The sequence below is a fragment of the Apodemus sylvaticus genome, chromosome 12, assembly GCF_947179515.1.
Source record: "Apodemus sylvaticus chromosome 12, mApoSyl1.1, whole genome shotgun sequence".
Classification (NCBI taxonomy): Eukaryota; Metazoa; Chordata; class Mammalia; order Rodentia; family Muridae; genus Apodemus; species Apodemus sylvaticus.
Genome location: NC_067483.1, coordinates 62,782,427 through 63,041,157, shown reverse-complemented (window position 1 = coordinate 63,041,157; position 258,731 = coordinate 62,782,427). Strand labels below are relative to the sequence as shown.

The window sequence follows — 258,731 nt, the reverse complement described above, 5'->3', positions numbered from 1 at the left end:
GCAGCTGCCACCTTCCTCCAGGACCGACAGGCTTGTTTGTCCAGCCAGCCTGGGCTGGCCGCTCAGCCAGGAGGAGTCAGCCGGATTAGAGTGTGCCCCTAATCCAGCCTGCCTGGCTTTACGGGGCTCAGGGCAGCTGATAATGAACCTCATTAGCGGGAGCAGAAGCCTCCATCCAATCTGGGCTTTTCTCTGACATCTTCACCCTGCTCAGATGGCCTCAGCACTGAGTGCAGCTGGTGGACCACCACAGTCACCCCCACGCTGGGGCAGCGGGGTGGGGGAGAGTGCAGCTGGCAGGGCATTTGACCCCCTTAGCAGCCCAGCTCCTGGGGTGTCTGAGGCCACCCCAATCCTCTGAGCCTTCCCTGCTGGACCCACCAGCACACAATCAAGCAGGGTTTCTGAAAGAGATCTCCAGGGCCTTTGTTCAAGGAAGTGCCCTACCAATCCAAGACCACAGAGGTTCCTTACCACCTGAGCCCCACAGCGCAAACTGCTCAGAACATGTCAAGTAAAGATTCCTGTCAGCCAACCTATAGCACCAGTAACCATACTTGCCCAAGTCAAACCTTGGCATCTAAGATTGGGCTCTCCTAGAAATGCCATTGTGGGCTGGCACCATGGTGCTCAGCCTGTTTGACACCTGAGATATGAGTTTCCTTCTGCACAGTGAGCCCCTCGGCCCTGACTCGGGCCTTCTGATTGACAGGCAGGGTGGGCTCCTGCCCCACGGCTGTTTACCTGGGCTTCCCCAGGGCTTGTGTCCATGGCTTGGATAAGCCAACCTGCCCACCAGCTGGTCCTGCTCCTGCAGCCATCAGGGACTGGGGCTTCCTGTGTCTTACCAGCCTTTCTAACTGTTTCTCTGGCAGAAGAGGGTTCTAAGGGGAGGCCTGCAAAGCAAATAGTCCCTTTGCTGGGTTGGACAGACGTGTGGGGTTCCCTTCTATATGTCTGGCGAGTCATGTTCTAGGGGTTAAGGGTCTCCTTAAAGTGACAGTCCAATAATGAAAAAAAAAATGTTACTACAAAACAGAACAAAAACCTTATGTTATTATTACCACCATTATGTCAGGATTTCCTGTGCTGGGTTAGACTAGAGTCAGGGTGCAGAACAAGACAGATGGGGTCCGTGATGTTAGCTTACAGGTGCCTCTACTAGGCTCCGCCCAGGGGCTGAGTATCAGCTTACATCATCACCTGCCCCTGCTGCCCCAGCTGCTCCTGCACCCTCCCCCTCCCCCTTCCTCTTTCTCTCCCCCTCCCCCTCTCTCTTTCTCCTTCCCTCCCCCCCTCTCTTTCTGTTCTTCCCTGCCCTCATGGCTCTCCATCTGCCTGTCTAAATGTCCACTCACCTGCCTCTACCCTCACTCCCCTCACTCCCCCCAGTAAGCTCCCTTTATATCAGATCTATTGCATGGTGTAATTACACCTTGGCATAGGCCCACCAGGTACATCCTTGCGCCATTATATTTCATAGCACCTGATGTTACTGACTGGGGGGTGGGTGGGATCTAGAGATCAGCATGCTCTGAAGGAGAGACACCAGCGGGGACCCCCTCAGCAGGCTCTTGTGTGCCCCGCTAGATGACCATATGTGAGCTGAGGTGCATGTCATGACGGCACGGTGTGGGGACACCCTCCAGGAGAGAGCGCTCTCCTAGTGTTCTTGCTGTTCTTCACAGTCTGGCCACAGCACCCCGCTGCAGGGTGTCCTGGCTGGAGAACACAACGCCACCGTCGGTCCAGTTGTATCTCCACCACGGCTCTGCCACAATAGCCCTCCAGCTACCTGCCTGCACCTCCTCAGGTGTGGCTCTCCTGGCATCCTGACCCTGGTTCATCCCTCACACAGCCAAACACACCTCTGACCAAAGGCTGGGCAGAAGCAACAGGGAGGATTTCCACTCGACTTGAGGAATGAGTTAAATTCTGAGAAAAACTGTTTAATCCACGTGCTCCTCCACACACACCCTGGTGCTTGTTTTTGTGCCCCCATGTCAGGGCAGGGTCCAGCAAACCTGGCCTAACCTCCTCTGATGTCCTGAGGAGCAATTACTGAAGATGGGGAGCACTGTCTTTATCCCTCCCTGTCTGGTTTCTGTCTGGCCCCAGCCATGTCTCCTTAACAGAGAGTCCAAGCCCTTGATGAAGTCTTCTGTCAGATCTTTGGCTTCTCTCTGGAAGAACACGTTCTGGAAAGCCGGCCAGCTGATAACTTCAGGGAGAGTAACAGGGAACTAACTGCAGATGGCCGAGGGCCCAGTCTTTGGTCACTTTCCCTGGGCCCTGTCTAGGTTTCTTTGCCTCCTAGGCTACACAAGGTGTGTCACAGACAGGAGAGTTTGGAAACCACAAGGCACAAGAAGACCATGCAGCTTAGGAGGGAGCCGAGGGAGACTCAAACATCTACAAAGCTTATAGATGGAGAGACTCCCCTGCCAGGGGTGGTGGTATCCGGGCGCTTCATTGTTCACCTCTGCAGAGGGCACGGCTTTTCCCTAGGGCTGCCAGGCACTTGGCTGGGTGGAAAAGACCCTGGACAACAGCTAGCTCATCTGGAAGGGCCAGCCTGCCACCTCTCCCATCTCCTTCTAGAAACTGCATCCTTTGTTGCATCTAAGTGGCCTCCTTGTTCATCATGGGACTGGCAAGGGTAATAAAGGGGCGTTGTTTAAAGCAGTGTCACACTACTTGGCTGTCGGCAAACAGCAGGTTTCCTAAAGCTTCATTCACTAGATCAATTGTACTCTAACTGCCCCCAGCAGAAGTGACAGGTCTGTAGCCCTGGAACTCAGAAGGCAGCTCTACAGGGTAACAGCAGGATAGCTCACCAGAGAACCAGAGGGGACGGGTGGACCCAGTCTTGGGAGTATTGGAGCTACTATAGGATCTGTCCTGGCACACCCAGTCACCAGAGCATCAAGAAGAGCCATGGGGGGCTGGGGGGGGGGGTGGAGCGAGAACCAAGGAGAGCTGAGACCAGAATTCATCCAGCCTTCCTCAGACTGGTGTCCTAAAACCCAAAGCATGTGAACCTCTTTAGCCTAAAGTCTAAGGTCTGGAAATGACTCCAGGGCTTGAAATTCTCCCAGTCTCTTCTCCCTTTCTGTCTTTCTAAATCTTTTTCACTCTCTTTTTTTTCTTTTCAATTTTTTGGTTTGGTTTGGTTTGGTTTGATTTGGTTTGTTGAGACTGGGTTTCTCTATGTAGCCCTGACTGTCCTGGGATTCACTCTGTAGTCCAGGCTGGACTTGAACTCAGAGATCCACTTGCCTCTGTCTCCCAAGTGCTTGGATTAAACGTGTGTGTACAACCACCGCTTGGATCTAAAATATTTTTTTCTTAATTAATTAATTGTTTACACTCCATATTTTATTCTCCCCCACCCCTGTCCACCCTCCAACTATTCCACATCCCATACCTCCTCCCCACCCACCCTGTCTCCATGTGGATCTCCTTGCCCCCCACCCCACCTGACCCTCTTAAACTCCCTGGGGCCTCCAGTCTCTTGAAGGTTAGGTACATCTTCTCTGAATGAACACAGACCCCGCAGTCCTCTACTGTATGTGTGTTGGGGGCCTCATATCAGCTGGTGTATGCTGCCTACTTGGTGGTCCAGTGTTTGAGCAATCTCGGAGGTCCAGTTTAATTCATATGTAATAAAAACCCAGAATAGTGAAAACAATTCTTAACAATAACAATTTCAAGGGGAATCACCATCCCTGACCTCAAGCTTTACTACAGAGCAATAGTGATACAAACTACTAGTGATACAAATTAAGTTGGTACAGGGACAGACACATTGGTCAATGGAATAGGATTGAAGACCCAGAAATAAAATCACACACTTAAAAGACACTTGACCTTTGACAAAGAAGCCAAAATTGTACAATGGAAAAAAGAAAGCATCTTCAATAAATTGTGCTGGTCTAACTGATTATCTGTATGTAGAAAAATGAAAATAGGCCAGTATTTGTCACCTTGCACAAAGCTCAAGTCTAAGTGGATCAAGGACCTCAACATAAAACCAGATACACTGAATCTATTAGAAGAGAAAGTAGGGAAGAGCCTTGAACTAACTCATTGGCACAGGGGGAAATTTCCTAAACAGAACTCCAATAGTTCCTGCTCTAAGATCAATAATTGATAAATGGGACCTCATGAAACTGGAAAGCTTCTGTAAGGCAAAGGACATAGTCAATAAGACAAATCGGCAACCTACAGATTGGGAGAAAAATCTTCACTAACCCCACATCCGATAGAGGGCTAATATCCAAAATATATAGGGAACTCAAGAAACTAATCACCAAAAAACCAAACAACCCAATCAAAAAATGGGTTATAGAACTAAACCAAAATCTTTTCTTAATTAAAGTTTAGTAATTCATTTCTTTGGTTACAAAACCAAGACATGAGTGATGATGGTGGTGGTGGTGGTGGGGGTGGTGGTGGTGGTAGTGGTGATAATGGTAGTGGTGATGGTGATGGAGGCAGCACTGCCACCACCACCGCTGCTGCCGCCTCCTCCTCCTCTGTCTTTGGTGAGCAGAAAGTATGATTTTTAAGAAATATTTCAACATCAGATCTGTAAATCTTTACCAAAAAAAAGAAAAAAAAAAAGGATCCTTGGCTGACCTAAGAGCTATTTATATTCATAACACTGGAACAGAGTTCTTTTTTAAAAAAAAAAAACTCACTTTTAAACAAAGGAGCAATTAACGAACATGAGAAAATTCACTCATAAAGATATTTGTCAGACATTTATTTACTCAAAGAATCCTACGTGACAAAACAGAAGGCTCAGGCTGGGCACTGGCTCAGTAGCTACAATGCTTGCCAGGCAAACCTGATGATCTTAGTTCTATGCCTGCAATACAGTTTTAAAAAATGCAGTGCCTGTTGTCCCAGTAATATTCCTACAATAAGACAGCAAATTGAGACGAGAATATTCCAGAAGCGTGTGGGCCCGCTAGCCAGGAGTCCCTTGTATAGTCAAGAAGAACAAGAGAGGCTGGCTCCACCCCAACAAGATGGAAGGTACAAACCAATTCACAGAAGATGTCCCCTGGCCTCCATCTGCATGCTGTGGCAGGGGCATGTGTGTGCACGTGTGGTGCGTGTACAGAAATTAACTAAAAGTCTCATGACTGATAGGAATGCACACAAATTCGAGATGAATACTGGCAGTAATATTGTGCTACTTTCCTAATTTAAATTTACGTGTGTCAAGTGTTAGCAAATAAATAGTAATGATTTTAACTTGCTTTAGCCCGTTCATCTCTCCATACTGCCAGGATGGCACATCCTTCACTCTGAATAGGCAACTAAGTTCATAGTTGGACAATCCTGACTCAGAAGGATCCACATTTCAGAAAGAAGCCACGAAGAAGCTACTGCAGATGAGGAGCCCCATGTATTCCAAAAGTGAAATCCTCTGAGGCAAATGCAGACAGAAGTGCCAGCTGTGAGACCTCATGAAGACAATGTCACCAACTGGTACCACAGACCAAGAAGACAAGAATTCTAGTAGAAACTGTGCCTTACAGGTGAATTCACTAAAGTAACAGAGAGCAAACTGTCTACAACTAGAGGAGAATGCATCCTTCCAGAATCCTTCTAAATTCTGGCTAACTGATTCAACCCAAAGTGGCTCAAACTCCTCTCCAAGCTGACTTATTCAAATTGGATTCTCTTGGCTTCTGACTGAATTGCTCTGCTTGGGAAAAAAAAAAACAAAAAACAAACAAACAAACAAACCCTCTGAATTCCATTCTACTCTCTCGCTGCACTGTTCTTGAGTAGCTTCTCTTCCTACTGGAAGGCAGAAGCAGCAGCACCAAAGGTACAATGTTCCCTAGAAGACTCTACTTGACTACTATGTTCTTTGCTCTGTAAAGATTTTATACCATTTTGTACATAAATTCCAGGTCCTTGAATACTAATTTTCCAGTTATGACCTAGGATATAGTGTGCACCTATGAACTCTCAGAAATATCATTGTACATCTAAGTATGAGATTCCTGGAGGCTCTATGTTGCATCCCAAGTTCTCCTGGGCTGTGTATCTACAAGAACCATCCCCCCACCCAAATGGTGTAGAAGGGCTGGTAGTGGCCATGAGGCAGGCTGTGCACTGTGCATTTCACGTCTACCGGCATCCCACCACACAAGTTGAGTCCCAGCTGTAGACCACACAGCCATAGCCATACATCCTGTGCTGCAGGAGTGGAAGAGCAGATGTGCCTTGCTTTCCCTGGAGTGAAACCCGAGTCAAACACTACAGATGGCACAGAGACGTATGTAGACAGCCAGCTTAGCAGCCGCTCAAGAACCATTGCCCCAAAAACCAAGGAGATTGAGCAGGTTTACTGACAAGACTGTTGCATTTGGGATGGTGGTGAAAATGCTGACGGAAAAAGATCCCTCACTAGGAAAGTCTATCCAGTTTGCACTGAGGCAGAATCTACACGAAATCGGTGAGCGCTGTGTGGAGGAACTCAAGCATTTCGTTACTGATTATGATAATCCTACTCAAGACTTTGGAGACCCTTTTTAGAAGAAGTAGTACCCAGGTCAAAAAAGTCTTTTGGATTTTTTTTTCTCCTTGGATTGTGTAAATCCTTACTATTTTGTGATGAAGAGAAATACTTTATGCTAGCCGAGGACATTTCTAGTATTAAATAAACATCTACAATACCTTTTAAAGTATCTTAATTAGAATGTTTCCCCATGTGTAGAATATGCTACTCTTCATATACTTCCTCCCTCCAAAAATAATATTCAGTTATTTTAATGTTCAAAAAAAGCAGTTCTGGAGAGCAGCTTTCTGTATTTAACTCATGTTCCATAGTCTTCCATGATGTTGTAGGATCATCTTGCATACTGTGTAAAGGTTGTCTTTGTATTCAGATGTTGATTTCTTTCTTTCTTTCTTTTTTTTTTTTTTTTTTTTTTTAAATAGTAGGTTCTGTCCTAGGATCTATGACCTCTTTACCCACAAATTCTTTTTTTTTATTCGATATAATTTATTTACATTTCAAATGATTTCCCCTTTTCTAGCCCCCCCACTCCCCGAAAGTCCTGTAAGCCCCCTTCTCTTCCCCTGTCCTCCCTCCCACCCCTTCCCACTTCCCCGTTCTGGTTTTGCCGAATACTGTTTCACTGAGTCTTTCCAGAACCAGGGTCTTTCTTTCTTTCTTTCTTTCTTTCTTTCTTTCTTTCTTTCTTTCTTTCTTTCTTTCTTTCTTTTCTTTCTTTTTTTCTTTCTTTCTTTCTTTCTTTTTTCTTTTTTTTTTCTTTTTTTTTTTTTTTGATTTGGTTTTTTCGAGACAGGGTTTCTCTGTGTAGCCCTGGCTGTCCTGGAACTCACTCTGTAGACCAGACTGGCCTTGAACTCAGAGATCCGCCTGCCTCTGCCTCCCAGAGTGCTGGGATTACAGGTGTGCGCCACCACCACCCGGCTCAGATGTTGATTTCTTAACCCAGATTGCAGAGTACTGTTGACTTGGGTATTGTTCTTCTAATTGATCTGCACCTTCCTCAGAGATTGTAATCATTCTTCCCCATACCCTCTGATAGGTTTAATGAAGCACTGGTGGCCTATAGGTCCGGAGAGGAAAGGCAGGACTTCAGGGCAGAGATCGGAAATATGGGAAGAATTTATGCAGGGAATTTGCCACCCAGACACAAAGGAAGTCTGACTTTCAGGGACTGAATGAGAGATAATGGGCCACAAGACAAACGTGGACCAAAATAAATGGGTTGATTAAGTTCTAGGAGTTAGTTGGGAAGAAGCCTAAGCTATAAGGCCTGGGAATTCATAAATGATAAAACATCTCTGTGTCCTTGTTGGGAGCTGGTAATTTGTAGTTAAGATCATTTATTCCAGGTTGCATACAGTGGTGGCACTGTTAGCATTTTGAGTTGGTGATATCAAAATATGTTGTCTTAAGGAATGAGAACGTTGCTATTGTATGATATTTGCTTTGAGAATAATTCTTATTCAATATGGAAAAAATGCACTTGAAAATCTGTAAGGATCTGTTAGAACAATATTTTCCTCTGAAGTCACTGAACTTAGCTCATCTCTTCTACGAAGTGCCCTTGAGATTCCCAACTGTTCTCTCTAGACAATAGTGTAGACAAGCAAGAGGGGTACTCTGAGATGCAGGGTGAATTTTAAGTTGAGATGTCTCACTAACCCTTCTTGTGGGTATAATAAAAATATTAGAATATACAGAGCACTTAAGTTTTGTTTTAGGCTTACATTGTATCAAAAAAGAGACCTGACAAGGCACTCATGCTTGGGATTAAGTTACAGGTTACAATGTTACTCTAACAAAAGAGAAAAAAAAAGTAGTGCAGAGAGAGAGTGGAGTAGAATTCAGATGAGTCCAGTGCAGTTCAGAGGTAGTTTTTCCAAACAGCAATTCAGTCAGAAGCCAAGAGAAGCCAATTTGAACCAGTCAGCTTGGAGAGGAGTTTGAACCAGAACAACTGAGTTGAACCAGCCAGCCGGAGTCCAGAAAGAGCTAGAAAGAGTGAGTTTATACAGCAGTAAGTCTTGGGGGTTGAAACATTCTAGGCCTAGGTTAGCAGATGGAGGTTGGAAACTGAAACCTTCAAGGTCCAGGCTTGCAGAGGATTAGACTGGAGGCTAGCAGCATTCAGGCCTAGTCCTAGGGATAAGTTAGAAATGCTATGGGCTCAGCCCAAGTTATGTATTTGTAAAGCTTGGGTACAGCTCTCATATCATCCCTTCCTCTGAGGAATTTAACTTTTACACTGGTCAGGTGGACCTAGAGGCTAACCTGGAGAAGTAGGAGCTGAACCTGACCCAAGTATATCATCAGGTACAACCCAGGGAGTCTCTGAGGAGAAGGCTGAACTGGCTGATGTCTTCTGTCTTGCCTAAGCTCAGTACCTCATGCAGCTACCAGCAACTGCTGGACATGTTGCTGTCCAATAGCAATCTCTGTCAAGACTTCTGTATGATGTGCTCCAACTCCTTTTTATGTAGGGGAATGTGGTAGTTTGAATATGCGTAGCCCATGGGAAGTGGCCCTATTAGGAGGTGTGGACTTGTTGGAGTAGGTATGACCTTGTTGGGGGAAGGCTTTGATGTCCTATGCTCAAGATCCACCCAGTATGGAAGAAAGTCTCCTGTCTGCCTTCAGATCAAGATGTAGAACTTTCAGCTCTTCCTGTACCATGTCTGCCTGGATGCTGCCATGCTTCCCACCATGATGATAATGACTGAACCTTTGAAACTGTAAGCCAATCCCAATTAAATGTTTGCTTTTGTAAGTTACCTTTATCATGGTGTCTCTTCACAGCAATAAAATCCTAACAAAGACAGGTGACAAGATAGCTGAGGTTGCTGATTCCCTATCATACCAACACCTGCCACTGCGGCCATCTTTCTCATACACCTAGTCACTGAACTTAAGGCTGTGTTAGGGACACGCTTTGCCCCCTCTCCTCCACTCTGAGACACGTTTAAAGATCCCTACTAGCTTCTTTTTTAATGCATCATATATTGTTAACCATAGCATCCACTGTTTCCAAAAGCATAAAAACTATGCAGTTGGTATCCCTGTGTTTTGGGTAGGGTATAGTACAGTCTGGTATAGTATGTCTGTTTGAGGTATGTACTATTTGTTAGTTGTACATATGTATATTTCTTAGTGATTCCATTGTTGTGAAGAGACACCATGACCACAGCAACTCTTACCAAAATCAAAAAACATGTAATTGAGGCTGGCTTACAGTTTAGAGATTTAGTCCATTACTGTCAGAATAGGACACATGGTAGTGGTATGCAGGCAGACTGTACTGGAGAAGGAGCTGAGAGTTCTACATCTGGATCAGCAGACATCAGGAAGAAGAGGGAGCCACTAGGCCTGACTTGATCGTCTCAGACCTCAAAGCCTCAAAGTCACCTAGTGACAGGGACAAACTTTCTCCAACAAAGCCACACCTACTCTAACAAGGCCACTCCTCCTAATAGTGACACTCCCTATGTGTCTATGGGAGCCATTTTCATTCAAACCACCACAGTACATTTGCACAGGTGAGTTCATGCACATGGGGGACCAGCAGTCCACCTCTCATGCTCTCCACCTTTATTTTTTGAGGCAGAGCCTCTCAGAAGAATTGAAGCTCATGGGTCTGCCAGGCTAGCTGACCAGTGAGTTTCAGGGATCCTCCTGTTTCCACCCTCAACCCTCTTCAGTGGGAGGTAAGGATATAGAGAAATATTCCAGCTTTTTATGTGGTTCCAGAGCTCAGGTCTTCGTGCTTGCCAGCCAGATACCTTACCAACTGAGCCTCTTCCCCGGCCCTTGTTTCACTGATTCAAGCTCTCCCCGGGTAGCCCAGGCTGTCCTGAAATTCACCCTGTACCCAAGCATCCTCTTGGGATGGCCTCAGCCTTCCAAATTCTGGGATTGCAGGTTTGGGGGGTCTACGCAAGGCTAATGATACTTTTAAAAAATACATCAAATCAAACTTAATATTTAACAAGTGGAAAAGCACATTCTCTAAATACAACAGAAGACTATACCCTCCTATAATATGGAGGCCAAGAAGTGAGCTAGGTCCACATGTATTCGTGGTTTTGATAAGCATACAAGCTGTTGTTTATATCTGTCTGTTAATAGTGGTCTAGAAAAAGTCTGGAGGAATACACACCTGCTGAAGTTTGAACTGTGGTCCCTAAGTGAAGTCAAATGCAAGCAGACTTAAAGCAGGGCTCAGCCTGGAGGGGAGAACACAGTGTTGTTGCTGTTCTGCCGGCTGAGGTTCTGCCAGTGACTGACTCCGACTTCAGATGCAAAAACAACAGCCTGAACAGGGTCAAGGGTGGACAATCACCACCGCTTGAAGGATGTGACAAGATGGGGGTACTGTCTGGCCATCCTCAAAAATTCAAGTCAGTCCCTGGGTCATCTCAGTCACTGCAGTGACAAACTGAACCTTTGGGAAACATATACTGTAATCCATAGTGTAACAGAGCTGGTAAAACATTTTAACAGTCTTAATGCATCTAACCTTTGATCCGGTGATTATAGTTCTAGAATACAACCTTAGGAATGAATCAGGGGACTTACTGAGACTTACTACATGATGCCTATTTATAATATCAAAGTAAGATTAAAATAAATTCCCAAATGGGAAATCTGATCTGCTCCAATGGAACAACACAACACTAAAAACTGTTTGACTATTTTAATCTGAAATTATTTTTATGCTATATTATTGGTTGAAAGGTTCAAATTTAGCTAGCAATAGTGGTTCACTCCTTTCATTTCAGTGCTTGAGAGGCAGAGGCAGGCAGATCTCTGTGAGTTCCAGGCTAGCCTGGTCTACAGAGTGAGTTCCAGGACAGCCAGGGCTACACAAAGAAACCCTGTCTCATATATCTCCATATACTGTTCCTAGTAGTTAAAGGTCAGTGTAGGATTGTGTTTATTTTCTTTATTCCTTTCCTATATGCTCATTTTTTATTTTAAAATCATTACATATACATTTTAAAACACTTTCTTTTTGAGGTATAGGCTACTTAGGTTTTTTTTTTTTTTTTGTCCATCTGGCACAAGCTAGAGTTATCTAAGAGGACAGACCTCAATTTAAAAAAATGCCTCCTTAAGATCCGGCTGTAGGCAGGCCTGTAAGGCATTTTCTTAATTAGTGCCTGACAGAGGAGGGCTCAGCCTGTTGTGGCTGGGGCCATGCCTGGGCTGTTTGTTCTGGGCTCTATAACAAAGCAAGCTGAGCAAGCCAGGGGAGGCAAGCCAGTGCGCAGCATCCTCCACAGCCTCTGTATCGGTTCCTGCCTCAGTTTCCTGCCTCAGGTTCCTGCCCTGCCTGAGTTCCTGTCCAGACTCCCTTCAGTAATGATGGGCAGTAATGTGGACGTGTTTGCAAAATAAGCAGTTTTCTCCCCAGGGTGTTTCTGGTTGTGGGGTTTTATCATAGCAGTAATAACCCAAGCTGGGGGAGCAGGGAGAGAGAGAGAGAATGAGAGAATGAGAGTTATTGTGATATAGCCTCCTGCTTCAAACTACTGAAACCTGGAATTGCAAACATCCGCCACACACCTGGAATACAGGATTTTTTAATGGACCAAGAACATGACCTGGGCTGGGGTGTGTGTTGTCAATTGGCAGAACGCTTGCTGACCATGTGTGAAGCTTTATGTAAACTGAACAGTGACACAATTCCAGCACTCAGGAGGTAGAGACAGAGGAGTCAGAAGATCAAAATCAATACATGTTCTAGGCCAACCTAGGATGCATGAGACCTTGCTTTAAAAAAAATAAATAAAGTAGAATGTGTAAACAGGCTATTGGGACATTCACTAAACGCCATCAATAGTCCTGTGATATGCAAGTGGCCACCTTGGATCCAATTAAGCCTCTGGCTCTGCTGTGCTCCTCAGGGCCTCAGCACCACCAGCGATCTCCTGAAAGGTGAACGGGTCAGCCAGCGCCTTTCCCCTTGGCTCCTTTCCCAAGCACCACGAATCACAGTGAGATGGATACTCACAGGCTGACCACTCAATACTTTTATCTTAGTTTATATGGGATTTTTCTTTTATGTTCCAAAGATTTTTTTTTTCTCCAAGCAGGCATTGTAGCATTAAATTGTAATCCCAGCATCTCAGATTGGCACTGAGGCAGGAAGATCTCTGGGCTGGTTGTCCTGGGTTCTATAAGAGAGCAGACGGAGCAAGCCAGGAGAAGCAAGCCAGTTAGTAACATCCCTCCATGGCCTCTGCATCAGCTCCTGCTTCCTGACCTGCTTGAGTTCCAGTCCTGACTTCCTTTGGTGATGAACAGCAACGTGGAAGTGTAAGCTCAATAAACCCTTTCCTCCCCAACTTGCTTCTTGGTCATGATGTTTGTGCAGGAATAGAAACCCTGACTAAGACAGACCATAAGGGCCAAAGGTGGAGGAGAGCTGAAACAGCGTCCTCTGGACATGACAGGACACGAACTCCCAGCAGCTGGAGTTGTCCGCACACGACTATACACGATCAAGGACTGAGAAGGGGTTCACGAGCCTCCCACCCCGACTGAGGAATATGGGCACTTGATGGCTTCTGGGGAGGGAGAATCAATATTCTCTAAGGGTGTTTTTATTTTTAAAAAATGATGATGAGGTGGGGGAGGGAATGAATATGATCCAGATTCATCATATGACATTCTCAAAAAAATTAATAAAAATACGTTTTGAAACCAACAGGATACACAGGTCATAAGGCCATGACTCATGACTTCTTGGGTCTCTCTCTCTTTTTTTAAGAATTACTTATTTATTTTGTATATGACAGACTGTAGTTGTCTTCAGACACACCAGAAGAGGGCATCCAATCCCATTACAGATGGTTGTGAGCCACCATGTGATTGCTGGGATTTGAACTCAGGACCTCTGAAAGAACAGCCAGTGCTCTTAACCGCTGGGCCATCTCTCCAGCCCCAACTTCTTGGCTCTTAATGAAGAATTTGTGTCTATAGGAATGTGAGGGAAAAACACAATCTGAGAGAAAATATTTGCAATGTTTATCCCTAGTACTGCTGTCCATCCAGACAAACCCCAGGCTCGTGGGTAGGCCTGGCTTGAGTTTGTCCTGTCTGGGAAGGACAAGAACTGAAAGGACACTACTGGGGCCATCAGTCAGGTCCACTAGTCAGCCAAGCCCCATCCCCAACCAGGAGTGACGGGATCCCGCACACACTCTGAGACCAGTTTCAATTCTGGCCAGTAGCATCCCAGAAAGGCATGTGGTAAAATGGACAAATTGCCCTGGCAAATTCTAATTCTCAACCTGGGGAGAAATTCCCCGAGGGTCTGTTCCAGAGCTGAAGTGTGAAACTGGCCTTCATGGTGGATTACTGGCCTTGAAAGAAACTGTCAGCGTCCAAGTGGGAGAGGGACACGGTGTGGCTAATTCTGTTTCTCTCTGGAAGAGTTCCTTTTCTTGTCCAGCTTGTTGCCCAAGCAACATCTCTTGTCTCCACAGTCCCTGGGGGTGGGGGAGAATCACAATCAATGTTCTGGGTGTGTTAGGGTTTGGAAGGGGCGTGCAATTTCAAAGAACTTGTGGGTATATTTTGAAAATTACTACAAGAGGCAACAATCACAGATGCTTCACTCAAATAATGAAAAGATACCTACAAATAATTCCTGAAACTCTGACCCTCCATAGCATCCTGAGGGGGTAGGCTACTCCTGAGGGAAATAAAGGTGGAACAGTAACACCCACAGCTAATATGTATGGGTGCTCTGTCCTGAAGAAGGCCATCTTGTAGGGTCCCACAAAACTCACCTGGGAGGTGGGCCAGTCACCTCCTCCCCAGGATGGGTGAAGGTTGGTGGGGTGTGACGTGTGGTGTGACCTTATAAGAAAATCAGAGAATTTACCAATAAGCTAATGTGACTGGCTAATTCCGGTTAGGAGGCAAAGACAGAGCACATGGGCCTGAATGGACCTGAAAAGCAATCGGAAGTGTGTGCTGGATCCCAGAGAAATGGCTGCTGGAGAGTTTCAGCACAGTCTCTGACATTCCCTAGGAAGGCACTCTGCATCCTCAGGATTGGGCCTGAGGTCCAGGCTCTCCTTGGACTGTACCTACTGAACAACCTTGGCGTGTTGCCCATGTTGGCTCTGATGCTTGCCTGTTTCTTCATCTGCCCCCTTGGCCATCTCCACAAGCCAGCCTGGTCTCCAGTGGGATGGTAGAACGTGTGAGTCGCCATATCAGACTCCATCGCTCCCTCACCACTCCCTCATTCCACCCTACCACACCCCCAGGATCAAGTGTCATAGCTTGTTGTCATAATATCCTTCTGACTGAATTACTTGCAAAGTGTCTTCCATCACAAAATAAAATGGGGGCAATTTATATTTCCATCAAATGACTAATTACTACTGCCTAAAGAACTGGAAGGCACTCAACTGGTATTGAGAATTCGAACATTAAGTCCAAGAACACTGCCAGAGGCTGCAAGTCCATTCAGTCCCCTGTCCCAGCCCCTTGCAAGGAGCCATGTGACTAGTTCCAGCCAATGAGACAGGAAGGGGAAAGGACAGAGGTCCCCTCTGTAATAAAGAGCCAAACTCTGGGGAGGGGGTTCTCTTCCTCCGGCCTAGGTACCAGTGTGATCAAGGAAACCACATGTTCTAGAAGACATTTGAAAACACTGTTAATTCCTCCTGCCTGTTCTGCCACCAGGGTTCCTTCTAATGTAGTGTAGTTGTGGCCTATCTCAGCTGCCAACTGCTTGCCAACCAACCACTGTCAGTGCAATGGCTTCAAACTGTGCTTATTTTCTTTGCATGTGATTCTGCAGTCCAGGCTGGCTTCCACTGGACACCAATTCTGCAGCTCTTGCCAGAATTATTAATGTGGCTGTGTTCAGCTTGTGGGCAGGCCAAAGACTGGGCTTAGTTGAAATAGTGTGTATTCTCTCTCTCTCTCTCTCTCTCTCTCTCTCTCTGTAATGTATATATATGTGTGTGTTATATATACACATACACATATATACACTAAATACATGGTGTTGCATATGTTCTGTCTCTTTTTAAAAGCACTTTTGATATTTGCATGTACTTATTGTATACATGCATGCACAGAACTCTTTCCTTCCAACTTGTGGATCCCAGGAATCAAATGTGGGTCATCAGCCTTGGAGAAAAGCACCTTTACCTACTGAGCCATCTCACTGGTCCATATGTATCCTTATGAATTAAGAGAAGTTGAAGGAGAGAAGGAAGGAAGGAAAGAAAGAAGGAAGAGGGGAGGGAGAAAGGGAAGGGAAGGGAAGAAAGGCAGGAAGGAAGCCCAAACTGAGAAGGTGTGTCTGTATGGAGGTGTAGATATTGGAGACACAGGTCACTGGCACTGCCTGTGTAACATTGCTGTGTGACCTCTTCTAAGCAGTATAAACCTTCAGGGGCTCCTCCATGTGAAGTTGAATATCCCAGGATATTGAATACACAACACATAATCTTCAGGATGTGGTCATGTCAATGGCGAACAAATGTCATATTTGTACCTTAAGAAAAATGTTAAAATTATAAATTCCACCAGAAACCAGCTCCCTGCTCTGGAAAAGGAAAGAGTTAATAGTGACTTTTAAAGATGACTCAGTGGTTAAGAGCATTGTCTTCTTTTCCAAAGGTCCTGAGTTCAATTCCCAGCAACCCCGTGGTGGCTCACAACCATCTAACACGATAACTAATAATGGGATCTGGTGCCCTCTTCTGGCCTGCAGGTGTACATGCAGATAGAGTACCCATATATAAAATAAATACATGACTCTTCTAAAAACCTTAAAGACCAAGTAATCTCAGACGCTAATGTCATTTTGAAAGCATTAGCACATATAGCATATAACCAGAGGAGAATCAAACTGCAGAGTGAATTTTTTCAAAGAAATCTTTGTGCAGAGCAGTGTTCTGGACCAGAAATGCCTACAGATGACCCTGACGGCGTCTAAAACAGAGAACTTCTGACACCCTCGGTGTCTGCACTTAGGCCAAAGGACCACCACCTCTTCCTAGGCCATGGTGTGGACAGAAATCTGCAGATGCTGGATTCATGGGCACGAAGACTCTAAGTCACTTCAAGTAGATAGAATCCTGGAAGAAGAACAGGTTCGTGAGACATTATTCCTGAGTCTGGTTTCAGGAAATGGCCAGGAGTTCAAAGGCAGGAAAGCAAGAAGGAAGGAAGGTAGGAAGGAAGGAAGGAAGGAGAAAGGAAGGAAAAAGAATGGAAGGGAAGAAGAAAGGAAGAGAAGGAAAGGGAAGGGCAGAAAGAAAACAGGAAGGCAGGAAAGCAAGAAGGAAAGAAGGAAGGGCAGAAAGGAAGGAAGAAGGAAGCAAGAAAAAAGGAAGGAAGGAGGCAGAGAGGAAGGGAAGAAGGAAGGGCAAAAAGAAGGAAGGAGGGAGGCAGACAAGGAGGAAGGAAGGAGGCAGGGAGGGAGGGCAGGAAGGAAGGAGGGAGGAAAGAAGGAAAGAAGAAGGAAGGAAAGAAGGAAGGAGGCAGGGAGAAAGGAAAGAAGGAGGGAGGGAGGGAGGGAGGGAGGGAAGGAGGGAAGGAGGGAGGAAGCAGGAGAAAGCCTGTAGGCTGCATCCTAACTTGGGGGCCTCGCTGAGCGCTGAGCGCTTCTAGCCAGGACCCCTCCCCCTTACTTCTACCAAGATCTACAGCAGAAAGCCCGGGCCTCAGTTTTTCTGCATTATTTTCTAAGGCTTCTTGCCTTTGTAGCTCCTGTCACAGGCGACCATGTGGCAAATGCGATGAAGTCCATAGAGCGTTGCAGGGAGAACAGGAAGTATATAAAAAGCCAGAGAGCATTACAGACGAGAGGTTAAGAGGGACCCTGACAGCGGCACAACCGTGACTCTCTAGCCAGCTGACGGCCACAATAACTAATCCCATAACTTAAGCAGGACTGACAGACTGCCATCAGCTACTCCCAGAGCAATGCCACTTCCTCTGCCCCACAGACCCAGGAGGATATGCTTGGATTGCTCCTTACTCTTGAGCTGCAGTGAAGGGGTATTTATCTATTTATTTACCTCCTTCGTTCACATAACAAATACTAACAAAGACGTTATAATACGCTGGGCTGCCTGCTTGGAGCTGAAAGAGAACCGTGAGCATGACTATTTCTTTGCAGTTGGAGAACTGTAAAGAGAAGGCCCCAGAGCTGGACAGTACAGTGGCTGTCTGTAGAGTATCTAAGGACTGGCAAAGCTTCACAATTCCACACTGACTCCTGAGAGGCGGAGACTAAGGCAGCGGCTGCCTGGTTGAACATTTTAGAAAATGAAGCTAAGAGGACCCCACAGTCCTCAAGACCTTCTCAAAGTCACTCAGAGTAGCCCCCGAGAGCGGGTGATTAAGATAAGATAGAAGTACCCAAGGCCCTTCAAGGGAATGTTCTTGCCTGCTGTTTGAACCCCAGGAAGAGAGCTGGCCTCTTTCTAACGGGGAGGGGGTGATGAAGAGAGACTTCCTGGGCCATAGGCGACTCTGCAGCTCCGTGGTGTGTCTGGGGCTAGAGAGTCCACATCCTGGAGGAGTGGAGCAGCCTCCTCTCACTGAGTACCAGGTTTCCCCACGCCTTTGGCCAGCTCCGGGGACTCACAGGACCTCCGGATGGGAAACCTACATCCTAACAGCTGAGCCAAGGTCTGTGATGGGGAACGGGACAGCATCCACTCCACTCCAGGAGCTCAGAGACAAGAGCAACGCAGACCTGGGATTCTGTCTTTGGACTAAAGCTTGGAAACCAACAACCTGCAAACTGGGGACACCCTTGTCCAACATGACATACACGCCCTCTCCCTCCCTCAGAGCCGTCCCTGTCTGACAACCCATCCCCACACGGAACACTAGTCCATAGTGTTTTGGTTAAGTGTAACGATCTTGGCAAATAAATTCCTGTTTTAATCTTTGGTTTGCAGGTTAAGCTCACTTGGAGCTAAAATTTTATGCCTTTGGGATACATGGATGGCCTTGGGAGAGCCCCACCCCAACCAGATGTAGCTAGTCAGAAACAAGCTTTTATTTTTTTTAAAAAGATTTTGTTGTTATTATTTTTAATTATGTATAATATGAGCATGTGAGTGCTGGTACCCTCAAAGGCCAGAGGCATAAATCCCCCTGGAGCTGGAGTTACAAGGGGTCGTGAGCTGCCTGTTGTGTGTACTGGTACTGGAACTCCCGTCCTCTAAAAGAACAAGATGTGCTCTAAAAGCCCAAGCCTTTTCTCCAGCCCAAGACAATGCTTTATGTATCCTTATATATTCTTAGAACTCATTATATGTTGTATGGGCTTGTTTCTTCATGTTCTAGAGCTGTGAGCTGAGCTCCTCAGAACACACTGAAGATGCAGCGTGAAGTTTTGCTAAAGCAGACGAAATGTTTTTTTTTTTTTTTAGAGATCTATTTATTTTTATTTATACAAGAACACTGTAGCTGTCTTCAGACACACTGGAAAAGTGCATTGGAGATCATTACAGATGGTTGTGAGCCACCATGTGGTTGCTGGGAACTCAGGACCTCTGGAAGAGCAGTCAGTGCTCTTAACCGCTGAGCCATCTCTCCAGTCCAGGGAAATGTCTATAGCCAGAAACTCAAAGACACCAAGCAAGATTCTCTCACTTGTCAGTATAGAGAGGAGGAGCTCTCTCTTCATGAGACAGAGTCCAACCTCAGGGCCCGAGGGGCCAGAGGTGCACAAGTGACTTCAGCCCTGGACTCTTCTACCAAATCACAGACAGACAGAGCCTGAGACTATCGCCAACACTCAATAGTTACTAACCCCGAGTTTGTGGGACCCTTGTATGGAAAAGAAATTTTACAACGGTTCACAAGGTGTACGGCGTTATTGTAAAGGTTTTTTTTTTTTTTTTTTTTTTTTTTTTTGGTTTTTCGAGACAGGGTTTCTCTGTGTAGTCCTGGCTGTCCTGGAACTCACTCTGTAGACCAGGCTGGCCTCGAATTCAGAAATCCACCTGCCTCTGCCTCCCAAGTGCTGGGATTACAGGTGTGCGCCACCACGCCCGGCTGTAAAGCTAATTTTACAGATCCATTCATTTTGCCTTCCCCTGTTATAGTCCATGAATTAATTTACCACTGTATATGATATTCTCCATTCACTAACTTTGTGGTCCTCCTGACTGGCTCATCCTTCCTGACTTGGATCCTGCCTCTTACCCACCTCATTTTTATCTCTGCCGCTACCAATGGCTTTTCTCCATCTTTCCATCTCTAGAGTCTCCCTAGCAACCTCTGACCTCCCTGGTCCCTGTTAAAAACCTACCTGCACACACACACACACACACACAGACCCTCCAATGTGCCTGTCATTGTGTGTACGCCATGACCCTGACCAGGGAGTGTTCTAGAACAGTGCTCACTCACTTACATCCTACAAAAAGGTCCTGTGGCAGGCACTGCGCGTGCTGAGGGAAGATGCTCACAGAGCAAGCTGGGGCACGGGGAGAAGGATGGCTGGGCCCCCAGAGGCCTACCACCTGGCTTCTCTGGCAGAGGGACAGAGCTGGCCCAGCTCTGGGTAGAGGTGCTGGGGCTAGCTAATCACCTAAATGGACACAGGCTGTTGAGAGACAGGCTCTATTCCCTAATAGAATTTGCCCTCAAGTGCAATTTAATTTTCTCTGAGGCGGTCTCCAACCCCTTTGCTACCCTCCCCCTAAGCAGACCAGGCTTTCCCAGCTTATGAGGGGGAGCAGAGAGCCTTCTACCAGAGAAAGAGGAGAAGGCCTCCTCTGTGCTCTGTCCTGATACCTGGAGCACCCCCACCGTCCCTCCCTGGATGGGGGCCCCACTCCCATCTCCTGACTCTGGCTTCCCTCCACAGCAGAGAGAACAGCTGCTCCCATCAGGGCCCCCAGTCCATGCCATGGAGACAGATCCTTCCCCTGACCTCTGGTAAGTTCATCTGGGTCCAGAATTCCCTTTGTCCTGCTTAGCGAGAAAGGGTCCACAATGGGCAGGAAGGGGTGTGGACGATGTGGAGATGGGAGGGTGTGGCTCACTTCTCCTCAGTAGAGGGGACCGAGATCCTCTCAGCGATCTGTGGTTTGGGATGCCACCCAGCTGCCTAGAGCCCTGGGGATCTCCTGCTCCCCAGTGCTGCTCTTGGGACTGGCTGACCCTAAGGCAAAACCTCCAACCCCTGACTCCACTGCAGCACCTCAAAGTCTAACTCTGGGTCTCTAGGAATCTTGGAAGCTGTGAAAACATCAGCTTGGGGGTACATGGGGGTCATCTTCTGAAGTACCTTCCTTCCATTGAGACCCCCTTTGTAGCCCCACCTCCTGAGTGTCAAGAATATAGGGAGGTTCCCACTGGCCTGAACCCCCTAATCAAGACAAGGATGGGGCCCAGGACCACAAGAGAAACCTAGGGGATTCCTGGAGCTAGCTTGGGGGAAGGGCTCAGGGAGGCAGGGGTGCTATGCCCTCCTCTCAGGCAATCCCTAGAGGGTCGTCTCTAGCCTGTGCTCTTTATCTGGTAGCTCTGGTGTGAGAGCCCTGGAATTCCTACCTCTCTGCTGTCAAAGCCTTGAAAAGAGCAGGGGGTGGGACTGGGGATGACAGGATGGATGGGCCTGGGTCAGGTCAACAGCAAAGGGGACAGTCACTCCTCAGGCCGGCCGCCTGCTCAGGCCTCAATCAGCAATGTGTGCAGCTGAGGTCTCTCCTCTGTGAGGGTCTGTGTGGGGCCCACTGCTCCTCCTCCTCAGTTCCATTTGTAAGCATCTCCCCCTTCGGCTGTCCCAGTGAATGGTTAATCAGTTCCTTACCGAATGCCGGAAGCTGGGCTAAATGCTAAGAGGGGAGGGACTGCTTTGGCCTCCTATGTGTTTGTGTGCCTGAGTGTGTACAGTCCTGTGCAGGTCAGAAAGCCCTGGAAGGGCCATGACACCTTATATTCCCCATCAGCCAGGCTAAAAGAAGAAACAAATGAAACAGATGTTAGTAAGAGATGTTATTTAACACAATGTAACACGTATCATTGTGATAAGTGAATTTAAAAAAATCTTAACAAACTGTTTCTTGTTCTTTTCTATGCTGTAAGCCCTCAGAATCTGATGCCTAACTTATGTTTATAGCACATCTCTAGTCCCATCATGCGCTCCGTGGCCACATGTGGTCAGTCGCCACTGTACAGCGCTGTAGAATCCTCAAGGGGGATGCGTTCAGTGAGGCTCAGGGGCCAGCAGCACCAGCAGCACCCAGAAAGCCATTAGAAAGACAGACATCCAACCTACCAATCCAGAATCTACAGTATTTAACCCAACCCCCCACGTGATTACAAGCATAGAGATATCTAAAGGGCCAGGGGTGTAAGACTCTAGAATGTTCTCATTCAGGACCTCGTATGATTCCCCACAACAACTAGAAGACTTACCTGAGTACCAGCATTCCTGTTTAAACACAGGAAAACAGGCCTAGAGAGTGTAGCTCCCCGTAGCCATAAAGCACACATATGAATGAAGCAGGGCTAAGGTCCTCTCCCCACCACACCCCTCAGACTCTTAGCCATTCCTCTTCGGCTGCCCGAAGTTGTCATTAGTCCCATCTCCTGTTTCCACCCGGGCTGGCTGATTTTTCAAGGTCAGTGAACAAGAGCAAGCTCATCATAGGAAGCCAGTGTCACGCAAAGGACTGGCCACACCGTGACACCTGCGTGTTCCCTGTCCTCAGACACCGGAGACAGTTGGCAAAGTCCGTGGGGTGCTTAGGACTCATTGGTCTGCCTCCCTTTGTTGATACTATGGGTTTGGAATAATGGCAATCCCATTGCACAAACAGGTAAGTAAAGGCTCACAGAGGCTAAGCCTCCAGCGGTGAGCTGAGTTGGCACTGACCCTGAAGTGCCTCGGGTTCTAGTGGCAGGAATCCGGTTTCTTTCTCCTGTGTCTCCTCCCATAGGCCTCCTGGGCTTTTTCCTGTTATCTCTGCATACATCAAAGGCTCCTACACTTTTTTGGTTGTAAGTCAGTTCCTGAGAGGAAACTGCTGAGTTAAGCTACTCCAGGAAAAAAAAAAAATCTTTCTCCAAGATGATGAAGGGCTTGTTTTATAGATTAGCTCTGACACCTGCAGCTATCTCAAATGCAGCCAGTCTGGGCCTTCTCCCCTCTTGGCTCCCCATGGGCAGTGTCCTCTCGATGATCTGAGGAAAGGAATCAGACCCTTAGAAACTCTGGGACTGAGCCTCAGGTCTCAGAAGAGACAGCTTGGCCCTCTAGAGTTTCAGTCTCCTTTAGAAAGAACCTACTACTGCCTTACTCCACGAGGAACAAGGCAAGAAAAGAGTTGTGGGGGCTTTTTAGCAAATTGGTTCCTTGAGTGGATCTTTTGAGTTCAGGAGTCTCTGAGTTCAAGAGTTCGAAGAGGCAGATGGGAAGGGGTGGAAGGCTCAGCAGAAGGTCTCTGGAGCCCCAAATTGTTCTTTAAATAAACATGGGGACAGAGTAACTCAGAAATGCACATCAGAGAAAGCGTAGTTGCAAGGCATTATGGGTAGATCAGGCCCGAAAGAGAAGATGCGAACCTGGCACCAGCTGTATCTTTTCATTCCCTTTGTACAGAGGGAAGGCAAGGTGGCCTTTTCCATGGTGGAGAGGGAGAGTTCCCAAGACAGTGAAAATGTTACCCCCAGAGAAATCTGGGCACACTGACCACAGGATGAATGAAAAGAACAAATCTCTACCTCCAAGGGGAAAAGACAAAGAAGGTCCCTGACACAGGCTCAACTCTAAGATCTCCCAAAGTCAGATCTTCAGTCAAGAACATACAGGGCGGGGCTGGGGCTAGAGTTCAGTTGGCAGAGTCCTTGCCTAGCGTGCACAGATCCCCAACGTTGAATAAACTGTGTGTAGTGACACACATCTTAATCTCTGCACTTGGGAGGTGGAGGCAGCAGGATCAGGAGTTCAAGGTCACCCTCAGCTACACAGAAAGTTCTAAGATAGCCCAGTGTATATGAGAACCTGTTTTTAAAAAAAAAAAATTAAAAATCCAGGAGAATTTCTAGTATCCAGTTGTGATGCTAACTGGCATTTCTAGAAGTATTCCCTCAGAGCTCTGGGTCACCATGCAAGGAGAGTTCTGTTATTCCCAATTGGTCATTGAAAAGCCAAAAAACAAAAAACAAAAAACAAAACAAAAAAAAAGCCAGGAACTTTCCAGCAGCTGCCCCAAGGAGAATAGTTAAATTGAGATCTGAATGTTGATGACCACAGCTGTTACTGAATCCCGTTCTGATTTCATCTGAGGCAAAGAAGGCAGGTAGATGCCTCCAGGAAGCTCCGCTGGCTTTATCTCACAGGCATACTGTGAAAGTACGCTATGGTTTGAGCACCCCAAGTCATTGCTTTCCAGGGCCCAACATCACTGGCAGACAGCAGTTGCCCAGCGAATGCTCGAGTGAATGGTCTAGGCACTGGAGATTTCTGAGTGATATGAAGATCATTAACTCTGAGAGTAGAACAAGGCCAATCCCTGGATTCACTTCCCAGATCATACCTTGGCTTGATCCATGGGGTAAGATGGCGGCACAGATGGTTCTTAGAGGCCTTGGCCTTGCTGAGTCATGTATACTGCATGAATCCTGCGCACCCCCAAAGGAGCCTGGCAATGCTGCCTAGGCTAGGGCCTGCCTACCTGGACGTATGGACTGGCTCGCCACCTGGGCAACCTCAAGGATGTCCCCCGATTTCTCTGTGTTCCACTTCACTTGTCTGTAGGTCAAGGATGCTAAGAGATCTTGGAAGATCTGTGAGGACCAAGTAACCAACAAACACAGAGGGGCACTCTGAGGACATGGCCAATAAGTGCCACTTCCCTGGCTCCTCAAAGAATCTTAGTGTCCTTGCCCCTTTTCTGTTTCTCTGTCACTTACCGAGGAAGACTGAAATGCTCAAGTACAGGACTGTGTCTTTTCCCTGTCCCTTAAGTTGCTTTGTCAAGGACATGAGGCAGGTTTGTGGAGTGGCGATGGCCTTCTGCTCAGCATCCTGGCTGAGAGATTCCCTCTGAGGTTCTGGGAAGAGAAGGAGACAGATGACAAAGTGGTGGGTCCACAAAAGGGGCCAGTGACAAATGACTGGAAGGACTGGGTGGACAGATGCAGAGGAGCAAAGGCCCCTGTCCTTTTATTGGAGAACTCCTCACAACTCCCTGAACAAGACAGCCGCTCCCCAGGGGCTGGGTGGAGGGTTGGTCTCCCTGGTTCTCCCTGCCGGGATGAGTAATATGGACCAGGGCAGAGGGTCTATATCAATCTAGTCCAACAGAAAAATGAATGAAAATTGAATTCCCCAAGGAGAATCGGGGAGCTGTTATCCAGACAGAGATAAATCAGAGGATGCCACAAAGCCCGGGGAGAGCCGGTTTGCAACAGCAGCAGAATAATTAAGGAAACAGTTTCAAAATGCAAATGATGGAAGTGCTGGGGAGGAATGGGGCTGGGGAGGGGATGATTAGAGATGGGGTGACAGGGAGCAAGAGCAGTGAGATATTTTCTCTCTCAGTGGAAAAGGGGCCGGGATTCCTAGCTGTGGAGGGCAAGCTTGCCCACTCCACAAAACTCCTGAAGTTTAAGGGTTAGAAGACACACGTCTGCAAGAGCTAAAGGAGCACCACACGGGGAGTCAAAAGGCTGGATTTAATTTCCAGTTGGCTCTACAGCTTATTAGCTCTGTGACCTCAGGCAAACCACTTAACCTCTCTGATTCCTGATAATCATACCCAAGCCCAAGCGTAACGTTGAAGATCAAATGAGATAAACTACATGGAGGACCTTTGTAAAATGTAAGTGGTAGACAAATCGCAAGCTATCATCATTCTCCTAAATTGCATTTCGCCCCCTCTAGGAATTGGATCCACTGACATGTCAGGTTTGGTTCCCAGAAGTGTCTAGAAAGTACTAGATTCTGTGGCCTGGCTATTGACCAACTTCTCTGACAGACCCAAGGAAAGCCACACCACCACAGCCTGTCTGCAGTTGCCTACCTTCTGGAAGGTTCTTGCCCAGAGATAGGATCTTAGGGTAACTAGCCCTAAGGAGTGTTATTCCTGAGAGACCAACCACCTTCCAACCTGGGTGCTTGGTGAGGAAAGGCAACCGAATCAAGTAGAGGTCTAAATTCTGAGTCCTACCCAGGGCTTTCTGGGCCATTGACCATCCTGGGACTCTGTAGGAGTGGGCCATTCTCTCCTTCTGGGCAGGACTCTGCGAGGCTGCTCAGTCCCACTTAGACAAAGAGTCTGCTCATTCTCTGAGTACCACTTCATGCTTGTGGTGAGTGGGCAGGTGAAGTGCTTACCTTGGGGCTTGGTACAGTTATAAACTCTCAATAAACACCGGTTGCTCTTGTCATTGCCGTTGGCACCAGGCCCTGACTGCTTGGTTTAAGGAACACTTTTAACTCATGTTTCCCTGCTGGAAAACACAAAAGCAGAGGCCTCCAAAGGGAAGCAGATGTAATAACCCTGAGAATAAGACGCGGCTCACCCAGGAACAAATGCCTGGAAAGAATATTATTGATGGTTGGAGCACATTATGGGTAGGTTTGGGGCCATGACGTTGAGAGGCTGGTTCAAGAACTAAAGTCAAGGGACAGATGTGACACTGGCATTCCTTATATCAGCACCAGGACAACCTTATCCAATCCTAGCTAAACTATCCCCAATTTGGTGACTGGTCAGTACCCTACAAAGGACAAGCAGGCAACACCCAGCCAGTTTATACCAGAGGGGACAAGAGTTGCAGAGGATGATATGACAATATTATTTCATTTATGTATCTATTTGTTTGTTTGTTTTTCAAGACAGGGCTCCTTTATGTAGCTTTGGCTATCCTGGAATTCACTCTAGACCAGGCTGACCTTGAACCCAGAGGTCCACTTGCCTATGCCTCCTGAGTGCTGGGATTAAAGGCGTGAGCTATCACTGCCTGGCTTAAAGTCTAATTTTAGATTATAAAGTAATCACTCAGAAGGTTGAAAGCAGGAGCATTTTCACAGGTTTGAGGCTAGCCTGAGATACATAGTGTGGACTAGGCCAGTTTGGCCCACAAAGTGAGACACAGTCAGGGTAGGGTAGGGTGAGAGTGGATTGAAGAATGGTTATATACCTACAAGCTCAGCACTTGGAAGGTGGAGAGGCAGGAGGATCAGGAATTCAAGGCCATTTTTGGCTACATAGAAAGAGCAGTGTAACCCAGGTTACAGGACATCCCTGATGTATGAGTAATTACTATATTTACTGAACATTTCACTACATGGGTTATTGTTTACTAACATTACTGAAAAAATATAGCTATATAACAGAAAATCTTGAATGTAAAAAAATTGCTTTTTTACATTTCTCTAATATGCTTTGAAAATAGATTTTTGAATAGAATTTTGATATATTTTCTTCTGTTTTCCCCTTCTGTTGTCCCCCTCTGTTTTAAAAAAGCAATTTTATCAGTTTTTCCTACTTTGTAAAATAATGTGAGAATATAATAATGGCAAAATAATTTACCTTTAAGAAGGCAAAAAGAATAAACTAAACTATCTGCTATATAGATAACCACTTTTAGCATATTTTTAGTATATTTTTCTAGTTATGATTTTCTAAAATTCTCAAATTTATAGTTTTATAATTTCTTTCCCAACTTTCTACTATATAATTTTCTACATTATCAGATATTCTATTATTTCTAGTGACTTCCTAGCATTCAGTTTGCTCCATTCTGTTGAGTAGCTCTCTCCCTGAGTCTGCCTCTTTCTGCATCTTACATTCTCCTTCCTGTCCCTTCTTTTTTTTCTTCCCCTTCCCCATACTCTCAACTTCTATGCTATTTTCTTTTTAAAAGTACTTGTAACTTCATGTTCATAGCATTTTTTTTTTTTTTTTGGCTTTTTCAAGACAGGGTTTCTCTGTGTAGCCCTGGCTGTCCTGGAACTCACTCTGTAGACCAGGCTGACCTCGAACTCAGAAATCCACCTGCCTCTGCCTCCCAGAGTGCTGGGATTACAGGTGTGTGCCACCATTGCCCGGCTGTTCATAACATTCTTAATCATGGTCTTTGAATACATTTCTGTATAAATGGCATTTTAAGCTATAAAATATCTTACCCTAGGTTAGGGATAGAACTCCATGGTAGAGCCCATGCCTGCTTGCCCAGCAGATGCAATGCTTTGAGTTCTTTCGCCAATAGTGTAAAACAGACAAACTATTGTCAAAATGCCCTTAGAAGACATTTATATTCTCACTATGATTTTTCCTGTTTTCTTCACACCCAAATGAACAATGGGTATTATCACTGCTTTTCTAATTAACAAACATTTTTTTTATTGGTTGTCACAGCATTACTATGTTGCTAGATCTTATACTCAGAGTCACTGATTACTTGAGATAATACCTAGCAAATCTAATATGCTTCTCCAACCATTTTCTTTTGTTGGGTATTTAGGTAAAATTTCCCCTCTAGATTATAGTGATGGAATAAACATCTTCATGCATGAATCTTTAAAAAAAATATTCTAGGTTACTTTTGTGTGTTTAACATTCAAAATGGAATAACATGAACTAAAATATAGGAAAATGTTATGGTTTGGATAAATATCCTTAAATATCTTCCCAAATGGATATTAAGAGTTTAGAAAGATACCAGCAATCTCTATGAGAGAACAATTTATAAACACCCTTACCAACAGAAACCCTATTTCCTCCCAGGTGGTCAACTGACAAACAAACCGATATAAACAAAACCGTAGGGGCTATATTGTTTTTTTTTTTTTTTTCTTTTTCTGTGTGTTTGGTTGCCAATGAAGTTAGGTTTTCCATGTATTCTCTCAATTTGTGTAGACAGCTCACAGTAAACAGCAAGACAGGACCCTCATTAGTGGCAGGACCCATAGAAGTCGCTGTGACCTCATTGGACACAGATCCTAAGTAGCACACACAGCCACGCCCTCCTCTTACTATCTGTGCTCTTCCTGCACCAACAGTTTAAAAAAAAAAAAACACTAGCAGAAAAACAAAAACAAAACCCCCTTTCCGCTGACACAGGATCCCATTGGGCTGGAAAGACCCATCTGAAGTCAGCAAGTAAATTAGAAATGGTAGTGTCGAGGTAGCTGAGCCCAGGGCTGACCTGGTAGGTTTCTCGCGCCTGCAATCAGTGTCTGAAAAAGTGCTAGAAACTTCGTCCCAACGTTGATCTTTGCTTTATTGCCTCCAGGAATGAGCATGGAGAGAATGAGTTTTCAAGGCACGCGTTTGTGTGTGTGTGTGTGTGTGTGTGTGTGTGTGTGAAACACAACAGGAACGCACGCCCTTTGCTGGCCAGCCCGGGGGGGGGGGGGGGGGCCGTGTGCACGCCTCTGCTTAGCGCACACGCGGCCGGTGATCCTTCAAAGTGCCCGCGGTGGCAGCCGGTTCCGCCGAGCGGTCTCTGAGAGCCAGAGAGGGCGGATCTGGGTGGACGCCCGCCGGCTGGAGACCCACCTGGGAGGCCCCGCAGCTGGGAGGCGTGGGACTAGGACTGGACCCGGGGTGGTGAGAGTGCCGACTGTGGCGGAAGGCCGCGGCGAGTGTGGGCGCGCACGGAGACCCGCGCCCCGCCACCTCTGTGCGCAGCCCAGGCCGCCTTCCTCCACCCGGCCCCGCGGCGGCCGGCTGCGTGACTCGCGCGTTCCCGGCCGAGTACGAGCTGTCCCTGGCCCAGCGTCAGCCAGACGCGGGGGAGAGAGAGAGTAGGGTCTGGTTAGTACCGGCCGGAAAGGAATTGGCCAGGAAAAAAAAAGTGGAGGATGGATGGAATCATCCAGTTACAGAACACGCTCTGTGGGTTGGAGAAGCTCTGAACTCGGAGAGCCAACCCAGGGTCCGCGGGGTCCTGGCCCACCCCGCCCCCTCCTTGATCCTAGAGGACCGATGCTGGGGACGAGCCGGGAATCCCCAAAGCCGACAACACCTGCTTGGCGCGGTCCCCGCGCTCCAGGACCACCTGCTGCCGCGGCCCCGCCCGCCGCAGTATTTATACCGGGGCGCGAGCCCGCACGGCGGGGGTGGGGGGTGGGGGTGGAGGGGCTGCAGGCCCCGCCCCCGACACGCGGCCCCGCCCTCTAGCACCTCCGACCGGATTCGGGGCTACCGAACTCCCCTCCTTCGCTCCCCAACTCTGGCCAGCCGGGGGTCTGCAGCGGGCTGCTGGGTTGGCAGTACTGGCTGGAGGGCGGGCTTCCCTGCGGAAAGCGACGTCACGGCCGCTCCTGCAGTGTGAATGAATCAAAATGCCTGGGTGACCGCGGCCTCCCGGGCAGCCGGCACGCGAAGGGTGGAGGGGGAGGGGGGAGAAGAAGGCGGGGAAGGGAGGAGGGGGGGAAAAAAGCCAGAGCCGCAGCAACAGCGTCTCCTCAACCCGGGATGTGCACCAGCCCGGGAGAGCGAGATCAAAGGGATTTAAAACAGGCTGAGGGCTGGCGGGGGGAGGGGGCCGGCCAGCTTGTGGAGTCCTCCCGGAGAGCCGGAGGGCTCGGCTTCCTCTGTGACTTCAGCGGCCTGGTTGGTTTTATTATTATCGTTTTCAAATTTCCGAATCCAGCTAGAGGGAGAGAGCCAGAGATCTCGGTAGACTGCGACTTGCTGCCTCTGGCTCCGAGATGATGCAGAGCGCGGCTGTCCCCGCGGAGGGGGCTGTCAAGGGGCTCCCGGAGATGCTCGGTGTGCCGATGCAACGTAAGACACCCTCCTTTCTCGCTGATTTAATTTGATAACTAGACAGCTAACAGCCTCAGCGGGTGCGGGGAGGCCGGACGCGCCGTTCGTGGCGCTGGCCGGAAGGGGTCGGGGTGCAGAGGCGGTCACAGAGCTGGGGTACAGCAGTCAGTGTTTGAAGGGCTTGGCTCTTGGCAGTTTGGGGTCGAATACGAAAGCTTCCGGGATACTGATCGTGGAGGGCCCAAGGGCATAGAAAGTAGCATCTTTGGGCCGTGGCTTTTATGGGAACCCTGGGGAGGATGATGTTTGGGTACAACAGAGGTTTCCGGCTCCAGGCCAGGCCCGAGGGCAAAAGTGGTCCCCCAAATGATTACCTTTCGCGGCAGTGGCCACAGTTCGCAGAACGACTGGTGCAACTTTACCCCAGCTGGCGGGAAGTTAGAGAGCGCGTCCCGGGTCGCAGGGCTGTGCAGAAGCCCCCTGCCACACTCCTGGTTTCGGCAGCAGTTCGAGCACTTGGTTGAGTCCCCATTTGCTGCTGTCCCGGGCACCCGCCGCCTGTGTCGCTGCCGACAGACTACTCCGGGTGAGCGAATGCACTCGCTACATTCCAGCTAGCCGAGGAATGCAGCGGCAAGAAGCTCTGGAACGAAGTTGTGGACTCAGCGTGCAGCCTTTGCTTAGGCGAGGGTAGGCAATCTTAGTGGCGCGGGCTTGGAAGAGGAAGAGAGACTCAGACGCGTGGGCACTTTGCTAGCTCTCAATTTCTTCCAGAGTCTGCAGTTAGTTAAGGCAGGTCTATCACCCCAGGTTTCTGATTTGTACGGGTGCGCACACGTGGCAGAGATTTTCCAGGAGGGAATCTGTCTGTGTTTCTGTCTTCTGAACAGAGAGACAGAGAAGGATTCTGTGCAGAGACCTGAACGGGTCCTCAAGCTTAGCGCGCGCTTGCGGGCTCCTGCGTCCACAAACAGCTGCATTGGGCTAGGTGCCCCTGGGCACCTTAGAGAGATGAAGGGTTCCCTCGATGGGCTTGCCAAGAGACTGTACTTCCGCTTACGACTGCTTTAGTGATGCGGTAGGAGTTTATTGTAAGTAGGAGCAGGCTCACCCAGGGATGGACACTACCTACGATCCAGGGCGCAGCAGCGCGCCCTCCTGCGCCCTGCCTCTCCATCGCAGGGGTTCTGTGTCAGCAAATCTCAGGGCATGCTGTCCAGCCAGTGTCTTGAGCTTCATTGTAAAGTTTTTGAGACGTGGAAGAGATAGCTTCGTTCGAGCCTGCTTTAGATTGTTCCTCGGCTGTAGCCTACAGGTTTTGTGTCACCTGTTGGCGAACAGTTTAACTACTTGTAGCTATGCTGCACGCATGAGGGTGGTCTGTGAATGGATAAAGGATGTGGCGTGTGACTCCCGTCCTCCTCCTTAATGTACCTGTAGTCTAATGACTTCCTCCACAGATGTCCTGTCCAGATTCTGGACTCTCCTCTGACGGTACTTTGTGTGTGTGTGTGTGTGTGTGTGTGTGTGTACAAAATTCACATGTCTTGGTTTTTGTTTCTTGCTCAGGGATGTTGAATGTCAGGAACTTGCTTTGCTAAAAAGACACGGAAATCATTTCAGCTTCATACACTCCTCCAAAGGCTGAGTCTAGACCCATACTGTAGAAAATTTAAGGAGGCAAAGAAGAAAATAACTCTGGTGGAGAGGGAGAAAAGGAGCGAGGGAGATTGGTTGGGAGGGAAAGAGAGCCCGCTTACTCCAGTGATTCCCAAGGGCAAAGCCAACAGAGAAGGGGCACCAGCCTTTCCTTTCTTTCTTGGGTTCTGTGGAAAAGGAGGTAGGTTGGAGGAGGCACTAGTCTAGACCGAAGGGTACAATCCCAGAAGAGTTCACAATTCTTTCTCCTTCCCCTCACAAGCATATCTATCTACCAGCTTTACCCTGAGACTGGAGGACAGGTTTGGAATGGTTCCTTCTCTCAATTTACACTAATCTCTTTCCTCATGGTAGGGAGGGCTTAATGATCTAAGAACCATGCTGGAAGAGTGTGGGGTACATCCTTGGGCATGGAGGAGAAACAGGGGTAACCCCAGGGCTATGGATTCTCTCAGCCCCTAGAAGAGATAGACAGAGAGACTCTTTCAAGGGAGATGGACCCTCCATCGGGCCAAGCAACTTTAGGCTGATCCGCTTCCTTACAGAAGCTGTCTGTATTTTATCTCTCGGCACCACCATAAAGAGTACTTGACAGTAGTATATGGGTCCCTAACCTAGGTACTCCAGATGCCATAGACTGTAGGGACATTTTAGGATTTTAAATCCAGGGGGTTTGGGGGAAGGAGGGGAGAAATGGAACTACCACTCTGCCTGTTTGGGGACTGGTTAAAAACACATTCCTCAGGAAAATGACTCCACTGGTGTGACTTCTCTCCCTCCAGTATCTGCCCACAACACTATAGCTCCTACGTGCTGCTGCTCAGCCACAGGTCAGTCCCCGAGGTTGACCCCTCTTTGGGCAGTGGCAACTTTTGCGCTTCACCCCTCAGAGGTCCCTGCCTGGTCTCACAGTTCAAATGTCCTCAATCACCTCTAAGGTCCAGATGTTGGCTTCGAAAAGATTCAGGGAGAGAAGGCTGGCAGTGATACCCAAAGCAACCTGGAGTAGAAAAAAGGGTCCCCTGCTTAGGTTCCCGTAGGTCCCATGCTCTCCTTTGCAAGGCCGGTGTTTTCTAAGGAAATTCAAACCACTGCTCCTTGAGGTGGGTGGCCCTTGTGTTCCTTCGTTGACACCGGCAAGGTTACTTCTAGGTTCATTTTGAGAGAGCTCGATATAGGTGTCTTTCTGGGGTCTGTATGGATGGTTTAGGGGCTGCAAGTGAGTGAATCCTCTCAGTACCTGCCCCTCAGTCCTCACCGCAGTGCATCTGGATACCGCCGGCCTGGCCCCTCTCCCGCACTAAAAGACTTTTAGAAAAGTCAAATGCACAGGAAGGCGGGGAGTTTTGTTTGCCCTTTGACCTGGGTTTGAACCCATCTTCACGTGTGTCTTCCTCGGCATCAAGGGGAGAGCGGTGAAAACTGGCGATCCAGGGGATTGCTGGCGGGCAAGTGGGGGGTAAATCGCTGCGGGGGAAGGAAACCGGTCCGGAGTAGTAAAGTCGTGAGCGGCGTTTCTGTCCTCACAGCAGGGTTTACAATCCTGACCACCGCCTTGGGGTGGGGAACTTCTTTTCCAGGTCAGGACTTCTCTCGGAAGCTGTGAGCGTTCTTCCCTCCGTTTCTGCCTTGTCTCCCGGCGGGAGAAAGACCCCACAAAAACTGAATGTAGACATGGGAGAAAGTCAAAGATTCCGACACCGAATTTCAGTCTGGCACAGTGCGCTACAGTGCGCTACAGGACTCCCGTTCTCTCTCTCTCTCTCTCTCTCTCTCTCTCTCTCTCTCTCTCTCTCTCTCGCTCTCTCTCGCTCTCTCTCTCTCTTTCACACACACACACACACACACACACACACACACACACACACACAAACATCTTAAAATGAGCCTATTTTCTTTTTCCTGTTCAAGATGGTTATTCCCTCTAGCGCTTCAAGCCTGGGGTGTTGAGTTTTGCCTTCCCTAACTGCTGGACGCTGCCCAGTCCTCTGCTAGACTTATAAATGGAAGACAACGTGAAGAGACCCCCGTGACAGCAACTCTAAGTTAAGACAACGGGTGGTCTAGAACGGGAAGGGAAGAGCTGGCTCTGGCAGTCCCTTTTTGGATGGCAGTGAGGGCGGAGGGAAATTTGGGGAGCCACGCGGCCCCTTGTGCCCCGGCTGTAGATTTAACGATTAACCCTCATCATGGACGCGGTGGTAGAGAGGGTGAAGTGGGCGAAGGGCAAAGGGCTGCGCGCAGCAGTTCCTCAATGTCCCGGGAAGTTGCAGAGTCGGCAGCGAGGCAGGGAATCCGGCTCTAATTTGGTGCTGGCTGCTTGGCTGCAGTGGTGTTGGGCGGGAGTGGTGTGTTTGGGTCTGGGAGCGTGACCCGTACGACCTCTCTCTGCCCCGCGGGCACCCTGGGCTTGGGTGGCCCTGGCGACGGTGCCGGATTCCTTTTCCGGCTCTTGCAGGCTGCGAGTGCTCCTGCAGGTGTGTCCTGGCTTTGGGGTGGGGGGGGGGACAGTCGCCCCTGTAGGCAGGTGCCACCGCGACTTTGTGCTCACTGTGTCCGGGAGAGTGAGATTGCGTGCTTGAGTGGGACAAGGGCGGGAGTGCTTGCGGCCACTGCCCCTGGTGCTTGCGCGCTCGGTCCCCCTCTCTACCCTCGGCTCCGCTCGCGCTTTCTGTTCTGGGTTCCTTCTCGTCGCCCGAGGTCTGATCCGAATGCGGTGGCTGTGAGCGTCGGCAGGAGACAGGACTAAGCGTCTCCGCTAGGGGAGGAGCGGCCGGTGCTCGAGTGCTGCGACCTCCCGGGCAGCCCGCGCCCAATTCGCGCCCAACTGCGGTAAAGACCGAAGCGAAGAGTGGCGCCAGCCCGGAGCTCCCGCAGGACACCGCGGTCCTAGGGAAATGCTGCTCGCCTTCTGGAAGCCACTGCTTCCTCCCCCAGCAAGGAGGCGGCCAGCAGTAGGTCGCACGGCCCGCTCCTTTCGCGGGGTTCGAATCTCGGCTCCCTCAGAGAGGACTCGGAGAGGGCTGGAACCGCGCAGTCTTAAAACAAACAAACAAACAAACAAACAAACAAATCAAGGTCTCTTGGTGGACAGAGGGTGATGCTTGGCCGGTGGCCGACCAGATGATAACCCCTTGCCGGCGAAGGTGAGCCCGCGCCGGTCATGAGTGACGCACGCGGTTCCAGAAGGCGGCACCCGCCTTACCACCAGGCATAGGCTTCATCCCACGCCACTCCAAGATCCGCTTTTCCTAGGACCGGACTTTAACAGAAAAAAAAAAAAATAAGGTTACGTTTATACAACAAGGGCAACGTGTTTTAAACGAGATCCGAAGGCTCAACTAATGACAAAGAATTATTAAGAAAGAAGGCGTAAGAGAAAACCTCAGGAAGCTTGGGAGGGCAGGCGGCCTCCCTGACGACCTCCACCCTGACAAAGGAGGTTGAGGCAAGAATGTGGGCTGAATACGGTGGGGATTAGGGAGCCGGGAGTCCTCCAGACTTTGTTGACCCCCCCCCCCCCGTGTGACTGTAAATTCCAGAATGATTTTAAGCCCGAGTCTTTCTGCAGGTGAAGCGGGTACCCCACAAAGCAAACTCTTCCCATTGCGTAGACAAAAACATGGGCGACAGTGTTTGCACAGTGACCTAATGACCCCTCTGACCAGGTGTAGACAGCCTCAAGTCCTAAATATTTGCATTGTCCCAATTTCCCATTTGCTTCGGGTTTTAGTACGCTTTCGCTCCACAGTACAGTCAATTAGCGATTACTTACCACCCGCATTAGCAGGCGAGCTGGACAGCGGGAGAGCGCCCAGTACTGCGGCGGAGGAGGCCAGGAACAAGGGCGGCCACTTGCAGTCCAGCAGAAGTGGACAATTAATTAACTGGGATTAGGGTTACTTTCTGTTGCCTTAAAAATGTCCTTTGAGATTCCGGCTTGGGGGTCCGACATGGTGACTATTTGGTGGGTTTCTTAGGCTGGGAAATGCGGGTGCCTTAGGTGGGGGAGGGTGGGGAGGATTGGATGAAGGGACCTTGTATCATTTCTTACAATTAGGGAAATTTATCAAGAATAGAGCTGAGAAGCTTCGAGTGCACGAAGCTGATGGGGAGGAAGGGGCGTGAGATGGCACTCATTTTGGAAAACCCAAGGTTAGAGAGTCTTCGAAGGTGCAGTTTGCTGTGGTGGAGGCACAAGGCGCATCTGCTTGTATTGGAGATGGCTTGATGGGGGCCCTATTTACCTCTGCAGTGGTTTTCTGCCTTTGCTTCCTTCCTGGAATTAGTATTAGCAATACCCATAATACAGATGTGTGCAGACAGGGCCCACCTTGGTTCCGTGGCTTGAAAGTCCTTTTTCCTCTTGGTTACCCCCCTCCCCATCTCTCTTCTTCCACACCTCTTATTGTCACAGAAATCTTTGCAGGAATGTGGGATCGCTGAAATCCACAGCACAGGGGGTTTCTTAGAGGTGGTGTGCCAGCAACCTTTCAGGATGGTGGGACCAGTCCTTGCCCCTAGAGCAGGATCAATGGGATTGACTACCCAGGGTACCATGTGTAGGTAAGACGCTGTCCTGGAGCTGGCTCCTGCGGTCCTACCTCCTACCGTCTTTTGAGGCAGGGAGAGAAATCAGCTGCAAATAGATATGGGTGGTGAGCATCAAGGTTTTTGTTTTGTTTTGTTTTTGTTTTTATTTTGACCTTGAGTTTTATAGGGGGGGGGGTCCTTCATCAAAATAAAGCATCTGTCAACCATTTTGAAGCAGTTGGTGGTGGTAGGTGGCCAGGTTGGCTTAATTGGCAAAACTGAAATTGATTCTCCCCTGCAAAATGTACTTGGTTAACTGTGTCAGGGACAGACTGGATGGCCTTCCTGCGAGGTGAGTTCTTTTTTCTGCTACTATTTTCCTAGACCTTTAAAAAATAAATAAATAAAAAAACAGACTCCCTATTATCTTCTCTCTGTCAAGCTGGGTCTAGCCACAGATGTTTTACTGCAGTACCTCACCCCCAGATGCCCTTAAATTATAATTTGCTTTAATTATAATGTTGGGGGTTAAGGGATTGGTTCTGGAGGATAGACAAATAGAGCAAAACTTCACAGCCAAATTAATTGGAAGTTTCTTCTTATGAGGGAGAGACTGCCAAACGTACGGGATATTGCTACAGAATGTGACATCGGAAAAATACTGTGTGCAGATTTAGGAATGATTAGATGAAAAGGGCACAGAGATAGGGATGTGTCTACAGCATCTCCCAGACAGCCTCAGATCAGCTTAGTGTATTTTTCTGTTTTATTTACAGTTGCCAGAATATTTTATGTACCAGTGAAGGATACTAATTCCATGATAATCTGTCTTCTGGTAGATTATCTTTTCTCTGCAAATACATGTGACATGCGTGTGCTATTTTGCTGCTGGATTCATATTAAAATAGTATCAAAATTACAGCTTTAAAATGGTAACATCAAACTGATCTCCAGAGCCATTCTTAATCAATCTACTCTTTCATTAAAGAGATAGGTTGTTTTTGTTTGTTTGTTTGTTTGTTTGTTTGTTTTTGTTTTTGGTGGTGGTGGTGGTAGGTTTGGGGTTTTTGTTTGTTTGTTTTTTGTTTTTTTGTTTTTTGTTTTTTGTTTTTGGAACTGTCTAAGCAGAAACAGAACAAAGGAAGTTTTTGAAAAGACTGCCAAGTGAACAAGTAAGATCTTCTGAGGAAAGAGAACTAGAAAGAAATGGAAGGGGATGGGAGGGAAGGACTGGCATTTCTGACACCCGCATTCCCTGGCTCCTAGTCATTAAGACATTCTTTGAAACAAACCAGGAGAAAGTTAAGAAATTTGATAATAAGACACTTGCAGATTAACATATTTTAAGCTTGTAAATAGATATAATCATGTAGAGAATATGATTACTTTAAATATGATGCCAATTTTTAAATTGGGATTTCTACCCCCTCCCAACATTTTTGTAGCTTGGCCTTTGTCTCTGTGTAACCCACCTCAAAATATCATGATGTTCAGTGCATCTTTTCTCTTTGTTTCTAAATAATTAATATCATAACTCTGTGCTCTGGTCATGCTGATTTTAGATGATTTTTACTAGGTTATGAAATCATCACTTATGATTTTATGATGTTTTGGAAAGTTATACAAGTATCTCTTAAAAACACAATAGAATAAATAAAAATGTTAAGAAGTAACTATAAATTGCCCAATAAAAATGAACTAAATGTCTTCAGTAACGGAGTCAGGAGGAAGGTGGGGACTGCCCCCACAGACATCTAGTGATGATTTGTCTCGTGTGGCTGAATCAGGACTTAGGCTTTCTAGTTGTAAATTGCAGGATAAACAAGCCCTCAGTTCTATAGGTCACAGACGTTGGGCAACTTCAGAAAGAGCAAGTGATCAAAAAATAAGATTCTATTGCCAGCAGCAATGGTGACAACTTTAAATTGGAAAGTTTATTTTTGAAGCAATTGTCCAGGCACAAGACTATAATTTAAATTTCAATATAGCTTTATGTCTGATCTGCTGCTTTTGTTTCTGAAACATTTAAATGTTTCAGAACTCAGGGGGGCTGTTAGATGAGGGTGCTGTCATTTGGTGAGTAAGTCCCTTAGCTCATGGGAACACTTTAGAACTGGACATTCCCAGTCTGAACCAATGAGCTTCCCAAGCCCAGAATTTAAAAAAAAAAAAAAAAAAAAAAAAAAGGCTCCCTGCTTTGTTCTTCAAGAAGATCTCTGACCATTGTTTTCTTCTTCCATAGAAGACAGGAATGGAAATGTTTGAGAAAAGTGTGTGTGATATTTTAGTTGTGTAAGAATTTCCTTCATGCCCATTTTAAAAGTTGGTAAAGAAACTTAAATTTAAAACCAACCAACTTAAATTTACATCAACCAACTACTTATTTAGTTAAGTTACCTATAAGAGAACAGAGGAGAAAAGCCTCAGAGTTGGTGTGTTGGTGATATGGGTGGAAGCCATGACCTTCAGTCAGCCCTAGAAACAAAGAAGGTCCTAGCCCCAACTCAGCCCTCAAGTGTGTGCCTAAGCTCACAACCTTCTACTGGCCTTCTTCAAATGGTGTCTGGAAAGGAATGACTGAACATGCAGCTTTGAAAGTATTTGATAGTGTTCAGAGGTCACCACAAGATACATGGGGACAGAATCACAGCTCTCATTTTGCAGGTCGGGTGACTGGATTCACTCCTAGAGGACGCAAGAACATGGCTGAGCTGAGTGGGAGAAGTATTGTGGGGTCTACAAACAGGAAGTCACGGTAGCATCTTCCATATAGCCCTTTCTTAAAAGAAGCTAGAGAAACCCCATTCTGAGAACCAGACTGCTGGGCTCTACTATGAAAAACTGAACTGTATCCATCCAAGAGGCAGTTAAAAAGCAATGCCCCATAAAGACTGCAAGTTCAGATTTTGCAAAATGTTAATCTTGAATCAGAGCATGGCCAAATGGACATTACTCCTATCAGTATAAACTAACTTGCTTTAAAAACATCAGAGCCATGCATCAGCATTGTGATTCCACTGGAAAGATTTGAAAACGTGATTCATTTACCCAGGAAGGTGCACTTTCTTAAATACATTTTAGAAGGCATTGCTGGGTGTGTGGTAGTCTCCTTAGTGATTTTTTTTCCTTCTTCTACCCTGTTGACCTTCTGTGACCAAAGAGATAGAAAGCACCATTTTTCAAAGAATTAAAATCGATCATGTAAACACATACTCTTTGAAATGTTTGCTGGTTCCTCTGGTTCCTTAAGAGCACTTTCTTGGAAGTGAAACACACACACACACACACACACACACACACAGAGAGGGGGGGGGAGGGGGAATGAAAATGGATAGTGCTCATTAGCTATCTCTAGAGGGTATGGGTGACTTGAGATGCCACAGATCACACCAGGTTCATTTGCCAGCTTCCTGAAACTGTTGATGGAGGAATCAGGGACTTGAAAGAGCAACCCACTTTCTATTGGGCCAGCATGAAAACTATGCCTCTCCTGGCTCTCCAGCAAATACTTCAGGAGCTTTGGGGGTGGCCATGTGAGTCTTGTAGGCTCCTCATGAAGAAATGGATTATGGTCCCAGGGAAAACTCTATAATCTTTTGGACATTTCAACATCCCTAAGAACAATGCTCGAAGCTTTGAGCTCATTAGAACCTGCTCCATTCTCCCCTGTACATACAAATGATCTCAGCCTAAGGAGGAATCTGCTAGATTTCTCTTTTCCAAAGAGATGAAAGTCTTTGCATTTAAAGGAGTGTGTATCTGGATGTGTCAGAAGTCAGAGAGTGGAGGAATTTTGAGTGTATCAGTGAAGCAAGATATATTGGGGAAATGGTGAGATGAGAAGTAGGGTTTTGTTGTTGGTTGGTTGGTTGGTTTGGTTTTTTCTTTTCTCTGACAGTACCTGAGGTTGAACTTAGAGACTTGCTCTTGCCAGACAAGTGCTCTGCTACTGAGCTATAGCTTCAGTCCTGACCCAATCTCGATGCACCTCAAGTACATAAACTTGTTGGTGACTGACTGTGAGACCAGGCAGAAGGGAGCTGATGACCTGGCAATGGTATTCTCGAGCTGGCTGTTCTATACTCAGCTCATGTGATCACAACCTGGCAATTACAGACAGATGCACTCACACACATTTTAGGCCTAAGAAAACTGAGGTTCAAAGAAGTTTAGTAATTTGCTCACATCTGGGATCTGCATGTGGATCTGGCTCTAGTCTCTAAGGAACAGGACATGCCTAAGGATCTGAAGGTCCAAACTCTCTGTCTGTCTGTCTGTCTGTCTGTCTGTCTCTCTCTCTCTCTCTCTCTCTGTGTGTGTCTCTCTCTCTGTCTCTCTTTCTATCTCTCTCTGTCTCTCTTTCTCTGTCTGTCTCTGTCTGTCTGTCTGTCTGCCTGTCTCTCTCTCTCTTTGTGTGTGTGTTTGTGTGATATGTCCCTCTCCCTTTGTCCTTCCCTCCCTCCCCCACTCTTCTCCTCTCTCCCTCCCCCCCTCCAAAGAAGAGGAAAGAAGAGAACTGTTTCTACTCCCCTCCTGATGGGTGTCTGCACTCCCTGGCCATCCCAGGCTGGACAGCTCCCTCAGTCAATAGTGGTTTTCTTTCTGACTGCAGGCTTGGCTCTTGGCCAAAATGGCAACGCCTTGGCCCATGGCTATGTGTATGTTTGTGTTCAAAACAGGTGGCCTGTTTGCACCTGTGCATGTGTGCACATCTGGATCATATGTGTGTCTCTTTAAGTGTTTGTGAATGTGTGTGTGGGTGTGTATGCATACTAAGTGCGTGAATCCTTTGGCTAGTGGCTCATCTATCTTCTAGTCACTGCAAAACAGCAGTTTCAAGACAATCTCTATCTGCCTTCATTTACCCTCTATAAAATGACAGAATTGAGCCAAATAAGGCTTGTGTATATGTGTGTGTCTCAGAGTGTATCTTTGTTTATCTGTGACTGTTTATATGCACACATCTGCCAATATTGAGCTCCTGTATGTGGCTGTATGCAAGGAGGTCTGGATGGGTGGTTAGCATGCCTGTGTGTATATGCAGCTGGGCCTAACTTCACACCTGAACACACTGCTCTGGTGTGTAGGGTTCAGAATCACAGTCTTCTTCCTTGGCAACCCCTGGGTTTCCAAGCTTGAGTTTCCTGTCTGCAGACCTTTAGCAGAGATCACCACATTTAATATGCAGCTAGGATTAAAGTTTCCACTTCAAATGAAATTACTCCTCTTAACAGGAATTTAATTTACAGATTACAGCCTGTCTTTAGTGACTCCAGAGATCTTTCTAAATTCCAGTTTCCAAAGGAGGACTTTGTGGTGTTACTAAGCACTGCCAGAAGTTGAGCTTACTGGAGAGCTGGAAAGTCTCATGCCTCTAAAATGGTGTGGCTGCAGTTTTATTCTTGGTGGTAAAATCACGTGACTTCTGTTCTGGTTAGACTTTCCCAATCATAAACATAAAATAGTAATAACAATATTAAGTCATTATATCAAAAAAGATATTGTAACTGTTTGGAAAATGTCCAGCAAAAAAAAATTCTTCTTCTTCTTCTTCTTCTTCTTCTTCTTCTTCTTCTTCTTCTTCTTCTTCTTCTTCTTCTTCTTCTTCGTTTTACTAATCAAATGGGGTTGTGCATCTTAGAATGTGGGGTGTGAGTTCATAGGTCAGCACCTTCTGAGGGGAAGGGATGGGTCTGAAGTTGACAGGTGCCATCAACAAGCCAGCTGAAGTGCTCTTGTGTGTGTGTGTGTGTGGTGTCTTCCTTCTCCCAGACCTCCCCTGAGCTTTAGGCATCCATCCTAATACAAATCCTAAATTTGTGTCTCGGAAATTCGAATTTGCTCAACAAATGTTTGGTTATACAAGAGTCTGCCTCCATTTTGTATCTAGAAACATAAGGTGGTGGTGGTCAGCCTTGGCGCTGGCCTGGGTTAGCCTGTCTTCTGGGCACGCTGCTGACCCTCCCGGCATTTCCTCATCTGTTAGAGAGGATGACACAACCCTTCCTTCTTCATTGTGTGACTCTGAATTTAAAATATGCCTGCCACAACAGGCCCTCCTTTCAGGTTTTATTATTCTTCCTGGGCTTTGTAATTGTTTCTAACTTTTACTTTAAAGATCACCCCCTTTCTGTGTCTCTGTCATCTCTCTCAGTTGATAGTGGAATGTATTTGGAAGGTTTTGTTTGTTTGTTTGTTTTAACATAAAACGTGTCCTTAATCTATACCTTACATTTGTGTCAAACCCAAGGGTCTAGTTTGGTCCCCAGTCAGCCCCTGGCCACAGCTAGCTGGGTGTCCCAGCCTGGCCAGCGGTGATGTCTCCTAGCTGCAGACTGGATCTCCTATTAGCCCTCAGTGCGGTGTGCTCTGCGCTCCCGCCCCGGCGCTGCTCCCTGCATACATTAGCCCTAATGTATTCTCTCTCGAATACCCATCATATTAAGTCTCTCGCTAGGTACCTTGCTCGAAATAAATTTTATGGCCATACATCCTCGCCCTCATCACATGCATTTTTGTAGCTTGGAGGAGAAATACAGTTGTATCAAAGCAGTCGCACCGAGTAGACTAAACAATTGGGTAGGATTAGGCTGTGGTCCAGAAGCCAAGGGGGAGGCGGCTGCATAGCCCAACAACTCTGCTCAGAATCCAGGGCCAGGCTCTCTTGGTCCCTCAAAGAAGTCCCCGGTGAGCCATCGGGACCGAGGCTAACCAACTGTGTTCTGCTGGGGGCGGAGGAGGCGGGGTGGGGCGCGGGGAGGTGGGGCGCGGGGAGGTGGGGCGCGGAGAGGTGGTGCTCAGCGGTGGCAGGTGGTTGGCGCAGCCGACAATAGACAATCGGCAGTCAAGTGGCCAAGGTGCTGTACTGTGACCCGCCCCGCCCCTCAGTATCCTTGTTGAGCTTTCTTTCTCTCTGCATCTTTTGTCCTTGATTCACTTCTTTGAGCTGGAAGGCTTCTGAGTTGTCTGCCTTTCCCCGACACATGTGTGGGAGCAGGCATCCGCGCTAACCTCCAAACGAACCCCTCCCCTTCGGGAGCGCTGGAGGAGCGATGGGTGTCCCTCGCTGGAGACTGGGTTTGACCCGGCTGTTCACCGCTGTGCAGTGCTTACACGCAGTCTCTCCTGGCCAACACTCTTTCCAAGCCTTTCCCCAACAGCACCGCTGCTCTGCGCCCCCACCCCACCCCCACCCCGGTGGCCCAAGATAGAGACCACAGGAGCGGCTGAATAAACATTGCCCCCAAGCTTTTCTGGTTTGCCCCACGATCCCCACTGGAGGGCAATGAGGTGTTTGGGAGAAATGGCTATCAAAGTCCAGAGAGGTGAAGCCCACAGACAGACTGGCAGGACTTTCCACTTCCAAGAGCAGCTAACCCATCTTGTAATCACAGAGAACCCTGAGGGAGGAAGGCTGTGCATCCTGCCCTGCCCCGACTTTTCCCCACTGTTGGTTCCTTCACCTCAGGGAATGCTGAGAGGAAGTGTTGGCCACATCACCCCAGTTTTCCAAGTGAGGATCTGAGGCAGAGTGGTCATCTGTCCAAGGGGACAATGCAGAGCCAGGATTCAAACGCAGACAGTCTGGTTCTAGAAACTCACACTTTACCCTGCGTCCTTCCAGCCTCTTGTTAAGTTGCTATCATGCACCATCGGAAGTCCTGTTACCAGTTTTTAAAAAATGCCTTCCTCATAGAGGAAAACTTATTTTGTTTGAGACAGGGTCTTGTCTAATCTGCTTTTAAACTCTTAATCCTGCTTGGCTTCCCAAGTGCTGGGATAGCAGGTGTGTGCCACATTCCTGGTTTGAGGAGAAAAATATCTGTGCAGTAGAAAGAAGGGGGAAAAAAAATCCTAGAATACAAGCTGTGGTAATTAACAAGTGTCCAGCCTGCCTGTCTCTACCTCTGTGTAGGAGTCAGGGAGCAAGTCACTGACCAGCAGATCTGGTTTTCCAGTGAATGCTGGTGGTCCTTAAGCAGGGGACAGGGGAGGTTGTATCGTAATGGCTCCGAGGTGGCCACTTGGGGGTTACTGGGCTATTGATGATGTTTAGCACATGTCCCAAGCTCAGACAAATGTCTTGAGAGCTAAGAAAGCTTTCTCTGAACATGGATGTTTTCGAGATATTTTTCTGTTAGCATACATTAATTGTACATAATATTGAGTTTCACTATGAGTTTTTCATACGTGTATATGATGTGTTTTGATCATGTTTGTTTGCCTCATATTCTCTCTAATTTCTTGTCCCCACATCTCCCACCCCTTCACAGATAATCTTTTCTATTCCATTCTATTCTTTTTCTTTTTTTCCTTCTGACAGGATCGCTTGAACCCATACTGGGATCACATTTTCTGTGTAATTCAGACTGTCCTTGAACTCCCGATCCTTCTACTTCCAAACAGCTAAAATTACAGGTCTAACTAGTGCACTTCTACTTTAGACTTACTTTTTTTTTTTTTTTTTTTTTTTTGGATTTGGTTTTTTTCAAGACAGGGTTTCTCTGTATAGCCCTGGCTGTCCTGGAACTCACTCTGAAGACCAGGCTGGCCTCGAACTCAGAAATCCATCTGCCTCTGCCTCCCAGAGTGCTGGGATTACAGGTGTGTGCCACCACTGCCCAGCTTAGACTTACTTTTTATTAATTAATCTTATGTGTGAGTGTCTTGACAGGGTGTATGCCTGTGCACCATGTGCCTGGTTGTTCCCTGAAGATGTCAGAAGAAGGTATTAGATCTTCTGAATTGGAGTTAAGGATGCTTGTAAGTCACCGCAGGCTGGAGACATAACTCCAGCCCTCTGCGAGCCTTTAACTTCTGAGCTCCAACTTTTTTTTAAAAAATATTCTGCTCAGATCTAATTTCATTATTTATGAATGAATAAAAACTCCATGTATAAATATTCCCCTCCCTGCCTTGTGACAGAGTCTCACTGTGCTGCTGCCTCTTGGGTGGTTGGGATTAAAGGGACACACAGCCACACTCAGTTCCATTTCTCTTTTAAATTTATTTTCTATGTATGTGCATGTGTCTTTGTGCCTTTGCTACATGTGGGCAGGTGCCCACAGAGGCCAGAAGAGGGCATCACATCTATGTGGTGGTTTGAGAGCCTCCTGATGGGTAGGGACTGGGAATCAGACTTAGGTCCTCTGGAAGATGAGGAAGTGCTCACACCTGCTCAGCCACCTCTCCAGAACCATTTCCTATTTTCTTTACCCACTCACCTGTTGATGGACACCTAGGCCAATCCCACAATGCCACTGTTGTGAAGAGTGCCAGGAGAACCGTGAGCAGGCAGGTGTGCCTCTATTGTATGTTGTCCGCCCTTCCTTAGGATATATATTCAGAATGAAGCAACCAGGCATACGCCGGGTCTATTTTTAGTTTTTTCAGGCACAGCCGTGGGATTTCCACAGTGGCTGCATTCATTTATGTTCCCTTCAATAGTAACTAAGGTTCTTCTCTATGCGCTTCCTCTGCCTTTTCTGTTTTGTTGTTTGTTTCTTCACTGTAGACATTCTCTTGAGGGTGAGGCGAAATCTCAGTGGCCGTGTACATTTTGATATGTTGGTCTTTTTCTTCCGTGTTTTCCCCCTGCTAGCATTTTAAAATTACTATCTCACTCTTGGGCATGACATGCGTGGCGAACATGCGAGATTCACGAGCCATTCAGATCTGTCACTTTCATCAGCGTTGTGGAGTGCGGAGGAAACACAGAACCCTTCCAAGTGAATGTTGGTAGTGAGAGTCGAAGCAGTTGTTGTAGAGTAGAAAACCTTGTGAAGCTGGACTCTTGTGCCAGGCACCTGCTAATTGCTGAGAGAGAAACACTGTCCTGCCCCCTGAGGACCCCTCTCTCCAGGGGGAGTAATTATGTGCAAACAATTAGCGAAAATTAATTATAACAGAGAAGTAAAAGTCATGGTTGTAGAAGCTGGTCCGTGTAGTGCATATGCGGGGGTGGGGGGGGAGAAGGGGGATGCTCGGGGGGAGGGGAGACGCTGGGGGGGCAATGCTTGGACCTTTATGTGTTTACTGTTACTGTTACATCTCTCTCTCTCTTTCTCTCTCTCTCTCTCTCTCTCTCTCTCTCTCTCTCTCTCTGTGTGTGTTTAGGAGTATAGGAAAAAATATCTAGAGACTCTAGCACAATTTGTCCATCCAGCCATGGAAACCTGGTTATTTTACAGATTTTTGAAATAGTGGTCCAAGAGCAGCAGGAAACCACTGGGGGAAAGGATGGGGCAGTGGTTAGAGCTCAGCTGCAGGCGACAGACCCCACTTTCATTATTGTAGTGGGCAGTGGGCCATTGCTAGGTGCTGACTTTCGGCTTGGAGGAGCCACCTTAATGTTGAGCGTGCAGGGACAAGCCTTTCCCTCTAGACCGTCATTGCCTTGGCCATGATTGGTCGGGGTACTTCGACCACAGCTCTTCTTTGCCTCTGCTGAGACCCACACCAGGATGACACAAGGCTGTTCCGCAGCTGTTGTGCGTTTACCACAGTTCTGAATTAAAGTTCTTTTCTGTGCCTCTGGTTGGTGGACTTCAGTCAAAGCACCAACTGGGGACTGGGGACGTGGTTCAGCTGAAGAGTACTTGCCTAGTGTGTGTGAGGCCCTGGTACTATCCCTGCCACTTCTGAACCCACGCTGGAAGAGAATCTGGGACACCAATGTATAACTTTCCCCTGTGAAGCACAGGAGAAACCATCACCAGGCTCACAGTGCCCAAGTCACAGCATCTCTTGCAGCTCATGAATATACTGAGTTTCCCTTGAGCACCCTCAGGCCCTGACCGTGACTTAACCCCACTCCTGATAGCATTTGCTTCTCAGGCCAGATGGCCTCCGTCCATGCCTAGATGATTCACTTTGGGCTGATGTTTTAATACAACTTCTACCCAGGAGTGAAGGTGTGGCGGCCTGGGGGTAGGGTCCTATGAGGCACCCATTTCAGGGCCTGGGCTGGCTGAAGGCTCATACTGTCTCCCTCTCTCTTCTCTCCACAGAGATTCCCCAGTGTGCTGGCTGCAACCAGCACATTCTGGATAAGTTCATCCTGAAGGTGCTGGACAGACACTGGCACAGCTCCTGCCTCAAGTGCGCAGACTGCCAGATGCAGCTGGCTGACAGGTGCTTCTCCAGGGCCGGGAGCGTCTACTGCAAAGAAGATTTCTTCAAGTGAGTCACAGCCTACTGCTCCTCACAGCTGCCTCTGCCTTCTCTCAGGCAGTAGGGAGGATAGGCCCCTCCGTTGCAGTCCCCCTGAACCCCATTGGAACCTGGGGACTAGCATCTGACCTCACCGGGGCTCTTCAGAGTGGAGATGTGACAAAGGGCATGGGTGGGGCTTCACCAACTTTCTGTCTCAGTGAGTTGGGGCTCAGCGTTTGCCCTATCAGGAGACTCTCAGAGCATATGCTCTTAGCTTGCGCCTCACACCTGAAGGAGCATTCAAGGCTGTCTCCTTGGCTGCTTTTGGGCCTCAGAGGTGAGGGAAGGTTGCCAGGGTTGGTAGGTTTCATCATTTGGAATGGAAACATGATAGTTAGGAGCCCAGCCCTGCCTGGGCTTGAAATGACTTATTGGCTGCGTTCGTTTAGTAAGTTACTTAACTTTGATGTGTCTCAGTTTGCTTATCTGTACAATGGGGCTGCAAATAGAGCTCTCACTTCACATTGGCTTTAAATAGGGTAACCTATGTAAAGTTCTTGGGGGGAAATGTCCTTGACATTGATTTAAAGGCTGTCCTGGACTTTCCATCCCGGGAGTTGAGTTCATCAGGAAAATCCTGTGGGCTTTGGGCAAGTGAGAGTCTCCCAGAGTTTATTTTCTGTGTCATTTAGTTCCTTCTTAGGACCTGTTACCTGAGCCTGATGCTTTAGTAAACGTGAAGTGTTTAACCAAAGGAGAAGCCAGCCCAGGGTGTGTGGGTGACACATTAGTGTCCCTCAGCCTGGTGCTCCTGAGAGTGAAGCAGGGCGGCCAGGGAGGCTCACTCAGGCCTGAAGCATTCACGACCAGTGGCTCCCTGGGGGAGGGGCAGTCACAGCCTGATCATGTGTTCTGGAGACAAGGAGGAGGAATGCTGGGAAATCCTGAGGCTTTTCAAATCCCTTCCGTGGACCAGAAGAGACTGATCCTGTCTCTTCTTTTCTTTTCCTTCGGGGTGGGGCGGTCACTGCTTCTCTCTCTTCACATCTTCCTCTGGTTTTCTCCACCTCTGACTCTCCCTGCTTCTGCTCCTGCCACCACACCATTCCCCAGCAGGTGCCAATGTTTGTCTCTGTCTTGCTGCCTCAGTGGTGGCCTGGCCAGGCAGTGTGGCACCCTTGTAGGGTGGATTCTGCTGGTGTGTGTTTCATTCTGTGTGTGTGTGTGTGTGTGTATAGTCAGAAGAAGTTGGGGAAGGGGTGGCTTCTTTTGTGATGAGGACAGCACCCTACAGTTTGTCCTTGCATTTTACAAAAGCTTCCGAGAGCTCCAGAAGTAAGGCAAAGTCCAAATTGCCTTCTCACACACCCAGAGACAGAGGCACAGAACAGATACTGAGATGCCCTGGATCAGACATCAGAGTCCGCAGGGATTCTGGCTGGTCTAGCCTGGCAGCTCCTGTGCTGTGGTAGAGGCAGAGGCTGTTAGGCCCATGGACCAGGTCCTCCCCCTCAGAAGCACCTCCTGAGCCCCTCCGCATAGCCTCAGGATCCTGTCTAGTTTTGACCGTGTTCAGCTGGTTATGGCTTGGGAAAGGGAGTGGGAAAAAGGATGGCAAAGAAAGAGGGTCGCCCTAGGCCCGGGACGGGCCTGAGAGGGAGCACTATAGCTCCTCTTCACTCAGGAGAATACCCCATGGCTCTCTGATTTGTCCGGTTCCTGGCCTTGTAGCAACAATTCCTGACTGGTCCTCACTTGCTTCCTGAAGTTCACAAGCCTCCCCAGACCAACTGCCTTTCCACACAGCACAGGTCACAGGTCACAGGTCACTCTTTCCCCGGGGTCCCTTACCCACAGAACGGCCAGGCAGCATTCTTGGAGGCTTCTGACCTGGCCTTCCAGTTCCACTCTCTGCTTCCTTCCTGCTTCAGCACAAGTCTCAGGCTGCTTTCTCCTCCAGGGGAGAGGATTACCCACCATTCCACGGGAGCCTAGAGAACGGCAGATAGTAGGAGCCTGTGGAGGAATCAACCTCTCTGACGTGCCCCCTCTCACGACTCAGGCAATCTTATCTTCATTGTTGGTTGAGGATCCGTGTTATTTCTCCACATAATCCTCAGCCCTTGCCCAGACTGTTGCGTCTGAGAAACAGACAGTAAACGCCAGTCAGCAGAGCAGTTGTGTCCTGTCCCAGTATACGCCGCAGTGGGTTTGCAAGGGCTTCGGTGAACAGTTTCTTCTGTGGTTTTTGTGTGCTGTCTTGGGAAACACAGTTATAATTATGTCCTTTGTTCTGCCTGTCTGCTCAGCAGAGCCGCATCCGGGCCTCTGTGGAGGGAGCTGGCCACAGGTTCAGTGCTGAAGCAGGCCATTAGCTCTGTGAGGGGTGCTGCGGGAGGGAACTTAGAGCCAAGGCCGTTAGCCAGAGGGCAGGATTGGCACCTCCCAAGTGTCCAGTGTCCAGGGTTTGATTTACGAGCCTCATCCAACCCTCTGGGACTGAGGCTTCTTGGGCACGAACTGATGCTGAAGGCCCCATCTTAAGTAAGAATAGGGAGAGGAGGAAGCAGGGTCCCCTGGGAACCCTGTCCCCCCCCCCCCCCCCAACATAAAAAAGTGACAGGTACATGAACTTTCCAGTCAGGCCACAGCTCTCTGATGTGGGATCTGGAAGACACTGGTCAGAGCCACGAAGAATCCTTTCTCTGTGCTCGGGGTCTTTTCTGGCAGCGGCTGCATAGTCCTGCTCTGGGACAGGGACAGGACTCAACTGCTCTGCTGACTGGCACTGGCACTGCAGTCCTAGGGTCCTGGAATAATCTGTTTGCCCACAACGAGGGCAATAATTTCATTGTTTTGCACAGCCGCAGAGTCGTTCTTCATGTGTGTTCTATGTGCAGTGTGCAAGCCAAGAATAGGATGTGGAGAGTGAATGCCTTCGGAGCGTGTGTTATCTCAGCAGCAAAGAGCAGGAACCGAGAGAGCCCCCCATCAGGGCTAGGAAGTCCCTTCCACAAGGGAGCTATGGCAATACTGGCCACAGGCAGCAGGGGGCGATGTTGTTATATACCCGAAGGAAGAATTACTGCGGGGCTATCAGAGATCGCATTCTGTGGTGCTCTTTTCTGGCGGCTCTTTTTTAACTTCTGACCTGCTCCGTAATGTGGGTTGATTTTTCTTTTGTTGCTGTTTCTTGCTTTCTGGGTCTTTAGCTCTTCTCCAAAGGAGATTAAAATCCTCAAATCCAAGGGAAAAGTCACCCAACAAATACATAGACATGGGGCTGTGATTTACCGAATCCAGCCAGTACTAGGAGAGTCTCCCTCCGTGCAGAAGGCATCCTAAAGCCTGTTGCACTACATTTGTTAGACAAGTCTTTTCCAGACCATGTGTTCAATGTGTCTCCTTGGAATAGGGCCAGGGTCTGAGGAGAGTAGCAGCTTGGGAACAGGTCTTCTGAGTGCACTTTTCCTCACCATCAAGGTGGCAGGGCACCCTGTGAGTTCCCTGACTGAAGCACAGTACACCCAGGGTGGGCCCCTGACCTAGCAACTGTGCTCCTTAGTATCTCTAGGCTCAGTTCTTCCTTTAGGAAAAGTAAGAATTCTGATGTCACTCGCTGTAGAAGCCTCATGGTGCATAGGGCCATTTTGCAAAATGGAGTTGTAGAAGCGGCTTGGTAGCCTCTGTCCTATCCTTTACTAGCTGCCTGTCAGCAAAAAAGCAAGTGCCCAGTGTTTCTTGCCTCTCAGGAGTGTACACTGACCTCTAGAGTGGGTAACCATGCCCACGTGGCATTAAGGGTTTTATGACTGACTCTGGGTGTCTGGTCCTTATATGGAGGATATGTCTGTTAGAACTTCCTCTTTCAAGGCTGGGCTGTCCCCACCTCTCCTATTTGCCCTCCTTCCACACTGAGACCTTCTAATAGAGATGACTTGTAACCATCTAGAGTGGCTCACATCCAGGGAGGGCAGTGTGGCTAGAGTGGAGGGTGTTAGCCGTGTCACAGAAAAATGGGCCCCATTGATTGATGTGGTTTGGGAGAGAAACCAGGATGCTTCTGATGTGAAGGCAAGCAAGGCTGTGGAGAGGAGGACGGAGATGTTCATTCAGCATTTGGGTAAAGGGAAGACTTCAGGGCCATTCCAGGAGGTAGGGAGTTTCGGTTGATCTGGATGACCAGGGATCTATTCTCATACCTGCCTGTCAGGGCTTGTGGGAGACAGGCTCGGGCTTTCTAGGGTACTGTGGTCCTGGAAGGTAGTACTTTGGGGGTACCCCCTCTGATCCCAAGGTTTTCACCCTGCTAGGTAGCCAAGGGTCTCTGGAAGGGTGAAGGACACAGCTCCAGGGAGCTATGTGGGTGAGCATTCTCTTCGCCTTGCCAGCCCCTCCCCCAGCCAGTCAATCTGCAGGTGGCTGTCAGCCAAGGGCAGGTAAGCAGCAGCGTCCTTGGGGCTGTGTGATTTATCCCTGCAGTCACAGACGCTGTGTTGCAGCATGCTGGCTGTTCGGCTGCCACAGGGTGGTTTTCCTGGGTGTGCACAAGTCTTTGCTGGTGTCCTCCACCTTGTCTCTCAGGGACCAGAACCTCTCTATTGCTTATCGGATTTGAAGGCAGGAGCCCATAGAATATGGCCTTGTCTTTAAGAAACAAGGTTGCCTCTCCTTGGGTGGACTTCATAAGAGGGGTGGGGGTGGGGCTCCAATCCACGATCAGCGTGAACCTGAGACATCAGACTCCACTGAGTCACTCACTTGGCCATGTCTAAGGTGAAAATAAGAATGTTAGCTCATTTGAGTTACTATTAGGCTTGAGTAAGATGAAGCTAGTGCTAGCTGGTTACCATTACGAGCTATTCTCCTCAGGGCAGGGTGCTGTGTCCAGGCAGAGGTAGGAAAGCAAGAGAGAAGGGTCATCCTGGGTCAGAGGCTAAGGCAGTAAGGCTGTAAACAGCCTGGGGCCAGATCGTGTTCTGGACAGAGGTCTTGCAGCCTCAGGATATCGGAAGGACGGATTTTGATGTGGAATTAAAGTGGGAGCCTGTTCCTCTACGTTAGTACCATTCTGGGACTGGTCAGTGACTGTGAATGCAGTCTGGGGCCAGACTTTTGCTCAGGTCACCTTGCATTTCTGATAAATAAACACCTGCTGGGAGACAGAAAGCCACACAGACACATTTAGGCACACATAGAGACACACACACAGACACACACAGTACTGAGGAACTCGCAGGCAGGAGGGTCTCTTTGACATGCGGCTTTCCATAATTTCTGAATAGTTTATAGTCTAATTCCCTTGCTAAACAAATTACACCTTTTAAGGTAACGATCGGATGGTCCCGATAGTGCCTCTGTGCATGGATATTTGTAAGACTTGAACACACTGGAGGGACCAAGCCACAGTCATTTGTGACAGCCAGTAATCAAGACAGAAGCAATTACTTAGCCCAGCAGGTCTCCCAGGGGACCGGCAGCCATATATCAGGTGGTGATGAGCCCAGGATTATCTGACCACCCAGAGCCCTTGAGTTCAGCTGTGCCCCGTGTCCATCCTCTGGAGCCCAATCCCCCGACATCTGTGGAAATCACATCTCAGGATCTCCTGCCATGGGGGACTCTTTGGAACCAAACAGTTGCAAATCAGCTTGGGGGGGGCAGATGGCACTGGGCTGCAGAAATGAGGTCCCCAAGCACAGTGGATCTGGGTGACATGGGAGTGGCAGCTGTGGGCTGCATTAAGGCCCGCTGCAGTATAGGCAAGCCTTTTGATTCTCTCCTTCACTTTCATCCCTGTCCATTTGGGTGACAAGTCACAGCGATTCACCGCAAAGCCTCTTGTCACTCCTGCCACCCTGACCTACAGTCTCCTGGTAGACACTTCTGCATTTCCAATGCTATCACACGGTCCCCATTTGTCCCTTCCTGCCAGGCCCCTCTCTGATAGACTAACTCCTACCACCTCCTGATCCCACAATCCGGTGTCCATTCATCCTCTGCTGAGTCTCTAGCCAGGGTCACTCCTCGGGTGTCAGAGTCAGTGTCTAATTCGTGACTCTGTTCCTGGAGAACTTTCTTTTTTTTGTTTTTTTTTTTCAGTTTTTTTGAGACAGGGTTTCTCCTGGAGAACTTTCTACGTCCCTAGAATCCCACTTTGAGAGGGAGAAATAGAAGAGGGTTGGATCCTGTGGTCAGTATTAGCAATGAGTAGAGCAAACAAAACAAAACAAAAAACCCTGAGGGGTAGCACTGTCTCCAAGTCCCCTTTCCACTGTGTTTGGGACTCAGAGCTCATTAAGCAATCTTTAGCTGCAGGGGGGAAGCTCAGAGTGTAAGACTCCCTGTGTGCAGATGCATGGGGCACAAGCATGCATGCCCGTGCACCCTCCCCCCCAGGCCCAGAATCAAATATCCAAGGTGAATCTTCTTCCCAGGCTGAGCGAGCCCCTCCGCAGAAGCTGACTGACCCAGAGTAAAGAGACCCTCTTAGACCTGAAGGGTCACCGTGGACCAAACAGACCACTGCTCCAAGTGTGCTGCTATCTACGAAACTGGAATAACACTTTCGTTAACAGAGACAACTACCTGTGAGGCTGTTTGTTGAAGGTTTTAATGAGGTTATCCAGGTGATCTGCTTGGTGCATTACAAAACTTGTCTGGCCGTGACAACACCGGTGTGACCTTGGCCAGAGATTCAGCAGTGGATGAAGGGGAGCCAGACTGTGGGACCAGGACTGCTGAGCTTGGAAGTTTCGTGAGGCGATGGGAGTGAGGTGGCCAGGGAAGGGCTTGGCAGGAAGGGACATATGGGCTGGCGGAGGTGCGAGGGGGAAGGAACAGCCTGCTGAAGGCCTGGGAGTCCAGGTCTCTGTGCCCCATCACTTCTTAGGAGAGGGAACACGTGGCCTGTGTGTTTGTTAGTTTTCTCGTTGCTGTGGTAGAAGACCTGAGAAGAGCAACCTGAGGAAGGAGAAGGGTCTGTTTTGGCGCCCTGTCTCAGAGCCCCTCACAGCAGCACAAGCTGTGGAAGGAGCAGAGACGAGATGGCTTACACTGCCCGCGCTCAGGAAGCCAGGAGGAGTCGGTACTGGTACTCAGCTCACTTTCCCTATTTTATTCGGTCTGGAATGCCAGCTGATAGAAGGGTGTGGCCCGCATCCAGGGTAGGGACTCTCTGCTCAGTTAGACCTTCCTAAAAACATCCTCATATCCTCATAGGGATGCCCAGAGTCTGCTTACTTGATGATTCTAAATCTGGTCAAACTGACAATGGAGGTTAACTCTTTTTTATTTTTTATTTTTTTATTTTTGTTTTGTTTTGGATTTGTTTTTTTCAAGACAGGGTTTCTCTGTAGAGCCCTGGCTGTCCTGGAGCTCACTCTGTAGACCAGGCTGGCCTCGAACTCAGAAATCTGCCTGCATCTGCCTCTGCTTCCCAGAGTGCTGGGATTACAGGCGTGTGCCACCGGCTGAGCTGTGTGGTCTCGGGCAAGTCACTGCCTCTTTGGGCTCCAGTTTCCTTCTATGTGAGCTGAGGAGGTTGGATTAGATTACTACTTCTTCTCAAGTGACATTTGTCTCAGAATAATATTTCAGACTCTTCAAAGTAATTTGCAATATTACATTAATAGCTCAAATAATTGTCAGGCATGGCAGCACATGCTTTTAATCCCAGCATTTGGGAGGCAGAGATTGGTAGATGTCTGTGAGTTCAAGGTCAGCCTGGTCTACAGATTGAGCTCCAGGTCAGCCAGGGCTACATAGTGAGACCCTGTCTCAGAAAAAAACAAATAATGGTAATGACAGCAAAATCAACAATAACCCAAATACAAAGAGGATCATGGGCCAAGGGGATGGGTCCATGGGCCAAGGGGATGGTCCATGGGCGAAGGGGATGATTTGCAAGCATGAGAACCCATGAAAGCCAGATTTAGCAGCACATACCATAATCCCAGCACACCCAATATAAGGTAGGAAGCTGGCCCTCTCTGGCCAGCCATCCTGGCATATGCAGCCATAAAACAGAGTCTCTGCCTCACAGACATTGGAAGGCAAGGACTAGCACTTGAGACAGCTCTCTTACCTCCACACATAAGCTACAGCCTCTGCATCACCCTCCAAACACGCATACACACATATACATACACCACATACACTGAACACAAACATTAAAAACTGAGATCACAACGGGGGCAATCCTGGCACCATGGACATGTGAATGTGCAAATTGCGTGCTGTTAGCAGGGGCTAGCTCTGTCCCCATCCCAAAGGCTCTCGTGTACTCTGGATATGATCCCTCTTATGTGAGGATCGAGCTGGGCAGAGCTAGGCAGCGCTTTATGTGCCCATGACATGGCTGTGGCCTTACAGTGGGCGGTGATATATGTTGGAAATATTGGTGCATACAGTAACAGTAAATATCAGCAACTCACCTGTCAAGTGCGGTGATAGATAAAAGAAATACATGTAGGAAGGTGTCAGCCGAGAAAAAAATATACAGCCAGCGGTAAATCACCGCCGCGCAATTAAAGCATAACATCAAGTTAGGCAGTATTTTGTTTCCTCGGGAAGGTGGACGGTGCATCATGGGGTGGCAGCTCCCGCACACAGGAGGCTGAACTGGCCTGGTGCCCCGCTGCCTGCCTCCCGGTGGCCAAGCACGAGGGAGGAGCCCAGTCCCATCCCTATGACTCTCAGCTTGGAGGTGGTGGCACCTTACCCATCTCTCTTCTGTCACAGGCTCCTGTGTGGATGCTCTAGGCACGGCACTCATGTGTTCCTGGAACCCAGGCTCTGCTCCAGGAAGGGAACGCATTTCTAGGGACAGGATGTTGGGGTCAGGGAGCAGATGAGAGTTGACCCCTGGACTTAGCCACGTGAGGCTGTGTTTGACCTCTCAAGTGCAGGCTTGCGTGTCTAGGTGGCACACTGAGTAGCTGGATTCAAGAGAAGCCTGGCCTGGGGACACTGCAGTCATCGATTTTAGACTTCCTCTGAGGTGTTTGCTCACGGAAGTAGAGAGCTGTATAGAAATGGGTGGTAGATTGTAGGACTAAGTATCAGAATAGTGTCATTTGTCCTGGGTGCTGAAGGGAAGTGTCAAAGAAACAGAGGGGGTGATGCCCAAGGCAGAGGGACAGATGTTTGGGGCACCTGTGTCTGAGGAAAGGGTTGGCTGTGAACAGAAGTAGCTCAGGCCAGCTGTAGGAAGACAGGAAAGCTTCCTGCTACCACGGTGGGTGGGAGAATGGGTACACATATGGTAGATCTCTTTCTAGGACTCTCTTTGGTAAATCAGGAACTGGGTCTATGTTGATTTCCTGGGTCCTCTTGGGGTGTGTATTATTATTTATAGAAAGCCTAATCTGTGAGGTGGTATGCTTTTCCTCAACTCTGTGCTCCTTCAAGACACCTCTGCTTTTGGGGAGAAGGGTGAAGGTAGAGAGAAGCCAGGAAAGCCATGGGGTGTGAGGGAAGGACCCTCACAGATGGATGTGGAATCTTTGCTGGGCAGAGATAAAACTGGGGCCACAGGGCTGGAGTGTGAGGGGCAGAGGCAGGGTTGGTCACATGACAGCTCTTAAAACCATGGAAGGGTGGGATATCTGTAGGATAGGACTTTTGTGTTCCAGAAGTTCCGTGTCTGCAGGGCCTACCCACTGTTGTCTTTCCATAGCATCCAGACACTATGACTATGTCCTTGCACTGGCGAAGGCCCCAGTCCAGGCACAGCAAGATCAGGATGGTTTTCAGAGACAGGAGCCCAGACCAGCTGGGACAAGGACAGAAGGACTGGCCCTTCCTGGGGTCAGAGGTATCGCTGAGAGATGGTTCTGATGTCCTTGGCACTTCCTTACCCCTTGAGCTGTGTGGTGAGGGCTGCTATAACAGTCCCTGCCTTGTGGGACGGGGGACCCTGTGGCTCAGGTGCTTCTGGGGACATGAGAGAGACGTGACGTCCTATGTTCAAGCTTGATTTTACTCAGGGGTACTGTGCCAGCTCTCTGTTGCTGAGATGACTCCCTGAGAGAAGCAACTGGAGAGAGGAAAGTCAGGCTTTGGCTCCCCATGGCGGAGTTTCCATCTCACTGTGGTGGGGACGGCACGGAGGAGCAGCCAGCCTTGGCTTGTGGAGTGACTAGAGAAGAGAGTTGGAGCCATCCCCGGCGTGTCAGCCTCTCTCCTATTATTGCACCCAGAACCCCCACCTATGGCATCGTGCCATCTACACTAAGGCAGGTCTTCCCCCATTGAGTTGGTTCCCTCTGGAAAACACCCTCACGCACCCAGGCAGGGTGGTCTGTGCTACCCTCCCAGGTGTCTCAATCAACCAAGCTGGCCAGCATCTTAAGCGGTCCCAGGCACCGGATCTGGGTTTGCTGCGTTGGTGCTGGCTGTGAGCCACCTGTGCTGCTGAGGAGGCGTGGCGTTCAGATCCTTGCTCTCTCATTTGCTGCCGGCAGCTGGAGCAGCGCGGCGTCTCTCTCTGCCCCAGTTCCTCACCCGTTACAAGGTGGCACAGTACCCAGTTTTCAGCTGGGACAGACACTCTGGGGACATCTGTGGGATGACTGGTGACAATGGCAGTAGCCGTCCTTGTTTTAGTAAACTCCCGAAAAGCTTTCGACAGGAGCTGTTGTTTTGCTCCTGGGACCCGTTCCCCATTCTTTCCTGGCTACTCAGGTACATCATTCATTCATTCATTCATTCATTCATTCATTCATTCTGCAGATATTGTTGCTTCCCTACTGTATGCTAGGTGAGGATAGGAAGAGGGGCTGATGGGAGGCGAGACATCAGTAAGTCCTTCCTCACATCCATTTCTGTCTTTGTAGCACTGTTTAACCCTAGTGTCTCAGGAATGCTAGGCGTTTCCTTCCCCAAGTCACAGACCCCAGCCCAGACCCTTCCATGCAGCTCTGTGCTTGGATAAGCTCGAGCTGCTGTCCCACGAGCTTTAGCCCGGCACAGTTGGCACAGATGGCCTTCTGAGAGTGAGTGAGTCCACGGTGCAAGATTTGTGGAGCAGGCAGTGCCTACACACACTAAACACGTTGTCATCGCACCAAGGTGGGCGCTGCCTTGGAAATCCCCCAGAAGCCATGATCTGTCACTACTGTCCACCTCTTCCGTCAAATCCAGTCAGACTATTGTTGGGACGGTTGGCTCTCTGTACAGCAGCCACGCTCAGAATTTTAGTTTATTTGGGGCCAGTAATGTTTATTTCTGTGTGTGTATGTGTCTGTGAATGTGTCTTGGTGGGTGCTGGGAATTGAACCCAGGTCTCCTGTGAGAAAAATCTGTGCTCTTAACCACTGAGCTATTTCTCCAGCCTAGGCCCAGGATTTTCTAACATGGCAGTGTGTTGCATGATTGCTGGTCACATGACAAATGTGTCACCTGCCGCGCCTTCTTCATCTGTGACTATTCCTGGTCTGATGTTGGACACTAGAGTCTATTGTCTTTGCCACCTACAACCTGTCTCACCCCCTTTATTCTGGGACTACTGGCTGTGGCTGGAGGGCTCCTTGGGGGCTGGGACACACACCAGGGGAGTACCAGGTCCAAGGCAGTGCCCAAAGTACCCCTGGCAAGGATCCTGTTGGCCACGCTTCAGGAGAAAAAGGTACCAAGGGGCAGCTCCCACTTCCCAGTGGTATAAATCCCAGAATCAGAAAAATTGCTTCAATGGCTGAAAAACGCCGGGCCAGTCCATTTGTTTTTCATTTTCCTTGAGCACTTGCACCCTCGAGCATGAATCACTGTCGGGATGAGATTAAATTTATCCCCGGTTATCTTTCACATCTCGATTACTCTGGTGTCAGTCGGCTTCTGGCTACTGAAAGCCCAGCGGCCTCCTAGAGGCCAGCAGAATGGCTTTCTTATGAGAGGCTGCTGCAGGGCCCTGCTGTGCTCTGGTGTCTCCCCTCAGCCCTCTCCTCCTCGGTAGGATTGGCTTTAGAGAGGTCTTCTCCCGAGGGAGGCTTCTGCACCCCACCCCACCCCCACCCCCGGTATCTTCAGCAGCAGGTGTGGATGGGCACCCCATTTCTTCTGGCGCTTCTTGAAAGGGTGTGGCAAGCACGCCAGAGGCGTTGTTTGTTGGTGAGGGTGGATGGCAAAAGTGTGGAACTGTTGAGAACATTTTCTGTGACACAGATACAGGCTTCCGTTCTGTCTGCCTCCTGTCCCGTTGCTCCACACAGGACACATGGCCACTGGCACGCGTAGGGCAGAGCTGTCCTGCCTTGTGAGTTTAAGCCAGGAGCAGCTGCAGCCTTGATGCCTGGGGAGGAAGCCTGGACACCATTCACGTTCAGGGCACTTGAGGCTGAGCAGACCTGGCCTGTGCTCTCCGCGTGCGTGTTCAGCCCTCTGGGAATGAACCGCCTCTGATAGGGTTTTTTAATTAGAAACTGATCTTCTGGGTTCTGCATGTCTGATGAAGTCCAGGCTCCTCTGAGGCAGGATTCTGATCAATTTGGGGGGCTCATAGGGCCCCAGATACCTCATCTGTGAGGCTAGCTCCTTCTAGAGGCACATCTCAGCCCCTTATACCCAGCCCTTTTCGAAACGCTTCAGGAAATTGCTGGCTGTTGGGGAATTACTCTTGATATGGAAACCCCCCCACTCCTCTCCAGGACACCATGTTGGGGGGGGTGCTGTGGAAGCCACAGCTGTCCATGCCTGTTGCAGGCCCACGCAGCCCCCTCAGCAGGTATCACTGCTGCATAAGAGACCCATCATTCTGCATTAATCTGGGATTCATCATGATAGCCATGACCATAATTAATTTATTTGGTATTAATGTGGATGAAATATGTACTGTCCTTTCAGGGGAAATCAGGCTGCCTATAAGCATTAGTTAAAAGGACCATTAAAATCAAACCTTCCCCAGATCCATTAGGCAAAGTCTCTCATCCTGAAGAAGATAAAGTTCTGCTGTGTGAAGTGTCATGAATAATTAGGTTGATTGCTGTTTTAAACTCTGCCCCAGCTTCCCGGCCCCTCCTGCCTCCCTCCCTCTGCCCCCTCTTTCCTTCCAGACTGGGGAAGAATTACCTGTGGGCAATTCTTTGCCGCACCCCCTTGGCAGCCTTGACTCTAGCATTCCCCGCTGGCTTCTGTAGGCACTGCTAGGGCTCTGTGTGTGTCCGTGTCTGGGATGCGGAAATGGACTTCTGCTTCCCATGCGTCTTCCCTTGCTAGCCTGGCAAAGGGTGGCAGTGGGCGGCGTCCTCTTACCTTCCTGCCAGTCTGGAAAGCATTAGAACAGAGAGCTGTGGGAAGCAGGCTTTTCCCAACTGAGATCCGCAGATTCCTCACTGGAGCAGATTGTAAGGGTTTGACAGTGTGGCTTCCTGGGCCAACGTAGGACCGTGACATCCCAGAGCTGCGTGGAGAGGGCTGCACTTTTCTGTGTGCTCAATACGTGTGTGTGTGTGTGTGTGTGTGTGTGTGTATTTGTTGGAAGGTGGTGAGTGTTCAGAAGGAATGGGTGAAGACTTCAGGAGAGGCCCACCCTGCTGAAAGTGTGTGGACACACACATGTGCTGTCCCTCAGCCAGCTACACAGGGCTCTTCTTATGGGAAACCTTGCAGAAGGCTATGTTTGCTGGACTGGGTGTCCCACAGCATACAGGATTCCCTCCCAGGCTGGTCTTTTAGGAGAAGAAACACCACAAAAAGCCGGAAGTGAAGGATGACTTCCTGCTCTGGAGGGCACTTAGAACCCCCCCCCACCCACTGCCTCCATGCATTGAGGGTGTCCCCCCACCCCCCAGGACCCTGGGATGTTAGGCTTGGGAAGGGAACTGATGACTCTGGCTCTGACTGCCCCCAACCCCCTAGTTTGCCTGGGACAGCACCTGGGACACAAAGCAAATAAGCTATTCCGAGGCTCAGAGTACCATTAACTTTAGGGTTCCCTGAACATGGGGTGGGGCTGGAGAGGGTTGATGAGACCCCGATCCCAACCGCCCTGGTTTTATTTCTCTTCCTGCTGCCCTGACAGGCGCTTTGGCACAAAATGCACAGCCTGCCAGCAGGGCATCCCCCCGACCCAGGTGGTCCGCAAGGCTCAGGACTTTGTCTACCACCTGCACTGCTTTGCCTGCGTCATCTGCAACCGGCAGCTGGCCACGGGGGACGAGTTCTACCTTATGGAGGACGGCCGGCTAGTGTGCAAGGAAGACTACGAGACAGCCAAGCAAAACGGTAAGTAGAGGCTTCTTCTCTAGAGCCTTGCAGACTGTGGGCTAGGCACTGAGGTGCCTGCCCCTCTCGGTCCCTCCTGTTCAGCCCTCTATGATGCTCAGCCTAGTCCACGAACTGTAACCAGAGCTCCACTCAGCTCTGAGCAATCCCCAAACCCTCAGACCTTGCTGGCTTTGGGAAGCATTAATAAAGCCATAGTTACTGAGAGTTGCTAAGATCCTTATGAAGTCGTGAACTCAGTGGTCTTCTTGCCTGGAGCACAGCTGGTGGGCCAAGGGTGGCTGGGAGATTGATGGGTGTGGGGAATATATTTGGAGTTCATACCTCCCTCAGCATCTCATTCCTCACAGGATGCAGCCAGCAAGAACTACAGGACTTGCAGGGCTGGCTTGTTTTCAGTTGTCTCCCCCTTCTCCTCAGACTGTGGGTTCAGCTCAGGGGAACTGATTCTTGAGTGCCTGAAGCCCTGCAGCTTGAGCAAGTGTGTCAGGCAGACAAACAGTCAGTCGTTCAGTCAGTCAGTCGTTCAGTCAGTCAGTCAGTCAGTCAGTCAGTCAAGTCACTAGGAGGAGCCATGTTCAGGGAAACTCAACAGTATGATGGCCTCTACCTCACCTCAAGGCCACAGCACACGCATAGCTCGGTATAGCTTGAGGTCACCCCTCAATGTTTCCCTGACACCCCTGTGAACCCAGCCCCAGCTGGGCAGCCTGAGAAGCTGCTGTGCTTGTCCTCACCATAGCCTCAGAGAGCAGAGGCCTTCGATGTCTGGACAGGGCTCAGACTCGTGCTTTCCCTGCACTCTCCCCAGGAAGGTCAGTCCTGACTCTCACTCTCCTGAAGCACCCCTGACTCTTGGCTTCTCAGTAACAGCTCTGCCAGTAGGGCGAGGGTGTCAGGTCCTGCATCTTAATCCAGGATTGGACCAAACCCAATCTACACTTCTTAAGCCATAACTCCCAGAATGTCAGGGTCCTTCACCCTTGACTAGCATTTCATCAACTCAGGTATTTCTGTGGAAGGCAGCTCTGTGGATGGTCTGGGCTTGATGGAAGCAAACCACCCACCCACCCACCCAACCAACCACCCACCCACCCACCCAACCAACCAACCACCCACCCACCCAACCAACCAATCACCCAACCACCCACCCACCCACCCACTCAACCAACCAACCACCCACCCACCCACCCACCCACCCACCCACCCACCCACCCACCCAACCAACCAAAGAAACAAACAGTTTCATTATTTCTTTCTAACTCTCTCCTGGGCTCAGTTACGCAGGTTATCTGGGTCTGATTAATACATGGAAAAGCTAGATTTTTGTGGTGGGGAAGTAGGCTGAGGCAGTTCTTCAGGGCCCTGTGGTGAGTCACCAGGGCCAACCTTGGGTTTGGCTTGTTGCAGTATGGGACAGGAGCCTCCTCTGTCTTAGGAATTCCTAGCTCTGGCCTCTCCTTGTGGAACAGTGACATTAGTCTTCCTCCCCCAGGGCCAGCCAGAGACCTCTATAGATCCCTCCCAAACCTCTGCTTTGATGCACTCATTCACTCTGGTTCAGTGGTTCTGAACGTTTCCAATGCTGTGACCCTCTAATACAGTTCCTCATGTTGTGGTGACCCCCAACCAAACATTATTTTTGTTGCTGTGTTGGAACTGTAATTTTCCTACTGTAAAATGATTCATACTCTACAGATCCATGTTTCCCAGTTGTCTTAGGTGACCCCCAAAGGGGGTCAAACCCACAGGTTTCCCTAGTTCCTTAAAGCTCCGTGCTGTTGCTTTGGAATCCAGCAGGATGTCACATAGGGTGTCAACCCAGAGAGAGAGAGAGTAAGGCACTTTAGAACTTTGATGACCTCTATCAGACCTTCACGAAAGCAACGCCTCTCCTGGGTCTAGCCTTGCTCACATTGTCAAAGACCTCATGTCGATCTTGTTGTGTTCTCAGCCCACAACTTCTTGGTTCTGTGGCTGATTCCAGAGAGGAGGGAGGCTGTCAGTAGTGTCACGGGGGAGGCAACAATGACATCATAGACATTGTCATCTTATGGAAGGAGTTGGTATCACTGCAGCCTTCTGTAGGACCCTGCCAGTATGGCGAGGGTGTCATGGCCTGCATCTCAGTCCAGAGTTTGACCAAACTCAATCTAGGCTTTTTAAGTCACAGCTCCAAGAACATCAGGATCCTTAGCCCTTGATTAGCATTCCTGAGGGAAGAGGACCAATGGCCTCAGGAGGCCAGAGCTAGGAGTCCCCAAGAGAGGAGGCTCCTGTCCCATCCTGCCACAAGCCAAAGCCAAGGTTGGCCCTGCTGGCTCACCACAGGGCCCTGAAGAACTGCCTCAGCCTGCTCCCCACACAAACATCCACCGGTCTTGGCACCCAAGGCTGAGTGGGCAGCTTACAGGCTTGGAGCATCTCTGGCAAGTTGTATAACTGGCGAAGTCTCAGCCTTGCCACACTGGGGTGTCTCCTGGGGCTGACTATGAAGTTGCTTATAAAAGAGGATATGAAATAAGAGCAAGGGGCCTAGCGGAGAGAGATGTAGACAGGTCGCGAGGTACACTAAAGGATTCAAAGCAACCAAAGGTCCTTGCTCTTGTTTCCCAGGTGTCCCTTGCGTCCAGCTGTCAGGCAGGATAGGTCCCATGTGGGGACCCGGACATGGTCGGGGATGTTTGGCTGTTTTTAGTTGTCATTCCTTCCTGTTTTTCTAAACCTTCTTCTAGGCTCATAATTCCCTCCCTGGAGCCGGACAAAGGGTCTCACATCCGTGATTCGCGTCATAGTGGGAACGGCTCCGTCCATTCATCTCATCTCCTTCCATATTTACATTTTCAATATAATAACCATGCATTTTATGCCAGGGACACGTTTTAGGAGACGCTGCATAATTCAAAATGAACGTATGTTAAGGCTAATTTTCCACCGGAATTAATGCTATAAGTGTGTGTCATGGGGGTGTATTCTGCAGCCACACTGATCCATAACCAAACTCTATTTCGCCTTAATGCTACTTTTTATTTTCTCAGCATTATCTCCAGTACCTTGCTGAATGCTCTCTCCTAAATTAACAGCCCGGGGTGTCGTGGTCTTGCTTGGCCTTCCTCATCGTGTTTTTATCACATTTAACTTCCGCACCAAAGTTATTGATTTTTGGGTACATTTTTCAGCACGAGCCCTGCCACCACCACTTAATGAATACTTGGATGACATTGTTATAGGATATAAAAAAGATTTTAAATTATAATAACAGCGAATGTTAAAATAACAGCATAATAGTTCCCATAATCACATGAAGAAAGTCCTGTGGACGTGGGCAGGGCTGCTGTACCAACCAGCCACCACCGTGGTGAAGGGCACGGACATGGGCTCTGAGGAAATGCTTTCTAATTCACTTGGCTAACCTGTTCTGAAACTAAGTGACTCTCATGAATTCAGTCCCCTCCCCTGTCACAAGTATACTCACATACCCTGCCACATACACATACACTGCCATACACACACATATACATATACCCTGCCATGCACACACACACACACACACACACACACACACACACACACTGCTACACACATAATACATCCGGCCATGCACACACACACACACACACACACACACACACACACACACCATGCCATGCACACACATCTTGGCACATACACATACCTTGACACATATACCTTGACACACACACGTACACACAAACACCCCGACACACACAAACACCTGGACACACACACACCACACCCTGACACACACAGTTTCTTTTGAGGAACGTACTCTTGTGTTGACCAGGCTGGCCTCAAACTCTTGGCCTCTAGAGTAGCTGGAACTATAGGCGTACACTTTTTTTTCTGTTTCATGATTTGGAAGTTTTTATGTGAAGGCCATCTGCATATTTTGAAAGCATGTCACTGCGTTTATATAACAGACTTGCATCCTCAAACAGCGTTTTGCTGTGAACTCTATAAGTCTGGTGGGAGGGGCTGGGTGGTATGCTGAGTCCCAGAATCTCCGGGAACCAGGGACTGAATGCACGTGAGTCTCGTGGCAAACCTGTACATAGTAGGCACTTAATAAATGTTTGCCATTATTATTCCTAAACAAGAGCTTTTTTAAATGCAAAGGAAGAGGGAGCAAGGTAGGAAGATAAGGCAAGAACACATGAGAGGGCCCAGAGAAGTGGGGGGCCATTCTATTTTTAGTTTTCCTTCAGGCATGCCAGGCAAAGGTGAGTCTAAGGGCTGGAAGACAAACTGCACCTCACTGAGCAGAGTGTTCCCCACTACAGTGTCCCTGCGTGGGGTGTACTCCCCCACACACTGCCTATTCTTCCCCCTGAAGCTCTGTGGAGGAAGTGGGGCAGGGGACGCCTGGCTGCTTCCGCTCAGCTGACTCCATTAAGGTGGTTTTCACTACAGATGACTCGGAGGCTGGGGCTAAGCGACCGCGGACCACCATCACTGCAAAGCAGCTGGAGACCCTGAAGAATGCGTACAAGAACTCTCCAAAGCCTGCCCGCCATGTGAGGGAGCAACTCTCCTCCGAGACAGGCCTGGACATGAGAGTGGTACAGGTGAGAGGCCTGCACTGCTCTACCCGAGCAGTGTCACCCAGGCCTGTGAGTGACACCTGGTGAGCCGGGGGCACCAGGTGTGTAGGGAGCTGGGTTCTGGGGTGCCAGGGGCAGGCGAGGAGACCGCGGGCACCCGGCTCTCTGTTCTGGGACACTGCCAAAGCTTCGGCCCATTTTCAAGCCCCTGCCTTGAGGGTCCAGGCCCTTTGGGTACCTCCTGAGTGTGATTCTTTGGGGCTTGGGGTCTTTAGGTAACCTCTGGATGTTTCCCCTTCGCTTTGTGGCAGGTTTGGTTTCAGAACAGAAGGGCCAAGGAGAAAAGGCTGAAGAAGGACGCTGGGCGGCATCGCTGGGGGCAGTTCTACAAGAGCGTCAAGAGGAGCCGGGGAAGCAGCAAGCAGGAGAAGGAGAGCTCTGCAGAGGACTGTGGGGTTAGTGACAGTGAGCTGAGCTTCCGAGGTGAGCAGGGCTGGAGGGGTGAGGCCGAGGCCCTGGGGGAGACCCTGGGGGACACTAATCCTCGCCAGCAGGAGGGGTCTTTCTGATGATAACCTCTTGGGCACAGAATTTTCCTAGGCTTTCAGTAAAGGGTGGGAGGTGGCCCTTCCAGAAGGTGTGAGTAGAAGAGAGTAAGAGAACCGACAGACTGTGGCTGAGACCAGAGGCTGGGGTTCCCCGGGACCCAGGCTGGCCCCGCCCTGGCCCAGAGGCCCCTCCCATTTTCCTGCTGCCAGAGGTGCCCTGGGCAGCCCACACAGTTGTGAGCAGATGGCCGCGTCTCAGTCTTTGCCCCTGCCCTCCTGCACCTCTCCCCTTTGCAGGGACACTCAGCTCCTCCCACGGTCCCCTAGAGTAAGCCGGTCCTCCAATCCTGGTTGCAGGAGGACACGCGCAACAGGCCTTTTCCTGGGAAAATCAATAATGTGAGTGCATGATGGGGAACTGGCTGCGTGTCTGAAACCCCTCCCCCCACCACTCGCTCCATCTGTCCTCTGCACACCAGCTTTGCAGCATGCGCTACATCTGAATCTGTGCATCAGCAAAACTGCAAATTATCGCATGAGTGGATCCTCAGGTTGTTTACAAATAAGCACGAGTGTTCTTGGTCACTGAGCCCTCAAATCCAGAAGATGTACTTATTAATTAATTAGTTAATTAGTTAATTTAGGGTAGGGAAGCCAGAGTTCTGTACTCGAAGATCAGAAACCCGAGTTTTAGTGTAGCTCTGGCAAAGCCGTCCGTTTCTCCTGAGCCTCTGTCTTTACCTGGGGAATACCATCCTTCCCTGTCTCACAGAGTTGTCACGGGCATCTGTGGACACAACCAGCTGTGGATATGCTTGGGGAAAGATAAGCACACCTCTGTACCTGAAGATAAATGGACGGCACGGTTGTTCACACAGTAGCCTAGCACGGGGCCGACAGGTACCAGGCAAAGGGCCAGCTCGGCCATTTTACAGTGGAGGCGTCTAATCTCCGCCTTCCTGATCCCTGTGAATGACACACGCTCCCTCTTTTTTAATGTTTGTGGATGGGATGTGGGGATCAGAGAGACAGGGTGTTGAAGTCTAGTCACAGTGAGTGCGTAAGGCCAGGTAGACATCGGAAAGGAGACTGGAGGAAGTTGCTCACCATAGCACAAAGATGAAATCTCTGACCCCAGCCAGGGGTCCGGCTGAGCCCAAACTCTTAGAACACAGTGCTAAGGACCCAAGGAGGGCCAAGGAGATTTGTGCCATTCCCAGGCCTTTTGGCAAGATTGGGAAAACAGGTTAATCCCGTCTGAGCTGCTCAGATCCATACCGCGAGCACAGAGGAGCACTAACTCTCCCGGGAGCACAGAGGAGCACTAACTCTCCCGGGAGCACAGAGGAGCACTAACTCTCCCCGGAGCACAGAGGAGCACTAACTCTCGTGGTCCATTTCTCTTGGGTGCCAGCAGGCCTCTGGGTCTAACATGTTTTCTCTGGGTAATACACAATCTTGTAATTCTTAAGACTAAACCTGCCTGCCTCTATTGGAGAGAGAAATTCTTTCAGCAAATTCCATTAGATCCCCTTAATGAAATTCTACAAGAAACCAGAAGGTCCATTTACCTCAATCCAGTCATTCTTTATCCTCAGTAAGTAAGTTATTGGATGTAGAAAGGAACTTAGTTCTTTGATGCTGAACTCCGTTTTCAGGAGGATGAAGATTTTACATACAGGCCTGAGAGTGGCTCCCAGTCACCTGTATCACATAGGTGTAAACCAGATCCGCATAGTTTCCATTTGTGATAGAATGTGGTCCACCAAACCCTGGTGGGCGTTCACATGCCTCAGGGTAGCCAGGGCCTCTCAGAGCTCCTCTAGACCAACAAGCTCACTAGCCACTTTCCAGTCCCTAGGGCCTGGGGACTTAGGGACAGGCATTCCTTGTTTTCGCTTTGGCCTGGGTTGGTCTCTAGATGGCAGGCTGACACGTTGGTGTCTGACCTGTGCTTGGCAGGGAGGCCGCTGCTGCCCTTGGCCATCCCTTCCTGGTCGTCCGTCTGTCCGTCCGTCGTATTGCTGGTTGTGAAGAGCAGGAACCACAGAGTCCTGGGCACTGACAATCAATCTCCGTTCTTTTGTCCACAGAAGATCAAATACTCTCAGAACTTGGCCACACCAATAGGATTTATGGCAACGTGGGGGACGTTACAGGCGGACAGTTAATGAATGGGAGCTTCACCATGGATGGGACAGGACAATCCTATCAGGACCTGAGGGATGGGAGCCCCTATGGGATCCCCCAGTCTCCATCCTCCATATCGTCCTTGCCATCCCATGCTCCCTTGCTGAGTGGGCTGGATTACACGGTGGACAGTAATCTGGGCATCATTGCGCATGCAGGGCAGGGAGTGAGTCAGACACTGAGAGCCATGGCTGGGGGACCCAGCTCTGACCTCTCGACAGGAAGCAGTGTAGGCTACCCAGATTTTCCAACTAGCCCAGCCTCTTGGCTCGATGAAATGGACCATCCTCCTTTTTAGACTTTCCTCGCCACCTTTCTTGTCCTGCTGGCATGAGAGAATGTCTTCAAGGGTCAAAAGTATGCCAATGTGAATTTCCATTATTTTCAATGGAAGTCCTCCGCCGGTTCCTAGGAGGCCCAGACCACACTAGGATACTGCTTTCTTGGGAAGAGACAGGAGAGCAGCCTCATCTCTACCACAGCACAGGGGTGGACAGCCTAGAACTCTAAGGATGCTGGCTTGTTGGCTCCCTCCCCTCCCACCCTGCTTAGAGGCTTTGGCTGCTCAGTGCTTGGACAGCACAAGGTGACCGTGACAGGCCACCTTGGCCTTTGGGAACTCTGCTCCAGCTGGTGCATCTCACATTTGGTCTCCCAAATCACCCCTCTCACCAGAACCAGGATTCCTGATGGGAAGGCACCATGGCACCCCCGAGAATAATAAATGGTTTCTGGACCACCTTGATTACACACTAATTTTCAAAATAAAGTCAGTTATTAAAGGCTAGTAAAAACACTGGTGGCCACAGTTTGATGTTAAAAAAAAAAAATGACACCATCCCATTCTGTTTGCTGCTGTGAAAATAGGGACTCTTTCCCTACCTGCCAGTGCAACCCAGAGTCGGTCTGGGTTTAAAAAAAAAAATCTTGTCTGTATTGTTGAACCCCTGATGGCAAGAAATGGCGTCCGCTTCAAGTGACTCTGAGAGGAGAGCCTGAGTGACTCTGAATCTTCCCACGGGGTCTGATGAGTCCTCTTGGTGCAGAGTGCCTTTTAATCTGCTTACATCCTTTGCTCCCTGAGACAGGCTGAGGGCTACAAAATAATCAAAGCTAACCCGTGCAGAGGCCAAAATGACAATCAGTGAAGACATTTGTAGATACATTTGGATTTCCAACAGGCAGGTTGGTCAGCCACACTAGAAGAAGTTAGTCTTCCCTGACAATGGAGCAGCCATGGAGAGTTGGTTTTGATGAATTTCCCTTAAGATGAGTATCCTAAGGCTAGTCTCCCTTAAAACAATAGCTTCCTCTGCTGTACCAGCTGGTTCTAGTTCTGTTGCTTCCAGGGACCAGCCTTACATTTTTTGTTTCCTGGCTTACCTTGGTTTGGTTTGGAAGAACAAACCAAGTTCTCTGGTTGGACTCCTGCCACGCCACAGCCTCCAGCCCCACACCTAGGAAGCCCTGGCTCTCTGGCCAGCCCCAGTGCAGGGACCCTCTGCCTGCAAGGTTGGCAGTTGCTGCTTTACTGAACCTGCAGTAAGAGGCCAGCCTGGCTCTCAGTCTGTCACTGAGGCTGCACCTCTGGTAGACACAGCTGTGAGTGGTGGCAACTGTCACCGGTGTGGCCCACTTCTGGTCATCAGGAAATGCTCCGATTTCAAAATGGGATTTTAGCCAGCTGGAATTCATTCCCACCTCACCTCTCCCCCCCAGGGAACTGGGTGATTTCTTCTGGCCTCACATTCTTTTAAACAAGACCTGAGAGGAAGGAAAAGGCACGGCCTTTCTTTTACATGAAGTGATGAGACCAAAGGCCCAAGGCTCCCCCCTCAGCCCCCCCTTTTTCCCCTGTCAGCCAGTCAGCCATATTTTGAGGATTCAGGTATGTGGTAGGGGGATGAAGGGAAGAAACTCTTTTCTTCTTTGGCTGCTGTCTTTTTTTTTTTTTGCAAGCCTCTTTCAAAGTTCAGTTCAATTAAACGTATTCTTTGGAGAAAGCGTTTTCTGCTCAGTTCTGTGGTAGTGTTTCGGCAGGCTCTAGCCAGCCTTGCTTTTCTTTGGAGAGTGCAAACATGGACGTCTTGAGATCTCTTGTGTGTGGGTGATGATATTCACCAATCAGTGCTATTGGAACCCCCTAAAATGTGAATGCTGTGGGGACAATGGAGAGACAGATGCAAGATAACAGGCCATGTGAAGAAAAAGGCAGCCATCGATGCGATGGTCCCCCCTTTTTAAGCACCCCATTCTCTGCAGACTGCTGATACCCCATGGGAGCAGAGCCAGGCTGGGCAGTCTAGGTGAAGGGCTGCCTGAGCTAGCCCCTGAGCTAGCCCCTGCCTCAGCTTGACGGCTGCTTAGTGTCTCATGGGCTTGTGTCTTTGAACATTGCGTGTAGCACCGCTGGAGACTGGTTGCAGTTCGGTTTTGTAAATGAGTGAATCATACGCTCAACTCAGTAACGGGAGAAAGGGAGTCTGTTCTCACTCATACTCATGTGAGTGTCTTGAGGGAGTTGGTGGACATCGCTGTGATGTGGGTAGAAGCTTCTTGGGGATCTTTTGGGGCCATTGGGCTGGAAGGGCTCTTAGGACAGCACTGGGTAGGAGGCTGTGAGGGCTTTCTTCAAGTTCTGCTCAGGGCCAGCTCTCCAGGACGCACACTGTGGTACCCATTTAGAAGCACAGCCACAACAGGGCTCAGATTTTAAGTGGATCGCCCTGCAAGTTCTGTTCAAACAGAACAGACTGGGCTGGCGTCCTAGTGGGCACTGCACGCCCAGGCTGTTCTTTGACTTGCCTGTGGGTCAAGATGGAGAATTGGATGCTTCCTTATGAGGGTCTACACCAGGATACCAGGTGCCCTCTGATAGCCTTTCCCTCCTGGTCTTGGAGCAAAGATGATTTCCAAACACAAAATGTGACCTCATGGAGTCCTTACAGCATTCGGGCCCAGCTGTGGCTCTAAGACTTAACTGATACCTCTGTTAGGGTATGTCCAGCAGACTTCGGAATCCTGGAACAAATTTTAGAATTAAGTTAAAAAAAAATTTCCAGAGGCATTTGGCATAGGCAAAAATGGAAGCAGAGTGAGTCTGGAGAAGTCTTTATTTGTGAGAAAGTGATCAAACTTAGAGGAAAGTTCAAAGCCAGGGTTGCTGGCCAGCTGGGCTGACACTCTTGGTGAAGTCTATGAATACAGGCCCAGTCTCAAGCCCCCTTTGCTAGTTACAATGTGAGGTGAACACCAGCGACCATACTGAGAAATTTGTTCCCACTAATTAATACAGTCAAGCCACAGGGAAAGAACAAAATTAAGACCCAGGAAATGCACACGGCAGTGGTCTGAAAGGTGTCATCTACCCTTATAAAACAAAAATCTAGTAAGATAATTGAGGGCTGTTAGCTCATCCTTACTAAGTTCAATTTGCAAGAACTCGTAGAATTTGCAAAAAAAAAAAAAAAAAAAAAAAAAAAAAAATCCCTGTAGAACAAAAGAGCCAGTCCCACAGGTGCTGCTCCCTGGCTGAGTGAGGGCCTGTTGGCAGGAAGGGATCGAGGCTTCTGAGCTGCTGGTTGGCCGCAGTCCACCATGCTGCATCCCCGCACAGCCCCTCCCACACACCCTTGTGCAACTGGTACACCTAGTACACCTAGCTCCAACCACGGCAAAGATGACCAACCATACCTCCTCGGCTGGCGGGCTCTGGAGTCTCATTTTTAAACGGTGCACTTTAAAAATTGGAAACGGTGAGATGAGATGAAGAAAAATTCAATTAAGCGGAAATGAGTTTTGTTTTATTGCCTGCTGCTGAAGGGCTCTGGGCATGCTGAAAGCTAAATAAAAGCACACCACTGGCTCTCTCTTTCTTGGATTGGTCAAGCGCCCCTCCCCTCCCCTCCCTCTTTTTTTTTTTTTTGCAGTCTTTGCTCCAACTGCTCTAGCAGTGACTGGAGCCAAAAAGAGAGAGCCCAGCAAAGCCACCCCACCCCCACTCTGCTTGTTAGGACCACACTAAAAGCACAGATTCATGCTGCTAGGTCTGGTGAGGAGACAGCCGCAGGTTCGGGAGGGGTGCCAGGCGCCCCTTCGTTCCTTTGCTTAGTGAGGCAGAACGCAGGTGGGCAGAGCCAGGCCACCCCCACTCCCGCCTCCAGGCAGGGATCACGCGGGGCGGGACGTTCCTGTGTGAGGCCCGTGTTCCGCCCGCCCGAGGAGCGAGCGGGTTCAGGGCCGCAAGGACCCCGGATGCTGCTGTGAGCTCGCACTTAGACCTCGAAGTCCCAGATCTCCTAGGCATTGGATTGTCGCCCCATCCTTCATGGTGTAAATTTTGTACAGTTAAAAAGAAAGGAAGTTGCGTTTCCTGGGAAAAAGAGAAGAAAAAAAGAAAAGCACCCACCCCTCCTTATTTATTGCCATGTGACTTTGGAGAGTTGTTTGTATATGCCTCCTGTGTGCTGGCATGAGATGTGTATGGTAAAACTGTAAAATAAAGATGGAAATTCTTTAGAAGCTGACGTGTCTTGTTTTTTATTTGGTCCGCTGGGGAGGTTCTCTCTTGACATAGGCAGCTTACCAAACTGAGCTGACGTTACCACAACAAAACCAAAGCGACAATTCTGAATTAAAAAAATCACTTACAGGATCTAGATATCTCCTGAAATGCCAGGCTGCCCATCCCCCATGCCCGCCCCCCATCACCGCCCTCCATCACCACCACCCACCGGCCCCCCATCACCGCCCGCCCCCCATGCCCGCCCCAGCCTGTGGCCAGCTCAGCTGTGCAGTGGATGCTGGGAATCCAAACTCAGGCCCTCAAGCTTTCTTGCACAGTAGGTGTTCAGAGGCATTGAGCCGTAACCCCGGTCCCCTTTGGGTTTTCAAATATCAATTTCCTGGGCCACAATCCTCTGCCCCTTAGTTTTGGAAACAGGATGAAAACAAACAAAAACATCTATCGACCACATAATTACATAAGGAGTGACTGTCCTATATTTTTGTAGTCTTTCACATTTATGATTTCTTCATTATAAAGCACATTGTCTATATTTGGGTGAGAGAAAGCGAGACAGCAGAAACTTTCCTTGGAATCATCAGGGCTCTTAGACAAGTATTTTCTAGGGAAATTTCCATATAGTTTTTTTTTTTCTCTGCAGGGGACATATTAGTGTGAAGTTTAGTCAAAATGAAGAGAGCAATAGACCTTTTCTCATTAAATAAAATCATCAACAAGAACAACAAAAACCCAAGGGATTGGGGAGATGGCTCAGCAGTTAAGAATGCTTGCTGTTGAGCTGGGGTGGGGAGTGGCGCACGCCTGTAATCCCAGCACTCTGGGAGGCAGAGACAGGCAGATTCAAGGCCAGCCTGGTCTACAGAGTGAGTTCCAGGACAGACAGGGCTACACAGAGAAACCCTGTCTCGGGGGGGGGGGGGGGGGGGGGGGGGAAATGCTGTTCTTGCAGAATTTGGTTCCTGGCACCCATGTTGGGTGGCTTACAACCAGCTATAACTCCAGCTCCCGGGACCCAGAACCCTCTTTGAACTCTGGAGGTACCAGCACTTATGTGCACATATCCACACACAGACACATAACTCTAATCTTTTAAAACAAAACCAAAAAGCTCCCCCCCTCCCCACGTCCCCGGACACTGAAGTCATGGTAGTTCTTTAGAGTTGGGATCTCGTTGAAGATGACGAGAGCCTTACCTTTCCGGTTGCCGCAGTTTTGCTGGTGGAAGAGACGATGCCTCCATCTGCACCAGTCAAGACAGTGGCTGCGAGACACACATGGCTGTTTAAGGTGACGATTCATATGAAGTAAAACCGAACGTTTTCACTCTTGCTGCGTTTCAGGTGCCCCAGTAGCTACGTTGGCTGGGGGCTACTACATGAGGGCGAGGCAGATATAAAACTTCTCCCGCTGCAGAAATGGTCCATGGGCCAGCACTAGTGAAGTCTGGCTAGGAAGAGTGGCCAGGGGATCTTGTCACCTGTGTAGCTGCTAGCCACCTGGACTAGCATCCTTTGTGCTCGCTTAGCTTCTCTCCTCTTCCATTCTCTTGAAAGAAAAAAAAAAGCTCTGCATTGAATTGACTTGCTTCAGGTCTAGATCAGGAGGCTGGACTCTGGGCCTGAGGTCTCCATGGCTGTCACAGGGATGTGGTGACTGGATCAAAATCTTAGACACACCTTGTGCCCCAGTGTCTGCTATCGAGGAGATTTAGGTCCTTTGCCAAACTCATCACCTTTGGTTGGTAGTTTTTTAGGCCAAGGGTGGCTAAAGGTCTTGCTGGCTTATGTGCCAAAGAAAGGTAGAAAAGCTGAAGGCATCAACGGGAAATCGTTTTTTTTTGTTTTGTTTTGTTTTTGTTTTTTTCTTTCCTCTTAGCTAGGCCAGTTCCTTGAATGGCTTTTAGGGAAAATCACAGTGTTCTATGGAAAGTTCTGGGGCCCCCAGCTGACGTCTCACCTATGTATTGATGAAACACTAACACTGGGTCATGCAGTCAGCCCACCTTGGGTAGTCTCATTTGGTGTGGCCTGCTGAGTCTGGCTTTCCTCAGTACAGTGTATGCTGACAACTCGTGGGGCACAACTCATCTCCACCCTGTGCTGTGGAGTCTGTAGCGCCCACCACAGTGCTAAGCTTTTGGAATTATTGAAGGAAAGAGGATCCCGTTGTCCTTCCCACCCATGGCTTTCCAAGATGGCAGCTGCTTAAATAACAAAGGGAACGGGTGAGGGTGGGGCAGGAGAGAGACAGCTGGGAATTGAACTCAGGACCTCTTGAAGAGCAGTCAGTGCTCTTTAACTGCTGAGCCATCTCTCCAGCCCTATTATTAGCTTTTTAAGACAGGGTTTTTCTGAGTAGCCCTGGCTGTCCTGGAACTCGCTCTGTAGATCAGTCAGGCCTCGCACTCACAGAGATCCACCTGCCTCTGCCTCCTGAGTGTGTGTACCACCACCGCCCAGCCTTATGCGTTATGTTTTTTAAAGTTTTGAAATGTATTTATTTGTTGTGCGCGTGTGCTCGCACATATGCCACAGTGCACATGTAGGGGTCAGAGGTCGGAGGCAGCTTGTACAGGCTGGTTCTCTCCTTCCACTATCTGGGTGCCAAGCATTAAACTCAGGTTGGCAGCCTTGGTCAAGGGCATTAATTAACTGACTGAGCCATCTTGCTATCACCATCACTGTTATTATTATTGCTGTCACCATCACTATTGTTAGTAGTGCTGCTGCTGCTATTATGATGCTTTATCTTCTTGCTGGTCAAACCTGGACCAGCATCTCCTGTGGGTGGGAGGGGCTGGGGGGATCTGTGAAAGGGGGTGGAAGCCTGATCTATAAAAGAGAAAATACAGACTGAAAAGAGTGGTCTCGGCATATCCTTCCAGTTGGAAATAAGCAGTTTTTTCTTTTCCTTTTTCTTTTTCGGAGCCATTAAAATGGTAAATAGGTTTCTAACAGATGGTTCTCCCACAGCAATGAAGAGCACAGGCAAGGACTCTGGGGTTAAATCTCATATTTCAGTCACCTGGGACTAGTTTATTATTGCAGAAAAACACACAGCCATGGACTTGACAGCTCCCTCTTCTCTCAAGTGGAGTCCTTAGGTCTGACTGCTCTCGGGCCACTGCCAGCCAAGCGGTGGCTGCCCGAGGACCTGTGGACGGACAGGGACCTCGGACATTAAGGTTCGACACCTGTCTACTGCAAGGCTTCAAGCTCACCCAGGCTGGAGGCCTATGATAACCAAGAGACTCTATTACTGGTGGGCTGGGACTTTTATACTCAATATGTGTGTGCCGGCTTTTCCCTTTTTTAAAAAATCATTTTAACATTTAATGCTCCTCAATTAAAGTGATTTCCTGGAGTGGATGCCAGGCTTCGTTTAGAATGCGCATTAACCACTTTCTGCATCGGTAGTTAAAGGCACTGAGGGATTTAAACAGCAATCCACAAGTCTGTTCAGTCAAGGTTTGGCGGAATAAAGCAGATTACAAACAATAATATATGTCTTTCTCTTCTTTTTCTGGAAGGGCTCCAAACTCACAAACAGGGCTAAAGTGCTATAAACATATCCAGGACTAAGCTTTCGCTCCACAAATGTACTCCGTGAAAGCTACCGCACCAGAGTGGCACTTTTTATCCTGCGAGCGTCTGTGTGCGTGTACTTTGAAAGAGCTTTTTATTACACAAAGTGTCCATCAACCGAATCTACCTTCTAAATATTAAAATAGAAACCAGGATTGCCACACAAGTGAGAGATGGCGGCTGCTGTCGAGGGTGGGTGGGTGGGACAGCCCACTGAAAGTGACTGACTTGATGGTCCCACTGTCGGGCATCCTGGAGGGCAGCTTTTCCTGGTTTCATGTTTTTGTTGCTCAGTTGGTTGGTTTAATTGAGACAGGATCTTGCTACCTTGAACACTTGTGCTGCATTTGTACCCCAGGTGCAGAAACTACAGGTGCACACCACCACAGTTTCCGGATGCTTTTTACCTTCGACTGCTAACGCAGGCATTGAGTCAAGAAAATCAGCCAGGATGATTCATTCCATCCTGCATACAAAACAGTAGGCAGCCTGCTTTGAACATCCTGCTCTGGTTTTTAGGGCCAAGAAGCTAGGCCTTGCTGGAGGAAGGAATATGGCCCTCAAGTGACTCAGCACATGTACCCTAAAACTTCAAGTAACTAACCTGATTCTGGCTGTGAGAATGACACAGCATAGAAAAGCTTGAAGACTCACGCCATGCTGATTTGCATTTTGTGAGGGAGGGGCGCATACCGAGGGCACCTCAGGGCTCTGATTACAGATTTCACTACACAGCTCTTCCTGTTCTACCCTTCAGTGGAATGCCAATCAAAGCTTGTCTGAAAAACTGATCATACTTGGCGTATGACACATATTAACTGATAAGAATGAATGATGCTTCCCTCGAGCCTGATACTCTCTAAGCTCTGCACCAAAAACTCTCGGAAAAGCTGTGGTTGGCTAAGGCAAAGGTTGCTCAGGGCAAAGCCCAATGGTGACTCCATTCTCTTAAAGTCACAGTAAGGAACTCCTGTTTTCCCAAGAGAGAGCCAGATGGACGGCCACAAAAGCCACTAAGATGCCCGATGATGCAACTTTTGAAGGTGGCTATTTTGTTTATCCTGAAAATATGACTCAGGGAGAACTTTTGGATTTGGTATCAAAGGGCTTAGAAAATCCCCTAAGAAATAAGATTCACATACAATGTATTTATTATATATCATGAAGCTTATGTTAAAATGGACTAGAGAAAATGGCAATGATTTTCATCTTTACAATTATTCTTAGGTTAAATGATGTTCCCAAGAATAAACGTTGCATAAAGACAGCAGTGTCTAATAACATGTGGTTGACATCACTGATGGCGGATATGTTGGTGTACACATTACTTTTTTTTTTTTTTCCGAGACCAGGTTTCTCTGTGTAGTTCCAGCTGTCCTGGAACTCACTCTGTAGACCAGGCTGACCTCAAACTCAGAAATCTGCCTGCCTCTGCCTCCCAAGTGCTGGGATTAAAGGTGTGCACCATCACCGCCCAGCTGGTATACACATTACTTAAAGAGACAGCTGATTTCGTTGTTGCTTTGTTGCTGTGGAGAATACTGACAATGTTGTTGTCGGGAAGTGGTGCAGCAAGAGTGTGGGCTGGGACTTCAGATCTCACAGGTGGGGGAAGCACAGACCTTGGGCAGGCTCTGTCCCTCCAGGCAGTTCCTACTGTCCTATGTCTGCCAAGGATGCCCCAAGTTCAGAATGTTCCACAGACTTCCAAAGCAGCAACACTGCCAGCAGCGACCAGATATTAAACACTTGAGTCTATGGGGGAACATTTCAGATTCAAACCACAGCCGGAGCCACGCCCACCATTGTGTAAGGCATCCAATCTGGAAATGTTAATGTGAAAAATTTGCCTCTTAGACTACATCTAGTATTTTAATTACTTAGAAAACATTTGGCCAAAGTTACCTTAGGATCTGGGATTTGAGATTTATTGATAAATATTTAAACTTAATATTTTTTCATTATGAGATGGAATCAGGTAGGTTCACTTTTATTTAGTGTTAAGAAGCATTTATAACATGATTTTTTTAGGGGCCCAAAGTTTGATAATATCCTTTGCATTTCAATTTAAAAAAATAAACAGTTGAAAGTCTTCACATTAAATTGATGACTATATATTTTCTTGGACATGAAACCCTTCTACAACAGCTAGCTCTGCCACAGTCACATATATTGTTCATTAATCTCAGAGATGATGTACTGTACACAGAATAATAACCTATAGCCAAGTAGTTAAACCTGGCAGGAAGCTATGAAATACTTATTTAATAGGAGGGGTCATGGGATTGTGGGAACCTTTTAACTGGAAATGGCTGAAACATTAAACCAGACAGAGCAGACGGAATGCCGAGGACGCTGCTCTGTGGTTCTCCCACCTGACAAGCAAAGGGGACAGCGGCGTGTGACCAAGGCTGACTCCTTGCTCTTCAAGATCAGAGAGATTATTAACCATTTGGTCAGTTTCTGATGGTAATTCATGGTTTTAGCCTTGTCCATGTAGGCAGAACATGAGTTCTTAGCATTCATACTGACAGAAAGCATGAGTGAACCGGGCTAGACTGTCAGCAGGTTTGAGAAATAGCTGGCAAACATCATGCCCCGCTTTGGGGCGAACAAGAGCAACCAGGATTCAGTAGACTTGTCCATAACTGGGTCTCCGTCACCAACTCTGCTGTCTTAGGGTTTCTATTTCTGCACAAACATCATGACCAAGAAGCAAGTTGGGGAGGAAAAGGGTTTATTCAGCTTATACCTCCACACTGCTGTTCAACACCAAAGGAAGTCAGAACTGGAACTCAAGCAGGTCAGGAAGAAGGAGCTGATGCAGAGGCCATGGAGGGATGTTTCTTACTGGCTTGCTTCCCCTGCCTTGCTCAGCTTGCTCTCTTATAGAACCCAAGAATACCAGCCCAGACGTGGTACCACCCACAAGCCCCCCCCCCCCCCCCCGATCACTAATTGAGAAAATGTCCCACAGCTGGATCTCATGGAGACACTTCCCCACCTGAAGCTCCTCTCTTGGTGATAACTCCAGCCTGTGTCAAGTTGACACACAAAACCAGCCAGTACATCTTGGATCCTGGGTGAATTAACCTGCCTGTGTCTGTTCCTTGTCCTGGTATTGCCATAACCACACTAACTCCGCTCTACAAGACTACGGTGCAGGGACTACAGGTTAAAGAGGAGCCTATGAAATCATCCTGGAAAGCCAAGAAGTTAAGCAGACATGCTAAAATCTCAGTAGACACCCACAGTTCAATCTGTGAGCTCATTACTGTACTGTAACAGATCTGAGGCCAAATACTTCAGAGACCAACTTCTTAGCCACTGTATCTTCAAAGACTACTTCCTAGTGTGGTAGCCGGTATGGATGTGGATATTAGTATGTATTATGGCTGGATTCTTGGCCAATGATTTAAAAACAAAACAAAATCAAACAAGCAAACAAAATCACCATTGACTTGGGACTGGACATTTAGCCTAGTAACAAGCATTAGCAAGTGCAAGGTCCTGGCTTTTGAGCCCTAGCACCCACACCACGATTACCACCACCCACCTCCAACCCAGTTCTTTTAAAGAGGCACGGCATGCATATCAGCTGGTAGAGGCATTTAAAAACCATGAAAACTGGGCAGCCGACCAAGGGTTTTCCTCCTGTGACGGGAACCAGAAACTAATGGCGTCCACGGCTGGGCTTAGGAGAGCACAAAACCCTCAGAATTCTGTTCCAACTATAGCACCATCTGTCTCAAGGCAGCTTTTCAAAGTGACTTGAGACTACCTCACATTTGAGAGCTACAAACCAGAAGTCAGGCTCAGGCAAGGTCTTGGGTGTGGGCTGGGTGCAGCGTGCTTGCCTAGCTCACACAAGGCTCTGCCTTCGGGTTCTAGTGTTTACTTACACACACACACACACACACACACACACACACACACACACACACACACACACTCAGCCTGGGTTCTGAAGCTGAGGTGAATCAGACACTATGCCTTCTCTGTGATATGTGTTGACACGATTTTCTTTTTACTCCTCATTTTTCATCAGTGTGCACTGAAACGATTGTGACTGCATTGAGACTAATGCAGAGGCAATCAGGGCCTCTTAGATCAGCTGGCAGGGGGCAAAGTAAATGACAACCATGAATAACTACTGAATGCAGAAAGTCGCAGTGCAGTTCTGATCACAGCATATTTAGTAAAGAAAACAAAAAACAACCCGGGAAGTGAGGCTAAGTGTGCTCACGCACCGGCACACACCCACGAAGGTAGCATTCAGGTCAACAAAAGAAACGTAGGAAGGTAGTGTGGATGCAGTCTAGACACCGAGGTGGGGATGTAGCAGCTGTGTCTAGTCACGACCACTTTACGAGTCCCCCTGCCAATGTCCTGTAGCCATTTTTAAGATGCTTGCATGCATTACAAATATTGGCAACCTGAAAGCAAGAATGAGAGAAAGTGAATTCTAACTAGTAAGCAAAGCCAAAAAAAGGCTAGACATCTCCAAGTGTTTGCTGAGGTATAAACAGAAATGAGTCTCCTGGGAGAAGGCTTTCTATGGTAGTTCCTAATCATCAGTTACCGCACACATGACTAACACGAAGCTAAGGTATCTACTGGTTTTATGTAGTTTGCTGGACTGTAGCTGGTTGCTTCTTTGTTGATGAACTGCAGTCTTCAGTAATGAACTCAGGATCCGACTGGTATGTGACGTGCAAGCGTAGTAATTCAATAATTTAAAGGGAATGAAATTAACCAGGACCCAGTGCTCTCTGACATTTACCGATGAAGTCTTCTGTAGAAGACCCAGGAAGACGATCTACAGATTACTATGCGATAGTACAGTTTTAGGAAACTCAGAGATTGGGAACAAAAGAATAGGGGTTTAAATGATAGGGGTTAAAAGTCTATACAGTTTTAAATGTAGCAGAACAAGCAATAAAGATGTGTCTAAGAAATACTGAGCTCAGTCTGCAAAAGGAAGAAATATGGAAAAAGAAGATCCCAGATAGTTTCTTGCTCAAATAGTCTAACATGTTTAAATGAATAAGTAACTTGATTTGCTAATGCTCTAAAGATGAATGAGGTAATTGAGTTAAAACTCGCACAGAGTTTGGGTCACTTTTACTGTAACCAACGTATAGTATTTTAAAAATACGTTGATGAATGTGGACCACAAAGACTTAGGTTAGAGGCAGGATCGATGCAGGGAGGGCTGTAGTAAAGGAACAAAGGGCAGAATCACACCCACAGTTCAGTATGCTCCAGTGCATGTATTTCCACAGCTCCTAAGACATAATTTAAAACTGGTTAGTTTTGGTGGTTTGGTTTTGCATCTCAAATTGTATTAAGGTAAGCCTCAAAAATCACAAAACTAGCAGTATTAATATGCCGTATGCTGTGTGTGTGTGTGGTTTGCTCAGGATAGGATAGGCTAGCTCAAGCTCAGGATAGGCTAGCTCAAGCTAACAAAAACTGTAAGCTCTGGGCTCCACTATGCAAGGAACTTCCTGCTCTAACAGTCACACCTGTTAGAGAACTATCTCTTAATGGCTGTGTTTGCACTGGGACTAATTTCTTCTTTCATTTGTCTTTATTTTTCTTATATAGTAAGAACATCAAGGGGTTCCCTAGGTGACGTTCTCGAGATTTAAAATGGACAGCACAGGAAATCAGGTCCAGAACATTTGCTTACTTTTAAAATAAAAAGCATGGCACACCTGCCTTCTTACTACGCTTCTTCTGCAGACCAGATGCTCTTCTGGTTCCTGGGAGTAACTCCAACAGTAGCACATCAGGGGAAAGCCAGGAGCAGGTAGCAGGCGGGGTCTGAGTTGGTTATTGGTTATTTTAGATTACTGCCACAGAGGACATTAAAGCTAATTAAGAGTCCGGGGGGAACTTGCTTCCTGCTTTGTGTATACAGAATCCTGATCTAATCCATGTCTGGAGAACCTGAGTGTCAATCCTCCAGTGAGGCTGCTGAGTACAACCTGAGATGCTAAAGGCTTTGAACCTTTCAGTACCCACTGTTGATCTGACTCCCACAGTCCTAGCTGACAAACAGATGGCCTCTCCTTCTCTTGCTTTCTTAACACCGTCTTCCTCCTTACATTTTCAAGCCTGTCATTTTACTTATCTATTCAGATTAGCAGTGACTGCTACATGATCTTTTGCTTTCTACCATGCTGGGATTTCACAGAATTTCCCTAATTGTCACTGTAGTGCTGATGGGCACACTCTGTTTGCTTCTGTATTGAGAGGGGGGAGGGGAGGGGAGCCGTGTTTAATATTGTGAAATATGATCTGTCTGCTCCTCTCCCCACCTTCCACAGCAGTGATAAATTTCAAAGCATGCTCGACAGAATTGGATTATATTATGCACAGTACACATGTTCATCACCAAACCCCGTACTCCCCCAGAATGTATGCATGGAGAATGAATTGCTGAGACGTCGAAATCCCAGTTCCTCGAACTGATTTTATTAGCCAATGCATACCAAAGATGGGTGGTAAAAGAAGTATTATTTTTGCAGTTTCTTTTGTCCTGGAAGTCCTATTCTGCCAAACTGTGCTTCTCTGGGCTTTGGATCATGCCTTGCTAGCTCGGTGCCGCTGCAGCACCAGAGAGACCGCTTTGCAGCCCGTCACCTCTTCTGGCAAACAGCCGTCTTGGTCTCGGAGAGTAGGGTCAGCGCCAGACTGGAGCAGCAGCTCCACAATGTCCAAAAACTCGCAGGCAGCAGCTGCAAGAGAAATTGACAAACACACAAACGGGTTTACAGTAGGTCAGAAAGGTCGCTCCTTCAGCAGGGACAGCGAGGGTGAGCAGTAAGGAGGCCTACACACTGCCTACCCTTATGGCTGCCCGATGCTCGGGCCTTGCAGTCAGAACAAGTCTTACGAAACCACATCTTTTTCCTTGAGTAGAAACACACAGTTCTTTTGTATAATTGTGAGACTTTTGACCTTATTTGCAAGGAGAGAATAATAGCAAAGAATAAAAAATGCAATGGCTTTATGTTGATCTATATTTTCAAATAATAATAGTTGGGTAACCCATGTCAAAAGGCTAAATGTACTGCATCAAATAAAAGCATTTGTTTTGTTTTTGAATACACACACCACACACACACACACACACACACACACACACACACAATTGAGTTTAGGTAGGAAAAATGGTCTAGTAATTACACCGTCACTGTGTGAAAAATCTTGTGTGTAGGTTTGTATGTTCAGATGTATGTGCAGATGTGCTCTCCTATGTGTGTGTATGGAGGTCAAAGTTCAGCGGCAAGCATCCACCTCCACTGCTCTCCACAAGGGTCTTCCTGAACTTGGAGCTGTCTAGCCAGCAAGCTCCTGGCATCCTGTCTGCATCCTCAGAACTGGGTTAGAAACATGCAGCCCTGCTGTGTGTGTGTGTGTGTGTGTGTGTGTGTGTGTGTGAGAGAGAGAGAGAGAGAGAGAGAGAGAGAGAGAGGATCCAGCAAGGCTTTGCCCATGGAGCCATCTCCCAGCCCCGAAGATCCTAAGAGGAGAGAAAAGGCATCACTGGGGTCACTGAGTCTAAGGCACGGGAGGGGAGACCCCTAAACATCAGGCCCGGTGATGAAGATGGTATTGTTACTGCTCCAGGACAAACAGATCAAAGGTTAGCATAGAGCGCTGTCTACTCTTCAGCACATATACAGAAATCAGATTTATGACAAAGCCACGATTACAAGCAAGGAGGAAACGAAGCTCTAACACTTAGAAGGCTCTGAGATGGCTGAGTGGAAGGCGAAAGCAGGCATTTTAACCAAATGAGTCATAACAGCAATAAAGCTCACTCGAGGGTGAGCGGGGAGGGGGAGGCCTGGCGCAGGAACGCGCCCTGAGATCCGGAGCATGCACTCTGGGGCGGACACTTTGGACAAGAACTTGTCGTTACAGGTTGTCCCTAAACACCCACCCCTCCAAAGGAGGATCTGCTTCTAGTGAGTCTGTAGAGATGTTTCTGCATGTGTCCCCAGCCAATATTTGAAGAATGTACCTAACAGCACTGTTCCTAAAGGCATCCAGTGCAGGTGTCTCAAATGCTCGAGCAGTAACATGTAGGAACAGACACTGTGCATCTGGAAGTGAAAACTAAGCATCCCCAACTTCATACAGCACTGGGTTCATCTCAAAGACATACAGCTGAGGAATTACCACCTAAACATACAAATATGTAGTAAAACTATAAAAGAAAGCATTTATATAAAATCTGCAATAAAGCCGGGCAGGGTGGCACACAGCTGAAATCCAGCACCTGGGAGGTGTGGGCAGGACAGTCAAAATTCAAGGCCAACCCGGTCTGCATTGTGCATTCTAGGCCAGCTGGAACTACACAGTGAGACCCTGCTTCAACAAAACTAAACAAAAACTGCAACAGTGCAATATTGGCAATCACCATGGTTACGGGGACACTAAGGAGGGACATGACTGGAGAGGCACACAGGAGGGCTCACCAGATGGTTCTGGTGATGTTCCTGGCTCTTCAGCTAGGAAGGAGAGACGTTTTCTACAGCTGTAATTCCCCTTACTCAGACTCACGGCACATCATATGGCAGCAACAAGCCGCCTGAGAAAAGGCACAAAGGCTGTGGAGGTGGAGCCCAGGCTGTTTTACTGAGCAAATGCTGCACCAGTCCTGCCAAGGATACAGATGAGATTGCTGCTCTGAGAACTTAGAGCACGTCAGCAGCCAACTAGTGTAAAGGAACGAGAAGTGCTGTGCAGGACACACTGCTCAGGCATAGGGGAAGGAGCAAACAGGAAAGCACTAGGCCTTTCAACGCTGCACATGGCTGCAGCTGCTGCCGTGCTAGGCTGAGGAAGCTCCCACTACTCCTACTTGGGTGTTTGCTTTTGAATCAAGGTCTCACAGTGCAGCCCTGGCTGTCCTAGACTTACCATGGAGACCAGGATGGTCTTGAACTCAGATTCATCTGCCCCTGTGGCCTGAGTGTGGATTAATGGTGACCACCTCCAGGCTCTCTCAACTTGGTTATTTTAGCGACAACAGAAGGGTGAATTTTGTTAACAGCCCTTTCCACCTTCAGCAGGCGTCTTCATGCTTTGTGCTGACTGCTATGGTATAATGCAATGATTTCAAACTATCAAACCAGTTTGGATGCCTAGGTAATACTTTATTTGTATCTGGGTATATTCTACTTGCTATTAACCTTGAAAAGTCCTCTATTTTCTGAAACAGTTTGTATACTTTTCCAGATGCAGAACCAGAGAAGGAGGCTTATCTGTTCTTACCTCCTGCCTCTTCCTACCCAAGAGACTACTGCTGCTTAGTCCCCAGGTTGACACTTATCGTGGGAGGAGATGGTAGATCCTTGTCCTTCTGAGCTGATTACAGTCCTCAGTCAGCTTTCAGGGGTGAGGATTTCTGCATTTCCCCAAATCTTCAAGACAGCCTGCTATGTGCAGGTGTGTGTGTGTGTGTGTGTGTGTGTGTATGTACTGTCCTGCCCTACTGTATTAGTAATTAAGGAGCCTGGCTATCCTCACTCCCGGGGCAGGGGCTTCTTTATTGAGCTCAGAGCTTTCAGGTTTTATGCTGTGAAGGAGACAAGAGCTGTTGAACAAAAGCCAGGTCATGGTGGGCTATAAACCGGAGTAGCTCTGGTGTCTTTTATTCTTTTGGTTGTGAGCCTAGTCTTCTCTTCACAGCTGGACCATCTCAGCAGCCCTCTGCTATCTTCTTACAGTCTCCATCCTGATATCCTTTGTCACTAAATTCTTGTCCATAACAAGAGAGAACCTGGTTCTAAGTGAGCCAAAGTGGAGACTTTCTGAACTCACACACGCCTGTGTGGGAGCCCTCTCTCTGCCTTCCGTGCTGTGGGGTCTCTTGTATGCGAGAGAAGCACTTGATGGATGAACAGATGAAGAATAGGAGAAAAGGGAGAGAAGCCACAATTGTCTGTTCCAGTCCTAGAGCAGCTGTTGAGTGGCGAGATAACCGACTCGGTATATCCTGAGACTATATCAAGATGGGGGAAGGCAGAGGCAGGGCTGTCTTTGCCAAGGCCCAACATCAAATAAAGCGTTTAAAATTAGAACCTCTCTGTCAGAATCTCCCCTCGCCATTCTGTTTTGTGATGCTGGGACCTTGTGTATTCTACGCATGTTCTCTACCACAGAGCCATATGCCCAGGCCACCAACCGACACTGATCACTTAGAACTGCACCCTCAAATAACTTCTGTCAACACTGGTACTCTAAATTTCTGGAGTTTAATCATGAGTAACTGTCTGTCTTCCTTGGCTGAAATGCAGAGTCTCATAAGATAGAAGAAAGGTAAAGACACAACTGCGGAGACACATGCTGTGAAGAGCTGGACACGGGACTCTGCGTGCCTCCTCAGCGATGGCACTCAGAGCCTGCACCACGAGTCAAGCTCCCGTGAGGAGCACTGGCTTTGCCTTTAAACTGGGACCTTTTTCGGAGTTGGAAACTCCGTATATAAATCTGCAAGTCAAGGGAGCCGGCACGATCAAACCCTGAGCCCCTAAGCTAACACCGAATACAGCAGGGGAACGGGGCTGAGGACGCAGGATGTCCAGGCAAAGGGGAGTCTACCATGGAGCAGGCTTTCCAGCAGGAGTGAGCTACAACCTCAGGATTCAGACTCAGGAGCACAGGGAGTGGGCTTTGAAGAATCTAATCCCATGGCTAGCTGACTGCAGCCACTCACCTAAGGGAACAGTACTTGTACTGTGTAACAGTCCCCTAGCATGAAGGATATGAGTGAAATTTTAGGTCCAGTCTAACTAAAAAGTGAGATTTAACTCACAGTATTTCAGCACGGGTATGGTGTATAAACCTATATAAAAGGGGTTTTATTAACAAGCACCTGGGGTTTATGAAAAAGACAAACCCACAGAAGCAGAAGCAAGCCGGGAGTAATAGCAGAGAGAAAAAGAGATTGATTTCAGCGATGGGATCTTGCCTATAAAGCCACACAAGTTAATTTTATGCTGACATGAAGGGGCGTGTTGGGGGCAGGTTGGGGGCAGGTTGGGGGCAGGTTGGTACCTGGAGGAGACTGGGCCATGCAGATGCTCAACAAATTGCTGTTGAAGAAACGGACCTGGACCTCCAATCACAAGGGGAGCTATCCCAGTGCATGCTTTTGTTTGGTTTTGGTTTTTGGTTATCCTCTCTATCCAGAATGGTGCTTTACTCAAAATTCATTCTACCCCCCTTTGCATCTTTAGAGACCCACAGGTCACAAGCCACAACGTGTTATCTGCTCATGCTCTCAAAACAAAGGCAAAGACGACAAGAGAAAGAAGGCAAGAACAGCAAGGGGTACCAGTGATAACATACGCCAAATTAGTAAGGGGCCACATCGGTGCCCACTGTGCTGGGAAATACAAAAACAGTCGGAAGCCCATGCTGGAAAAGCCTGAGCCAGTCTACAGGGAGCAGCGCAGTTGCTGCATTTATGGTACCCTGGGAACCTCTATTTGTCAAGGGCCTTACAGGCAGCCCTGACAGTGGCCCAGGTGAAGATGAATTCCCATTCAGAGCAGTGAGCCTTCTGACTCCATTAATCCTCGGGGTTTTGATGATGAATTTCTTTCTTTTTTTTTTTTATTTTATTTATTTTCATTCTAATTCCTCCTCCCACTGCCCTGTAACAGTACGGAGGGAACAGAACAGATGGTGCTTTTCGTGGAAGCCTGGGGGCTCATGAGGATACAAAGCCAGCCCACTCTGCAATCACATGACCACACGTGCAAGGAACAGCCTTGATTTCCCTTGGGAGACACAGATGCAATGATATTAGTATTCCCAGTGGAGGAAGAGGAGGGGAAAGCTAACAGGCCATTTATAAGGAAGACCACACTTACCGCAACGTACTCCAGCAAGGACCACGGTTAAACACAAAATAACAAGGGGACTAGTACCTGAAGACTCAAAACACTTAGGTAAAATGGGGGGAAGAAGGGATTTAATGTTTCCACACAAAGACCATTTAGGACAAACTAGTAAAGACATCCAGTAGTACAATAATGGCCTCTAGTTAACCTGCGATTGGCTCTGACCCAGTTTTAATCGGAAGAAGCCAGGATTTACAACCTGCTTAAGGATGGAGTTTGACAACTGCTATAATCAGAAGAGCTGTCAACACAAGGACAGCTGTCAAACTCAACCATAATTCATAAAAAGTAATAGCTAAACCCCTAAAGAGTTCCCCAACACTGTCTGCACGCACTGTGCCTAACCACGCTCACAGCTGTGTGAAAATTCCAAGAAGAGGTTAAGGCCCTAAAACCAAATCAAATCAACAGCCACTGAGCACCCACCAAATAAAAAGGATTAAATATCATTAGGTGACTAAATGCTCAACAGACTCCAATAAATGATCATTATTATTATCACAAATAAGATGATTCTCAGTATTCTGAAAGTATCTATTACAAGTCCAGTAAACTAGTAAAGAAATAAAACTAAAGGTGAATTACTCTAAAAGTGATTATGAATTAATCGGAAAATGTTTTCATGAAACATTCCTGAGTTGTCAGAACATTTTAGTTAGTTTTATATGTCTTTAATGTCAGATGTCTGACTGGTGATATTATTTTAGTGTTTAATTATTTTGATTGTAACATATATGGTTATTTGCTTGGTTCTTTCCACAGTAATTAATATAACCGGAGAGACAGAAATACAGGGTGTTTCAGTAGATACATTTTGGACACAATCTGAATTAAAGATCATTTTCATTAATGTCTAATGTCCCAGTGAACAGAAAGAGTATAAAAGCACACAGGATATCAGCATCGATATGTGCCTACTCATGGTATAGTTGTGGGTATTGGCTCTGCCTCACTGACCAAGGAGACCAGTGCATGCCTAGAGTCCGAGCACTTGGGCTGGCCAGGGGTATGATGAGTTTGAAGCCAGCCTGGGCTCACAGCAAGTTCCAGGCTAATCCTGGCTATAGACTAGGGCCTTGTTTCGAAAAATAAGACAACACACACTCCCTCCCTCCCTTCTTTCTCTTTCTCTTCCATAAAACAATGTGAGTCCTCTCTAGCACTGTAGCTGTGCATGGCAGCAGTGAACAGAAGTTGATGTGGAACCATCATCCCAGATGTACAGTGACTCTGCTCTCAACAGCTGGATTGTTGAAAAGTTCATAGCACCTTCCCAGCTGCCAGATTTTCATCCGACAGTGGGGAAACAAACAGAAGCTTGGCTATTTGTTGGGAAGACTAAAGAACAGACAGGGCAACACTGCTACCCGATCTCTCCATCAGTCAGGCTCCGTGTGTGTGTCTCTCTCTCTGCATAGGCTTTACTAGGCTACAAAATACATACATGAGAGTATCAACGATATATATGTTTTCTTAAGATGAATCTCATGTAACATGTACATACATTATCACATTAGTATAAGAATCCCAGAAGCATCCCTCCTAGTTTTACCAAGTCACTTCTGTTAAATTAATCATCCCCTGTCTCCTGATGCTGGAGTCTCCCCATTTTAACGTTCCTGTAACAGAACGTTCCATGCATTCTCCGGTCCAGCGTCTTCAACTCCAAGCTGTGTTCATGTGGCTGTAGCCCATTCTCAATACCAAACAGCATCCTGCTGAGAAAACACTTCAGGTTGCCACAACAATGCTAATTCCCAGATCTGAAGAATCCAGTGCTTTACCAACTTGAGAAATTATCTGTGAATATTCTTTTTGCTGCTGTTTGCTTGTTTGAAACAGGGTCTGTCTATGGAGCCCTGGCTGTCCTGGAACTCACTATTTAGATGAAGCTGTCCTCGAATTCAGAGACAAGCCTGCCTCTGCCTCCTGAGTGCTGGGATTAAAGGCACAGCCACTGCGTCCTACCAGTAAATATTCTTATATACTGATTCTCCTTTCTGGGACACCTATTAGAAATTTCTCATTTCCCCTTTAAAAAAGTAGCTGGACAGTCATGGCACACACATTTAATCCCAGCACTTGGGAGGCAGAATAGGTAGATCTTGGAGTTTGAGGCCACCCTGACCTACAGAATGAGTTCCAGGGCAGCCAAAGCTATAAGACAAGAGAAACCTTGTCTTGAAAACAAAAACAAAAACAAAAAACCAAAAATAATGATGGTAGAGAAGCTGGAGGGTGGCTCAGTAGTAAGAGCACTGGATGCTGTTCCTGAGGTCCCAGACTCAACTCCCACGTGGTAGCTCATAACCTTCTGTAACTCCAGTTCCAGTGAAACCAACACCCTATTATGTCCTCTGTGGGCACCAAGCAATGGCAAAATACCCAGGCACATAAGATAAAAATAAGTCAGGGATGGGGAGGACAGCGAGAGTGAAAATGAATGAATGAATGAGTGAATGAATGAATAGTGGTAGAGATCAAAGCATGGGCAAGTGCTTAATCACTGAGCCACATTTCTGGATTTTTACTAGGCTCTAATACAGTGGTTCCGGCCATAAAATTATTTTTGTTGCTATTTCACAGCTGTGATATTGCTACTGTTATCAACCATAATATAAATATCTGAAATGTGGCCTCATGGGGGTGGTGGCCCAGCACCGGTTGAGAGCCTCAGCTCTACCATATTTCTATCTCCCTTCCACCTATTTTTGGTGACTTCTCACAAACAGCTTTCAACACACCATTTTCTTTCCTTTTTTCCCCACCACTACATGTGTGCTAACTATATATTTTAACCTAACCATTGTATGATTTCTTTTTTTTGTTTGTTTGTTTTTTTTTAAATTTTTTTTGGATTTGGTTTTTTGGAGACAGGGTTTCTCTGTATAGCCCTGGCTGTTCTGAAGATCACTCTGTAGACCAGGATGGCCTCGAACTCAGAAATCCACCTGCCTCTGCCTCCCAAGTGCTGGGATTACAGGAGTGCGCCACCACCGCCCGGCTCATTGTAAGATTTCTATATTTGTTAATTTTTTTTTTTTTTTTTTTTTTTTGTTTAAACTTGACTTGGCGCCGGCCATGATAGTGCATGCCTTTAAACCTAGCCCTCGGCTGGTAAAGGCATGTGATCTGAGTTCCAGGCCAGCCTGGCCTACAGGGTGAGTTCCAACAGGGCTACATAGAGGACCCAGCACCCTGCACTGGCTCTCTTCTTCACCTGCCCATCTTTGTGCCGTTGAGTTCCTCTTCACAGCTTTGCTCTGGTAATCCTGATCCAATAGTTTCACTAAGTCCTTTAAGATACAAACCTGGGCTGGTGAGGTGGCTCAGCAGCACAAGGCCCTTGCCACTGACTTGGCAATGGGGTCAATTCCTGAGATTCACATGGTGGAGGACAGGAACAACTTGCAAGTTGTCCCACATGTGTGCTGTGGCATGTGCATATCCTTCTCCCACATGTGTGCTGTGTCGTGTGCACATCCTTCTCCCAACAAATAACTGTGAAAGACACCGAACCCTGTGTCTACTGCATCTGAGGTCATGCGTGTGATGATTGTCGCCTGTAACATTAGCTTGTGAGCTTATTCTCCCCTGGGGAACTTCAGAGTGCTGCTGCAGTAAGAGTGTCCCTTGGAGAAGCCAGCACTCAGGTGTAGGGAGATGGCTTCCTCAGTGCAGTGCATGCTGACCGACCAGGGGGCCTGCGTTCAGAGCCTTGGCATCCATGCAGGAAAGCTGGCTGTGGTGGTGCATGCCTGGAACCCCGGAACTGGGACGGCGGAGACAAGAGACCTCAGCTGGCTCAGCAGACCCAGGTTCAGGGGTAGAGAGGGAATGGGGAGTGTCCATATGTCTGTCCGTGAGTGAGGCAGGAGAGGACAAACCAGACCAGCACACTCATCTTAGTTCCTGGGTCTGGTCATTTCCCAAACAATCAAGAATATAAACTTGAACTTTAAATTTGTGTGAAATGGGGTTTCCCCCAACTAGACACTGGTCTGATGTAGATAATCTGTTTTCTTCTCATACTGTTAGACTATATCAAAACTTTTTAAACAGAACAAGACATGTTTATCTTTTAAGGATATTTTATGAAAAAAGTCACTGAAATGTTTGTAAAACTTTTAAAGATATATACATATATTTTTAATTTTTCATAATTGAACTCTGTATTTTCAAAAATGAAATCAAGAAATACTGAAAACAGCAAGATTTGTTTTCTTTTAATATCCAATTCCTATATGTGAGTGAAATAGACTCTAAACTTTCAGTAAAAATTCATTCCTAAATTAAAGATGAATGGACTAATAAATAAATCTGTAAAATAATTTCCAAATCCTGTGAATAAAAAGCAGTTTTAATAATTACTGTATCTGCATAAAATATTCTGCTGTCCTGATGTACATTCCTTTGTACCCTGCAGAGGACCTGGACACATGGAGCAAAATCTGTTCCTGTCAAAGACCAGTCACCTGACGTCAAGTTCATAACTTTAACTTCCTACTGGAAATATTTATAAATCCAGCCTTTCACAGGTCAGTACAACAATAGGAAAAAAGCACTTTCCACAGGAGAGTAATTGGTGGGTCTGCAGTTTTCTCCCTCGGTTGTGTGAGACCCGTAACTGACAGGCTGTAACCCTCTGCAGTGATGGTGTCCTCCAGACCTCTCACATGTTTATCTTTCTAGTGGCGATTTCTTTATATTGCCTATAATGAGATAGATGGCCTTGAATCTGAGAGCTTCCTCAGCCTGAAGAGAAGCTCAAGCACAGGCATGTGTTAACTAGCCTGGCTCTTGGTATGTGTGCGCATGCATGGTTGGGTGTGTGCATATGTGTACTTGATTGTGCGTGCATGTGTAGGGGTGTGTGTGTACATGTGTACATAGTTATTCCCCCTACAGCTTGGGCATTTGCATACTTGGCTCCCAGCTGGCTGTTTGAGGAGGATTAGGAGGTATGTCCTTGCGAGAGAAAGCATGACACTGGGGTGGGCTCTGAGGTTTCAAAGACTTGTGCCATTCTGAGTTAGCCTTCTCTCTCTGTGCCTGCGGCTGCTGGTCTGAGATGTAAACTCTTAGCGGATGCTCTGCTACTTAGGCAGTCTGCTGTCTGCTGCCTCTGTCCTGATGAACTCTCATCTCCTGGAACTGGAAACCTAAAAGAAACTCTTTCTTCTATAAGTTGCCTCGGTTAGGGTGTTTTTTTTTCTCTCTCTCTCTTTTTTTTAAATTTACATTGCAAATGATTTCCTCTTTTCTGGGTCCCCACTCCCCGTAAGTCCCATAAGCCCTCTTCCGTCCCCCTATTCTTCCATCCACCCCTTCGGTTAGGGTGTTTTAATCAGAGAAATAGAAAAGTAACAATACAGTGTGCATGTGGGTGCACATGACTGTGATTATGTGTGCACTCAGGTGCACATGGGTGAATATGCATGTATGTGCTTGCACACGTGGAGGCCAGAGGACAACACGGTTGCTTTATTTGATCATTTTCCACGAGAGTCACACCTGCTGCTATACCTCTCACTTCACGTCTCTCCTTCATTGCTGCTTTGGTTTTGTATCAGGCAGACAACATTCTACAGGGTTAATGCAGGATTGTACTTTCTTTAGTGACTTTTTTCTTTCCATTTTTTATCACTCTACCATCTTGATGCAAACTTACCAGAACCACCTTCATATTTAAACTAGCTAAGTCCCAGCAATATAAGGAAGCATTATTTCTACAGTTTTCTTTTACTGACCTTCTGTTGGTAGTGAATATGTTACGAGATTGTTATATCGTAACGCTACAACCCTAATACTATATTTCTATTTATCCAAGGATTCTGTCACAGAGCCTGCTAACATTTACTGCATACACAGCAGGTATCAGACATTGTCCTGAGCACTTTACAGTCTGAGGCCATGGTCCTATTTCATCAAGTGTAAACTAAAACAAGTGATTTAAACAGTCTGTGTGCAGAATCAGCAGGAGACCTAGAATGTCAAGCACAAGTCTGGCTTAAACCCATGAGGTCTGAACCACTTTTCTAAAGTTCTTAAATTGAGAGTTGATTTTTCTCACAAGCTTTTTATACATCTGAATTACTGAATTGGTTATTTCACCTAACTTGGAAATGTAGAGAATCATAATAAACTTTAAAACCTTATACCATCCTTCAATTTCTGGGATGACTCAACATGATTATGATTTATCTTTGTGCCTAAAGTACAATGATGGTTTCATTTGCTAATATTTTCCTTAGGATTTTGGTATTTATGTTCAAAAGTGAATTGGACTCACAAGTTTCCTTTTCTCCTGCTAGTTTTACTATCTAGGTAATCATAACTCATAAATTTGTAGACATTTCAATTTTCATTATCAGTCTGATTTACATGGATTGCAAACAGCTAGTACCACAGTCTAGACTCCCAGGTGATCCAGCGATGTTCACAGCATCTCGACAGATGCTCAGGACCAGACAAAGGTGCTGAGGGCCTGAGGCCCCGATACTAACCCTAGTCCAGCAGTGCCAAGACAGGCAAAGCAGCCTGTGTGTTCGTTTCCCAGATGGCCGCAGGTGGGTGAACCTTAGCTTGAGTTAAACACTAATGGCTGTATTTTTCAGTAATATTCATATACAATAGGGTCTCTGAATTATATTTACTAGTATTTTATAATTTATGAAACACTTTAATATCTTTTTATTTAGCTGAATTTAATAGTTCTCTACGAGCCATGCTATTATTTCTACTTTACAAATCATTTTTACTATATTTTACACATTGCTGAAGTAAAGATTATCAGTAGAGAAAACAAAAATTAAGAATCAAACTTGTTTTTTTTTTTTTTTTTTAAATTCAGTTATAGTAGTCTCCCTTTATCTGAGAGAAAAAATTCAAGAAAGTGAAGACAGGACCAAGCGACACACACACACACACACACACACACGCTGTGTATATATGTGTATATGTACACACATATATGTATATATGTATATGTGTATATATGCATATATATATGCATATATATATGGTTACATTGTTTTTTATTTCTCTACAAACTCATAGAAATATATGGCTTATTAAGAGATCACCAGCAATAAGAAATGAGATAAAGGAATACACTATCTCTAAAAACATCGTAGTGTACTATGCTTACAATCTGTGGTGCTATAAGAGGACCCGATGTCCATCAGGTGAGTGGGGCAATGGATGGAGGTACCAGCCTAGTCGTCAGGTTGCTACCACAGGGTCTCTTCAACACATGCACTGTGATCACTGCTCTGGTAACTGAGGCAGTACCAAGGCACTACTGCAGGAGTAGTGTGGTACAGACCCAGCCTCCACAGGCCAAGGAAAAAGATGAGTCGCCCCGACTGAAGAAGTGAGGACGGCGAGTCTCCCATGCTACTTGGAACAGCAGGTAATTTAATATCTATTATTGTCTATTTGTAGAAATTTCACCTTTTTATACTTTTAGAGTGTAATTGACCGTGGGCAACTAAAACTACAAATGGTAAAACTGCAGGTTAGGGGTTCAAAAAGTTACTTTTTTTTAATGTGTGGTGTATGCGTATGTGAGGAGCGCCAGCCCCTGCATGTATACATGGAAACGGGAGGTCGACGGCGTGTGCCTTCCTCTATCCAAGTCCACCTTATCTATTCAGACAAGGTGAGCTTTCTGCTTTTGCCGGGGCTCAGATACATGTCACTGTGTCTGGTTTTTATGTGGGTTCTGGGGATCCGAACGCAGATCCTTACTTATACTTGCATACATTTTACCGACTGAGCCATTTCTATAACCTCAAGAAAGTTTTTTTTTTTTTTTTTTTTTTTTAAATAATAGGGGAGAAATTAGATTCTACAATAACAAGGATTATCATCCTGGTTGTTCCTGACAGTACCAAGAATGAAGTGAGCTTTTAGCAGTGGGTGGAGAAGCCTCCACTGCTGATGAGGATTACTGCATTTCTCCTAGTTCTACAGTAATATAGGCTTAGACAGATGAAATGTTAGGATAGGACCAGCAATGCAGAAACGTCTTACCATAATGAAGAGCTGTCTGACCTTCATTGTCCTATAAAAGAACACAAATGAGAACTTTAGAAAAGATGAGCAAGTATGTGCAAGTACACAAACTACTGTAAACATACAAGGTACTAAGTTCTATAGATTTGTCAGATACAGGGAAAGCCCTTGTTTCTCTGCACCTCACCATCACCTGAGATCAGGCTGCTACCTTGGAGAACTGTAAACAGTGCACAGCAGCGCTATTGCAGAGGAAGAGTACAAACAGATCTATGGAGAACCAGTCAGGTATGGCAGCGTGGTCACTGCTTTAGAGAAAGAAGAGCTAGCACCTAGCATTGGGCACTAATAGATGCTCTTTTCTTTTCTTTTCATGTATGTGAGTACACTGTTGCTGTCTTTCAACACATCAGAAGAGGCCATCAGATCCCATTACAGTTGGTTGTGAGTCACCATGTGGTTGCTGGGACTTGAACTCAGGACCTCTGGAAGAGCAGTCAGTGCTCTTTACTGCAGAGCCATCTCTCCAAACCTAGATGCTCTTTTCTAAATCTCTACCCAAATCTAAGGAATCTGCAACTTTTAGTATGGTTAATATCTTTTAAAAAGATTTGCAAATTCCAGGCTAAAGACATTAGGCTTTCTAACTAGATCAAACATCATAAACATAGTTCTACAAAGTATGCAAAGTTCTACAAAGTATGCAAAGTTCCAGAAGTTAAGAACAAGACCTCCTATAGATCACACAGAAAAGTGAGGCATTCCAGTTTTTTTTTTCTTTAAACCCATGCTATTCTAAACACATATGTAAATCAGTGGAGCAGACTGCTACTTCTAAGTAGTGTTCCTCTTAGACTGAGAGCAGTCTGCAGAAAGAATACATGCAGCAAACTATCAGAGGTACAAGTAAGGGCAGAGTTTAGTAGCTACCTCCAATGCAGAGCCTGTGCCTATGACAACTGTTCTACCACAGAAAGAATGATGGCTCAACTAGCATCAAACTCCTCTTAAATACCCTATACCTGTTTTCCTACTTAATGTGGGGCTGGGGATTAACTCCAAGACTTTTGGCTATGGGCATCTCTATTTAAGCTTCTAAATAAAATGCAAGAAGCTGCCATGGAGAAATTATTTACTAATTTGGACAGGAAGTAAGAAAGAAAACAAGTCATTCCTTAAGGGTTTTCTTAGCACCTAGAGGCCCGCAAGAATGGCAGCTGGTGGAGGAGCGGGGGGGGGGGGGGGGGGGCCGGCAAGTGTTGGGAAATATAGTTTATGTCCTCCCAGGGACCACGAGCGTGCTTCCCAAAGGATTGAGAGGTGAGGCGTGTGGGGGTGAGTCAACACTAGGGAGGGGTGGATAGGGTACATGAGGCTAGGGGGCTACAGTGGCTAAGTTTGGGATGCACACCAACAATAATAAAGATAATAAGCTCTTAAAATATAAGACACAGCAACCAAAAATAAGGAGCACAGAAGGTCACTGGTATGGTCTGAGTGAGAACTGTCCTCGGCTCTTTCTGCTGCTTGGGAGGGCTTAGGTGGTGCAGTGTTGGTGAAGGAGTCATCACTGAGGGGAGGTTTGAGATAACTTCACAGTGTTATTATGCTCTCTGCTTCCCATTCATTAAGTAAAGATCTGAGTCTCAGTACCCTGTCCAGCTGCTCCAGGCTTGCCCTGTGCCAGTCCTTGATGGGGCCTCTTATCCATCTGGAGCCACAGGAGTGAGTATGTTCTTTCCTTTGTGAGCTGCCTTGGTCAGGTGTTTATCCCAGCAACAGAACAGTAACTGATGTGGTCATGTCACTGTGCCCCCAAGATGAGGGGCAAGAGTGAGGAGGGGTGCTGAGGTCTATGAACAGGGTCAGAGTGGTGCCAGTGTGAGCCAGAGTCTCAGCCGGAGGGTTTTACCTGGTCTCGGCATCGCTAAGGGCAACTGGGAAGAGCAGAGTTAGTCAGAACGCTTAAGACTCAAATCTACCTTGCTAGTTTTCAATGTTCGCACGGCCTGATGGGTTTATACTCACTTTCACAGTCTCAGTGCAAATGACCAACAGAACAAGGAATCCTGAACTGCAATCTTGAGTGGACTGTATTCGGACTCTACTTTTTACCCCCATCATTAAATTTTTTACAAAGTATAATTCTCAGTTAGACAGGGCAGCATACAATTGCAATTCCAGTACTTGGGAGGCTGATGTAGGACTTCTTCTTCTTCTTCTTCTTTTTTTAAAAGATTTATTTATTTTATATATGTGAGTACACTGTTGCTGTCTTCAAACACACCAGAAGAGGGCATCAGATCCCATTGCAGATGGTTGTGAGCCACTATGTGGTTGCTGGGAATTGAACTCAGGACCTTTGGAAGAACAGTCAGTGCTCTTAACCGCTGAGCTGTCTCTCTAGCCCTGAGGCAGGGCTGCTTTAAGCTCAGGTTCAGTCTGGGATACACAGTAAATGCCAAATGAATCAGGGATACAGGATAAAATTCTGTCTCAAAAAAATAAATAAATAAAAGGGTGGGTGGGTGGGGTACGATGGGTTTGGTGGGGCAAGCCTTTAATCATAGCACTCAGGAGGCAGAGGCAGGCATGTCTCTGTGAGTTTGAGGCCAACATTTATTTTCTTTTTCTTTCTTTCTTTCTTTCTTTCTTTCTTTCTTTCTTTCTTTCTTTCTTTCTTTTTCTTTCTTTTTCTTTCTTTCCTTCTTTTTTTTTTTTTTTTCCAAGACAGTGTTTCTCTGTATAGCCCTCGCTGTCCTGGAACTCACTCTGTAGACCAGGCTGGCCTCGAACTCAGAGATCCACCTGCCTCTGCCTCCCAAGTGCTGGGATTAAAGGCGTGCTCCACCACTGCCTAGCCAGGCCAACACTTTCTATATACTGAGTTCCAAACCATCCAAGGATACATAGTGAAACCCTGTCAAAAACAAACAATGAAACAAACAACATCAAAAAAAGGGGGGTGCTGAGATCTATGAACAGGGTCAGAGTGGTGGAGAGGAGAGGACACATTATCTTGCTATTTGGGCAAACTTTCATGTTTAATTACTGTGTTTATACATAATCAAAAGTTCAGTTCAGACCCTCCATTGGAAGAGAGAATTAATTTCTTCTAATCTATAATGAATATAAATATAAATGGGTAGACACACAGACACAGACACACACACAGTCTTAGGGTTTCTATTGCTGTGTTGGAACATCATAAGGCAAGCTGGGGAGGAAAGGGTTTATTTGCTGGCTTACACTTTCAGATCTTAGTTAATCACTGGAGGAAGTCAGGACAGGAACTTCGAGCAGGGCTGGAACCTGGAGGCAGGAGCTGATGCAGAGGCCATGGAGGGTGCTGCTTACTGGCTTGCTGCACATGGCTTGCTTAGCCTGCTTTCTTGTAGAACCCAGGACACCAGCACAGGAATGGCTCCACCCACAATGGGATGGGCCCTCCCTCATGAATCACTAATTGAGAAAATGCCTTAAAGCTGATTCTCATGGAGGCATTTTCTCAAATGAGGCTCCTTCCTCTCTGATGACTCTAGCTTGTGTCAAATTTACATACAAAAACATGTACACACACACACACACACACACACACACACACTGAAAGAAAACAAACCAGAGTAACTCAGTAGAATGGTTTGGGTATGACTTTGGACATTTTAGAAGGCTGGTCATTGGAAAAGATGCCAAAATAGCATGTAACCAGCTTAGTAAACAGCACTTGCCACCTTGTTCTGGAAGCAAGCATGTTACCCAAGCCATGCCTGAGAGTTTTCTCTCAGGATTCTTCAAAATGGAGGGAGGGGATGGAAGCTTAGTAAAGAAGGGCCTTTTCTTTTTACAAGTTTAAACCTTAGTGACACCAGAGAGACTCTAAAGGAGACGGACGGTTCTGCTTCTGTGAGGTCTCTAAGGTGCTTACATTCCCAGGGGAAGAGAGAGGGAACCACTGGGAGTTAGTGTTTAGTGGGCAGGATTTCATTTTGGGAGGAAAAGTTCTAAGACAGATATGGTAAGGGTTGCCGACAATGTAAGCATACTTCATGCCAATGAACTGGGCAGTTAACAGTGGTTAAAATGATACATTTTAATTAGCTGTAGTGGCACATACCTGAAATCCAGCACTTGAGCGGTGGAGGCGAGAGGAGCAGGAGCTCCAGGTCATCTCTGGCTACATAGCAAATTAAAGGGCAGCCTAGGCTATAAAGGGCCCGATCTCAAAACAAAACATATAATAAATTTCATTGTATGATTTTCCTACAAATAAATTTCCTATAAAATTTAAAGAGCAAGTGGCAAGGCTCCCTTTGGAGAAAACTGCAGTAGGAGAGAAGGGCATAGCCTCCCCCACTGTGCCTGAGGCAGCCTGCGCCTGGTCCTTCTAAGGACTCTACCCCACTCCACAGGCTTCTCAGGTTACCCAGCAATAACAGAGGGACTGAATTTTCCCATGACAAGATAATGGGAACAAAAAGAAGATTCTTTTCTCCTGTTCAGTGTTTCACACTTAACAACAGTGTTGAGACTATATAAAAACAGAGGCACTCAAGAAAACTGGCTGTGAAGAATTAGATGTAGGGATAACATTTTTGAGTTACTAATTGTAATTTAAATTATGTCTAAGTCTGGCATGCACTGCCTGCCTCTTAGATCTGTGACTGTAACAGAAAATGATTAAATCAGTCTGACAATTTAGAAAATTGAAAGTGTATTTTATGATCATGCTTCTAAGAACTTTTTTTAATATACATTGTCCACTGAAAGTTCTGGGCATGTTCTGTTTTTCTTGGAAAGAAAATGCACGTATGTTGATAGCTCATTCTAACTGGCATCTCCAGGAATCCATCAGGTCATGCCAGCAGGTTTTTCAAATAAAAGCACCTAACATACCTCACCCTCTCTCTGAGGCAGGGTCTCTTTACATACACCTGGCTGTCCTAGAACTCACTATGTAGAGCAGGGTGACCTGGAACTCACAGAAATTTGGCTGTCTCTGCCTGCCTCCCCTGTGCTGGGCAGTCCATGACTGGCAGCTCTCTTATATAGTTCTTTCCAAAGTATTTTACTTCTCTTTGTGCTGGGGAGGCCATTTAACTTTTTCTTAATGAATGAGTTAGAATCATAAGCTGACTATGTTCCCTCAATATCTAAACCAGGCAAATGTTGGAGTAGATGAGTGGACAAAAGCATAATTTATTGCACACACTATTCTATAATGACGCCTTTGGGAAGTAGAGGTAGGTAAGGCGATTTGGCCTTTTAATAAAAAGTTGCAAGTTATTATTATTTTTTGTTTTGTTTTTGAGTCTGAGTTTGTTCTTTCCTTAAATGGCAGCTTCTTTTTATCCAGAAGATTTTAAATTACTCTGTATTACTGTCAGTGGATCCAAATCTTTTACATAGTCAACTTGTCATCCATTGGAGGCTGAAAAGCAGACACATGTGTTCTTCCTTGTGTCTGTTGCTGGTAGCCTCACAAGATGGGCTATCAGGGACTCTGTGTTCTATTTTCATGTTGGTTATATCTTGTTTTTAGACTCTATTCTTATAATGAGTAGTTTCTGATTCTTAAACAAGCCTGCTGGAAGCATTTGTTTGACTGCATTCTGGAGTGATGAATAAAAGGGGACTGTGCTGGCCGAGCAGAACGGTGACTCAAGTCCTGTACCCTTAGCGCCTCCGCCAGCTCCCAGCAGAATGGGCTGGAAGTGTCCCCACAGTGCAGTTTGCAAATCTTTTTCTAGAGACCTGAGGATGCTGGCTAACAAGTCTTTTGGATATATTAGATGTAAATTTTACTGGCTCTATTTCTTTGGTCTTATCCTCCATAGATATGTCAACAGGCTAGCTTGTCAATAATTAAAGCAACTTTTCCTGACTATACCATTTATGAGTTTTCTTAATAAAACTCACACATAAAAATAAAAATATAAAAATAAAAATAAAAAAAATTGAATAAAAAAAACAAGAGCAACTAGAAATACTTAGGAAAGCTGACAAAACGGAGCAAAACCCAAAAGACTTGATCTGAGTCCTCACGGGAGAAGCAGTGACAACCCCTGATGCTTCGGTGCAGCGACAGAGCTTGATGGGTAGAGAGCTGGGCATTTTTAGCTCTACTTGGTGTCACTGCAGCTTCTGCAGACAAGCAGTATGTTTCCTGTGGACTGCAGCGGTAAAACAGCTGCACTAGATAATATGCACATTAGTAAGCAGTCATCAGAAACAGGACAGACAAATGACTGAAAGCAAACCCACAGTGTGGATGAGTAGAAACTAAAGAATGGGTAGCGATGTGCCACATGCACAAGGCACAAGTCATTCAGACTCACAGACTCCTAAAGGCACAGCATGAAACTAAACAAGAGTTCCTACAGACACCATTCAGAATTTGCCACAAGAACAGAGCCAGACTCAAAGGAATTCACAAGACCAGTTCCCCCGCCCCAGCCCCAGCCACCTGGGAGCTGCAGAAAACAGGACTTAGACATGAGAGGAGAGATCCTTACTAGGAGGACTGATGTATCGTGGTTTAGATGCCCGGCTGCTTCATAGGCAGACATCTTCTAACAGTAGCTTTCAGGATTACACACAGGATGTGCCTGTCAGGGGAATGGAGAATGGCTCACCAGTAAACAGCACTTGCTACTCTTGCAGAGGACCTGGGTGTGGTTCCCATCACTCACTTGGCAGCTCAAAGCCATCTGTCACTCTAGTTCTAAGGGATTTGACACCCTCTTCTGGCCTCCTCAGCCACCAGGCACACATGGTGTACATATATACACTCAGGCAAACACTCATACAAACAAAATATATAAATCCTAAAAATAAAAAAATTGTAGAAGTAACTTAGGACAGTCCAAAATTCAATGTCTCTACGAAACATTTATCATTTCTCTGCAACTTCTCCAAGTCTAGATAACTGACTTATTAGGGGCTTCATTTATCATAAATAAGATTATTGAGGATATTATTGTTAACCCTACTCTCAGAAGGTTATTTAGTATACAACTGTTACCTTACTCTCAGAAGGTTATTTAGTGTATAATTGTTACCCTTACTCTCAGAAGGTTACAGGGAACTCAGACATTTTAAGTGAAAGATCAGATTTGATCCAGCAGTAAAAAGGACTCAATTCCACAACATAGCACTAACTTAGTCAGAATTTTCCTCCAGAATAGTAGTTCTCCAAGCTTCCTAATGCTGTGACCCTTTAATACAATTCTTTACCTTGTGGTAAACCCACCCATAAACTATTTTCATTGTTATTTCATAACTATAATGTTGCTACTGTTAGGAATTGTACATATCTGCTATGCAGGATATCTAATATGTAACCCTTGTCAAAGGACTGTTTGACCTCAAAGGGGTTGTGACCCACAGGGTGAGAGCCACTGCTCTTGAAGCTTAGCTTGAAACAATTAAAGACTAGCAGAGGACTTTGTCAACTCTACCTGTTCTACTTTAACTACAAGAATCTCTTCCATGGTACATGTTCTTTGTTTCTTTGATAGAGGATATAATATACATGAGTGTCTTATATATATTATGTACATGTACAATATATGAGAAATTCATATATATGAGTTTCAGTCAGTGATAAAGGAGAATGAAATTATGTTATCTGCAGAAAAATATCTGGAACTGGAGATCACCATGGTGATCCATAAGCAAACTAGGCCAGACCCAGAAAGACAAGTATGTTTTAGCTCAGAGGAATATGTATTTCAAGCTAAACTTGATCAAACTTAATTTTTATTATATTTATTTATTTTTGAGCATGGGCGAATGTGTGCACTGTGGTGTAATTGTAGAGTTCATAGGACAACTTGCAGAAGTCTGTACTTTACTAATACCATGTGGGTCATGGAGACCAAACTTAGGTCATTTGGCTTGGTGGCAAGGAACTATATCTGATAAGCTGATAAGTTCATTAGCCCAGAATCTAGATCACGCGTGCGCGCGCGCACACACACACACACACACACACACACACACGCTCATACATGACATGACATGAAAGTAGAAGGGAATGTTTAGTGGGAAATTGGTGACTAACAAGAGGGCAGGTGGAACAAGAAAGGATAATAAGGGTGAATATGAGCAGAGCACACCATGGCACACACCTGTGCAGATGTCATAACATACATAAAGTACAAGACCATGAGGTAGAGGCTTGGTTGCCACCTAGAGCAATAACAGGCAGTGGAAACTTTTGGAGGTGGGCCAGGTGAGGAAGTTTACCTTTGAGTGGATTTTGGGCCCTTGGCCCCTTCCTTTCTAAGAAACCTTGTTGCTTCTGGGCTGCCATTTCCTCAAGCCAGGGCCAGAAGGTTTTAGTGCAGAATTCTACCAGACCTTCAAAGAAGAGCTAATACCAACACTCTTCAAACTATTCCATAAAATAGAAACAGAAGGAACACTACTCAATTTGTTCTATGAAGCCACAGTTACTGTGATACTTAAGCCACACAAAGACCCAACAACAAAAAGAGAACTTCAGACCAATTTCGCTTATAAATATTGATGCAAAAATACTCAATAAGATTCTCACAAACTGAATCAAAGAACACATCAAAACCATCATTTACCATGCTCAAGTAGGCTTTATCCCAGGGATGCAAGGTTGGTTCAATACATAAAAATCCATTAACGTAATTCACTATAGAAACAAACTCAAAGAAAAGAAAAAATCACACGACCATCTCATTAGATGCTGAAAAAGTATTTGACAAAATCCAATACCCCTTCATGTTAAACGTCTTGGAAATATTAGTAATTCAAGGCCTTCACCTAAACAAGATAAAAGCAAACCACAGCAAACAAACAACAAACATCAAGTTAAATGGAGAGAAACTTGAAGCAATCCCACTAAAATCAGGGACCAGACAAGGCTGTCCATTCTCCCCCAATCTATTCAATATAGTACTTGAAATCCTAGCCAGAGCAATAGAAGATCAAGACATCAAGGGGATATAAACTGGCAAAGAAGAAGTCAAAATATCACTATTTGCAGATGATATGATAGTATACATAAGTGACCCCAAAAATTCTACCAGAGAACTCTTAAACCTGATAAACAACTTCAGCAAAGTGGCTGGATATAAAATTAACTCAAATCAGTAGCTTTCTCTACTTAAAGGATAAACAGGCTGAGAAAGAAATTAGAGAAACGACACCCTTCACAATAGCCACAAACAATATAAAATGCCTTGGGGTAACTCTAACTAAACAAGTGAAAGATCTGTATGGCAAGAACTTCACGTCTCTCAAGAAAGAAATTGAAGAAGACATCAGAAAATGGAGAGAGATCTCCCATGCTCATGGTTTGGTAGGATTAACATGGTAAAAATGGCCATCCTACCAAAAGCAACCTACAAATTCAATGCAATCCCCATCAAAATTTCAACACAATTCTTCAAAGACATGGAAAGAGCAATTCTCAAATTCATCTGGGAACAAAACAAAACAAAACATAAAACTGGATAGTGAAAACAATAAAAGAATTTCTGGGGGAATCATGATCCCTGAGCTCATGCTATACTACAGAGCAATAGTGATAAAAACTGCATGGTATTGGTATAGAGACAGACAAGTTGATTAGTGGAACAGAATTGAAGACCCAGAAATAAAGCCATACACTTATGGACACTTGATCTTTGACCAAGAAGTCAAAAATATACAATGGAAAAAAGAAAGCATCTTCAATAAATGGCGCTGGTCTAACTGGCAGTTGGTATGTAGAAAAATGAAAATAGATCCCTATGAGTCACTTTACACAAAGCTCAAGTCCAAGTGACTCAAGAACCTCAACATAAAACCAGATACACTGAATCTTATCACTTTTATTTATGCTTGTGTGTGTGTGTGTGTGTGTGTGTGTGAATGTGTGTCACATGTGTGTGCATGCCACATTGTGTGGGTGCCTGTGGAAGCTGGATAAGTGCGTTGGACCATGTACCTTGAGTCTTAGGAGGTTGTGAGCTGGCCATTGTGGGAGCTGAGAACTGAACCCACATCCTTCAGAAAGGCAGCTGCGCCATCTCTCCAGCCCCACCAGAAACAACTGCACATATGTATATAAAAAGCTGTGATTTAATTAAGTTATGAAATCACATACAGGATGATCCCAATTGGGAATTAAAATGTGCATGTCTCTGTAAGAAAAAGAATATGTGAGAAGTTACCTTGGGGGGGGGGCTAACAAAATGTATGATTATAATTTTTCTTCATAGTTGTTATTTAGAAAAACTTAAAATTATTCATATCAATTTTAAAATAGTTACTATAAAATCACTTGTAATTTCTATGAATTTAAATACAATGCTTATGTGCACAAATACCATCCAGTTAACTAGCTGCTTCTAATATGAAACCAACTAAAATGTTATTTGTAAGTCACTGACGGCTCCCAAGCATGAGCACACTCGCTTGATCCCCCTCCCACTCCAGTCCTTGTCTGCTGAACTCTGCAGGTCACCACGCCTAATTTGAGGCTTTTGAGTTCAGATGTTGCAGGTTGAAGTGACCTGGTGCTTAATAGGAAATATTGAGATTTTTTTCCCTTTAACTTAAGGTACATGCCCACCTAGAAATCAATTAGAGCAAGGACATGCACCTAAGAACCATGACTCCACTCACAGAATTGATTGGCAAAGGGGGAATAGGAGGACAGAAATCCAAGTGGGCCGTCTTGTAATTCTATTTCTGCCTTCCAATAGTATTAGAGAAAGGAAGCAGTCTTAACAAAAGAATTTTCTTAAACTCTGAATTGCTTGTACATCTAAGCTCCTTATATGTAAGGGAGATAGGTATTTGGGTGAAATGGGAAAGACAGTTATTTTAAGCTATTCTTTACCTAACTGTAGCCTTTAGGGACTCAAATGTACATTGTTCTTTAATCCATTTTTTTTTATATCAAGCAAATAATAAGCACTCAAAACATAATCCTTCTGTGAACTTATTTGGAATGATTATGGCCCACTAATACAAAGCCTGTTTAGTTTTTAAAATCACTATTAACAATTATTTTAAAACTGGAGAGATGGCTCAGCGGTTAAGAGCACTGACTCCTCTTCCAGAGGTCCTGAGTTCAATTCCCAGCAACCACATGGTGGCTCACAACCATCTGTAATAGGATCTGATGTCATCTTCTGGTGTCTGAAGACAGCAACAGTGTACTCACATACATTAAATAAATAAACAAACCAACAAATAAATAAATAAATATTAAAAAACAATGATTTTTAATCACTCATGCCATAATGAACTATTATAATTATGAGGCTCAAATAAAACATTATTTATACCTACGTGTTAAAATGATTTTAGATTAAAGCACAACCTCAGAAGAGAAAATAGCAACTCAAACATTGGTCTTTACAGATATTCTGCTTTGAATATATTAGGAAGAATAAATGGAATTGAATGTCAAGAATGAGTAAGTGACAGCTCTTACTCATTCGGTTTACAACTTATATCAGCTAGTTTTTCTAGATTTAAATTGATTAAATTTTTTGGTTGTTTCATTTCAAATGACCACACCAGAAGAAAGCTGTTTGTCATGGTTATTTATGATTTTCCTTTCTGTTTTAGCTTAAGGGAAATGTTCAAATTTAATAAATATGGAGTTATTATAAAGATCAGCCAAATCTATTCCAATACATTAGAATTGGTCACGTGTTTGAAATCTTTGTAACAGATGATACATTAGGGTAAAATAAAACTACTCAGTTGAATTAAAAGTAAACAAAATAACAGAGTAATGTCAAAATGAATCAAAAACCACCAGTGCCTAAACTGGAAACTAAAAGCCCATGTATCCTACTCTACACACATGCTCCAGTCCATGTTCACACAGGTAAGAGGCACACCGAGCAGAAAGGAACGATGAAGTAATGTCCGGACTTTGAATACTCACACTCCCAAATAAAGAGAAATGCAGCCGCTATACGCACAATTCTTATTTACCATTACTTTTAAAATGCTGCAGAATCATGGAAGCTCCTTTTTATCTGGCTGCCCTCTCTTCTAGAACAATGCACCCATAGAACACTACACCTATAGCATGCTTATAGAGCATTACACCTATATTATGCTTAAAGAACACTACACCATAGTACATTTATAGAACACTATACTCATAGTACACATATAGACACCATGCTCATAGTGCATTTATAGAACACTATACCTATAGTACACCTATAGAACATTATACCTATAGTATGCTTATAGAACACTACACCTATAGTACACTTAAAGAAGACTATACGCATAGTATATTCATAGAACATTACACCTATAGTACATTACACCTGCAACTCTCTTTTTAGAAAATAAAAGAATCTTGAGCTTTTTCCATTCTACACTAAAACTCTCCCCAATCTTTTTCCTGGCTTTTTTTTTTTTTTAATCTCTGAAAGCAAGGACTATGGCATCCGTTAATTTGATAGACCAAAATTTCCTTCATACCTTCTGTAAGCCAAACCTCTTCATATAATAATAAAGTTAAATAAGATTAAAGGAAAATAAACTATTTGAAGGAAAACCAGTTTGACTGACTTTCTTTGGGCTTTGGCGCTAAGTCCCTGGCCACAGGATCTGGGTGCAGGGAACGCAGCAGATAAGGACTGTTACACATGCTATAAATAATGAACTTCTCACTTAATGGAAGACTTCAGCTGAGCTGAGAAAGCAACCAGAAGTCCTACTTTGCCTTTATAGCACACACTAGAATGGAACCCAGGTCCTGTGGAAGAACAGCTAGTGCTGAACTATTTCTCCCCCATAGGCTTATATCTCAGTTAGGGAAAGGACTCTAGAGAGAGACTTGTGGGACTCAGTTGCTATGACGGTGAAAACAGGAAATGGTTGGGGCCGGGGAAGAAGACATTGGGGGATACAAGAATGTTTGGGAAAAATTATAGGGAATAACGTTTTTTTACACTTACTTAAAATTACCCATACTATATACATAGATATGTATAAAAGTGAGTGTGAATATACATACATGTATTTTAAGCTACACTACTTGGGGTGATTGAGCTCATTCCCCAAACCACAGACTAACAAACAAACAAAAAAAATCCAATACCAGGCATAGGAAAGCTTCTTCAGAGTTGCTTGTCAGGGAAGTCCAAGATACCCCCACTAATATAGACAACTGCTATTACCTTGGGTTGCTTTCCAGAGGCTGAAGGTAAGTCCCTATTGTTGACAACACCATACAGGTTAGACCTAATAGGACTTGCAGAAATTCATTGGCTTTGACCTAGAAGCCTCTTCCCTGAGGACTAGCCTCATAATATCAGGAGTGATGCAAGCTGCCAAAGGAGAAAAGCAATCGATAGTCTTACCCAACTATAAATGCTTATAAACCACAGCAATGATGAGAACAGCAAGATATTCTGGGGGTACAACAGCGGCACCTACCGCAGTGGAGACCACCAGCCACCCAAGTGGACTTACCCACCCAGGAGGAAGGAATCCATGCCTCATACTGTAAACTACCCAACTACCCATGGCTGCTGAGAGCACAGCTTAAAGGAGACCTGCTATTTCAACTGTCTGAAGCCAGTGTAACCGCTAACTGTTCTCTAGACACTTCTCACAGTCACAGCTGAGGGCAGCAGACAGAGCCTGGTACAAAAGCCACACTGGGTCAAAATACAGAGCCACTGATGACTGGCGTGTGTGTACTTCCAGTTTAACACATTTACAACATGACCTGCACCTAAGGCTCGGGAGGGTGGAGGACGGGTCATAAAACAGAAGGAGCCAGAGGACCAGACCATCTGCTGCAAGACAGCATCTTCTTTAAAAGAACAAAACAAAAACAACCAAGACACAAAAAGAGAAGGAAAGAAAAGAAAAAGGGCTCAGTGGCAAGCCAGACCAGACTGGACAGTAAAATAACTGAGCGACAAAAGAGAAAATACTGTAAAGCAGGAATGCAGACTGCACGGAAGTGGATATGCACTGCTCCTGCTCTGTGAGGGAGAGAGGGGTGCCGCCAGCCACCTTTAGAATGACGACAGACAGCAAAAATGACCAGCTGCCTCGACGCTCCAAACGCCTCTGTCTGGGATGCTTTCTTAGACGGCTGACCAGTATGCACAGGAGAAAGAACACCAGGACGTTTGTAGGTCAGCCTCTGGATGCTCTCTTTCACAGGCACTCACACCTCTATACTGGATGTGTACAAAGACAGGCTCTACGTTCACTGCAAAGGTGCAGAGCCTACACTGTAGGCAACCGGCAACTATCTGCTGAACGCACAAATGCACACAAGAAAAAGTGACGAGAGTGACGCCAGGGCTCACTAGTCTTTTAATATTTTTTTGGGCACATTAGAAATAAAACCTTGATGTAATAATGCTGGCAGAGGCTAGTCTTTTCCAGAAAGCAAGTCACTATCTGGGAATAAAGGAACTGGCTGTGAGCTCCAGGCTCAGTCCCTGCTCTAAACCCCGGGGAAAAGATGAGCTCTAGATTCAGACTGGGTTGAGAGCCATCTTGAGGACCAGGACAGCAGAGAAAGAGAAATTAAGAGTTAAGGAGATGGGGTGGTAGCAAACACCTGTGCAACAGGGAGGTGGGGCAGAAGCAAGTCAAAATTGAGGCCTGGGCCACATAGTGAATTACAGCAGGGGCAGCAGGATCTATAAGTGACACTCACATTCTCTCCCCAACCTGAGAGACACACACACACACACACTCACTCACTCACACACCAAACTACACACACACACACACACTCATACTCATACACACACTCATACTCACACACACACCAAACTACACACACACACACACACACACTCACTCATACTCACACACACCAAACTATACACACACACACACACTCACTCACTCACACACCAAACTACACACATACACACACACACACACACACACACACACGCTCATACTCACACACACCAAACTACACACACACACACTCACTCACTCATACTCACACACACACCAAACTACACACACACACACACACACACACACACTCACTCATACTCACACACACACACCAAACTACACACACTCACACACACACACACACACATACACTCACTCACTCATACTCACACACACACACCAAACTACACACACACACTCTCTCTCTCTCACACACACACACACACACACACACTCACTCACTCATACTCACACACACACCAAACTACACACACACACACCCACACACACACACACACACCAAACTACACACACACACACACACACACACACACACACACCAAACTAAGTTAAAAAACAATTATTGAGTTAACTACTCGGGGTACAACCTAGGGTGCTAAGGATCCTGATTCTGATCTCCAGTACCACAAACTAATGAATGATGAGGTCTTAAGTTAAAATGTGGTAATGGTCTAGAGAATTATTGGGGTTTGAGGTTTAGACAGGAAGCAGGATCAGACACCTTAGTGTGCACATGAGTTAGATGAAACAAGGATGAGTGTGGGTAGAGTTGAGGTGCCTTGCAACTCAGGCCTGAGACTGCGGAGCGAGGGCCTGCACTGACTGGAGCATGGCGCACGGGGAACATGGAGCCTGCACTCAACAGCAAGAGCCAGTGCAATTAATTTTTATTCACAAATACTGCATATTTCTTGACAGTCATTTTACAGCCTGCTAGACAGTTCTAAATTTATTTGATTGCTTTTTCTAAGAACTTAAGACATATTAAATAATATATGAACAAGTAAAGTTCAAATTGGCTTCTTCTGCTCCTAGACTTTGAAACTTTTCAGTTAGATGTCATTCGTGATAAAAAAAATATGCCTAACCAACCAAGGCTGTTATTTGTATCACTTACAGATGATTTCTTTTTTCCTGAAAAATTTATCCTACATTAAGACACTGCAAAAACAATATCCTATTTTTTTTTTTTTAAGGAAGATTTTCTTTTAGTTTGACAATCCATGACCCCATTGTTTGTGGCCATACCTGATGAGGCAGAGAACCTGGTGAGAGTCACATGGCAAGGCAATGAGGCCTGCTCACAGTGACCATGAGACAGAGGGACAGCGGGACCGGGAGACGAGGCATAGCCCTCAAGGACAAGCCTCCAGGGACCAATCTTCCCCAGGGAGATTCCACCTTTGCTGTTTAAAAAATGTATTTTCGGTCTTTTAAAGTAAATGTTTCTTAAAGTTATGTTTCTTCAGCTTTAGTTAAACTAAAGAACAAAACCTATTTTTTAATTAAATTATTACTCCTTCAATGTACTTCTCTGAATCTAACCACAAAACTGATTTTTATTTCTGAAGTTCTTAACCTGTTAGGATGCACTGTTAAATCTGTGTTCTCCTTGTCCCCTCAATAATGCATAATTCTGGCCTAATCAACCAGCCTCTGTAACAGCAGTGGAACCTACTTTTAAGGACACGTAATTTTAATATTTTCTCTCAGCACTCTTTAACCAGCCTGTTAAGAGACTATTCAAATACCTGTGTGAAAGCAATCCACATTTCTACCCAAATGCAGATGCTTCAGCAATTCTCGCTGAACACAACGACATCCTCACTTGTCTCCCTGCCCTTCTCCAGAGCAATCGGAATGCTTACAGCAAATTAGCATGCTAACCAATCCTACATCAGATAGAGGGCTAATATCCAATATATATAAAGAACTCAAGAAGTTAGACTCCAGAAAACCAAACAACCCTATTAAAAAATGGGGTACAGAGTTAAACAAAGAATTCTCACCTGAAGAACTTCGGATGGCAGAGTAACACCTTAAAAAATGCTCAACTTCATTAGTCATTGGGGAAATGCAAATCAAAACAACCCTGAGATTTCACCTTACACCAGTCAGAATGGCTAAGATTAAAAATTCAGGAGACAGCAGGTGTTGGAGAGGATGTGGAGAAAGAGGAACACTCCTTCACTGCTGGTGGGGTTGCAAATTGGTACAACCACTCTGGAAATCAGTCTGGTAGTTACTCCGAAAACTGGGCACCTCACTTCCAGAAGATCCTGCTATACCACTCCTGGGCATATACCCAGAGGATTCCCCACCATGTAATAAGGATACATGCTCCACTATGTTCATAGCAGCCCTATTTATAATTGCCAGATGCTGGAAAGAACCTAGGTATCCCTCAACAGAAGAGTGGATGCAAAAAAATGTGGTATATCTACACAATGGAGTACTATTCAGCCATTAGAAACAATGAATTCATGAAATTCTTAGGCAAATGGATGGAGCAAGAGAACATCATACTAAGTGAGGTAACCCAGACTCAAAAGGTGAATCATGGTATGCACTCACTAATAAGTGGATATTAACCTAGGAAACTGGAACACCCAAAACATAATCCACACATCAAATGAGGTACAAGAAGAACGGAGGAGTGGTCCCTTGTTCTGAAAAGACTCAGTGAAGCAGTATAGAGCAAAATCAGAACAGGGAAGTGGGAAGGGGTGGGAGGGAAGGGGACTGAGGGGACTTTCGGGGAGTGGGGGTCCAGAAAAGGGGAAATCATTTGAAATGTAAATAAATATATCAATAAATTTAAAAAAAAAGAAAAAAAAAGTCACATTTTATCCTCATGTTAAACACACACATACACCCACAGAAGGAAGAGAATGTGGAGACACTACACACTAAAGGAAGCTCAAGAAAACTGGCTATGAGGAATTAGATGTGGTAATCAAAAAAAAAAGTTTGAATTTTTATATAATTTTAAGTGGTATTTCTAAGCTTAGAATGCGTACCTCTCAGATCTGTGTCTATATAACAGTAGATAATTAATCTGTCAATTTAGAAATATAATTTTTTCCAAGAACCTTTCTTAATATAAGCCTAAAAAGATGGCTTGGGCCTGGAATGATAGAGCTACAACCCACGAAACAGTCCAGGCCACAGAAGTCATGGGAAGACATGGGATCTTTCTTCACAAACGGAGCATGCCTATGCATCTCATAACGAATGTTGGACTTCTGGCCTACAGAAATGAGAGACAAAACGTTTCTGTTCTAAACACACATGCACAAGCACACAACAAAAAAGGGAGAGGGAAAGGGAGAGGAATGAGAGGGAGAGGGAGAGGGAGAGAGATAGGAATGAGAGGGAGAGGGAGAGAGGGAGGGGGGGAATGGGAATGAGAGGGAGTGGGGGAGAGAGGGAGAGAGAGGGATGAGAGGGAGAGGGAGAAATCTTGATCTGAGCACATACACCTCTCCCACTCTGCACAGCTGCTTCTGCTACCTACCCCTAGCCTCCTGTCAGCATCGGGCAAGCATCACCTAGCCTCACGGTTCCTGTTGGGCCAAGGCTCACACTGAAGCGTGGCTCTCGCTACCATGGTCCTATGGATTTCCCTCAGTTCTCTCATCACCTCTGCACTTCCAGTGTCTCTCTCGTTATGGCCCTCGACTACAGACTAGCCTGCTACTGTTTGCCAGCTGTTTAATGAGCTCCTTACTATCTCCATTAGACAGGAAATGACCTGAGGACAGAGACTACACTCATACTTCCTTTGTGTCTCCTAGTATCTTGGCACATCAAGGTCATAGAGTAGTTAATAAGAATATTTATGTCCAGCCTAACAACAGTTGCCCAGTTGTTACAGTTATGTTGGCACTGTTGACTTCTGTGGCCGACTGACTATATACTAAATTTCTAGCAATTACTTTTTTTAAAATTAAGATGTTTATTTATTTTATATATGTGAGTACACTGTCACTGTCTTCAGACACACCAGAAGAGGGCATCAGAACCCATTGCAGATGGTTGTGAGCCACCGTGTGGTTGCTGGGAATTGAACTCAGGACCTCTCGAAGAGCAGTCAGTGCTCTTAACCACTGAGCCATCTCTCCAGCCTGCAATTACTCTTTTAATAATGATAAAGAAATTTCCACGAACTGGAATATTGCTGAGTTGTAGTTATCTACTCCCATAGAAAATGGAAAAGAATATAAAGTTTTCTCCTCAGTATAGACATTGTGATGTCATTCTATAACTTACATTACTTTGCTAGCCCCCTTTAATCTGGGTGGTTTTAATTTTTTCTTTTTATTTATTATTTATATGTGTATTGTTGTTTTGCTTGCATGAATGCCTGTGCACCAAACATGTGCCTGGTGCCCACTGAGGCAGAAGAAGGCATCAGATCACCTGAGATTGGAATTACAAGTAATTGTGAGTTGCCATATGGGTGCTGGGAATTGAACTCAGGTTTTCTGGAAGGGCAACAAGAGGTCTTTAAGTGTTAAGCTATCTCTACAGCCCCCAATGTAACCATTCTTAACATCACTGCACTGTTGGCTTAAAATTTTCACCCTAGTCAAAATGACTAAGATCAACAAAACAACCGACAAACAACGCCGGTGAGCTTACAGGGAAAGGGGAGCCCTCATTCTCTGTCTGTAAGGAATGCAAACTGGTTAGCCATCTGGAAACCAGTATGGAAAATCTCTAAAAAACTAAAAATAAATCTACTGTGAGCCCACAAGACCTGCCATCTCTCCTATAGATCTTTTCTCAGCAATGCTCACTAATTCTCTACCCACAACAGCTAGGAAATGCTAACAACCTAACTGTCCTATGACTGACAAGCAGATAAAACACACTATCGAATGTTAGGGGACTGTAAAGAAAAATGAAAATGTGAAATTTGTAGGTAATGGATGGAAGTAGAAACTATTATATTCAGAGAGGTAACCCATGTGCAGAAAGAAAAAAATGCCCATGTTCTTGCTCATCTAAGGGGTCCTAGCTCTAAACCTGCAGATGTGATTTATATGTGTGGAGGAACTGCAGAAACCAGCAACGTCTAAGGGAGTCATGCAGGAAGGAGGAGCGGGGAGTGGCAAGGGCTAGAAATAGGATTCCTAGGATATATGTGACATCAACGGGGGAAGGCAACAAGCAGAAGGAGGGTGACATGGAAGACGCAGAGGGAGAGGGACAAATAACACCAAAGATGCTTGGAAAAGCCTTAAGGAGTCACATTATTTTATATTTATGTAAAATTATATATACAGCACACACACACACACACACACACACACACTTTAAATAAAGTTACGCTTCTTCTTGGGCTGACAATAGCCTCCCTTAAGAACAACAGTCTAACAAAAAACCAGTATAAGATGTGAGAAAAGTTCCTTAAAGTAGTTGGTCAGGGTAATAATCCAAGACACTTTCAAAACAGTAGAGGCTATTGCTGTTCCCCTGGTTGCTTCAGAGTTGGAGATAAGTCTGCATCACTGAAGACAGCCCATACTCCTGACTCAGGACTTGGAAGATTCAAGCTAGATTTGACCTGAAAGCAGTCCAGCTTTGCGAGGACCAGGTGACATACTGGCTACCAGAAGGGAGGGTTCCACCCAGCTGTGCTATGAACCACAGCAGCACGGTGAGATACTCTGAAAGGTGCACACACCTCAGGGGTAGCCAAGCTATCTCCTTGGACTTAAGGCCAAGCTGAGGTCACTGGCGTTAGAGGAGAACCTACTACCACCCCTTTAAGTACTTTTAGTTCTTACTAAATCAGTGTAATTGCTAACTGCATCCTAGACTCCTCCTTATCCCTACAGTCATCAATACAGAAAATGACGTCTGGCCAAAATGCAGAGATCAAGTGAGGATGAACATGCAGCCACAGTGGACGCATCTGCAACATCACTCCTGCCCCAGAAGCTCAGGGAACATACCGAGGAGGGAAGGGGCACAAGAAGACTGCTGTGAGGCTGCTTCTAGAAATGAAAGGGAAACTACACCGCAGTACCTCAACAATACAGGTGCCTAAACAAGACCCCACAGTGACAACATCAATAGGCATGCTAACACGGAAGGAGGAAATCTCATGGGGCCCCACTCCTAAACGAAGAACTACAGTCAACTTAGTGACTGCTGAGAAAGGGAGAAGCCGTTTCTCCCAGGAATAAGCCTCTGATTATCCAATCAAGTCATCAGCCCTGGAATCATATATAGACAAGCAACATTAAGTGAAGCCAGCAGATTGTAGTTATATAATTGTAAAATTGTAACAATAATAAAAAAAATAAGAGGCCATGAATGAGAAGGCATAGGAGAGGCCATGGGAGGGGTTGGAGAGAAGAAAGGGAAGGGGGAAGTAATTCTATTCTAATTAAAATAAAATATAATTAAAATGCTCTATTTCATTCCCCACATATCTGACGACAGAAATGATCTAATTATGGACATAATATAAACCTTAAAAGATCCCGTTTTAAAGCTGTACTGTCTATTCCTTCCCTTTGTTTTACTTCCCCTTTATTGTTATGGGAAGAGTCACTGTTTCCGAATGTAAGAACTTTCTTCCCATTTGGCTTGGCCCTGAGCTGTCTGTACTAATGCAGTTGGGTCAGGGGCCTGTGGCCTTCACTGGCTACATAAGATATGCCAATGTACTTGAAAATAAGCGGTATGCCACCTTTAGTAATGACTTTGGGCTTAATGTTTCACTTATTGTGAAATTATCCTATAATCCTACTAGAGTTACAGAAGGCAAGATCAATACTGCCTCTCTCTCCCATTTCACTGAACACTGAGGTGAATTAAGCTCCAGTGAGGTAAATGAAGCTAAGCTTCATTGCATTAGGGCCAGATAATGAGCACGTCTCTAAAAAACGGTAAACATTCTGAATGCTAGAGAAACCCTAAATAAGCAGATCTTTCCCCCAACGAGACGAACAAAACACATTTAAAGAGGAAGTACTGGGAGGCTGACCTCTGGCCTCATTTTATGTGATAGATTTGCTCCTGAAGACAGAGCACATGCCAAGACACAGTCTAAACGCTCTAGAAAATGCCAGCATTTCTGAAATTTAGAAAAATCCTTCTTGGAGGCTGGAGAGATGGCTCAGCGGTTAAGAGCACTGACTGCTCTTCCGAAGGTTCAAATCCCAGCAACCACATGGTGGCTCACAACCATCTGTAATGAGATCTGACACCCTTTTCTGGTATGTCTGAAGACAGCTACAGTGTTCTTAGATATAGCAATAAATAAATTTTATAGTGTAAGTTGTTTCTCAACTTTTAAAGATTTATGCTCCCTTTAGATAAACATAAAAATTTCATGTTCTTTTAATATTGAAATGAAAAACTTCACATACACAAATCTACTGAACCATCTTCAGATTCAATAACTATAAAGATTTTGATATCTATTTCATTTATTTCTTTTTTTCCCCTTAAGTACCATAAGCCAAGATCCAGATTTTGTGTTCTTCTTTCCTGAAACACCTCAAAATGACTCTTTAAAATAAAAACAAAAGCAAACAAAAACAAAAAGAGGAAGAAGAAGAAGAGAAATGAACGCAGGTGTCGGCGCCTGCGCTGCCACATTACTAAGTATCTATCGAGCGTAGGCCTGGGGGATTAACACAAAACACAGACAGGGCCATTCTGCAAGGAGAATGCCAAAGCTTTACTGAGAGACCAGCAATATATATATATATACACACTAGAGGCCAGGGAAGGGAACAGGAAAAAACAATTATAGTCATAGGTCAGGCACCTGGGAAGTCTGTACCACACCGGCGGGAAGGCAGGAATCAAGCTAAGCCTCGGGATGTTTTGCTCTCAAGAAACCTGTGCAAACAGCTCAGCTGGGGGTGTTGAGCTAAGCTCGCAGGTTCCCAACATGAAAAGCCTATCTGGATCTTCATCCACACTCTTCAAAACCAACAACACAATCAAGAAATAGAGTTGTGATTTTCCTTGTATAAAACAAACACTACTAAGGTGTTACAGAAATAGTTATCAGTAGAATTCTCTGGGTACAGAATTATCAACCTATAAAGATGCTATTTCTATCATAAAATGTACTTTTATAATTTTTCTTTAGATTGGGCTACACCTATTGTAAAGAGAAAGGCAGGGATTTGAGGGAGTGAGGGTGGTTGTGTGCAGAAGAGCAAGAGTGGGTATTTCAGGTAAGGAAATAAAGCAGTGAGACAGACACGCACAGAGGCGGATGCACAACGGGCGGGGGCTCCGCGGTTTCCAACACTCTCAGGCTGGTTGCCTCAGCCCCAGGCCTTTAGTGTTTCTAGAGACAGTCTGATATCTTTATTTTCACAAGTTCTTAAGAAGATGAAGATGCTTTAACTGGCCGGAAACTGCTGGCCTTGGAGACCTGCGCACTGCCCTGCTTCTCGGCATGCCGGGGCTCCTGTTTTGGAGATGATTGGCATGGCTTTTCTTCATTTAACTTTAGATTTAACTATCATCTTAGAAAATGTCTCACTGTATCTCTTAGCGCCCACTGAGACTGTCTGTTAGGCTTTGATCAGTGGGAACCCCTGTGCTAAGAGCATGGACTTTGCGACCTTCACTGTGGTTAACTCCAGGCTCAGAAGCCTCAGTACACAAAGGACAGAATGAATGGATAAATCTGGAAGATTTAGAACGCTTCTGGAATATGCTAATGTAATCCAGTTGGAAAACAATGGAAATACTGTTTAAGCTTATCATCATGGAGACCGGGAAGGTATATAACTTCTTTGTGTGGAATTTTTCTTTGCTAGTTTGGATAATTTACCCCATGGTTAGCTCATTTCACCTTACTGGTTAATAGGAAAACTTTGGGACAGTATTTTATAGACTATAACTCCAACTCTCAACCTCTGTCTAATCAGTTCAATAATAATTTCCAAATGTACTTAATGGACTATTACACCAGTAATTAGAAATCAAATTTTGCTAGGCTGCAAAAGATGTCAAAATTATGTATGCTCAGACTAAGATATTTTACAATTAAAATTTTATTTAATTAGCATTCCTCAGAGAAAGATATTTTTAAATTAAAATTTTATTTAATTAGCGGTCCCATAATCTATATTAAAATTTATTTGTAACCTGCTGACTTACAAACATACATCCAGGGTAGGAAAAACACACAACAGCTGGTAGTAGCCTACAAAATTCAATGACATAAAAGAGTAAATGATAATTAATAATAATAACATCTTGGCAAAGAAAATGATTTAGGGTAGTGGAGTAGGAAAATATATGAATAAAATGGAAAACCCTACATCAGTGCTTTGCGGGTATTTGAAATGTCCCTTCCTTTCACCCACATCTTTGTGAGTTAAGGTTAATGGATTTCTATAGCACCCCTGTGCCATTACTGCCAAATGCTTTCCTAGGGACGAGGCAGATACCTGGTTATTTAAGGAGCAGGATAAATGGGCCGAGACAGCTTTCCCTATCCCCAAGTCACCAGGGAACGCTTGAGAATTCCACCTGACATGAGGACAGCACTGAGCTCTTAAACAATCTGCAGTTTGATCCGATTGTTCCCAGTGGGGGAGGTAGGCCACAGCTCACTCAAGAGTCATTGATTGGATTAACAGCCTAATTCCCAACAGATGAATAGAATACTGATGTCTTGTCAGACCAGATCACAGAAGGAAAACACAATCTGCTCCTACAGCTCAGAGATTTAACCCTCCATGTACCTTCAAGCTACAATCTCTTATTTTTTTTTTTTGAGTCCTATAATTTATTCAGAACCATTTGCCTACAAATATTATCAACTGTGATTTTTATTACCATTCAGAAGTGTTCCTCTCTTTTAGGGAAATTTTTTTTTCAAAATGTTTACAAACAAGGAAGAATGTTTACCTCAATCTTTACTGTGCACATTAGTCCTTCTAAATCCTTGCCTGGGCTTCCTAAAGAAATGTTAAATAATCTGCTTTGCTTGGGACCCAATAAAAGTAGGGCTCAAGCAAAGCCTGGGGGGTGGTGTACCCCAGAGGAGAGCACTGTGAGTCACATTTTCTGGCAGAAGTAACTGGTTTTATCAAAGGGACTGCATGACTGTGTTAAGGGAGCAGCTTTTCAGTAAATGTTAGCTGCAGTTTATCCCTCCACTCTCCCTCTTTCCCCATCCTCATGTAATTAGATAATCTTTGTGTATGCTTTACAACTAAGAACAAATAAAGGTCTTATTTCTAATATAGTTAAAAAAAATACATGCCACCCAAGCCAGCTATGTATTTGAATTGTATACCAACAACCCACACAGCATCTTCTACCCCGTGACCTAGATAGCTTTAACAATGCCCTGTTTCATATACTTGTTGTGCATACTATATGCTGAGCCAACAACAAAAACCCACACAAATTTTCATTATTTCTAAGTAAAGGCAAGGCTAGTCCTGCTAATGCTGATCAATCAGCACTAGGCAATTTAGACTTGCTGTCTTATTCAAGCCACTCAGCAAGCAGGCGCTCATGGTCTCCTCATCTTCACAGACGACTGAAGCCCCATCTTACATGGCTTAGGTGGCAAAGTGAACTTCAACCATGTCTCTGGCTCTAAAGCTTATGCCTTCAGACACTACAGGGTCTTAATGTTTTGTTCTGTTTTTCCTTCTGTTCATTTTCATGTTTACATGAAGATTCTTCAGCATCCTGAGCTATTAAGATTCAGTTTTCTCTTAGAGTCTATCACTGATCTTTTGGAAAAACATCTCTATGCATGGATGTCTTACCCCGTCTTTTTTTTTTTGTGTCTCTGTATGTGATAAGAATGTGTGTATACATCTTCCTGTAGGTGTGTGCACATGCATGCACATTCCATGTGGAGGGCAGAGGTCAATGTTGGGTATCTTTCTCAATTGTTCTCTGCCCAATGTTCTCAGCAGGACTTCTCACTGAAGCTGGAGCTCATAGGTTTGGCGAGCTTGGCTGGTCAGGGGTCAATGTGCTTCTGCCTCCCTAGTACCAGGGTTACAGACACACCTCAGTACTTTATTCAAGGGCTGGGGACCTAACTCAGGATCTCACGATCATATGGCAAGAACTTTACCAATAGAGCCATCTTTAGTCTTATGACTCCTTTTTCTTAAGGACATTTCTTCAAGGATCCCACATTAGCCCTCCACAGCAGGCTCACTCTTTCACTCAGGACTTTAAACATGCCCTTCCTAATGTGACATTGGCTGGATTCTTCTGTGCTGTCTCTGCTCCTTCTTTTTCACAGTAATGGATTCTGCAGGACCCAGGTTCTAATCTCCTTACCCACTAACTCCAACAAGAACATCCCCCATACTTCTGTTTTTTTCCCTTCTGTAAGGTTTTTCCTAATTATGAAATTTTCTACTTATAGATTTTAAGTGTATTCTAGTCTTCAAATCAAGACAAAATTTTCTATTGCTTTCCTTGGGTTTGATTAGAATTTGGCATAAAACTAAAATTAAGGGAGCATATAGAAGAAGCACAGATCAGCTCAAATATAAGAATCTGTTGTATGAACAACATAGGTTTGTTTATACCAGGTATTAGATTATAGTTTAATTTCTATGGTCATACTCTATAACAGCCATTATGCTAAAAGACACTTTCCAACACAACAATTACAGAGAATAAAAGATTATAGTGTTTGGAAATAGACAATGGAAAAAGCTCAATTAACGTCAATTTCAAAACCAATCACAAAATATGGATGGCATAAAAGAGCTTTAACTGGGGGAGCAGTGGGTAGAGGTATTTGTGATCTGACATCAACTCTTGGGATTCCCATGGTAAAATAAGAAAACTGGCTCCAGCCAGTTGTCCTCTAAGCTCTACATGTAGCATGTGTACACCCTCACACATACACATAATAAACAATAAATAAATAAACCTAATAAAAACTGTAAAATCTTTATACTACCCATCATTCCCAATCACTTCTTGATTCAGACATGCTAGTCTGAAAAAGCAAAAAACTTATGCTTGTATGTTATTTTATGGACTACTTTCATATATAACAATTTATTTTCAACTAGCATTCTCAAGTAGGGCAGTTATTTATGGATCCAATTTATGAATAAGGAAACTCAAATTCATCAAGGAGAAACAAATTATCTAAAACAATACAGTCACAGTATAGGATTATAACTTAAATTTGGGCTGTTGACCTATAGTTGTGTAAACACCCAAGTGGCAGGTTATGAGATATGTGTGTCTGACTCCTGCTAACAGAGCAGAAGAGACAGCCATCACTGACACGGAGTATGAAACATTATTTACTGCTAGTTTTGCTAACCAAGAGCCCTTTGCTCACCTGCCCCAAGTATACCGCTGCAATTAAGAATGGAGAGAAAGGAGAGGGCAGGCAGGAGTGACGGAAGGGTGACTGCGGCTGGTGAGGCGGCTCGGTCAGCAAGGTGGGCACACCTGCTCACATCTGGACTCACACAGGGGGAGGGGAGAGACCAACTCCACAAGGCTGTCCTCTGACCTCTGCCAATGTGCCGTACATACAGCACAGGACCTACTCCCACCTCACAATAATAAAAAAAATATTTAAAAATATACAATACTATACTTATCTAAAACAAGTGTTGGGAGATACAACTATCCCAGATGTTCTGGATGAATACAGGTCTTCCTAGAGCTGCCCTGGAAGCTGGAACAGCTTCAGCTCTCCAATCCCCCTTTTCTCTGTATGTGAAGGGGCAACGGGAGCAGAGCGCACCCTCCATGCTACAGACCTGGCAGCACGTCCATGAGCCCTGGCGCTCCAGTGCCAGCTCAGTGTGCTGCAAGCTCCTTCCCAGTCTTCTGCTCTTTCATACTGTGCAAGCCCTTACACAGGGGGAAAGTTTTAGACCCCCAATAAAACCTTTGTTCTTGGTTTTGATGTAAGATTACCTGGCAATGCTGGAAAGTACAATACGCATGCCTGTTGATCACTGTTAAAAGGGTGGGGGGAGGGGATACAACAGAGGTGGCTTAGTGGTTAAGAATGTCTGCTGCCTTCCACAGGACTAGGGTTCAGTTCCCAGAACCCATGTTGGGTAGCTCACAATCGATTACCTGTAACAATTTCAGGCGATGTGACGCCCTCTCCCGACTCTGAGAGTACCCATACATGAGTAGCACATACAGACACATATACACAAATAAAAATATATCTTAAAAAAACTCCGAAAGGCATATTGTTTTTTAATAACTAGAGGGTTTCCAAATTCTGAGTCTGTAACTTCATATTTCTATCATGTAACACAAAACAGCATTTTAACGTTATGTTATTATTTTTCAGTAAGTTTTTAAACTTTTATGCATCATATTTTTTCACCTCCAATTACTTCTCCCAACTTGTCCCAGAGCTACAATCCTACCTCCCTACCTGACTTAACTTTATGTTCTTTTACTTTTTTTTAAATAACCTACTGAATCCAGTTTGTACTGCCCATACCCTCAGTCATGGGGCCATTCCCTGGAATGGTCAATAGCTCCTTAATTAGCAGTTGGGGCCTGTGAGCCTCTGCCTGCTCCGTGCTTGTCATGGTCAGAGGGCACTTCTCATCCTCCTGACCTGACTCTTACAAGCTTTTTGCCTTCTCTTTCAGGACAGTCCCTGAGTCCTGAGATGGTTACCCTTTATTTAAAAAAGTCATATTGTCAATACTGAACAGAAAACCAATACAAAAAAAGCAAAATAAAAACAAGTTTAATGGTAAAGAAAAGCAAACCAATGATGTATCCCTTTATGGTAGCAGAAATATACTTCCTGACTGTGGAAACCAGGTTAAAGGAAGTCTTGGACAGTTGTGCTCTGAAACTAGCAGACTGCAGGTTTTATAAATACATACAGAAATAATTAAAATATAAGGGGTTTAGAGCGATTAATCTCCTTTGAATAATCTCTGCTACAAAGCCTGTAAAGACACTGCTGGCTCCGGGCCACGGTGGACCAGCTGTCGGATATCAGAGAGGAGAGAGATTAACTGCCACCACTCCACCGACCTGAGTCTCCCTGGACTCTATCTCTGTAGCTGAGGGAAAGTTCAGCTTAACAATACCTGTTAGGGTACGAAGGTTGTCATTTAACTTGGTTTGCCTTTCCTTAGCCAAGGATAAAAAGGAGCAGATGAGAAAAGTTGGGACTGAGAGGAAATCAGGAGATACAGGGACACGAGAAGGCTCCGGAGCCTGCTGTCTTCACCTGGCTGTATTTGCTTAGCCTCGGGCAACTTCGAAGTCAGCTTGAATTGTTTTCAAACTGGGTTTGAAATGATGCAGTAGTACTGTTACCCCCCAAAGCAGCACACAGGATTACTCTTTAAAAGCAGCTTTGTTTTGCTTCAAAGCTAGTCACAAACTCAACAAATATTTTTAGAAAGTGACAATGCCAATGGTACTTATAATGTCTGGTTGTTTCTTCCAGAGAGAGAGGACTCTGGTCCTCCACCTTAATCTACAGTTTTGCCATGATTTTAGTCTGAGGATAATGTGAAATCAATGTACATAAGACTCCACTTAAAAAATAGCGTTATGCAAATATATATTCTTTTGTGCAAAGGGTATGATTTCTGTACTAAGGGCCGAGGGCAGGAGTGTGGCGTGGAGCACTGCGCCTCTCTCCTGAACAGTTAAGCAGCGAAGGCATTCTTCTAGCAGACGCTGGGAATGCCTGCCCGGGGACCCACAGCTTTTAGAACTTCAAAGTTCTGAAGCCTCTTTCAGTCTGTGTTCTCCTGCTATGACTTTTGGATAAGTCAGCAAATCTCTATCACATATCATCTTGTCAAATACGGTTACATTGTGTCTTCCATGTCTTACACGAGCATATTAGAGATAGATGAACAAAACATGTCTGATCTCTAAGCTCTGATGTCCAAGTAGACCATTACAGTGGTTCTAAGTAAGCACAGCTGATAAAACTAGAGAATGTAATATTCTATCTTCATGCTAGAAGATAGAGTTTGCACCTTAACACTGGGTACTAAGGATCTGATTCAACTAAACTTTGCTGAGGGGCAAAACAGAGCCAAATGTACAATAAATGCCGGTGCTTGAGGTGTTTGATGTGCACCTGCGCCCTTTCTCACACACTAAGGGATGCTCACATGTTAAAGACTTTCAGAGTAATTAACTTGATTGAGAATTTGAACCTCAAATTTAGAGGCTACTACTCTTTATGCATGGTCCCAAGTCCTGCTGCTATCCAAGTATGGGTCCTTGCCCCAAGCCACACTAAATGACTCAGAGGGATGTATTTGTATATTTCTACATGTAATAATAATAATCAGATAACAAGGCTATCAAGTTGAGGAATGGTGAGAGAGGAGTTGGAGGAAGGAAAGGGAAGGAGGAAGTGATGTAATTATATTTTAATTACAAAACAACAACCCATACTTAGTAGGACTGAATTTTTGGGATTTCAACCCAGAAATTTATATTTTTAGTAAACACACATCATAGCTTAACCTTTTCAAAGACTGAAATTTTCAGGTCTTGCTTCATCCCAACTGAGTCAAAACTCCTCCGCGTCTGTGGCTGGTTCTGTGAGAACCACTGTCCTTGGCTCTGTAAATCAGCACCATGTTTTGAACAACGAAAGTAAATATCAACCCAAGTGAAGTCATTAAAGTGATCAAAGTGTTTTCTAAAATGTTATTTTATATGATTCGTTGTATTCTTTAATTTAACCATACTTGACATGATTTCTTTTCATCTTCAAGTGAGAGGCTGCAGATCGGAGACCACTACAGTCTGTGCACTGCTTTTATAGTTCTATAACACAAACTGACATTTATTGGAGTTTCACATAAGACTCTTCCATCAACGGATGTGTTGGGAGAGCAATAACCAAGTGTGCTGCACTGAGCAAATACCTACACATCAGGACACTTTTCAAAGCCATCAGGCAAAGGGGGTCAGCTGAAATATTTTTTTTAACTGCACAGCTAATGCTTTAAGAGTGTCTTGATGGAATCAAGGAAATTGGATTGTCCCCCCATTTGCTGGGCTAAAACAAGCCTTTTTTTATTTATCCCATTAGAGGGACACAAGAGAACCCTTTTAAATGTCACTAAAAATTTCCCTGCATTGCAAAACCCAGTCAAAAGGGTTTTAATTTTCTCTGAGACTCTAAAGTAACGCAGTATGTCAAGGTTTAATAAATTGTAGGTGGAGATAGTTTTCATTAGAAGAAACTTTTTCCTCTTTAAAACAGGTGTTTAGGCACATGTAGGATTCTCTATACAGGGCACACCCTCAAATGAGAGCACAGCTTCAGCTCAAACAACAAATAAAACAGCAGAATCTATAAAGCACCTCAAATTTTATGGTTACTTTTAACAAAAAAAATGTTTTAAGATATACTGAAAACAACAGTTGGTGATTTTTGTCAGTGACACTCTGGAATAAAGCCAACCTCAAAAGAGAACAGTGGTTAGTTACTGTTCAGCCACTTCCAGCCAACAAACACCAAACAGCAACCAGACCTATGTGTGCCCTGCTGGACACATGGGGGGTAGACACCCAGGTTTTCAGCCTTCACACTCCCACACTCCCACAGGACCACCAGTTAATAAGCGTGGCTTGTGTCACATGGACTGCATTCACTCACAGAAAGAGGGTGACAAGGGGATCGATTTTACCATCTGCAGACATCTATTTATTTTGGTTTATTTGTCAAATAGAGTCACTAAACATTCCAGGATATTTGCTGGGCCCCTCCACCATTTTCAATAAAACGAATTTCAATAAAATTAAAAATATTTCCAGCAGCCCACAACTCAGCCCAGGGAAGAGCAGGCGATCCACACCCCCTCTCACACCCAAAGACAGCTTAACTCCCAGGAGCTCCAATAACCAGGCTCACAGGCTCACAGGTGGGACAGGCTCCAGTCAGAGACAGCAAGGCCAGTTAACACCAGACCTGGTGACAGACAAGCAGAAGAGCATAAGCAACAGAAAGCAAGGCTGTCATCCATAGGTGGTGTGGAGGTTAAGGCTGTCATCCGTATGTAGTGTGGAGGTTCTTTTTTTCTTCTGCTAGCAATTATAATTTAGAAGCTCCAGATAAGACTTTGAATTGTTGGGCTTTAAAGTTGAGACACTTGAAGTCTCCCAAATGTGTCAACATCAGTAAAAAAGCATCATCTTTAAAAAGAAGGTAATAAGCAATCACAGGGAAACAAATTGAACCTGGAAATAAAGGAGCATGTTAAAAAGAATTCTACAAGCCTTTACTCTGAGCTTTCTAGAGGCAGAGGCCATCAGATCTGAGGAGGCTAGCCTAGTCTACACAAGTTCCAGGCTACCTACGGTTAGCACTTCCAAATACATACACTTACTAAAACTGTTTCCAAATCTTGACTTGCACGTTTCTTCCATCTTGTGTCCACAGCTTTCTTTGCTTTAGGAGGACAGCAGTAAAGACTGGACAAGACTGGTCAGAGGCAGTTGCTGAGACCAGAGGACAGTTACAGAGGTGTCCAAGTACAGTTTACCTTTATTTCTTAGCATTGCTAAAGCTTTTGTAATTAAAAAGTATTTTAAACATCTGCTGTGAGGGAAACTCATTTGCACAAACCTAATCTTGATGAGGTACGTGGAATGACATCTGTCAATCTATGTGAGTTGCTGGTATAAATAAATGATGATCCTGTATTTTCTTATGCCATTAGTCAAAATGAAAGTCGTGTTAAAGTTTCAGAAAGACAAGTTACTTTATGTTTGAATTCTTTATTTTGTTTCACATAATGTCAGAGTTGACTCAGAAATGGGATGGGATAAAAAGGCTATCGGCAAGGTAAAGACAAAGAGTGCTGTGTGGTTCTGGGGGGGGGGGTGAGAGGATCAGAGTGCTGGGGCTAATCAAATCACCAAGGAGCTGCAGCCTCTCAGAGCTAACCCTGCCAATCACAGCCAGCAGGCGCAAGGGCAGGGGCACGCTGTGCACATTAAACCTTGCATGTCCTTGAACCCACGCTATAATCCCTCCCACAGCAGCCTGGGAAGGGTCTGTAATGCTCACCCTTAGAAGGAACCTTGAATTCCATTAGAAAGCTCCACTGGAAGGAGAAGCCCTTGAGTGGCATCTTGAACCACACAGACAGCTCATACCCTTTCCTGAATTAGAAGTGAGCTCATGGGATTAAGTCTGCAAGTCCCAGAAAATTAAAACGTATGACCACACTGACAAATGCCATTACACCAGTAAGAAAACAAGATGTGTCTAGATCTGCATTTTTTTAACCTTTTAAAGTTTTTTGTCTTGTCTTGTTTTTGTTTTTGTTTTAAGATGGCAAGTAATTGAAATAAAGCTAGAATAAAGGCTGGCTACAAAGTCTACAGAAACCCTCTATAGCTGATAGCTGGTTGGGCTGAAATCAGACTAACATGATACATCTGTGTAATGCTTTGCTGTAAAGACATTCACTCAGATAGCTAAGGACATTTCTTCGTAAGCAAACCTGAAACAAGACCAAGTGTAAAAGCAGACGCCTGCCCTTGCTCTCCACCCATTGCTCCACAGCTCTATTCTGTTCTGTGCTACTGTGAAGTTGCCTTCTATAATACAGTTTGAGTGCTTTAAAAAAGGACACTGATTCAGTGTGCAAGTGGAATGGTAGGATTAGTTTAGATGACTTAGGAAGGAAATGACTACTATCCTCTTAACTACAACAATGGTTGTCACAAGAGAGAGATAGGTTTGACTTGTCTTCTTTGAAGCGAAGGATTTTGTGACTGTATGTGTGTGTGTGTGTGTGTGTGTGTGAGATAGACTTAGATCCAGCATACAGAAAAAAATCTGTAACAAGTAGAGTTTCTAAAATGGCACAGGCTACTTCGTAAGTTAAAGAGAACTGTTCCAGGGCTAGCTTGGCTAAGCACCTTCGGGTGTTGAGCACTGAAATGTTTGCACGTGTCAGCGTTGAACCAGATAGATGATCAGCACATTTCTCTCTACCTTTAGGATTTCCTGTTGTGATTTATTCAAGCAGCAAAACAGAAACTGAAAACCAAGTATCTGAAAAGCAAGGCTGCTCTTTTTAAACAGGTTACTAACCCCTCCAATGCCACCAAGCAGAAAACATTAGCAGGATCATCTGGGTCAGAGGGAAGTGGCTCGGTGGGGCCTGGAGCACTCAGCCTGTCAGCAGCGGGCAGCGGCCACGAGCCACGAGCTGACTGACACCATCTGAGCACGTGGCGGGGGCCATAATTTCAGTCTTTTAAAGAGAAGCAAAACCTGTACTTTTGTGAAATTAACTGGCAGTTAAAACCAAAACACTGTGGATAACAGATATGACAAACAAAAAGACATCTATGTGATCTCGAAAAACTCATATGCAAACTAGTAATTTTTAAAGATCCTACTCTGAACTCTTCAAAATTATCCATATTGTTTTCTGACATACAAACAGTACAAAGCTCTATGCTTTATATTAAAAACAGTTTGATAACTGCACATACCTAACAGTATTTGCTGTAGCTTTTATAGATGATCTTCCTGTTCTATATGGTGGTCAGTACCATTACCTTTTGTTTGATCAGCACTACACTGTAATCTTATTATTCATGAGTTGTTTGCTATGATCATCAGACTTTCTGGTGATTGTCCTGCACAATCCACCTCTATTCCAGAGTTCTTAAAAACTCAGAAAATTATAGAATTAATAAAAGTCATAGGCTAAAATTAGCCATAAACACTGCAAGATGACATGATTTATGTGAAGGTATGAAATCTCTAGGTCAAGAGGGCTGATCACTTGAGGAATAAAAAACCCAGTTCTTTTGTTTTCACGCTTGCAAGAGAGTAAGATGTCAACAACTGCAGGATTTTAGCAATGGTGAGAGAGGCTTCCCCTACATGAATGTAGCTAGGGACTGTTAAGAAGGTGCAATTTACTATGTAAGGTCAGAACACTTTGATGGTGTCCTATAATTCAGTTGGATGTAAAAATAGCATGACATGGGTGTTCTCTGAACTTAAAGTAATTTGAACTTGATTCACAGAGGACTGTGAGCCAGATACAAACTTAGCAGAAGTGACACCTCAACATAAAAATGACTTACAAAAGAAGGAACTGGATGTGTATGATGTTCTCACATAAGGATTTCATTGTGGGTGTGAGGGCGACCTGAAAGAGCACCACGACTCTGCTTTTATAATCTTAAAGAGCCCCTATAGGAAACTTTTACAAAACTAAACCTTTTTGGAAGTTTAATCTGAATACAGGTAAAACTCTGGGTTCAGAAGGAAAGTTTGAGGTCATGGTAAAGATTTACAGAGCATTCTGAAACCGCCAGGGTGGTGGGTATATCTCCCCCAATATTTGTTGGGTCTTCAATAGAAGTACAGATGGAGGCCCACATCACAAAGGGCTTCCTCTACATGAGAACAGCCATGACAACTCCCAGTCCACGCTTCATCCGTTCCTGTAGATCTCACTGATTTGTCCCTTGGCCACATATCAGGCCTAGGGGCACATAAACCAGCAGCAAGATCTGCTCCTGCTATAAAGATCTTGAGCTGTGCAGTTTGGATTGGTCTCTACATAAGCCCATTGAAATTCTGTTAGAAGATGCTATTGGAAGAATATTTTCGATGAATAATTCTATTAATATTTCTATTTTTATTGTTTGATACCTTAACTCTTCTGCTCTAGTAACAAATTAAGACCTTTTACCAGTTTGAGGAAATTCTTTCTTCAAGTCATTTATAGTGCTAAAAATATTAAAACAAGAAATAAGTTTCTAAAAAATGTTTGAAAAAAGACAAGTATCAGCCTCATGAAATATATCAGTCCATTGTTAAAGAAAATAAATTATTTAAAAGTAGGCACTGCAATACGTATGAATGAATAGCTGGGCATGGTGGTTGCAGACCTTCGGTCTCAGCATTGAGGAGGGAGAGACAGGTGACTCTCTAGGAGTTCCAGGCCAGCCAAGGATACACAGTGAGACCCCGTTTCAAAAAACAAAACAAACAAAATAACCAAACCAAAAAACCCCCACATCTGGCTCTGAGAAGTTGATTTAGTGGGTAAAATGCTTGCCATGGAAATATGTGGGCTTGAGTAGATACCCAGAACCATGTAAAGCCAGACAGAGTAGCATGGATTTGAAATGCCAGTGTCTGAAAATTCCTACATCAAGATGGGAGGCAGGGAGAGAGGAATTCCTAGAAGCTCACTGGCCAGTTAGCCTCATTTACTTAGCCGAGAGCATGAGACCCTGTCTTAAAGAGGAAGGAGAACACTGACATTCAGGTTGTCCTGTGACCCCCCCCCCCCCACACACACCTTGGCACATGTCTTTACTCATCCACAGAAATATGTTGTTACAGGTCTCCACACATAGGTATGTGTGCACATACCATGCACATATTGTGTCCTCATACATGGATACTTAAAAAAAATTACTTCCCTTTCCCTCAATTTCTAAAACACATCATTCATTACTTCTTTGATGTACTATTATTTCTACTCTAAAAGTTTATTCTTTGCTTATATTGAACATACTAAGTGGTATGTCCACTAATATACTAGGTACTGAGAATAGGAAAAATATCAGTTCTCAATCTCAACAATCAGCCCAGAATCTAATAACAGACAAAATCACAAGACAGTGACAAATTTTGCCTCCACAGATTTTAACAAAGATTTTCAGAACAGCAACAAGGTCTTAGAGTGAATGGATTTAAAGCAGAACTGTGCAGAGGCTTCGTGTGCACAACATGATACTGCCTAAAGTTGGGTTTATAAAGTTACATGTCTATAAGTTTTCCAGGAAGCTCATGACCCTCTTAACACCGCTAAGACTTTTTCTATGCTTTCTCAAATTTAAGAGATTGGACTTGGCCTATATTTAGCTTTTACAAACCCACTAAAAACTGTGCTGTTGTTCTCCTAATTTGACATAAGAGGAGTTATTTTTTCATTATTATTTTGGTGTGTGTAAACTTATAAGACACATGTAGGTCTCAATGTAAATAAAGGGTAGTATCTGTCTTAATAGAAAATATTCTGGGAAATGACCTGGAACTGCGCTGTCCTGTTTTTTTGTTCTGCTTGAAGGCATCTTCCTCATGAAGCCCTTCTGTACTCTAACTGATAAACTCACTGAAACTGCGGCTCACCGAACGTCAGAAAACACATTAGAATCCCGACTGCCAAGCTCTCCAGACTCTATAAGGCCAACGACTGCTGACCTCAAGGATTTACTTTCCCATAGATTGTTGAATCTAAGTGGCAACAATATTATTTGATGAGTGGGACATCAAAATGTTGTAATAATTAAATAATTATTACATTTGGGTGTACATATGGGTAAAAAACATTAAGCTCTGGATAAGTTGCGAGCTGGAAATTATAAACTGAATGAGACAGCAGTCTCTTCTCATAACATTTATAACATCAGTCTAGATTTCACTGTACATGAGAAGCTGTTACTTTAAAAAGCTTTTTTTAAAGTTTTATTTACTTTTATTGTATACACATGGATGTTTTGCCTGCATGTATGTCTGTGCATCATGTATGTGCAGTGCTTGTAGACACTAGAAGAGTGTCAGAACTCCTGGATCTGGAGTTACAGCTAGTTGTGAGCCACCATAGGGATGCTGGGAATTGATCCCAGGTCCACTGGAAGAGCAGTCAGTATTCTAAACTGCGGGGCCATCTCTCCAGCCTCTGAGCTGTTACCTTTTATTATGAAAAAAAAAAGTAGAGACTCATTATTCAGATTCAATAGTTTTCCATGTTTATCTTTTTGGTTTGTCTAATAAGGAAATTATACATTAATTACCTTGTTTCTAAATATATCAGTATAGACCTAAAAACAAAAATATATTCCTATATAACCACAATGCCATTATCACATCAAAAAGAGTTAATACCAACTCCTTCATATAAGCTAACATTGTCCTTTTTACTTTTACAATTATATATAAACAAAGACAACATAGTTTATTATGTTTCTGCTTGAAAACAATTTTATACATTGTTTCGAATAGGGACTAGAGGTATGGTTTGGTTAAGAGTGCTTGCTCCTAGAACCCATGTATGAAGGCTCATAACTGCCTGCAGCACCAGCTCCTGGAGTCTTGCCTCTGTGGGCACCTGCATACATACAGCACACAGGCACAAACCTTTGAAAACATTAACTTTGACTATTTGGAAAGTCAGAGGAGTGGGAAATGAGGATGGGTAACGGGATATTTGGCATATAATAGGAAACTGTCATAATGAAATTCATTACTTTATATAGTGAATACACACTGAAAAAGATTAACCAACATTGTATATCCTGTGGTCTTACCAGCAATGTGGCAGAAATACGCTGCCACTCAAAGAATGTATCTTTAGAAAATGTTCACTTGATAATAACAAGCCATATGGAAGTTCAAGCAAACTGCTTCCCTACACTTCACAGAGTTCTTGAGAGAATTACTTCTAAGTGTCACGGGTATGGACTCAACATCTGCAAGAACCATGGCATGCCCAAGACTTTGCCCTCAACAGAACCAAGACCTCTGGCCAGTGTCAGATAATCTGTCACTATAAGTGACTTGTATCCAAGCCAGATATTTATTGCTATTGATCTGCCTGGTCCTAGCAAAAGACTTTTGTTCTCCCAGACCGGGACTTTGACCTCAATTAAGTTATGAATTTCAATCCGATAGACTGCTCCACTTACCCTACTGCTCTCTGACTGGATTAATTAGAATTAGCTAGGCCGAGAGTCACCCTGTGCTCCTCATGGATCATGTTATTTTAATAATAAATAAAGGAATAGCAGCAGTGTACAAGAAGTATTCTGAAAGATTGCTCGTCTAGGAATAACCTGCCAATATCAGTTTCTGTGACTCTGATTTCCTCATTTACTTTTTATTTCCTTTTGTTCACTGTAAACTTGCTTTTCTTCCTGATTCTAAACTGGCTCTTTGGGCGGAGAGACAGAAGAATTTGTCATGTTAGCATTCTGTGCTACTTTAGGGTTTCAGTAGACAGCAACTCACCAAAGAATGATTTGCATAAACAAATAAGAAAGAATTCATAAGTGCATCAAGAAAAAAGCAACACACGCGTGCACGCGCGCGCACACACACACACTCCATCATCTCAGAAAAACACCAGTCATTAGCTAAATGCAGTTTTCCTATCTACTAGTAAGTACACAAAATGTAGGCAGATCTACTACCAAGACAGCAATGTATAAGCTTACAAACAATAGAAATGTACAAATCTATTTACTTTTAATTCTTAAGCCAGTGGGACAGGCCAGTGGGAATTCTACATCATGCTGATTACAACAACAGTTAGAACAGCATTGTACTGTTCTAACTTTATGACTTAATCCCTCTATGTGAAAACTTATTTGAATATGTAAAGAATATTATGTAAAAATTTTAATATTCTGGTACAGTTTTTTTGGTATTTGGTACTTTGACCAATTTTTATAAAGTATAAAGAGAATCTTAAAAACATATGCACAATTAGTTGATAATTCTGATATAGTAAAAACTCATTTACTTCTTTAATTCTCGAAATACTGATTTTTGATTGGCTTTAAAAACATACAGAAAAGAATCAGGTTAAGTGAAATAGTGACTTTTTTTTCAAATTAGACATGTATTTTATGTGTATGCTTGCATGTATAGTCATCATGTGCATGCGTGGTGCCACGGAGGACAGAAGAGAGCTTGGAGCTCTTCAAACTGGAGTTGCAGACAGTGGTGAGTATTCTGTGGGGTCTGGGAACTCACCCGGGTGCGCAAGATCAGCAAGTATGCTTAACTGTTGAGCTACTTCTCTAGGCTCTGATTCACTCAATTTTTTTTCTTTCAGAATCAACAGGTAACTAATCTCTGGGCACAGCAACCAGCATCCTAATATGTAAGCTATACTAAAGTTAACTCCTCAGGTGGCGACTCCTGGCTGACCGGCCATCTAACCCAGGGCCTCTTGTTAGCTCCATATTGCCCTCCAACCTCTCCCCAACCAAAAGCCTTTTTAAAAAAAATCCAGGTTTTACTGTGTAGCCCTGGCTGGTCTGAAACTCACAAGGTAGGTCAGACTGGCTTGGAACTCACAGAGATCTACCTGCTTCTGCCTCCTGAGTGCTGGGAATAAAATCACTGCAAAATTAAAACATTAAACTCTGCACTCACCTTGAAAAGGATTGCAAACATATCTGGAAGGTACATCTTCAATATAAAACCGCAAATGATGCTATACTCAATCAATGCCTTATGGAACATTTAAAAATGGAACTGTCCCCATCAAGTATTGTGTGGAGTAGAAATTGGCACACACAAAATGATGCCTGTGAAAGAGCTCCACTTTTAGAAGTGGATTTAAAGGCCACCTGCACATCCTTTTCCTCCCACGTCATGGGACACACCTATCTGGGGTCTGCAGAGTACATGAAACACTCATTTAAGAGAAGAGTTTTACATATTCTCATTGAAGGGTGATATGTTCAAATACTAGTAAACATTTCTCTCTCAAAACATCCTGGCAATCTAGGAAGAAAGCAAAGTTCACATGAGGACTGACTGCACGAGAAATATTAAGAGAAGTCATTAAGAAACAATTTGCGCTGGGCGGTGGTGGCGCACGCCTGTAATCCCAGCACTCTGGGAGGCAGAGGCAGGTAGATTTCTGAGTTCGAGGCCAGCCTGGTCTACAGAGTGAGTTCCAGGACAGCCAGGGCTACACAGAGAAACCCTGTCTCGAAAAAAAAACAAATCCAAAAAACAAAAAAAGAAAGAAAGAAAGAAAGAAAGAAAGAAAGAAAGAAAGAAAGAAAGAAAGAAAGAAAGAAAGAAAGAAAGAAAAACGAAGAAATAATTTGCAGGGGAAGCTGCCTCCACAGTGCTCCGCCTCCAGGAAAAGTCAAAAGACAACACACACAGGGTTTTGGCACTGAGCATCTGTCTCCGCACCTGGCTTTCATTAACTTGCAATGTTCTTAATGGTATAATACCCAATCATACAGGTGCTTGGACACACTGGTCCCGACTTTCCCATGACTACTTAATGAGGGGAATGCAGGAGGGAGACAGGAAAACTAACACAGTGGCCTGGCACCTTTACCTACACGTGAGCATTTTAAATAGTGACAGTGACCTAATGGCTCGATGTAAGGAATATCAAATATGAGTCCTTTCTATCAACCACTATAAAACATGTTTAGGACAAGGAATTCAAATCTTTTGACACTCTCCTAAGATGTCTATGCAAATGTTTAATCCCCACAAGCCAGTAAAACCTTTGTTTCCACAAAGGTCCTCAGCCGTGCCCAGGGCCTCACTTTCACCCCTTTCCTCTCCCCTCATTTCCTGTGCACCAGCTCTTCTCAGACTACCCCGCCCGCCCATGTGTTCTCCCTGCCCAGCACCCCTCTGGATCAAGAGAGCAGCTAGTCTTGCCCAGGCACGTCACTGGCAAAGTACTCTGTTTCTTTGAGACCCCGAACTTATTTCTAATACTTAAAATAAAAACATGGAATAAAATCAACATGAAAGTATAAATAACAGGATAGAAAGTTCCCTGTTTGCAAAGCATAAACAGCAATAAAAATACAACAAATTTAAGAAATCGGAAAAACTTGTATAAGGCAAATTCTAAAGACTCCTAAATATGTAAAAATAGATTATCAAATTGGAAGATGAAATCTTTCTTGGATAGAGTTCAGTGCAATTCCAGTATACATAATACAAGCTATTTTATAGAATAAAATGGTGATACCTAAGTTCATATTTTAAAAAGGCAAGAACATCCAAGAAAACACTTAAAAGAGAAACTAAGAAAGAAATAACTTTCCCAGATAGTCTGCTATAAAGACTTTTAATTAAAATAGTGTACATAAATATGAGACCAGGAGCGCTCCAAAGTGTCCAGAACTAGACACAAATGCACACGAGATGCACATGGGAATACAGTAAATTAGTGTGTCAGCTTCTAGGTCCCATGTTAACCAACAGTGCTGGTTAGATTAGGTAGACATTTGGGGAAAGATATGAAAGTAAATCTGTCTCTCACGCTATACATCCAAAGATCTAAATGTAGACCATGAAACCATACAAGCACTAAAGGAGAACATGGATTCCCTCTAAATTTTCTGTAAGAAAAGGGTTGTTTGTCTACTGCCTTGTTTTGGAGATGCTCTCATTATGAAGACCTGACTGCCCTGGGATTTACTATGTAGACAAGACTGGCCCCGAACTCACAGAAATCTGCTTCCTTGTGTCTCCTGAGTCCTGGGATTAAATTGTGTGCTATCATACTCAACAAGAAGCAGCTACTGAAAACTATGACTTAAGATCCAGGGCAATAAAAATTCTGTTAAGTTGACTACCTTGCAATTAAAAATTTTTTTCACTTATACAGCAAAAGTACCATAAATAAAAACAAGGGGAAAATGTCTGCTTCATATACCAAAAGGTTAATATTCCTAATATAGAGAGACTACGTCAAAATGGAAACATCAAAAGAATAAACTTGATAGGAATGTGTGAACAATTTACTGAAAAATGGACATAAACTGTATCTCAAACATATAAATGGATGACAAGATGAAGACTTCACTTACAGAAATATGTAAACTCAAATACCACTGAGGCCAGTTCTCTGTCAAGGGTAAAATTTTAAAATATAAAAGTACAATCTGTTTGGCAATAATTTTAAAATACAATAGCATGATGCATTTACAGGGATGTGGGGGAACAGGCATGTTCATGTACTGCTGAGGAAGTGCAAACTAGGAAACTCCTCTAGAAGGATATCTGACAACGTGTACCAAAGATACAAATGCACGTACATTTTGACCCACTAATTCCACTTCCAGAACTCTACTCTGAAGGCATAATTCCAACAATAGGGAAATACATATGCATTAGGTTGATAACTGCCAAATATTGGAAACAACATACATGTATACACAGGAGACAGGGCTTTGAATAAAGTATGTTACATGCACAAAGAATAAGACTGAATAACTATATGAATAAAAGATAAATCAATCAGAGAAATGAGATGGAATAACTTGTAGAATGTTATGTGAACTGCAGGAGAGTATTTTTAAAAATTTTAAAAATTGTGTGTGTGTGTGTGTGTGTGTGTGTGTATGTGTGTGTAAAATATACCTTACATATAAGAAAGAAGATGGTGATGATGAGTTAAAGTGTTTGTTACCAAGCCCAATGACCTGAGTTTGATTCCCAGGACCCATAAGTGGAAGGAGGAAAGAAATTCTTAAGAGTTGTCCTCTAACCTCAACACGTGGTGCTGTGGCATTTGTGCATCCAAATACACACAATACAATTTCTTTAAATACATAATTTGTGGACTAGAGAAATGACTCAGGAGTTAAGAGGACACTGCTCTTGTAGAGGACCAAAGTTTGGTTCCAGTCGCCACAACGGGTAGCCTATAGTGACTATAATAACTGCAGCTCAGAGTGAGCTGACACCTGTGGCCTCTGTGGACACCTGCATATGTGTACACACACACACACACACACACACACACACACACACTTTAAAATAAATCTGAAATGTTAATAAAGTAAGAAGGAACATATGAAAACACATTGTCTAAGGTTGTTTCTATTGGGGTGTGATAAAGACCATGACTAGAAGCAAGTTAGCAAGTCTGCAGTCCATCACTGAAGGAAGTCAGAGCAGAGACCCAAGCAAAAACACAGGCAGGAACCACAATGGAACACTGCTTACGGGCTTGTTCTTTATGGCACTTCCTGCTTGCTTTCTCTATGTAACCTAGGACAACTTGCCTAGGGTGTAGCACTGCCCACAGTGGGCTCTGTCTTTCCATATCAATCTTAGTCAAGGAAATGGCCTGCAGCTGATGTGGTGGCACACACATTTAATTCTAGCTCTCAGGAGGCAAAGGCAGGATATATCTGTGAGCCAACCTGGTTTACATAGTAAGTTCAGGACAGACAAGACTGTATAGACATACCCTGTCTCAAACAAAAACAAACAACAAACCAAACCAAACCAACAACCCCCCTAAAATTAAACAACATAACTGACCCTGTGTTAACCTGACATTCAAAACATCACTATTAAGTCATAATCTTTCCTTTCTTGTTTATCCCCAATATATCATGCCAGTATCACAATATAAAACAGAGCATAACATAATCCCACAGTATTTAAAAATTTCAACACTTCGAAAGTTCAATTTCTTTAAAATCTTCAACATCTCAAATGAAAAATTAATTGATAAGGCGAGGGGCAGGGACCCTGGAAAGGTGGCTCAGTAGTTACGAGACTGGCTGGTCTTTTACAGGACTCAAGTTCATTTCCCAGAACAAGAAGGAAGCTCACAACCACCTGCAACTTAAGTTCCAGGTTATCTGATGCCCTCTTCTGGACTCTGCAGCCACTAGGCATACATGTGGTACAGACGTACATACAGACTAAACACATACATAAAAGATAATTAATAAATTAATAAAATATCTAATATCTTTTAAAAAATTCTTCAGCTATGGGTTCCTGTAAAACAAAACGTAGGTTACATACTTCTTATTCTAAGAAGGAATAATCAGGGCATAGTAACAATCAAATCAAACCAACCAACCAACCAACCAACCAACCAACCAACCAACCAAAAAGACCCAAACAATTCTAGCAGTATAAATAACTTGGTATCCAGCATTTGGGACTCATGAACTTCTGGGCTACAAACAGCTAGTATAATCATACTGTTCTGGCCCTGCCACCACAACACACAGCTTGTCTTTTAAGTTCAGGCTGACCTCACGCCACACCTCCCACTGTCCTTGATGGTCATCCCCCAGTCCTGGAAACTCCAATATGCTTGGTTCTCCACAGCAGCTAAGGCTGCACCTTCACCAAAGGCTTCCTGGCCACTCTGCAGGACCTTTGACCCAGCCACATGGCGCCCAGCCTTAGCTCTTCTCCATGACCTCTTTATGCCTTCACAGTCTGCACCAGGTGGGAAACCTGTAACACGCACCCAGCTTGACATGTATGGCTTTGCCTTCCTCTGTGTGCTGCCTGCCCTGGAGAAATACTTCCCAGAAGATTTGGCCTCAACAATTCTGGTCTCTTAATAATCACTGCTGCTTTGTCAGCCTCAGCTAATTGGCATCTACTGTATTGTCCCAGTAACAAAAAGGATGCACTTCAGTGTGCTGGTCTCCTGTTAATCACAGCTGACCAGAAAACACAGATTTTTAACTACAATTATCATGACTCTGATAGTCTTTGCCTCCCTCTGAAAGTTCACATTCCAGGCTTCCTTCATTTCCTCTCAACACTTTTATCTTCTAAGGTCCCACAAAATAGTTTATCAAGCTTTGAGCACTCAGTGGCTTCTGCAACCCCAAGTCCCAAACATTCCCATAGGCTCCCCCAAACAAAATGCTCATGTCTGTTACAGCAATATCCACTCTCACCATCAACTTCTGTCCTAATTGTCTTTCTAATGCTATGATAAACACCAGGACCAAAAACAGCCCGAGGAGAAAAGTACCTTTAAAAAAAACATAATTAGCATACAATGTACATCTTTATATAAAAACCTATGCAGGCCCGTTCTCTCACATGCACACATAAATGCAGAATAATTGTTATTCTCCTTATGATGAACATTTGCTCAACTAATATCAAATTTACTTCTACTTTTGTTTCTCAACATATACAATAATGTGTTTGTTTCAATACTCAATTATCGCTGTTTTCTAAAAACGATTTTGAGATTTATTTTAAAAATTATTTAAATTATGTGTCTGTCTGTGTGTGGGTATGGACATGAAGTGCAGGGGCCTGCAGGGGCTGGAGCTGCAGGTGGCTGTGGATCACCCAATGTGAGCACTGGAGAGGAACTTGTGTTCTCTAGGAGCAGCCAGCGGTGGCACCTGCTGAGTCCTCACTCCAGGGCCTCTGAAACGATTTTAAGTAACAAAGCCAACACAACAGTGGATGTACTCCATTGACCTGACATACCAACAACCAAAGATCATCTCCACTCAGACAGTTTGTCACACCTTATTACTAAGCTAACAGAGACTAAGATGCTTCTCAATTTCAAGATGTTAAAATGTAAAGGAAAAAACTTCACCTTAGAGTTGATTAAATGTGGTAGTTTAACTTACTACAACAAGAATGTTACAGCCAAATACTGCTGCTACTATATAGTTCCAAGACTCAAATTCAACTCTGATAATCTACACATCTCTAGATGCATATTAGCCATGTCTCTGAAAACTGTTTTTATAAATATGTAAAAGAATTCAAGAATCTGAAAGCAGTAAGCCATTTGCAGATATTTAGTAAGCGTACAGCCTACACACCTATGGCATATTTACTGTAGCATTTCATGCCCAAGAAAAACCTGCATTTGTAGGAGAGGGAAAGGCAGCCAGCCTCGTTTCTTTGGGAGTGAGTTTCTTTATGGGATGGTCCCCGAAAGAAAACTTAACATATCACTAAATTAGAAAACGGGCACTTGATGTTTATGTATTGGAATACTGAAAAGGGGATGCTAAATCTAAACTAAAACTTACTTCTTAAGGAAAAACGGATGAAAAACCAAAAGAACTGGGGCACTGTCCTGACTCTATGTCCTAACCTTTCCTCCTGGCTGTAATGAGATCATGAAACCATGCCTATTCTAGGCTAAGTAATTCACAGTCCCTACATCCCAATCTACAACTGTATGTTTATAGATAAAGTGATTTACAGGTACTTCCAAATTAAATTATTTGTACTCTGAAAGCCTTAAGGAAAATGGTTTCTTTGGGAAGATGTAGCACATTTATCTTGCAGCTTTTCATATATTCTAATTACACCATGTATTCTAGTCTTGCCAAGGATATAAAATCTATAGTTGGGAAAGACATTTAAGTAAAGAAAATGAAAATATTTTGAAAAAAATTCCAAATGGCATAGAAAAGTGCTCACTACATAACATTAAGTGAAAAAAATGTACAAAATCTATACTGCTGGTTTCTGGTTCTAAGTAGAATTGAAGAAAACAAATCAGGGTCATTTTCTTATTACAGCACATTTTTTGGTTGGGGAAAGGATGTCATATATATGTGGGCATGTGTGTGTGGCGGCCAGGGGATGTTGGATGTGCTCCCCGATCAGTCCCCAAGCAGGGCCTCTATTCAATCCAAAGCCTGATGACTCTTCTAACCTAGACGGCACTCTAGAGGTTTACCTGTCTCTGCTCTCCCAAGTGCCGTAATTACAGGCAGGCTGCCATGCATACTGGGCACTAACATGGGTCCAGGGACTCAAACTCCAGTTGTTTTGCTTGTGTGGCAAGTGCTTTATAGACCAAGCCGTATCTCTAGCCTTGCAGCATTTTTTAAAAGTTCGTTTAATAGACAAGATTGTAGTTGTAAAGACATGTAGGAGTCATGGAAGCAAAAGAGAAAGTAAAGGAAAGCAGAGGGTTACTGGGAGGCATCAACTGTGTCTAGCTGCTGCTGCTGCTTCTGTTGCTGCTGCTGCTGCTGCTGCTCTGGCACCACCGGTGTCGACGCAAGAGCTCTGCAGAGCTTAGGACAAGTGAAATAGACATTTGATGAAAATAAAATCAGCAAGACTTCTACACACAAAGTAGCTATTCTCCCCCACCCACAATGTGTAGAGATCACACAAAAATCTCCAGTAGTCTTTAAACATTTCCTGTTTGAAGAGATGCAGAAGGAATGTGCCTCAAACAACAAATTGTAGGGACAACAGTGGTGGTGACTCATGCCTATAATCCCAGCTCTCAAGAGGCTGAGGCAGGGGAAAATTGTGAGGTGAGGCTAGGCTACAAAGTTAGTTTCAGACCAGTATGGGACATACAGGAAGATCCAGTTACAACCAAACCAACAAAACAAAACAAAAACAACCAAAAAAAGCAAACCCCACACACTCACAACAACAATAGAAGGAAACAGTATCAAACCTCCATCTATACAAGATCAATATTTAGGAGTAGTGTGAGGTAAAATGCTGGGGATCATAGAATGTATGGAAAAATCTTAAAAGTCATCAAAGCAATGTTATGGTTTTGAACTATAAAGTCAATTTTGTAATTCCAGTGTCCTAAATACATCTAGGAATATTCACATTTTTAAAGTTCTGTCACTTTTAGTAAGCTTTTTTTCTCAAGGAATGTGTCCACTTTATCTTAAGAATAATAAGAATTACAGCTAATTCCTCTACAGAAAATGTGGGTTATAAGACAATGGAAGGACAGCAAAGGACAGAAAGACAGACAAAACAAAAAACAAAGACATAAAATCTCCAGCCAACCTGCAATGCTTTATCAAGCACAATTACATCTAAGCTGTCATTAAGAATGAGAGAACTCGGCACTAGACGCCAATGGGATAGCACACACTTCAGCCAGTTTTTTAGGCTAAAGGAAAGATATCAGAGGTGTCAGGGAGGTTTAAGAAGAAATGCAAAGTGCTTCAGATAAAATGCTATCTAAAAAGGCTATCTGATACAAAAGTGTCTTATGAAATCTATTTAAAAAAAGAGACATACCATAACCATAGCAACACTGGCAGGGAAAAGAACAAAATTAAACAATTTACAGTTCTTATATTTCTCAAGACCCAACAATTATATTACACTAATTTGTAATTTCCACAACTAAAAAAGCAGTTTCTTAAGGTCTAGGAAATAAATACCCAATAGAGGAGGCAAAATTCAACAATTAAAAAAATACCTGATGAATACCAAATAAGTTGATAAAGAAATAGATACCAAAACTACTCCTCTATGTGGGACATACAGATGACAAACAGCAAAGCAGTGAGCTTAACACAACAACAGCAGCAGCCGCATTAGATACAAACAAGGGGAATGCTGGGAGTAAGACAACGGTGATCATGCTGCACAAAAACCAGGGCCTAATAGCATGTTGTTTACAAAGAGCATAAGTTAATATGAAAACACAGCAGTCTTCACATTTGTGTGTTGAAGCTCTCACCTCCCATATGACAATACCTGAAAGACTTTAGAAGGTAATTGTGGCTAGATGAGATCAGGGACCTAATACTAGGTCCCTGAAAAGATGAAAAGAGAGAGAGAAGAAGGTGGGAAGAGGGAAAGGAAAGGGAAGGATGAAGGAAGAGAGACGGAGATAGAGATGGATGGATGGATGGATGGATGGATGGATGGATGGATGGATGGATGGATGGACAAGAACCCCAGGGCAGTTTTGGAAAGTGCAGTACATAATGGGAATATCAGAAGAAGCAGTGGAGAGTTGAGCAGATCTGAAGGAATATGCAGACCATGGTGACTCTGAATTTCCATAATGACAGTGGGGGAAAGCTGAGAGTCTGTTATTTTGCCCCCCCCCCCAACTGAGGACTGAACCCAGGGCCTTGTGCTTCAAGCGCTCTACCACTGAGCTAAATCCCCAACCCCACTGAGAGTCTGAAAAATAGATTTCCACATCTGTGGTGAAGTGTTTTGACAAGGTACTACAGAAGTTTAATGGAAGAGGGAATAGGAATTTAAACAAATGATTAAACAACTAGATATCTACATTAAAAAAATGAAGTAGAACTATTATTTTATAAGCTATGCAAACCATTCAAAAGGAATCAAAGATCAAATAGATAACAATATAAATGTCTTAAAAGGACTTAATTATCATGACAATATTTTATTATCAGACTATAGTTTCTGGAAAATGATACTAAAACTCACACAAAAAATAAAAAATCGTAAATAGAATTCAAACTTTTAAAACAAGAACATTGTTTCAAAAAGACACTACCAATAAAAGAAAAATCCACTGAATAGAAGAAAATATTTGTAAATCATGTGTGTGAAAAGATCTGAATCCAGAATACATAAACAACCCCTTCAACTCTATGATAGACAACCCTGTTTTTTAAAAGTGGACACACAGCCAGCCATGGTGGCACACACCTTTAATTCCAGAACTCAAAGGCAGAAAGAGGTGGGTGGAGCTCTGTGACTTTGAGGCCAGCCTGGCCTACATAGTGAGTTCCAGGCCAGTCAGTGAGACTCTATCTTAGAAAAATAAATAAGTAAAATAATATAACATAAAATAGACATGGAATCTGAATAGAAAAATTTCCCAGGAGCATATGTGTGGTTAGTAAGGTCCCAGAAACTGGAGTCATTGGTCGTAGGGGGAGGGTATTGGCCCACTGGAATATTGGAACCCCAAACAAAACACCATTTTATATGTGCTTAGGAAACACATTAGGATGGATATAATAAGAAGACAGATGATACAAGTGTCAACAAGGATGTAGAGGACTAGATCCCTCATACTCTGCTGGTGCGTATGTAAAATGGTACCACTCTTAGAAAAACCATGCAGCCCCTCAGAGAGTCACACAGAGTTATCCTAATACCCAGCAAATTTACTCTAAGGAGCAACACTGAAAGGAATGAGAGTTTAGATGTGTGTCCACCTGCAGCAGTGTTCTCAGCTGCTTTATTCATAATAAACAAAACACTGAAAGGATAAAAAGAACTTAACTGTCCAACAGCAGGGTAGGGGGCAAACTTGAGCATATGCGCACGATGGAGAATTACCCAGCAATAAAAATAAAGAATAAATAAATAAATAATAAATACATGAAACAACAGGGATGAGTCTCATAAATATTATGTCCAATGTAATAAGCCAGATCCAATGCCTATACATTATAGACTGTAGACTGAGTACTATTACACCTATACTATACATTGTATACTGTAGACTGAATACTATTACACCTATACTATACATTGTATACTGTAGCCTGAGTACTATTACACCCATAGTATACATTGTATACTATAGCCTGAGTACTATTACACCCATAGTATACATTGTATACTATAGCCTGAGTACTATTACACCCATAGTATACATTGTATACTGTAGCCTGAGTACTATTACACCCATAGTATACATTGTATACTATAGACTACTATTATACACATAGTATACATTGTATACTATAGACTACTATTATACACATAGTATACATTGTATACTGTAGACTGAGTACTATTACACCTATACTATACATTGTATACTGTAGACTGAGTATTATCATAAAGATCCAAAATTTCACAAAGAGCTAGAAGGGATACGGCAACAGAAATCAGAATAACAGTCATTTCAGGGTGGTACAGGAAGTAGCTTAAGAGAATGGATCTTCCAGTTCAGGAAATGCTGCCATTTGAGGTAAGTGGTAGTTATGAGGGAGGTGCATGTGCATGTATGTGCATGTGTGTGCACAGTGAGCAGTGTCCTTAGGATTTATGTACAATGTACTTGCTGAATTTGCTTTACACTTCAGTAATTTTAAAGGAAGGAAAAACAGTTATATGCAAAAGATGAGACTGCAATGTATTACAATTTTACAGAGGTTGAGGTTGAGAGCTTAGACTTAGGATAGCTCCAGGGACTCTCTAAGCTTTTGCTTCTCCATCAGTAGGACAGAGAAAGTAGTGCACAGTACAGGGCTGATGTGACTAAGAGACAGTGTACATAAAACACTGGGCACATGTAAACGCTAGCAAAGTCTCACACTTTGGTGACACCTCAATAGAGGTGTCACCAATGGTTTATTTACTATGCTGTAGTTTTCTCACATTTTTTGAAACCTTTTAACACAAATAGTTAGTAGTAAGGTGTTCGATGAAATACACTAAGCTTGTGCTTCTATTCACCTAAGCAAAATGTCTTTTTTTTCTATTATCTCCCTTTTTATTATTATTATTTTCTATATTCTTTGTTTACACTCCAAATGATTTCCCCTTTCCTGGTTCCCCCCTCCCCATAAGTCCCATAAGTCCTCTTCCCTCCGCCCATTCCCCCAGTCACTCCCCTCCCATTTCTCTGTCCTGGTACTCCCCTACAATGCTGCATCAAGCCCTTCCAGGTCCAGGGCCCTCTCCTTCCTTCTTCTTGGGAATCATTTGATATTTGAATTGTGTCTTGGGTGTTCAGAGCTTCTGGGCTAATATCCGGCTTATCAGAGACTGCATTCCACGTGTATTCTTTTGTGATTGGGTTATCTCACTTAGGATGATATTTTCCAGTTCCAACCATTTGCCTAAGAATTTCATGAATTCATTGCTTTTAATTGCTGAGTAGTATTCCATTGTGTAAATATACCACATTTTCTATATCCAAATGGTGCTAGTTCAACTGGAGGTCAGCATGCAGAAGAATGCAAATCAATCCATTCTTACCTCCTTGTACTAAGCCTAACTCCAAGTGGATCAAGGACCTCCACATAAAACCACACACACTGAAACTAACAGAAAAAAAAAAAAAAAACTGGGAAAGACCCTTAAGGACATGGGCACAGGGGAAAAGTTCCTGAACAGAACACCAATAGTTTATGCTCTATGATCAAGAATTGACAAATGGGACCTCATAAAATTACAAAGTTTCTGTAAGGCAAAGGACACTGTCAATCAGACAAAATGGCAACCAACAAATTGGGAAAAGATCTTTACCAACCCTACAACCAACAGAGGGCTAATATCCAATATATATAAAGAACTTAAGAAGGTAGACTCCAGAGAGCCAAATAAACCTATTAAAAAAATGGGGTACAGAGCTAAACAAAGAATTTTCACCTGAAGAATTTCGAATGGCTGAGAAGCACCTTAAGAAATGTTCAACATCATTAGTCATTAGGGAAATGCAAATCAAAACAACCCTGAGATTTCACCTCACACCAGTTAGAATGGCTAAGATTAAAAACTCAGGAGACAGCAGGTGTTGGCGAGGATGTGGAGAAAGAGGAACACTGCTCCACTGCTGGTGGGAATGCAAGCTGGTACAACCACTCTGGAAATCAGTCTGGCAGTTCTTCAGAAAACTGGGTATGACACTTGCAGAGGACCCTGTTATACCACTCCTGGGCATATACCCAGAGGATTCCCCAGCATGCAATAAGTACACATGCTCCACTATGTTCATAGCAGCCTTATTTATAATAGCCAGAAGCTGCAAAATGTCTTTTTTTTTTAATCTGTTCCAGCCATTATACAGGTGATACCACATAGAATCTCACACTCCCACCAGCCCATTTATTGCCTTAATACTACTTTATAACAAATGTGAGAACATCTACCAATAAATCTTTGACATCCAAATATCTTTTAAAGTTGCCCCTTGTTAGTCTGGTTGTCAACATGACATAACCAAGAGTCATCTGGGAAGGGGAAACCTCCATCTTAGTGGCCTTCTGCTCATGTCTGTGAAAGATTGTTTTGACTAAGGCAAGATGTGAGAGCCCAGCCAACTGTGAGTGGGGTCATCCCTGGGTGGCCTTGGCTGTGTAAGAAATCTAGGTGAACGTGACCCAGTGACCCAGTGAGCAGCATTCCTTCATGGTTCCTGTTCTAGCCCTTGCTTGACTTCTATTCTTGACCCTTCAGTGATGGATTGGGACTGGAAGTTCAAGCTAAAATAACCTTTTCCTCCCAAAGCTGATTTATTGTGACTTATTACAGCAACAAAAGTATCTATATCATGTGTCTGTAGCTTGGTTTCAAGAACCAAAAAGAGGAGTCAAGAAGAGTACATACAAGTGTGTCTGCATACACACACAGACACACAAACATACACACACACACACACACACACACAGCATTTACACCATTATCCTAACACCAAATATGATACTATCCCAACTTCCAGAGTAGAAGCAAAAGTCACAAGTAAGCAAGAAGAAACAAATATCTATTAGCACACACTAACAGACAAAATCATAAAGGATCTTTCTCAGAAATAAACATTAGTTCCAACCTTACCAATTCCACAGAATCCAGCCAGTGCAGCTCAGTAAAGGAATTTATAAGACAGACTGAAGAGTAAACTGACGGGGATACATAGAACAGACCTGACACACTTCTAATTATTTCATTCCAGGCTCTCAAGAAAGATTATTCTTCAGACAGTTGATAACATCGGCCTGCCTGTGCTGGGTTAGTACCAAGATCTATGGCCAGGCAAACAGTCCTAATAAAATTGATTTTCTTTTTTGGCAACCAATAAGCCAGTCAATAATAATATTGTTTAAGAAAGATTGAGTCATGAGGGAGGTGAACCTTTACTTCCATTTATTACGCTTGCATTGTCTATATTTGAAAAGCGCTGTTTGAAAGGAAACCAAAAGAGAACCGACAATGGGAAAGCCCTTCTGAGACCCGAGCACAGAAGCCCTCTGACTCGGAGGCCTGTCACCAAGTCAAACTGACAGAGGCAAACCATTCCAGTACCAGGGGCTGGAGATCAGATTATAACCGTCAAGAACAAAGTCAGAGCAACAGAGAATGGCCACATGGACGCAGGGAACAAGGAAAACCCCGTGCCAGGCAGCTGCTGTCCTCACCCATCTGTCCTAAAACCACACGGAACCTCAGCTGCACTAAAGCTGGTGTTCAGTCTACACAGGCAGAGATGGAGACTATTTGCGGTGTATCCCAACAACAGAATTGGCAGAAACCTCAGACAGTGCCTAACGTGGGAACACTCTCCTTTGAAGTACCCTTGTGGGCTGCAGAGATGGCTCAGCGGTTAAGAGCACTGACTGCTCTTCCAGAGGTCCTGAGTTCAATTCTCAGCAACCACACGGTGGCTCACAACCATCTCTAATGGGATCTGATGCCTTCTTCTGGTGTGTCTGAAGACAGCTACAGTGTACTCACATAAAATAAGTAAATAAATAAATCTAAAACAAAAACAAACAAACAAAAAACAAAAAAATCATTGTTTAGGGGGAAAAAAAGTACCATTGAAGAATTTATAATTGCCTATAGACAAGAATGAACAGGCAGGTTCCTCTCGTGGCCTGCTTTAACTTAGTCAAAGTAAACTGAGGGTAAGAAGACAGCTTCACACATTTACAAAAAGAGAAACATCACTGTAAAAAAAATTCTGAATGAACAGTGAAGTCTTATCCGATGCTCAAACATTTGAAGTCACGCTCATTAAGGACACAGCCTAAGAACCTTCAGAAGAACAGTGATGGGCTAATGGGCAGGCGGAAATGACCGAGATGAGGCCACAGACTGTGGTAAGGAAGACACTGCAGTCACAGGAAGCAAGCATGGTGATTTAGTGAACATTATTGCAACAACTGTCTCCGCATCAGGACAAAATAAAATGCCTACTAATGTGTACAAGTCATAGGGTAATTCCAGATGGCTCAAAGAAGTGAAGAGAGGAAGAAAGTTCCAGGAAGAAGGGCGAGGAACCGTTTTAACATGGCATATGTGCACTAAAGTTTGTCTTAAGATCAAACTTTAATCTCTTAAAGTTACATAAAATGTTTAAATAATTCTTTTAAAATTACCAATCTAATAATAAATTAGGCAAAAGACATGAACACAAGGGTCATAAAAGTATAATATAATATAAATTTTAAATTGGGTGGTGGTACACACCTTTAATCCCAGCATGAGGGAGGCCCAGGCCAGCCTGAGCTACAGAGCAAGTTCCAGGACAGCCAAGGCTATACAAAGAGACCGTGTCTTGGCCCCTCTACCCGCCGGGGGGGCGGGGTGGGGGGAAGGCTCAGTCCTGCTTAGTCATTAGGGGAAAGGAAATCAAAACCATGTCCCGACAAGGTAAGGTTAACATCCCTTTTTAGAAAAGAAGGAAAAATAGGTGTTGGTAAGGATGAGTGAAGTTGGAAGCTGCAAACACTGGTGGCAGGGGGGAATTATGGTATAGATCCTACAGAAAATGGTTTAGAGATTACTTAAAGTTACATGTAAGAAATTACATACTGAATAACCAACAGATTGTGGCTGGAGAGATGGCTTAGCAGGTAGGGGTATTTGTTGAGTCTGCAGAGGACTTGGGCTGGATTCTCAGTGCACACATACCATAGCTTACAATGGTCAGTAATGCCAGTTCTAGGGGATCTAATGCTCTCTGAAGACACAAGGCACATTATTTGGTATATGTGTGTGTGTGTGTGTGTGTGTGCGTGTGCGTGTGCGTGTGCGTGTGTGTGTGTGTATGCAGGCAAAACACTTATACGCATAGAATAAAGATAAATCTGTAAAAAAAAATTACGTTAAGAATCCAGCATTCTATCCTTAAATAGATAACCAAAATAGGCAAAAAGAGGTATCAGAAATAAGCATAAAAACAGAAAAAAATGCATGAATGCTTATAACATTATTTCAACTGTTAAAAGTTAGAAGCACTAACACTGTCCACCAACTGACGAGTGGATGAAGAAAACACTGGGTGCTCATATATGAGTAATCTGGCCAAAAAATGAGTGAGGTTGGGCTGGAGAGATGGCTCAGAGGTTAAGAGCACTGTCTGCTCTTCCAGAAGTCTCAAGTTCAATTCCCAGCAACCACACGGTGGCTCATAACCATCTTTAATGAAATCTGCTGCCCTCTTCTGGTCTTCAGGCATACATGCAGGAGACTATTGCATACATAATAAATAAATAAATGTTTTTTAAAAAATGAATGAGGTCCTGTGGTGTGCTCCGCCAGAAACACAGCTTGAGAATACGTGTGAGAAAGAAACAAAACAGGAAAGCGCCAACCTCATGATTCTGCTTGCATGAAATACCCCCCCCCAAAAAAAAGCAGGTTAGTGGGGCAGGGACTGGGGCTGGGAGAGGGCAGAAGTAACTGCTTACTGCTGCAGGGTCCCCATCGCATGAGGACAACACTGGGGAACTCTATAGCAGGGGCTCTAGTGAGACATCTAATCACATACATTTTCTTGTGAGAATTTTACTTCAGGTGTGTGTGTGTGTGTGTGTGTGTGTACGCGCACACGCATGTTTTAAAGCTCCTTTGTAGGGGCTACAGAGCTAGCTCATGGGCTGCTCTTCCAGAGGAGCCAGATTGGACTCCCAAGACTCACAACCCTCATCTGAAAGGATCCAATACCCTCTTCTGGCCTCTGTGGCATTGTACACAGATGATACACAGACATACATACAGGAAAAACACCCAGACGCACACAATAAAAATTAATGAATCTTAATTAAAAAGAAGAGTAAGCTCCTTTCAAACATGCTCTTACCTGACAATTGATGCCCGCCTCATACTGCAGCAAGACTTTCACCAGCTCCTTATGTCCTCGGTCACACGCCCAGTGGAGCAGAGCTCTGCCCTAAGAGTAGCAAACAGAAAAGGGACTTAGTAATCTCTGTGTGGGCCAGGCAGAGCTCACATGCTGAGAAAGATGGGGAGACTGATGCGTGAAACTGTAGATCAGTTATTCTGTGGATGACATCAGATGCACCATGGGGAAGCAATGGACAAGCAGTGGGAAGCCTTGAGCTCCACCTCTGATCTTATCACACACCAGCCCAGAACTGCTTGGTTTAATCACTTTCCTTACCTGAATAATGAAAAATGGTAAGACAAACAACAAACTCAGTGATATGAGTTGGGCTGGTGAAACGGCTTAGCACATAAAGATGCCCTACTGTAAGCCTGGTGACCTGAGTTCCATTCCCAGGAAGAGACCGCTCCCAGCTGTTCCTTGATCTTCATGCAGGCATACATGTGTGTACATACTTCCATAAGTAAATGTATAAAATGTAATAAAAATATTCGCTGAGTGAATAACCTCATGGCCAAGCCATGTCTTTAGCCACATGACATACTACTTTTGACTTTTAGCTATCAAAGACTATTAATTACTATTAGTTACTATTGATGTGTTATTTGGTTTTTGACTGTCAAAAACTCTTGGTGTACGTAATAAATGAGGCATACTTTCCTGCCCCAACAAACAAGCCCTCCGAAGTTGCTGGGCTCTTCTGAACAAGTGGGTGATGCATAGTATAACTCCTTTGAGGTCGGCAGTGGTTCATCATAAAGGATAAGGTGCTTTCTCACACCGTAGAAAAGCTTTAACTATATAAAAGTTGGACAAGGGAGACCTTGAAATGCAGCCTCCAAGGTAACTTTTCTGCGCTGCCTACTCTGCTTTTTACCATTTAGACTCTCTGGATACTTGCACTGGATCAACTGGTGGAGGAAAGGGCTGGGCAACCTCCTTGCAGATTCCCTTTGTAATGTTTTTACTTGCTCGACTGACTTTATCTGTGAGTTTCTACTTTCTTACACAAAAACCTAAAAAGGATCTTGCACACATAAAAATTATAAAAGAAGGAAACAGAAGTTAGAAAATGTGGGTAAGTCAGCCTTGTGTGGTGGCACAAACCTTTAGTGTACACACAAGGGAGGCAGAGGCAGGCTGACCGCTGCCAACCTGTCTACATAGCAAGCTCCAGGACAGAGAGGACTACACAGAGACCACAGAGAAAAACTTATCATTTTTCAGTCTAATTTAATTATTTACAGAGTAGGTACTAAGTTCAACTATTAATAAGACTTACTGCATAATTAAGGTTCGTGAAATGCTTACACATGTACATGAGAACTTTATCATCATTAGAGAACTTAGTACTGCATACTTATACCACAAGATGTATAGATAATTTCTACTTCGCAAGCAGGCTCCTGATGTTCCTTAGGTTTGACCCAGTCATGTTTCACCAACTAATGCTGGACTATGAATCCTTCACTGTTCCAATGGAGAGCAGATGAGCAACACATTTCACCGTTAATGGGGTTATATTTTAAGTTTGTCACATGTGGTGCCAAAATTTACTTTAGAGGAGACACCTGTGACCGGAGTCAGGGGTGAATTTCCCTTTGGATGCGTGTTCCAGGAGGGCGCACAGTCGACTGTAAGAAGGATGGCGCACTCGTAGACATTTGCACTACGCTTTTTAACACATATTCTGACCTGCACTGTAATTAATTTTTGTAACACATTATTTTAATGGTACACTAATTAACCTTGAATTAGAATAAATTCTCTGACAATGACTTTCTGTAGAAGTGCTAGAGAGATCCACAGTAAGACTGCCTAATGATTAATACTTTATGCAATATTAAAAAGTTTAGAAATAAGAACAGGAGTAAACATTTACCAACAGACAAAATAAAGCAGGCTTGGGGATTTCACCTCCATGTAGAATTAGGTGAGTAAGGGTCAGGGTCAGGGCAGAGGCGCCTCTGCTTCCTTAGATTATCGTTTCTGAAAACATGCCCTCATTTAAGATAACTCCCAGTAAGAACATACGACATCGCGGTTTCCCTTTTGGTTAACATCCTGCATAGGCCAACAGGATATGGCTACTGCATTATTGGGGGTACAAGAATTGAGCTACATTTGCTCAAAACCTCCTTCCAAATTTGTATGAATAATATATAAATCTTTGAGCTAAGTGTATTTCTTGCTCCTACAAATATGGTAAGTCTTTGTTTCTAGTTCTAAAATCCTACTGGAAAATTACCTTGGTAGTACCTCGGAGATGAGGGGATTATTTTTAAAAAGGATTCTATAGGCCCTCAGAACAATACAAGCACTGTCTGGAGAGCTCTGGGTAAATTCTGTAATTCAAATGCAGTAAATGCAGGGAGAGAAAGTTCTCATCTATTAAGCAATGGTGTTAGCATGTCCTCCCTTAGATAGACAAATGACTCTAAAGTGCTTTGAAAGTGCACCGCAGCAACTAACCTATTAAGTGGTATTACTTCTAGAAAACAGAAAGTGGGTCTTAATATTGTAAATGTGTCTTTGATATCTTTAATTGTCCTAAACTATATAGAATTTTTAAATGAGACTTTTCTCCTATACGCCACAAAATGAAATGCAGATACTTTATTATGAGTATTTTTATGGTATTTGGAGATCTACATAGATAAAAAACATAGATTAAAAAAAAAGAACAGGTTGAAGCTGCTATATGTAAGTTTTTGAGAGCTCTCCCCTTGCCACTGTATCAAATATTTATCGGGGGGGGAGGGGAACCATGTAATTAGCAGATGAGCATACTTGTATATTCGTCCATGAAAAAAAATACCATTATGGCTTAATAAAGAATATCATGAAGTATGTGAAAGCTTTGTTTTTTCTGTAACTTTTAAATAAATTTTAACTACTAAATTGCCATTAAATTTATTAATAAATTTGTTAAAACTAAAAATTAAATTATTTTCAAAATAAAAACTTATTTAAAAAAAACTTAAAAAAATAGAGTAGACTGGACCACGTACAACCTGCAGCTGAGGGGGAGGGGTTCTGGGTGGGAGGTGGGGTTGATGGCTGCATGGACCCCCCCTAATAGAAATGGCAGCCACGGCATGCCTATCACAATCTACAGAACCAGGTGTCAAACCAAGTTGGTCAAATGGAAGCTGCCTTGCTATCATCTGACTCATCATTAAGTATGAGTTTCTGATGTAATGTATGACTGTGGCAGTTTTGCTAATGAAAATTACAGCCGCTGATTTTTAAATGCCACTGTCTGTATCAATGCAAATGTGCATAATTAGGAAGTTAGTAATGCATTTCTCAATTGGCGTGGAAAACAAAAGTTCCTTCAAATTAGTACCTGATGTGTGGTTTTTTGTCCTTCTTTTCCTTTCCAAATCTTAAATAAGAGCATGCACTTAGCTTCAGTACGAAGGCTACTTAAATCTTTACCTTTCTGCTGGGTTAACACTGTCAGTTTTATCATAGTTTTCAAGCTGTTTCTTGAGCCAAAAATGTACATTACATTACACTATGTGGCACAGATTTAAAATAACGCAAGGAGAAGTGATGGGGTCAACAGAAAGGTGACCTTCAAAATATTCAAAAGAACCGAGATATAGAGAAAGTAGCTAATGATATCGATTGTGGCTTCGGAGGTCAGAAGGTAAAGACCCGTACCACAGCAGCAGCTTGGGTAAGCACAGAAAACCAAGACTTGCATGTGAGCATACTGGGGGCTCATGAGAGACCCGCACTGACAGACCCCCCTCTGGGCTGGCCTGAATATTCTTGGCCTACGGAGTGGCATTATTTGGAGGTGTGGCCTTGTTGGAGGAAGTGCATCACTGTGGGCATGGGCTTGCATGTGAGCATACTGGGGGCTCATGAGAGACCCGCACTGACAGACCCCCCTCTGGGCTGGCCTGAATATTCTTGGCCTACGGAGTGGCATTATTTGGAGGTGTGGCCTTGTTGGAGGAAGTGCATCACTGTGGGCATGGGCTTTGAGACCCTCTTCCTAAGCCCATAGGAGCCAGTCTTCTAGCAGCCTTCAGATGAAGATGTAGAACTCTCAGCTCCTCCAGACCCACGCCTGCCTGGATGCTGCCATGTTCCTACCTGATGATAATGGACTGACCCTCTGAACCTGTAAGCCAGCCCCAATTAAATGTTGTCCTTATAAGAATTGCCTTGGTCACGGTGTCTATTCACAGCAGTAAACCCTAAGACATCCTCTAACTTTTAGCATATTACTACTGTGTTCTAAACTAAACTCAAATTACTCTACAGATTTAAAATATTATCAAATGTCATTGGTAAATATTATTAAGTGTTTATTTATGGAACTTACTGAGAATATGCAAGACAAGGATTATATTATTTATGCCTATTTTCATAATAATCTGCTTCTGCCATAAATATACTGTACAAACTATTTACACCTTTTTTTCCCCTTTCTTGACACTTTCTTGAAGCTGGAGAGATGATGCTGAGGCTAAAAGCACTTGGCTGCTCTTACAAGGACCCAAGTTTGGTTCCTAGTCCACACTCACTGGGAGTCCATGAGTGCTTGCAACTCCAGCTCCAGGGGATCTGATGCCTCCTCCTGACCTTCAAAGACATCACTACATGAAATGTGCACTCAAAACAGACAGACAGACAGACAGAGACACACACACCACATACACACAAATAAAAAAGTAATACATATTTTGGGAAAACAAGATTTTCTTGGAATAACTGTAAATGCTTAGTGTATATGACGAGCTGTAACAATACGTCACACACACAGCCTGAGTCAGTATATGAAATGAAGTCGACCTTTCAGGTTTTTTTCATATTCTCAAGCTCCAAACATTTGTAGATATTAAAGTTATGATAAAAGTTGTAATATGAATGTAAAAGCCAGTGCATATAACTCCACGTTCCTGTAAGCTGGGGCTTTGAAACATCTGTCAGAACAGCTTCCTGAACAGAAGGAAGGACTACAAGAGCCCTCTTCTTATGCAAAGTACTATCTCTAATTATGTCAACTAAAAAGACTACTACTACTTTCTCAAATCAGAAATACATGTCTTGGGTGGTAAATATGATATTTTATTAAACAGACATGTGAAATTCTCAAAGAACAAAAAAAACTTGTTTGAAAAAAAATGCCTTGGGCTGAAGGTGTAGCCCAGTGCCTAAGGCCCTAAGATTCAACCACACAGCAAAATAAAAAAATAAAAATAAGCAAACAAAGAAAACATAGCTTCTAGCTTTACTATGTTATTATCAATTACATAGTAAATATGGATGAATATAAGCCTATATACACTCAGGTAGCTTCACTGTATAAGACAAACACAGCTTATTAAAAAGGCATTTCATATACATTTTTCCTATGTTATGATAGTTAAGTCTAAACATCTGCATCTTAGGTAAAATAATTATTATCTTTAAAATAATTTAACAATTTATTATGTCATTTTTAATGTGTAATAGCTGTGTTGTGTGTTCTTTTCACTTTATGACTATAATGAAGTTTACATAGTTCATAGCAAATTTTACATGTAATAAATATAATTTTTAGTCACATAGGGGCAAGACTAAAATCATTTGAACTTGTTAAGCGAGTATTTTCAATAAAAATAATAAAGATAATGTTATCTCTAAAAATCCCATATAATTTGTACAGAAATGCCTTAAATTCAAACATCAGAAACACAAACAGGCTTCCCTTTCAACACTAAATTTTCTCTCAACCGAGAAGCACAATTTTGAGGTATATGCTTTAGCATCATCAACACTAACCAAATGTTCTCCTTGTCAGAGCCTTAAAGGCCATGAAGCACTACAATTTATTTCACTTAGGATGTCAAATTTGATTCTGATTTCAAGCTCCAAGTCCCCATGTTCTTAAATTAATTCATAGAAATCCCTGATTGGTAATAAAGGGCTTGTCATAAGTATTCAAAGCTCGGCCTGCGTTGTCATGGTTGGCAAGGCAGAAATCTGCTTGGAGCAATGAGAGAACCCAACTGAATTCTTGGCGTCTCAGTCTATGAATGTGTAAGCACTTCGTCTGTTCATGGAAACACAATGTTCTGGCAGGCTGGGGTAACGGCTGCTGCATGGGTAAGAAACCGGAAGAGCTGAGTGGCAACACTGCAGCAAACACGGAATGGTCGAGAACAGCTTTCCAGGTTCTTCCGGTTCCAGCAACAAAAACGTTACTGTGTAAGCTACTTCTGTTCCGGGCAGTTACTCTGACCACCCAATCATCTTTGCAGAGAGCACACTTGGATATGACCTTTACAACTATTCGGATAAAAAGGAGGGAGGGAGGGAAGAAAGAAGGTAGGACTGCTGCTGCCAAGCCTCAGTGAGCTGGGCCCTGCACAGCGTCTCCTGCTTCGCTGCTCCTTTCTGGGTGCAGAGGTGAGAGCACTCTGCTGGACCTCACTCCTGACCGGCCGCTGTCTGCACTAGAAAGGCAAATGCCCGCCTCCAAATGTTAGCTCTTGCTTGTGGGATAAGGACAAGTCTAACTTATCCTGCCAGTGTTGTAGAGTAAGAAGCAAAAGCGCACTGCAAACTTACAGATCCTGCATGAAGCAGTGCTCTTGAAAGATAAAGACACTAACGGGGCCAAATGGCTCATGCACACTTTCCAATGGAAAGTGGATCTTCAAAGGCTAGTTTGTTTGTTTGTTTGTTTATTTTGCTATCACTTTTCATTCGTATTAAAAGTAACTAACAAGCTGAAAACTGTGCAGTGCTTACTGTGTTGGGTACAATTTACATGCATATGTTAACTCACTAATATTCAGTGTGATCCGGAGGCAAACACTACTGTATCTATTATTAGGAAACTGAGGCAGAGGAAACTCAACATTGGTCATGGAGCTTGAAAGTGATAGAAACAGGATGTGAATCCAGGTGGTCTAGCCTTCACCATTATTCCATTTAGCATCTCTACCTCGTCATTCATTAGTTTACTAAGTACTCAGGGAGCATGCTGAGAATTCTGGTAGAATTTCAATGGGCTCTCAAGCCATTTGTACTTTTTTCTAAAGGAAGCTACTACAAGAAATGACCCACAAGAACGGGAAATGAATAATAAAGGAAAAGGGAAGGAGATGCTCCTGGAAATCAAGGAAGTAAACAATAACAGAAAAAGTCACAGGACGCAGAAAACATGAAGCCAGGCAAAGAAAGAAGAGGATTCAGTAAAAAGTACTGAAAACAGTAAAAAGGAAAAGGCCCAGGATGACATCTACACAACCGGTCAAGACCAGCTTGGAGAGACTAGAGGTGAAGCAGGAAAGGGCGCCCTAGAAGGTGGGGATCTAAGACAAATTGGGTGATAAATGTCTGGTAGGTCTGAGTGCACCAACAACTCTCTTCGGGGCAACTTGAGGAAAGAACTCCTGAGAGGAACAGAGAAAATGAAGGCTGTTGAAAAACAAAAACAGACGTCATCCTGACTTTAGAAACAAATGTGGTTCCATGGTAAGCAGGTATTCCTATGCACAGTTATACGGTCATTGATTCTCTTTTGCCTTGCTTGTTTGTAATCAGAATGAACATCCCACTAAAAAGAGCCTTGGTCTTGTGTGGCCAAAAGAAGTAAAACACTTCCAGTAAAACATTTAATGGACTTGGAGTATGTGGAGTGGGATGCCTGGCTATACCTCTCTCTAGTTCCTATGCCACAGTTATCTAATTCATTGATCTTGGCGTGAAGAGGGACTGGGCCCACACAGAGCCCGGAGAACCTAGCAAGAGGCCTCAACTAATTGCAAGCCTTTCTGAATATCAGAAAGATTGCCATCAAACAGGAAACAAAGTAAAACAGGAAACAGAGTATCAGAATATGTGAAATGTTATTATCTATGACAAGAAGGTAATATAAGCAAGAAATTATAAGCTACTGATCTTTGGGAGTTGTTTATTACTACAGCAAAAGTTGATTAATATACATATGACAGTCGATAGCTCAACCACAAGCAGTATTTACAAAGTATAGCATCATAAACACCAATTTAATATTCAACCAGAAAGCTGAAATTTAAGAGGGTAGAGAAAAACAAAGAGCAAGATGATTAAAACAGGCAAGTGCGAATACAAAACAGAAGGCACTCAATAGCAGAAAAGACAAAAGTATATCATTTAGAAATGTATGTGTAGATTACAAAAGAAGCAATTAAAAGAATTAAAAGTTTTGGCTAGTGAGCTAGAATCAAATGTATTCTAGTATTTGTAGAACAATGTTACACTTTCAATTCCAGAAGTCATTGACAACATAGTACAGGGAGGATTTTCCAAAAGGTGAGATGTTATCAAAGACTGCCCAGTATACAGAGCTCTTTACTAGATACAGGTATTATCTGTACCTGCAGCAGATCACCTGTGAACAGTGTGTCTTCTGCCTAAGAACTACAGTGTTTTAGACATTTCCTATTAGATTCTCCCTTCTTGGTTGTCCTGTTGGTGGCGAGGATGGAATCTGGGGTCTTGCTCTTGCTGTATAAGCACTATACAGCTGTGCTCACCACACCTCCAAGGGCTCCTATGACCATTTCTATTTTCCTAATAGAAACAAACTAAATAACAAGAAATCATTAAAAGTTAACTAGGAAATCTTACTCCTTTGTTAACTGAAATTCAACTGTTAAATATGTAGCCACTTTATATACAAAATAAGTTGCAAAGTAGTATATTCTCCAAAATAGTTTAGTATAGTGGGCCCGTGTTTAAATTACTGGATCTATCAAAATTCTGACAGATTTCCAGAGATATATTTCTGTAAAAACTCAACACACGAGTGCCCATATTTACAGCATAACAGAAAACTCTGTGCAAGTGAAAGCCGGACGTTACCTACAGGTAGCACTTACCATGCTCACCGCTCCGCTCCTTTGTTACAGACAAATGGAAGCTATGTGCCAGTGGCAAGCTTCAGCTCCTAACTAATTTACAAGGTGGACGATGCTCTCTGAGACGCCCTTGGCCACGCTCCACTCGGAGTCGTAGCTGAGAGGCACAGCAGTGAGAAAGTGGCATGGCAGCGGAACAACAAATGCATAACAGATACCGCCCCCCACAGCACCCATGCCCGACGTGACATCATGTGACATCCTGTCACGTGACATCCCGTGACGTCGGCCGGCACTGCAGGGCTCGCTTTCCATACCTCTTCGTCTGTCAGATTCACATCCACAGTTTTCGACTTGATGGCTTTGGCTATATGGTCAATGTTGTTTTCCCTGCAGTAATCAAATATGTTTTTGTCTTCTTCCCTAATTAAGAGTAAAAAAAAAAAAGTTTGTTTGTCCTACTGGATTAAACACAAAGGTTACACATTCTTAACGTAAGTTGTCCTCTGAGGACAGACATTAATGAGTTTAAAGTAGCAGGCAGAGCATTAGATTCTCAGTTGACATAATGAATCCTAAAAGGACTACATTAACTATGGTCCTTGTAGGAAAGGCTTCCCCTGCTCTGAAGTTGCCTGGCAGTGGGCTTTCTGTACCCTGCCCTGCCCGGTCACTTTCACACACTGACAGCACATTCCTGTGACCGGGTGTTTCATTTAGAGCAGCACTGTGTGACATGGCAATCTGGAGGGAGCAGAGTGAGGGAAGTGCTATTCTAAATATTTATCACATGAGGAAACTCATTTAATCTTTTTTTTATTTACATTGCAAATGATTTCCCCTTTTCTTGGTCCCCACTCCCCGCAAGTCCCAAAAGCCCTCTTCTGTCCCCCTGTAATTCCATCTACCCCTTCCTACTTCCCTGTTCTGGAATTCCCCTATACTCTTGCACTGAGTCTTTCCAGAACCAGGGGCCACTCCTCCTCCATTCTTTTTGGACATCATTTAATTTGTGGATTATGTCCTGGGTATTCAAAGTTTCTAGGCTAATATGCACTTATCAGTGAGTGCATACCATGATTGATCTTTTGAGTCTGGGTTACCTCACTTAGTATGATGTTCTCCAGCTCCATCCATTTGTCTAAGAATTTCATGAATTCATTGTTTCTAATGGCTGAATAGTACTCCATTGTATATATATACCACATTTTTTTGTATCCATTCCTCCGTTGAAGGACACCTGGGTTCTTTCCAGCTTCTGGCTACTACAAATAGGGCTGCTATGAACATAGTTGAGCATGTGTCCTTATTGTTTTGTTTTTTTTTTTTTTGCCTGTATATGTGTGAAAGCGTTCACTCCTACACAGTGAGGGCACAACTGTGTGAAGGCGGGTGCGTGTGTGGATGTCCTTCTCGATTGTTCTTTCATTTACGTGAGGCAGGGTCACCTGCTGAGCCCAGAGCTCACCAGCTCCGTAAGTCGGCTGGCCAGCTGCCCCAGAGACCTCCTGCCTCTGCATCTGGAGTTCTGGGATTATGCCACAGCTGCCCTAGGCCTGGAGGCTGACATCGGTCTGCAGGCTTGTGAGGCGAGCCCTTTCTCCACTCCCTTCTCCCAGTCCTTGTTCTTTAGACAACCTCACTTGACAGGCACAGAGAGGTTAAATAATCTTGTAACTAATGCCACCTTTATCAAATGTAAAAACAAAGCTGCGGGCTGGAGCGATGGCTCAGCAGTCAGGAGTGCACACTGCCTGCTCTTGAAGAGGACCCAAGCTCAGTTCTTGGCAGCCTACAACCAGCTGGGACTCCAGTTCCAGGGGCATCCGACATACCTGGTCTCTGTGACGCCTGCACTCAAGTGCATATGCCACACCCCATGCACACACAGTTAAGATGTAAGATAGAATTCACTCAGAGCAGCTGGTTTTTAAATATATTTCCAATTATGTCAGCCGCAGTCCATTCCAGAATTTACAGCAGACTCTTTCAGTATGAGGCCTACAAGCTCTCTAAATATTACCTAAACTGGGGCAGGAGGGTTGTCTCAACAGCTAGGAATACCTGCTGCTCTTCCAGCAGACCTGGGTTCAATTCTCAGCACCCACATGGCTCACAACTGTCTCTGACTCCAGGCCCGGGGGATCTGGTATCTCTTCTGGCTTATATGGACACTGCACGCATACAGTGCACAGGCACATTCAGGCAAACATCTATGCACACATAAAATAAAAATAAATAAAACCTTAAAAACATTATATAAAATTATTCCTGCAATGCATTTTTGTGCATTTTTCTGGATTAGTGGCTCATAAAATGGCAATAAGTAACTTAGAATATAAAAATGAACATCTCTAATATGTATAAAGGAATGTTTTTATATTCCCAAATTAAATTATTATTATTATTATTATTATTGAAACTAGATATCTCTGTAGCCCTGGCTATCCTGAAACTGGCTCCATGGATCAGACTGGCCTTGAACTCAGAGCCTCCTGCCTCTTCCTCTGATGTGCTGAGATTAAAGTTGCATCCTACCACAGAAATCAAAGTGTGCTTTAGATCCTTAAAACAAAACTATGGAAAACTGAGGCCAAACCCTAGAAAAGTCTGTTTTTAAAATTATGGCTGTATATACTATTATTTTAGCTATAATTAGCTACCAATGTTAATATTACTTCTGTTAAAAAGAACATTTCAATTTTCAGTTTGGGAACAGCAGGGGCCCTTGGAATTCAAGAGGCAACAATCTCAACTGTTGGAGAAAATGATTGCATCATCTTAAGTCATAATGACACGTAGTCTCTGGAACAACTATTTTGACTTGGGAATAACGGGGAGCTGGTGGTGGGGCACGGACTGGAAGCCGGAGGCCACCGGGCCACCACCACCTGGCAATGTGCAAGGGTTACTCACAGGGAGAGGGCGGTCAGCGTGCTGCATTCTGAACCCAAGCTCCTGGGCACATGCATGGCTGCACCTTAGCACTCGGAACAGCACCAGACACCCAACTGGGTATCTTGTCTAACAGTTATTTAAGTCTCTTAGATGTATTACCTACATCAATGATTTGGTTTGGTATGGGAATTTCTAAAGTGCAGTAGACATTTTAAAATCTAATACCTGTTTATAATAGGCAGTTTTTAGTGCTAAATAGGTAAGGCAGAGGCATCTAAAATAACAATTTAACTATAAAAACTTTAATAAAATTGCTGCAAATGTGGTACAAAGCCAAGTGTCTAATATTAAAAAAAACCTAAAGATATTCTTGGCCTTATTTGTTAAATATATACATATATTAATACAGTAAAATACTATTTTATTTACGAGAGAACAAATCAAACCATTCCCACACTCTGCCCCTAACCACTTTGATTCCTGCAAACAGGATCTCACTATGTAGCTCAGGCTGGCTTCAAATCTGTAATCCTCCTGCCTCAGCCTTGCAGTCTCCTGTGAAGTCCTCCAAAACAATTACCCTCGTATGTCATCTCTTAAATGGGATGGCAAGTGACCATGACCCTAAGCCTTATTATGATACAGTGTAGACCTTAGGAGTATTAATTAGTGCCTTTCTGCATCTTCTGATTTATCTCCCTTTCTCTTATGATTTTTTACTTAATAATCTTTTTCTTCTTTGGTGAATGAAGTTTTTTCCAAGCATAGACAAAAAGTCACCTTTTCTAAGATTACTCCAAATGTTTAAAATATATTACTATACCTAAAGAGAAGAGAACCTGCTGCACCTTTCAAATTCATCTGAAATATAAGGACACACTCTAATGGGGATGATGTTAAAATATGACTACTGTTACAGTTTGAATATTTAGTATCCATAAATGACTCTTATGTGAAGGCTCAGTTTCTGGCTGCTGGAGGTCTTGAAAGGGGCGTGGACTAATCTTTATCAGTGGAACTGCCTACTGACCAGTGCGAGCAGAATGGACTCTGAGGCTGGAGCTCTCTGGAGGAGCGTGGCTGAGGAGGGTATCTCTGAAGGATAAACTCTGTCCCTGGGTCTGGCCTCCCTCTCTTCCCGGCTGCCATGGGGTAAAGAGCACAGACTCCTGCTGTCACGACTTGCAGTGTCCCGCCTGTAGCAATCGTGAGCTGGCAAGTGCACCAGAGCAAACCTTGGCTTCCTTACTTCATTTATCCACAGGTATTGTGGCAGCAATGCAAAGCTGACTGACACAGCTCTTTCATCTGATCACAGGAGAGAGCCATTCCTAAAACTGCTGTCTATACCATTTTCTGCAGACTACCTGTTCCTGTCCAAGGTTGTCTTCAAGTATGCTTCCTGGTGAGACCCATCAAGTCCATGCAGTTCCTACTCCACTCAGCTCATAAAATTAAAAATACACTTATGGTGCCCAATCAGAAATCTAGTCTTCAGCTAACATTTCACTTTACTCCAAATTATTTATTAAGCAACTGGAGACTGATATATAACACAGTACTCTAGTAAAGAGATAATGGGAGATATTTGAGGGATTAAAACCCAAAGAAAGTAAGACCTTATTTAAAAAGACACAAACAAATGTTGTTAATTACTCAAAGCAGGGGCCCAGACCTCTAGGGGATGCGCAGGCCAGGCCCTTTAAGGGAGCTGTCCCCAGCTTCTCCTAAGTAAACACCTCCCACTTTGTTCTTCTGCCCACAGGGCTCCGATGCTAAGAATTTCATCCCTTTCAACCCGTGTTTTCTTCACTCAAACATTCTCTTCTTGGTTTATAAAAGGCATTTGCCTCTGGCATTATGTTACATCTCTAAGAAATATAGCCAAAAGACTTGACTAGGTGTAGCAAATGACTATTATTAGTTCAACTAATCTTTTACTCTTTCGTTAAAAGAAGTTCTATTTGATACACTAAGGAAGTTTGAAATAAAAAACTTCATTAGTTGCTGTGCTCCAAGAAACCTTGCTACCAAGAACAGAGATGGTTGAAACCTGGTTTTAGGACCTACTCGTGGCTGACAGCAGAGAATGAAGGAGAGGAAACTGACACAGGCTGCCTGCCGAGGGCTGTTCCTTCTCATTCGGCCATGGTCTGGGCCTGAGGTGCAGCTCAGTGATGCACACCTGCCAAGTCCCCAGAGATCCTGGTTAACACCTCACAGAGGAAAAAATTAAACTATTTCTCAAGGCTCATTCATCTTATTCAGAGAGGTTTCCATTGATTTTTTAAAAAAGCATGTATAGTTAATTATTTAACAAAATGTATAATATGAGTTATTTTGATCAAATATACAGATATAATAATTAAAAAGGTAGCTCAAATAGAAAAAATATTTAAAACACTGACGTTGCTTACAGAAAACTTCAACTTATATACATATTTTTGTTGTAGAGAAATGTGGTAATATGTTGACTACATAGAAACACATTCGTTCTAAATGAAGATGGAGATGAAAAATGAGAAAATGTATATAAATTTTCTTTATAGAGAGCTCACTCACATACTTTTTAATCAAGATCAGAATATTGCTTTAACTTCTGAGACAATGAAGACTCACATGCATTTGGAGGATAGGATCGTATGCACCCTTTTTCCAATTTTTTCAATGATAACAGTCATGTTTTTTTTAAAGAAAAGAATTATTACCTTATATAAATTTCATTAGCCACATTTTTGAAGTGAGGTTTATTATAAAAATTGTATCATTTATAGAAAGTAAAAATCATATATTTCCCAATTATTAAGCACTGGAAATGTTTCCTGAAATCCTTAGGCACTACAAAAAGTTGCTTGGGTCACCACTGCTCTGACCCAGTATTCTACACAGGAGTGGTCAGTAGCCAGGAGTCAGCTACCAAAATAAAGAATATCCAAAATGTATAAAGAACTCAAAAAACTCAAAGGCAAGTTGCCTTGGTCATGGTGTCTCTTCACAGCAATAGAGACGTAATTAAAACACTATGATTAGGGAAAGAAATCTAACACAGAAGGGTACTGTATGACCTCACTTTTTGGTGGAATCTTAAAGGTAAACTTCACATAAATTTAGTAAGAGTGGTTACCTCAGACCAGAAGAGGGAGGGCAGGTCGGAAACGAAGATATTGGTTAAAGCAACAAAGTCTGGTTACACTGGAGGAACACATTCTAGAGAGCTACTGCACAGCGGGGTGAGCACACTTACATAAGCTCTTATGTGTTATAAAACCACTAGAATTTTAAGTCTACACCTCAAGCGGTGACATATCAGTGAAGTGACAGGGACATTAACTTGACTCTTTCTATAATGCATATACAAATCAAGATAACACAATGTACCCCATAAGCATACATATATGATCTCTTGTGAATTTAAAATCAAATTAAATATAAATAACAATAAGGATGGTCAAAGAAAGCATTAGAAGGTGAGCTTGCAGATGAGACCTCATAAATAAAATAAAAAGTAAAATAAAAAAGACTGGATGACCGAAGGAAGAAGCAGCTGTCCATGGCAAGGTGTTGGGATACCAGCAACATTAGCGGAGGAAGCAAGACAACAGGGCGACCCATCCTAAGCGCCTGCGCGCTGCCAATGCAGCAAATCAGTGGGAAAGACAACGGCAGGGGAAGCCATGCTGTCCCACACCACTCAGCATTCTACTACAGCACTGAGGTGAGTGAGCACTCACGGGGCAGAGCGCTCTACTACAGCACTGAGGTGAGTGAACACTCACGGGGCAGAGCGTTCTACTACAGCACTGCGGTGGGTGAGCACTCACGGGGCAGAGCGCTCTACTCCAGCACTGAGGTGAGTGAACACTCACGGGGCAGAGCGTTCTACTACAGCACTGCGGTGGGTGAGCACTCACGGGGCAGAGCGCTCTACTACAGCACTGAGGTGAGTGAGCACTCACGGGGCAGAGCGCTCTACTACAGCACTGAGGTGAGTGAGCACTCACAGGGGCAGAGCACTGCTGCAGATGCCGTCCCCTTGCTGTGCTAAAATAAGCCAAAGTCAAAGAACAACAACAGGAAATATTTACAAGCAAACATTCTGGCACATTTTCACATAGCTCACCGATGTCTTTCTGGAAGGAGAATACTGTTAATGGCTTTAGCAACGCTGATGGGTAAAGTCAACTCCTAATGAGGATTAATTCAGCATATTAAAAATTCTTGCTTCTGTTTAATATGTAATTAAAATCTTAAATGTTAATTTTGCCCTACAGAATACTGGTTTTGAGCCTTAATTTTATTAAAGACCATCACTGAGAGTTTGTACTGTGAGCCTCAGGAAAATCCTGCAAGACATAGCTCCCTCCTGAAATACTCTGTTGCAAGACCCAGTGGAGGCAAACACAGTTTCAACAGTGATCACATTAAAGGCATACTGCCCTAAGATTAAAAGCACTTACAAACTGTCTGGTTTGTTGTAGTGTTACTCTTAAAATAATTCTTAAAACCCCACACTTCAAATAGATATTTGGAAGTTGCCTACTGATTAAAGATAATTAGTTATATTGGAACAGTTATTTAACTACGATTTTACTAACTACCTTTTAAAATCTGCCTCTTAACAAAGCTGAAGGAAAATTGTGATACTTTAAATGTATCTAAGAAAATAAAAATTCTGATCCATCCTGGAAAATCAGTGCCCTCACCTGAAAACTTGACACACCTGCTTTGCTAAAAGGCGTCTCTGAAGGGTCAGTTAACATTTCCAACCATTAACTTGAGTTTAAAATCAATAAAACAATACAAAGGAAGCATCACCAGTTTAGTAATAAATGAGACTAGTGTCAATTTTTTTAGGGAAGTATATTCTCAAGAATGCTGAAAGGAAAAAGTATTTAATTTAAAGCTGAAGATATTATAGTACTAGAATACCAACTGTCAAATTCCATTTCATTACTTTAAAATTACACCGTCTCCTCAACCATTTCAGGGTCCAGTGGGATACAGAAACTAGAGAGCTGCTAACTACACTGACCTTGAACAAGTAACACAACCTTGAATTTGTGTCCTCATCTGTATTGGATACCACCTTGGATACCACTAACATCTACATTAATAAAGCCACTGTGAAAATTAAAGTGAAATAGCATATAGCATAATATGATTGTGAGTATAAACAGTCAATAGATGATGGTGTCATTATATTAGCTGCAGAATAAGCAGAAGGTAGAAGCAGAAGGATCAAGAGTTCAAGGCCAGCCTGGGCAATGTCAGATCTTATCTAAAATACATAATAATTTAACCTATGTTTTAAGGTAGGATAATTTATCATATTTAGACATTATCATTATCAATCATCCCATCTAATAAATATTAATTAGACCTTTAAAAATAAAAATAAGGCACTGTGATTTGAGCAGAGTGGGGAAAGTGTAAGAGGAAGACTATTCTTAATGAGATGGTGAGGGACCTTGTTCCTATTAGTTATAATGCATACACTGTCTCTCTAGTTTTTAATTTCTAAAGTTTATTTTATGCGTATGAGTGTTTGCCTACATGTGTGTCTGTATACCATGTATCCAAGGTGCTCAGAGGTCAGAGGGAGTCAGAAGCCCTGAGACTGGGGTTGTGAACCATCACGTGGGTGCTAGGAATCAAATGCAGGACCTCTAAAAGAACCATCAATGCTCTCGGCTGCTGAGCCCTCTCTTGGCCCCGACATAATACTTTCTCTTGGTATTTTCTCTAGCTTTTTATGTGGCTGTCCATTAACACACAGGAAGCTCTGTACACAAGTGTAAGCCTGTCAGTCACTACCTAAAGATGAGGGTACAGGAGAGGAGGGAGAGCAGGGCTAGGCAGGAAGAGTACAAGTGGTAAGGAGGGAACAAAGAAGAGGGACCGGTATGGAGATGAAGGGGTAGACAGTGGCTTCGCTGACGAATGGCCTCTTTGTCAAAGAGCTGCTGATCTGCAAACAGGTGGATTGGCCTGTATGCTTGGCTGGCATCGCAGCACTGAGAACTCAGAAGCCAAATGAAGCACATTAGAAAAGGGAGACTGGGAGAACCAGGAGACTGTTACAACACTTACTGTTTATGTCAAGACCTGCTAGTCCCCGGGGAACCATTTTCACATAATCTATAATTATCTCTCTGCTTTAATCGCCTTGTCATTCCTGAGACTCTCATGGGCACTGGAAGAGGAAAAGCTCATTAACTAAACCTTTTCTCCTCTCTCCAGCCACCCATGGCTTTTAATTGCTTGGTGTGTTATTATCTGGGAGTGCAACTGGGATCATTTTCATAAGAAAGGGAGGTAGAGAGCAGGAAGGGAGCCATGGGTCCCTGAGGTATGCACCACAGACAAACCTTTGCTTTCTCAATTATTTATGCCAGCTGAGGTTTTACAGGCTGAATAAATCCATAGCTCAAGTTCATTCTGAGCAGTCAGACCCTCAAGAGAGAGCTGCCCACTTTCCTGTACACACTTGTGTATCCTCAAGGAACAACCCGACTGTAACAAGACATATGTCATCTAATTTATCACCGATCACCAAAGTGTTAACACAGTGTTGATCACAGGCAACAGTGAAATTGGGAAGGATTACACTAACCAGCCAAACAGATGCTCTTAGCGCTAAGAACGGTGCTGTCACTGGGACAGTGGTGTCTCATAATGACTTAGCCTAATGAAAGGGTTAGGATTCAAATACTCCATCTTTAAAACACAAGATATGTTTAACAATGACAGTCCTTAAACAGACTTGCAAAAACCAGGTTAGTATAAAACAATGTGAGGCTCTGAATAAAATCCTAAGTAGATTTTTATACCAACAGGTCTTACAAAGAGCAATAAAACAATGTCTTGCTGTTATCCAATCACACATTGCTTCCAAAATATTCCCAGTAGTTTCTGTATCAGTGTCAAGCTTCTATGCTTTCAGTCTAGTTTATATTCTAACCGAGACAACAAAGCATAAAGCAATCATTCTCATCCTAGTTTTTACTTATATTCTTCCACTTTATAATCAATATTAGAGAACAACTAGCAACCAATGAAAAGTTGTTTTCCAAAATAGTCTCAAAACATTATTACTGCTTAAAAATGGAAACTTTGTAAGTCAACAATGCAAACATCTCTTTGAAATTCTACATGCTTTTTTGTCTGACCACAGCAATGACCTTTGGTATTTTCTGCCAAAACACTTCATTTGTCTCACAGAACAACTAATCAATTCCAGAGCCCATCAATCATTTCAGTTGTATACTAGACTGGTCTTGCTTAGAGAAGGTCCAGATGGCTGCCTGAGTAAGTGGAATTAAAATTCTAACAGATTATGAGGCATCAAACCACAAAATATAACAGTGAAGAACAAATCTTATTGCAGGATAAGCTAAGCAATATACCTTTCCTCTTTTTTCTGTTTTTAATTCTTGCCCTAATTTTTCAATGTTTAAGCAGGCGTTTGCACACTGAAGTCATTCTGGTGACCACACCATGTGCAGAGCCCGTGCTCATTACAGTACCCCCACACATGGGAGTAAACAGAATTTAGCTCATCTCAGAACAACAGCTAACTGAATGATAAGATTATTACATGTGTTCCAAATCTAACGATTGGCTTTCCCTCCCTAGTTTTCCATAATCTCTTGCAAATACACGGTTTGCACTGCTTTGTAAGCAGACCGACCTATAATTTTTGGTTCCTACTTTCAGCACTTGGTCTCTTGTGCCCTCTGTGCTGAGTAGCAGTGTTAAAAATTTACAGCTTTATGGAAATGTGTGCTCTGCCAGGTATTATTCTAGGGCACTTGTGTGCACAGGTATATTCCACACAAACACCGTATGAAACAGACACTGCCATCCCCATTCTACAGATGAGTACGTTGCTCAGGTTCCAGCTAGAGTGGTGGAATCCACAGTTGATTGCCTGTCATCTGGCATCCACAGTTGTATAAACTTAATTGAAAACTCACTATAGCCTTTCTATTACAGAACAGTTAACTAACTTCAGCACTAGATGCCCCTGCGTGGCCTCTGGGATACTCTCTCCTATATGGCAGAAACAAAGATCTGTATGCTGTTACAGACATGGGGGGGGGGGGGGGGAAACAAAACCGGGCCCTTAGCTCGCCTGCAAAACTTCAGCAGGAGAGCCGGAGCAATGGATCCAACTACTCAAATGTGCCGACTTTCCTTTATAACATACTCAAAGTAATCTGCAAAATGCAGTTTGTTTTTTGTTTGTTTGTGTTTTCAAGACAGGGTCTCTCTGTGTAGTCCTGGCTGTCCTGGAACTCACTCTGTAGACCAGGCTGGCCTCGAACTCAGAAATCTGCCTGTTTCTGCCTCCCAAGTGCTGGGATTACAGGCATGCACCACCACGTCTGGCTTTGCAAAATGCAATTTTTTATCTCCTAAAAAATTATTATGCAAAAAAACCTTTCCTTTCACCCATTTATTATTTGTTATTTCTAAAACTCTACATTTATTTCTGCTTTCATATCAGTTGAACACAATTCTGATAAGAATTTGTAAATAACATCAGTTAAAGCACAATTTGTCTTAGAAAAGTAATAGTACCATATGCAAATACCTATGACATTTCAGAAAATAGCCTGTTTATATTGTTGAACCACATTTTAATACTTAGGAAGAATTTCTAAAAGTGTACACCTGGTACTCTACTGTAATAATGCAACATTTCAGCACAGGAAAAAATTACTATGATTAAGTTTATTATAACAGAATTATTCCACTAATTAAATGAATTTTCTTAATGTAAGCCTGACTAATTATGTTTCCAGAGCTATTGCAGTAGTAAGAGAATTCCTATGTCTGTAACAGCATACAGACCTTCAGTGACTCTCAGCATGTGTGTTTCTGTATGACTGCTGTAGCTCATACCTGCCCCACCTCCCACACATACAATAAATAAGCAGATAATAAAAACTGGAAATATAAAAAGATTAATACTTTTATTAGTGAACTAGGGCCAGGTCTAACCAGGTTTACTTACAGCAAAAGTTCATATTTGGCTCAATAGTATTTATTATACATATATGAAAATGCTAAAAGTACTAAGAAAAGCAAATGTGGCATATACCTGTGATCCCAGCATTCAGGAGATAGAGGCAGGAAAGTCATGAGTTCAAGGTCATCCTCCACCACATAGTGACTTCAGGCAGAACTGGACCAAATGAGACCCTGTCTTAAGAAAACCAACAAAACAACAAGAAACAAAAGTACTTGGGGTTTCTGAGTTTGAGGCCAGCCTGGTCTACATAGTGGGTTTTAGACAGCAGGTTTTAGACTTAACAGAGACACTGTCTCAAAAAATGAACAGGAACAACAAAAAGCATTAAAAAAAAAAAAAAAAAACACTATTCAAAAGTGAAGAAGCCGGAAGACCAATATCCATGTTCTGTCTCACCGCAGAAGCATAGAAATGAGGTGAGCTGAATTAGAATTTCTCCTTTATAATTAGGTGTGGTGGTACACACTGGTAATCCCAGGACTGAAGAGGCAGAGGCAAGCAGATCTCTGAGTTTGAGGCCAGCCTGGTCTACAGAGTGAGTTTCAAGATAGCCAGGGCTACATGGAGAAACCCTATCTCAACATTCCTCCCCTCCAATACTCAGGAAAAAAAAATTCTACTTTACAAAAACAAGTGATATTATCTTGTGCCATCAGATTTGATCTAAGAGCCATTGCTTTAGGGTAGTGGGGGCAGAGAGAAGGGCAGAGGGCAGGGAGGCAGAACACAGAGAGCCACATGGGGAGATGCGATGGCGGAGAAGTGAGGTTAACAGGTGGGGTAGCTGAAGGACTGCCACAGCAAACAGGCCAACAGTGTTATACTATACAGATGTTTGTGTCCTTGTTATTAACCCACAAGCAGAACCCCCAAAGCCCCGCAACATCAACCGGCTCACATCAGCTTACATCTGTCTATCTCAGGGACATTCTCCCACAGTGCTACCTCACTTCACTGGAGATATATGATCGGCTTTTGTTCTGCCAAGTTACTGATCAGTCACATCACCAATACTCTAAAAGAGACTATAATCAGCAAGCCATTTTGGAAATGCTTTCAGTCTGGGGGCCCTTTCATAATTTAGCACACAAATAAAGATCATTGCCATAGGTAAGTGACTGATCTGTTAGAAAGTTAAACTTCGTAGTTTCTCTTTCTGGTACAATGCCCTCTTCATTTTAGGAAGACAGATAACTCCCTTCAGTAAATTTTGGGGAGGCCAGGTTTTCCATCTGAAACATTTGATGCTGATGAGGAAGTAAGGTAGTGTTTGGTTAACTAAAAGAATAAAGGCATTACACACTCTCCCTTCTGGTTTGTAAAGTAACAATCTTAAAGAGTTATTCCATGATTTCTGGAAGTGGCACAGGATTTCTTTCCTGACTTACATGGTGTTGAAGAAAAAGGATCTCGACATTTGTACACAGCACATAATCTAATAGGGCTGTTAAATAGTCTGTTCCCAGAATCCAAGTAAAGGAATGAATACGCAAGCGGTGCTGGTGCACACCTTTAATGCCAACAAATAGAGAGGAGAGGCAGATGGATCTCTGAGTTCAACACCAGCCTCTTCTACATACTGAGTTCCAAGACAACCAGGGCTATATAGATAAACCCTGTCTCCGAAAGAAAAGAAAAGAAAGGAAAGGAAAGAAGAGAAAAGAAAAGAAAGGAAAGGAAAAGAAAGGAAAGGAAAAGAAAAGAAGGAAGGAAGAAAAAGAAAGAAAGAAAGAAAGAAAGAAAGAAAGAAAAAAGAAAGAAAGAAAGAAAGAAAGAAAGAAAGAAAGAAAGAAAGAAAGAAAGAAAGAAAGAAAGAAAGAAAGAAAGGGCAAACAAAGACAAGAGGGAAGGAGGAAGAAAGAAGGTTTTAGATTATATATTACCAGATTAAAATACATATAGATACTGTGTACACATACAACATATACGCATGCATGTTGTACGCATACTTCTATTGTCAAAATTCAGAAAAGAAATTACCTGATTGTTTCTTCGTGATATAGAGAACTAACAACCGGACCACCAAAACCACTACTGCCTTCTTTTCCTTTCTTCTCTGATACCTGTGGAAGAAAAGACAAGACTGAAAAAGACACATGGACTAATGCAATATGTAATGAAAAATTATAAAACTTCAGTTTGCTAAGGGACACTAAAATTTTACTCGCAAACAATTCTTCAATGCTAGTAATATTTTTAAGGTAATTAATAAAATCAAACTCATGGCAGTGCTCCTGCCTCAGCCTCCTGAGTGCTGAGATTACAGCTGTCATCAGTCTGAGAATGCTTTCCTTTATGCAAGAAAAAGTGCAAAGTAAGAATTTACTTTACTTAATCCTATTATATTCCCCACTGGTAGGGTAGAGTTGGAACACACACAGCATTTAAGAAATGCAAGCTAGGAGCTGGAGAGAGATGACTCAGAAGTTAAGAACATTTAATGTTCTTCCAGAGGACCTAGCTTTAGTTCCCAGAACCTACATGGTGGCTCACATCTAACAGTGATACTAGTTCTAGGGGATCCAAGCCCCTGTTCTGGCCTTTGTGGGCATCAGGCATACACATGGTACACAGACATGCCAGCAAACACCCACACTGTAAAATAAGTAAAGGAAATGCAAACTAAATAAAACTGAAACTAAGAAAACTGGGAGGAAGAAGGCAGAGGAAGGAAAAGGGAGGGGAGGACGAGAGAACAAACCAAGTACTGAGTCTCTTAAAAGGAAACAATTCCCAGAGCTAACAGGGTCGCATGCTTAGAGCACCTGTGCTTTGACAGTGATTTCTTTTTTTTAGATGCATAAAAACAAACAAAACCAAGCCAGAAGTGTGATTCAAAAAGAAAAAAAAAATTAGTGGTCTTTATTAAGGTTTAAAAACTTGTACTTTGTGAAACACATTGGTCAAACAGTGAAGCTAAAACAAGAAAACTTGGCAAAACACATTATCAGTAAAGCCCGGTATCTAAAATACTCAAGTAATTATTAAGAGCCAATAATAAGAAAGCAAATGTTGATACGGATTTGGATAGACACGGTTACTATAATGTCCCATGTTGGTGGTGCTATTTGGGGGGGGGGGGTGAGGAGACTGTGACACCTTAGGAGGTGGGCCACTGGGACACACCTTTGGAGGTTCTAGGCTAGCCCTGCTTCCATTCTGTCCTGGTCTGTGCGCAATGCACTGAGCTCAGACCCCTGACAGGTGTTTTGTCACAGGGTGTGAAAGGTATTCATAGATGAGGGCAAAGGAAATAGACACGTGGCACATAAGTGAGTGAAAAGGTGCCTAATATCAAGGACCTGGGATCCAGGCTTATCAAAGGGGCTGGGGCTCAGCAAGTCCACCAGCGTGGATGGATTAAGAGCGGTTCACCTTTTGATGCTATTATAGAAGATCAAATTACCCCGAATACAGATGTCATACTGCTGCCCTTCCAATTCAGACTTACTATTTTTTCCTGTTAGGTTAGGATTTACAGTTCAGTGTTGTGCAGCAGTGGTGACACCTGCCACCTGCCTTCTTGCTGATCAGAATGGAAAGTGTCCATCTTTACCACAGAGATGCAGTCTCTGAGGTTTTTTTTTTTTTTTTTTTTTTTTTTAAATATAATGTCCACAATCATATTGGAAACATTCCCTTTACTCTGCAGGATCTGACTCCATCACCTCACGTCACAGCATCCCAAGTACAGCCAAGTCAGCACCCTGCGCTGTGGCACAGCCTGGTGAGTCTGCCCTCTTATCCCTAAGCCTCCTTCCTACATTTACCCCAATTCTCAGTTGGACCCCACCCCATCCCAGGGCTCCAGCCCAGTTGGGCCCAGTTGGGAGGCCTGCCTGTATCTTCTAAACATCCAGGCTTAGAACAAAATGCTGTGTGAAATTCATGGTATTCATATGAGACTCAAAACCAACAACCAAAAATTGACACTCAGGTCTCACTGCAAAACCACAAACACTATGACAAAACCACAAACACGGTCTCCTCCAAGACCACCAAGCCTATCTTTTCCAATGAGAAACACCTCCTCGATTCCCAAGACACAGATCTTGAAAGAGCAGTGGTGAAATCCATCAAAGAATTAAAGAAAGTTAAAGACACAAAGAAACAGGTCAATGAATAGAAAGGGAATAAACACCAGAGGAATGAATGAACGCCCCGGAGGATGAAAACAGAAGGCTGGATGAGCTGGAAAAGGCACAAGGATTTGAACACCAAACTCAGCAGAAAGAGAGACTGACAGGAACTCAAGCGGAAGTGTAGATGGAACTGAGAAGCTCAGTAGCCCAAGTAAAAGCCTAACACAGGGCAGATCAAACGGAAGGCAGAGAATCAGGCCTCAAAAACAAAGACAGAAACCAGGCCACGCTAGCAAAGAAGAGAGTATTTCAACAACACTGACTTTCACTCTTGAAAGCTAAGTCACTGTCCAGATTAAGCTGGTGTCCCTCCCTTCCGCAAGATGCTGGTGACCATTCCCACCACCCTTGTGTGTCTCTGAGCCATGTTTGCGGTCTGGCTGCTGCCAAGATTTTCCTTTTTCATCGGTTTTGATGATGATGTTTACTGGTACAGTTTGCTAACTTGCCTCGTACAGGGCTCACTGGGCTTCTAGAGCTGGGCTTGGGGGTGATTTTCATCAGGAGGTGACTGCTTCTCTCCCTACGTGGTAGTGCCACTCACACCTTGTAGACAGAGACTAGAGTTGTTACTAACCGACCTATGAAGCTCAGGAGAATACACGATATGTTTGCTGGCCCCAATACTAATGGCTAAAGGCTGAAAATCTCCAATTATAGTTTTCAGCAAAGGTCAGAATTGTGGCTTCTTGCATGGTTTCTTCCTGTCTTCTCACTCTCCTACGCCCCTCGCCTCATCTGGTTGGCTCCACGTGCTACATCTTGCAGTCTACTGCCCTTTCCTCCTGCCATCTCTACTTTGTGGTAGTTTTCACTGTGGATCAGTACTGAGCTGCCCAGGTCTTTACCCTCTGGATCTTTATGCGGTCTTCACAGGCTCCGTAGGATGCTCATGCTTTCTTCTACTCTGAAAACTACTCTGAAACATATAACAATAGGTAATAACACATTTGCAGGGGCTATGTTAACATTGTTGGTGTTTTGTCACCTCTGCCTGTGGTGGTGTGATGACAATGGCCCCCAGGGGCTCATAAGCGGCACCTTGGGGCCTTGTTGGAGTAGGCGCACCATTGTTGGAAGAAGTGTACTGGAGGGGGTAGTGCGCAGCTTTGAGGTTTTAGATGCTCCAGACAGGCTCAGCGGCTCTCTCTTTCTTCCCGCTGCTGGTTACTCCTGTCCTCCCTGATTGGAGCCACACTTCCAGTAATGATGACTGTGGACTAAACCTCTGCACTCTAAGCCAGCCCCAATTAAATGTTTTCCTTTATAGGAAGTGTCATGGTCACAGTGTCTCTTCACAGCAATAAAACCCTTACTAGACACTATTGTTTCTACATCTGCTTTTATTATCTTTTTATTCTCCTGGGTTTTTACTATCTTTATTTATTTTTTGCTTGCTTTAAAGACTTGTATCATAAGTCACACATTGTAAACTTTATATTCCTGTTTTCTAGATCTTGCTGGGCCACTTTCATTATGGTGGGCTATGTTTTTGCACAAGCTAATAAAGCTACCCGAAATCAGTCTGACCCTTTTGAGACTCATTTATAGGCTCATTGGTGAGAAACAAAACACTCTTAGGACTATATCAGCTCTAGGAAAATGGCTACCCACTGTTTTCTGAGGTTTCTTTTCCCAGATTGTCAGTTACCTTTTACACGTACAGGTTAGTACTTCTCCAAAGGTATCCATCTGCAGATCTCTGGGACTCTAGGGAGAATGTCCTCTCCAGTCTTTGCCCTTTCAAACTCTAGCTCAAACCAGGGAGAGTTTGAAGATAGTGTTTGGCTTTCTCGTCCCCTCACAATAAGAAAGAGTGGACCACTGAGCCCGTCCACTCAAGAAAGAATCGACTTCCAGGAAAGTAACCCAGGCACCCTTGGGCTCACCTTGCCTCTTGCTTTCATACGGAGGGGCAACAGTCCCACAACCAATTCTAACCCCACAGTAAAATGAGAGTCTCCTGCCAACTGTCCTCTGACCTCCAAAGGAGCACCTCGGCATAAATGCCCCCACCAACATACAAATAAATGTAATTTCTTTTAAGCTTAAAGGTTTATCGTCTTTTCCGCTATTCAAAATCCATGAAGTTATTTTTATGTTGCACCAACAGTTAAAGGAAAAGACTGGTTTGGCAGCCACTATGAGAAAATGTGCCCATCCTTATTGCATCCTAAGCTCTATCATGTAAGGCATCAAAACATGCCTTCATGAGAGAGGGAAGGACAACCAGCTACACGAGCCTAATCACTCCATCTGTGCTCTGGCACAGGGTCAGGTCAAAATAAAACCAGTAAGAAGCAATGTTTTCTATTTGAAAAATACTTATTACAAAAATCACCACACTAATCACACATGAGGAGGTTTACTGTCTCTACATGGTTCCCTTTTTGGACTCTCCTATCAGTGTTTACAGCTCAAACTGTGGAACTTTGTGCAAACTAATGGCTCTGCCTCATTTTCCTCGTCTGTAAAGCTGCAAGTATTCACCTACCTCATATGACTGTTTCAGGAGTAAAGATAGGTCTATTTAGTTAGAAGAGCATCAGCACGAAAGAGGGAGCATATAAGCCAGCGATGTGGTAAAAACTGTAGCCACACTCCATCTGGGCATTGCTGCCAGTGCCTCGAGTTGTTCATATATGGAGAAAAGGGATCCAACCGGGAGATTCCTAACGGTGCTAAACTTGTGATTCTTCTAATGTATTACCAGTAAATCTCTCCAAACAGGACAACTAACCCATCCTTTCAAATGAAAGAAGAAAAATAATGCCAGGCTTATGCAAAGTCTTCTGGAAAATGGAGAACAAGAAAAGAAGACCAGCATCTGGTAAGTATCTTCCGGAAACTTACATCATCCCAGTTCATTTTCTGAACTAGAATACAGAGCTGCATTGGCACCGTATCACATTTAACATAGGCAGCAATTACAACAAGTGCCACTATTTTCTACAATGTGAAGAAAGAAAAAACCGTAAGTATGATCAATTTTAAGACATTCAGATTTCAAAAAACGTTAGAAAGTTAGATTTCCATCTGTCTTAGGTTTGACAGACTAGAAACCGGAAGAGTGGTGACGTAGGCCATATGATATAGTGAGTGGGAGAGCAGCATTCATCCCAGACTCTGACAGCCGAAGCTTGGACTGTTTCTTTCTATTAAAAGCTAGACGGTGACCATCTGGTCAGTGAGAACGTACACTCTCCTGGGCTGAAGGAGCCATTTACTTAGTCGAGTGCTTGCCTACCAGGCGTCATGGGTTCTGTCCCCAGCACCACATAAACAGGCTGGGGTGGCATTAGCACTGGAAATATCAAGGCAGGGCTACTGTGAGTGTGAGGTCAGCTTGTAGCAAAACAAACAAAGAGAAACAAGAAATGTTCTGTCCCCCAGAAGAGAAAGATTAGCATTATTTCTTCTTTTAATATTTTGAAAAACATTCCAGAAGAAATTTTAACCTCAGGCTTTCTTTGTGTAAGTTTTGTGGTTAGGGTTCTGGTCAAGAGAGGGTGTCACTGGATGGTGCGGGGATCCATCCCTAGACTGCCCATATTGTCAAGTCTCTATCACTAAGGAACATCCTCAGCTCCTGTAGATCTGTAAAGATTTAATTTCTTCAAAAAATACATTACTACTCAGAATTCCTAACTCCTGATCTGACAGTTTGGGTAACCTGTATTTCTGAGAAAGTCACACATTTCTGCTGTATAATCTATCTGACTGAAGTCAGTAGTAAGAGTATCTGAGTTATGGTTTATACTGCTGATAAAACACCATGACCCAAAGCAACTTGGGGAGGAAATGGTTTATTTCATCTTATAGCTTGTAGTTTATCAGGCAGGGAAGTCAGGACAGAAACTCAAACAAGGCAGAAATCTAGAGGTAGGAGCTGATGCCGAAGCCATGGAGGAGCGTTGCTTTCTGGCTTGCTCCTCCTCTCTTAAACATGTCAGAACCATCTACCCAGGGGTGGAGACTCCACAATGGGCTGGGTCCTCCTACATCAATCATTAACCTAAAATACACACCAGTCCCTTCTGATGGGACATTTCTCAACTGAGAGTTCCTCTTCCCAAGTGTCTTTAGTCAATGTCAAGTTGACATCAAACTAGCCAGCACAACTGGTCTCTTGTCAACATGTCACTGTTAAGCCATAACCCTTCCCTTCTTATTGTCCCACTATATCATACTAATATCAGTATCAATATAAAACATATTCCAAACAAGTCCCACAGCCTCTAAATCTAAATGTCAAACACTTTTAAAAGTTCAGTCCCTTTAAAACGTAAAACACTTAAAAATTATTTCAAGGGCAAAGTTTCCCTACAAAAGCTAAAATCTCTCTAAAATTCTAAAGCCTTTCTAAAATATCCAAGATCCCATACCTGTAGGTTCCTATTTTTAAAGAAGTTAAATTCTTTCTTATTCCAAGAAGGAAGAACCAGGACACACATACAATCAAACCAAAGCAGAACCCAAGATCAACAACATAAACTCAGTGTCACTGTCAGACTTCTGGAACTACTGGCTTCTAAGCTCACACAGGCTCGGTACCTACTCAGTACTACTCCACACCAGCTGCTGGTCTTGGTTACTGTCCATGGTACTAGCATATCCAAAACACGGTGACTCCTGTTTCAAGTAGCCTGCACTTTTACCAATAGCCTCTCTTGCGCTCTAATCAGGGACCCAAACAGGGCATCAAGCTCCAACTTCTCTCCAGGACCCCTTCAATCCTGAGGCTTCAACTGAAGCAGTTTTGTCAATGGTCTTTCCCAGCCTCTTTTCAGGGACTCTAGGCCTGTCACACAGTGACAGCTAAACTCCATAACCTAGTCATGCCTTCAGAATCTCGTCCCCTTCTTTTTAGAATTTTACTAATCTTTTCAAAGAACATTTTATTTTATTTTACTTTAGTTTGCTTTGTGATTGGTAACTGTGTGCTGTCATCTAATACATCTTATAAGGGAGGAAGACAACTGAGGAGATGGCTTAGTAGCTAAAAGCAGTACAGCTCTTGGAAACAATCAGTTTGCTCTTATGTTTGTAGACAGGAGCCTAGCATAACTGTCCTCTGAGAGGCTCCACCCAGCAGTCAAAGGAACCAGATACAGAGACCCACACCCATACATTAGACAGAGCTCGAGGAGTCTTGTGTAAGAGTTGGAGGAAGGACTGAGGAACCCAAAAGGATAGGAACTCAACAGGAAGACCAATAGAGTCAACCTGTACCCTTGGGAGCTCCCAAACACTGAGCCACCAACCAAAGAGCAAGCATGGGCTGGACACAGGCACTCCTTTAGTAGATGTGCAGCTTGGTCTTCATGCAGATCCCTCAACAACTGGAGAGGGGCTGTCCTGAATCTACTGCCTGCTGCCTGCGGATGGATCCTGTTCGCCAAACTGGACCACCTTGTCTGCTCTCAGTGGGAGAAGTGCACATAGTCCTGCAGTGACGTGTGTGTGTGTGTGTGTGTGTGTGTGTTCAGAGGAGAAAGGGAGGTGAAAAGGGGGGGGGATAAAGCTATGTGTAGGCATACTAGGAGGAGAGGGGATGCTGATATTAGGATGTAAAGTAGATAAATAAATAAAAAACAAAACAAAATAAAAGAACCAGAGTTTGCTTCCCAGCACCTACCTGCCTATAACTCCAGTTCCAGAGAATCGGATACCCTCTTCTGGCCTTACAAGGTACCTGAACACACATGGCAAACATGCATACATATACATACATGTACACACACACACACACACACGAATCACAACTAAATAAAATTAGAAACCTAATTGTTTTAATGAGACAAATCAAAATTTACAATGAATTACTACTGCAAATAAATCACCCAAAGGATCAAGACAGTAAGAAATTTTATGTTGCACAAATCTAAATGTACAAAAAGGACACCTCTTCTGAGAAAATTCTGATTTTTTTATGCACATGCATACTTCTTACATAGAAGTTCATCATAAGTGATAACACTCTTTTGTTGAGTCTATTTTGCAACAAAAGGCATAAAATGAACTAGAACTCTCTAGATCTTTATATAATTTATACTTCTAGTACTAGAAATGATATGAAGATAAAATATAAAACTTATCAAATTATAAAATAATGTCAACCACTTAATAGGGGTGAGGCAATAAAATCAAATAAAAAAAACTAAAACAAAAAACATACAAAAAAGTTTACCACAGCAGATGACTGGGGCATTTGAACCGAGGTAATCCAGTTAGAACTGGCCATCTCCCACAGTTACTAACTATGTTGTCAAGCCCTATACCTCTTGAATTCTCTGTCCTCAGAGGATGTATTCACAATCATCTTCTACATGTTACTGTTCCTTTTCCACTTCTACTAGGATCTGAACCATGGTCATTCCCTATTAGATTTTCCTGTCTTCTCATCTGGGCCACACTTCTATTACATTGGTTATGAAGAAATACAGTTTATAGGTACTCATAAGCACTCCTCAAGGTTGATGGGAACAGTGTCATTGATCAAGTAGTGACAGGATGGGGTCTTCTTATCCTGCTATGCATGTAATTATTTTCAAACCAATCAGTAGCTGAATGGGTTCTTCAGACAAATGTGACTTTAATTTATTAAGTACTTCTGGAATTTCATGAGCTCGATGGCATTCCAATGCAGATAAATGGTGCATTTTAAAATAGTCATTGCCATATTATTTGGCCAATCCATCAAAAATTTCCATCAAATGTACTGGGTCAAATGGAATGTTATTGGTAGCAATCTTAAATGCACCTTCAGAAGAAGCCTCAGTCACAGCCTACCTCAAATATATGGTTTGGGGATTCAACTAAAATCCATTTTCTTCTGCAAGGTCCACCAAATCTCCAAATCAATGACTATAAAGTCCTATTAATATATAAATGAGAGGATGAATTCTAAATTTTCAGTGTACACAAGGGCATGAGTTGTATACCTTGATTTAAGAAATAAAACAAACACTGAGACAGTTTGGAAAATACCATTAAATAGACAAAGTAAGTATGCACTGGTCTTTCCAGGTTAGACTGGTGGTTAAATGGAAACTCTATGTCTGTGGCAATCAAACATCAGCAGAGCTTGGTTTAGAAGAGCACTGGCTTGCCCACTTGTCCTCGAAGAGGACAAGGCAAGCACAGCACACTGACCGGACACCAGTCCCTTACCCAGAAACTCAGCTTCTGCCTTTTTGTTGTCTGAGAAAGGGCCTCACTCTGTAGCCCAGGCTAGCCTGGAAGTCACTTTGTAGTAGTCCAGGATGATCTCAAACCCGGTGATTTTCCTCCTCAGCTTCCTAAGTACTGAGATGAGGGTATGAGCCACGCCCCTGACTAGCTTTTATCTTCTTCGGTGGCATTCTCTTTGAACAAGAACTCCAGCTTTCATAATCTTGGTCGTCAGGGTTCTAACATTGAGGATTTTAATCTTTTGGGACTATGACTGTTAGGGTTTTCTTGTTTTTCAAAATTTTGATATTAAGGATTTACTGTGTTAATAATTATACTCAAATTCTGATCGAGCAACTCCACTCCTAGGTTTATATCCTATGAAGTTGCAAACAAAATGCTCCCAGCAGCATGATTCAAAAGAACCACTTTGAGCTCAAGAAATGGCTCATGATTAAGAGTGCTTCCTGCTCTTGCCGTGGACTAGGGTTTGGTTCCTAGCACCCACATGGAGGGTCACGACTACCGGTAACTCTAGACGCAAATGCCCTCTTCTGACCCCCAAAGGCTCCTACATGCCTGTGGTGCATAAAAACTTACGCATGCTCACATACATACAAATAAATACTTAATTTAAAATAGTGGAAATAACCCAACAGACCAACATCAATGAACAAAATGTATTATATCCATACAAGAGAATATCATGCAGCTACAAAGGGAAAGAGAGCTCAGTAAGGTATTTGTCAAGCAAGCATGATAGTCGAGTTTAATCCTCAGAACTCACACAGAAAGCCAAGTATGGTGCATACACTTATCCTAGCTGGGGAGGTGGGGAACAGAGGATCCCTGGGGCGTCCCTGCCTCACCTGCTTACAAAGCTCCACGGCAAGAAGAGACCCTGTCTCACAGAAGGCGGAAGGCTCCTGAGGAACAGCACTGGAGGTCGTCATTTAGCCTCCATGAGCACACAGGGTGAGTTCAGGCCGCAGGACTGCATAGTAAGACCCTCTGCCTTACCGACCCAGAGCCTGTGACACAGTTCTGATTCAACTATAACAGCACCCAAAGTGAGTACGAAGCTTAGATTACTAGATAGAGACGAGTTATTCCTTAACTGAACCAGAAGCTCATCACATTTACTTTGATAACACTGGGAAGTAAAGAAAATAAAAACATGTGTTCAAAAAATTAGAGCTAAAAAATAATCTATTGCATAGAAGACAGGCAGGCAGAGACAGCACATGACAAGTATGGGACTGCATTGCCTAATATCATCAGAGCTATCTTAGTTTGTGTAAGTACACTCTGATGGTCACACAATTACAGAGTCGTCTACTGACGTGTATCTTACACTGTGATCCTGTAATTCATTCTCCAGCTCTGAAGTAGAGGAAGACTAACTGTAACAGGTAATCTTTAACCTGGCACCACTCAGCTAAGACCCTGCCCTATCACTAAACTCACAGAACTGAATTAATCCTGCATTATGCAGAAATTACATACATATATATTTGAAGAAGAAAAGAGACATGAGCTTGGAATTGCATGTATTGAACTGTGGCCGATACCATGAATCCATAAAGGGAATGTATTCATAATTAATTCAGAAATATAGTTATAATCAGCAAACCTTCAAATCTTTGTTATTCTTATTACTCTAAGTTATTCAGGTCAGTTTTATAAAATATTTAAAAGACAATATAATTTTAAAGATTGAATTTTTCAAAGAAGAGAGGTTTTAAACCTTCAAAAAGTTCCAGAAACCCTTAACTTATAACTCTTTATCAAAGCATAGCATAGCTGTCCCCAAGGAAGGAAAGTTGGGCAGGCAGTAACCGTACCTGACAGCAGCAATCACATGCAAGTTTGAAGATCAAAGTCACCGATGTGCATGCAAAGGCTGCTCTGCCATTGTTTGTTACTATCAACAGCCAGGTGGAAGAAAATCCACAGGGAACTTCAGTTGGGCGCAGGAGCCCCACCCTGAGAGGGCACATGACAGGTGTGAGGGAGCTGGCTGTGAGCACAGCAAACACAAGGCAGCCCTGGGCTGAGAGACTTGGCAAAGCAGGAAATAGGTACAACTAGTACATAATATAAAAGGTATTTCTACTTCCAATTAATCAAAAATACCAGAAAGAAATCACAGAGTGAATGTGACTAAATGTTGATCTTCAGTGAGATCAACAATAATAGTCAATATAAAACTTTTGAATAGGGGCCAGAGAGGTGGCTCCGTGGTTAAGAGCACTGTCTGCTCTTCCAGAGGACCCAGGTTCAATTTCCAGCACCCACATGACAGCTCACAACCATCTGCAATTCCTGTTCTAGGGAATCTGATACCCTCACACAGACATATATGAAGCCAAATCAGCAACATACATAAAATAAAAATAAATTATTTATTAAAAAAGGACACAGGCTGTTCTTCCAGAAGACTTGGGTTTGATTCCTAGCACCCACACTGTGGCTCATGAGATTCTGTAATTCCAGTCTGAGGGGATCCAATACCTATGTACACAGACATATGCGCGCGCGCGCGCGCGCGCGCGCGCGCGCGCACACACACACACACACACACACATACATTAAAAAAAAAAAACTTAAACAAATAGGACTCCATGATTTTTTTTTCCTCTCTAAAGAACATAAAGAGGGATGGGTAGGGAGTGGGGAAGGAAGAGCATCTCGGGGAGGGGAAAGGATATGATCCAAATATATTGTCTGAAATTCTCAATAACAAACAAACAAAGTAAATAAAAGACTTTTAAAAATCTAGCACCAGGACGGGAGAAGAAATAACACCTCCCCCCCTTTTTTCTAAAAACAATGATAGGAAGCTAATACTCTAAACATACATAATGTGGCCTGACTTCTCAGGATGGCCAGCGCACTAGAGCAATTCAACAACCAAAATAAGCCTGGAAGAAAACACCGATACACTTGAAAATGGATTCTTGGGGCTAACAGTGGGGACCGAAAGACCTGAACCTCCAAAGGAGCACACCACCTTGTGAAGGTAGTACCTTTGCAAGTAGGTGGGCCATGTCTGAATAGCATATATGGTTCCTATTCACGGTGAGTTCTGTGTATCTGGCAGTCCTAACCCATGCCCGTAAGCTGACAGCCCTGGTCTCTATCTAAGAGGAAAGCCTAGTTTCTATTGGTGTTTACTGAGTCCTAGGAAAAGAAAGGTCTCTCACTCCATTCTCACCGGATCTCAGAGGGACAACCATAGTTTGCCAGCTCACAAGCCCACAAGCAGCAGAAAACCACATCATCCTTTGCCTGTCCGTTATAGTTCAAAACATCTAAACAGCTAGATCTACTGCTATGGAAACATGATAAATAGAAAAATTACACTCATTTAAGAACAAGGGATAGATAGCACAACAGCTAAGCTGGTGTCTGGCTTCTGCACACACAACCTCCTGCATCCACACAATCCCCCAAACATACAGCTTTCAAGTTCCACTAGAATGTTTTAAATTTTTATTAGAATTTAAAGTTATAATAAAGTTGACATTTTAAGATCTCTCAAGAATAAAGCACTAAAAAATAATTCATTTATTCATGTTACAAAAACACTAATATTACTCCTGACATTAAAATACTGAAAGTGATGAGTTTTTCAAGCAATCTCATAGCCCAACCAAAAAAATATTGTTTAAGAGAAATCTCTAAAGATGTAGTATTTTGGCTTCAACCCACCTTATGATTCATTTTTAAACTTTCTATTTTATGTATATGAGTGGGTGTTTACCTGCATATATGCCTGTGCACCGCCTGCATGCCTTGTGCCCGGGAAGAGGGTGTTAGATGCCCTGAAACTGGAGTTACAGATGGTTGAGCTGCCGTGTGGAGTTGGGAACTGAATGAGCGCTCTCCATCCCCATGTTGCCATTTTTAAACCACGGTCGATCATTTTGTATTTGTATGCTTTTCCCATAAGTACAATCTACTGTTTACCACTAGTTCTTTCCTCCAGTTACAGTCACACAGTCTGTTAAAAGTTCTTGCGTGCTGGGTAACGGTGGCACACACCTCTTATCCCAGGACTCAGGAGGCAGATGCAGTTGGGTCTCTGTGAGTTTGAGTCTAGCCTGGGCTACACAGAGAAACTTTGTCTCAGAAAGGAGGGCAGGGTGATTTGAACAGCAGCTCATAAAAGTACAAACTGAACATTCACCCACAGCAGCTAAGAAGGTGTGCTCACATAACTGGGACTCACAACTCCCCAACAACTAATGACACCCTGGTGATGCTGCAATGGGCAAAAGGAAGGCCAGAGTTCTGTAACGACTCTTTATCTCTGACACAGAAATCTGCCTGCTAGGATGCGCCCGTTACCAGCTGTTGGCATGCTCAGCAAGTGTCCTCACATGTTCCATTCACTGGTTTAAACATCCGCACACTGAAGAGTCTGGCAGCTTAGCCTAAATATAGGCACTGCCAAGTTCCTCAAGTGTCATAGAGGAGAAAACTCAAAATCCATTTGTTATGTATCCCATCAATTCCATCAATAAACCCTTATTTGGAGCTCTATTATATTAAACGTGGGCTGCTGATAAAAGGAACAAATATTACACACTCTACATGTATCTATCCAATACTACCAAATTTCACAAAGGGGAAAAAGTCAAACACTGAAAGCTGGAGTGGTCTTCCCTTCTCCCCAAGGTCTCTGGCCACCAGCCCTGAAGAGGAAGGGAGCAGAGTCGATTCCCAGGGTTTCAGAGTATGTGAACAGCCATGAGTACCGCAAACATAACAGACTTATCTCTGGGATCAGCTTCAGGGAGACAGATCAACTTTATTCAAGGTGAATCAAGGGTCATATAGTTTGGGGGAGGGGTAGAATTTCCAGGGTGGGCAAAGGTTATTGGCTGAAGGCTGAGGTACTGAGATGCCTTGTAACCATGGGGAGGCACTCCAGGAATCTCAGGTGCTTGCTGACTCTCAGGTTTCTTATTGGGAGAGAGGGAGTTGGACCTGTAATTTCCCTGAGGGCTACATGACATTCCTCAGGTAGTGGGTGTAGGGTCTGGATCTCCCGGTTAAGAAAGCCTCGCTGACAAAGGGAGTCCATCATCTGGCATGGAGCTTGGGGATATCCAGTAATGTCAGACTTTGACTCTAGCAGTTGGGTTTCTCCACAGCTAGAAAAAATGGTGTGTGTTTAGTTAAGACACAATTTGAAGATGAAGGTGTGATTCAAAACAGCAGAATTGTATTTATTCTAATTACATTCAATTTCAATGCAGTAACACAGGAACATAAAAACAGGAATATAGATATAGTGTATTTGTGAGGGATGTTCTGGGATTATTTATGATTATATTCATATAAAAATATTTGATAGGTATTTATAATATTTGATAAGTAATCTGTCAATTTGTTCGTAATGTTTGTTCAACAAGAACTTAACACTGTCTCAACACCTGCTAGTATTCTTGACTTGTTAAAAAAAATTAAGAATATATTACTAGAATATTAAAATTTTAAAAACTTTATTATGAAGACAATTATAATAAGACTACATAAAACTGACCTCTAATAGTTTGTCAGGTCCAGCAAGGTTGTTCAGTAGTTGCTGCCAAGCCTGACAATGTGAGTTTAATCCCCCAAATCCCCATGTGGAATGAGAGAAGACTCAGAAGCTGACCTCTGACCTCCACATGTGCATTCATGAACATGAGCATGCATGTGACACACAGTGAATGGTAAGAAACTGATACAAGTAATAGTACGAATAGAGTCTCACTGGCTGGATTATGAGCATTGAAACCGAACAACAATTCCTTACTGGCCCAGAAAGCTTTCTGCTTCTCAGTGAGTCATTTGTTCCTTAGTGCTTGTAATCAAAATTATTTAATTTTACTACTAAAAGGCAAAAATTGGAACACTCATATCAATGATAGTTTAGAACACAAATCAGCACAAAAGAAGTAACAAGCCTCAAAGAACAGGAAAAAACTTGCCATCCATTTTATAGGTATTCTTTACTCCTGACCCCATCTAATTACTTGTGGTCTTAAGCTACTCATTTATAAGTTGGCTAAAGTAACCAGTAAATACTCCTTTGGGGCATATCATTTGTAATACTGATTTATTGAGCGGCTGCCTCCCAGTACAGAGGTCTGACCCTGTGTTTATAATTAGGCTGCATAATGTGGAAGCAGAGTGATGGCTCACCTTCCTGCCTTATGAAATGGTATGAACATACAAAATGATGCAATTCAATTAAATAAGAATGTGGGTTCCTTTATGCAGTTTAAGAAGATGATATTTTTAGCAACATCATAACATATGCCCAAAAGCTTGGTAGCCATGCTTCTACAAACAGCACTGGAAACAGATGCATAGCTCATTGTATGTATGCACTTGCCCATTTAGTAAATAACTCCACAGATGCCTGCTGCCTGCTAACTGGGAACACAGTCATAACCCGGGCAGATGTGCTTCCTTGTGGAGCTTAGAAGTCTAAAGGAGATGAGAGACATGTAAACAGTCAAGTATAACGCAAGCAGATACAATAGTATATAAAGAAGATATATGCTACACAGTTTTAAGACTAAATCCCGCCCTTTTCCTTATAAACCCTGTAGAGGAGAATCCTCATAAGCCACTTCCCTCCTTTGCTGAGCCAGCTCTGCCCCAGTCTGTTCAGGTCTAAGCAGAGCAAAGCTCTGACCTAGTAATCTGGTGTCATGTTCACAGTGTTCTCAGTACCCATTGTGAGTAGTCAATAATTATTAACCACTAATGAAAAGTCACAAATGACTAATAGAAAACATGAGCCTGTATTTCTTCCTAGACAAATAATGCATTACTTGATGAGTCTAAGTCATTAATCAATAACCGAAACTATAAAATTTGGCCACTGACTGCTAGGAATTCATTCCAAAGAAATAATTAGATAAGTGTGCAAAAATATAAGTAGAGAGATGTTTATTGCAGCATTACATAGAGGGAAAAAAGAAAGAGAGAAAGAGGGACAAAAGGAGAGAGAGAAAGCAGCTAAATATACAAAGAATACAATCAGGGCTTGCCCAAACAACAGAACATCATGCAAGCACTAGAAACCAAATGTATGGAGAAAAATCAAAATCCTAGCTCTGTGCATGTGAATTTGAAAAATTTCAAAACCGGAACATAAAAATGTTGATAATTTTTTTAAACAAAACTCTATTTTCACCTACTTTCCTTTAGAAAGCATCTGACGGAGTGGGGTGAGTTATAGCTCAGTGGGACAGTGCATGTTCAGGGTGGGCAAGGCCTCGGGTTCAATTTCTGGCACATACAAAATAAAAATCAGAAAAAATAAAAGCTATTTCCATTTTGGGAAAAAATATATTTCTACCCACCAAAGACAATGCAATCTGGCTATTTTACATACAGACAATCACGCGCTCGTTCACACTCCTACACACACACACACACACACACACACACACACACACACACACACTTTAAAAACTGAAAAACTTGTGCCTTAACAGCATGGCTTCTCGGCCTTTTGCTAAGATCAAGTATAAGCACACTAGTATGTTTTTTGTTTCTTAAACATTTGTTCTTCATTTTAAATAAATATCTCACTATCTCTTGTATTTAAATAAATTATTTTTCCATTGTTTTATTGTGAAAAATTTAATCTACAACAAGTATATGGGGATAAAAAGCAAAACAAAAACAAAACAAAAACCCCTCTTTCATTCCTTCTCCCAGATCCACACCATTCCTCTAAATACTGGCCAGTGCCCACATGTGAACATATTCTTCATAGATTTAAAGGCTTAATTTCCACAATGACAGCAGATCAGATGACAGACAGGCCTGCCTTTGTCTCCACATCCCATGCATACCAACCTCCTGTATGAGGGAACAATACTTCCTATCACTAAGTATGCCTCTGAACAATATCTGTTGTTTAACCCTTTCCTGTTGATTGCCTATAACATTTTAGTAAGGCATCTACATCTACATCCCTTCTAGAACCTGCAGATATTGTTATTTGGTTTCAGACGTTAACCATTAGCGTCTGCCCAGGATTCCCTAGGGAACAGAACCTGAGGCAAAGCTTCCAAAATGAGCAATTCTTGAGATGTAAAATTCCAGAATATGAATGGTGAGAAGGAGAGAAAATGAGGCCTCAAAGAAGAGAGACAAACACGGTTCTGCAGACAGAGCCACTCCACTGACCGAGGCCTCACAGGCTGTCTCCATTCAGACTGCACACCACCATAACCTGCAACTGCAGCAGGGGAAAGCAATTAACTGCCAATTCCTTCTGTCCTCGGTCAAGTGTGCCCCGGAAGCTCAGCTAATCCTTCTCAGTAGTCACTGAAGGCTTCAGCCTCAGAATACCTCCTGTCATTCCCATCTGAGACTGAAGGTGCGAGTCACAGGCAGTGCAGGCAGGCTGAAGAGGGAAAGCATCATCCTAGAGGTCCTGCTCATCCCCTTCTAGTGCAGCGGGCCCAGTTCTTGCTCTGCCCACAGCTTTCTAATGCAGCCTGGCCTGGCGGAGAAGCAGCAGACACTGCTTTGTCCACAGCTTGCTGGGCTTCTGACACTTGTTTCTTATAAACTTCAGGTGTGCTTTTTTTCTCACTTTCCTGTCACAGACAAGACAATTAAGGCAAGAATCTGTCACACTCAGTTCTGTCCTACTTCCTAAAATTACTTAAGGCTGCCTGTAAATCAGACATTTAAGTCAACCAGTCAGCTTGAATTCAGCACCATAAAATCTCTTGATAGTTGTTCTGCCCTTAGATGTAGCAAAAGAGGACATGGCAAAGACATGACAACTCACTTATCCCCAGGTTCTACAATTGAAATTTGCAAGGTCAGGAAACCATCAGCACTAAGGAAACTGCACTCTCACACAGTGGCCCTAAGGTCGCCGACTTGAAACACTTCACTGTTAAACAGAACATCCCCTGCTGGCCAGGCCTGCTGAGCCACTCCAGAGTACTGCTTAGTGACTGCTTCAAGCTTCTTCTATCACATGGATTCTGACCACAGACAACCCTCTTAATCAACACGGAAGTTTATTTCCATACAAGGATGGGCACTGGGAACTTCCGAACGCATGTGTTTATACTACCATGCATTTGTAACAACATCATCTCTCTTTTTCTATTATGTTTTTCACCCTTTTCCTGTCAAGAACCAACCTGTTCTTTTTTTTAAGATTTATTTTTTTTATGTATATGAGTACACTGTAGCTGTTATTTTATATCTGATTACCCTGTAGCTGTCTTCAGACACACCAGAAGAGGGCATCAGATCCCATTACAGGTGGTTGTGAGCCACCATGTGGTTGCTGGGATTTGAACTCAGAACCTCTGGAAGAGCACTCAGTGCTCTTAACCACTGAGCCATCTCTCCAGCCCCTGACTGCTCTTTTAGATTTAATTTCCGAATTGGACCTACTGCTCAGTCCACTCACCCAATTCTCCCCATTTTGTCTTGGCTATTCTCTGAAGCAAAAGTCTAACAAACATATTACAGCTTGAACTGTAGAGCTATAAAGTAGTAATGTTTTTATTCTCAAACAGTGGGGACTGGAGAGATGGCTCCGTGGTTAGGAGTGCACTGCTATGACCTCAGTCAGCAACACCCACGTCGGGTGGCCCATAGTCACCTGGGACTTCATCTCCAGAGGGTCCTACACTTCCAATCTCCATGGCACTTGAATTCACATGCACATACCAACACTCTTCATAATTTAAAACACAAATAAATATTTAAAATTAAACATTATGTCAAATACGAGAAAGCCTCCATCCATATGCACTGTGAAATAAAACTGCATTGTCCCAGAAAAAGGATACTACACAGTGTACCTAAAAACAATGTTCTGACACTATTTTAAACCTAAGTCTGCAAAAATATTGAAAAAACAAGGAATGCATTTATTTTCAACTTGGTTAATAAAATCTAATTCACTCAACTGATCTAATCAATCTGGAGAAAAACTGTTTTCCAAATTCTAAAGGAATATGACTTAGATTTTGTAAGAATCAAAGCTTGCTACTGAACAGCCACAGAAAGGAAAGATATTAATTTTGCCTTTCAATAATTTTTCTATAATTTCACCTTGTTCATTTACTCAAAAGAACCCACTGAGCAGTACACTATGACTAGTATTCCTAGCAACAGTAGCATTAAATCTCATTTATTTTTGATAGCATTATTATTTTTGATAGATTTATTAATAAAATTTTGCCTCTACTTTATATCAGAATTGTATCTGCAGTTTATGGGCTGTTTTCTATATATCTAATTTTGATAAGTTATATTCTCTTATTTCAACTTTACAACATGACAATGCACAACCAACCTCGAAAAGCAAATGTGTCAATATTAGAAGCAAGACTTTAGCAATAAATGGTAACAGAAATATAAAGAAATTAACCTATTATGCCTTTTTTCTCTTGCCCTAATGCAAATCCATATTGGTTCGCTTTCCCAATTTGAGCTTTTAAAAATGCATACTAAATTTCCCTATATTGTATTTCAATCAATTGCCTAAGCTCAGACTATAATGTCATAAATAAAGTACTTGATCATAAATTTCTCAACAGACATAAAATCAAAGACACCCAACACCTACAAATTAAGTAAGAAAAAAAAATTCCACAACTAAAAACTGAAAAGAAGTTAAGGTATCAAGTTCCAGCCGGCCAGTCAGCTGGTCACTCTGCTCTGAACAGACGCCATCTTTAAGCTCCACACTGGATTAAGATTATAAACATGTATAAAATCATCTTGGTCTAGTCTTTTCATTTTATGTTTTCTTATAAATTATAAAGCTATGGGAAAAAGTCAATCACTTTTCAAATGTTTGACGGCAAAAGCATGACTTAGAATAGCAATAGTGTGAGCTATTTAACAGGCTCTGCATGAAAGGAGATCTGTAAACCAGCACACACTTAAGCTTAGGTATGCGCATATGAGCACGCGAGCAAACACACACACACACACACACACACACACTTCAAATGCCTGGAAGATTCCAAGTCTCCCATTATTCTGTATTCACATCACTAATAAGACATTCAAATGATATTTTTTAAAGGCCTAAAGAAACTAGCACTTTTTTTTCTAGTTTTTTTCATACAAACAAGAGCTAATCCACATTTTATCATACTAGAAAGTATATTTAAAAGAATACATGAACTTAACTTGAATTGATTTTTTTACAAGATATGATTAAGTGGTATTTAAACCAAATGCCACTGTGTCAAGCGGGATAAAAACACTTAGCTGCTCTCTTTATTTAGTCAAGTTAAATCAATTTTTTTAAAAGATTTATTTATTTATTAGATGTGAGTACACTGTAGCTGTCTTCAGACAACCAAAAGAGGGCATCCAATCTCTTTACATGTGGTTGTAAGCCACCATGTGGTGGCTGGGAATTGAACTCAGGACCTCTGGAAGAGCAGTCAGTGCTCTTAACCACTGAGCCATCTGACCAGCCCCTCTTAAGAGCACTATTTGAAGCTGTGTGCTGTGGTGCACATCTGCAGCCCTATGACCTGGGAGGTGGAAGCAGGAGGATCATGGGTTCAAGGCTGGCGTGGGCTATACAGTAAAACCAAGTCTCAGGAAAAGAAGTGTTGTCTGAACAGAAGTAGTCTACAGTCTCCAAATTAAACAAGTAGAAATTGTCAACCTGTGTCTATGTTCAGTTCCCTCTGTGGTTCAGGCAACTTGGTCAATTTAGAAGATAGAAGATAACTGGCACTTGACTCTTTTCCCACTGGGCACAAGGTAATGAATAAAAAGACTTCAGATACTATCCAAGCATAAAAATAATCAAAAAGCAGGTATAGTTGATAACAACAAATTGTTCTAGTCACTTTTCTAATTCTCAGAAGTTCGTGTCAGTGTATTTCCTCAAAAACACCCCTCTCACACATGTATGTGTACACATCTGTAAACACAGAGGCATTTACATTCCCAATTACTAAAGCTATGTGTCTACTGATGTCATTTCTGACACCCTACAATTTAAACTCTCAGAGCCCGTCCAGACACCCTTGTCCACCTTACATGGTGTCACCATCCTTTAAGTAATGCCCTGTTGGCATCATTTGGGACCAATGTTAATTCTCTCATCATTTCACTACTCAAAGATGATTATGTGCTTGGGTGACACTAGGTAAAAAAAACTAGACTATAGAGAAAAAGGAGCATCACATTACTGACAGACAGGGAAGCGGAGAATCAGGACAACGGCTTCATGGCTGGGACATGCTCAGCTGAAGCACTCTGTCAACATGAACCGAAACCCTCATCAAGTCAGAAGAGGTCAGGTCCTAGGCTAAAGAGAAATTTCCTCACTTTAAATTCTCCATGGAAAGCACTACAAACATGAAAGGGGGTAAGGGAGGAAGGAAGGAAAGGGGAGAAACAGAGAGAGGGAGAAACGGAGGGAGGGAAGAAGAGAGGGAGGGAAGAAGAGAGGGAGGGATGGAGAGGGAGGGAGGGAGGGAGGGAGGATGTTGAACCTCTGAAAGAATCATAAAACCCAAAGAACCCAGGTATCCCTCAACAGAAGAGTGGATGCAAAAAATGTGGTATATCTACACAATGGAGTACTATTCAGCCATTAGAAACAATGAATTCATGAAATTCTTAGGCAAATGGATGGAGCTAGAGAACATCATACTAAGTGAGGTAACCTAGACTCAAAAGGTGAATCATGGTATGCACTCACTAATAAGTGGATATTAACCTAGAAAACTGGAATACCCAAAACATAATCCACACATCAAATGAGGTACAAGAAGAAAGGAGGAGTGGCCCCTTGTTCTGGAAAGACTCAGTGAAGCAGTATTCGGCAAAACCAGAACGGGGAAGTGGGAAGGGGTGGGTGGGAGGACAGGGGAAGAGAAGGGGGCTTACGGGACTTTCGGGGAGTGGGGGGCTAGAAAAGGGGAAATCATTTGAAATGTAAATAAAAAATTATATCGAATAAAAAAAAAGCCTAAATCAGCTTTACAAAGTCACAGTCAATGACAATGTATGAATTATATGACTTGTTGATTCTACACTCATCAGCAGAAATGGCAGAAGATACTAAAAACTGAGCAATTTGGAATCTCGAGTTTACTAGGAAAATCACATTAGAAAGCACATTAATCCCTTAAAATGTTTAGAAGATAGCCAGTAATAAAGCAAATGCCTTTAGTCCTTTCACTTGGGAGCTTAAGTGTGTGCTGGTTTACAGATCTCTCTCAGAAGTAGGTGGGTATGTGAGTTTGAGGCCTTCCTGGTCTATATCATAAGCTCCAAGACAGCCAGAGCTACATATTAACATCCTGTCACTTCAAAAAAAAACAAAACAAAACAAAACAAAAATTCAAAAGATGATATATAGCTAATCATCATTATCATAAGATTTCAAGGGGGTTCCAGCATTAGTGTATACTAATACAATCTGAAGAGGCTCAATAAATCTTAAATGAATTAATTCCCAAAGGTTAGTTTAACATAGCTACCCTCAATTTTACATCACAAATAAAAATATATTTGAAAAACAGACCAAAAAAACTGTAGCAGTTGTAAGTAAAGAAATCAAGCAGAATACGAGAGAAATCAACAACACAAAGTTCAGCAGGATAAACACATACAAGAGAAATGCTCACTAAATACTTTTAAAATGTACAAAAAAACAAGATTAAAAGTAATAAAAATGATTTAACTAGTTGTGTACAAACATTAAACATTTTAAATATTCAGTCTCTCAATATATAAAATATTGAGCCAAAAGCCCGGCAGTGGTGGCACACACCTTTAATCTCAGCACTTGGGTGGCAGAGGCAGGTGGATTTCTGAGTTCGAGGCCAGCCTGGTCTACAGAGTGAGTTCTAGGACAGCCAGGGCTACACAGAGAAACCCTGAGTCAAAAAACAAAAACAAAACAAAACAAAACAAAACAAAAAAACAAACAAAAAAAAACAACCAAAAACAAAAAACAAAAAAAAGTGTAGCAAGTAGTAAAACCAAGGAAGATTAAACATGTTCACATATATGCACATGTATGCACATACAGAGACAAAAGCACCACCACCATAACAGTGACTCTACCTCGCTGGCTAATACACTTTGAAACTTTTTATTTACATAAAAAAGTGAAGTGATGTCCATACCAATATCTGTTTATATATTACAATTACAAATACCCTTAATCACTTTTGCACTTAACATGATTGAAATTATGAAACTGTAATATTCAATCCATGTTGAAATTTCACAGTGTAAATCTAAGAGCAACACTTCTAAATACTTCGAAGGCCACACACTGACTATGAGGTCATTTTAGAGATTCAGCTTAAGACCGGGAAATAGAGAAGATGAATTGTCTATTGTTTTATGATTCCTAAATTTGTTATGACTCTACTAATATTCCCTCATAAACACAAAGGGAGCGCTTTTGACAGCCCTGTGCTGTCAAGGCAGAACACTCAGCTGCAAAGCAAGGGCCAGATCTGCAGCACAGTGCTCTTCAAAGCTCGAAAGAGGAAGTACGTGGACCAATGCATCCTAGCAAAGTCATCGGGCTCCACAGGAATGGACAACGTCTCAGGATCCGTGAAGAAGCAGAGGAAGCAATATAAAACACATATGCCGGAGACCTAGCTCTTGAATGCTGAATGATGTGGTATGAGAAAAATAACCCAAAAGGCTAACTGAGGTAAGCTGTGTGGAACCTTACGTCTGTGCTTGTCTGGGGAACTTACTCAGTCTCCAGCTAAATTAGTTAACTTCTTACGCCTCTCACCAGTCATCAAGGATTAATACTTCAGAATTATCAGAGGGCTAGCTGAGACTAACCTGGATTTCCCTTAATGCATATATAAAAAGCACTAGATAAAAATATAAGCTATTTGACCATAACAATATATAATAGGAATTATTCATTCATAAAATAAATATAATTCCATTAACTTTTATCTTACTGTAGTTTTAAATGTGAAATTAAAATTACTGTGTGATAGCTGGGTGTGGCGGCACATGTCTTCAAGCCCAGCACTCAGGAGGCAGATGCAGAGGAAGCTCTAGGAGTTTGAGGCCAGCCTGGTCTATAAAGCAAATTCTAAGAAAGCCAGGACACAGAGAAAACCTGTCTCAAAAACCAAAACAAAGCAATACAACAACAAGACAAAAATATTACTAAATGATAGAAAAATAATAACACAAAATTTGTGTATTGTAGAAGAATGTAGGGCATGACTCATTTCTGAAGAAAAAGATACCGTTCCTAAGTTCACAATCCTCTTTATGAACCAAAACGACAGAATATTTAGAGTTTTACTAATATTTTTCAAATATATTAAAAACTCAACTTAAGGAAAAACTGAAAAACTCCAAGATGTCATGTTACGTATTATATCTACATAATTAAGTAGTCATGTATCTGAAGGAATATTAAAGTGACAAGAATTAGGTCAGAATCTGATTCCCAAGACAACCTAATGTCCCTAGGCCCAGTGTAGACAACTAGACATTTACCCCAAACTAAACTTATATGAGTTTACTACAGCAACAGCGAGTTGTCATTTAAAAGTGGATGTGAGACCTTAAAGTCATTCACGGATTTTGTTTAAAATATACCACATATATAATATATATTTTTAAATGAACAATAAAGCTGTGCTTTATACAAACATGAAAATACAGACTAACACATTACTTCCTTTCCTCAGCAAACAGGGCGGGCAAACTCTGAAGCTCAGGTAGGAGCATGCGCAGAAGGAACTGAGACCCCACAGGAGCGCTGGGTACAGGAACGCCGGGCACAGGAGTGCCGGGTACAGGAGCGCCGGGCACAGGAGTGCTGGGTACAGGAGCGCTGGGTACAGGAGCGCCGGGTACAGGAGTGCCGGGCACAGGGGCGCTGGGCACAGGGGCGCCGGGCACAGGAGCGCCGGGCACAGGAGCGCCGGGCACAGGAGCGCTGGGTACAGGAGTTCTGGGTACAGGAGTGGTGGGCACAGGAGTGCTGGGTACAGGAGTGCTGGGTACAGGATACAGGAGTGCTGGGCACAGGAGTGCTGGGCACAGGAGTGCTGGGCACAGGAGCACTGGGCACAGGAGCACTGGGTACAGGAGCACTGGATACAGGAGCGCTGGGTACAGGAGCGCTGGGTACAGGAGCGCTGGGTAGAGCGCCGGGCACAGGAGTGTTGGGCACAGGAGTGCTGGGTACAGGAGTGCTGGGTACAGGAGCACTGAGTACAGGAGTGCTGGGCACAGGAGTGCTGGGTACAGGAGCGCTGGGTACAGGAGCACTGGGTACAGGATACAGGAGTGCTGGGCACAGGAGTGCTGGGTACAGGAGTGCTGGGTACAGGAGCGCTGGGTACAGGAGTGCTGGGTACAGGAGCACTGTGTACAGGAGTGCTGGGTACAGGAGCACTGGGTACAGGAGTGCTGGGCACAGGAGTGCTGGGTACAGGAGTGCTGGGTACAGGAGTGCTGGGTATAGGAGTGCTGGGTACAGGAATGCTGGGTACAGGAGCGTTGGGTACAGGGGTGCTGGGTACAGGAGCGCTGGGTACAGGAGCTCTGGGCGTGTGCTTATGCCAGCCCCCTGAGGCTAACCTAAGAGCACACCTCTAAGCCAGGGCTCTGGTAGGTTAAACGGGTAATACACAGAAATGAGACAGAAACAAGAATTCCATAGCTCCTTAAAAACTGTTCACCCCTTTAAAAGGCAATATGGTATACCTTTGGTATTATTACTAATACATGGTGCTCTTCTATATCAGAAATAACCTATATACATGGAGACTAATAAAGTTGATTCAAAATAGACTTGTTTCTAATATAACAGAACATATTATAACAAAGTATGCTATTAGAAAAATGGTTTTATAGTAGGTAAAATAATTTCTCAATAATATAATTTTTAATTAAAATATCCTGGTTACTTTTTAACTTAACACAAAATTTAAAAACAATCATTCCTTAAACAAAAATTATTCTTACCTTATTTGGGGCTTTAACATCAGAATTCAGTTAGTCTACCTAAATGTATACCTTTTTAAGTTAAAAGTCCTGTTCTACTGCACAAGTAAAATGACGAACTCACTCCCCAATGAGTGAGGAGATGCACGGAATACTAGTTTCCTCCAAAGCTTCCGATAAGTGAGGGTCACCAGGAAATTTAGGTTGCTAACTTTCCTTAACTTAGATGAACTACATAGGAAAGCAAACCCTTTTCTTCTAATTTTTATCTATTAACACAAGACTATAACATTTTTGATACAAAGATTATAAAATGTTCTTTTCTAACTTGTCATCTTGACCTTTCCATTTTATTTTTAACTAAATCTTAAAATTTCTTTAATTTCTAACAGTTATTTTATTGTGTCTACAAGAAAGATAAATACATAAAATGTATTTCACACAAGCGGCAGAACAGGCTATGTCAACTGGGAAACACTGCCCTCTACAGGACAGTGTTCTAAATGGCAACTGAATTTATTCAATACAGTCCAGCCAACACATTTTGGATTTTCCTGACAGCCTTGTTCCTGAAGCAAAATGATTCTCCTCAGTAAGACTGTCTGTTCAGTGCTGGGGAAGGAGCCAGGGCCTGGCGCGCACGGCAGCTTCACCACAGAGCTCCACTCAGCCCTCTTTTCCACCTGTGTCTGGTACCGCAGACACACTGCCATGTGAGCTCAGTTGACCCCGAGTTACTACTACACGGCTTCTGATTCAGGAGCTGTGACACGGCATAGCTGAATTCTGATACGTTTACAATGGGAGAGAAAGAGAGCTTCGACTTCAAGTGCTGAGTACAGCACAAGAGAAGCCACGGTTTGCGTCTCAGGATGACTCAAGGAGAAGGGAGCATGATCCCGCAGGCGCGAGGGCTCGGCTGAGTCTTGAAGGCTGAAGCACATCTAGTGAAGACACACAGAGCAACTGAACTAACCCTGAAAGGAGCAGGGTTTGGGGCAGCAGGCACGAACAGCTCTGGGCTATGCTCAGATTAACTTGGGGGCGCATAAAAACAAAAACAGATGCCAGGCCTCTACCGCAGTCTATCTGAGTCAACCCGGAGTGCTGCTCCGGTGTCCGTATTCCTAAATCTCCCTATAGAGGATGTTGATGTACAACTGCCTCCCCCCCACACACACACACAGAGCTAGGATGACAGCCATCTGATTGGATGCCTAGGTTTTTAAATAACTATTTACAAATAAAAGGCCAGTAGGTGATGCTACCCAAACTGGAAGAACAGTAGCAGGCTTTGCAGAGGCTGGATGGATATTGGACATCTACACAACTCCGTTATTTGGAGACTGAGTTCTCACAGCTATTATCTTACTAGGTAACACACAGGTAAAATAAAATGAATCTAAGAGTCACCAGACGAGTGAGGCAAAGAGAAATGACCTTACTGACATTCTGAGTAAACATCAAGATCTAAGGTTTTTGTGTTTTTTTTTTCTTTTTTAAGGAAAAGGGAATAATTAGTGAAAACTAAGGGACTGACAACAGCACTGAAAACACACAGAAAGCCCTGGTAACTCCCAAAATAAAATCATCTTATTTCCTATGAGCTTTGCGCCCTCTGGTGGTCACCAGAGGTTTGATTAGGGATGAGTAGAAAAACAGACCTGATCAGATGAAGAAACAACACTCCATGAACTATCCAGATTTACCACTTATGGAACTGACAAATAAATGTTCAAATTACACCTTTTAATCTTCTAGAAACATTTCCACTGGAAAGTACTTCTTGAAGCACCAAAACTTAGCAGTGTTTGGAACTCTAGTTATGTTAGTATTTGCAGAGATGCTCTTTGGTCATGGTACTTGTCTCTGAATATACCATAATGCACTGTGATTGCTGCGCCCCCCCCCCACCTCTCATTCCCTCCCAGTCCTGCTGACATTAGCATCTGAGAGTCACACAAGCAGCTCTTCAGAACTGTGCACATAAAACCACACTTCTAAAGAGCATGGCTTGGTGTTGGGTGTGTTGCAAGGAACTTTCTAAGGTTTCATTTTATACTCTCTCGTGTTTTATATTTTTGTTTCATATATTTTATGCCTGTATTAATTTTACTAAGGTAGTGTTTGCTGGACAATATAGAAGAATATTTATACCTTTTTACAAGCTTATAACTGGAGTATGCTCCTACAGAAATATGTCCCTTTTCATTCAGAGTAAAAGCCACAATCCTGACGATAAACTGCCATGTTTATTGTCTGGTAACTTTTCTAGTTCTCTGCTTCGTTCCCTCCCACATTTAGCCCTGGCAGTTTGTAAAGCACACCAGGTACGGCCCAGCCATAACCTGTACTGCCAGGTCCCTCCACAGCCTGTGGAACGTCCTTCCACTCCTATGGCTTCCTTTTCTCTTCCTGGATGTTCAAGGTCACCTTTTTAGTGAGCCTTCCCAGATCAGCACACTGGAATTATTCCGCTTCCTGTTGCCCTCTGCTCCTCCCTGCTTTCTGTCCATATGCTGATCACCTTCTAAAACACTGTACTATGCACTTATATTACTTCTTACTCTTGGCACAGGAGGAGCTCCTTCAAGCAGACACTGTCTGCCTGTGCTACCAGCAGCTATATCCCAGTTCCCACGAGCTATAACGTCTATAAAATAAAGTACAACTAATGATAATAATTCCTTAACATGTTAGGGAAAAGAAAAATAGTTATTGTATTTTATAGAATGAGTGATTGTCTGATTCTAGAATTCAAAATAAAAACCAACTAAAGTCTAAAAACCAGCCTATTTTGAGGGTTTTCAATACTAGAATTGCAAAATAAAGCCAACTAAAATCTTAGAAAAGTCTTTTTACAGTTGGTTCAATATAACAATACTCTTTTACATATTAGGATGAAATTTAAGTACACATCTAAAATATGTGTTAGTGTATTTTAATAAGTGAGATCTGGAGAAGAGTTCAAATTTAATCACACTCTTCGTGAGCACTGGAAACCTTCACACAGAGCTCAGGAGCGACGGCAGCCATCACACTATCCACAAGAACAAGAATCTCTTCAAAGAGGTAAGGGAAATGGCAAGTGCTCGTCAGGAATCTGGAAAAAATCTGATTTTTAATTTAGAAAACTTCTTCCAGAACTGTTAATATGTTTAACAGGTTATTTAAAAAAATGTGAGATCTTGTCTTTAAAAGGGGGAAGGGGATAGAAAATCATCTTCAGTTAAGAGGGGCCACAGTGGAGCATGCACCTAATCCCAGCACTAGGGAGGCAGAGTCAGGCATATGTCTGAGTTTGAGGCTAGCCTGGTCTACAGAGTGAGTTCTAGGACAGCCAAGAGTACACAGACCAGTCTCCAGAACCAAAACCTAATGAAAGAAAAAGAAAGAAAATCATCTTCACATATGTAAACTGAAGTCACACTGGATTAGGGTGGACTGATGTCCTCACACAAGAAAGAGGAACATTCAAATAGAGAAACCTCAGCAAGACAACCATGTGAAGACAGGTGGACACGAGTTCGGACACTATGACAGCTAATCTAGTTGCCGACTTGACACACCTGGGAAATAGGGACCTCAAACTGAGGATCTGTCTCCATCAGACTGGCCTGTGGGCGTGTCTGTGGGGTGTTTTCTTGACTGCTAATTGATATGGGGGCCCAGCGCACCGTGAGCAGTACCATCTCTAAGCAGGTGGCCTGGGCTATACAAGAAAGGCAGCTGAACAGGAACCAGCAAGAGAGGCAGCAAGCACCATTCCTTCACGGTGTCTGCTTCAGTTCCTGCCTCTAGGTCCCTGTCTTGAGTTTTTCCCTTAACTTCCTCCAGTCATGGACTGTAACATACAAGGCAGACGACCCCTTTCTCCCCAAGTTACTTTCAGCTGCTGTTTTGTCCCAGCAACAGAGGAGCAAGCTAGAACAGCCACCACAAGTCACAGAATGTCTGCAAGCCACCGGAAGATGAAGGAGGAAGCGTTCTTCCCTATAGATGCTAACTCCTCCTTTCAGACATCCACCCTCCAGTCTGTGAGAAAATACATTTCTGCTTTAAGGAGCTTGTGGCACTTTGCTACAGCATCCCTAGAAAACTAACAGAGTTGGAATATCTGTGTCAGTAAGAAAGAAACTACTCCAAGGATTAGGGCATACAAAAAGGACAGAGGGTCTAGTCTGAAGATTCTTAGTATTATAGTGCATGAATAAAACAGCGATCCTAGCTGGGCAGTAGTGGCGCACGCCTGTAATCCTAGCATTTGGGAGGCAGAGGCAGGCGGATTTCTGAGTTAGAGGCCAGCCTGGTCTACAGAGTGAGTTCCAGGACAGCCAGGGCTACACAGAGAAACCCTGTCTCGAAAAACCAAAAAAAAAAAAAAAAAAAAAAAAAAAAAAGCCAGAAATCCTTAACTCTATATAATATAAATATATGGACATTGGGAAAGGCAATCTACCATGGGTGCTGAAAATCCCTATACATTCCTGCTCAATTGACTAGGCCCCTTCCACTCTGTATGTAGGCCATTTCTCAGGACTGTGACCGCCAGTCCTGGGAATGCAGTAATGTCTCTCTAGCCCTTGACAAAAGGCCGGCTTGCTATAACTCAGTGTTCTTTCTTTCCTTATATACGCAACCCACTGCATATGCAGAAATCCAACTAACCCTACCTGTGACATCCTGTGGGACGTGGAGATGTGGGAAATAATATTCATGCAGTTAGCCAAGCCCTGGGCTGACCCAGGAGCCAGAAAGCTTCTCCCAGCATTTAAGAAACAGACACAGGGTAACCTAGCTTGTACACAGGGCAAAATCTCAGACCTTTCACATTTCTCTTTTTAAGGGATTGATGGATGGATGGTGGATGGACAGATGGATGAGTGGAGAAATGAAAAGTTCTTTGTCTTAGTTAGGGTTACTATCGCTGTGATGAAACACCATGACCGAGGCAAACGGGGAGGAGACGGTTTCTTCGGCTCCTGCTTCCTCCTCTCAGTTCATCATCCAAGGGAGTCAGGGCGGAGCCCAGCAGGAGGCCCTGGAGGCAGAGGCAGTGGAGTGCTGCTCACACGGCTTAGGCGTCCTTGCTTATGGAACCAGGACCACCAGCCCACACCGATCACTACGAAAAGGCCCCCAGGCTCACCTACAGCCCACCTTGTAGGGCATTTTTCTATCAAGGGTCCCTCCTCTCTGATAGCTCTAGCTCATGACATAAAATTAGCCAGGATGCTTTTGTAGAGTTAAATGCCAAATAATAAACATACAACAAATGACGGAGTTAAAAATCATCATTACTGAATGTTAAAAACTAGTTGAAATTTAATTAGGGAAAAACATCTGTATGTAGACAGTCTCAAAGTGTTCTCACAAATTACTCACTAACTATAAAGAAACAGAAACTGCTCAGCAGAGAAACCTGGCAGATGCCATCACTGTTCAAGCGATCAAAGTTGACATCCTCAGTACCAAGACAGAAGAAGCCCTGTAGCTGCTGCTGCTGCTGCTGGCTGCGCTGAGAGCACACTTCTGCGTTACTCCTACACCGTGCCGTCTGAAGCTCATTACAAGCAATCCAAAATGAGACAGTCTCCAGAATGACTGGCTCTTCATTTCCATATTTACATTGAAACTGTTGCAGATTACAAGAGCCTAAAGAAATGCCAAGTAAATACAATGCACAGTTCTAAATAAGGTCGGGGTAGGAATTTTAGCAAGTAATTAGAAAGGACATTGCTAAAGTGAATGAAAAACTTGAATATGCACTTCGGGTTCCACAATAAGGATGGATCAATATTAAAATTTCTAATCTTCCCAGAAGCTTCCTGAAATACATACAAAAATATAAAAATTAAAATAAAATCCCAATTTTGATTATTAAGGTATAGTTATGAAAAGAAAGCTATTTGGTCTTAGAAAATAAATATTCAAGTATTTAGGGAAAAATGAATGCAATATTGCCAATTTATCTCAAACAATTTAGAAAAAAAATATTTAGCTGGGCAGTGGTGGCTCCCACCTTTAATCCCAGCACTCAAAAGCAGAAGCTGGCCAGCCTGATACACAGGATAAGTTCCAGGATAGCCCTGCCTCAAAAAAACAAAAACAAACTAACAGAATTTATAGATATAGATGTGTGTATGAATGTGTAAACAGAATGTCAGAGCAAATATAACTGGTTAATTTAGATAAAGGCCATATAGAAAGTCATTTCCTCTACTATTGAAATTTTTTTTAATTGTCTATATTAAAACTTAACTTCCCCCTTCCAAAATTACATAAAGACAAAAGGATTCTTTTTATATTCCCCACTGACGAACACGCCCTTGAGGTAAAACAGATGGAAACACAGGCAGAGGGCTGCAGTAAGCCACCATGTAGCTTTAACACAAATACCTGCTTGGGGGCCTGTAACTTTACACAAACATAAAGGTTGGTTTGGTTTTGGTTCTGTCTGTGTGAGTGTGTCTATGTGTGTCAGACAAGGGTGCAGCCAGGCTGAGTCACTTTAAGTGCAGAAGGCTTTTTTTTTTTAAGATGGGTCCTTTTTTTTTTCTTTTCTTCTGTTTTCTTTCTTTCTTTTTTTAAGATTTATTTATTTATTATGCATACAATGTTCTGCCTACATGTATGCCTGGAGGCCAGAAGAGGGCCTCAGATCCCATGACAGATGGTTGTGCACCACCATGTGGTTTCTGGGAATTGAACTCAGGACCTCTGGAAGAGCTGCCAGCCCTCTTAACTGCTGAGCCATCTCTCCAGCAGAGTTTCTAATGTCTTTGTTTGTTACTAACTGTAGGCAAGTTAATGAACCTCTCTTTATGTCTGAATTTCCTAACGTTTACAATATAGGCAATAATAGTTCTAAGACTTTTGTGGCAATTTCAAAAGATAACGCACGTAAACCCGGGCCACATACAATGAGTGTTCAGATTACTTGAGAAACGATTTAGCAAAAGAAAGTAAATTTTTTGAGGGGTGTGCTGGGACTTGAACTCAGGCTGCAGAATTACTAAGCAAGTGCTCCAACACTGGGCCCATCTCTAGTCACTGAAAATCACTCTTTTTTATCCTGACACTGAGGTTATGATATTGTGCATATTACCAAACTAAAAGCAAAAGGGGAATAAAAATTAAAAAAAGAAGTCAAGATGGACCAGGAGTGTGTAAACCAGAGACTGAAGCACATACAACACACATCTGCATACACACAAATGTATGTGAGATGCAAATCCCTCTTCCCAGGATGCAGCTTTAGCTGCCGTTGCCTGTGTTGTTACGGCTTTCTGAGACTGGGTTTTACTGTCTCTTGGCTGTGCTGGAGTGTAGACCAGCTGAGATCTACTTGGTCTCGGCCTCTGCCTGGCATCTTTATAAGACTACAGTGTTTTTTGGTTTTGGTCTTGGTTTTTCAAGACAGAGTTTCTCTCTGTAGCCCTGGCTGTCCTGGAACTCATTTGTAGAACAGGTTGGCCGTGAACTCTGTCTGACTCTGCCTCCCATGTGCTGGCATCAAAGGCAATCATATTGACCCAACCTCTATCCTATATACCTTGTCACCAGTATTTTGGTTTTAGTTTTATTTTAGTATTTTAAATGGGGATGGAGAGACAGCTCAGCAGCTAATACATATATTACATATATAATACATATAGAGCATGTATAGTTCTTCTAAGGACTGGGTTCAGTTCCTAGTATCCACATGGCAGCTCACAACCCCTGTAATTCTATCTCTGGGGGGCCTAAACACCCTTTTCTGCATTCTGTTGGCACCAGGAATGCACATGATGCACATACATACACACGAGTACTCACATAAACATATTAAATACATTTTTAAAATATATTTTTCAGGGGCATCAGGATGAATTAGACGATAAAGGTGCTCGTCTCCAAGCCTGACTACCTGAGTTCAATCCTCGAGGCCCACATGGTAGAGGAAGAAAACAGAACCCCTTGCAAGTTGTCTTCTGACTTCCAAATGCATGTAGTGCAATCACACACACATAATAGTTTAACTTTTAAATGCCTTTAAAAATATTTTAAAATAAAATTAACAATCCCTGCCGGGCGGTGGTGGCACACACCTGTAATCCCAGCACTCTGGGAGGCAGAGGCAGGCGGATTTCTGAGTTCGAGGCCAGCCTGGTCTACAGAGTGAGTTCCAGGACAGCCAGAGCTATACAGAGAAACCCTGTCTCAAAAAAAAAAAAACAAAAACAAAAACAAAAAAAAATTAACAATCCCATCTGTACTAAATCCTTCCTAGGTTTTCTCCAGAAGTATCCTAGAGTTAACATTATCCAGTGCCCCTGACATCCAGTCATTTTCCCCCATGCAACTCTCTAGAATATATATATTAAACATTAATCTTAATGTGTTTTATCATTCCTTTATGCTTTAAACTATATAACAGCAGAAATAATGTCATATTTATCTTGTATCTCAATCAACAAGTATCTCAAACTTGCATAGAAAACGATCATTAAAATATCAAAGAGGAGCTGGAGAGCTGGGTCAGCAGTGAAGAGACCTTGCTCACAGCAGTCCTTTGCACTGCATAGTGGCTCGCTATTAACTGTGACACTATTTCTAGGGAACTGTTGCCTTCTTATAGCCTGCAAGGGCACTGCACACACACACACACATACACACACACACATACACACACACACATACACACAAGCAGACGAATAAGATAAATAAATCCAAACTTTTGTTTTGCTTTTTGTTGTTTTGTTTGTTTGTTTTGTTTTGTTTTGAGACAGGGTCTCTGACTCTTGAGAACGGTATTATTATTTTCTTTTTATGTATATGTGTCTGTTGTGTGGGTGTCTGCAGGTGACATGGAAGCCAGTAGTTGGATCCCCTGAAGTTGTTTTTCCAGGTGGTTGTGAGCCACCATGTGGTTGTTGGGATTTGAACTCAGGACCTGTGGAAGACCAGTGAGTGCTCTTAACCGCTGAGCCAGCTCTCTAGACCACCTAATTTTTTTAATTGAAAGAAGTTTTTTAATTCCCAAGATGATGATCTCCAAATTCTGACATAAATTCAGTTCTGACAAGATTAAACTATACTTCTACAAACTACTACTCAGAGGTTTCTGTATCAGTTACTGATCATGGTAATATTGAAGGAGTTATTTTCACAGATAAATATTACAATTACCTTATAGTTTTTGATGAACTGAAGCTTAAGACATGTTACACCAAAGCTTAGTTAGACATATGTTTCGGAGAGAGAGTAAGTTTTCAGAAAGTCTACAGCTGGAAGTCTTACCTGAGGATTCCATCCTGGATCTAGTTTTTTAACTGCCGCGATATACTCCTGCATTGCTTGGCTAGGGCTCGAGTCACCGAGGGCTTTCCATGCCTCCCTACAGCACAGAACAGCCAAGAAGGCCTCCATTAGTGATTCAAAGAACAAACAGCATGCTTCTTAAACAGGCTCAGTGTGCACCCAGGGTGGCCTTAAACTCACATCATCACACCCAGCTAGCGTATTTCCTAGTATTAACATTTTACGTATGTTTCATTGATCTGAGGACATAAAGGTAACTGCGGAGGAGAAGAACTCCAATTATGTTTTTGATAGAGAAGTATAAAACATATTACCCTATCTTGGAGCCTTTTGGAAATACTTTTTCCCTATTTGCCCTCTCTCGTGAAATTTTAGAAGACAGATATTATGTGTACCCATTGAATTTTGAACTATCACAAACTATGGTGACCTACTGAGACGGTGTCATTTACAGAGCAGCAGAATCCCTCCCATCTTATGAATTAACTCTCCAGGCTACCAGGACGGCTCTGCTCGGTTGGCCCCAGCCTTCTAACCAGGTTTCTCTACCCTCAATCGATTATAAAGAGAGCCTGGTCCTGTTCCCCCATACTTTCCTGCTTCTATGAAGAAAGCAAGCTCTTTCTGAGGTTTTCTAAATTTTTTGCTGGCCCTCTTAATAGTTACTTATACTATAATACCACCTCAGTCCTACGTAATACATAAGCTTGTATCACCTGGGAATCATGTCAGTTCTATAACAGACACAATCTACGCAGAGTCCCTTGACTGTCACAACAACTCCCTGTGTGACCTTGTCTTCCCAGACCAGAAGCCAAGCAAACTCACACAGTGCACTGCTTCATTTAGCCTTCTCTTTCTCTCCATGATGCTGACATTTGTAAGAGTCAAAAACAATTATTTTACAAAATACCACTCAGTTTGAATTTGTCTAATTGTTTTCTCACATAAATAGCATTCTTGTCAAAATGATTAATCATGATTAAAATTAGCTTAAATATTTTGGTAAGAGCAATATGCAAGTGGCATGTCCTTTACAGAGGGTCACACTAGGGTCACATGATGTCAGTCTGTCCCATAACTAACATACTGATGAGTTGGTAATGACAGTATCTGGTAATTTCTGCTTCACTAATTAATAAGAGTGCTTATAAAACAGAAACCTGGGGGGTGCAGAGAAAAATGTGTAAACCTTTGAAAAAAACTTAAAAAATAAACAAAACAGAAAAACCAAGAAATGCATTAGAGAAAATAATTGTAAACAAAACAAAGCAACTCAGAGTGAAGGTTACATTTAAAAATTTCCAGAATAATAAAATTCCAAAAACTGCTTATCGTCAAGCATCAATTTGACACAAAAATTTAAATCAAAGCCCTGAGGATGTCCCATATAATAAAAAATAGAATGATGTGAGCAGTGGTGCACACACCTTTAGTCTCAGCACTCAGGAGGCTGAGGCAGGTGGATCTCTGAGTTGGAGGATAGCCTAGTCTACAATAACACAAACCCCCTCCCCAGAACACCATCTGAACTAGAGTATGGCTCCTGTCCACTATGAGCTTCAGCCCTCCTTGCAGCTCAAAGCTGGCACTGAAGCAGTACCCAGAGGAGCACATTTTGCGCAGGGCAGTGACAGACTACGTGGTCAAACCCATGCGTTAGCCTTCTGTCTCTCTACAACCACTGTTCACTTGTTTTAAGAAACTCTATCCAGGACTGGGTGGTTCCGTGGTGAAGAGCACTTGGCGCTTTATGCAGAAGAACAAGATTTGCTTCCCAGCACCTACACAGCAGCTGACAACCATCTGTAACTTCAGTTCCAGGGGATCCAAACCCCTCGTCTATCTCCATGGGCACCAAGTACACATGCAGTGTACATACGTACAGGCAAGACATCCATTTCCATAAAATAAATCTAAAAACAAACATAATAAACAAAACTCTATCCTGAGACCTTTAACCCTTTAAATACGTATTTGGCATTAATACAGGAAGGTGTTCCTAAGGTATGCTGCAGGCCTCCGTAAAACCATGTGACAGACTCCAAAGGACTGAGTGACACTGTAATATAACACATTAGGATGGACAAGCCACATCCACATGCTTAAGTCTGGGCATCATCAGAATTACCACAATTACTGTAACGTAGGAACGTCTCCTTAACATAATGATTATAGTGCAGTAATAACTCCACCTACAACAGTTTTGTTTTTTTTTTTTTTACCACCAGGGCTGACGCTCAAAAATCTTCCTTTCTGTAACTATGTTCACTATTGTTTAACAATTTCTCTCTTTTTACTTAGCCCAGGTAAGAAAAAATAATACACAAGAATCTGAACTGCAAGTGAAAAATGTATTCAGAGTAGAACGAAACTGGGTCTAGTTTTGGATTTTTTAGATTTTCCCAGTGCAAGGCAGAGGCATAGAAAAGTCTGAGTTGGGGATTCATCTTGTTCTTCTCCCACCTTTCTCTGGCTTTCCTGTGATGCCTCTGTATGTGGGAAGCAGCGGGCCCCAGAGGCTACGGGGAAGGAAACAACCTTGAGCAACAAGGTAACAAAGGGCTCTCTCACCAGAGCGGCCTCTGCTGGGAACACCTGTGTACTGACTGCCGCGCCAAAGATCCTTTACAGTCCTCTAAAAGCAGATTCTTTTAATCCCTCGCCCAACTCCCTGTCATTAGCAGCCAACAGCGGCAGGATTAATATAAAAATAATTCTTTAATCTGCTAACCCCTTTCTAATTCCTAAACCACTAAGTCATTTCTGACAACCTTATTTAAGATTCCAAGAATTGTTCTTACCATTTTTGCTTTCCTTCAAAATCAAAGAAGTTTGGTTTAGGAATATTGCAATTTCCAACTTTGACCTAAAAAAGAAAAGAGGAAAAACATCAAGAATTTATTTTATCATTCTAAGAAACATCTGAGAACTTTCGTCTTTTCAAGTTTATTATACATATTTAGTAACTATACATTAGAAAACACTTGAAGATATATAGAGAGTAACAAAATTTAACATTCTTTGCAAAAAAGCAGCCAAAAGAAAAGTATCAAAAAATCTGACGTGAAAACAGCAGCAACACCTGTGACAGGGGCACAGCAGCAACACCTGTGACAGGGGCACAAGGAGCAGCACCTGGTGTGGTGATGCATACCTGTAACAGGGGCACGAGGAGCAACACCTGGTGTGGTGGTGCACACCTGTGACGGAGCACGAGGAGCAACACCTGGTGTGGTGCACACCTGTGATGGGGCACGAGGAGCGGCACCTGCTGTGGTGGTGCACACCTGTGACAGGGCACGAGGAGCAGCGCCTGGTGTGGTGGTGCACACCTGTAACAGGGGCACAAGGAGCAGCACCTGGTGTGGTGGTGCACACCTGTGATGGGGCACGAGGAACAGCACCTAGTGTGGTGGTGCACACCTGTAACAGGGGCATGAGGAGCAGCACCTAGTGTGGTGGTGCACACCTGTGATGGGGCACGAGGAGCAGAACCTAGTGTGGTGGTGCACACCTGTGATGGGGCACGAGGAGCAGAACCTAGTGTGGTGGTGCACACCTGTGATAGGGGCACGAGGAGCAGTGCCTGGTGTGGTGGTGCACACCTGTAACAGGGGCACGAGGAGCAGCACCTGGTATGGTGGTACACACCTGTGATGGGGCATGAGAAGCAGCACCTAGTGTGGTGGTGCACACCTGTGATAGGGCATGAGGAGCAGCACCTGGTGTGGTGGTGCACACCTGTAACAGGGGCACAAGGAGCAGCACCTGGTGTGGTGGTGCACACCTGTGATGGGGCACGAGGAGCAGCACCTAGTGTGGTGGTGCACACCTGTAATAGGGGCATGAGGAGCAGCACCTGGTGTGGTGGTGCACACCTGTGACAGGGCACGAGGAGCAGCACCTAGTGTGGTGGTGCACACCTGTGATGGGGCACGAGGAACAGCACCTGGTGTGGTGGTGCACACCTGTGACAGGGGAACGAGGAGCAACACCTAGTGTGGTGGTGCACACTTGTGATGGGGCACGAGGAACAGCACCTGGTGTGGTGGTGCACACCTGTAACAGGGGCACGAGGAGCAGCGCCAGGTATGGTGGTGCACACCTGTGACAGGGGCATGAGGAGCAGCGCCTGGTGTGGTGGTGCACACCTGTAACAGGGGCACGAGGAGCAGCACCTGGTATGGGGGTGCACACCTGTGACAGGGGCACGAGGAGCAGCACCTGGTGTGGGTGTGCACACCTGTGACAGGGGCACGAGGAGTAGCGCCTGGTGTGAGGGTGCACACCTGTGACAGGGGCACGAGGAGCTCTGTGCAGTCAAAGTTGAGTCCAGAGCCCTTTGTGTCTAAACGTCCCCCAGGCTGGGCAGGTACACAGTGAGACCTTGTCTAAATTGACTAATTAATCAAATAAAAATACCACATAAGCAGTCTCAGCTTTCTACATAAGATAGCTACTAAAAAATCACAGGGAAAAATGGGTGTCAAATATCTCCGTTTCTAAACTAGCAGACTAATTAAAAGACAACAAATAAATGTATAGTCTTTACTGCCATTAAACTACAACTTTATGTGTTCTGACTTATTCTTGTGTGTGCACACAGGGGAGATCGGAGGGCCAGCCTGTGGGGCCGCTTCTCTTTCTTTCCACCTTTATGTGTGTTCTGGGATGAAGTCGGGCTTGCACAGCATGTGCTCTACACGCTCAATCATTTCACCCACACCTGTAACAGAATTCTTCAAAGGTAACTGACAAAATGTAAAGTTCAGCTTTCCAGAATTCATATATTAGGGGTTTTCTAAGGCTGTTTCTCATGGTTCTACTAGCATTTATCTCCCTCAAATCCAGGACACACTGTACTAAAAATGTACCATACTAGTTGGGCATGGAGGAGCAGGCCTTTAACATACACATTCGGGAGATGAAGGCGGGCAAATCTCTGAATTCCAGGCCAGCCTGGTCTACAGAGTGAGTTTCAGGACAGCCAGGACTACACAGTAAAATTCTGTCTTAAAAAAAACAAAAAAAACAAAAAAACAAATAAATAATGAATGCATCATACTAAATAAATTTAGATGTCAAAAGCTGGGAAAAAAATCTCTGAGCTACACAGTAAGACACTGTCTTTACACACACACGCACACACATATACACATATGTGTGTGTACATATATAAAATAAAATAAGTGTGTCACAGTAGATAAATTTAGATGTCAGACGCTAGAAAGAAAAAACCAATTCAGAGTCTCAACAACAGTATAAATGCTATCCATGAGGTCAACACTTTGGCTATTGGGTCTCCTGTAGCTCAAGCTATCTTTAACTCATGAGCCCCCATTTCTACTTCTCAAGGCTGCGGTTACAGGTGTACCACTATACCTGACTTTTAAGGCTCAAATAACATTTGTAGCTAAATTATATTGTTTTCATTATAACTGTGTAAAAATGAAATGCATTCAAGAACGGAATTCAGCTCTGAATTACCACTGCCAGAAATAATCTCCATTACCAACACTTAACATACTCACTCACAGGGTTGGAGGACGGCTCAGCAGGTAAGAGTGGTTGCTGCTCTACTGAAGGACCTGAGCTCAGTTCCCAGCACCCACATCTGGCAGCTCACAACTGTATCTGAATACCACCAGCTCCAGGGGATCTGACACCCTTTTCTGCCCTCCAAGGGCACCCATACATATGCAGTATATACCCACATAAATAAAAATAAATCTTACAAAGTATCACCCCAGTCATTTCCTTAGCAATGGATCACATAGTCCTCTGGATCTTACTAAAAGCACACTTCTACAGGAGCAGCCCTGTTGCAATTGGATAAAGACGTATTTCTTGGATAATCACCAATTATCCTGTGAGGTCATTACAAACCCATCCGACACCTGAGGATACAGAAATCCAAAGAGCATGTTCTCAACTCACACATAAGCAAATCCTAGATTAGTTATGAGGATTGATCAGGGTCTGTCTGACTCCTTCACTGTATCATTGTCTTACATGTTAGAGACTCTAGGCGTCAATCCTGACATCTCTAAATCACATAAACTGCTGGACTCTGCCACAAATTCAAAGGGAGACAGACTATACACACTAGAATACCCCTGCCTAGCTTCTAGGACTGGATGTTTATAAAGATGGTCTAGAAACAAAGGCCAGTGGGTGCTGGAGAGCTAGCCTAGCGGTGGAGAGCGCCTGCCACTCTTGCAAAGGTCTGGGTTCAGTTCCCAGGACCCACATGGCAGTGACCTATCTGTAACTCCAGTTCCAGCAGATCTGATAACCTCTTCCAGCCTCAGCAGACACCAGGCACAACCACACATACAGAAACGTTTTTTAAGCGGTGAGGGGTTAGGGTGACAAGAGAGACAGCTAGGTAGGAATTCAGTCCTAAAGGCAGTGTCATGATATTCTTCCATCTTTGCATTCTCTATAGACAGAACACCCAGTGTTCTGCTGAGCTGAACTGTATCTGTCGGCTGAAGGAAAGCAATAGTCTTTCCTTCTGGTACCTAACCTTGAAAGATAAATTAGTCTTATGTTTATAACTGATACATTTCCTTACTTTCAGGTAAAGTTCAGGTTTAGAGTCAGAAATTACACTTTAATTCTAACATACCAATCTAACTTTCTAAAATGTCTACTCACCTGGGCTTTTTATTTGGAAATGAAAGCGATTCAGGAAGCTGAGTGGAGAGTTCACCACCAGCCCTCCAGGTTGCCTGAATGCAGCCCTTAATTTAAAAAATGTGTGTGTGGGGGGGACTATATCTAGCAGGACCAAATTCATCCAAAAACATAACTCTATTTAGAGTTCCTAAGAATCATAATAGTAATACTGTATTTTGCATTTTATACATAGCAATAGTCTCTTAAATCCCAAACTTATTAACATTACCATATTTCCTCTCACATGTCCTTTGGCAACAGCGAATGATAAAATTTTTTCATTCTCATTTTGTAAAGGCTCAGAGGCAAGGCCACTGAAACATTGTTATTCAGTGCCAGGCTACATAAATATTATTCGGAGGATATCAGAGAGATGCTTCCATGTCCAGAATGATGCTATTCTCCAGGGTCAAAAATAAACAAATCGAAACACACATACAAACTTCACTACGACCGACCATTAGTCACGCAATCTTTTTATTAAGTTTTTGGAGGAAGAAGCCCGTGTCTCTCGTCCGCCCATCTTTTACCTGCTTGTATCTGGCATACAGGTACAGAAGCTGCTCCCTGCTGGCCACCTGGACCAGGCCTTGGACGTGGGCCGCAGCTTTCTCAAACAGCTCGGCCAGGCTCCGGGTCGCCTCGGCCTCAGGGGTCTGGAAGGATTCCATGTCACCGGAGTCGTCCCCGGAGCTCAGTTCCCCACCGCTGTCGCCCGTGGTGGCCCCCGCGGGTAGGAACGGTGTGGCCATGTCCACTAGCTCGCTGTGGCCAGTCCTCCCCGGTGTGGCGCAGGTTCCCGGGCCTGGACCACTAGACCCGGTGCGGAGCTCGAGCGGGAGTGGGACGCAGCGAGCAGTCTGGCGGGTCTCAGGTGGCTCTGCCACTCCGCCTACCAGGGCGCGCAGGACCGCCCCGTCCTCCTCCGGTTTCCCCTCGGACGGACCGAGCGCCTGGCTTCGCCCAGGTCGCTCCAACGGCGCGGGGTCTGGAGGCCGCTCGGCTGGGAGGCGAGGGGAAGCGGGCGGCGCGCGGCGTGCCACTGGGACGGGAGCTGGGAGGAGAAGCTGGGCGCGAGCTCGGCGGGACGCGCGCCGCGCCCGGGCACGCGCCCGTGGATACGGGACCCCGCCTGCTCCGCGAGCCCGCGCCCTCCCGAGAAGGGACTCGTGGGTTACGGCGGGCACGGTGCGGGTTGGAGAAATGGGCCTCAGTGATAGTGGAGGTCGCTCGTGGTATGGTGGGAATTCCGAGATACAAACTCCGGAACTCACCCGGATAGGCCCCCCGGGGAAAGGGAAGGAGGCGGTCCAGGAGGTAGTGTAGCTGCAGGAGTGGAGTCGCGGGAAACAGAGAGCTGAGGACAAAGGTTCCGCCTTTTCCTAACCACCCACACTGTTTTAAATGACGAATCAACAACCTTCCTTCACTGCTCCACCTTGTGTCTAAATGGTCATATGACTCCCGTCAGTGTTTTGTTTTCCATACCTGCTGACCCCTCGTTTCCCAGCGTTTTGAGAGAAGGCTTCAGTTCACCGAGGCCCCCAAACCCACCTTCCTTTTAGCAGAAACCCAGAAGTCCTATAGCTCTACCGGAAAGGAACACATCTTCCCACATCCAGCACACTGTCAAGAAGAAAAACTACGCATACACAAACTTCATTACTTCTACCCACTGACCATGTACATTAACCAACAGTTTTTATAAAAAGCACGTTTTGGTATTCTCTCCTAAGGGGACGTGAGACCTCAATGTGGGATGTCGCTTGAAGACACTGCTCTCAGTTGTTGGAATGTCTCACATCGACGTGTATGTGTGTTTGTGTGTGTGTGTGTGTGTATTACTACTAGTAGTACTACTAGTAGTGTTAGTAATAATAGCCTCTACCCACCCAAAAGCTAAAAGGTCATCAACTATTTTCTTGGACATGTAGAAAAGTTTTCCCCATCTCTTTGTTATTGCTTGTCTGTATTCCCACCAATGTATTTTAAGCCTGCTTTGATTTATGACTTTCTTTGTTCTGTAAAACTATGAAACTGTTTCCACATTGGATCATGGAATTTGGGGTAACCTAAATGTCTGGTGGTCACTGAAGTGACCAGAATAAACTGCTAGTCATCTTTAAGATAAGTGTAGTGATTTGAATAAGAGTAGGCCCCAATAAGCTCATATACTTGAAGGCATGGTTATCAGGAAGTAGAACTACTTGTGAAGGATTAGGAGGTGGGGCCTTGTTGGAGGAAGTATGTCACTGGGGGTAGGAAGTGTGTCACTGGGGGTAGGCTTTGAGGTTTCAAAAACCCACCCCACGCCCAGTGGCTCCCTCTTCCTGCTCTCTGTAGATCTGAGATGTAGACCTCTCAGCTGCCTCTCCAGCACCATGTCTGCCTGCTTGCTGCCATACGTCTACCATGATGAAAATAAACTAAACCTCTGAAACTGTAAGGCAGCCCCAACTAAATGCCTTATTTTATAAGAGTTGTGGTCATGGTGTCTCTTCACAGCAATAGAAACCCTAACTAAGATAATGAGGGATGTGGTTTGGGTATCAATAGTGGCTAGTATGTTCTAAATGTTGTAAACACACACACTCGGGTGTATTCATTTATCACTATTAGCATAAAACTAATAAAAACACTAATAAACATAAGGCTAATACAAAGAGCTACAAAGAATGGTTATTGATTGACCATTTAGGATGAAACTTTCCACAGAACTTTGGACAGGATGAGTGAACAATGAGAAACAGAAAGACGTTAAATGGCTTGGATCTGAAGTCAACAAACATTCTTTGAGAACAGAGAATGAATGTTTCCACTATTAGTCCCTCCACAAAAGGAAAAACAAGGGCAAATGCTTACCTTTAAAACATGCATAGTGGTCTGAATAAAACTGGCCCCCAGAGACTCATAGAGAATGGCACTATTAGGAAGTGTGGCTCCGTTGGAGTGGATGTGGCCTTGTTGGAGTGGGTGTGGCCTTGGAATGGGTGTGACCTTATTGGAAGGAATATGTCATGGGGTAGGGGAATGGAGGGGGGAGTTGTGGTGTAGGGGATGGGCTTTGAAGTTTCAGAAGCTCAAGCCAGGCCTATGGACTCACTGTTCTCTTCCTGATGCCTGTGGACCCATATTTAGAACTCTCAGCTACCTCTTCAATACCATATCTGCCTGTGCCACCTCGCTTCCCACCAGGATGATAATGAACTAATCTGTAAGCCAGCTCCAATGAAATGTCTTCCTTTATAAGAGTTTCTGTGATCATGGTGTGTCTGCAGTAAGACAATGTAATAACTGAAGAAATAAGTCAACAGTAGATTGAAAGGATAGACCTAGCTCTACCTTAAGATGAAGAGCTGACTTTATTGATCTGAGATGTTCATGCCCCAAAACCCTGTGACTCAGCATCTGAGGAGACAGGAGACTGCTGTGCAGGCTTCAGCTTTTGGAATGGAGAACTGAGGGGAGGAGGAGCTCACCAGGGTGGGAGAGAAGGCAGATCGCCTGTTTTGAGGCCTTCTGGATCCAGGCAGTGAGGTGTGTGTGGGGGGGGGGGGGGGCGGGGGGATTAAGTGTTTTCTGGAATTCCATGGAGGTTGTGTTCTTGACAACTCCTTCCTGCCTTTAGAGCCCTGGTTCTGAGAAAGGAGGTTTCTTTAATGACAATGTCTTGTTGAATTTCTTAGTGTTTGAGAATCTTTTTCTTTTTTTTCTGAGACAAGGTTTCTCTGTGGAGCCCTGGCTGTCCTGGAACTCACTCTGTAGACCAAGTTGTCCTCAACTTAAAGATTCACCTGCCTCCCAAGGGCTGGGCTCCCAAGGTTGTGGGCTATTACTGTCCGGCTTACAGGACAATCTTTTAAAAACATACTTTTAATGTTATTTAGTGCATATCAATGCTTTGCCTGTATCTGTGCCTGTATATTGTATGTGTGCCCGGTGTCCACAGGAGCCGAAGAGGTCATCAGATCTTCTAGTCTGCAATTATACTTGGTTGCTAGATGCCACGTGGGTGCTGGAAATCAAACTGGGACCCTCTAGAACAGCAAATAGTTCTCTTAACTGCTGGTCCATCTCTTCCTTCCCTGTTTGAGAGTCTTAATCTTATAAGATAGATACTGCTATTTCTGTTTTATACATAGGAAATCAACAAAATGGTTACATGACTGGCCGTAAGCTGCTCATATCTTAAGTGGGAAGGCAAGGGAAGAAAAATCAAAGACTGTGACCCAGAAGCTAGTCTGAACAAAGGGAGCAGCAGATTATATCTTTGTGTTTCTAAATATTTAATGTATTAACTTATTTTAGGTTTTGAAAGGGATCTCATGATATAGTCCTGCCTGTCCTGGAACTCACAAAACTCTTCCTGCCTTTGCCTCCTAAATGCTAGTATTAAAGGCCTGCCCCACCATGCCTGGCTGTCTCTAGAGTCTTTATCAAAAGTGGAAATATCACCAACAGCTCATCTGGCAGCCCTGGAAATCAAGTTTTTTTCTCCTTTAATCTTTGAAAAGAATTATAGTTTCAATTTTAATTCAACTTTTATATCACTGAGTTATATTTACAATGCCAGGGATTTAATAGGTATTTAATGAATTAACAGCAATGTAATAACTAATATTGATAAATTAATATAGATCTTAATGTCTATTTTAATAGACTATCAAGTTTCCATTCTGGTCTGTATTGGGAGTTGGTCTGGTGCTGCTGTGTATTCAAATGCAAAATACTGGCCTCCAAGATCTGGTTGCATTCCAGATGAGCACATTCTTAATACGCCAAATGATATTATGTAAGCTCTGCGGGCCAGTTTTCTCTGGCTGCTTAATATGTAAATAAATAAAAGTGGCTGACACCCAATTACTGGGGAGAATAGAGGTAGGTGGGACTTCGTCATGGTTGGGCCTGGTGCTGTTCTTGTGAACCAATCCCCTAATGAGTAAAGGAGCCAATCCCTGGGTGAATAGGAGGGACTTTGGGATTGGATGGGGAAGAGAGGAAGCTGGAGAGAGTGAGGTCCTTTTGGACAGGGATAGCGTGAGGGCAAGATGTAGCTTTGTGTGTCTCCTGGTTTTAATGGCAGATCCATCAGGATTTGCCACCGGAGGATTTAGATTTAATAAGGCTTACAAGATTAGGATTTTAGTTGCTGCACCCAGCAATGGAGTTACCATCGCTTCTGAACTAAGTCTGTGTTGTGTTTTCCTTCATGCAGTGGCTCAAGTACACCACAAAGGCTTCAGCATTAGGGCTGGTGTGGTAGTGACCCACCAGTAGGGGCGGGGGAGATTTTGACGCTCTGAGTCAGAGTCTCCACGAGAAAAAAAACAGGTCGGCCATTGCCTGCCAGGAACGTTCAGGTTCATTTTTAATATTTTCCGCAACAGGGCTTCAGTTACCATGCTGGGTAACAAAAAGAGAAAGACAGAGAGAAGGGGAGAAGAGAAAGAAGATAACAGGAGATTGTTGTTAGATGAGATGGACCAGGAACACATTGCCAAGGGACGTGCACCCTGAGGACAGAGTAATGGAACAGAAACAGCTCAGGCAAGACTCACCATATAAATTGGGAGAGCAGTTGAGAAATATATAGTCTAGCATAGAAAAGTAGGTTAGGGGTAATCACCCAGTAATTGTGCTAAAAGTGATTAAATAAATTAATAGGACTCTGTCTCAATTATTGGGGGGCTGGCCAGATCATAATAAGAACTAGTAGAGTTATTTAATATCCAACAGCAGGTATAGGTTTTAAAAAAGTATTTGTAGGTTCTATTTGCTAATATTTTTTTTTAAAAGATTTGTGTATAGATGCCATTGACATAGTTTTCCTTTACCCTGCTTAGTTGGTTTGGTTAAGTTTGCTTTGTTTTTTGTTTGTTTGTTTTTGTTTTGTTTTGCTTTTGTTGATTTGACACAAGCTGGCGTCATTTGAGAAGAGAGAACTGAACTGAGAAAATTCCCCCGTCAGACATCCCTGTAGGCATGGGTAAAAGTATCTTTTACTCATCTGACATAGTTGTTGTTTTGAAAGCTTACTGCTAAGCCTAGGCCTAGGCCTGGAAGCTTCTAGCATTTGTATAGTCCTATCTAGGCCTAGAATGTTTTCAGCCTCTGAAAGTTACTGCTGACTAGACTCACCCTTTCTAGCTCTTTCTGAACTCTGGATAGCTGGTCAATACAGCTATTCTAGGTCAAATTCCTCTCTGTGCTGACTGATTCAAACTGGCTTCTCTCAGCTTCTGACTGAATTGTTCTGCTTGGCTCATACAATATGTTCTAAACTTCTGACTTCTTATTCTCTGGCTCATCTGTCTTCACCTGTGTCTAGCTTGTTCTCTCTCTCTCTGCAACCTGTCTTTGTACAAGTGTCCCAGTAAAACTGTCCTCTCTCCTTTTCTTTTTCTACTGCTCTCTCATAAGTAGCCTCATTTTTCCCCTCTATTCTCCTGAGGGTTGGGCATATTCTATTATGTCAAATCTTTCTCTGATTCATGATATTGTCTGCCTCTCAATTTCAAGATCAAATATAGGTGCTTCCTTTTATAAACTAACTTTTCAGTGTTTGAGAGTAAAGATGTGTACCAAGGGCATGTCTGTATTTAAGTCAGAGTACCTATGTTGCTGAATTAAAATCTCTCTATAGGTAAGGGGCATTTTCTTCATTGATGATTGGCGTGGAACAGCCCAGCCCGCTGTGGGCAGAGCCAGACATGAACAAGCAGTCCTGAGTTACAGAAGCCTTCTAGAAAAGGCTATGGCAAGCAAGTGGGTTTCCTGGAGATGGCCCACCATTTTGCACGGCTGTGATGGGTACACTCTGGAGAGGCAAGGCTCCAGAGACTTTATCCCGGGATTGCCTCTCATATACCCTTTCTGCCACTATTACATAACCTAGTGATTCTTAGGCATCAGCCCACCCTATTTGACAGATTTTCCTACAGATCAACATGAAGATGAGCTTTCATGAAAAAATGCTATTTAGATGAGCTAATGGCTTTATAGTAGTCCTGGTTTGATTCAAATAATTTTAGGAAGAAAGTTTAAGGAGATGGTTTTAGTTGTTTTGCCAGAAAATAAATGTAATAAAGTTAGAATCAAGAATAGAATGTGAGTCGGGCATGGTAGCACACGCCTGTAATCCCAGCACTTGGGAGGCAGAGGCAGGCAGATTTCTGAGTTCGAGGCCAGCCTGGTCTACAGAGTGAGTTCCAGGACAGCCAGGACTACACAGAGAAACCCTGTCTCGAAAAACCAAAGAGAGAGAGAGAGAGAGAGAGAGAGAGAGAGAGAGAGAGAGAGAGAGAGAGAAGAAAAGAATGTGTCATTCCTCATAGAATAGTAATTACAGGCTGCATAATAAGGAATACAATGAACTTTTATACTAAGGAGAAAAATAGGGTTGGGAAAAAATTAAGATTAAGGAAAAACATTCATTCTAGGTCAGGTCCAAGGATGAAGCCATAGGTGTGAACCATGATAAAGCAAGGCCTTGTGAGACTGTTGTTTTGAATTTAAAATGAGCTTATAGAATGAAACACTGCTTTGAACTTACTACTGACATCCTTCTGTAACTCCGCTTTTGTGTAACATTTTGTCTATAAGGCAATTTTATAAAGAACTTTTGTCTAAGAAGGTATAAAAAGGCTGAGAGAAAAAGTGTGGCTGTTGGGGCTCTGCTCCATACACTGAGAGTATATATGTATACATCTGTATGTACTTATAGACAGACAGACATTTCAAGTATATATGTATACATCTGTATGTACTTATAGACAGACAACATTTCAAGTATATATGTATACATCTGTATGTACTTATAGACAGACAGACATTTATGTAGGCATGTGTGTATGTATGTAAGTATGCATGTATGATTGTGAAATTGATGAAAAAGGTGGTCAGGCCTGGCCAGTGTGAGTACGTATGAGAGAGAGAGAGAGAGAGAGAGAGAGAGAGAGAGAGAGAGAGAGAATGCATGCACTCGTTCCTGACTTTCTTCCTTCCTTTATTTTCTTTTCTCTCTGGCTCACAGAAAGTTAACAAACCCTCCAGCCTCTACACTGGTCAGTGAAGGGCCCTTGAGCCAAAGAGAAAAGAGCCCAAGTAACCAAGCTTTTTTTTATTAATCCTATCAGTAAAATTGCCACAGTCTTTTGGCCCTGGAATAGCAAGAAAGAGTGCAATTGCCAGAAGCCAGCAGTTTTGACCCCAGAATAGCAGGAAAGTCAATGGCTTTTGGCCCCAATCGCCAATACCACACCTCATCTCTATTAAGCAGCATCCCTTCGTGACCTCTGTTTCAGTTTCTGCCTCCACGTTCCTGCCCTGACTTCCCTTCATGATGGACAACAAGCTGTAAGACAAAATAAACCCTTTCCTCCCCACGCATGAAAAAGCAAGCTAAAACACTGATATAGGACACCTACCTCTAGAACTGTGAAAAATGAATTTGTTAAATCTTTCAGTGTAACTTGATGGAAATAATATTAGAGGGTAAGTGTTCTAAATCTATATTATCATATTTAAGTACAGAAACACACAATAAACATTTTCAAAAGTAATAGCAGGGCTGGAGAAATGGTTCGGTGACTAAGAGCACTTGTTGCTCATGTAGAGGACCCAGGTTTGATTCTGAGCACCCACATGGTGGTTCAGAAACATCTCAGTTCCAAGGACTGGTGAGTAGGTACACGATGAACACATGTATATGCAGGCAAACGTGTACAAAGCAAATGATTAAATCTACTTTTATTTGTTTAAGTTTAAAAAATGAAAATAGCAGTCTTTTAGGATCCATTAAAGTTTTTTCATCTTTTTCTATGTTCTGGGTAAGTATAAGTATTTTGGGAAATTATCTACACAGAAGTTTCTTACACTGCTGGTGGGTGCATAAATTGTTACAGTCGGTGTGAGAATATGTTTGGCATTATCCCTAAAACTGATAAGTGTGTTGCACTGTGCTCCTGATCAGCTGGAATGCATCCATGAGTTCGCTGAAGACGTGGATGAGAACGTTCGTGGCAGCACTCTTCCAGTCAACAAATGGAAGCTGCCCAACTTCTTGCCATCTACAGAACGGGTGAACTGTGGTGTGTCTGCATGGTAAGATGCACTTGGCAATGAAAATGTTCTGCAACACTAGTGAACCTCACAAGCACCATGTTGAGTTCAGGAAGCCTGACCCAAAAGAATAGGTACTCCATGCTTCCATTTATTATATGATCAAAATCAGGCAAAACTGCCGTGTTATGTTAGAAGTCTGACAGTGAATAGCCTTGGGGCCAACAACATTGAAAGGCTCAGAAATGGGGTGTGGTGGTTTGGATAAGAATGGCCACAGTGGGCTTTCAGGTTAGAACACTTGCTCTCCAGTTGGTGGAACTGTTTGCGAAGGATTGTGGTGTGTGGCCCTATTGGAGGAGATGTGTTACTAGGGATGGGCTTTGAGGTTTCAAAAGCCTGATCCCACTTCTAGTGTGCTCTCTCAGTCTCTTGCTTGGGGGTCACGATGTGAGCTCCCCGCTGCTGCCATGCTGTATTGATCGGGGGTCTTCCAGAGGAACAGGACTGATAAAATGGATACATATGACTCATTGAAGTGACTTACAGGCTGTGGTCCAGCTAATCCAACCATGGCTGTAACAAATCCAGTAGATGTTCATTCCACAAGGATGCATGTCTCATCTGACATCCAAATACCCAAGAAGTAGGTTCTAATGCCAGTGAAGGAATGGATTTGCCATCGAGAATGAGGGCAAGCAGGCAAAGAGCAAAAGCTTCCTTTGTCCATATCCTTTATATAGGCTGCCACCAGAGGGTGTGGCCAAGATTTAAGATTGATTTTTCCCACCTCAAAAGATTTGTATTTAGTGTGGGTTTTCCTACTTTAAGTGATTTGAGTAAGAAGTATCCCTTGCTGGTGTACTCATGCACTTGGGACTTATCTTATTTTCTGTCTTATTGTTGTGATAAAACCCCATGACCAAGGCAACTTATAAAAGAAGGCATTTAATTGAGCTAATACTTTCAGAGGGGTTGAGTCCATGATGGCGGAGCAAAGGCACATGGGATGGCTATCCTTGCTTGTCAACATGACTACATCTGGAATTAACTAAGATAAGGCAAATTCTAAACGCTGGTGACATTCTACTTCTTGAGTGGAAAACATGTCAGATGTGTTCATTTTCTGAAAATTCACTTGAAATTCATATATGTTTTTGGTACATTGTTTTTGAATGAAAAATTTGAAACTAATCAGGAGAAGAAGGACAGCTGAGGCACAGGTCAGTCTATAAAGTTCTGGCCATGCAAACACAAGGGCCTGAGTTGGATCCCCAGAACCCACATAAAAAAGCTGGGAGTCATGTCACGTGCTTAAAATTCTAGTGTCAGAGAGGCAGAGAGGGGGATCCTGGGGCTCATGGGCCAGCCAGCCTTGCCTGCTCTGTAAGAAAGCCTGTTTCAAAAAACAAAGTGATGAGGCCTCCTAAGGAACAACATTTAATATTGTCCTCTAGTATTCACACATATGTATACATGAACACACACACACACACACACACACACACACAAACGCGCGCGCGCGCGTGTGTGTACCCATACAAACATGTACCCATATAGATATACAAGAAAAATTTAAAAAATCCTTTTGAAATATAAGCCTGGGGATATAACCAGGCTCTAGGTTCCAGTACTGCACAAAGAAAAGAAAAACAGGGAATATAAAACATGAGAGAGGGGGAGAAGGAGGACAGGGAGGAAGGAAGGAAGGAAGGAAGGAAGGAAGGAAGGAAGGAAGGAAGGAAGGAAGGAAGGAAGGAAGAGAGGGAGGGAAGGAGGGAGGGAAGAAGGGAGGGAGGGAGGGAAGAAGGAAGGACGTCTTGACTTTCAGAAACTGGCCTGGCACTGTTACACCGTGTTATTCTGCTTTGTAGAAAGAAGTTCACAAGAAACCCACTTTGGGCAAGTTACTCAGAAGCCATCCTAACACAAGACAAAGCTAAGCATTTCTTATGTTTGTCAAAGAACAAGCAAAGACAGGTCACTCTGCCGACTACAAAATACTAACCCCCTTTCTCTTGGTCAAAATGAGTAACGATTAGTTCTTTCAAAATGGTGGCTTCGTTTTCATGTGACTCTCCTCTCCCTAGAGATTAGCTTGGGATGCCCAGTCACAGAAATGCCCTAGCGGCCTGACAGCAGCCAATGTAGAACAAAGCCCTGCTTCTTTAGATCCTCCCTCAAATCACTAACCAAAGCTCAAATCCTATAATGAGTTGGTTCTTAGCCCCCTTTACCTAGATAACCATGGTCCCATGCTGTGTGTCCATCCTTCTTGCAACAAGGTCTCCCTGGCTAGGAACAGACATTTGACAACACTCTTGCTCCTGGGCTGGTGAACACACCCATGGCTCTCCATCAGTCTCCAGTTTGTGAAACAAGGTCTCACTGTGTATGGAACCTAGGCTGGCCTTGAATTTACAATCTGCCTGCCACCATCTCCTGGCACTGGGAATACAGGTGTGACACACCTAGTAAGAACATTTTATTTCCTTGGAGATTCAGTTACATGCCCCAATTATACCGATCTAGTGATATTAAGAAAATAAATCCCTCTTCTGGTTTCTGTCTCTGGCATGGGACCATCCTCTGCCACAGCATGACATATCCAAGTGGTGCAGAGAGATAGCTAACCACCCAGGGGTGTGGAGAGGCCTGACAACACAGATAGAGCCACCCCCGCCACTCAGAGGGTCATGTCTGGAAACCCTGAGGACACAAGAGCCTAGGAGCAGCCTGGGACAGGAGTCTTCCGATTTCCATCTGCACTCAGAGTTGATGGGGCCACAGAGCTACATACCCAAATACAGCCACAAGAGAGCAGGTCTCACAGGAGTACCTATATGCCAGTGTACATAGAGAGAACATGTCTCCCAGGAGCATAGATACAGAGGCTTGCATGACAGATAAGCCACAGTCAGAGACAGTAACACTCAAGAACATTACCAACAGAAATCAAGGCAACATGGCACCATCTGAACCAGGTTCTCACACAACAGCAAGTCCTGGATACTCCAACAAACAGGAAAAGCAAGATCTGGATTTAAAATCATATCTCATGATGCTGATAGAGGATTTCAAGAAGGACATAAATAACTCCCTTAAAGAAATACAGGAGAACATGAGTCAACAGGTAGAAGTCCTTAAAAAGGAAACACAAAAATCCTGTAAAGAAATACAGAAGAACATGGGTCAATAGGCAGAAGCCCTTAAAGAGGAAACACAAAAATCCCTTAAAGAATTACAGGTAAACACAAACAAACAAGTGAAGGAACTGAACAAACCATCCAAGATCTAAAATCGGAAGTAGAAAAAACAAAGAAATCAAAAAGGAAGACAACTCTGGAAATAGAAAACCTTGGAAAGAAATCAGGAATCATAGACGCAAACATCAGCAACAGAATACAAGAGATAGAAGAAAGAATCTCAGGTGCTGAAGATACCATAGAAAGCATTGACTCAACAAAGAAAATGCAAAATGCAAAAAGGTTGTAACCCAAAACATCCAGGAAATTCAGGACACAATGAAAAGACCAAACCTAAGGACTATAGGTATAGAAGAGAGCAAAGATTTACAACTTAAAGGGCCAGTAAATATCTTCAACAAAATTATAGAAGAAAACTCCCCTAACCTAAAGAAAGAAATGCCCATGAACATACAAAAAGCCTACAGAACTCCAAACAGACTGGACCAAAGCAGAAATTCTTCCCTTCACATAATAATCAAAACGCCAAATGCACTAAACAAAGAAATAATATTAAAAGCAGTAAGGGAAAAAGGTCAAGTAACATATAAAGGCAGACCTATCAGAATTACACCACACTTCTCACCAGAGACTATGAAAGCCAGAAGATCCTGGGCAGATGTCATACAGACCCTAAGAGAACATAAATGTCAGCCCAGACTACTATACCCAGCAAAACTTTCAATTACCATAGATGGAGAAAACACAACATTCCATGACAAAAGCAAATTTACACAATATCTTTCCGGAAATCCAGCAATACAAAGGATAATAGAAAAGCCAATAAGGTAATCTTTCAACAAACTGAATAGAAGATAACTACACAAACAGAATTTCACCTTTAACTAAAAAGATAACAGTAAGCAACAATCACTTTCTTTCTTTCTTTCTTTCTTTCTTTCTTTCTTTCTTTCTTTCTTTCTTTCTTTCTTTCTTTCTTTCTGTTTTTTTTTTTTTTTTGGATTTGGTTTTTTTTTTGAGACAGGGTTTCTCTGTATAGCCCTGGCTGTCCTGGAACTCACTCTGTAGACCAGGCTGGCCTCGAACTCAGAAATCCACCTGCCTCTGCCTCCCAGAGTGCTGGGATTACAGGCGTGCACCACCACCGCCCGGCCAACAATCACTTTCTTAATTTCTCTTAATATCAATGGTCTCAATTCCCATATAAAAGACATAGACTAACAGACTGGATACATAAACAGGACCCAACATTTTGCTGCATACAAGAAACCTACCTCATTGAAAAAGACAGTCACTGTTTCAGAGTCAAAGGATGGAAAACAATTTTCCAAGCAAATGGTCCCAAGAAATAAGCTTATATTGGATAAAATTGACTTTCAATCAAAAGTTGTCAAAAAAGATAAGGAGAGACACTTCATACTGGTCAAAGGAAAAGTCTACCAAGATGAACTCTCAATTCTGAATATCTATGCTCTGAATGTAAGGGCACCCATATTCATAAAAAGAAACTTTAATAAAGCTCAAAGCACACATTGCACACCACACAATAATAGTGGGAGACTTCAACACCCAACTCTCAACAATGGACAAATCATGGAATCAGAAACTAAAGAGAGATACAGTGAAACTAACTGAAGTTATGGACCAAATGGACCTAAGAGATATTTATAGAGCATTCCACCCTAAAGCAAAAAAATATACCTTCTTCTTCTTAGCAACTCATGGTACCTTCTCCAAAATTGACCATATAATTGGTCACAAAACGGGCCTGAACAGATACAGAAATATAGAAATTATTCCATGTACCTTATCAGATCACCACGGCCTAAGGCTGGTCTTAAGCTCAAACAAAAACAATGGAAATCACACATACATGTGGACTTTGAACAATGCTCTTCTCAACGATAGCTTGGTCAAGGAAGAAATAAAGAAATTAAAGATTTTTTTAGAATTTAATGAAAATGAAGACACATCATACCAAAATTTGTGGGACACAATGAAAGCAGTGCTAAGAGGAAAACTCATAGCTCTGAGTGCCTCCAAAAGGAGAATGGAGAGAGCTTACACTAATGGCTTGACAGTGCTCTTGAAAGTTCTAGAACAAAAAGAAGCAAATACACCCAAGAGGAGTAGAAGGCAGGAAATAATCAAACTCAGGGCCGAAATCAACCATATAGAAACAAAAATAACTACACAAAGAATCAACAAAACAAGAAGCTGATTCTTTGAGAAAATCAACAAGATAGATAAACCCTTAGCCAGACTAACCAGAGGCCACAGAGACAGTATCCAAATTAATAAAATCAGAAATGAAAAGGGAGACATAACAACAGAAATTTAAAAAATCATCAGATCCTTTCTACAAGAGTTTATACTCAACAAAGTTTGAAAATCTTGATGAAATGAACAACTTTCTAGATAAACACCAGGTGCCAATGTTAAACCAGGATCAGATAAAACCATCTAAGTAGTCCCATATGTCATGGGGAAATAGAAGCAATCATTACCCATAAATAAAAATTAAAAAAAAAAGCCCTTGGGGCTGGAGAGATGGCTCAATGGGTAAGAGCACTGACTGTTCTTCCAAAGGTTATGAGTTCAAATCCCAGCATCCACATGGTGACTCACAACCATCCATAAAGAGATCTGATGCCCTCTTCTGGTGTCTGAAGACAGCTACAGTGTACTTACATATAATAAATAAATCTTAAAAAAAAAAAAAAAAAAAAAAAAGCCCAGGACCAGATGGTTTTTGCAGGAAATTCTATCAAATCTTCAAAGAACAGCTAATACTCATACTCTTCACACTATTCCACAAAATAGAAACTCAAGGAACACTACCCAACTCATTCTATGAAGCCACAATAATGCTTATACCTAAACCAAACAAAGACCAAACAAGGAAGGAGAACTTCAGACCAATCTCCTTCATGAATACCGATGCAAAAATACTGAACAAAATTCTGGCCAACCAAATCCAAGAATGCATCAAAACTATAATTCACCACGATCAGGTAGGCTTCATCCCAGGGATGCAGGGATGATTCAATATATGGAAATCCATCAATGTAATCTACTACATAAACAAACTAAAGGAAAAAAACAATGCAGTCATTTCATTAGATGCTGAAAAGGCTTTTGACAAAATCCAACATCCCTTCATGATAAAAGTCTTGGAGATATCGGGAATCCAAGGCCCATACCTAAACATAGTGAAAGCAATATACTGCAAACTAGTAGCCAACATTAAGTTAAACAGAAACTTGAAGCAATCCCACTAAAGTCGGGGACCAGATAAGGCTGCCCACTCTCTCCCTATCTATTCAATATAGTACTTGAAGTCCTAGCCAGCAATCAGACAACAAAAGGAGGTAAAGGGTATACAAATTGGAAAGGAAGAAATCAAAATATCACTATTTGCAGATGATATGATAGTATTCTTAAGTGACCTCAAAACTTCCACCAGAGAACTCCTAAAGCTGATAAACAACTTCAGCAAAGAGGCTGGATATAAAATTAACTCAAACAAATCAGTGGCCTTCCTCTACTCAAAGGATAAACAGACTGAGAAAAAAATTAGGGAAACAACATCCTGCACAATAGACACAAATAATATAATACCTTGGTGTGACTCTAACTAAGCAAGTGAAAGATCTGTCTGACAAGAATTTAAGTATCAAAAGAAAGAAGTCAAAGAAGATCTCAAAAGATGGAAAGATCTCCCATGCTCATGGATTGGCAGGATTAATATAGTAAAAATGGCCATCTAGCCAAAAGCAATCTACAGATTCAATGCAATTCCCATCAAAATTCCAACTCAATTCTTCATAGAGTTAAAAAGAGCAATTTGCAAATTCATCTGCAATAACAAAAAAATTCAGGATAGCGAAAACTATTCTCAACAATAAAAGAACTTCTGGAGGAATCATTATTCCTGACTTCAAGCTCTACTACAGAGCAATAGAGATTAAAAAAAAAAAAAACTGTTTGGTATTTGTATGCAGACAGGCAGGAAGATCAATGGAATAGAATTAATTGAAGACCCAGAAAAGAACCCACACATGTACAGTCACTTGATATTTCACAAAGTAGCTAAAAACATCCAGTGGGAAAAAAAGACAGCATTTTTAACAAATGGTGCTGGATCAACTGGAGGTCAGCATGCAGAAAAATGAAAATCGACCCATTCTTATCTCCTTGTACAAAGCTTAAGTCCAAGTGGATCAAGGATCTACACATAAAACCAGGCACACTAAAGCTTATAGAGGAGAAAGTGGGGAAGAATCTTGAACACATGGGCACAGGAGGAAAGTTCCTGAATGGCTTATGCTCTAAGAACAAGAATCGACAAATGGAATCTCATAAAACTGCAAAGCTTCTGTAAGGCAAAGGACATGGTCAATAGGACAAAATGGCAACCAACAAATTTGGAAAAGATCTTTACTAATCCTACATCCGATAGAGGACTAATATCTAATGGATACAAAGAACTCAAGAATTTAGTCTCTAGAGAGTCAAATAACCCTATTAAAAATGGGGTACAGAGCTAAATGGGGAATTCTCAACTGAGGAAATTTGAATGGCTCTAAAGCACCTAAAGAAATGTTCAGCATCCTTAGTTATCAGGGAAATGCAAATCAAAACAACACTGAGATTCCACCTCATACTGGTCAGAATGACTAAGATGAAAAACTCAAGGGACAGCAGATGCTGGAGAAGATTTGGGGAAAAAAGAACACTTCTCCATTGTTGGTGGGATTGCAAGCTGGTAAAACCACTCTGGAAATCAGTTTGGCGATTCCTCAGAAAATTAGACATAGTACTACCTGCTGACCCAGCTATACCACTCCTGAGCATATACATATACCTACATGTAATAAGGACACATGCTCCACTATGTTCATAACTTCATTATTTATAATAGCCAGAAGCTGGAAAGAACCCAGATGCCCTTCAAGGTAGCCCAATCACAAAAGAACACACATGGTATGCACTCACTGATAAGTGGATGTTAGCCCAAAAGCTCAAAACAAACAAACAAACAAACAAACAAACAAACAAAAACAAGTTACAATTCACCCAGCACAGGAAGCTCAAGAAGAAGGAGGACTTAAGTAAGGGTGCTTTGGTTCCTCTGAGAAAGGGAACAAAATACTCACAGGAGCAATAAGGGAGACAAAGTGTGGAGCAGAGACTGAAGTAAAGGCCACCCAGAGACTGCCCTGCCTGGGGATTCACACTATAAACAGTCACCAAACCCCGACACTACTATGGACAACAAGGAGTGTATACCAAAAGGAGCATGCCATGGAGCATACCAAAGGAGCATGGAGGGGCCCTGCCAGAGCCTTAAAATACAGAGGCAGATGCTAGCAGCCAACCATTGGTCTGGGTGTGGGGTCCCCAGTGGAGGGGCTGGAGGGGGATCTGGAGGAGCTGAAGGGGCTTACAGTCCCATGGGAAGAACAACGATGTCAGACACCCAGACACCCCAGAACTCCCAGGGACTAAACCATCAACTAAGGGGTACACATGGTTCCAGCCAAAAAGGGGCAGAGGTATGCCTTGTTGGGCATTAGTGGGAGGAGTGGTCCTTAGCCAGGTGAAGGCTCAATAGATGCCCCAAGAAAGGGAAATCAAGGGAGGCGGAGGGGGGAGGGGGTCAGGTGGAGAGGCATATACGTGGAGGCAGGGGATGAGAGGAGGGGTTGGAGGTCTTTGGGGAGGGGAAATCGGGAAAGGTTTTACCATTGGAAATGTAAATGAGAAGAAGGAAATCGAAGAAGATCTCAGAAAATGGAAAAATCTTCCATGCTTGTGGATTGGCAGGATTAATATAGTTAAAATGGCTATCTTGCCAAAGGCAATCTACAGATTCAATGCTATCCCCATAAAAATCCCAACCCAGTTCTTCATAGAGCTAGAAAGAGCAATTCTCAAATTCATCTGGAATAACAAAAAAACCAGGATAGCTAAAACTATTCTCAACAGTAAAAGAACTTCAGGGGGATTCAGTATCCCAGACTTTAAACTTTATTTCAGAGCAACAGTGATAAAAAAAACTGCATGGTATTGGTACAATATCAGGCAAGTGGATCAGTGGAATAGGATTGAAGACCCAGGAATGAACCAACACACCTATGGTCACTTGGTCTTCGACAAAGGAGCTGAAAGCATCCAGTGGAAAAAAGATAGTCTTTTCAACAAATGTTGCTGGTTCAGTTGGAGGTCAGCATGCAGAAGAATGTGAATCAATCCATTCTTATCTCCTTGTACCAAGCTCAACTCCAAATGGCTCAAAGACCTCCACATAAAACCTGACACACTGAAACTAATCGAAAAGAAACTGGGGAAGACCCTGGAGGACATGGGCACAGGGGAAAAGTTCCTGAATAGAACACCAATAGCTTATGCTCTAAGATCAAGAATTGACAAATGGGACCTCATAAAACTACAAAGTTTCTGTAAGGCAAAGGACACCGTCAAAAGGACAAAACGTCAACCAACAGACTGGGAAAGGATCTTCACCAACCCTAAATCCGACAGAGGGCTAATATCTAATATAAACAAAGAACTCAAGAAAGTAGAACCCAGAGAACCAAATAACCCCATTAAAAAGTGAGGTACGGAGCTAAACAAAGAATTTTCACACGAAGAACTTCGGAGAGCTGAGAAACACCTTAAGAAATGTTCAACATCATTAATCATTAGGGAAATGCAAATCAAAACAACCCTGAGATTTCACCTCACACCAGTCAGAATGGCTAAGGTCAAAAACTCAGGAAACAGCAGGTGTTGGCGAGGATGTGGAGAAAGAGGAACACTCCTCCACTGCTGGTGGGACTGCAAGATGGTGCAACCACTTTGGAAATCAGTCTGGCGGTTCCTCAGAAAACTGGGCATGACACTTCCTGAGGACCCTGCTATACCACTCCTGGGCATATATCCAGAGGATTCTTCAGCATGCAATAAGGACACATGCTCCACTATGTTCATAGCAGCCCTATTTGTAGTAGCCAGAAGCTGGAAAGAACCTAGGTGTCCTTCAACGGAGGAATGGATACAAAAAATGTGGTATATTTACACAATGGAGTACTATTCAGCCATTAGAAACAATGAATTCATGAAATTCTTAGACAAATGGATGGAGCTGGAGAACATCATACTAAGTGAGGTAACCCAGTCTCAAAAGATCAATCATGGTATGCACTCACTGATAAGTGGATATTAGCATAGAAACTTTGAATACCCAGGACATAATCCACAAATTAAATGATGTCCAAAAAGAATGGAGGAGTGGCCCCTGGTTCTGGAAAGACTCAGTGCAAGAGTATAGGGGAATTCCAGAACAGGGAAGTAGGAAGGGGTAGATGGAAGAACAGGGGACGGAAGAGGGCTTTTGGGACTTGCGGGGAGTGGGGACCAAGAAAAGGGGAAATCATTTGAAATGTAAATAAAAAATATATCAATTTTAAAAAAAAATTAAAAAGTAAAATTTAAATCTCTTGGAAAGATCAGAAATTCAAGGCCCATAACTAAATATAGTAAAAGCAATATACAGCAAACCAGTACCCAACACCAACTAACTGGAGAAAAACTTGAAGCAATTCCACTAAAACCAGGGACTAGACAAGGCTGCCTTCTCTTCCCATATCTATTCAATATAGTACTTGAAGTTCTAGCTAGAGCAATTAGACAACAAAAGAAGGTCAAAGGGATACAAATTGGAAAGGAAGAAGTCAAATTATCACTATTTGCAGATGATATGGTAATATACTTAAGCGACCCAAAAAACTCCACAAGAGAACTCCTAAAGCTCATAAACAACTTTAGCAAAGTGGCCGGATATAAAACATTTCAAACAAATCAGTTGCCTTCCTATACTCAAAGGCTAAATAGGCTGAGAAAGAAATTAGGGAAATGACACCCTTCACAATCGTCACAAACAATATAATAGTATCTTGGTGTGACTCTAACCAAACAAGAGAAAGATCTGTATGAAAAGAAGTTCAAGTCTTTGAAGAAGGAAATTGAAGAAGACCTCAGAAGATGGAAAGATCTCCCATGCTCATGGATTGGCAGGATTAATATAGTAAAAATGGCCATCTTGCCAAAAGCAATCTATAGATTCAATGCAATCCCCATCAAAATTCCAACTCAATTCTTTATAGAGTCAGAAAGAGCAATTCTTAAATTCATCTGAAATAACAAAAAACCCAGGATAGCAAAAAGTAGTCTCAACAATAAAAGAACTTCTAGGAGAATTAGTATCCCAGACCTCAAGCAGTACTACAGAGCAATAGTGTAAAAAACTGCATGGTATTGGTATAGTGGCAGGCAGGTAGATCAATGTAATAGAATTGAAGACCCAGAAAAGAACCCACACACCTATGGTCACTTGATCTTTGACAAAAGAGTTAAAACCATCCAGTGGAATAAAGATAGCCTTTTCAACAAAAGGTGCTGGTTCAATTGGTGGTTAGCATGCAGATGAATGCGAATCGATCCATTCTTATCTCCCTGTACAAAGCTCAAGTACAAGTGGATCTAGAACATCCACATAAAACCAGACACACTGAAACTAATAGAAAAGAAACTGGGGAAGAACCTTGAGCACATGGGCACAGGGAAAATTTTCCTGAACAGAACACCAATAGCTTATGCTCTAAGATCAAGAATTGACAAATGGGACCTCATAAAATTACGAAGTTTCTGTAAGTCAAAGGACATTGTCAATAGGACAAAATGGCAACCAACAAATTTGGAAAAGATCTTTACCAATCCTACACCTGGCAGAGGGCTAATATCTAATATATACAAAGAACTCAAGAAGTTAGACTCCAGAGAACCAAATAACCCTATTAAAAAGTGGAGTACAGAGCTAAACAAAGATTTTTTTCCACTTAGGAATATCGAATGGCTGAGAAGCACCTAAAGAAATGTTCAACATCCTTAGATATCAGGGAAATGCAAATCAAAACAACCCTGAGATTCCCCCTCACACCAGTCAGAATGGCCAAGATCAAATCTCAGGGGACAGCAAATGCTGGAGAGGATGTAGAGAAAGAAGAACACTCCTCCACTGCTGGTGGGATTGCAAGCTGGTAAAACCACTTTAGAAATAAGTTTGGTAGTTCCTCAGAATATTGGGGCATAATACCACTGGAGGACCCTGCTATACCATTCCTGGGCATACACCCAGAGGATTCTCCAGCATGGAATAAGGACAAATGTTCCACTATGTTCATAGCATCCCTATTTATAATAACCAGAAGCTGGAAAGAACCCAGATGTCCTCAATGGAGATATGGATACAGAAAATGTGGTATTTATACACAATGGAATATTTACTCAGCTATTAGAAACAATGAATTCATGAAATTCTTAGGCAAATGTGTGGAACTGGAAAATATCCTGAGTAAGGTAACCCAATCACAAAAGAACACACATGATATGCAGTCACTGATAAGTGGATATTAGCTCAGAAGCTTGGAATACCCAAGACACAATTCACAGCTCAAATGAAGCCCAAGAAGGAGGAAGAACAAAGTATGGATACTCTGGTCCTTCTTATAAGGAGGAACAAAATACCCACAGAAGGAAATACAGAGACAAAGTGTCAAGCAGAGTCTGAGGGAAAGACTGTCCAGAGACTGCCCCACCTAGGGATCCATTCTATATACAGTTACAAAACCCAGACACTATTGTGGATGCCCACAAGTGCTTTCTGACAGGAGCCTGATATAGCTGTCACCTGGGAGGCTCTGCCAGTACCTGACAAATACAAAGGGGTACATTCTCAGCCAGCCACTGAACTGAGCACAGGGTCCCCAATGGAGGAGCTAGAGAAAGGACCCAAGGAGCTGAAGGGGTTTGCAGCCCCATAGGAGGAACAACAATATGAGCCACCCAGTACTCCCAGAGCTCCCAGGGACAAAACCATCAACCAAAGAGTACACATGGAGTGACCCATGGCTCCAGACACATAGGCAGCAGAGGATGGCCTTGTTGGACATCAAAGGGAGGAGAGGCCCTTGGTCCTGGGAAGGCTCCATATAGCAGTGTAGGGGAATACCAGGATAGGGAAAGGTGAGAGGGTTGATTGGGGAACAGGGGAAGGGGAGATGGGTTATGGGACTTTGGAGGGCGGGGACCAGGGAAGGGTACAACACTTGAAATGTAAATAAAGAATATATCTAATTAAAAAAAAAGAAGCAAATACTGCACAATTTATATCTTCTTTCTTTTTAAGTAATGCCAGGAATTAAACCTGGGGCCTTTAGTCTGCCACACCCCTAGCAATGTTTCTTGGGAAAGGTACATGTTTCAACAAAACAAAACAAGAAGGCAGTGGAAAATATAATTTTCCAGATAAAAATTAACAGTCACTGTGAGTTCAAGCAAACACTGCAAGATTAAAACAATAGTTAAAAACTTTCGCTTTGGGGGAGCAGGGGGCTTCAGGAGACCAGTCAACAAAATTTCATGAGCTCATACATCATTCATCCAGCTTGTGACTACCGGTGTGTGTGTGTGTGTGTGTGTGTGTGTGTGTGTGTGTGTGTGGTACATTGCAAACAATGAGACGTCTTTCCAAATAAAATAAATGCTGTCCTGATATGCCTAAGAGTGGTAAATTATACATACAAAATGAAATCTTTAAACTGGGTGCCTCTTTATGTGATGCTGAGGAGGGCTGATAACTGTGCCAGGACCTCTGCATGGACGGTTTCACTTCCCAGTGATTTTGCATTCACTGTAAGCCATACTTCTTTCTTATGACTTTGACAGTAACAAGGAGAAGCAGATAAGAATGTTGTAAAAATATTTCCAATGTAACACCCTGAGCTGATCTAACAATTTGAGCAAAACCAAAAAAAGTCAGATCAGGTTTGATGGTACCTAAGTCAGGACAGCAATCAAAATATTTTCATTGTCATAAAAGTAACTGGACAAGCGGGGCCTCAGCTTAGTTAGCAGGGAGTGTGCCTCGCAAGTGCAAAGCCCTGGGCTTGGTCCGCAGCAGTGCACAAATCAGGTGTGTGGCACACATACCTTTAACATCAGCACTTGGGATATGAATGCAGAAGGAGCAGCGATTCAAGGTCATCTCCTGCTACACATAGAGTTTCATACCAGCCTGGACTACACGAGATTTTGTCTAAAGGAAAAAATGGTGTCACATTTGGCTCCAGCACTAGGGAGGCAAAGGCAGGCAGATCTTTGTGAGTTCAATACCAGGTTGGTCTACATTGTAAGTTTCAGGACAGCCAGGACTACATGGAGAGATCCTGTCTCAAAAAAGAGGAGGAGGGCGGGGAAATATTTAGTACAATTCAGGTTTTGTGAAATATTGACAATTTTTTTTTATAATTTTTAAAATCTATGTTCTTTTTTGTTGTACGAGTATTCTGTCTGCATGTATGCCTGCATAACAGAAGAGGGCATCAGACCCCTTAATAGGTGGTTGTAAGCAACCACATGAGTGCTGGGAATTGAACCCAGGACTTCTGGAAGTGCTCTTAACTGCTGAGCCATCTCACCAGTACAGACAATATTTTTATATTATTACAAAATATATATGGATTCATTTTTTAAACATACATTCATTTTTCTACATTTCATGCACTACTCATGAGATGAATTAAATGATTCTTTCCCTTTCTCACTGCAGCCAAGCCACAGGGACGTCTAGCCGACCAGCCAGATCAACAGGGCATTGGCACTCCCTCACCCTCATTTCTGGAACATTCTACTCCCAAATAGTTTGCCCTTGCCTCCTTACTGTCTACCCTCTTATCTGCCTCTAGAGTCCTGCTAATGTGCTTAAAGATTGGATTAACTGCTGGACTTTCCTGGATGGTGGCCTAGGTAAACACTGCGTAGTTTGTTTAGCGATGTAAAAACATGACCCTTTAGGTCTTTGCTCAAATATCCCATAAGTCAACACTTTCCTGCCCTATAAAAAGTCGCAACCCCCTCCACACTACCTCTTCAGCTCTGGTGGCTGAAGTGTAATCGTGTTCCATCCCTTCCTTACCTCTACCCTCCTTATGTTCTCCGAGGGAAAGGAAACTTATTACTGTTGCTGTGTCCCCCACAGCTGGTGCCAAGTGAAGTCTTTTATTAAATCAATAAGTGAGTAAATATATAAAAGACACGGTCATCATCCTGTAAGTGTTTACAGATAGTAAATGAATGAGGGCGATAAAATGTTGCCAGTGGCACAGAGAAGGGCACACAGGCGGAGACAGCACAGCATGGCAACCCAACAGAGAGAGAGAAAGCAAAGAGAGTTTCTTGCTTTACTTAATGAGATTCAAACATTCATTTGTTTTCCTCTCTTACAGCATAAACTAGATAGTAAAGCCAATGTGATGTCCACTTCCCAACCGGAGAAACCTCATCTACTAAAGGCTACATTTGTTGTTGTTGTTGATGATGATGTTGCAAATATTTCAGATGGTAAAGTGGTTCCACATCTGTAGCTTACTTATTACTGCATCAATAAAGTAAGTTAGCATATTTACTTAGGACACACTCCAGGAATCCGTGGCCTTTAATCCCACTCTTTAAACACATTAGGAGCACTGTGGGCAAATAAGCAAGTGAAACAGTCAGTGGGCATTATTTAATTTGCACAATCCTAATTTGCACATATGAACACCAGCAGGGGTCTTGTAGCCTTGACCTTGGAGTCTGTGGAATGTATAAAATGACTAAAATTTGTGATTATAAAAAGAAAAAAATCACATCTCCTAAATCTCAAGGATGGTTCAGTTTCCTACTAAAAATTAAGAATGGGGACTGAAGAGGTGGTTTAAACTGACCACTCTTCCAGAGACTGTGGATTCCAGTCACCCAAGTGACTGCTCACAATTGCTGTAACTCCAGTCTTAGAGGATCTGGGGCCCTCTTCTGGCCTCCATTGGCACCAGGCAAGCATGTGCTACACAGACATACACGTAGGAAAAACACTCAAACACATAAAATAAGTCTAAAAAGAAAGCCTCAAATGAGATGGTGAATTTAGACTATAAATCATGTGATGCACTTTGAAAAAGCTGGACAGCCTCCCCTGTTGAGCCCATTGCTTTCCAGAAGCTGTCCCTCAAATATCAAAGGGTTCATCTTTGGCCTTGCATTTAAGTGAGAGGCCACGTCGATCCACTAAGATTTTCTAAGTAGTCTGAGCCTTTTACATCAGCTAACATCCTGTGCTCAGAATTCATTAAACGGGGCAGGCGCTGGTTTTATTGGTAGAAGAGAACATCAAACTGTTCCCAGGTCAATGCCTTGGGAGGATAGCTCTTTGCCTGTGTATGGGAAACTGAGGCAGGAGGATGGGGATTTTGAAACCAGCCTGGACTGTGTATAGAGACCCTGTCTCAAGATATACGAATGGCCTGGAAGTGGAGGCACACAACTTTAATCCCAGCACTTGAGAGACTCAGGCAGGCAGATCTCTGAGTTTGAGAAACCCTGTCTCAAAAAAATAAAAGGTTTAAACACACACAAGCAAAGTAAATCTCTTTCAAGAAAATAATTGAACTTGAAACTAAAAAACTGAAAATCTTATCCATTTTCATAATATATACCGTCATAAAATATAACATCTTTGTAGAAAAACAGTCCTCTGAATTTGTTGCTTCTCCGGGTGGCTGGTGTTTCCAGATACTGCTGGATGTAGTGGCACATGTTTATAATTCTATAACTTTGGAGGCTGAGGCAGGAAGATTTTAAGTTCTTGGTCATCCTGGACTACATAATGAGATCGTGCTTCAAAAAGAAAGTAAAGTGAAAATAATAGCAAAATATTTTATATATACATTATTTTGATGAAAACAGGAGGTGCAAGTGTAGTACATATATTGACCAGAAGATGGCAACATAGAGCTATATTTGTGTTCTGTCACTGGGCGGTGTCAATTGGATTATCAGTGCACAGTGAATAGACCAATTATTTGTGTAATTCTATCATTATTTTAAACATATCCATCCTAATTTTGTTACTTTTTATGCATAAACACATGAGAACTATGTATAAAGAATATAGGTTGAGGTTAGCTAAAAAAAAAATGTTCTCAGAAATCCACTTGCTAGCCTGAGTGATACAGTAACAAGGAGAAATTGGTCATTCCATATGGTCTGAAATAAACTCACCTCTGAATCTACATTTTGCTTTAGACATTCTTTTTGTTGTTGCTTTTTTCTTTGGACAGGATTTTTGAGCCTTGGAAGTTGCTATACAAACAAGAATGGCTTCAAACTCAGGGACCTGCCTCCACCCCTGAGTGAGTTAGCAATTCTACCAAATACTGTGTGTCACTTTCTTCTCCCATTTTAGAGAACGTTAAATTAAAACCGATATTTTCAAGTACATAAAAATAAAATGTTTAACATGCTTATTAGAAGTTATATAAGACAGACATTAGGATATACTAAAATTTGACATTTTTTGCATGGTTAAAAAAATTCTTTTTAAGTTTGCACTTGCTAAGATATCCTTTCTTGGGGAGAGATGGATGAGATGGCTCAGTGCTTAAGAACACTGGATGCTCTTTCAAAACTCAGGTTCTATTCCAAGCACATGACAGCTCACAACTGTTTTTAACTCCAGTTCCTGGGTGTCCGATGCCCTCTTCTGGCTTCCAGAGGCACCAGGTGTGGGTGTGCCCATGATGCACAGACATACGTACACATGCACATGAAGAAGAGTCACTCTCTCTTTGTTAATATGATGGCCACTGCTGAGTGCCATCTTGGAGGTATCCGTGGCTTCAATTACTTTTGTGGAATTTCATCTTGAAAAAAAATGATAGGATGTCAGTAATCAAAAGCCCAGAAAAGTTTTTATTGTCAAGGAATTCTGGTCAGGTAAACACAATCAGAAATAATATTTTCATTTATATTACTCTTAAAACAGGAAATAATATTTGAAATGGGTTTGAATGAAGTCTTTTTCAAAACTGTCTTTAAACTGAAAATTAAATCACCCATTTGGTTTTTTGTTTGGAGTCTGACTAATTGTAAGATTTTTAATTTACAAGTTGGATGGGAAGCTGCCCTCCTTTTGTCCCAGCATTCGGGAAGCAGAGGCAGGCAGCTCTCTGAATTTGAGGTCAGCCTGGTCTACAGAACAAGTTTCAGGACAGCCGGGGCAACACAGAGAAACACTATCTTCAAAAACTGATAAACAAACAAATAAAATATCTTCAAACATTAAATAACCATGAATATCTGTAGGCCATTAATAAAAATTAAACCCTCTCTTCAGTAGCCATCAAATGAATCAAGAAAACAGTAAGTTATCTGAGTGCATTAAACATGACTCTGAAGTGAGAGTGAGAACCTGTAAACTATACGGATGCTGGTTCTCTCTCTCTCTCTCTCTCTCTCTCTCTCTCTCTCTCTCTCTCTCTCTCTCCACACACACACACACACATACACACACAGAGAGAGAGAGAGAGAGCACACATTCTCACATACACAAACTCCTGCTGTTTTAATTGACTCTAATATAGATGTTTTTCTACTGATTTTTCAATTATAATTTTTCTTATCAGTCATGTATTATAGATTCAGATGCAAACAAAAAATAGCCAAATAATGAATTATCAGTCAAGGATCTGTCTCTGAAATTCAGTAGCTGTTCAATTCCCATCATATTTGCTTTGTGTTTATAGAGGCTTTTGATGAACCATTTGAAACTAAGGTGCAGGCATCATGATCCTTCAGTCATGATTTAAAAGAAATTCTATTTCGAGATCCCCAATTTCCTAAACTAGTGTGTTTTGAAAATAATTCAAAGAACCATATTTTCATATAAAATATTTAAAAAATTAAAAAAGGGTGTAGCTATGATACTTCATTGTAAGCACACAGGTTGTCATGTCTGTCCTTTCAAATAGTAATCTAACTTTCATGTAATATATCTATCTCCCATGGGTCATACTTTTACCAAAGTGCATATTATTAATCTTAAATCTGAACCTTCTTTAGATAATAAGTGGGCATGTGCTTTTGCTGTTAAATTTTAAGGCCTGATTCATTTTGTATTTCAGCGCAAGGTGAATGCTTTATGCAGAAACAAGACAGAGGAGGATACAGGAGATGGCAGAAAAGTTATCCGTAGTGATTGGAGGGTGTGCTGGGTAGGTTTTTATGTTAACTTGATATAAACAAGAGTCATCTAGGAAGTGAGATCCTCAATGGAGAAGTTTTACCCTCATCAGATTGACCTGTATGCAAGGTCTGTGGGACATATTCTTGATTAATGATTGATGTGGGAGGACCACGCCCACTGTGGGCGGAACCACTCCTAGAAAGCAGGTGGAGCAGGCTATGGAGACCAAACCAGTAAGCAACATTCCTCCTTGGCCTCTGCTTCAGTTCCTTCCCTGACTTGACTGTAAATAGAGTTGACTGAGTTGTAAGCTGAAATAAACCCTATCTCCCCAAGTCGCTTTTGGTCATGGCGTTTATCCCAGAGACAGGAAAGCGCGCCAATACCGAGCAAGACTGAGACATGAAAGAGCGGCGGACGCTGTGCAACTCAGCCCTGCATGGTGTGTTCAGAATTGTCATTGCCACAGGAATTCAGAAGAGAGTCAAGGAGATGGGGGACGGATGTGGAGAAAGACTTCCAGAGCCTCCTGGGAATGGGGTCTGAAAGCCTGGATTTGAATATTAAAAAGGAAAGGAAGGGACCTTGCAGGTGGACGAGATCATGTGAGAGCTACTCTGTAGCACACTTGCATGACAGTTGTTTGGAGCACGTAAAGTTGGTCAGGAAGCTCGGCGAGCAAAGCTAGCAGGGGACAGGGATAAAGCTGTGGTGGAAAAGGAAATCGCCAATGTCCCGAGAGTGAAAGGATTGTCTGTTCTTCCATTTGCACACTGCCTTTCCTGGGGGAGCTAATGGAAGTCGCTATGGAACTGTGGGAAGACATAGAGTATCTGTCAGCATACTGAACTATTTCACAGTTATCCAAAGTATCTAGGACAGTGGTTCTCAACCTTCTAAGGTTGCTACCCTTTGATACAGTTCTCCATGTTGTGATGATCCCCAGCCATAAAATTATTTTATTGCTACTTCATAACTGTAATTTTGCTACTGTTAGGAATCATAATGTAAACATCTGATATAGGGGATCATGACTCACAGACTGAGAGCCGCTGACCTGATACAATGAAACATTAATGCAAATGTATTCCAGGAGCTTCCTATTGAAACCTTTAAAGTTTATCTGGAGCCTCATTCTGGCCTCCTAACAGATCTACCCTGGCAGGTAGGCACTTGAGCAAATCCCCTGGGGGTCAGACCTCCCATCTGCCTGAGAACTCTGTCTGTGAACATATTAGGTCGTGAATAAGTAAGTTAAGAATTCACTGCTGATACCAATCAGGACAAAACAGACTGTTTGTGGCATTAGCAAAATCCCCACAAACTGCAGTGACTTCACCTCACAAGTCTTTGATTCCTCCCCTCTTCCCTCTGCTCCCGCCCCTACCCACTGTTGTCCAGTTAATCACTCACAGACTAGCCTGTGCTGGCAGGAGCCATCTTGACCTGTTTTCATAATCTCTAAAGCAGCAACAGAAAGAAATGAACAAATTGTGTGCTGGTACGGTCCCCTGGTCAGGGGGGCGCAGGTCATTTCTGCACACATCTCATGAGCTCAAGTAACTGATGTGGTCATTCTGGGTTTAAAACAGGGGAACAAAGTGCGGTCCTACTGTGTTCGTGGAATGAGAAGAAATCACGGCTGTGAGCATCCGTAATGACAGTCTCACTGTCTTGTTCTCCTTTCCTACTGTGTGCAAAAGCGTATCGCATTTCACAAGGGAAAGCCCCTCACAGGACAGGCACTTGCTGAATGATAAGCAAGCCCTGAGCCGCCTTACTTTGAAAAGTAATCCCATGCAGTATTTTATAGAAATGGTGCATAATATCTGCAAATACAGCCCAGTTCCAAGACCATCTGTGGTTGATGGAAAATGTGAACTTTAGTGACTACAACTGCCCGGAGTCACACATCAGCAGCATCCGTTCTCCATGGAAACATGAGACATTCTACAATTTCCCGACAAGCGAGCTAGAGTAGAGGTGAAGGCTGGCTTCCCATCACTTCACTTGTCCAAGCCTGGTTCCGGTCTCCGTGATTCATGGGAGACATAGCTGTGAATTTCCCAGTGTCTCTGGAACTTCAGCTACTGGCTGGGGACCGGGCAGTGTGCTGCATGTACTGTTCAGTCCAGAAGGGTCACCTCAGGGTTTTCTGTTTTCGTTACAAGAATAACAAGTATGCCTTAGCAGACTGGAGGATTTAGTTACCTGACTCCACAAAGGGCATGGCCTTGACACAGGGAGACTTTGCACAGGCTTTGCCACCCTCCTGGGCACATGTCCATCCACTTTCCATTTGTAAAATGACTTGCTGTTTTGCTTTTGCAACTTTACCCCTTGTCTGTCTGCAGGTTTTCTGTTTTGGAATTCCTTCTAAACACTCTTCCTTGGTGATAAGGAAGGTCACGACTGAAGAGCTGTCCTTTGAACTGTCTGTCAAATATAAAATGTCCCCTGTAGGTTTCATGTGTCCCTCTTGGTCCCTCTAAGCTTGAAGCCCTGTTTTAGGAAGTTGTGAAACCTTTTCAAGTTGGGGCTGGGCATTTGGAAGCAGGTCATTAAGAGTGAGCCTGTGGGGGTTTTACTTGATTCTACTTCTAGGCTATACTCCCTGTTTCTTGCTTAGTGGCCATGGGGACAAGCCATTGCTTCATGTTGCCACGGTAGCCTGAACTCTCTGCTGCCACAGACCTATGCTTTGCCTGCCATGGTGGATTATGATCTTCTGAAACTGTGAGCCCAAAGAATCTTCCCACCCTGACAGTTATTTTGGCCAAAGCAATGTCGCCTCACTGGGAAGTAGGGTCGTTGTAGATGTTAAAACGAAATCATTCTGGATTAGAGTGACTCTAATCCAAGTATGGCCAGGCTCCTTATTAGCCGTGTGAAGAGCTACATAGAAAAAAAGCAGGTGACCGTGACCATGCACTTGCCTTTGGGATACCAAACTAGGGAATGCTAACCAATGTTTGCAAACCAACAGTGGGTGGAAGAAGCAATGGAGGATTTCCTTCTGGTTTATAAGGGGGTCTCAGCTCCACCTACACCTTGATTTTGGAGTTCTAGCTGCCAGGACTGTTAGGCAGTTTCTGCTGTGTTCCACCCTTAGGACAATAGTCATCTTCATCCCACGTGTTCCGCTATCTCTCTCCCCAGGGTTCATCAGAGAGCATCTCCATCAGGATACACTGAAGATGGCTCTTCTTGGGGTAGAACCCATAAATCCAATCCAAAATATTAGGCTGGCTGGTTCCTTTTGCCTTCCACTGCACCTGAGTCTGCTATGAATAGGACATGGATAAACAGGCAGGGGACTCTGAAGGGATCGACACAAAGAGATTGATTGCTAATTATCAAGAATAAAATGAGCAGTAGAGGAAAAACACAAAGGACTTGAAACCCAAGAAGAAAAAAAGGAAAGGGAGCCCGGAACCGAAAAGTAGGATGACAGGGGAATGGGGGACTCAGAAGGAGCTGCACCCACGTTAGCAGTGGCCATTTCTGGGCTCCCTGGCAAACAAGCTTCCTCCCCCATGCCTATGAGACAATGGGGGTGGGGGTAGGCTGGGTGCAGCGGGTGCAACTAATAATTAAAGCCAGAGCCCTAAGCGGGCGCTAGTTGCCCTTGATTGCAAAGAAGGTCGGTCGGGAAAGGCATGCAGGGGAGGCTCTGCCGAGCAGAATTGCCGAGCAGAATGACATCATAAAGAACAGCTTCGAGTAAAGCTGGGGAAAAGCAAGCCTGTGTTAGATCGAGCTTGGACAAAGAGAAAGCAAAAGAAAGGAAAGAGGAAGAGAGAACGGCTGGAGGCAGGAGGCTAGAAAGAGGTCTTCCTCGGAGACCTGTTATTCTCCCATGGCCTTTGGTTCCCATCGATTGCGTGATAAATTATGCATGACCATCTCCACTGGCAGTGGACCCGGCAGTGGGAAATGATGGATGTTCTGGTGACCCGTGTAATTTGTTTGGGTTCAAAACAATTGTCTCAGCCTGTTGCTTAAATTGCTTCCCCCCCACAACCCCCGTCTCTACCCACAGTTGAAGGGCTGAGCCGGCCTAGAGGAAGGAGTGATGGCTGAGATTTCAGCACAGCTCCAGTGTAGCTCCTGTCACCACAGAACGCAGAGCCACGGAGCTTTAGTCATCGTTATCAGAGAAGCAGTGCCTAGCAGTCAGTTCAATCACATCCAGCTGAAGAGATGAACCAGACACACACGGGGTCCTCAGGAGGTGGGAGGGAAGAAAATAGGTAGGCTTGCTGAGGGGAAGAAACAAAACGCAAGGCCTGGTCTGAGCCCACCAGCTCTGCTGGCTGTTCTCTGAGGAGGCCTGGACCAGGCACCATGGCTGCTGTGTCCTCCCAGGACCCTGTGAGTGAGCAGAGCATGAGGCTGGGAAGACAGGGAAGCTACCATGGACTCTGAGCACCCCCAATCAAGCCTCCAAAATTTGAGGACGAGGAAGAATGTTGAACCACTCACAAAAGCACTTAAGTGATAAGTTGTTGGCATTTGCATTTGTCTCCTGGTTTTCTAAACATACATGTAATAGTTTCCATGTTTCCCAGTGCCTAGAAATTCACAGGTTTTTGTCTAGCTCTAGAAGGTTGAGGCAGAGAAAAGCTGGGGCCCCGTCCAAATGGAAACTTAGGTCCCTTCCAGCATAGACAGAAGTTGAGGTATAGGATCAAAATTAGGGGGGAGGAAGAGTAGAAAGAGGACAGGAAGGCTGAGAAAAATAGACATTCACAAATGAGCAAGCAGGAGATGGACTGAAGAAACTCTAGATGTGCCAGACAGGTTTCTGCACTTGTGTGGCTCTGTAAGAGGCCGGGAAAGGTAAAAAACAATAGTTCTATTCTTGCCATTGGAAGAATGTAGCGGGAACCTCCTGTGTATGGTATGGAACTGGGGTACTGTGGAAAAGCCTGAGGTTATAGCAGAAGGTGAAACGGCTTAAAAAGAGAGGATTGGGGGTTAAGGGAGTATGGCACGGAGGTGTGGGGGAAGGGGGTGCCCAGGCAGGCCCCTGTCCAGGCACCTCTTCTCCCTGAGGGACTACACACACACAGGCATGTATAGAATAGAGTTTATTCAGAGTATGGGATGGGAGTTAGTGGTAGAGAAAGGCAGAGAGAGAGAGAGAGAGAGAGAGAGAGAGTAGAGAAGTGGAGTGGAGGCCGGCCATGACCATGTGGAGAGGGGGGAGGAGAACTGAAGGGGCAGAGAGGTGAGAGGATGTGGGAGAGCAGAGGGAGCAAAGAGGGAGAGGAGGGGCAAGTAGCCCCTTTTATAGTGGGCCAGATCTATGGGGCGGGGCATACCTGGCTATTGCCAGGTAGGTGTGGGGTGGAGCTTAGACAGAATACCAACATACACCAATATTTGCTTAATTAAAAAAGAAAAAGAGAAAAAGGGAAAGAAGTGACAACGAATATGGCAAAGCAGGAATAGGGTCATTGTTGAGATCTGTCTGCTTCATGCTGACACTGGGGCGACGTGTCTCTGGGGAACCTAGAGAAAGGGATATGGGGGGTGATTGTCCAGTCTCAGGAGGACTGGCTGCTTCCTTGCTGTCCAGGGTCTGTCTGTGGAGCCATTTGAGGATAGGTCAGGAGAACAGGTCCAGTAGACGCTGTCTGTGTCTAGAGAAGCTGAGAGGAGATTGGAGAATCTGAAGGTTGCTTCTCTGGAGCTGTCCTGGATATGGTAAGGACCTGGACTTAACAAGATGTTGGAACACATTAGTATAGGTAGAGAATAAGACTAAGTACATTTGGGAGAAAGGAAAATTTTTAAGATGTACAATTGAAACCCAGAGGAATCCCATCCTTTGGAAAGGTAGTAAAGTGGGAACTTGGGCAGATGTACTTATCTGGATGGAGCTTACTTGGTCCATGAGCAGTAGATCTGGGTAGGTTTCCTGTAGCTAACAAATTTATTAAAGAGATAACAACATGTGTTAACCACATGAACAGTCTTTAAGATGAGCCTTTGTGGATCAGAAGGAATAGGATTGAAGGTTGGATTGTATAGTGGAATATTTATTATTAGAGAAATCTATAGGAGTGCAGATGTTAGGACAGTGACAGAGCAAGAAGAGGAAATATGAAGCATTTAATGGAAACAGAGTTTAGGTAAGGAGATAAATGTTTAGCTGTCAATGTAGTCAGAAGTCTGAGGAATAAATGATAACTTAGCAGTTATATTATTAAAGAGTGACAGATTCCAGTAGCCAGCAGTTCTTTGTGGTCTTTGGTCTCCATGGCAGCTTTGGCTGTCAGTCTGGCTTTCAAGCACAGAAGATGCTCGGCTTTTTCCCTGTGGAATGGATACCCATGACATGAGAAATGGCTTACCTTTGTTGAGCTAAGTCATTTGACTCAAGGTATCTGGTCTTGTCCACTGCACTCTTTCAGGCAGCATCCTGTGGCAATGTCCATATCTTTCTTCTGAGACCTCCTGGGAGAAGCTGTCAGGCCTTTGGGGATTCTGTCTGTCTTAAATTTAATAACAAACTTCTGACAAGATTGAGCACAAGATAGGAGAGCAATAGTCAAGAGAGGATAGGAAGGGGAATCCTAAGTAGCTTTGACAGGTTGCATAGGTAGAGGAAAGTATATTGCTTTGGTTAGTAAACATGCTAGTATCAGAGTAAGGAAGTTGGCAGCAATGGATTAAATCGTACAGCAAAGAGGGAAAGGAGAGGCAAGTAGCCCCTTTTATAGTGGGCCAGATCTATGGGGCGGGGCATACCTGGATATTGCCAGGTAGGTGTGGGGTGGAGCTTAGACAGAATACCAACAGAAGGGATCACAACACAGTGTGGAGACCCAGTGGTACCACCTGACAGGAGCTGGGCCTGAGAAGAGAAGGAGTCGGAGTGTGATTCCAGGCCCCAGGCATAGGAAACCTGTGTGTGTGTGTGTGTGTGTGTGTGTGTGTGTGTGTGTGTGTGTGTATAAGGGTGCTGCCCAAAAAGGGAGCCGAATCTGAGGCAGTAGCTGCAATTACCACAGTGGCTGGGCCTCAATTTAGTGAGTTGCTTCTCTAGTAAGTGTTTAGGCAGCCAGTTCGGGAGAGTCGTGGCAGCCCTGGGTACAGAAATATTTGGAATACCTTAGAGTCTATCCCATCTGGAGCCAAAGCATTTTTGTGCTGTTGTTAATTTGCATTCCACCTGCGTCTGAGGCTGGGGACCTGAGGATCCTCCTGTCACAGGGAAGAAGAACAGTGCGCAGAGCCACATTGGATAGCGTTGCTGGCTTTACACACATGCCGGTACACACTAATTAGAGTGTGCTACACGAGCTCCCGGTGAGTCACCTAATGTAATCAGAAGTGATAAACTGACCCTGGGCAGAGAGCCCAAGACAGCCTTTCTGTCGATTTCCTGCTCTGGGTTGATTAGCTCAGTAACTAACAGTGTTCAGGATTGCTTTTTTTTGTTTGTTTGTTTGCTTGTTGTTATTGTTGCTGTTCTGTTTTGTTTTGTTTCTACCTGTGACAGTATAAATGTGATAGGCTTCATTTCTCTTCTGAAGTCCCTCTTGCCTTTGTAGTCTCTATGGCTGTCTGTGGTACATCCATCACGCCCAGGTTTCAAATCCTACTTCCTGCTCCATCTCTTGCCTCCCACAGGCAAAGCCCAGACATTGCCTGTCTCCTCTCTGTTGTAGTGCAGCGCTAACACAAAGCAGTTGTACACAGCAGACTTTCCCAAAGAGGTTGTGGCTAATGAGAGCAGACAGAGCTATTATTGCCTAGAGCAGGAAATAATTTCAAATTTAACATCAGATGTTATTGTTCCTAGAAACGCGTTGGCCATTCCTTCTGTGAAGAATTTCTGCCCGATTGTGTCCCTCCTTGGCATCCCCAGGGCACTCTGAAGCCAAAGCTGTCTAAAAGGAGATCAAGAAATATCCCATCTGCCTATATGGATGGAGCTATTATTTATCAAGAGCCAAGGACTCTACTAACCGCGTACTGTATCTCCCTGAATACTCTGTACAGTTCCTCAGGGGAGTCATTCTTTGTGTGCAGTTTCCTGTGGGAGTTTTTTGTTGTTGTTTGTTTTGTTATGTTTTCTTTGTCTGCTCTTTGGGGGAAATGCCAGAGTTGGGATCTGAACCCTGCTCCTTCTCCTGTGAGCCCGTGCTTCTAATTGCTCTGCAGCTGCCCTGCACCGCCCCACACACTCCTTAGATCATCAGAATTCAGATCTGTTACTTACCCCTTAACTCAGCAAAGTTTTCTGTGGAGTCAGGCAAAAATTCCCCTAACATTTTCTCCCATGCAATTGAATCCTTTGCTCTGGCAAATCCCCCCCTCCCCCCACCCCCTAAGAGAACTTTCTGTCTGCTCTGATCTCCTTCCCAGAGGCGCCACACTGACTCTTCTAGATAACATTTTGCTGTCTCTGTCCCTACTTTCCTTTCTCCTACTCTGTCAGCTCACCTAAGGAAGGAGCCTCATTTTATACCAGGAACTAGAATCTGTTCTTCCACCCCTCTTTGAAGCAGGTGAACTCATAAAGCAACAACACACCGAAATCTCTCAGGTATTTCTCCCACAGCGGGGGCAGGGAGGGCTTCCCAAGCCGAAGCTGTATTTTCTTCCTCTTATCTCCTCTGCCTTCTCAAAGCTGGGTTTGGCGTTCCATTAAGCCAAGACAGTCTGCCTTCCCTGAGTCCTCATAATTCTAAATTATGTCCTTGCCATTGGCTGGGATAATAGACCCAGATAAAAGGGAGCAGACATTCAGATAGAATGTTGTGGTCCTTTTGCATGACCTTGGCTCTGACAGACGCTCACAAGAACCCAGTCTGAATAAACCTGAGGGAAGAAATGACAACTCTGCTGCTCTAAGGAACACACAGTCCCGTCTCCAAACACCAAGGGATGATGAGTCACAAAACAGAGAGCAGATGTTAGAGGATGAGGGCGGGCTACCTATTTGCTGAGGGGTGGGGCACACTATCAGGCCTGTTTTTTTAAGGAGAGAGAAAGCCATGGTGCCAGTGATGGAGCTCACTGATAGGAGAGATAGTGATGGAAAGCAGACAGGGATACCAGGGCGTAAGAGTGCTTGTTGGGTAGAAGATAAGGGGCCCAGGTGGACAGAAGCAGTGGAGCAGGCCTGAGAGAAGACCCGACTCTGGATGATGAAGGCCTGTGGCCACACTCCTGTAGAACAGTGGGGGAGGGTAAGCAGTCTCCATGTAGAGTATAGCAGAAACAAAGTGGGGGTGGGGTGGGAGAGGGAACAGAAGCAAGCCTGTCCTGTTCAAGGGACAATGAGTCACCCACTTGGCTTTTCTGTTCTCTCAACAGCTGCCACATAATAGCAGGCATCTATCTAACAGGTTATCGTTTCTTCTTTTAAAGACCTCAAAAATAAAGTAAGAGACCCAAATTCTCAATTTGGAAAAGTCTCTCGTGATGTCAGTGCTCAGAGCCTGAGGAGGTGATAATTCTTGAGCCCAAGGTGAACCCTGGGCCCTGGCAAAGTTCTCACCCTCGCTGGCAGGAAACTCCATTTATTTAATGCTGTGGTGATTTGGGATTCTGTTTTAGGAAAACCTAAAAATAACCTGGTCAAATCTTGCTTTAATTAGTAAGCAACGGGGTTGATTCTGACATTCTCACAAGCTGATCACAAACTTTTCCGCTGTCTTAGATACTTTAGAAGCTATGGAGCCAGGAAGTATCTGTCTCGGGGAACTAATCCTGATCACATTGCTACACAAATGTCCTGGCAACTTCACATCAGCCCTGCTGGCCTCTGCAAACATCCAGGTATGTGTTCAGAGAGGTCGGGTTGTGAGCTCTCCTCCCCAGACACTCCTGAGGCAGCCCCACCTCCAGGGAGACTGATCTTTTCTGTTAAAGACAAGGCTGCTTTTCCCAGAACGTTTTATGGAGGAACTCTCTCTGCTTCTGACTTAACCTAGGAAGAATCACTCTTTTTACTTACTATCATTGTTTTAAAAGTCACTTTTTCACCAATCTCTCTTTCAAGAAAGAAAGAAAGAAAGAAAGAAAGAAAGAAAGAAAGAAAGAAAGAACGAACTTGTGAGTGTACAGAAGGAACACTTGAGACACCCTGTTCTCTTAGTCATCCACACATGCTAGGGAAAAACCAGCTAAGCCTCTCCCGGGAACATGAAAGTCACCTTTCCCCAGCTCAAAATCACATTTCCAAGGGTGCTTGGGTGCAAAGGCAAGTAAAACGTACTCACAAAATAGTATTGAGGGGACACTGTTTTCTACAACAGAGTACAGCTGGTGTGTGACACACTCACAAATAGCAGTGAGTGAACCTGGCTGCGGGGAGCCTGGCGGCCTTGAGGAGGGCACCTAACATCTCTCCACATTTTCATTCCATTTAGAAAACAAGTGGGAAACACCCATTGTGCTTTGGCTCATGGTGACCAAAAGAAAAGAAATATGTCTAAAAGCGCTTTGTAAAGCTCAGGGCTTTATCCGTAACACTTAAAGAAGTCACAGGGGTGACTGTTTGGGGACGTAAGATACCTGGTGCAAAGTTTCTTTCTAAGTGGGTGTGAGTGGCACCTGTGAGCATACACAAGTCAAAAACGATCTCCAGGTAGGTTTTCACCTTTAGAAGGCTACGGATTAAAAAGAAAGAAAGGAAGGAAGGAAGGAAAGAAGGAAGGAAGGAAGGAAGGAAGGAAGGAAGGAAGGAAGGAAGGAAGGAAGGAAGGAAGGAAGGAAGGAAGAAAGAAAGAAAGAAAGAAAGAAAGAAAGAAAGAAAGAAAGAAAGAAAGAAAGAAAGAAGGCTATGGATTCATGATTGGTGTGTGTATGTGTTACATATCTGGGGGAGGAGGTATGTGGAGGTCAGAGGACAACTTTGGGAAGTCAGTTTCTCCTCCATCTTTACACATCTTTACATGAGTTCTAAGAATTGAACTCAGGTTGTCAGACTCTATTATTTATTTATTTATTTATTTATTTATTTATTTATTTATTTATTATTCATTCATTTATTCATTTACTTATGAATGTATATCAGACTGGCCTCGAACTCACAGAAATCTTCTTGGCTCTGCCCCCTGACTGCTGGAACTAAAGGTGCGCGTCACTATAGCCAGCTTTTATTTTTGTTGTTGCTGTTGTTGTTGTTTTCTGAGAGAATCAGGTTTTCATGCTTGTGAGACAAATGCTT

General features: G+C 43.7%; 2 protein-coding genes and 1 long non-coding RNA gene across 5 annotated transcripts in view; 2 read left to right on the top strand and 1 right to left on the bottom strand.

The window, feature by feature from the left end:
- Positions 1–30,221: 30,221 nt before the first annotated feature.
- On the top strand, positions 30,222–70,951 carry Lhx4 (LIM homeobox 4). The gene is made up of 6 exons (XM_052200304.1): positions 30,222–30,297; positions 47,481–47,652; positions 61,643–61,845; positions 66,277–66,431; positions 66,719–66,890; positions 69,049–70,951. The coding sequence occupies exons 1-6, from the start codon at positions 30,222–30,224 to the stop codon at positions 69,441–69,443; spliced, it is 1,173 nt and encodes a 390-aa protein (XP_052056264.1). The 3' UTR covers positions 69,444–70,951.
- Positions 70,952–83,715: 12,764 nt separating this feature from the next.
- Acbd6 (acyl-CoA binding domain containing 6) lies at positions 83,716–220,454 on the bottom strand. Of its 3 annotated transcripts, XM_052199998.1 has the most exons (8): positions 219,676–220,449; positions 215,266–215,330; positions 212,441–212,537; positions 176,835–176,917; positions 163,237–163,342; positions 154,023–154,112; positions 97,222–97,252; positions 83,716–84,000 (listed from the first exon to the last, which is right to left on the bottom strand). In XM_052199998.1, exons 1-8 carry the CDS (start codon positions 219,895–219,897, stop codon positions 83,846–83,848), a joined length of 849 nt encoding a protein of 282 aa, XP_052055958.1. In that variant the 5' UTR covers positions 219,898–220,449; the 3' UTR covers positions 83,716–83,845. The 3 variants fall into 3 exon arrangements, with proteins under 3 accessions (XP_052055958.1, XP_052055959.1, XP_052055960.1); XM_052199999.1 differs by lacking the exon at positions 97,222–97,252 and having other exon boundaries at positions 219,676–220,450; XM_052200000.1 differs by lacking the exons at positions 83,716–84,000; positions 97,222–97,252; positions 154,023–154,112; positions 163,237–163,342; positions 176,835–176,917 and adding an exon at positions 190,966–191,331 and having other exon boundaries at positions 219,676–220,454.
- A 35,472-nt stretch (positions 220,455–255,926) lies between these two features.
- The window catches only part of LOC127697319 (uncharacterized), a 5,634-nt gene continuing 2,829 nt past the window's right edge, over positions 255,927–258,731 (top strand). Inside the window, exons 1-2 of the long non-coding RNA XR_007980445.1 lie at positions 255,927–256,100; positions 257,220–257,338. This is a non-coding gene — a long non-coding RNA (uncharacterized LOC127697319). The remainder of the gene's footprint in view (positions 256,101–257,219; positions 257,339–258,731) is intronic.

Bases quoted from the DNA above. Each gene is read 5' to 3' on its own strand.
- Lhx4 (XM_052200304.1), top strand. From the start codon at position 30,222: ATGATGCAGAGCGCGGCTGTCCCCGCGGAGGGGGCTGTCAAGGGGCTC. The intron at 30,298-47,480 runs GTAAGACACCCT...TTCTCTCCACAG, and splicing joins GCTCGGTGTGCCGATGCAAC to AGATTCCCCAGTGTGCTGGC. The intron at 66,891-69,048 runs GTGAGCAGGGCT...TTTTGTCCACAG, and splicing joins CAGTGAGCTGAGCTTCCGAG to AAGATCAAATACTCTCAGAA.
- Acbd6 (XM_052199998.1), bottom strand. From the start codon at position 219,897: ATGGCCACACCGTTCCTACCCGCGGGGGCCACCACGGGCGACAGCGGT. The intron at 212,538-215,265 runs GTAAGAACAATT...TCTGTGCTGTAG, and splicing joins TTTGAAGGAAAGCAAAAATG to GGAGGCATGGAAAGCCCTCG. The intron at 176,918-212,440 runs GTAAGACTTCCA...TTTCTTCCACAG, and splicing joins ATCCAGGATGGAATCCTCAG to GTATCAGAGAAGAAAGGAAA.